The 278,815-nt window shown below is 41.5% G+C and overlaps 7 protein-coding genes and 2 long non-coding RNA genes across 13 annotated transcripts; 6 read left to right on the forward strand and 3 right to left on the reverse strand.

The window, feature by feature from the left end:
• The first annotated feature begins 249 nt into the window (after nucleotides 1-249).
• Nucleotides 250-9,653, forward strand: LOC130153132 (uncharacterized). Its single transcript, XR_008823231.1, has 3 exons — nucleotides 250-1,195; nucleotides 2,240-3,830; nucleotides 4,025-9,653. It is a non-coding gene; the product is annotated as an uncharacterized LOC130153132 (long non-coding RNA).
• A 603-nt stretch (nucleotides 9,654-10,256) lies between these two features.
• Nucleotides 10,257-22,144, reverse strand: PSMA6 (proteasome 20S subunit alpha 6). The gene is made up of 7 exons (XM_056347592.1): nucleotides 21,969-22,144; nucleotides 17,819-17,913; nucleotides 16,979-17,060; nucleotides 16,571-16,726; nucleotides 14,432-14,610; nucleotides 12,145-12,239; nucleotides 10,257-10,465 (listed from the first exon to the last, which is right to left on the reverse strand). Exons 1-7 carry the CDS (start codon nucleotides 22,042-22,044, stop codon nucleotides 10,408-10,410), a joined length of 741 nt encoding a protein of 246 aa, XP_056203567.1. The 5' UTR covers nucleotides 22,045-22,144; the 3' UTR covers nucleotides 10,257-10,407.
• Nucleotides 22,145-22,606: 462 nt separating this feature from the next.
• On the forward strand, nucleotides 22,607-28,085 carry LOC130153131 (uncharacterized). 2 transcript variants are annotated; one of them, XR_008823229.1, is made up of 2 exons: nucleotides 22,607-25,806; nucleotides 27,245-28,085. It is a non-coding gene; the product is annotated as an uncharacterized LOC130153131 (long non-coding RNA). The 2 variants fall into 2 exon arrangements; XR_008823230.1 differs by having other exon boundaries at nucleotides 22,607-25,131.
• On the reverse strand, nucleotides 26,410-80,182 carry PRORP (protein only RNase P catalytic subunit). 2 transcript variants are annotated; one of them, XM_056347590.1, is made up of 8 exons: nucleotides 80,049-80,182; nucleotides 78,111-79,514; nucleotides 75,780-75,827; nucleotides 70,582-70,714; nucleotides 52,572-52,679; nucleotides 30,150-30,298; nucleotides 28,521-28,716; nucleotides 26,410-26,817 (listed from the first exon to the last, which is right to left on the reverse strand). In XM_056347590.1, exons 2-8 carry the CDS (start codon nucleotides 79,109-79,111, stop codon nucleotides 26,689-26,691), a joined length of 1,764 nt encoding a protein of 587 aa, XP_056203565.1. In that variant the 5' UTR covers nucleotides 79,112-79,514; nucleotides 80,049-80,182; the 3' UTR covers nucleotides 26,410-26,688. The 2 variants fall into 2 exon arrangements, with proteins under 2 accessions (XP_056203565.1, XP_056203566.1); XM_056347591.1 differs by lacking the exon at nucleotides 80,049-80,182 and adding an exon at nucleotides 79,848-80,005.
• An 82-nt stretch (nucleotides 80,183-80,264) lies between these two features.
• PPP2R3C (protein phosphatase 2 regulatory subunit B''gamma) lies at nucleotides 80,265-96,679 on the forward strand. Its single transcript, XM_056347408.1, has 13 exons — nucleotides 80,265-80,447; nucleotides 81,223-81,350; nucleotides 82,501-82,605; nucleotides 83,194-83,306; nucleotides 84,127-84,224; nucleotides 87,015-87,085; nucleotides 87,835-87,967; nucleotides 89,371-89,426; nucleotides 89,500-89,575; nucleotides 90,232-90,368; nucleotides 92,042-92,179; nucleotides 95,456-95,515; nucleotides 96,249-96,679. The coding sequence occupies exons 1-13, from the start codon at nucleotides 80,399-80,401 to the stop codon at nucleotides 96,435-96,437; spliced, it is 1,353 nt and encodes a 450-aa protein (XP_056203383.1). The 5' UTR covers nucleotides 80,265-80,398; the 3' UTR covers nucleotides 96,438-96,679.
• A 766-nt stretch (nucleotides 96,680-97,445) lies between these two features.
• LOC130153013 (signal recognition particle subunit SRP54) lies at nucleotides 97,446-130,308 on the reverse strand. Of its 3 annotated transcripts, XM_056347407.1 has the most exons (17): nucleotides 130,169-130,308; nucleotides 126,895-127,003; nucleotides 125,348-125,439; nucleotides 124,681-124,765; nucleotides 123,644-123,748; nucleotides 122,371-122,437; nucleotides 122,227-122,284; nucleotides 121,359-121,509; nucleotides 120,324-120,472; nucleotides 118,830-118,930; nucleotides 118,623-118,709; nucleotides 118,163-118,236; nucleotides 117,809-117,917; nucleotides 116,857-117,027; nucleotides 116,269-116,364; nucleotides 100,468-100,565; nucleotides 97,446-99,667 (listed from the first exon to the last, which is right to left on the reverse strand). In XM_056347407.1, the coding sequence occupies exons 2-17, from the start codon at nucleotides 126,970-126,972 to the stop codon at nucleotides 99,455-99,457; spliced, it is 1,734 nt and encodes a 577-aa protein (XP_056203382.1). In that variant the 5' UTR covers nucleotides 126,973-127,003; nucleotides 130,169-130,308; the 3' UTR covers nucleotides 97,446-99,454. The 3 variants fall into 3 exon arrangements, with proteins under 3 accessions (XP_056203382.1, XP_056203381.1, XP_056203380.1); XM_056347405.1 differs by lacking the exons at nucleotides 97,446-99,667; nucleotides 100,468-100,565 and adding an exon at nucleotides 115,305-115,610; XM_056347406.1 differs by lacking the exons at nucleotides 116,269-116,364; nucleotides 116,857-117,027; nucleotides 117,809-117,917; ... (10 more) ...; nucleotides 126,895-127,003; nucleotides 130,169-130,308 and adding exons at nucleotides 102,252-102,318; nucleotides 109,134-109,310; nucleotides 113,360-113,624.
• Nucleotides 128,911-153,466, forward strand: LOC130152390 (uncharacterized). The gene is made up of 9 exons (XM_056345896.1): nucleotides 128,911-128,919; nucleotides 130,122-130,602; nucleotides 141,812-141,933; nucleotides 143,048-143,186; nucleotides 144,048-144,169; nucleotides 145,884-145,994; nucleotides 150,195-150,301; nucleotides 151,688-151,778; nucleotides 153,248-153,466. The coding sequence occupies exons 1-9, from the start codon at nucleotides 128,911-128,913 to the stop codon at nucleotides 153,362-153,364; spliced, it is 1,299 nt and encodes a 432-aa protein (XP_056201871.1). The 3' UTR covers nucleotides 153,365-153,466.
• A 33,444-nt stretch (nucleotides 153,467-186,910) lies between these two features.
• Nucleotides 186,911-252,065, forward strand: BAZ1A (bromodomain adjacent to zinc finger domain 1A). The gene is made up of 27 exons (XM_056345504.1): nucleotides 186,911-187,063; nucleotides 187,748-187,897; nucleotides 195,147-195,425; nucleotides 207,240-207,383; nucleotides 213,489-213,587; nucleotides 214,785-214,872; nucleotides 216,612-216,746; nucleotides 217,412-217,514; nucleotides 220,162-220,328; nucleotides 221,126-221,221; nucleotides 223,055-223,193; nucleotides 223,633-223,779; nucleotides 226,209-226,304; nucleotides 226,434-226,658; nucleotides 227,324-227,489; nucleotides 227,761-227,874; nucleotides 229,064-229,188; nucleotides 230,764-231,372; nucleotides 234,179-234,342; nucleotides 234,528-234,682; nucleotides 236,896-237,044; nucleotides 244,868-245,115; nucleotides 245,236-245,462; nucleotides 246,585-247,057; nucleotides 248,175-248,320; nucleotides 250,440-250,527; nucleotides 251,074-252,065. Exons 2-27 carry the CDS (start codon nucleotides 187,785-187,787, stop codon nucleotides 251,262-251,264), a joined length of 4,686 nt encoding a protein of 1,561 aa, XP_056201479.1. The 5' UTR covers nucleotides 186,911-187,063; nucleotides 187,748-187,784; the 3' UTR covers nucleotides 251,265-252,065.
• Nucleotides 252,066-265,736: 13,671 nt separating this feature from the next.
• Nucleotides 265,737-271,434, forward strand: CFL2 (cofilin 2). The gene is made up of 4 exons (XM_056347019.1): nucleotides 265,737-265,880; nucleotides 267,278-267,585; nucleotides 267,686-267,762; nucleotides 267,854-271,434. The coding sequence occupies exons 1-4, from the start codon at nucleotides 265,878-265,880 to the stop codon at nucleotides 267,964-267,966; spliced, it is 501 nt and encodes a 166-aa protein (XP_056202994.1). The 5' UTR covers nucleotides 265,737-265,877; the 3' UTR covers nucleotides 267,967-271,434.
• Nucleotides 271,435-278,815: the final 7,381 nt, after the last annotated feature.

Raw genomic sequence — 278,815 nt, forward strand, 5'->3', positions numbered from 1 at the left:
GTTATGAATGGAGCAGCACGGAGTGCTCGCTCTGGCAGGGATACTGGCATGCTCTCTCCTCTCCTTGCTCAGAGGACACTGTGTGGTTGTGTAATGACAAAGCCACTGTGTTTTAGGAAGAAGAAAAGAGGAAGGAAACTGTGCAAGACAGGGGTTTCCCGGACTGCCACGCTGTCTTTATGCATGGTACTTTTGAATGGAGGAGCAGTCTGGGAACAGGGAAACCAGGAGGGGGTTTTGGTACCTTTACTTCTCCTTGCTGAGCCAGTAACTCAGATTCCAGTTGTGGCAGTTTCCCCACCCCAGGCAGCAAACAGCACCCAGCCAGCAGGTCCATGCAATCCAGGCGGGACCCTGCAAGCCACGAGAGAGGCACATTTACGTGTGGACCTGCTGACGCTACAAAACGCTGCTGGCAGGGCTGGGGCTGACGTGTGACCCTGGGGAAGGTGGGACTGACCCGTGAGCTCCATCCACACCCGTGCCCTGCTGCCCTGCGAGCCTGCAGCTGCTCCCCAGCAGCGAGCATTGCCCCCACCAGTCCTTCCCAACATCTCCCAGCCCACGTCCCTGCAGGACAGCGGGAGCAGTCACACTCCACAGCACGGAGGGGAGCGGGAGGTGAGGTGCATACGTGCCTGGGCACAGATAAGCTGCAACATCCTCACGCAGCCTGCAACACATCCCCACTCACACCCTCTGACTCTAACCCGTCATTTCAGTTGGTCCTAGCAGATCTTTTTCCAAAACTTGTTGAAGAGGCCGAACCCCAAGTTCAAGCACTCAGCTGCAGCAGCGAACTCAGCAGGGAATTTTAGGACGAAGCCATTATCTGCACTGTAGTATTTGAAACGCAATTGGGTTTGACCTACAGCCCCTAGGTGGAAAGATGTCAATGCCTATCCAGCCGCAAGGGAGAAAAACATAGACCAGATCATTCTAGTCTTATCAGACAAATATCCATTAATCACTGTTGGTCCAAAAAAAAAACCAAACCAAAACCAAAGAAAGAAGAAGAAAAACCACACTGTCCCAGCTGCAAAGGCCGTGATACGTCTCTGCACCGAGCAGATACAGCTTGGCTCAGCTGCAGGAGATTCAGAGGCACTAGAAAAACTTTCAGAGGGGGAAGGATTCTGAAAAGGCCGTGCACATCCATGAAGACTTCTACTTTATTGACAGGACCTGCAACCAGGTTGGGTCCCGGGCTCGTTGGGTGTTTGGTGCTGTGGTGGCACCATTACCCAGTGTGGGAATTCCCTCCCGGGAGGAGCCCTGCGCTGCGGGCATGGTACCCACAACAACAAGCCCAGGTTTTCTGCTTCTTTCAGGGTGGGCCTAGGAGCAGCTGGGGGTGGGGGAAATTGCCTTGAAAAGTTTCTCCTGTTTACAGTTTAGCTTTACTAAAGCAATTAACTGCTAAGTGTATGGAAGTTGGAGGGGGTAGGACTAGGACAAGCACCAATCTGATGGATTTCAAACTGTCCTTATCCTGGTATTTTATAAATTCCTTTCAGCAGAACTTCTTGTTACTTTTGTCTCCAAAAAAGAATACTGATCCCTTCTCTCAGATCAAAAAGTGCCTGGGACCGGGGCACAAAAGGTGTTAAGGACAAAACCAGAGCAGTTCATAGAAATTGGTCAGTTTGAATGAGACCACTCTAAACACATTAAAAATTGGTTGGAATAACCATAACTTCTTATTAAGCAGAGGAAAGAAAGATGGCTGGTGATATTTCTCACTGTTGGCAGTGGCAGAGGGCTCCCCGAAGCCCCCCGAGGTGTCAGGCTGGAGCTGGAGGGGAGCGGGCAGGATGTAGGAGCTGGCGGAGACACGGCCACCGTGCTGCTGTCACTGCCGAGACCGCACCGCGCGAGGATATTTTTAATCAAAATTTTCAAGCACAGATTCAGCAGAAACAAGCCAAGCAGGTTCTGCTGCGACTATATTTAATTGTGGTTCTGAACCCTCCCACACAGCCTGTGGCACAAGGCTTGCGAGCGCACAGCGGTGCTTGGGCTGGCATCCCTTGCAGCTCGGCTATCCTTGCGTGACCCTGCTTCCCGAGGACAACGCTGTTTTCTTTCCCAGTTCTAAAAATCAACGGGTGTGCAAAACCAAGTGCCCAGGGTTTTTTTCACTGTTGTTGCAAAACACTCAAGTCGTGTTAAATGCGTACCTTTCAGCATATCCATACTTGAAGATTTTTGCCTTATTTTATTTATTTCTTTTCAACAGACCTTCCGAAGGCTGTCAGAGGCAGAACATGATGGGAAAGCAGGCAACAACGTACTAGCCAGCACAGCTAACCTGTCTCAGCAGCTCCACGGTATTTGTCAAGACCAGAGGGAGGGAGCTCAAGCCTTTCACCAGCGGGAACCACTCCAGACAGTAACCGCAGCTCTTAAATCCAGCCCTTTCAACCACCCATTTTACGCAGAACTGAAAGACACACATGCATAAAGAGTTTCACAGTCTTTGTATGGCTATGAATGAGTAGGTGCCTGCGAAGTGGGCTGAAGTACCATCTGGAGGATTGTACTTTTACTGCTGGAGAGTGCCAGGAGCTAGCAGTGCGCGTGAAGTTGGCAAAGAGCAATTGTTTATTCTCCTACCTAAAGATCCATCTCAAAATGGTTTAAAACACCAACACGATGTAACTGTGGCAAGCTGCAGTGCGTGGCACGACCAACTCAAGGGGCGCGCTTTTTGCACTCTGACAGGGTGGTAATACAACAGCCTGTGCTAAACTGGGTCCTACCCTCCCTGTTTCTGCAAGATCTTCCTTCTCCAAGTGTTGGAGCTCACGCAGCTGCGTGGTGAGCCACTGAGCGGGACCAGGCAGAGGTTAAGCCTGCAGCGAAGAAGGGCCAGGTACTGGCCTAGATGGAGTCCCTGAACTGGGTCAGCTTGCAACCACATGGATGCCATCGCCAGCACGAGGGATGGCGTGGGGCCGCGCTTTTTCCATTTCCAGCCATTTCCAGCTTAGGTCTGGTAAAGACACTGTGAACCCACACCCTTGCTTGTTTGTGCCAAGTGCCAAACATCATGAACCTAAGGCTAGAAGCTGAAACAAGCCCCTCTGCCCACTCGGCTCTTGCAGCACACCTTGGCCTCGCCAGCCCTTTGGAAAGCTCCACACTCCTGGCAGAGCTGGGTTACAGCACGTACCTATCCACACACGCTGATGCCTGTTACAAAGCATTCACGTACAAAGTGTTCACATATTGTGTTTTGATTTGCTACCAGAGTGGGAAAGCATCACGTACTCATTATTGTCTGCATGTCAAATAAGGGCTGTACCATCATTTTGCAAATATGTGCTTCATCAACAGAAGCAGTTTCTCAATCGTCCTTCTGCTGAACACATTGCACGTGCTTTCATTTATCATCAGGTCTAGTTTCAGAGAGCAGAAAAATCAGTTTTATCCTCTTTTTCTCTATTAATAACTAAATTCCGCTCTAACACTGAAGGGCAAGGACCTTTGCTACTTCATTCCTGTAATATAGACCTCTTGTAATGCTACTTCTCACTAATTCTTTCTGTTATCTTCCTTTTCTGGACAACCTTATTGCCCTCTTTCAGATCATCAAAACCCTCACCTGGATGCCAGGATATTCACAACATCTGGGTTTGGGTTTTTCTTTTCCCCCCCTCCAAGACCTATTTTGCAGCCCATCTCTGTAACTCCTGCCTTTGAATTTATGCCCCCTGCTGAACTACCTTCGCGAGAGCTCAGATCTGCTTCTGCGTTGGAGTGAGAAAGACGTAGGTGTCAGCGCAAAGTACTCGAAGTAGGAAAAAAGTTAAAAAAATTACTTCCTGGTGAGTACCGTTGTCACCCAAGGGATACAACTATTTTTGCACTTACAAAGCTGATTTTACACTATTTTATACTTTATTGGTTTGTTACTAGATAAGAAAGGTTAGTAATGGAAATTTCTCCTGGACATAAGAACAGGGAATATCACCACCTAACTTTCCAACAAGTATTCAACAAACGTTTCTCCTGTGTGCAGACACCCACGAGGCAGAGCAACCCCGGAGAGCTAAAGGTTAAGAAATTCTCTGGAGACTGAGGGTTCGGGCAACTCACCGCTACCTTGTGGTAAGTCAGGCAGCCTTCGCCATCATCACTGAAAATCCTCCTTTCTCTCCCATCCCTTCTGCCAACCTCCCGGGCAGCAGCCCTCCAGCCTTCCTACAGGCACATCTGGCTGCCTTTGGGGGGGGTGAGTAACTAAGCTAACCTGGTAGCCTGTGTTCAAGGCTCACCACATCCTTAGGCAAGAAATGTTTTTTGGTTTTTTTTTCTGTCAGCCAGGTGTTTCCAAATACTGTTAACTGAAACTAGGCTAACATTCAATGCGACTAAACATCTTCATGGCACCCTAAAGGTATGAGCAGCTACAGGGGGTTTAAAGGACCCCTTACAAGAGGTGGAAAGGGAACTAAAGAAAAGCTGCCCACCCCGCTTGTGCTAAAACCCAGCCCGAGGTGGCCGCCCCATTTGGCAGCCAACTCGCCACGGGTTTTCTTGAGGCTACAAGTTCTGTTTTCCTAAACGCCCTAAAGCTGCGCTGCCCGGAGCCCCCCTGCCAGGCCAGCCACGCCAGCCTCCCATTAGATCCGGAAAGGAGGCTTCGATGGATTCAGAGGACTGATACACCCCTTCTGCCTGAAAATTTGCTTGCAAGGCAGGGTTTTGGCTGCCGTTCGCCCCAGCTGCACCGCTGTTTAACCGGACCCTGCTCAGGCGCCCTGTCCTGCACTGCCCCCTGGGCTGGTACCGCCACCGCAGGGCCAGCAGCAAGGTTAGCGTCCAAACCGAGTGAACACTACTTCTCTGGATGGATTTGTCGTTTATTTATTTTTTTAAATATAGGCTTGTTTCCAAAACAGGTTCCCCAGGTAGCCCAGGAAATTGCTGAGCTACGCAAGGGGTACAGGAGCAGAGGAACCAGGGAGGAGCTCCTGTAACAGCACTGTCCTCCAAAAAGCCTTCTTCAGACTAGAAGGGGGTAGAGCCTTGATGCTGCTTAGATGAAGGCTGGTGTCATCTGCTGAGAGAGGCAAATACCACTTAGGTGGAGCAGGTGTCACCACATAGGTTTAAGCCAAAGAGTAGCTGAGGGGATAATGGTCTATGGATACCCTGTTCCTTCAGTGATGCAGGCTGTGGTTTCCGCAGCGGCTTAAACCAGAGGTAGCGCAATCTCGTTTCCCTCTCCTCTCCTTTACACCAGCCAATTTGATCCTACAGTGAACTGATTACGGTCACTAATCCAACAGAGAACTGAATCAAACAAAATAATACTGCCCATTAGTTTAGTAAACAGAACAGCTCATTACAAATGTAAATGAACACCAGAGCCGGCTGAAGGAAGAGGGCAGACATAGCTGGGATCAAAACAGGGAGAGCAACATACCTGCAAACATCACAGCAACATCAGATGTCACTAAAAGGCATCCCTATTCCTGATCATGCCAGTCTATGCACATCTATGCCCCGTTTCTCCATCCACAGTTACTGTTTGACTCTAACTTGAGAGAAGGTTGCTCTCTAGTCTAAGGAATCCCATCAAGGATTAAATACCTTACTTTGACAGCTCTCTAGGTCAGCGGGTGTCGCACGAGGCAGTTTTCTGGTGAACAGTGAATGCTGTACCACTTATCTAAAGGATGACGCACCTCTGTTTAGTTAAAGTCGGGAGATGTCCAAGGACCCTTATTGCCACATGACGGATGCACAGACTGCCAAGTCCTTGTGTTGGTTATCTTTAAAAGGGACATTTTGTCTTAGATTCCTGTTGTACATGCAACGTGACGAAGATGGAGACTTTAAACATGACCGCTAAGGAATAGAGTCTGCATAGAGACAACTCCTCAAGGACATTGTCCAGGCACAAGATATGTTAATGTTGTTAACTTGAAGATATACTAGGTCCTTAAATGGAATGTGCTAATTGTCCAGGTGTAACGTACATTGATGAGTTCTCGGAAAGTTAATGAATAGATGTGAGTGACTTCTATAAACAGGGGGCTGAAAGGTTCCCTCGGTGTGCATGATTTTGGTGGAGCGATCCCCCATGCAGCCAGCGCTGCCGAATAAAGATAACCTCCGCTCACTCGAATATTGGTAACTGGTTCTTCAAATCACTGGGAGAGAAAACAAATGGATATAATTTACTGGCCAAACCCCCCCCAGTTTGGCTTGTGTGTCCTGAGCTGTACCGCACACTACATCGCTAAAGCCTTAGCTAGGAAACTTATTGCAGAGGCTCATGGTTCAATGTATATATCAGCTAAGCCACAACAAATCGCCCAGCAAGGCCACACGGTGCATCTGCAGCGCCAGGAAGCTCAACGGTAGCTAACAGGTTCTAAAAAGGACCAGGATTAAAATATTAACCCCCCAAAATGGAAGCACACACTTCTTTGTAGATGACTCAATTCTGCCAAATGCAGTTAGCTGGATTTTGACTTATTGGTATGCTGGGTCTGTTTATTCACTGGTTTACAAATACAACATTACAGTTCCCATATTGAACATTGCAGCACAGAATTTTCATAGATGATGGTGATACAGGTAAGACTACTATGAAAGAAAAGATTATCATGCTAAGAAAAGCTTGGTGAGCAGCAGCAAATACTGCTGATAGCTGAGGTTTCTGACGGTCATTTTGGAAATGCAAGTTAATCTGTACAAACATAGTACAAGGGATAGGAGAAAGTGGGCTTTTTTTTGAGGCTTTGTTTTGTTTTCTGGTTTTGGTGTTGTTTTTTTTTTTTAAAGAGTGAGAATCATGATAAATAAACAAAATCCAGATACTATTTTAAGCAGCTTTGCATAAGCACGTGATGATCCTTGGTTTAGTTCGGGCATGAGAGGTTTAAGTTCACTGTTCCAACGGATCCTGAACTACAGGATGTCTTGCATTGTTTCCAAATAGTTTGGGTTACAGCAAAACAAGAGAACAGAACAAATTGTTACTAGCAAGAACTGGCTGGAACAAACTACGGCAATTTAAGAACTTCCCATCTGAGGAAAAAAAAAAAAAAATCACTGATTACAAAATAAAAAGTAATGGCCCTATTGTTACTACCCTGTTAGTGCAGGGATTTTCTACAAGAAAACATGAATATGCTTCACAAAACTTGACTTCATGAGCCAACAAGGATGCTGTTTTGCAGAACTTAAAATAGCAGGCTTTGCTTCTGTGGTGGGGGGCGGGGGGGGGGGAAGGGAAAGTTATTTTATTTTTTCTTCAGATGCCAGCAAGCTACAGATCTAGTGCTTTCATCTTACTTCCAACAATGTGCACTGAACCAAAATATTTCTTATTTGGTATACTCGGACCTTGGCTTAATGAGAAACAGGACAGAGAAGGTAGAGAAGAATGCAGCATATTATTCCAGATCATTAAAATTGCTTTCATGTATCTACACATACTTGCTCCACCCGAACTTTCCGTTTACCTCTCTGTGCTTAGACTGTCGCCACTGGAGGCTTTACAGTGAAAAGGTATGGTCTAACACCGTCCACTGATTCTGTACCAGACGTTGCACTTAGGAAGCACCAGAAATCCTAGAGAGGCTCATTACTGCCAGCCTTAACATCTTGTGTTTCCCTGCTGAATACACAGACAGCTCCTGATGACCCACAGTTTAGGTTAAGATTCCCCATTAGGCTATTTCTTTCTAAAATACGTGCCGTTACTGCTTCTGGGGATCCCTTGTGGGGTTGCTCCTAAGAAATCCAGATGCTTTTCACGGAGTCCAATAAATACTGATTTACCTAAGCTGATTGCGTGTACTTGGCATTTGCATCCTTACAATCTGCAGCACAAACAAAGCGCACTGGGAACGTAACACGGACACAATTACAAGGCTGTGCAGAGGCAGCCCAGTTCAGTATAGATAACACTGATCTGGGTCTAGTATGCAAATAAGTCTCGATCCTGTTTCCTGCTTAACTACTCGTGCATTTACACTGTAACTGCATCTACCAGAGTTTTCAGCACTGGCACAACAAACCACAAATACATGGAGCAAGCCCAAGTCTGGTATGACTCAATAAGCTCTACCCAAACCAGAAGCGGTGGGATATCATGCATACTCTGGTTTCTCTGGAAGCGCCAGGTTTGAAGCAGCAGGTGATACCAGGTACAGATCAACACCAGCCGTGGCTGGTACGGTTTGGTTGCAGGTGCTATCTGCTCCAGGGGGTGAGGAACGGGATCACACGTACACGTAATACATGGGGTTTTCCCATGAGGTCAGGTATCCCCATCTGTGTAGCCGCCTTATCTTAAACAACAAAAAGCTTTGGCTGAAAAAGGAAAACCCCCATAATTGGTATGAAAAAGAGAACCATGCATTTTCACCACAGGACAAAATACTAGCAAAACCCAGCATTTCAGTTGTTGAGATTTTAACTTTGCTAATTAAAAAAAAAAAGATCCAACATTCCTCATTAATATATTCTAGGCAGCTTATTTCATCATCTCTGAACACAAGATGGGATGTGCTGCATTGCAAAAATGTAAGGTATGAGCAAACACCCATTGCTCTCAGAACCACCACCCGACTTACACAATCACATGCAAGCTCCAAAATTTAGAATTAAAGGCGTTGCAGGGAGTTCTGATACTAAATAGTATGCAAATGTGCTCTAGTCGTATGGCTCCCCGATTGTTATCTTCCTTTCTATATGTTTTGTTCAAGAAGTCATTAGTGAAGTTGTATATACACAAAGCTGATCAAGAACCAAGTAACAGTGGATTATATTTTATGGCAGAGTAAATGATGACTTGTAACTACTCAAATTCCAGGTTGTTATACAACTGGAGTATTAGGAAGAAAGGTCCTAGGAAGTTTCAGAAACTCAGCTGTCACTGACAGCTGGAACGACACAGACCTTTCCAAATGTGCCACTAGTGTTTGTTCTGCCAATTGTTGCGCAAAACCACACAGAATTCTCAGATAACCAACACCAAACCAGCACTATCTGACATGAGGGAAACTGAAATTTGGAGGCACTAATGGAAATTCAGGAAGCTTTGTAAAGTCAGCAATTCACAGGACATTTGAATCTCCTCAATTTAGTTATCACATAAGGTTAGCATTATCTTTTATTAAAACCACCAAACATAGAATTGCACCACCTTTACTACAACCAACTTGAAAAGTACACATTCAAGGGGCTTTAACTGTAAAGCAAAAAGAAAAAAAATTAAGCTATCCCAGTCCTCTGATGTCTCAGGAGGCCTTCCCCAAAGGTCTCAAACAGACAAAAAAAAAAAATCAAAGACAGTTTTGGAGTAATTAAAGCCAATAAAGGAATAGCATAGCAGATGAATAAGGTAAGAAGCTAAGTTGTAATAGAGCTTGGCATTCTTCCAAGACTACTCTCATGCTTACCCAACAGCTCAAAATGCCTGGTGATCTTCCCTTTCTCCTGTGTCTCCTCCCTCACGACTTCAATCATCTCCCTTTTTGCTGCTGAGGCTGAAACCTCTTCAATTGCAGCAAAACAAAAATGCGTTTTTCTTCACCTCAACTCACGTTTTTGCAGTCTTCTCTTTTGTCCTAACCCAGAACATTTGAAGGAGCAAGGGGAACTGCTTCCCAGAGACATTCTTGTTGATGGACTTTGTCTATGGGCCCCATCCAGCCCCAACACTGTTTCTGGCACTGCCCAAAGCCTCAAAACCAGGTAGGTGACAAAAAGCCAAAATCCCAAAGTACACTGCATATAGAATCTATTCCCCTAAATAAATGTTAGCTTCAGAGCTGTTTAATTATAGCATATGTCTGTTAAATTCACCACCTGCACCCCACATATATCAGTCTAAATGAATGCACTGGGAAGTGCAGCTCAGGTTTTCTCCTTCAATTTTTGTCCTATATCCTCAATAAACACCTGAACAAATATTAAGATCGTCTTAATTTCCCCACAGTTAAACCAGTAATGTTATAAGCCTTTCAACATCAGGGCAAGAAAAGAGAATGCATGTAAATGTAAGAATTATCTCAAGACATACACACCACATAATCTGATATAAAACTTTACACTAGGAGCCAAAGAGCTCAGATGAAAAATACAGTGCAGAGTATAAAATTTCTCTTAAAATACAAGTGAAAGGCAAGCAATCATCACAGACATATTCAAAGTCATCAAGCATTTTGATAAGAATTTCAGGGAACTGAAAGATTTTTTTAAAAAATTACATTAGGGGAGACACCAAGTATTTCAAAAACCTCTGTTTTATTTGTACAGAGTAAAATACATCATATAGTGAACATTGTTTTCCACCCATAACCTAAAGCCATTAATATGTGTCATCTTTTCACCAAATATCCTGGCCAGAAGCACAGACAATGGAAATGGGAATGCTAATTAGTCTCTCTCTGCCAGAGCTACAAGGTGCACATCAATCTCCGCTTCTGTAAGGATCCTGAAAGGACAAAAAGAAACCTTAAATAGCATAAACTATTCTTCCCCTTAAACTCCAACATTACAACCTAGTATGTACAGAAATTATTTTTATACAATGCATTTTTCAGCCCTTTCAAGACCTGCTACCAGGGCCACAGGCCAACATTCCAATTCTTTTTGAAAAATAAAGGAAGAATCAAAGGCACTAGAGACCAAAGAGGTAACACATGGTAGAAAAAGGGCAGGGAATTCTTCATGAGCAATCTATTTACAAGGTGGGTCGTGGTGAGAAGAATGGATATAATAATTAGCACGATGACTCCAGGGGGACACCAATTTGCACTCTGCTTGTTATCCATCCTTTCTAAACGGGGCATAAGATCGGTAAGTGAAGTCTGGCAGAAAGCTAGCACCTGACCCTTGAGCAGCAGCAGAAAGGGGGCAATGCAGCTCCTGCATTACTTTCTCGAAAATGCTGTGCTGTTCTGTTGCCCTAAACACACACCACCAAATGCAAAACCATCCATCATCACCATGTCAACTTCAAACCGATTAGGAAGCACTCAAAAGACTGCACCTGTAGGACCCAAAGGTTTGAAGCCTCTCTCCAATCCCTACCTACCAAGTAGCTAAAGTGCAGAGGACTTTTCTTCCCCACTCAGCTGTTCCTCTTTCTTCTTTTTTTATTTTTCCTCAATAAAAAAAGCAATGAAAGACTAACTAAGGCAGAAATAACTGAACTCCTCTGCAGCAAGCCAGACTTACCTATATTTTAGGTAAGACATACCTAGAGGGTCCTTTTGCATTAGCAAAAAAGCCCCAAAACTTATTCTCCCACATTTCATGCATATGTCTGCAGCTACACATTGTTTTGGGAGGTGGCTGTCAAGCACACTGTATCTGATGTGAGGTGTAGCCCTCAGCAGGAAGATTTCCAGGTGTTGCCTCGATAGATTGACCAAGTAACCTTGCTGCACTCAGATTCAGGCAATAACAGGGGAGGAAGGAAACTGCAGGTGTCTTGCTTTTGTGCTAGGTGGGAATGCAGTGTACTCAAAAAGTAAAAGTTCAGCCAGTTCCAAATCACTGCAGTGATTTTTAAATCCAGGATCTTTTAATCTTTTTAAGTTTAAATCGAATATTTCAAATCATACAAATTCATAATCTATTAACTATATACTGGAGATGTTAAAAGCTGCTACAATTACAAGATAAGTAAGAATCACTTAAAGATCACATTTAGAAAAGGATTTAAAAAATCAAGGGACTTGAAAAATTTTCCCCAACATAAACCCAGACTTTACTGCGTTAGCTGTCACAACTATGATTTAGAAGTGGACTCCAGATATTAGTACAAAGAAAATTTTTTATTCTTTTAAACATGAAAAAAATCACCTAGACCAGATTTAACTACATTTTAATCATCACATAAAGCCAATACCCTTTTAAGAAACAAAAGGCAACACTTTTGTCCACTGGATCCCTTAACCATATCAAACATTTTAAAACTGTTGTTTTTTGGTTTTTTTTTTAAACAGTGTATTTTACCTCTACATATTCTGAAGAGTTACAAGGAATAAAACCTCCAAAACTTCACCTTCTGACATTTATCTTTTTCTTGATTTACCATGACACGAAGTTAAAATTAACTGCACATGATCAGAGAAACACACGATTTTATCAACACCGATCACTTACCTGAATTTAGGATTTTCCACTGTAACTACACCAACTTCTATTTCTGAAGGTTTGAAATCAATGGATAGTACAGTAGACAGGCATGTTATTGCTGTCTGAAAGAACACAAAACCCCCTATCATTAAACAGAAAGCACCAAGGCTTTTTTTTTTTTTTTAATAGACATAGCATGAACAACTACCCTTCCTTCTAGTTGTAAGTTATTTTTAAATTATTTCCTTCCAACTCAAAACCTCTGCTGAAAAGTTTCAAATAGTCTCCCCTTGTTACAGAATACAGTACCTCTCCAGGTCGTCTCCCTAAAAAGCCCAATCTACAGGAACCAAAGGGGCATGTCATTTTCATAGCAGAAAAAACCAACAACCCCAAAACCTTTTATCATGCAAAGATTAAAACCCCAGGTCCCAAGGACAGAAGGTGTTTCATCAGTGGCAAACAAGACAGACACCACCATTACAGTCCAAGATTACTCAAAGCACACGTCACTTACATAGCTTCCATTTTGGCTTTGCTTCTGGTAATTAAAGTTATGTTGGTTGTTTTTAAAAGCTGCATTTCATCATGGCTTAACTTATTTTTTCCCCCCACCCTAATCATCACCTGTTTTTAAAGGCGTTCTTCGCAACCGCACTCGTACTTAACTCTGCAGTAGGGTCACAATAATGCTAAAGATGCATTCCTAAAATGATGACTGAGCCCAAAAAGAAGTTCCATAAAACAGCTATGTAGCTAGACGCTTATCACATCAGTTATTCTGATCTGCTGGCATTTAATTCTGATCAGTAATGCGTCAGGAAGCGTAGAATACCAAACAAGGCTTTCCTAAAGTTTATTTTTAGTATGTTGATAATTGATTCTGCAAGAATTCTGTAAGACTATATAGATGTCTTATGAGAAGACTGCCAAGTTGTAAAAAAACAAAACCAAAAGATCCGAAATGAAAACCAAAATTCTTATCCTTGGAGCATTATCCCTAACACACCACAAGCTTTTTTTTTTTTTTTTTTAAAAAAAAAAAAAGGCAGCGTGCCTGTGTGTGTGAAGAACGTTACAAAAATGCGATTCTTTTTTTTGTTTGACAGACTCGCTTCTCCCTGTCACTGCTGATTTTTAGAGTAACGCGTTTCTGATCTACATTCACAGTCTCAGCATTTTTAAAAAGACAACAAAAAGGTACAGAAGCACATCCAGGATTTGACTGGCAGATTAATTACCAGTGAAGTATTTGTGCCATACCATGGAAGTATTATGAATTAAAAACAAGAATATGAAAAGACAGTTTCATCTACCTCCAACAGCTCAACTAAGAGACATGCACAGTATAATAAAGCAGTGACAGAAAAACACATTCAATATGAAAAATATTTAGCCAGGATAAAAAAGGATCTCTGAGGTAATTTCAAATACATTCAATTTCAGTATGCTATGATTATTTACCCCTCTCAGGATCTTTTTAAAGAAATTACATATTAAGGAAATCAGTACTTATTAAGGTATAGACATCAAAATTCTGAGTTTTAAGCTGAAGAACTTTCAGTTTAAATGGTACTTCCACAGTAACGTAGACTTGGAAGTAATTTAGCTGATGGTCTGAATCTGCATAGCACTCACAGGGATCTTAATACAGTAATCTCTTTAATTTTACAGGGGGGGCAGCTGCTTAGGTTATTCCTCATTTCAGCTGCTGATCTTGTGATGCAGGAAACATACCATTGTCATACATATATGATAAGAACAAGGCCAGGCAGGAGAAACAGGCGAGCCATGGAAGAGGACTGTTTATAGACAGTGTGAGGGAAAAAGTAAGGATGATTTATAAAACAAGTTCACTGGCCAATTTTATAAGTGGGATACATTCTTATAATGGGCCTTGAAGAACCGTTTTCACAGTAGGCATAACAACTGGTGTTATATATACTGAACTGACAAAGAAGCACTATCCCGTCCTGTTCAAAATGCTTTCTAACATGAAGATTGTTTTAAGTGCCACTAAAAGAAAACTGTACTGGCTAGTAACGAAACACCAGCTGCAGTAGGAATGCCACAATTACAGATTCTGCTTCCGCTAACGTAAAGGAGAAAAAAGCAGATGAGATGACTATTTAAACATTCGCAAAATGCCTGCAAACGATTTTTTGTTGGAACAGCTACGCTTGCTCTGACAGCAATGCAGAACTGTAAGAAAACAGGAAAATGCCTATCTGCATTCCTCTATATCACAAACCTACATACAGCATACTCATTGAAAATACTTTTAACAAATCTTTATTTCCTTCTGCTGGCCTACCTCTACTGTTTGTTCATATGTCCAATCAAATTTCTTCTTTACTTTCTTTTCCAGAAAACTGGTTGACTCTGTCTGTTTAACTCCTGCAGCTGTGGCCTTGAATCCACAATAGTAACCTGCCGGATCACACTTGTATACCTGAGGGCCGTGTTCTTCATCAATACCAATCAAAATCATACCTTGAAGAGAAAAGTTGTTAATTTATTTCCTTCCCCAATTTTAGCCATTTCATTCAAGTGAAGAGCAGAATAGATACTCCTTTCCTGTGAAAAACACGCATGCACAGCAGTACATTTTTGGGAACCTCTTTCCTCTTTCTCTCTAATTTGCCATTTCTTACCAGCATCTCATTATCAGGTACAAAACTCAGTTTAGTGCAAGGTACATTTCTGCCATTCCCAAAGACTGCTACTCATTAAACAGAAACATTTTTGCCAGGCTCAGTGCCTGAAGAATCACAAAGTCAGGAAATACACAAGTTTAATCCCGATACAAAGTTAACCCAACCACAGTTCGCATCCTGTGTATTATAGGACACTTCAAAAGTATAAACAATAGTTCTATTAACGTGCCTTTTACTGGAAAGCAACTTTACAAATCTATTGAAACTAATGGAAATATTAAAAGATCAGCTTTAGATTTCTTGACTGTAATCATAAAAAGCACTGCATTACATCCCTTTTCCTCTTTTAAAGGAAAAAAAACCCCAAAACTGAAATGGAATGTGGAAATATCAGAACATAAACCCGAGTCTTTGAAGACCATTTGACTAGGCACTTTCAGGTTGGACAGACTTCAAGTAACACAAACTGGTCACATCACTGAAACGCATTTGTGTTCACCCACACTTGTATATTTACAGTTGTATAGTCTCAATATACATATTACAAATAACTCAAAAACAATACTTGCAAAAAACAAAACAAAAACCAAACCAAAAAAAACAAACCACCAAAACAGAACAAGGTCAAGGGTTTAAACTACTTTTACTTCACACTTGTGTAACTTCTAACTGGTAGTTATAGCTGATAAGCTATTACTACAAGAGAAAAAAATTTCCCATCATCTTTTCAAAAAAGGTTAAGGAAAGTTAAGAAAAATACACTTTTATTCATGTATTTAAAAAAACTCCAAAACCCAACAGTTTCCAGTAGTATCAAGGCACACAAAATACCAAGGGAAGAAAGAAACAATAATTCCTGAACATTACAAGCGGTACAAGCATAGGAAAATTGCCCCATCATGGAAACTGTGGTGCAACCCTGAATGTTACTTTTTTTAGTGAGAAGTGCTAGTGCTTACTATGATTACGAGAAGTGATTCATCAATTCTGAAACTATTCTCCTAAAAAAAACCCAACAACCGACAAAAAAACAACAAGAAAACAAAAAGAAACCCAGACAATTTTAATGAAAAAGTAATTGAGAAAACCTTAAGTCTTTTATCTCAGTTCCCGGACAGCCTAACAGCACAGTTATAACTAGCTCACAGCCAAATGAAAGAGAAAAAAAGTCAGAACCAACCCCAGAACACACAGATGACCAGAAATATCTATAAAAAGCAACTCTATAGACGTATTTTATTTAAGCTGCATTTGTTGTTATAAAACAAGACTAGTGTATAAATGTTTGCAAGTGAAATTTTTAAGCACTTCTCTGCATTACATATATCATGGTTCAGAGCAAAAATTATGCAGACTTTTGTCCTATACATAGCACTTAGATCAAAAAAGTCACAAAATCTGGACGAATGTAATTGCGCTCTCCATAGATCTTTTTTAACAGTGATATTTATCCAGACACAGACACCAGTAAAAAGAGCATCTCCCATCCACAGACATCACTGCACAGTGCAAACAGACTAAGCCCCAAAACCTAAGGTGAAATAGTATTAGACATTTTAGAGAGGCTAAATCATTTACTCCAATTCAAACGCTAAGTCAATGGTAATAATCATGGCTCCAATTCATGACTTCCAACACTACTCTCTCATTCGGCTGCTCATCCCTCTTACTCCTTCGGTTACATCTGTATTGTATCACAACTGTATCACAAACTGAAAATGGGTGAGAATTTCTTATACTTGAAGTTGAAGCTTAAGACAGGAAACGAAAAGATTAATTTCCTGGAGTATACTTACAGCAACCAAGAGGCCTCATTTCTGCATTTTGCGTATAGACCTGAGAAATATCTGCAATCCTTTTACACAGCATATCCACAGGGATGTCATAGCCATACTTGTACTTCCAGTTAGCAGCCTCATAGCGGGCTCGCTGCACCTGGGATCTGCTGTCAGCTAGACAGAAAGAAGCGATATTAATTTCACCGGACATGTACCATGTCTATTCCTAGCACTGCTCGAGAACGCTAATTCCAGGCCCAACTTCAAGTCATCTTTAAATATACACATTAGAACTTGTTTAAGTTCTCCAAAACCACACTGAGTGGAACAAATCTCCTAGAGTACTTATTTATGTGATGCAAAGTTGGGGAACTACCTAAAAAACCTGACACTTCAGATACTTAAAATAGATGGTGAATTAAATACCTGTCATTCCTGTCATCACACAGCCGATATTTTCAGTAATTCTGAATAAATGAGTCACTGTGTTGGAATCCAGTAACTTGTCCTAAAGAGGAAACAGAAATAATCTAATAGAAAACACTGTCCTTCAAGTACAAGAAAAACAAAAGACAGACTCTGAATGCTCCGGTATCTACAGAAGAGCCCAAGAGAATCAACCAACAGCTACAAATTGTCATTCAGGCTCTCCATTATCTACTGCTATAGGCACATGAAGGAAGAAATAGGAGAATAGCGAAGATAAAACCCATAATATCTGGAAAAGGATGACAGCTAAAGTGTGACCAACACCGAAGTCCTTTTGCCCCTGAAGAAACTTTGAGAACACACATGCAAAAACTTGGATTCTCATTGTGTGCTGCCCTTCAAACACAAGGGTTTTGCCCCTTTGTCAATGCTGTATCACCACTGTGCTGAAACACTCCTGAAAATCTTCACTGCATGCTATTGGTATAACATTTCTGAGTAGGAATTAAAGAAATCAGGAAATTAAGGACAACTCAGCCCTTACAAGCCAAAGTAATGTATGCATGCTGAAGTACAGCAGAACCAACTTCATATTTTAGCTTTATCCTTTTGACAACTACGGAGAAAACCAATATTACAGTACTTGGTGAGGAAATGGACAACTGAGCACTAAGTGGAGCTAGAACCTATAAGCAGAATGATAAGATATTCAATTCAAACACCAATATATGTCAATGCAGATAAATATAATAACAATGTTGCAGAGTCTCACCCCCACCTTTCTTCTCATCTCCTTCCAGTCCCGTCCCCGCCCCCCCCGCCCAACAGACTACTTACAGGTACTTTCTTCTGTGTTACAATTACTGCAGAATCTTTCCCACGAACAGCTACAGATGTAAGTCCACCTTGGTTTATAGCCTTAAAAGCATATTCTAGAAAAATACGTAAATGTTAATAAAAAACAGTGTTAGTGACATTAGAGCAATTAACTCTGACACCTCCCCCAACACCAAAATCTCACCAGATTCTGGTCTTTTTAATACTTGTGCAACACTTTGTATCTTTAAAGTCTTTAGTACAACACACACAAGAACTTTCTCATGGGAATTAACTTGTGAAGAGAGTCAATGACTCTCTTCACAAAACCCCTACTACTGCTTCCTCCAAATATTTCTAATAATTTGCCTTTTTGTTCAGTTAGAATGCTTAACAACAACAGAATTTCTTTAAAACAAAAAGGCTGTTCCGCACTTGACCAAAATATTTAACCTTAACCTACAGTGACTGTAAATCCTTACAGAAGATTTTTTTAACATGCAGAAGTTCAGTATTTCAAGCATTATCACCACTGCAAGAATGTAATTTTCTTTTGTAGATTTTAAATGATACAGATGAAACCTGAAATGATGGACCAGGCACAGACAATGGGTTTTAACCTTACTATCACATTTTCTGACTTGACGTTCAAACATTGCAATGCTTTTTATTCACTTTTTAACAAAACCTATGTACATGCCAACTAAACAGCATTATTCAGATAAATATAATGGATTAAGATCTACTTGTTGTGATCCATGCAATAAATTTCCCGTGATTAATGGTTTCAAAAGCCTCAGAAACAGCAACTTCAAAAATTATGATAAACATTAAGAACTTCCTAGTATCTGGTTAGGAAAGGCAAGTTTCAGGTAGCAGCTAAACATAGATGAATTCTTTGTTGGCTGTGTGAATGAAACTGAAATTTATAACATGTCTAACTAACTGCACAGCAAATTGCTAAAACTATCCTCTAAAATAATGGCAGCAAGAAACTCAGCTGTTTTAAAATCTGCAGTGTGATCTATGGAAGGGACTACACAACAGGAGAGAAATAATCCGAAAATGAAAAAACAAATCTTCCAAGAATAGGATCTTAATGTTCCATCTGCTGAGTCAGTGTTGTGGAAGGGCTGATTGCCATCTATCCATGGCACTGTATTTATTACTCTTAGGCATCAGAGCATTTACTGGTTACCCAAATGTGCCACGAAGAATGTTTCCCCTTTTCTCTGCACTAGCTGTGCAGCTCCACTCACCTCTTCACTTGCCTTCCCCAGGATGATCAGTGCTAGCCTGGAGCAAAGCACAGAACCCAGCGAGGCATGAGCTAGCACTGCCCACATACTGGTCATGTTTGAAGCCCCAGGCCACGTCTCTGCAACACCTGTTTATTTACGGGTACAAATATCTGAAGGGAGGTTGTAAAGAAGATGGGCAGAGCCAGGCTCTTCTTTAGTGGTGGCCAGTGACAGGACCAGAGGCAACAGGCACAAACTGAAACACAGGGGGGTCCATCTGAACACCAGGAACACACTTTTTTACTGTGAGGGTGACAGAGCACTGGCACAGGTTGCCCAAAGAGGTTGTGGAGTTTCCTTCCTTGGAGATATTCAAAACCCATCTGGACATGGTGCTGGACAGCCCGTTCTAGGTAGCCCTGCTTGAGCACTGTTCTGTGATTCTGTGACACTTAGGTGGGAACAGGAATAGGTGCCCTCACAAACTGGTTTTGCTCGCAAGTACTGGCAGCCAGGCTTACTGAACTGCAGTCCATTCTCACAGTGTTCCTATTACCATCTGCATTGCTCAGTTTTCAAAGACACAAGCCAAAAAGTGAAGTGGCTCTTACAGTATAACAAATTCAAATTGCTAGTGGCATTTTAAGCCTGTTTTCTGCTATGTAAGTATTTCAGTAGTACTGTACACATTCTCTCTGAAAAGAGTAGCCCCTTGCTGTTCCCTGAATACATCACAACAGTCAGAAACTTAACAATAACAATTTTCTTCACCTCCCCAAATTCCACTTAGCTGAAACATCACCTTTGAAGATAGGAACTAATAGGTGGCAAGACACCACTGATGCTCTGAAGGATTTTAACCACAGCAACAAGAAATAAATATGAAATAACTGTTACTTTTCTAATATGAGATCACTTCAAAGGCACATGAGCTTTGGAAGCAGAAGACAGATCTACGGTAAAATACAAGCATTTCAGTCCAGTATCACTACACTGGAAAACTCCACTCAGGTACTGCCGAATTCCAGCAAAACTTCAAGTTTTAAGGCAGCCTTAAAGCAACACGTGTCCATGGCCATCCTTCACAGCACCTGGTTAATCTGAATCCAACATAGGGACAAGGACATACAGGGTTCAAAAACAACGTAAGAGAGAAAGATAGAAGCTAGATTCAGGTATTTGACTGCAAGCAAACATGAGCTTTCTGTCCATGCTGTGGCAAGGTGCTGGCCAACAGACACACAAGCGTGGCACCGTGCCCAAGTTATCAGCCTGGCTGCAGACAGAGTGAGCTCATACTTGCTGGAAGTTGACTATGCACACCTACTTATTTTTCTTCCTATAGCATACAGGTACTTCAAGTATCTTTAAGACACCTTCAGGCTGTGTGCACACTCTCAAGTACATGCAGATACTTGCTTCTAAGACACCGGTAAAAGATACAGTTACTGCACGTCTCTCATACATTAACCTAATGGTTGAGTATACCCAGGAGGTGGAAAACCAAGGCTCAGTTTCCTCTTTATTACAGGATGCAGAAACCATTCCCAACAAGTAGTACTGCAACAGAGAAACAGCCAGAAAGGCAATGCAAACCAACCAGCCTGTTTTTAACGGCAACGGCAGGTCAGAGCCCATGACTCTTCCATTACTGAGCCACTGACATCCCGTCACTACCATCCACATGGATAAGGCTTATTACGCAAGTTGCATGCATGCCTTATACACACTCCAGGTATAAGACAGCACCTGTATGTAGGCATCTAGTACAGGTAACTTTCTACCTGTGTACAGACACCTACACATAGGCACCTTCTTAGTTGCTCCTTGAAGAAACGACTGCTTGAGGCTGGGCCGCCTGCCCATGAAGCCTATTCCACACAGCCTTCTTCCTGAGAAAAACTCAAGGACAAACCAAAAGAAGCTATTGGCTACAATGGACAATTCATACAGTCTGGTCTCAGCCACCTCCTTTCCTGGAGAACAGATGGATGTATGGGCACGCCATGCAATGCACATGCAGGGAAGCCACTGCAGCTGGGGAAGAGCCACTAAGCCCCAGGAGAAGATGGCATCAAGATGATGCTGCCAAAACAATTAATCTGGCCCCACTGAAAGTTCCTGGAGAATCCTCACAATGAACTGGCCTGCCAGACTGTGAGTTGACTATGCTGTTACAGAGTATTCTGCAGAAGGAGCACCGTAAGGCTCTTCTGCAGAATCTGGTGCACTGTAATAAGTATGAATACAAGATTCAGTGGCCTACAGAAGAAAATGAAGATAGGCTGCAGTTTAATTGCAGAATGTTCAAAGAAGCCTGGAAATAAAGGATGGTTGCTGCTATGTCACAGGCCATGATGTACAGAGCACATGGCACTCAGGTGTAACAAGAGCAAGCATAGGATATCTCCGAACACTGACTCTTACTCTGGCATGCAGGGTTTGAGCAGTTCAGGTCCCATTCGAAACAGCTATTGTGGTTCTTGGATTCCCAAGCACAATGCTTGTAAGTGAGGCAAGAGAAACTGCAAGAACACTTTAGGAGAGGTAAACAGTTTCTGGATAGCTGTCAGCTTGGTCTCCCAGCACCTGAAATCAAACACGGGGAAGCCACAGCAGGTCCCTCTCTGCGGCAGGGGACACTCGAGGAAGCCTAGCCTGGCTCCAGGCTTTCCCTGTCTCGAGAGGATCCCTCTCCCAGGCCGGCACCACCGGGCCGGCACCGCTCCAGGCTCCCACCAGGCTTCTCCCCGCACACCGCGGGAGCAGGCGGAGCGGGAGCCGAGTCTCCCCGGCCACGGGAAGCGCCACGTCCCGTGTCCCCCCCCTCCCCAGAGGCAGCCCGGCCGGGCGGGAAGCGGCGGCGGCTGAGCAGGCCGGGCCCGTGACGGGGCAATTCGGCGGCAGCATCCTCGGTGCCGGACACCCACCGACTTGGTAGAGGCGGCCCTCGGGCGAGAAGATGGTGATGTGGCGGTCGAAGCCGGCGCTGGAGCCTCGGGACATGGCGGGCGCGGGCAGGGGCGGCGCGGCGAGGGGCTCACGGCGTGCAGGGCCCCACCGCTACCGCAGCCAGGGCACCCGCCGGAGCGCTTCCGGGTTACGCGCGCGGCGCAGGCGCCGGAGCCCCCTCCGCTCGCGCACCGTCACGCTCCCCCCCCGCTGCGCACGCCCCAGCGGCGCCGAGCATGCGCGCCGCCCGGGCCTGTCGCGACAGGGCGCCCGCGTCGTGAGCTAAAACGCAGCCCGCTGCAGTGCGGCAGCTGTCACGCGTGTAGGCGGGGGGGCCGGCAGCCGGGTCCCTCCGGCTGCGCGGCGAAAAGGCGGGTGAGGCCGTGGGGCGCGGGCGGCGCGAAGCCTCGGGCTGCTGAGGGGGTGGCGACTGAGGGGGGGGGTGAGCTGGGGGAGTGCCTTGGGGGTGAGCTGGGGGGGAGGGGGGGCGCCCTAGGTGTGGGTGAGCTGGGGGGGGTGGTGCCTTGAGGGGGGTGAGCGGGGGGGGGAGGGGGGCGCCCTGGGGGGGGTGAGCTGGGGGGCACCTTAGAGGGGGGTGAGTGGGGGGGTGGGCACCTTGGGGGAGGTGAGCTGGGGGGGCTCCCTTGGGGTGTGCCTTAGGGAGTGAGCTGGGGGGTGCGCGCTAGGGATGCACTTGGGGTGTGTGCACGCAGACAGCAGGAAACTGGAGAAAAGTATGATCATGAGCTGTACAGCCAGCCAGGAAAACACCCCCCCCCCTCATAATTTTCTAAACAATTATTTCCACGTGTTCTCTTCAATTAGTGTAACTCTGAAGCACAGAAATACACTAACCTCATAAGAGATGTTCGGGATGCTCATAGTGAGTAATTGTTGCCGCAGCTGCATTATAATAAGATGTTTAAAAGACGTAACTTTTTATCAGTGTCCAGTACAAAGGGAAATTCCCCACATTTACACTTGTGAATATATGTATGCTCTTTCTGCCTCTCAGCAACTTGGATTTCCCCTACTCTGTGGGAAGGCTTTTATTTTTTAAAGTCAGTCATTAAGAGTTGAAAAAGCTGTGTTTTGGTATCCATACCTCTATTTTAAAGCGTAATTATTAGATGAGCTTAGTCTTTGTTGGAATAGCAGCTTACAGGAGCATTTTGTGTATGCCATAAATTAAAAGTCTGCTTTCTTCAATTTTTCGATATACTTTCCTTTGCTTATTTAATATTATGGGAGAATAAAATGTCTCACTGTTTATTACAAGACACGGAGTTTGTCTGTTCGTTAGGGAAGCACTTTGCGGGCAGACATGAAATGTTTGAGGCTGTGATGCCAGCACTGGAACACAGAGAACATGCAAATGTAAGAATGCCTTTGCTGGGTCAGATGCAGAATCTCTCTAGCCCAATGCCCCATCTCCAGCTGTGGCCAAAAGTGGATGCCCAAGGGAAAATATTAAGACTATAGAGAACCTTTAATGATACACGCTCCCTGAGTCCTCTCCCAGTCTCCAGCCATCTGGAGGGACTTCCCAAGGCAGAGGTAGTGTCTGGTTATTTAATAACCCTTACTGGATTTCTCTTTCATGAAGTTGCTGGTCTCCCCTTGAACTCACGTGAACTTGCATCCATGACATGCCGTGGCAGAGTGGCTCAGCATAACAACATGTTGTGTGGTTTCACCTGAAAACTCACCTTTTGTCTGCCGGCACCATGCCACTTAGGTGCTGGGACATGGCAATGAGTTGATCCCCATGCGTCCCCTCCACAACACTCATGATTCTTACAACCTCTGTGTCTCTTAAGACCTGTGTTTCTCCAGGCTGAGGATTCCTACTCTCGCAGTCCTTCATGTACAAAGCTCTTCCATTCTATAACACTGCAGTTTAACGTCAGATTTTTTTACCTCTTGAGAAAAAGGGGATGGGAAAATGGAAGTAATTATCAAGCATTCAGCCTGATTGCCAAAAAGTAACCAAGCAAGAAAATCCGTCACTCTTTGCAATCAAAGATTCAATATTTGACTTAGACTAAGGAAAGAGCAATAGCTGCTCAGTACCATGGAAATGACAGAGTGGAAGTCATACTACTTTGAGCTTCCAGAAGTTTCCTCCATCTATGGTAGCAGTTTTGTTCAGCTTCCAAAGCACGTTTTTGTTTCAGAAGAGTACTTGTATTTTGGGTTTAGTGTTCATCACCTCTGATTAGCCATATGAGAGTCAAAGTCTGTGTTGCAGGATCCTGAGGAAGACTGTTCTCACTGGTACCTTTTAAGACAGTAATCCACAAGTTGGTGAGCTTGGAGATGAAGCTATTCACAAAACCGCTGTAGTGCAGGCTGAATCAGTTCAGTCTTCCTCAAGTCTGCCTTGGCAGTGTGTTTGTGTCTGCATGGCATGTGGCAGGTGGAGCTAAGCATTAGTTCCTTCTGATTCCTCTTCCCACTCGGTGTGCTACCAACTGACTCCTCTTCCAGTCAGTGTCATTTGCCACAGTTTCGGGGGTACCAGTTGCTGCAGCGTTTGGAGGACTTGCCTTTCTGGCAGTGTGGGCCCACATCACTAACAAATTACTACCAGGGACAGATCCTGTTCCATCTTCCCCTGGATACACCAAGAATGTTACTATTTAGAAGGTATTGTGGTATCTCTGTATGAACAGTTTTAGATGAAAGCCAAGTGATTGGTTGGGGATGTGTCTGTTCTCAGTCAAAAGGAAGTGGAGGATGCATTTGTACCAATAAGATGTTGATATTATGCATGTCTGTTAATCACCAGGGTGAGGTAAAATACAAATTAAATGGATGAATATGTCTGGCAATGAAATGGATAACCTGAAGGTGCAGTTTCTGATCAGCTAAACCTGACCTAAGGCAGAGCTGCAGGGACTGACCTTCTGCAGCCTGACATTTCACCCACCCACCCCTCAGGTACCAGTACTGGTGCAGTGGTGCTAGTTCAGTGCAACAATGCCAAGTCTGACCTCGGCAAAACTGGTTTAAGGGGCATTCAGCCACCCCAGCGCTGAATTGCTTAGGAATACACAACCACCAGAGCTAGTGCCAAAGTGGGACCATAACAGCACTGATTCACATCAGTTTATGCTGTTGTGGAACTTCATCCAGAAGGTAAGTAACCCACACACAGAGCAAGAGTTGCTAACTAAGCAGGCCTGTACAGGAGAAGACACTTACTTTAACAAAGTAATATTTGCATTTTCAAGATGTGGCAGTTCTCGGACTTTAGAATTGTAAAACCAGTCTTCTGACAGACTAAAAGTAAATCAGTTTGAGGGATGAGAGAAATAGATCCAATCTCTGCTTTCCCTGGTGTACTACAGAAAGAACTTAAAGGACCAGGAGCTGGTATGTTCTGTCAGAAAGGGGCTCTGTAATGAACGCTACCAACATTATGATTCATTTAAAACCATGGTTCTAGGTTACCTTAAGAGGTACACACAGCTCCTCTACACTTTCTGCGCAGTACCTGAAGGACATGACTGTATGTAAATCACACCTGCTGTTTTACAAAGTGATACGTGGAGCAGAACAAGTCTTGGGATTGCTCTCTGACATGAAAAAAATAGCAGGGAACATGCTTAATGCTAAGAGGTCTGAGAAAGCTCATCATGGGACACTGTAAAAGCTCAGAAATGCAAGTACTATACAAAAAGATCTGCATGGTCCAGCTCAGTTTCAAACACAATTTTTCAGTGTACAAGACAAATGTGACAAAGCCACATGTAAGCTGAGATTAACATGGCATTTCAAAGTTTTTTGGGGAGAAAGGTTCACATTAAAGTGGTAAGTGCAATAAATGAACACGTTTACCACACAAACACTTAAAAAATAATGATGTAGAACACTTTTCCTGTAATACATACTATTTTATTGCTTTATATCTTGGGGTAGGTTTTATAGAAATCTCTGTAAAAAATTCAGTTTTGTCCTATTATTGCCTGTAAGATTTTGTAGTTATCATCAATTTTTGTTTAAAACATTTGTGCATATCCATAAGCAAACTATTGCAGTGACATGAAATCCTGTCAGAAACAGCAAATTTAGGAGCGTGAAAGAGCCACACAATATCTCACTGATTGTTTCCTTATTCTTCCAAACAAAACACATGTTGCTGTAAGAAACCTTTTACATTCAGTGTGATCAAATGAATTCTAATTAGAGCGAGGAAGTATTAGGGCTCTGTGTGTCTGGCAAATAGTAAACATACCATTTGGCCCCGTTAGCTCCATTTATTGGTGGTAGACATTGTAAAATACTGTTGCAAGGTGAGCCCCACAAATTTTCAATGTACTTCGCAAGTCCTGCTTAATTTCTTGAAGTACAGAGTTGATGAATTTCAGTGCAGATGAAAAGCTTGAGGAAAAAAAAAATACCCACAACCTGAAATTCCAAGAGAAAAAACCAAGTTTTAATTCCAGTCACATTGAAAGGCTACAGAAATTGCCTGCAAAGATGGAAATAATAGACCTAATTTATCCCTGCTGGCCCACCACTGATGTCAACAGATTTACTGCAGGAATGATTTTGACAAAATGCTGTGACTGAATTTTTTTAGTTACAGACCTCACACATTATTCCCGTAACTGTACTGCTGAGTTCTAGTCAGCAACAGTGATTAAAAATAAAAACCCCCACCACTTCAGCTTGTGCAGTTAACATTCTTCATCATTTCTGTTGAACGCAGAGCCATTTTCTTGGTGCGTGGAATGAGTATTTTTCCTCAAAAACGTCTTTATAGGGGATATGCCACGTATCACCTGTAGTCTGTACCACACAGTCATAACGGAAAGCAGGCTGTTGGATAAAGGCAGACAAAACAATTTTTTTTAGACTTTACACAATATATTACTAAAATACCAGTTACAGGTAGTTATAACTTCCAACACTTACCTTAGAAATCTCCATAGAATTATCTCTAACAATTCTCATTTATTTCCTTACACCAAACAAATTCTAAATTTTAGTACTGGAGGAAAAACTACAACATCTTTTAGTATTTTGTGGTCTAGGAGTCATTGTAAATGGTTAAAATTCTGTCTTCAGTCTCCACCAGATAATAATGATTTGAACATAATGCACTCAATTTCTAGAAATAGCAAAATGTTTGGTTTTCTATTAAATTAAATGAAATCATATGGGAATTAACTCAGGATGTGGAGTTTATAGGCTTGAACTGATAAGATGTAATGACATTAATAACATCTTGTGTTTGTTCTTTCAGTGTACCTCTTTACAGAAGTCACTTGCTCTGGGCTGAGGAGGATGTAAGAGAAGGGTCTATCACTAACACTTTTAATAGCATCTAGTCAAACAAATATAATAAACCATTTTCCTGGTCCATTACGTTACAGGTATACTAGCTCAACATATATAACAAATACAAAATAAGCATTGGCAATTACAGTTCTCAGAACATACTATCACTCTGTATATATAGTCTTGGAAGTCTACTTTCCTGTGACAGCTTCCCAAACAACCTAGAAGACAGCTATGACTGCAAATGTCAATCACACAAATGACTTGTATGGGAATTAAGATGTGAAAACTACTAGCCCTCATGCAAAAGAAAGAAACAAGGTGTAGCTAAAGCTGTGTTACCTGAGTAACTCGGGTAACCCTACATTCAGTATTTGGTTCCAGCAGAAGAAATGTATATATGGCAACACTGAATGAAAGGCTGTCGTTCTTATAAGCCTGTATCTCTGCTTGTAATGGTAAGTAGTAGTTTACAATTTTAACCAGAGCAGCAAGAAAATGAATCCACATAGGTGCAGTATTCCTTTAAGTATGCAATAACAATGCAGACAGATCAGATAACAAAAACCTGCATGATTTGGAATGTTATGTGATACATTTTTCCCTAGAAAAATCTTAAAAGAGCTGCGCTCCTGTTCATGTACTGTTCATAGCTCACAGGGATACATGTCTTCTAGACAATAACAGTAGTATTCTGCTATAAGATGATGCTATGCTTGGAAGACAGTAATCTCTATAGCTGAATACTGACTGTAAACCCAACTGTTCTGGGCTTTCCTTCATAAAACTTTAAACATATGTTAGGCTGATATTACAGGGAATACCAAAATACCTGTATTTTCCTGCTTCTTTAAAATAAAGATGAAAGAAATTCTGTTGTACAATTAGAAGCATGATATTTTACAGTAGTGCTACAGAGGAAAGTAAGATATTTCAAAGTTTAAATGAAAACATTGGCACTTAGGTTCTACAGCAATGGAAAGATTTGTATACACAAACTTGTATTTACATTTACATTTTAAACATCTAGACAGCATTTCTTTTCTTTTTTTGACAGTTTTCCTGTTTGTGGCATGCTTTGTGAATACAGTGAATTTTCAGTGAACATAGGAGTTTTAAGCCCATTGGTACAAATCCATTTCTTAAGACTCCAACAAGAGTCTTTTGGCTTCCAGAGTTTGAAATTGTGTATCTTTAATGAATATGCTCTGTGTGCGTTCTGATTACGGCATAAAACTTACCAAAAAATTTATACGACTTCCTCCTGCAGAAGGGAAAACCACTATTTGGTGTCCACGCTGCCACTTACGGAACAGATGACGTGTCACACTGTCGGAAAGACAAGCCTTGTGATCCCGGAGGAAGTCTCTAGTAACAAACTTGCAATGCTTCCCTGACTGAAGAGTTGCATATAACAAGAAGGCATCATCTTCAGAGCTTAACAAAAGAAATGGAAAAGACAGGCATCATTCACAAGGCAGTAAGTGGTTACAGGAAATGAATCAAATGCTGATCTGAGATTTATTCATCAGCAACACTGAAAATTCCTATCACTGCTCTAATTCCGTGGTAAAATAAAGAACTTCTGCTTACCACAGGGCACCAGAAGTTGGAATGCAATAAAAATTAATTGCATGCTACATAGAGCATCGTTCCCTCTTAACACAACCTGATAATACAACAATACAATCTTTTGCCACAAAACTTAACAATACAGTGCTATGTGGAACAGAACTGGTAAAACTCGTAAGCATACCCCCAAAGCTTTGCTGAATACAATCATCACAACTCAATAATAAAGTGTAATGTAGGCAACAGTATGTGAGTCTTCTTTACATGGGTAAATATACTTCCAAAAAATGGTACGATTATTTGAAAAAAAAATATTCAACACTAGCTGTGCTATTAAACAAATAGTTTTGGGGGAAAATCTCTAAAAATACATTTATAGTGGGCATGAGTTGCCCTGTACCTGGAGAAGCTGAGAAGAATTTGGTTGAAACTAGTTTCTGATTGCTGTGAATTACTGTAATAGTAAGTGACAAGACACAAGATTAGCAAGGGTCTCCATCCTGGAGTAACAGTGTCCTCTTGGTGCTCAGATAGCAGGAAAGAAAGCAAGGTGATTCAACTGCAAAGAGAACAAGAGCCAGAACTGGAGGTGGGGTGAAGAACAGATCTGAGACACGGAGGCAGACAAAAGAGACTTGGTCTGGCTGTTGGGACAAGGAACTCGGTCAGAAGTTCTGGGTCACAGAAGAAACGGCAGAGATAGGTTAAGGATCAACAGTGCCCACCTCAGATGGAGACTAGGTGGAGCCAGAACTAGAGGAAAATTGAGACTCATTATATGAGGAGAGCAGGGCAAGGAGAGGGGGCAATGAGGTGGAGGCAAGTACTGAGTTTAAAGACAAGGACAGGATTGACTGGACAAGAGCAAGGGGGTTGCACTTAAATCAGAGAGGCAGAGGGTCTGTTTCCACTCATAGGAACAGTCTCCTCTGGGAGCAGCAAGGAAATCAATGCTCCAGACTCTCCACACTCCCGGGCTACCAAGCAACAACAGCCAGGCATGAACTTCGTGTCCTCCCTTTGCAGGGCTAACACAGCAGACCACAACTGTACTGCAGTGGTTTTAACAGTTATAAACCCTTATAAAGCATACAAATGCCAACATGATTCCAAGTGATTAAATTCTTCACAATGCAACTTTTAATATAGATTGGCTTTGAAGCAAGTATAGCAAGGGCTATGTTTCTCTTTCACACACACAGAGCTAGAAATTCTAGTAACAGTACTGAAAATTACAGCAAAATGCACATAAATCAGGTGTCGATCTCCATTACATTTAGCCATTTTCTTCAACTTACATATTTTCAGCAAAGAAGAAGTCTGCCTTACTCTGCATCTCCTTCATAATCTCTCTTCTCCAATTTGGAGAGTTACTCAGCATGTGCTTGCGGCCCAGCACAAGCAACCGGACATTCTGTTTTGCCAGGCAGTTTATAGCATCAAATAGCTGCAGAAAACAAAGCAAAACCAGAGATTCTCTTAGGTGTCAAAACAGACTGACAGGAAGCACCTTCACATCTGTGTCTCAACTAGTGGGACTTCTAGTATACCCTCATTTCCCACAGTTCTTAACTGCAATACAAATTAAGTAGATAACTAATTTAACTCCCTAATGACAAAGGAAAGAAACCCCAACCAACTAAACCAGTTCATTGTAGGAAGCTGCTCTCAACCACAGAGAAAACACATTGCTATTATAAACCTTTCCCAGCTCTTGTAGCTTGAATGACATGAATGAACTCAGGAAGTTGTATGGAGAGTTCAGAAATTCAGAGTCAGCTGAGGGAACTGAATCACGCTGGGATGTAAGCAATACCTACTTTTGGAAATGACTGGAGCCTTTGCTGCTTGGAGGACCGAGCCCTAAACCATATTGCTTTTCCAGCCCCACCTATTGTCGAAACTGGAGAGCTACACGAGAGCCGGGCTGCCCTGTGGGGAAGCGGCAAGCAGCAGCAGCAGGAAATCTGTGACCTCAGGATTAAGGGTTTCTGAAAGCCACAGCCAGACTGGCCTCCCACTTATGAACCAACATCCTGAGGTGGCAAATTCACTGCTGCGCCAGCTTCTCTGCAGAGGGACTTTACCGCAGCCTCTTAGGGCTGTGCCTGTTTGGCAATAAATGCTTCTCGGGTCAGGCACTTGTGTCTGTAGCTTTCGCTGTCTGCTTCACGGAGACAGAGCTCGCGGAGGGCAAAGGTTCTGGCTGTCAGCATGCAGGTCATTGCTGTGGACTGCTCACAAAGCAACGGCACTCCAGTTCTGCCCAGGAAGACAGGAGAACTGTTTCTTGAGACTGAAGTTTCACGTTTGAAGACTGAGGACGGTATGCTCAACCACCAGGGAAAGGTGTTTCCTAATTTTTACTTGCATTTGCTGCCACTAGTTGTCAATCTTCTGATTTTTCTCTAATCCCTCTTCCTGCTTTTCTGGCTGCTTCCCCCTTCCCTGTTTTGTCTTCTCCCTACAATACCTCCAGTTGCCTTTCTCCTTCTCTTGCTCTTTCCCCTCCTTTCCTCCTATTTGTGATCCTTACCGTTATATCATCATCTTTTGTTTCAGGGGTTAGAAAGAATTGTTCATCTAAATCTTGGGTACAATTGTACAATGCATTTAGTTTGATCTACCTGCAAGTAGCCAAGGAAAGGCACAGTCCCGCTCAATCCTCTCTCGAGCTGCACATTCCCACTGCTTCTGTTGCATCAGATCTAACAATGTCACAACTACCCATGAGCTCCCTGATCCAACAACAGATATTTTTTTTTGTAGGGCTGAGCTTGCAGCCACACGGCTCATGACCGATGGGAACACAGCACGGGAGGTCATGACGACAGGAAAAGCGTGGGACTGCCCCTCTCAGCAAAGGACCTGGAGACGGCTGAAATTAAGTATGCCATGAATCTGGATCTGAGGATCTGAGAGAGGATTGTCTGTGTTAATTTTAACTGCTGACCTATAGGTTGCCGTTACCAGCATTAACTCTGAGGGACTGAAGTCTCTGTTTTCATGGAGACACTGTGTCCCAGTTCTAATGCAAAGCACAAGAGCCTAACAGTACCTGTCAGAACTGAGTTCCTGCTCCTGGAGATCACGCTGGACATCAGCTACACATGCGGACAATCTACTTTACCATGGTTAAAACATACAGGACCTAATGTGAGCAGGAAAAGGCCAAATGCAGCAATTTCTGCCTAGAAAACAGCAGGTAATAATAAAAACTGCATTCTCTCCGGTGCATGCCCTGAGTCTTTGGAGCTATGTTACAGAATTCTTACTGGAACACAGAATTGAAAGAGAAAAATAAAAGCCACCATTTTTACGTTACTGGAAGGCTTTCAAAGTAACCATATTATGTAATAACATATAGTCTCATCTATATCACATAATTTATCTGATTATTGAATTGTGACATTATTAAAAACTGAAATTAGTTTTTTCAATATTGACATTTCTTTTTGGAATGTCTCATCTGGCCAGTAAAAACTGGCTCATAGATTTTACTTGTCTACAGTCACTTTTGTTTTCTGGTTCTTACGCATTGGCCCAGTCCTGCAAATAGCTGGATACAAATACCAAAGGAGAATTAAGGTTTTTTAAGCTGAGTTCATGAAACTTCATAAAAGTTAGGAATGTACTTACTGCATCCATACACATTTTCATGTAGAGAAGTCAAGAGTGAATGAATTATCAATCATGAGTAAATCAAGCAACCACTTACAAATTCCAAATGAAAATACTTTCTCTTTTTGCCTAATGTTTTGCTACATTAAGGGAAGGTTAGCATAAAGTCATGTGAAAAAGAAAAGTTAAAATGTTTTTCAAAGAATACTTCAGAAACTGATTCCACAAAGTCTAAAATAAAAAACTCGATGGCAAGAGCATCCTGACGGTACATCAGAAGAAACCAGTCCTAAAAGCAGACTACAAGTCAAAAAAAGTCTCAGGAACACAGCTGCACTAGCGGTATTGTAAGTCAATAAAGTATCTGAACTGCTGGCGTTCACGCCCAATAAAAAAAAAGAAACACCTTTTAATTACACTTATGGTTCAATACAAAGGCAGCTGGATTTCCAGATATGGGTTGGTCAATTGAGGCTATTCTCAAGTTTATAAAAAACCCGACTGGCTGGGATCCAGCTCCCTTAAGTCTTTCTTTCTGAAGGTTGTAACTTGTGATGCTTTGTACCTGTTAGTCATATGGACTTTATTCTCCTACATATCATTATCATATGAGGTTCTCTAGTATGAAGTGCTTCTGGGAAAAAAATAGAGACGTTGGTAAAAAACAGCTATAGTTTTGCAATGGATAAACTCAGAACAGGCTTAAATGGTAATAAAATTAATGGGAATCACCATTAAAAAAATTAGAAACTTCTTGCGTAACAGCACACTTTCCCTCCTTTACTTACCACAGAGATTAACCTTTACCTACACAACTAAAACACAGAATGCAGAAGTTATTTTTGCTTTCACAAGATAAAAATAATTTTGTTCTACACACTACCTTGCCTGATGCAACTTTACTAAAGAGAATTTTATCTCATTTTGGGCTTGGGTGCTTAACAGGGGTGGTCTATCACAGAACTTACGTGGGGGGTTTCCTAATTGTATCTACTCCCACGCCTGGCTGCTTCTCAAGAAGGGAAGATGTGAGACACACAGTAACATTGTTTTACTCATAGAGGAAACTGAACATAATACTGTTAACAAAAAAGCAGCAGTAGTGATCTTTCACTTAAAAAAAAGACATGAGTATTTTATTAATCCAGTATTTCCAGACATTATCTAAAAACCAGTATGTGCCATTACACAATGCAAATATGCTATATGCAATAAGGTCTATGTAGATGCACCCTTTAAATGTTCCCACATTATTCAGGCAGCAAACATCAGATGCTCAGTTGGATAATTCGTTCAAAAGGCAATCCATATAAATAATTTAAAAATACACGATACACACATTCCCTATGCTATCCATTTTCTTGAAAATATGGATTACAAAATTAGTGAAAGAATGACTTTTTATGAATATTAGTATCTTTCAAATTTGCACAGCAGAGCATGTAAAACCACATTGTTTCTGAAAACAGGAATTACAAGGTGCCATTTTGCACAGAAGGGAAAATAAGCATCGTTAGACCAGCTGCTTCAATTCATATGGCAAGACGTGGCTGAGGCAGAGGTGCAGGAAGGTGTGAATCGCTGCTGTTCTGCACAACCACTGGCCATGCAACAAGGCACTGGAAGTAGTAGATTATATCAATAACTATCTTTGCATTCAGTCTTACTTTCTTTTCCTCTGACAGGGTACACCAGGGTCCATATTTCTTTCTGAACTACACAGACATTTTAATCAGCTCTCTGTGAAGATCACTAGATCCTTCATGAAACTCGTGCTCATTAGTACCTGCTGAATATGTTATGCTTGCAATCCCCTTCAACATTTATCTGTTACATTTAAATTACTCCTGTGCTGTCCCAGTCTCTGTTTAATTAGATCTTTCTCAAGCTTCTCCTAAACCTTAACATTTCACTTACAATGCAAACAATTTTGTGTTCACATCACTGTAGGAAATGACTGATAGAGCCAGGTACAGCCGCAAAGAAGTATGAAACTACACACAGATCGATGGAAGAGTTAAAACCAGCTGTTCACAAATGTACCAAGTATCTCCTAGTGTGGTTATTCACAGTGTTAACAATTTTTCTACAATTTTTTTAATTATTTAAAATAATCCATATTTAAATGCACATATATATATCCAGTGTGCATGTCCTAACTCTGATTTCTGCACTCTAATCTGTGAATCAGTGAAAAACTAGCACATTTGTACGATACTTTGGCTGAGTGTATACATTTATCTTTCCTTGGGACAGTCCCAGAGATACAAGCCATTTCCCCACATGTAAATGAGTTCTTTTTGTTTCTGCAGCAATGCCATTTTATGGAATTCCCCCTCCGCCACCAAGCTCCTGCCCTCATTATCACAATGCACTTTTTTTTTTTTTTTTTTTCTGTTTTGCTGATATAATCTGTTTGTTGGGCCATGTTGTCAACCAGGTCATGGCATTATCACAACTGCGTTGACACACAAAGGCAGGAACTCCTGGATCAGAGGAGCTGGGGTGAAAAGAGGTGGGGAGGCAGAGCAGTGGGACAGACAACGCATACTCCTCAGGATTATGCTGATGTTGAATTCCTTGTATCATGTAAAAAGCCTGATCTTTGCAAATTTGAAATAAAGCAACCAAAAATGCTGTAACTGGTAGTTTTAAATTTAAAAAATCGGCAAGTTACACTTTAAAAGAACCACTTTTCAGCTAACTATTACCAGTTTCCCATCAGAAGGGAATTTTTCTATACAAATTTCTGGAAATAGTTTTGCCATGACTGACATTGACAATTCTGCATAATTTAATGGGGATCAGACATAGCAGTTAAGCTGGGAGAGCAGGGAATCTCTGTCACACTGCAAGATGAATCCTCATTCTTTAAACTTCACAACGGCCTTACGAGGTAAATGCATCATTACATCTCCATTTTACACAAGTGCATAAGGGATTACAAGGGAGACAGATTAATTACTCTACCTCATACAAGGAACTATGAGCAGAGCAGGACACAGATTTCCTAAGACTTTACTACCATTCACCTGTTCTGATCACTAGATCACACTGTGCCATGTGTCCCAGTTTCAAAGGTTAGCTTGCCGCAGGACAGCTTTTCTCCTTGGACAGTACCGGTGGTTTCCCACTTGTCAGATGGAAAACACCTAAACACCGCTGCTGGGAGGCACACCATTCAGTGATTCAGCAAAAAGTGTCTCACCTGTATACAGGTATAGCATGAAGAAGTAATGATCCAAAAAAAAGTTTAGATCAGATTTGTTGTTAATAAATCATGTTTGCTGTTGTCTAAACATTTGGTTTCACTGCCATTCAAAAGCAAAGCACACCTACAATCAGATTATCTGCTAATAACAGCAACAAACTGCTCTGTTGTTATTTTCACCTCTTGTTAGTGCTCCCTCCCACCCAAAACCATGGCTATAAAACTGCAGAGGAAACCCCAACGCTGCCCACAGGTACAGAGCTGCTGTAAGTACACTGTCAGGTGGGGCTGAGCATGAGCATAGTCTCCAAAAGTTTGCAAGTAATCAGCTCCCACATCACCATGTGTATTTGACTTACAGTTCCATCATTTTTAGTTCCCTTTTTACATATTGTAGACAAAGAAGCTCAAAACTCCTGTGTACTTCAGTAGTACACACAGGACAGAGAGATGATGGGAAGCCAGAGTTTCTTCCCACTGCACAGCCAGGTTACCCAGGGTAGGCAAGGGCGCTGCCTGCAAGAAAGGCTGGACTTTCCCACTGGGACTGGTAATTTCCCCAAAGCAGACTCAATACCATTATCACAGCACCAAACACAATGGAAGCTGTTTCATATAGTTTCTACATTATTACAGATGACACAGCATAACTAGTCTCAAAGTCCTCTTTTCTCAAATGCAGGGGCAGCATACACATTTCTTGATCCCCTACAGATTATCTGTCTTTGACTAGCAAGGGGGTAACTACTTAGAAGGGAAAGCAGTAACGGATGAGTAAGTAACAGTCACTAAGCTTAATCAGCCTGGTTTACTTTATGCTCTTGAGACCGCCAACAGCTAACAATTGGGAATTATCCCTTACAACACTGTGGTTCTCTGCAATACTGCAGAAACAATATTGTTGGGACTATTTGTATTCTGTATTTAGATTGATGCAACACACACATCATCACGCGAAACTCTACCAGTGACAGCACTTTACACCGCAATGACAGCAATCACACGTTTAACATGCTTCAACCTGTCTACATTGACTCCACACCTAGAATTGACTTACCCTCTCTTGATGCATTCACTAGAGACATGTCTTCACTCCCTATCACAATTCATTAAAATTTGCAATTCATTTCCAGATACCAGCTTTTGCTCTTGACTTCACAGTCAACTCTATTAATCAGAGGCAGATTATTGACTGAGCAGGAGAACTAAACCACAGAAGCAAAGAGTTGATTTAATATAGATTGAGGAGAGTACAGTAGACTTAGTTTGCTCAGATGAGGTGATGCCTAGATATAGCTTTGCTGTTTGCAGAGTAAGTTTGTATTCAGAGGCATCCTGAAGATGCTTTTGCAGCCAGGTCCAAACTGACTGTGTACAGAGACACCTGGTGCCCCTGCACAGTCCCGTGTTCCCACTGACTGGAGGACTTGGCTCAAGTGCAGCACTGGGTGAATGTAGGTATCACTTCCAGGTCAAAATTGATACTCCATGGACTGCATCCAAGCTAATGAGCCCTCTCCAGTCCTGGATAGTGGGGAGAATAAGGCAAAGTAATCTTCAACAGATTCAGATCAGGTACAGAACCAACAGCATAATCAGTACTTTCCTGTGTTCATGGTACCCTGGCTATTATGCCAGTAACAGAGGTATCTTTAATTACAACTCTACTGAACTTCAACTGAAGGTGCAACCTGCTCAAGACAAATCTCTGAAACAGTTCTGAATGTAGAACTAATATGTTTGTAAAGAGGCTCTGATATTACATGCTGCTATATTATAAACTGTAGGTAAAACTTCCAAATTCAAAAAAGCTTCAAGAGTGACCCATTTTTTATTCTACTGATCAGCTCAGAGAACAGCACAATACAAACCAAACCTGTGTACATTATCTTTAAGTTTGGAAAGACTGTTATGAATTTCTCCTATGCAGGTAGGGATAGGTCCCTATCCTTCTCAGCAGAGGGGTATGTAAGAAGAAAAAGGTTTTGAAATAGATACTTTCTAAGATATAATCTAATTATGGCTACATTCTGTTCTGTCTTATTTCCAAAAGGCATGACAAGTAGTTGTTCAATGGACAGTGATGCAGTATTTCCTAGGAGAATTAACAGAATCAAGGTGGGATGCATGCAGAGACCAAAGAAACATATACACAACTTAAATATAGAATTTAAATTGTGTGTATGACATGAAGGGTGGGGAGGCAGGAGCAGGATCACCAGGTGGAGGAGTCACTAGCTTTTTGGAGCCTGGCTTTTCAGAATGGATTGTCACTTCTAGAAGATCTCAGGCACTCTGTCAGACCTTACACCTAACACACCTTTTAGTTTGACTATTCTTGGTCACACTTCTTGAATGTCACTCCTTTTGAATGCTAATATTTTCATCGTCACAATCTTTAGATGAATAAAGGTCAACCATGAATCAAAGGAAGAAAAATGGGTAGTTACAATAGTTAGCATAGCACGTTATTAAATAAACAATGACAAGAACTCCAGAAATGACGGCTAAAGAAAAGATGGACAGTTGGGGAACTGCTGAATTTTATAGTATAAACCGCAAAAGGGAAAAACAGGCAATTTTTTCTGACTCTTAAAACAATTCAAGAAATATGTGGACAAATAAACATTCTTCAGGTGCACAGAAGTTTAATTTTGTACATCACTGCAGTGTCAGTCAAGTTTCTCAACCACAAAGTTTTGTTTATCAGCTACAATACAATTTTCATTCCCAATCACTCACAAAAAAAGGTAACATTGGTTTAAACATGCAGGCAGACCCTTTGATATTGGCTCAGCCATTATAAAGTAGGCATAAAGATGGAAGAGAATGGGTGAATCTGAAATCCAAGGTAGCAATTTGATAAGGCAGTGACTGGGAAAATTGCAATTCACAATTAACTATAGCCCAGTCCCAACAGCTGTAAGTTTTGTATTTTAATTGTGGACTGGCAGTAAAATGTTTCCTTTCATGAACATGACTTCTATGAATATCTTTCTTTCTTGAATCATGTAAAAGGGAAAAGATACTTCTCTTTTTCTGATCTCTGAGGTATTTTTTCTACGTAGCTGACACCATTGTACATTTTCATCTCTCCTCTTGCTCATCTTCTTCCTTGCAACAAAGAATAAATACCAAGATCTTGACAATACATATGGGTCATCTTACATGGAATTTTTTTTGTCCAGACTCTCCTGAGCACTTACTGTTTTGTACTAAAACCTGGAGATTTGCAAAGTATTAAAAGGAGTTATCTGCATCAATGCTCCATTCCAAGGACATGAACTAGGTGATTCTGTCTATCCATGATTATACAAGGGTAGGAAAATAAACATGTAAAAGCTGAAAGGACATGAAATGTTACCTATGCATTTTCACACATTGATACTAATCTTTGTTCTTATCCTTGAATTCTTTCTGCCTGCACTGCTGTTTCTACAATAGTATTTTCTTACTGATCAATACACATTGCTTCATGGCACCAAGTACTACATAAAAATCACATTTATTTTTGTGAGGAAGCAAATTACATAAAAAAGAAAAGGTATGAGGTTTTACTTAATTTTGTATAGGCTTCAGAAGTGAAACTTTATCTGTCAGAGCCACTGACTGTAAATGGAATTATTCTCTCAGCTGAAGTCACAGCTTCAGGGGTCTGCCATCTTTCACTGCAAATCCAATCTTTACCCTTACAGTGGTACTCCTGCATTTCTGCTATTATTGTAGCAGCTCTATACAGCAACTTAAGGCTATGAGAGAGTTTCTCTTACCATTTCTCATTTTAGAAAAAATGTAAAAAGCTAGCTATTAGAAGGGAACATTTGTGAACTAAATGCAGCCATGCCAGCCTTAGATTTTCACAGTGTGGCTGAGAAGTTACACCTAGGTACTGAAAATCCAAAATGTTGAGCAGGATCTCTGGGTGATGGTGGCAGCGGTGGTGATAGGGTGTTATGAAAATGAAAGCACAAGCTTGACTGATCCTTTCCACAGATAGGCAATAACACGGTGCAGGACTGAAATCAGCTTTGTAAGAGTGAAACTGACAGTTTAAAAAATACCAATACTTTAGCTCTCATCACTGTCCTATGCAGATGTCTGCACACCATCACTGACCTAGTCTGATGTTAAGTGCTTTCCCCTTTTCCAATCTGTGGTTCAAAAAGTCCCAGATGGTACTTTTGTTCTTTGAGGAAAGGTGCCGCAGCAGCTGGGGAGATCACGGTTATAGAAGGCACAGGCACGATGCTGCTCAAGACATATTAAATCTATGCTTCTGCAGCGATATCCTATGTTTTAATAAACTTGATAGTTCCACAAAAACTTTAAAATAAAGACTTTCTATGTTCACAGGTCAACAGGCTTATCGTCCAGGAAGAACGACACAATAACCAAGGAAACCCATCAGTAAACCGACTGATTGCTTGCAGTCAAAAAAAAGAATTTGACTACAACACGCAGCAAACATTTATAACACTATTTTCACACTGCTTTTCTTCTGTTTCTATTTAATACTGTTTTCCAGTTGTGTGCTACAGATTACTATTCAGAGATAAAGAGGTTACCTTCAAAAACAACTGTTCCAATATAAGAACAATTTTGCACAAATAAATACATTAACAGAACTACTCAAGTGAGTGGTGATTTCTCTTTGGAGGTCAGAAAGATTATTTAATATGAAAGAGAACACATAAAATGTTCTTGAACAGGACAAAAATCAGCAGAAACAAACTAAAGCACAAAGGTCTGAGGTGGAGGAGCAGCTGTGTGGTCAGTCAGGCTCACCTACCCTGGGCAGACCATGCAAGGAGGGACCAAGGAAGGAATCTGGGATACTGGGAAGAGCGTAACTGACATTTGCCAGGCTGGAGGAAACTTGGGGGACTTTCACACACACCAGTACACCTTCCACTGCCTGTCTCATGAGGCAGAGGTTCAACCGTCTCATTTGGATCACGGCTGCACACTCTGGTAAGTAACATACTGTTCCTGCAAAACCAACAAAAATCTGATGCAGAGTATATCACAAGTGAATGTAAACTATGGGTCAGCATTATTAACGCAGCCATTAACTTTGATTGTACATCACTGCAGACTCATGCCGTTTTACTAGTAACACTGCAGGCAATATCTATATGTGGAGGTCTGAAAGCCCCCCACAATAGCTACAATCCACAAGATCTAATTTACTTCAATGCTTTTCATTCAGGTTTATTGATAACAGTCCGCAATACTTAATAGCTGGACACTGGGCAGGCCACTGTTTTATCTAAAGTATTTTTCTTTAACTCAGAAGATAAGATATAGCAATTTGACAAACAGATAATACTGTCAGCTCCTACAAATTAATTATGGATGATATTTGGCATTTGCCTAAAAGCTCCACCTCCTGGGAACAACTGGTGGCATGAAAATCTTTGTCTACTTAGTCATTTCTTGCCCCTGCAAGAGAAACAAGCTTGAGAATACGAAAATATGACCACGGGAACGGCTTGAAGAACAGAAGCCAAATAAGAGCCACCCACCCCCTATATCATAAAAGGATTTATCTTTTTAAAGCAAATTTTGTTTTAAGGAATCAGCATTACGGTTTCAAGATATCTGTATATAACTATAACAGCCAGCATATTTGAGGAATTCTGTTGCATCTTTCTCTCCTTTGTCCATTTCCATGCAGATACCCACCTAACAACTCCTGGAGCACCCAGGATTGAACAGCAGTGCTCAAGTGCAAGAAAGAGCTATAGTTTCAGAGAATTTTGTTTACCAAATTTATCAGACAGCTACGGGTTAAAACTCTGTGTCATATTACTGGTTATGTTAGCTAGGCTGGCAGGGTGAACGGGCTTGTGGAAATGAGAGTGAGTGGGATGAGAAAAAAGAAATCCCTAACCTATAGCATTTCTGAAAGCACATTTGGGGTTGCGAATTCAATGGAAAGTTAAGAGCTTTCCGTTCTGCAAGACATGAAACTATAAAGATACATACATATCAATAAGAAGTGAAAATGTCAAAAGTCTCTAATTCTTTTATTTAAGCCACTTCCTTTAACTATTGAGACTTAGGGCCATCATACATAAATGGATTTAAACAGTACAGTGCAGTATTTTACAGGGATATCATGTAAATTAATTCAGATGCTAAAGCAGCATAGCAACATTAACATTAGATAAGCCCAGGATAACTACTCCTAATAAGGAGCAGGTTAAATCAACATCATTAAGACTGACTGGTCCTGCTCTATGACCACCTGCTTGCAACCCTCTTAGTACTACTTCATTTTATTTACTCAAATGTGTGGCACCTTAGGGCTGTGGTGGAAGAAAATTCCTATTAATCAATCAATCAATCAGGTAGTAGTACAAACAGTATTCAGAGAATATCCATCTTCCACTGTGCTTTCCTCACACTTGCACTTAATGTAGAAGCTCACATTCCAATGAACCACAGCCCTAGCAAGCAGCTGCATCATACTTCTTTTATTTCAGTGTATAGTGAAGCACTACCTAGTTTACCCAAATATCACACAATTAGGAAATAAACAAGGAGAAAAGGCATCAGCAAGGTTGATCTTCCTGCACTGGTATACTGTGTAGGTCAGGAACAACTCCACAGAACCAGTGGAGCTGAACTGGCTTTTAACTTCTGTTAAGAGAGCTTATGGCACACAATGTACACAGCTTGCTCGTGGAGCCATGTCAACATGACTCCTTAAAAGCTCAAGGCACAAAGATACTCACAATATTAGAGGCAGAAGAAATATTACTGCCAACTCACTGTTCCTTTTTGGTGAGCACAGAGTTGAGCAGGTAAATGGATGAATGTTGGACAATGATGAATACAGACATAAGCATCACTGATATTTCCTGATGAATTTAAAAGGTACGTTGGTACCATCAATATGACAGAAGCACAGGTCCAGTTTTAACAGTTTCTACAGGAAACACTGTGCAAGGATAGGACAATGCAGTAGCTGGAAATGGTAGAAATTATTTGGAAAAATTAGACAGAACTATCTGTTAATACTTCATAAAATCAGTTGAAAAATACAGTATATTATGTTTACACAATTTGGACAGCTTCTTTAGCTTCTGACTCACCTGACTCATTCTAACTTCAATGCATGTTTCCAGCTAGAACTGTGGAAAGAACTATTTGGATCATTATAGAACTGAATGGTGAATAATAAATCAGGAAGAAACAACATCACAAGTTAGTATCTCTGGGTGGAAAGGAAAAACCAGTAGATACTTGTAAAGATTAGTACAAAATATGTAAATGATTTGAAATAGAGAATTTCTCAAGAAAAAGGAGGTTTCCTAACAATAAGACAGGGCAGTAAGTACAATGCCAGAGATTAAGCATTCAAAGTGATTTAAAATATACTATTTTTGGATTATATCTAGGAAATAGTATTTATAGAATAGAGAATATGTTTGTTTATTTGATGGAGATGCACATAAAAAGGAGAATTCTAACACAAATGATTCTTTGTAAGGTTATTTCTTCATCTACTGTTTTTCAGTGACTAATTTTTAAGATCTTGAGATAGGCATCTTTTCTTGGAGGATGAGGAACAAAGATTTCTATTGTGTAACAGCATCATGGCTACTAATAAGTAAATATATACATACAGTTTTAAATTTTCAGTTCATTCTCTATCATTTAGAAAAATACAACTTGGAAGATCTAAAAAGTTGTAAAATCATGTAAGCAACTGGGGATATCATGTTAAGAAGCAAACAAGGTTTTAGTTTAGTTTTCACAAGTATCAGGGAGAGTTCTCTTGCTTTACACATGGAGATAGGGATGACCTTATACTCAAGATAGACTTCCACAGCAGTAAGCCACTGGCCTGCTACACTAGCACAACACGCATATGAGGTGACCCAGCAGGTATGAGGCTCATTTTCAGGAGATTCTGCAACTTAGGACCTCCTCTGCAGTTATTTCAGCTTGGGTCAAATTGCTATGACTTTTCTCCTAGAAGCAGTCCCAAAAATCCCTATACTTCCTAGAGGTCATTCTATACGACAGAGGAAGAACCCACGCTGATTAGCGTTGCCTGTGCTAGAAATCAGCCTGAAAATTTGAAGAACAGCAAAGGTAGTCATAGCTTTCTTATTATGTTCTTGCTACTGGTATTCTTACTACATCACTCCTGCTCCTCACATGATACCAAACAACAAAATCATTTGCAAGTCTCAGCATGTCTGGTAATAGCTTAATTAAGTTTTGTATGGATAGATCAGGTCTGATTACAACCATTAACAGACATGCTTGCAAGGCTTCTAGGCATTTCACATTTTGTACTATTACAGACCATGTTTCAATTGCACTGGACGTGGGGAGTTAGACAGATTATGTCAAATCACTGGTCCCTGTTCCTGCTACCTCTGTTGCTATCTTGTAATTTAAACCACAGCAGAGGCACACCACATGTCACCCATGGGAGACCGCAATGGACTGCTGCAGTGGCACACACAAACTCCCAAACCTTTCTGAAGTGCAATTAATTTTTAATTTTTAAAAATCTTATATTCCTCCCATCTCTTACACTTAAATAAGGAAAAAAAAGCTTATTAGGAATTTTCATTCTATGACAAATAAGAATATATTTTTAAAAATAGTGAAAAGTCCACAGGAAATTTTGGCTTGCTATATTCATTACAGGTAACCTGCAAGACCAGGACAGTTTTGCTCGCAGTCAGACAGGAGGTCAACCATTACATAATAAAATGCTGGTCTCCTGAGCCCAATTTGAGAGGCTTACTCTTAGCCCAGTAATAGCCCTGATGGCCACCATACACACCCAGGTAGAACAAAGACCCTATCAAGAAAGGAACACAGTTAAAAATGGAGAAGAAAGAAAAATCTGTGTGATAACTCTTTTGCACAATTGTATGCAACTTTTCCTTCCAGATAATTTATAAAAAGAATACATGCTAGTCATTTGAGAAGTGTCATTAAAGTGTCATCTGTCAAATGGCAAGTTAGCTGCAAAGTGCAAAGGGGGACCATTCACCACTACTCAGCAGAGGCCATCATACAGAATTTACAGGCAGCAGGTTTAAAACAAAAAAACCCACATGCATTATCACATCCTATATAATTGTGGGACTCATTGCCACGGGATGGTTTGAAAACCAAAGGCAAAAATAAACTGGGGAAGGTAATTAAATTTATCAAAGGAAACGTCAACAGTGGCTATTAAACTTGCTAGTCAGGACACAACTTTTTCACCCAGAAGTTCCTAAATCAGTAAAAAAATCTGGGAGGCTGTAACAACTGGAATCATCCCTCCAAACTTGCCTTGTTCCTGCAATCCTACTCCACTTCTGACCACTGTCTTGATTAGACAGGTTAGATACTTTGGTTTGAAACAACCATATACTTACATATATATTTCAATATAGTGAAATCTCTAGGAATAATATATTGTTCAAAAAATGTAGACTTTTGTAACATAAATAAAATGTATTTATTTATTGGTAAATAAATCCAAATGCAGTTTAGGCTTTTGTTTACTTGTACCTTTTCTCCTTCAGATAACACAGCTTCCAAATATTTTCTTTCCTGCTTTTACTAAAAATAGTGTATCAGATGTAAAAGCCAACTGTGAACCAAAAATCAATCACTTTTCAAAATATATAAATAAATCCAGATGTACGTGAATGAATGCAATTACTGTTCTGAGGCTTTTACCTATGTTACCTTTAAGACGATACTAAAACCCAGCATTTCTCCGGCTCAAATAAAATATTTATTCTAACACAGAATTGGCCTACAGTAACCCAAGCATCACATTTTCTGGCCTGCTTCCCGTATCTTAATAGCATCATAGTCTCTCACTATTATGGAGACTTTCCATACAAGAATCACTTCTAAAGAAGCAGCTGTTCCCTAAAGACCAGGTTTCTGATTCTAAGGCCCAGCACACCTCTTATTGCCACCTAACAATTCCATAATTAAGTGAATCAGTTGGGCTGCCCAAAGAAAACTCATCTTGTGGTTTCTAAGGAAGAAGTGAAAACAGCAAGATTGAAACTCAACCAGTTCAGAAAATACTGTCATTTCACTTCATCACCCAGATTTTAGCAGGACTCCTCTACAACATACAATAACCAACCTGTTGCTACAGTTACCAAGCTCACTGGGACATGAATCATCACAGCACATTTTGTTCTGCCCTGCTGAATTTCAAGCTTACACTCCTAGTGATTAGAAGAATTCTTGTTACAGAAGATATGATGCAACTCCCCTCATAAAAGAAGGAGTGCTTGGGTGCTCCTGTACTTACCTTAACTTTTTATTTGCTGTTATTGCCAAATACAAAGGTAGAAACTATAAATACCAGACAGAAACTGAAAGAGATTGTTAATTTAATCACATGGGTTTTATTAAGTTTTATAGCCAGAAACAGAGGCTGCAAATACTAAGGGGAGTCAAGGAAGTATCTGATTTTAGAACAAAGCAACAGGGAGAAGCTATCAAAATGCCCGATAGATTTTTTGAGCTTGATCTATTCTGTTTTAGAATGGCACCAATATAGGAGGGGAGGGGGAAGACTGCAGTATATAAACATCAATCTCTCAGATGTGGCTTTGGAGAAGAACTTGTCTCAGTCTACCTGCTGAGATATTCAAGGAACCCCAGAAATTAACTGATGAGAGATGAATGCAACATTGTATGTTCCAGTCACATATCTCTAACACTAAAAATAAGTGAAATTTCAAGGGTAGTCCTTAGTGTTTGAGCTTCTTTCTCTTCTAAGATCACATTACACAGAGGCCCAAGGTGATTTTCAGTGAAAACACTGAAAAATCTTCATCTTCATGATTTGTGCAATACTTAAAGGACATGAAAGTACAGGTCTAAAGAATGAAACACATGTTGCAAAGACAGAAATCTCTGCAAAGACAGAAACCTCTCCAACTTTGAGTAACAGGGCAAATGTTTCATTATTGTGGAAATGCAAACTAGGAGTACCATTAAAACGCGGGAGGTGGGAGAAAAAAAGATGGAAAAGGCTGGGAGCAAATGAACAAACATATGTCTGACTGCTTTGTTGAGTGGTAAGACAAGAGTTGGTGGGAGGAAGAACTGATGAACTGTCACAGTATGACAAATAAGACCTCTGTTGGATGTATTGATTGTGAACAGAGAATGACTCATGGATCTACTTAGTTCTTGCTTCATTTACAGACAGTAAAGTACTTGACTTGAACAAATCACAGATGCTGCCAAATGAGTCAAAGAACAAAAAAATTCTTTTCCATGCCTGACTTTTTTTGGGTCAAATTTATTAATAACTGCTTGTTTAGCTGGACAGCTTACGGAGTAGAGCTCATATTTTGTATCAAATATCACTGCCTCACTAATTGTGCAGCTGATCTCTCATATGCCTCTTGCACAGTTAAGACAGACTTGAAGAATGGGAAAAATTACCACATGAAAACTTGACCACATTAGTACATGTATTTGTCAACCATGTATGTATGCACAGGTGTTAATTTCTTTGTGTTTCATGGCCTCAAGATAATTTTTAGTAAGAGTGACTTGGGAGAGAAATTTTACTTACTATTTTCCCCAAACTGTAAGCTCAAATTTAACATATGGAAAACCAAAACGCAATCACCTGTTCACATGATTACTATACTACATGAGACCACACAATTCATTTAGTCAAAGAACCCTTCTCCCATTCAGAGAGCAGCCTCCACTCAACAAGCCTGCCGCTCTTCCACTGGAAGAGACAAGAAAGAGCTGCAAGGCATGTCCTGTCCCCTCTGCCTGCCACAGAACACACCAGCCACAGCCTGGTTTTTTGTGGCAGCCTGTGAGAGGTGCAGGAGGGCAGGTCTGGTGGCTTTGCTGGCTGGAGCTGACTGGTGCTGCAGGTGGGAGGGGTGGTATGGGTGACATGCCAGCTGCTGCCACCAGACTGGGAGGGGAACTGTAAGGATCTGACTTCATCAGCTGCTGTACAGGCCTACTGCAATTTACGTGGGAATTAATATGAACTTATGTAGTCCATTTATAGAAATGCTGATTAAGTTTGGAAGTGATCACTTTGAACTACCTGCCAAGAGCAAAAACTATTCCTTTGTGCACTGTCAGCCTTCAGGAACTCAATCTGGAACTATTTTACCAATCTTTTAGATGTCTGAGTTTAATACAGAGATCAGAGTGGGTAAAGTAAGGGCACAGCTGACCCCAACTGCTAAACTGTTTGAAGAAGGGAATTGTGAGTTAGCTTTGATCCAACACACGTTTGAAATATATATTCAGTTATGCCTGACACCAGATGGGTACAGTTTAAAAAGGAGCTGGCCACATACCTCATTTACAATATACCAATCTCAATGTAAATTAAAAATAGCAAAGTACCCTTTAAATTGTGCTTGCTGATTGTGCTCTCTCACCGCTCACCCCAGCCCTTCACAGTTTAGGGGTTGTTGGAGCACAGCTCATCACAGTCCTTTCACTCTCCCTAAAGCAAAGCGAGATGCTCCAAAGCCTTGATATCCTGCTTGTACTTGGGATTCCCCCTCACTTCCAAGGAATATGTCTACAGAAAATTGTGATAAAGAGGAAAGAATACATTTAAGAATTTTGTAACAGTTTGTGTTTACTAAGAGAACTGGACAATTAGTGTGTGGAAATTCCCTCTCTTGACCTTTACAAGGTGAAAGGTGGGTGTACTATGGGGAGTTATGGCAGCAGAGGGACAGGGAGTACCAGACGTCATTGTGCTGGCTAAGGATTTATGTAATTAGGCACATCTGGAGGAAAGGATTAACTCAACGTTATGATACTGCCTGAATCAACTTTGCTTAGTTGAACTGCAAGGATATCTCAGTTTATAAACTACCTCGTTTGCAGTACAAACAATGACTGACTCATCAAGGCAAATACACATCAGGTACAGTCTTAAACAACAGTAGAATGCAAAAAACCCCCCACAAACCTGGAAAAAGACAAGACTGAATGATTTTAGATTTTATGGGAGTGTGTTTCTGCTATCTGGACTATGTAGCAAAAATAATTTCCGTTCTATACTATCTTTTAATTAGGAGTCAACTTTAATGTCTAATTTAACATGCTGCAGTAAGGAAGCAAAGGGTTGAAAACAGGTGCTGGCTCATGTCCAGTGTTGCAGTTTTACAGTCATTGTGTGTGCAGTGCCTTCAAATCAGATGATCTCACCATTCCCTAGCCCCCGAAAATCTTTGTTCCCACTCTCGTGCTACCTCCTCTTTTTGTCAGTAATTGATGCAGCCACATGGTGATTTGTACCAGGAAACAGACCTAGTATAAAACCAACCTGGAAAAAGAGGGGATTGTAATTACAAACTGACAGTGCCATACACTAGAGAAACTGCCACAGGATGTTCCTGTAAATCTGCCAAATCAATAATATTCATGATGATTTGCTAAGTAAGTGCTGGCTGTGAGGACTGAAGTTGCCTGGGGCTACTGGAAGTCACATATCTAGTTTTCCAGAATGTCAGAACACTTTGGGAATGAAATGAGTAAAAATCATTCCTTCAACTTCTGCTTTTTTTCCTTCTGTTCTCATCCCTCAAGGTACTTGTGCCTTGTCCACAGAACCCAGCCCTTTCCCAAAATGCCTAAGGAATGCCTAAATGGAATTACAAATGTTAGGATGTTTCAAAGAAGAAAGGAGTATTTCATCAATGTTTTCTTAAGTTAATTGTATGATTAAGAGTTAGCTAGAGTTGGTCTTCAGAAAACAGTTACAGTTCTTAAAGCTAAATCACAAAGCAGAACACTGCTTTTTGTCAAATTTAAATAAAGACCAGAATTCATTTAAATTACCGTATTATTTTCACAAAAATCTTAGGCCTTCTCCTATGTTTAACAATGCCCTTTATTTCACTATTCTCTCTAAATCACGTAAGGGATATGGTCCAAAAAACCTAACAATTTGCAAATAGTAACACTTACAGTGTGTTGTAAATGGAGAGCAACAATCTCATTTTCTCTTTCAATCATCACTGCATCCTAACTATACACTGGAACAGAAACGCTGATAAAACAACATCCTGACTGGGTCTAACAGCTGCAGTAATGAACACCTGAAAAGAGCACAGCCTGACTTTCACCTGGAGGCTTAAAATAATGTAACTTTTTGACACGGGTTGGGCAGCTTTTAACACTGGTCCTTGGAAGTACTGTTCCTTTATTTCCTCTCAAGTCGAACAGAAGAGGTCACTGACGAGTCACAGCATGCTTCTCCGAAATGTGCCAGTCATGCCGTCCTAGCCAGCCAGCTTGATCTCAGCAGCCTTCGCTCTTAGCTTTTTTCATCCTTTGTGCTCTGCTTCCAGCTTCTCTTGCATTTATTGCTCCTCTCCATCCTCTTAGTTCTGCACTATGTTTCCCTATGTACACTGAAGAGTTTAATAGGGCAGGCTGTGAATGCCCCGGACCTGCCACTCCCACTCCACATTTTCCATTCAGCTGCCTCCAGAGTGATGACAGCAGCCTCCTAAAGAGGATGTTTTGTGAGACAAAGGGCAGACTACAGCGTTCAACAAGGTCAGCATTTGCAGATGGGGGACTACCTGGCAGCAACACCACTAACCAGGAAAGCAACATATGCAGAGATTCCTGTGGCCTTCCCTTCCCTCATCTGGAAGAAAAGTTTGGAGACAGAAGAAAGGATTGCTTTGCATTGTGGGTTGTTTTGTGGGGTTTTTTTTCTTTCTGTTTTTAGCAGTCTTGAAAAAAAGAGTAAGCAAATGAGAATACATGCTTCTTGTCAGAAGTACACAAAATAAGAACAAAGACACAGTCCTTTCCTGACATGTTACAACGCAGGAGTTCAGAGTCATGAAGAAACAAAAAGGCATTCGCTAGCATGCAGCACCATCTCACATTTAAACAATGTTTCCAGTTGGAAAAGACTGTAAACTCAATAGGTAATACTGCAATCATGTATAAAGACACATCTATGATAAAAAAATAATGCAGAAGTATCTCAATGAATAGGGATGCTCAATACAAGAAAAAGTCTTTAGTAGTTCATATGTATTCCTTTTGGGCAGCGAAGGAGCAATTTTGTTGCTTAAGAGTGCAAATACACACTTTGCTTGCCAGAAAACGTACTATCTAGACAGTGAGTATCAACAGGTGTAAGTCTGGATCAATGGGCACGTCCATCCTCTCTCATGTAGTGACTTCACACGATCTAAACCAGCATCCAGATAACAGGAACAGCAAAAGATTGGCTGCCGGAAGCTCCAGCAATTAACATTTTTTGTGCATAACAAAATGCAATAATAATTAATGGCAACTTAGCTCATAGAACAAGTAAATTTTAGCTAAGAGAATCTTCTAGAGGTAAGATGGGGTGAGCCCAAGTTACTGTTCTGTTGTGCAGAAAGGAAAGACAGATCTTTTCTAAAAATCCTCCTAAATGATTCAAGAGAGATCTGATCTCTATCTATATGGACCAATCTAAATGAAAAGTTAATGCCTCCATTCAATCCTTTTGCGGCTCCCTGGCATCATGGATCCCAAAGTCCTTCCAATACAGCAGAAGCTAAGGAGGAACTCAAAGGCACTTTATGCTCCTCAGTATGCTGATACCTCCTAGCAAGATTTCTAATCAGAAATCAGCAATAATTACCCATCAGAACCAGGCTGGCTCTTTGCTCCTTTGCCTCCAGCTTTTAAAGACCATTCAGGATCCTGTTCAGAGCTCCTACACTGGGACAGGCATGCCTTGCAGAAGTACCCTCCTTTCTCTTCCCCCTCCTTGGCAGCATAGATCTGTCCTAGATCTTGAAACATTGTTCCGCTACTTGCTGTCTGGGATTCTTCTCAGAAAATCAACAATTCCTTCCTTACCCCACCAAAACAAAGTGTAAATTTCCTTTCCTATTTTCTTAATAAGGAAAGTACCCTCTTCATGAGCCAGTATCTCATGAAACTTTACTGCCACTCTCAAACAAACATCCTTCAGCAAGATTCTCTAATCTCCCTAGCTCAGCTGCTTTTAACTACATATATGAAAGCATATCCTTCTTCTTAAGAGTAGTTTTAAAGTAGTTCTTAGAACAAAAACATATTTCTTGTAATTACTAGAAATAAATTACCTCCTTTATTATCAAGCACATTTATAACTTTTAATTTCAAGAGCATGGAAATTTAAATTCTGGCTTTGGAATACATGTGAGCAGTTACTTCATTACTCCTCATTTAAAGTAAATATTTGATTGACACTGAAAAAACTCTTAAGCCATTTCTTAGTGAAATGCTAAAAGGCAGTACTAAGGAATCTCAAAAATAGGTATTGGTAAAAAAGCAGGATTATCCTTCTACAAATAACCAAGTGGAAAGAACTACAGACAGTTTGAGCTGCCCTTGTAGGAACAGGACTCAAATGCTTAAGTCAATAGGCAGAGAAATAAAGTTTAAACTTGTACAGGATGTGGTTTGAACTAAGGGGTTATTTTAAGAAGAACTCTTACCAGCTTAACTATATCAGAGTAGATTTTCTATATGGTAGATTTAGCCTGTTTCCCTAAATCCCTGTTACTATGAAAACATACACACTCAGACAGTATATGTCCTAATAATATTATTATTGATACCTTAGCTGTATCTATGAGCATCGCATACATGAGGAAATTTAGGTATGATTTTTTAAGGCTAATACAGTAAAATATGTAAGAAGAACCATCTTCCCACTGATGATTTTCAATCTGTGAAATCTAGATAACTCTTTGAACTTCACTGTAACACGTGCTACAACAATGTTTGACCAGTTTCTCAAGAGAATAAGTAATAATGAGGCAATTACTGTTTTACAATCAGCATACACAAAACTCTTAATGAATATTTAAACAGCACTTACATTTTCACACTGTATCTTTCTGGGGTTTATGTGGGAAACATTGAGTCCATCAATAACAATATCAAAGGGAAGTCGATTTTCCACAAATGTTTGAAAAGCTTCAAATTCCTGAAATAAACAAACAAACAAAGAAACATGGGGGAATAATATGTTCAGCTTAATAAAAAGAGATTTCATTCACTTTTTTAATAAAAAAAGAAACAAATCCAAAATCTCTCACTTTTCCTTCATTGGCGACACTTCACATCTTCGCTTGCACACTTGCTAAAACAACCACATGAGGGAAAAAGAGCAGAAAAGAGCAGAGAGAGGAGAGGAAAGGAAAGGAAAAGAAAAATATATCTTCAAAAGCCATGTTACAGTGGGTATTTCCAATATAGTTTTAAATTACATTACAACCAAAACCCCAAACTTTACAGTCATCCAGATTTTCAGAATAATAATCTGAACGTACACTTTCATAAAGATACATGCCATTGTTACACAACAGTTGCAAAACAAAGCAACCTTACAAACCAGTAATCTGTGACACTACTAAATCTTAACATTTCCAAGTCTAAAATAAGCATCATACTTAGTTTCTCTGTAAGAATTCTGAAATCTCTGAATGCCAATCAATATTTAAATGAACATTCACTTAGAAACACAGCACTCCATTTGTGAGAAATAGACAGCTAGCAAAACAATGAACTTTCTTATTAGGTCAGAAACATAATGCAGTGATTGAGCAAGCCAACAGCATCCATCCATTTTTTTCAACAGAAGGAAAACCACAATTGCTTTAGGCTTGAGAACCCATAGGACGAGAACAGAATACAAAGCTTTAATAAAATCTTCAGGAATTTCTCCCTTGATTTTTGAGTAAAGATTTAGTGTTTTTAGCAGACACTTACATAAGATTTCTATTTTCTGCTTCTGACTGCTTTTAACAGGCATAGGAATCCTAAGCCATCCTGGTGGGCAGTGACCTGGTTTCACAAATTACCTTACTAGTAATAAGTAAGACTTATTTACGGGTAACAGAGGTTTCACAGTCCAAGGCTATAAATAAACTTTCATAGGAACTCAAAACAATTGCAAATTTCATGCCTTCTGCTCAAAATTCAAGAAGCCCTCTTCTACTCTTGCCTTCTCCCATGTAGCCATATGGGAACATATGAGTTTAAACAAAAACCATCACCTCAGCACCCAGACAAAACCTGTTCAGCATATACAATTCTTCCTCGGAGAAAGGAATGAAGAAAACATGTATTTGTCCAGAAAATACACTGCTGTCAGGCAGTAACAGATGATCACCAACTTCAAGTTTAGTCAGAATGCTTCTGACAAGTTATATTAGGAAAAGGGTTACTTATATTAAGAATACAAGCCAACCAAGTGAGATAAGGATGCCTCACTCAGATGGCAAAATTTCAGGCTTAATTTCCAAGTGAACGGGGGTATACGGGTCAAAAGCACACTCACAAGAACACAGGCAACATAGGGCTCAATCTAGCATCACCACAATCAATAGCATTTTACATGATCTTTCATTTCTCCATGCCTTAAATAAATATTATTATTAAGAAACCATAAAAAGCTGAGCAAGACAATGATCATTTCAACAAAAATAAATTGTTGGCACTTGTGTTCTCCCCTGCCCCTCAGAATGGTCAGGGTTGGGCACCTCTGAAGATCATCTAGTCCAACCCCCTGCTAAAGCAGGTTCACCGAGAGCAGGTTGCACAGAGATGTGTCCAGGTGGGTTTTGAATGTCCCCAGAGAAGGAGACCCCACAGCTTCTCTGGGCAGCCTGTCCCAGGGCACAGTCACCCTCAGAGAAGTTTTTCCTCATATTCAGATGGAGCCTCCTGAGTTGCAGTTTGTGCCCGTTGCCCCTTGTCCATCACTGGGCACCACTGAAACCAGCCTGGCTCCATCCTCTTGGCCCTCGCCCTTAAGATATTGGTAGGCAGTGACAAGATCCCCTCTCCATCTTCTCCAGGCTGAACAGGCCCAGCTCTCCCAGCCTTTCCTCATCAGGGAGATGCTCCAGTCCCCTCAGCATCTCTGTAGCCTCTGCTGGATCCTCTCCAGTAGTTCCCTGTCCCTGTAGAACTGGGGAGCCCAGCACTGGGCCCAGCACTCCAGATGCACCTCCCCAGGGCAGAGCAGAGGGGCAGGATCACCTCCCTCGACCTGCTGGCCACGGTCCTCCTAATGCCCCCCAGGGACCCGCTGGCCTTCTTGGCCACCAGGGCACACTGCTGGCTCGTGGGCAACTTGCTGCCCACCAGAGCTCCCAGGTCCTTCCCCGCAGAGCTGCCCCCCAGCAGGTCCCCCCCAGCCCGTACTGGTGCACGGGGCTGTCCCTCCCCAGGGGCAGGACCCTGCACTGGCCTCTGCTGAACTCCATCAGGTCCCTCTCTGCCCAGCTCTCCAGCCTGCCCAGGTCTCGCTGAATGGCAGCGCAGCCTCTGGGGTACCAGCCGCTCCTCCCAGTTCTGTATCATCAGCAAACTGGCTGAGGGCACCTTCTGCCCCTTCATCCAGGCCCCTGGTGAGTGAGTTGGGCAAGACTGGACCCAGCACTGACCCCTGGGGAAGCCACTAGCTACAGGCCTCCAGCTGCACTCTGCACCATTGAGCTCTGCCACTCAGCCAGTTCTCAATCTCAATGTATTTTATATTCATGAATATTCTCATTGCCATCTGACAAGGACACTGAGACACAGAAAGGAAGTCACCAGCCAAGGAGGTGGCAGGGAGGAGAAACAAAAATCACCAAAGAACAAAAATTCCTGACTTCTGGGCTTATGCCATGCAGTAGAATTCCTCATGGTTCAATGTCATCACTGTAACACTGGATGGCTGTCCGAAACGTGGAAAAGATGAAAGGAAGGAAGACACATGCAGACCGAATGAAAATAAAATAGAAGAGCTTTGAGACAAAGATAAGTATAAATGGAAAAGACAAAATAAAATGAAAGCAGATGAAAAACACATGGTAAACACTCCACTAGAGTGCTATTTTCCTAATGCCAACAAATGCCAATATTATTTCAAGTAACATGGTTACAATCAAGGAGACACTTTTATAAAGTGTGGCATACATGTAATCTTGTCTTTAAGGGCTCAGTTCAATACAAAAAAAACACTCTGTGAAGAACTTTTAAAGTGGCATTTTATTTCAAGTGACAATAGTTACAGAGCAGCTCCTAAAGGGGTGAGTTTTCCCTGATGGGCCGAGTGCTTTGTTGAGGGAACACTACAGCACAAGTTGGGGGAGCAGCAGCAAAGTTCAGTGGGTCAGTGCTTCCCTCTGCTCACTCCCTGTCCTCTCCCAGCAGGGCAGATGGAGCAGGAGCTGCCAGGAGAGTTCTGCTGAGGGGCACCAGGATAGGCTCAGCACCTCTCAGGAGCCAGCTCCTGGCTCTCTAGGGTTTACTTTCAGAGCTGGGGAGATGCTGCAGCCTTTTCAACATTGTTCCCTTGGGCACCCTACCTTTCCCTGCCATCTCCTCCCATCCACATCTCTGACTCCGTTCTCAACAGATGCCTGACAGTGTGCCCCTGCCAGCCTCCCCGATCTGCTGTGTTTTTTGCTTCGCTACCAGTAAACCATGCAATACAGGGAGAGGTTTGCTGGCACAGGAGTCTCTTATCCACACAGGGAGATGAGGAGTTAATAGCAGAGTAAGTGCAGAAGACAAATAGCCAAGTTCAATTTATGTCACCAAATACAGAAGACTCCAGTGAAAAGCCTTAGAGAGAATAAAAATCCCCAAGGATCGGTTAATTTTCTCCTCACCAACCATATTTCTCCAGAAACACACATGAGTGCTCCTTTCCTTTTCCAGAAAAAAACCAACATAAAGAACAACAGAGAAGATCCAGGTCTGCTCCCCTGAGTGACAGTTTTTGAGTGGTCACATTTCCCATCCTCTTTGGACACAGGGAAAGAAAAGGGTGAACCCTGGGAATAATCAGCAGGCTACATAATCCGGTACAGTACAAAGGGTTATTCAAACACACAGATTTACACTATGGAAGTGTATCGTCTGGCTGAGATGGAGTAATTTTCACCATAGCAGCCCTCATAGTTCTGTGTTTTGTATTGGTTTCTACAGAGCTGTTGATAACACACCAGTGCTTTGGCTACTACTGAGCAGTGTTCACACAGCATCAAGACTGTCTCTCCAACATTGCCCCTTCACCCCTAAACTGGGGGTGGGCAATACCTTGGGAGGGGATATAGCCAGAACAGCTGACCCAAATTGACCAAAGGGATATTCCATACCATATGATGTCTGCTCAGCAATAAAAGCTAAGAGAAAGGAGAAGAGGGGGCATTTATTATTACAACATTTGTCTTCCAGAGTAACCACTACATATACTGAAGCCCTGCTTCCTGGGAAGTGGCTGGATATTGCCTGCTGATGGAAAGTAGATAGTAACTCCTTTGTCTTTCTTTGCTTACACATGCGGCCGTTGCTTTTGCTTTATTAAACTGCCTTTACCTTGACCCACGAGATTCTTCCGTCTTATTTTCTTGCCCTCCCCCTGTTCTGCTTAGGAGGGCAGTGATAGAGCGGCTTGGTGGGTACCTGGCATCCAGCCAAGGTCAACCCACTACAAAGAAAGCAAGCATACAATTCAAAGGATGTTGATCTTTCAAAGATCAGGATTTGCCTGGATTTTATGCAGATGTTACTTACAGCCACAGTAATGAAGAGATGATTCACTCACAATTCTCTAAATATATTTCCCTCACCGGTCAATTGTAAGAAGACATTGAAGATCTTCTTTATAAGCAATAAAAGAAGTATAGCACAGCTACAGCTTCAAGAGAAGCCAGACACAATAATCATCAATGCAGTACAATGACAACATGAAGGTTGGTTTAGGCAAAAAGACGACAGCTATTCACACAGGCTTCTCCTTCCAAACAGAGAATGCAACATGTGATTTACATACAACCCTGAGTATGCTGCAGGAATGTTTACATGGAAACACACAGCTGAATACAAGGGGCACTTCTGCTGAATCCCTTCAACACACCAAGTAGCAAAATGTATCTCTCTCTGGGTCATAGCACCAAACCAAACACTGCAAACCTTATACTCATTTCTAACTTTTTCTGTCCAGGTTCACCTCAAAGTTTCTGAAAGTCCATTGTCCCAGCCTCAGAAATGCTACTCAAACTCACTTCAACAGACTTGGCAACTGAAGGGACAAAACTTTAAAAACACATTCAGCGTTGCTCATTGACATGACCCTCTTAATGCTCAGGAGCCACAGAGAAGTGCTGTAATACAGCAAGGCTGCTACCTCACTGCAAGACTTCCCCCAGCATCCCACGCACCGCGTGAACACGCCTCCCTACAGCAGGAACAATCACAATGCAGCACGGTGCTCACGAGGCGCCAGTGATATCCTGTTTCACATCACATACAAAAGAAAAGGGAATTTAAAAAACTCCCACCTGATTTCATTCATTGCCTAGCTGGGAAAACAGGGGAATGCCAACTACACAACCATTAGAAAGGATTCACCGCAACTTCTACTAAGAAAACTTATCTTTGCAAATGGACACCACGCTGACTAAATTGATTTGGAAGTAAGGACTGGCCATAACAAACCCACAATGGAATTTATCTTGACATGAAGAAGTAAAGACATTTAAATTATTTTTTTATTTAACCACTAGCATGTGGGTGTCTCCAGTCCATTTGTATCTCAGCAAAAGCACAAAAAGAGTCTCACATTTTTCTGGTATTCCACATCAGCTAGATGACTCATGCACTATTTCACCATCATTTTGTACTGTTATGTACTGGTGCTGCCACAGAAAGAACAGAAAGAGTGTTCCTACCTTCCCCCTTCCCTCAGCCAGCCATTCCTAGCCTTGCCCCCTCCACCTATGCACACACATTTGCTGGCACAAGGAGAAAGACTGAAAAGGACCAACTAAGCCCATGTGAACTGAGCCAACGTAACAGTCTTCAGCCAGCACCACTCCCCCTGCTCAGGCTACAGCTCAGAGGCTTGTCCTGGCATGAAAATGCAGCCAGGACATGGAAGGAGACTGGGAGCAGGTGAGACTACTGGGATCGCCTTTTCCCATACATAGCCCTGACTATCCTAATGGACGGGATTGTGAAACTACAACATCTTACGACATTTATCTCTCAACCTGGCACACAGCAGCAAAACAAGAGCTAGAGGTTGGTTTTAAAAAAACAGAAGTATAGGAATTATTGTTTGAAAAAGAAAGAAAAAAGACTGTTTTTGCTAATTTTTTTAATTAATGGTTTAAAATAACTTTTTTTTTTTTAAAAAAGTGTGACCTCAAGACTTCAGCTCTGGCTTACACAGCCAATAATATTTGAAATTGCAGCAGTAATAAACCTGAAAATAGGACTCTTCTGTAAGAGTATTAATACATTTCAACTTCTGTAAACACATTTATAAAAGAAATGTATGTCTTTCTTCTGATACCAGTATGCACACAGAATACAAGCCTTAAAAGCACAACAAAAATGAGGGAAGGACTTAATTATTAGTATTTGCAGATTTACCATGTTAAATATGATAACAGAAATCAACAGTACAATTGAAGACCAAACAAAGAAAACATATCTAAACAAGCATGTCCTTTGATAAGAGCAATAAGAAGAACACTGTGAAATAATTTTAATGTCTATAACAGATCTAAGGGTATGACAAGCTTCAGAACACAGAAAGCTTAGATCACCTGAGCATTTTTCTCTGCAAGTCTACATAGGAAATGTGTTGGTGTTTAGAAATAAAAATCATGGTATTGCTCAAATTCAACAATCCAAAATGTCTACTGATATAAATGCCAAAAACCAAAGTAGTATAACATACAATGGAGATACATGAGCAAATCCAAAGAGGATTTTTAATATAAGAAAGGCTATTATGTTCATGCCATAATATGGAATTTGAAAAAAAGGAGGAAAAAAAAAAAACAACCAGAAGAAAAACCCTATCAAAACCTATTAATATTGCTGTGGAAAGGGCTTCTTGTCACTTCTGAACAACAAAGTTTATGCCCACTCATCAGGAACAGTGGGGAGACACTAATGTCAAATTAAAAAGTGCAAAAATACAGTATTCAACATACATTGTTTCGAGAAGCATTCACAATAGTTTAAGCTTTGTACAACAGAAAAAGCAGTGCTTCCCCTCTCCACGTTAAATGACAACACACTCAAGTGCAAGGAAAGAGCAAATTCTAATTAAGACAATATTATACTGCACTTAAGTATTATGCAACTACCCTTATTATCAAACCTGGTGTTTTTCAACACCATAAAAGCAGCTTTTAGAGAAGTGAAAACATTCACTTTTTCATAGTTTCATAAAATACGAAGTGATGGGGGTTGCTTTGTTTTCAGCAATGTTTCTTGGTACCAGAAGAAAAACACAGGAATGAGCACAGAGTGTGAGAAATAAAATTCAGCTGTCAAACTGAAATCCAGCCAACTTTTTTTAAGGCGCCTTGCTGGAGCACTCTTGAATCTGTTTGTTGCTATGCCTAAAGGGTTTGAATATTTCCCCCACAGTTTCAAAGCTTGGAAATCCCCTTCAAACCCTTATAAGCAAGAAGGCTTTTCTCAGTATCTGTATGGTAACACTTTGTACTCTGGATTGCACACAAATTGTTTGCTCTGTTAAATGCTTCTGGAGTTAACAAATAACCCAGGAGTCACAAACTCCTGCGTCTGTAGCTTTCAGAGATACCATCACAAACAGGAAGGTAGTTGCAGGCACATTGACAACCTGGCTGAGATGTGCTCTGTGTTGCCTGTTCTTAAACCTCTGTCAACACCAGGCAGTGTTGTTGCAGGACTTGTTCCTGCCTGCTTACATCAGACAGCAGAAGGTCAGTCACAAGGGCAATGCAAAACTTGGACCTCAACAATTCAGGCAGCACATTTAACATGGAGGGAAGAACAACCAGTTCGTGCTGCTGCCCTCATCTTTGCGAGGTTGCCACTGTAAGTACAAGAGTATAGAAATGGACCATACCAAGCTTTCTTTTAAAACAAACAAACAAAAACCTTGCAAAGGCAGAAACATTTTGATTACACAGTGCTTTTTTTTCATCTTAGGGCAAACCACCTAAGAGAATGCTAAACCAGGAAAAGACTGACTTGAGTGCTTAAATACAATGTTAACGGGCATTATAGAAAGACAGTGGAATAACACAAAAGCAATGCATCACAAACTTTGTAGAAAAGACAGTGTCCCAAGTGAGGTAGACTAGCACTCAAGACAGTCCATAACATCCATGTGGAAAAATGCAACACTATTACCAGACAGCCAGATATACCTCCATGCTTCTTTCTCTGCTATGCTGGTACAGATGTTTGAAGCAAATCTGAACAAGGAACTGATTTGGCTGAAAAAAACACCCACAAGTAAACAAAACATTATTTTGTCAGCTAGGTTTGTGCCCCGCTTACCATGGGCTGTGCTCACTTGTTTCCTGGCACACTTGCAGGGGCCAAAGCGGGCAGGAACGAACAGCTGGCAGGATGCTGAGGCTAGTTATGCTAGTTTAAACACCACACTGCCACCAAATGCTTATGTTAACTAATACTTGCAATTTCAAGAGAAACAGCAACTGTTCTGGGGGACTGAATGGCATTACATGTTTTGCCCTATTTTAATATTTCTAGAAACATTTCAGAAAATTATAAATCTATGCATCCAGCATCTGTACACTAATACGGTTGAAATGAACACTAAAAATTGTGCAAACCCTCTGGAATAATACGATCTGGTAGCATTTAATGCGCACCTTTTGCAGAAGAGCATCTCTAAAAATTATCTTCTTGTGTCAATGAAAAAGTAGGTAAAATAGAACCAGATGACATTAATTAGATTTTCAGAAAAACCTAACACAAGACTTCATAACAAGCTACTAAAACACTGTATAAGCAAAAAAAGGCAGAAAAGAAGAAAACAAATGGTCATACTAAAAAATTCACACCATCTTTCAAAGTTCTGTACTAATTCTCAGATATATGAAATATTTTACAGATATTTAGGAAAGGAGATGGCACAGAAGAAGCCAAACCAGTGACTAATACAAAACGAAATTAAACTGAGCATCAGAAAGATGAAACAATGTATAGTATAGGAAGAAAGCGCACTTATATTTTACAGATTTCTGGAGAAACTGTATCAACTTAAATGATCCTAAGAAATAAGGCACTGGATAGATAACATGAAATTATTATAACTTGTTAAGCTATTCTAATTATCACAAATCATAATGAAGCCCTATATTAGACAATTCCACATAGGCCTCTGCAGCAAAAGAAGAACCTGTTTGACCACAGCCGGAGACCAGCTCCTCAACTTACAAGGAGCTTTGATAATGGACCAAAGGAACAAATGGTAAAGGACCACTCAATAATGCTTAAATTCCATAAGGTAACATTTCAAAGTGTCTTAAATCAACATGTGCTCACATTACTTTTACTTTAGAAGCATTATCACAGAACTTAGCAGTATTCAGAGACAGCGAACACTTAAAAAAAGGATGGCAGTATACACAGTCTGCATTATGTAAACACGTCTCAAGATCCTATTTAGTGGAATGCATGAGCTGCAAGTAAAGGACTATGTGTCCAAGAGGTTCCTGATAAAATAATCTCCTTAAAAATTAGCTACTTGGATAACTCAGATTAGTTTTATTCTTTAGTTAAAAGTTACTGTTCTGACTTCATGTTTATGGTCTTGTCTGCCTCTGTGATCAGCTAATGAACAGGAAAAAAGTATCGAGATATGCCATTCTTAAACCTCAGCGAAATCCTTCAATTTCTTTTATTTCTTTATATATTCTAGCTAATGTAAGGAAGATGCAGATCGAAGAAAAATCACTGCATCAACAAACCACATTTGTATTTTGCTTAGGAAGATCTTCAGATGATATACAGTGGAAACAAGGTTAGTAACTGTTTTTAACAAAGCAACTGGTGTTCAAATAAAATTAAGATTAGAACCAGATTTTTCTTACTTGATTGCACTAACTGGAATATAAAGACTGTATCATGTTAGGCGAGTTTCCAAACACAGAACTGACAAAATATAGTTTAAAAAAGACCGTGGAGGACTGCAAGGAGCTCTTGGCAAAAAGTCAAACAGAAGAATTTTACAGAATGTGGAAGGAACAGATCACTTGGGAGGAATATAGGGACATTGTCAGAATGTGCAGGGAGGTGATGAGGAAGGCTGAGGCCTGTTTGGAATTAAATCTGGCAAGGCAGGTCAAGGACTGTATGAAGGGCTTCTTCAAGTACATCAGTAAGGAAATGATGACTAGGGAAAATGCAGGCCTGCTGCTGAATGAGGTGAGTGCCCTGGTAACAAAGGACACAGAGAAGGGGGAGTTACTGAATGCCTTCTTTGCTTCAGGCTTTACTGCCAAGGCCAGTCCTCAGGTTTCTCAAACCCTGGAGGCAAAAGAGGAAGTCCGGAGAAAGGAATATTTTCCCTTGGTCAAGAAGGATCAGGTTAGAAATCACCTAAGCAAACCAGACACCATAAATCCATAGACCCTGATGGGATGCACTGCCGAGTGGTGAGGGAGGTGGCAGATGTTATTGCTAAGCCACTCTCCATCATCTTTGAGATGTCATGGAGGACAAGAGAGGTACCTGAGAACTGGAGGAAAGCTGTTGGCATTCCAGTCTTCAAAAAGGGCAAGAAAGAGAGCCCAGGAAACTACAGGCTGGTCAGCCTCACCTCCATCCATGGAAATGTAATGATCCTAGAAGTCATCTCCAAACATGTGGAAGAAAAGGTTATCAGTAGCCACCATCGATCCACCAAGGGGAAACCACATCTGACCAACCAAATAGCCTTCTGTGATTGTATGACTGGCTGGGAAGATCAGGGAAGGGCAGTGGATGTTGTCTACCTTGACCTCAGCAAAGCTTTTGACAGTGCCTCCCACAATATCCTCATACATAAGCTCGAGAACTGTGGGTGAGATGGGTGGACAGTGAGGTGGATTGAGAACTGGCTGAATGGCAGAGCTCAGAGGGCTGCAGTCAATGGTGCAGAGTGCAGCTGGAGGCCTGTAGCTAGTGGCTTCCCCAGGGGTCAGTGCTGGGTCCAGTCTTGCCCAACCCACTCACCAGGGGCCTGGATGAAGGGGCAGAAGGTGCCCTCAGCCAGTTTGCTGATGATACAGAACTGGGAGGAGCAGCTGGTACCCCAGAGGCTGCGCTGCCATTCAGCGAGACCTGGGCAGGCTGGAGAGCTGGGCAGAGAGGGACCTGATGGAGTTCAGCAGAGGCCAGTGCAGGGTCCTGCCCCTGGGGAGGGACAGCCCCGTGCACCAGTACGGGCTGGGGGGGACCTGCTGGGGGGCACCTCTGCAGAGAAGGACCTGGGAGCTCTGGTGGGCAGCAAGTTGCCCACGAGCCAGCAGTGTGCCCTGGTGGCCAAGAAGGCCAATGGGTCCCTGGGGGGCATTAGGAGGACCGTGGCCAGCAGGTCGAGGGAGGTGATCCTGCCCCTCTGCTCTGCCCTGGGGAGGTGCATCTGGAGTGCTGGGCCCAGTGCTGGGCTCCCCAGTTCTACAGGGACAGGGAACTACTGGAGAGGATCCAGCAGAGGCTACAGAGATGCTGAGGGGACTGAAGCATCTCCCTGATGAGGAAAGGCTGGGAGAGCTGGGCCTGTTCAGCCTGGAGAAGATGGAGAGGGGATCTTGTCACTGCCTACCAATATCTTAAGGGCGAGGGCCAAGAGGATGGAGCCAGGCTGGTTTCAGTGGTGCCCAGTGATGGACAAGGGGCAACGGGCACAAACTGCAACTCAGGAGGCTCCATCTGAATATGAGGAAAAACTTCTCTGAGGGTGACTGTGCCCTGGGACAGGCTGCCCAGAGAGGCTGTGGGGTCTCCTTCTCTGGGGACATTCAAAACCCACCTGGACACATCTCTGTGCAACCTGCTCTCGGTGAACCTGCTTTAGCAGGGGGTTGGACTAGATGATCTTCAGAGGTGCCCTCCAGCCCTGACCATTCTGTGATTCTGTGACAATAAAACAGGTTTAGACAGTGGATTGGAAGAAAGGAATATTCTTGTGTTGCACAGTGGCCTGATTTTACTGCACAACCATTTGATGGCAAAGGAGACCAAGTGACCTGAACAAAATCACAACTCATTTCTTGCTATATGAATCAAGAAAGGAGCGTGGACCACCCCAAAAGATCTGACTGAGCTCCAAGAAAGATTCTCTAACACTGAGGTAATTGAGGGAAAGAAATACACACTGAATTTATAATGTTTTCATCTAGATCTAATTCTTGCTGCTGAGGAAGCAGCTAAGTCTTTTATCCTCCTGCCAAAAGACTTTCTGTGCTTGTTTGCTTCCATTATCAGGAGCCTCTGGGGTAAGGGAAGATGCAAGAGAACCCTTAGAGAAATTCCAACTGCCTTTGTTTCTCACCACCCATTTCCAGTTCGGTCTCCCCTCTTCCCCTCCTTTTCCTTCCTCCCAAAAGTTCCCTCCTCTCTAGCAAATCATATCACAAGAGAAGTGTTAACATCCACCCTGAATTAAATGGAGACAGAAGGACAGAAATAAGCAGGAAAAAGGCTGCAGTTTGGGCTGCAGTGCTCTCAGACTCTGAGTACTCTGCTACTGCAATTGTCTCAACATCCATCATAAATCATTACGTGTCTTTTTTCTATGCTTACTTGACCCACAAGACTGAGCAGTGGATCAAGCTCTAAGGCTAGTGTTCTCTATAACCCCAAAACTAACTCTAGGTCTAGTCAAACCAGTGCTACTGAATCAAACCACAGCTAATCCTGAGCCCCACTCAGACCAGCTCTCCTCTGTCCTTCTGGATGTTACAAGATCTAGCAGCAAACCTGTTTTTTAAGGCAATGTAGGATTCTGCCCTACTGAATATTAACCCTATCCTGAGTCCAGTGGCCCATATTTAGCAGAGATCTGGAGGGGGAAAAGCTGTTCAACACTATCTGCAAATGTTGTCTCATCTTTGTAGGCTTCCCTAGACTTATGACCATACATCTTCATGATTCAGAAGTCTTCAAGCTTGATATCAGTGTATTTAATTCTAATTGCAATGCTAACCCTATCCTCACCTACAAGCTAATTATCCTTCCCATAACTAAAAATTTGCCACAAGGCAACAACGGACTTAGTCATGAATCTATTATTCTGCAAACCCAATAGAATTAAACTGTTCAGCAGCGGCTACTCTATAGTCAAACAACAGCTATAAACAAGTTTTTTGATGATTGTTGTTGCAGACTAGATAACACATTTGTCCTTACCAATGCCACCTCTAATTTAATGGTCTCGCCTAACCACAGCTGTATTAAGTGAGTGCTTCAAGTATTTTAACTCCCAAATATCAGTTCTTACCCTAGTCTTAACCATAGCCCAACACCAAAAGGCTGCCAATAAGCCCTTCATCTCCACTGGCATTAGCTCTCACTCAGTCTTAATGGACTTGTAAGACTCCCACAAGTTCTTTGGAGCACCTGCTGTCCAAAACACTAATCCCCAAACACCACGCTTTCAGGACTTTCTAAATTCAGCAATAACAGGTTCTTCCATCCTTGCCATCCTGAAACCCCAGCCTACCTACAAACCAGTAACTCACACCCATCCAAATATTAGTCATAACTTGCTCACCTAAACCAGCCTCAGCATTCATCCTACTCGTGGTCCTCCTAAAGGAGAGTAAGGAAAGAAGGGGGACAAAAAAAAAAAAAAAAAAGTGTGGGGTGGGAGCTAGAGGGTGGGGAGCAAGCTCAGAAATCTCTACAATCTTGAAGCTTAGGTTTAGCCCTAATCCTAACTCTAACTACCGCTCACCACCCCTAACAGAAAGCTTTCAACCCACACTGGCACCAGAAAGGTTCTTCCGTCTTGCCAGCACAGTTCTTGCAGAAGCTAGCTCTGAATCCAAGTGCTGTCATTTTAAACCAAGCCTAGCAAAGTGACCTACCCTACCACAGAACAGACAACACAACTTTCAGACACTCCCACCTAAGAAGAAACCACAGGAATTATTCCTGCTTAAAATAGCCCCCATCCCAGTACAAGGGGCTTTGCAGCATTCAGCAACATGCCAGATTTTTGCACTCCTACAACAGAGGACACTTTACTGGGAATCTGATCCCTTTGCTGCAATGTGGCACATATCTGTGCTCCACAGGAGAAATTCCATCCAGCCTTCTCCTTCCTTCCACATTTCCTCCCTCAATGTTCTTTGCTCCCTGGCAGTGCCATGGAGGAGCTAATATATAAGGGAATAGAGACCGAGGAGCTAAACAGCACACACAGCCTGGGCTGTGGCACACACCATGCACACAGTATCAGCCGATAGCTGGGAAGGGGTTTTCTCCTCTTCAGCCCCTGCCTTCTCAGGAGACACAGCAGGCCTCACAGCATTAACCAGCTTTCTCTTTCAGCTCTGGCAAAGAAGCCATGACATCCAGGTGCATGATGGACAGCCACAATCATCCAGGCATCTCAGGGCAGGTAAGGGTAGCTCACCTTGGAAACCACTCAAGTGCAGGCAATTTAGCTGACTTTGACCACAAGATGAGAGTCAACAAAGCAAGTAGAAAAATGAGATCAAACTGGAAGTTGGGAGTGAAGGCTCTGACAGATGGGGGTGGGGCAGACTGTGTCAGACACAGTCTTGTTAAGAGTTTGGAGTACACAGGGTTTTTGAAAGTAATAAACTACTCCAGAACAGGAATGACATATACCCCACAGGGCTTTAGGGCAAATCATAGAGTCGGGAAACATGGACATGTGGAAGAAAACCCAAAGCTTTATAGAAAAGAAAAGGCACCAATCTAAAAGTAAGGGAGAGTGCTTTATTTTCAAGGCTCCTTGAAACAGCACAACCTCATTCAGTTACAAAAATAACACTGAGATGAATGGGTAACTTCCTCTTCCCCCTTCAGCCTCCTATATTCTAGAGGAATATGTAAAATCCCTTCACATCTAGTGTGGGGACTTTACGTGCCCACAAACCCATGTCTTCCTGCCTTCTTGACAGCACATACGTATCTCCTATGTGCCTCCTTCCCCCTGCACAGTCCTTTCAGGTTTATCAGGGTATGAAGTAGCCATGAAAGGCATGAAATTACTGCATTTGCTTATCTGAGAGAAATGCCTGGGAGCAGCTGCAACACAGAAGTCACCACAGCAAGTTGATTCTGTCTTTCAGCATACAAATTATATCAACTCAGGCTCAGTAGCATAGCTCCCAACTGAATGCTGTCAGAGTAAACAGGCATCCCACCGAAAACATCATACAGGCATCAGTACAAAAGGTGACAGTCTTGTTACAATTGTTTTCTTTCTACAGCAGTCTGCAATGTTGCAGCTTGCTATATTAGATCGTCATACGACATTCTAACAGGCCTTTCAGTAGTTATGCATAAAAGATCTGAATCGATGTTTATTCTTAATGTATAACAGGTATTTCCTTATCACAGATAATCAGGTTTATAGTTCATGCAAACCATCTTTTCAATGTATTTGTAAATAGTGTTCACTCTGACATACAAACTTAAGTTGTTTGATTTTCTTTCCTAAAACTAATTACAAAAAAGATTTTTTTTCATCATAGCACAACCAACTACTTTTGAGGAATCCTCAAACCCAAATCTTTGCTCCTATTTTTCTACACTGATCACATTTATTTGTAAGTGAGAAAAATAAAAAATAGAGCAACGATGGTGTCTGTTGCAAATGTAAGACAAAAGACTATTCCTAAATGGAGGAAGAAAAAAAGAAAGAAAAAAAAGATTCCAAATGCATTACATACTCAAGTTGAAACACTGTTGGAAAAAAGAATGTTTAGAGCTCAAAACAACTCAAACTGCTTCCCTGAATAATCATTTCATTGCAAGAAACACAGATGCACTAAAGAAAACTAGTTAGGAGAAAAGAAGGAATAGAAAACTAAAATGTTTTCTATTTGAATTGCGGCTACTACAGAAAAGTGACTGACTGGAAAATGGAAACTCCCCTGCTCAGATACACTTGCTTACATCCTATTTTCAGCCTCATCACCTAGTTTCCCCTCTGGAAAACCCTCACTGCAGGAGAATTCACACAGCCTGGCATACCCAAAATGGACAGCATATTTTCATCACCACATGTCTGCTTTCACAGCACAAAGCGACTAAAAAGTCCCAAATTTATTTCTGGAAACCTCTGACACATCACGACACTGTTTTGCCTCTACCCCCACATCCATGCTCAAAATTCACTGAGGGAGCAGATTTTAAGCTGTATGGCCAAGCGTAAACACACCAAGTTCATCTCCATTCAGCCTCTCAGTGACTGCCTCCTGATACAAAACTGGAACGAGGTCATCCTGAAACTAGCAAGTGGGCGGCACCAGAGCTGTACATGCGGAATTTCAGCTATCACATGGACTAACAAAATCTACTGACATCAAAATTTCAAATAATGTATTGAGTCTTTGTTTCATTAGATCGCATTCATTTGATCAATCAGGTTCTCAAACAGGAGTAACATCACTTGCACAGCTGCTCAGCTTGGGCATGAACGTCCTGTTACCCAGAACTCCCTTCCTAAATCTACCTGCCTTCAACTGCTACTGCTAATCTAGCCCTGTGTACTTGGCAAATTTGACATTTTCAAGCGAACAGTCACTACAGGGAATAGAAATGAAAGTTCACAGACTATACAGTTAACCAGTTAAGGAATTATAAAGTTTTCTTGGTTTGCTTCCTTTAATAAACCAACCTCAACCATAATTTTCACAAAGGCTTTCAGAGAACAGATAGAGGTAGTTGTACACTGTGTAATAAAACACATCCTTTTATTTACCTTACAATATTATAGAACACCAGCACCCATTAAATACTTAAACTTATTGCTACATTTTTAAGGATAATTTTATTCCTCTGTACAAATTACAGCTAGATCAGCCAAAAGTCCTGAACTGAGGAGAAAATCTGTGTGGAAATTAGATGTCTAAACAATAGGCTGCAGGTACTAGAAGCACCCCAACGTGAGCTGTTTCAGGTTTCTGTAACTGTTACACACGCACAATGTCTGCCTGCAGAAAGCCTGAAGAATTAAACCCAGCGTCCTCTTCCTTATTTGCTGAACTGGCGCAGAACTGAGGCAAATCAGCTGCAGCAGAGTGACACCTACGCTGCTAAGAGAAAAGCAAAACCACCCTGAGACGTGGTGTGGGCACCATCTAGCGGAGCTCAGCTTCCAGCTGCATCACTACTGCTGAACCCCTAATCTCTCCGCAAAGCGAGCAAGAAACAGAACTGTGACATATAGTGCCTGGGGATTGCACCCTACGTTTCCATTGACCTTTGAAAAGTTTGATACTCCTGACGTATACTCCAATTATATATACGAAAGCATAACTTTAAAAGTGAGAGTTAGTTGGCTGATTGGTTGGTTGTGAAAGCTGACTGAACAAAAGGGTAATTGGTTCTTTACTGATTCTGGCAAACAGCTGCCCAACTGAAAAAATCAAATATTCAGAATATGAATGCAAGTTTCAGATATGATACTGAATTTAAGAAATACCAGGACTTCTCTTTTTTGCAAGCTCAAAACACTAGATGTCTTATTTTGTTCTAGTTACTGGGGGTTTATTCCATACTTAAAATTTAGCTTTTTAAGGATCTAAAGATTTCCATACCTTTTAAAATTTTTAATATAAAAAAAACACACATGCATTTTAATTATTTCAGTATCCATTAAAGCTGTCTGAAAATATAAGAACAAAGACAATGTGAAAGAGGTCAAGATTTAAACCCATTTTATAAACACAACTGAAAAAGATACTGAAGTATTTGATGTATCTAATGGCCTACTAACATTTAAAGGAAAGAAAAAATGGTATGTGGTGTTTTCAAAGTACTTGACCATTAACTATATATTACCCTCCTAGTCAATGAACTTGACAGCGCACAAGACCTACCTGTGGGCTTGTTTTCCTGTAAGTGTCAGTTCCATGTATCACGTCCCTTATTATTCTTTCTCTGAGATTATTATAATCCTCTTCAGTAAGGTTACTATCCTCCAACTGATGGTTGCAAACCGGGCACTGTCCACTGTAATAACAGTGAAAGGAGAAAACAAAAGGATAAAGGCTTCTAAATAAGAAATACCTTAAATTTTACTAATTTATTGAGTGTGAGCACAATATTTTACAAGAATTCCAACACAGTACAATCATCAGAAAATTGGTTGTATTTTTTCTGGGATGCATCCAAAACCTGCTAAACTCACTAGAAATATTTTGATGTGATTTAGTGGGATCAGGATCAAAAATTTAACTCCAGAGATGTTGCAAGATTTAGTACTAAAACTCTGCATGAGAGCATGGAAAAAAAGAAAAAAAGAAAAAAGTATTTAAATATTCACCAACATTTATTTAGGCTTTGAGAGATCAGGGTTCGATTCTCAACATTACCACAGATTTCCATATCTCTAATATTTGGAAGTTTCCCTACTACACAGGAAATTCACCATGGATATATACAGCCCAGATCTCAATATAGGAAGGTGAATGCAGTTGCCCTGCCCTGGCCAGAATATATGCAGTAACTGTAGGCATACTAGTTGAAGATAGCAGGCAGACCATAGAGCCTTGGTCTAGCTGTAAGTGTTGTAAGAAAACACACCAGTAAAATGCTCCACTATTGTGCCACCAACTGCTCCTAAAAAAGCTAAATTATTTATGCCTGGTTTATCAAGATTAGGAATAACCAAACCTGCCATAGCTGTAGGAATAACCTCACCAAAAAGAAGGAAGGAAAGAAAGAAGGAAAAGGTAACATAAATCTGCTGTATGGTTGGAAAAGCAAATAATGAGGAAGACTGCCTTTGTGCCACTTGTCTCGCTATTAGACTTCCCCTTATTTCTAGGCTAAGACTGTTCAGATCTCTCAAAGGTGGTCAAAGTGAACAGACTGAGTGCATTGTGACTAAAACAGAAATACTGTTTGCTCTGAAAGCCCACAGCAACACTAAGTCACGCTGGCACTGCATGCCTGTATGATGCCCAGTTCCACCAGTGATTTTCCAGTATCAGGCTGACTGCACCCAAACAGCCAGTGGCTTTATATTGGTAACTCCTGGTAACTAACCACTAGTTTATTGCTAAGAAACTTCCGTTCCTGCTCTGTAGCACAGGCTAAATATCCTCACATGGATCTAGGAATGTGGACTGCTGCAGATGAAAAACCTCTACAGCTACAGTCAACCAATGCCATCATTTAGTGTTAATTTCCCAGAGCCAGAAACACCACTCCACCATGCACAGCCGTGTCAGCGACTGTACGATTCATGCAGCACCAGGACAGTTTCATTTATCTTTCACATCATCCACTTCTCAGTACTCTTAGTCTCCCTCTTGCAGGGCCAGCAGCTACGATAAGAATTGTGGTTCTACAAATCATATGTCGTTTTGTCTCTGACACATACAAGAACTCTCCACTAATCTGCATGTTTTTAACACTAAAAGAGATTGGATATCCATCATAAAAGATTACAGAATAGAACAATAGGGGGTGTGAAAAAAACAGACCTCAAACTCTTTAGAAGTTTCCTCAAGAAGAGTGCTAACATGTCATAGTAGATCCCAAAAAAACTTCCAGAACAGCACAAGTGAGGCAATGCTACAGAGAACACACAGATCCATGCCAGCCAAGAGGCACAACTTTTTGTCTAACCAACTTAGTGCTACAAAAACTCCCCAGCACAGGAAAAGGCCATTAAAACAAACCACAACCGTGAGAACCACATCAGCTGCTATGAGTTGGGTTTTTGTTCCTACAGCCTGCTAGCACAGCACATGCATAATTTCAGGATGCAAAACAAGACAGGACTAACTTCCTTGGCCACCTCTGGATTTTTGTATGATCCCCCAGAACAGTATCTTGAGAGAAAGAAAAAAACACATTTTTGTAGTATCTCACCTTTTCTGTTGTTTCATGTTCCACAGCCACGACCTCTGTCCTAACACATCATCTGAAGGAAATACAACTGGAACTGTCATCACTTCCATACCCCACTTGTTCATCCTTTCTTTATTGCCTCTCCCATTAGCCCCTATCAGCTAAACACCTAACCAATACAATGCACAATTCCATACCCAGGTCAAAAATGCATGTCATGCATCACTACCATGAACCTCTGGGCCCACCACAGAACCAGTGTGCAAGGTGGGGTAACAGTGGAGGACTGAGACAAAACAACCTGCATCTCTGTGCTTGAATTGCAAACTACATGAACCTCTTTTTTTTCCCCCTGCTACAAACTTAACTGAAGGTTTTGCAGGTACTTTCTAATGACAAACCAATGACCTACAAATATACACAGACTTCATGGGTAGACTTGTTGACTTGCACCTCTGATTGTGGGTTAAACCTAGAAACTACATGAATAAGGAAAAAGAAATAGTCAAATAGGACATCAACATACACTACGGACATTCACAGTCAGTCTTGTCTGTTCTCAAGCCCTTCTGCAACAACATTAGACATGAGATCCAGCTTGTATCTTCATAACCAGACTGGACACTCCAGTCATAGTACCAAGAAAATAAGCAGAATCTAGTAGCTTCTCCAACAGGCAATAAAATGACACTTAGTCTGAATGGGTCTTTGGTTCTTCCTGACTCCCGAACAATGACTTTTTTGCCACTTGCTCCCACTTAAGCTTCTCTTACATGCAGGGTATGTTGTTGAAGTTTCACTTTTTTCCTTTCTGTCTTGCTCTGTTCAGAAGCCTATATTGACCCAGCTGGGCATAGTTTGAACGGAAGGAGTAACCACTCTTCTCTAAATCCATCCAAGTATCTTATTTTCACAAGCACAATCTCAGAACTGAATCACAGGATTTGAGCTTTAAGTATTAAAATGGAACAAGTTATTCTCCCCAGCTGTCTCCACAGAGATATCCTAGAGATGCCAAAGCCAAGCTGTAATTTTCTAAAACCATGGCAATCAGAAATGTTAAATTCTCCCAATTCTCTAGTATACATTAATGCACATTCCAAAAGCCAAGACTGCATTAATTGCAATGCTGACAGTGCATTTACTAAATCAAAAAAGTTACTCGTGGAATTCCAACAATGGACATTCAGTGCTGCATACAAACAATACGCTCCAGGGGCTCAAGCCACTGTGACTACTGCAGGCTTGGCTTACATATTAATATAAGCAATGAGACTGACTGCTCATATAGCTGTAAAGTTACCATTAAATATATCTAATTGCATTAAGGAACTTCACAGTTTGGTAACAGAGAAGGCCTAATGAACTGTCACAAGACTATTTCAAAATCATTAAGCCTAAAGTTTAAGGACCTGTCCCATAGTTAATGTAGATCCTTCTGCAACTACCACTTTCCGATTACTTGACAAAAACAAATCTCCCCACACCCCAACAAGTCAACCCACCCCAACCTATCAACAAGCAAAGCTCCTGAAGCCAGTTTCTTCTTGTGCAATTGCAATGTGGATGCCCAAAGGGACCAGAGGCAAAACAGGCAAAAGAAACACTCATCATCTTGCAAGACTGGGCAAGTCTAATTGCTGCTTTTTTGCAACCATACCTTTCAAATTACCTTGCAAATTTTGTAACTTCTGATTGATCATTTTAGGATTTCATGCAAAGAAATTCCCACACAGAAGCCTTTCACCTCTGCAGGATATACAGCTGTGCTTACAGCTACCTGACAATTTAACTACATTTTTGAAGGACTACTTTTCTGAGATAGATTTGGAGTATCATGGCACCTACATACCAAGCGTGAAGTCACACATGCTACAGTAGTTTGAACATAGGCCCAAAAACTTGAGCTGCAGCTTTCTATAGCTGACCTTGGAAATCCAAAGCTTTTGTAACTCTCAATTTAAAATGGTCCTCAAACGTCAAGGTTTGTATGCAGGGGTTTCAAGCTTCTAATTATCACAGCTCAAAGAAGCTAGGAGCTCAGTGCTAGATAAAGAAGAAAATATCCTGGATATAAGCATCTGAGATATAACTGCCAGTATTTATACAAAATTAGAATAACCTATGAATAAGCCTAATAAATTGTCAAACTCACTTAGGAAAACATAGTTCTGGATTTTTTTAAACTCAAGACTCACGTTTTAAGACATCAGTTATGCCAACTACAAAGATGAGTCTAGTAACAAACACCACATGAGTTTCAGAGATACCTTAAGGCCTTTGTCCTTAGTTTACAGACAGCGAGACAACAAGCTACCTCTTATCCAAGCCAATCAACTTTAGAATCTTAAAACTCTAAAGGCTGAAAAAAAGTTGTCTAGAATTTGGTGAATTATAATACAGTACAGTAACAACACACACGTATTAATAATCAATTTTACGGTGAACGACCCTTACTCTTAGGGCAGTGATTTATGCTGTTCTTTCATAGACTTCAAAGCAACAGACTCTGCTTGTGCTTTTACTTCAGACTATGCATCATGGTGTATTTTTATAAACCAACAAAAAACCCCAATAATCCATTGGAGACCTTCTTATAATTAATACATTTATAGTTGCCAAATTGCTACAAAAACAAAGAACCAGGTTTCAGATAGATTAACATTTAATATAGGAATTTACAGGCATTAAGAAAACTGTGCTGTAATAGAAACACATACCCAAGTTATCCCTGTGAAAATCTAACATAAGAATTATCTTGTCTTCTCTAAAAATCAGGTGGGAAGGGAGAACCCTCCCATCTGTACGAATTAACTGCAATATGTGAACAGTACCAATTTTCAAGAAGGCATCCATTTACACTTCGAAACTGCTTTGTTAAATATGTTAAACAATGGTATTATAAAGCCAAGCAAAAAAGTAAGTCTTTAATTCCTAAACAGTAAAATGGCAGCTCTTACTTTTCCCTGTGTTTTTCTGCCTTGGCCCTGCTTAGCCTAACTCCTTTCCAAATCTGCATGTTGGGTCTTGTTTAATGCACAAGAATGAGTTGGAAACTGGAGTTTGGGAAATCGTACGTTCACAACAAAGGTTCGTATCCTCAAGAATTAAAATATTTTCTTATATAAGGGAAGCTGTTCTTTACATTTATGAAATAAGAGTTCAAGATAGTGAGGTGCTGTCTTGATTATTCTTTTAAATAAAGTGTTGCATTTACCTGTCTTTAATGTTGGTCAGGTGTCCTCTCCACTTCCCTCCTGGTATGCTAGTATGTACAGAGGGAAAGATAAAAACATCAGATTCATATTTAACAATACCTGAATAACAGATTAAGAATTATTCTATTTTGGTCAACATTTAGAAGTAAAAGACCAATTATCTACCCTGCAAAGAAAGCATAAAAAGATTCATATATAATTTATCAACGCCCAAAAATATTATATAAAGAACCAGCATTTAACAACATGCAGAGAACTAACACCATCAACCTCCCCAATTTATGTTGTCCTCAAATATTAAGAACCATACAAATAAAGAGGCCACATTGACAATTTTTAACTTGCTGTCCTACATACATAAACCACCTCACAAACCAGATGGTAAAGCAGGAATCAAGATTTCTATGCAGGTGTCATCCTGAGAGATTAAGAAAAATATGCTCATATCAAAATGAGCTGCATTGAGACTTTTTGACTCCACATCATTATCAGCACCATCACCATCATCGTGCTGGAGTAAACATTCCTTTTTACCCACAAAATCCAAACCAGAATAGGTTACAAAATAGGAATACCTATGCCTACATGCAACTGCAGACACTTCTCCCTTTGCCACTGCATTTATTATCATAGGCTGCACACACAGGCTGCGGACTTTAGAATAACCATCCTGCTTCTGCCCTCCTTTCGCATCCCTCATGCTGACACATAATGGTTCTTTTCTTATAAAGACAACAGGCAACAGAAAAATACCGTGATTCTTTGTTGCACACTCAGATCTCTATTGAATCTGGCTTTATGCACTAGTACAAGTCAGTGCTGGTCTGCTCTTCAGAAGAATCTTTTTTTTAAACTAACACCTATTCAGTTACACTCACAAGGCACACTTCTGTGCATACTGTACCATCAGTTTCCTTTGTCAGGAAAAGTTACCTCCCAATCTGCATCATCTTTGCAAAACTAACAGTGCTAGAAGTTATCAGATTCTATTTCTTTTTGGGAACTCCATGTAAATTGCTTATTTATTTTCAACACCAGCATATACCACTTCAGCACTAGCAACTGGAACACAAGTAAAACAGCATTTTTTACAAGTTCACAGATAAAAGCCAAACAGCTAACTGATCACCTAGTTTCCTTCCCCTATTACAGACTTTGTTTCTTCTTCATGTTTGAAACCCCTTCCTTTAAGGAAAAGGCCAACATAGATCTAAAACATGAGTTTACTACAATCTTTCATGAATTGTTCCAACAGTCAAATGGTATTAAAGACACAAACAGGAGTTTGCCTAGCTTCAGCTTGCAGCACTGGTTTGCCACTATATACAAGCAATATATAGCTCTTCTACATACTCACTACCCCTGCAGTCTCCTTGCCAAGGTCTGTTTTATTACGTTGAGTTTCCTGCACATGCAGCACACACAAGTCCTTCTCTACTCAGTGGGAAAATAGCACCCCATGACAGATTTTCACCCACTAAACCAGTTCATCTTGACTGAAGCCTACTCTGCTCCCTAGCTGTTCCCAGGGAATAGCTAGGGGACAGCAGTATAACCTGTTCTAATAATGGTAGTGCGTTCCCACAGGCATATTTTCCATCCAGGAGGACTAACTTGTAAAAGGGATGAGTAGCTCACATAAATCAAAGTCAACAATTTAAAAAAAAAAATAAATCATAGATGGGCTCACATACAGCAGCATCACAAACATGCAACGGGCCCAGATGAACTACACTGTGCATGTGCAGTGTTAACTAGTTGTAATTTGTGGAGTCTGACCATCACTATTCATGAAAACAAAGTGCATGGCTTGCTAAATACTGTGCTAAAACAAAGAGCCTATTGAGATTACTCCTCTCCTATTATTCCATACAAAGTCAGCATTTAATCTTCACTGAACCTCAGCTAACTTTGCTACCTCTTTCCTTTAAAGAGAGAAACTATCTAATTTTCAAATAACTTACAACTTTTACACTCTGACATACAGGAAAAACCTTCGCACCTGTCAATATTCCTTATGTATCAACGCCAGAAAGAGATGAAATTGGGTATTTTGGATAGCCACGACCCATCACAATTTCCTACTTTCTGTACCAAAGAATAATATTTAACAGGTAACATCTTTCAAGAAAAGGTGAAATCAGTAAGAATTTTACACTTGAACAGCAAACTGGAAGCAAAAATAAAATGCATGTTTTCATGATAATGCACGTCTCATGAAGAAGCAACAACCAAAATAAGATATTGATGGATCTTATTAGTGTTCATCTGTGGAACAATCTGAAATTCCATTTTCATGAACTGGAGTTTGCTACTGAAACATTATTTACCTTTCAAACCATTGCTTTATACTCTGCATAAATGTTTTGTGAGGGTATATTTGGTTGTCTCTCAAATATAAGAGCATACCAAACAGCTCTTTTTGTAACTCAGCACCTTTCATGCCCCTGCTGAAGTCAAAAAAGGCCTGCAGGATATCCAAGGTTGGGACCAAATCTTTAGCCAACATTTCATGGTAAAGTTCAAATGCAAGGTTCATTTCTTGATGACGGCTGGCTGCTATGATACAGGATTCATAGTTTGCTCGTGAGGGAATCATCGCCTTTTTTACTTCTTCCAAAAGAGTCAAGGCCATTCTCCATTGATCTGAATTACTCAGTCCCCTGATAATAAGGGTATAAGCCCCACTTTCTAAAATCTTAAATCTGATTTTCATTATATCATACACATCACAAATTTCTGTAGTTTTTCCCTGCTGGACACACAACGCCAGATATTTGACCAACAAACTATATGCAATGTCACCTTTACTGTTTGCTACATGGGTCAGCAAGGACTTAGCCACATCAATGGGGCTGTTGCACTTGACCATGCTGTTCAACATCACTTCTTCAAATATTTCAGGTGTTCGAAAGCTATCCTTCAGTCTGTTCCATTCCTCAGCTTGCAAAGGTTTTTCTGGAGGCTGTATGTTGGTAAACTTACGCCTTGACAGAAGTTGACTCATTAACTGCTTCTTTGGAGCTCCAACAGAAGAAGAAAAGTGGACTTGCCTTTCAGATATTTCTTTAGTTTCCTCATCCCATCCTTTTTCTTCTTCATATTCAATTTCAGACCCTTTCTTGGTAGGAAAGCCATCAGTTCCTCTGAGATCCACTGGTAACGCAGTGCTGGAAGATGTTACAAAACTCAAACAGGTAATCTTTTCCCTATTGGGGATGTTGAAAGAGACAGCAAACAGTTTTTGGCATCTTGAAACAGACCAGAATGTACAACATTTCCACAGTAAAGCCTGAAAACTCTGTCGACTAGTTTGAGAAAAGAATGCCATGACATGAAGAAATACCTCACTATTAGCTCACTGTATACAACAAACTTATGAAAGGGAAAATACAGTTTGTATGGGGATGTTTACCATAAAAGCCCAAGGGCTGTCAAGGTGTATAAGCTTCAGTTTCAAAATGCTTGTTCTACCAGTCCTTTCTGCCTCTTAAAAAACCAAAAACTTGTGAATTTCTTTTTCCACAAAAATCAATTTCTTAGACTGTGAGAACATTCATCCAAAACGAGGATATCTTTCTTTCTAGAGAAGATGCTTTGCAGCTTATAATTTTTGTTTGTTGGTTACAGTAAAGATGAATACTGAGTTGTTGTATGCAGCCAGGCAATTCTGATGCAGCCAGGTGAAAAGGGCGGGTTTTTTCTTCCTGCCTTCATCGGAGTCAGAAGGTTTCCTAAAAATAAAAATAAAAATAAAAATAACAATGCAATATCATGACCTGCTCTGTGTTTTTCTGTCACATTTACAGCTGCATGCTTGCAAACACGAAGTTCAAAGTAACTCGACAATTTCAGGTCAGGAATCTCAACCCTGATCCCTCAAGCAGTCCCAGCACGGGATTCCTACCTCGGTTCCTCATACTTTTCAACCTGTAACAAGCTTCCATTTAACTGGTTTCCCCAATTACAAACCCTTGGTGACACCGCCGCAAAGAGACAGAGCAACACCACTGGCGGTAATTTTACAGTGAAATCCCACGTAAACGTTAGGTTATAAATGCAGTTACCGAGAGGTTCACCGGCAGCCGGGCAGGCAGCTGAGGCGGCTCATGAGGAGGCCTCGCGGGGCCTCACGTCCCTAGCCCGGTGCCCGGCCTACAACTCCCAGCGCGCACAGCGGCCCGGCCCTCAGCTGGGGCTGCCTGCCCATCCCCCTTTACCCGCCAGAGCGCAACGAGGCGCAGTCCCGGCGCGGGCCGCACCCTTACCGCTCGGGGCGGGCCTGCCTTGCTCGGGGCGCGGCGGCCGCAGGCGGCGGAGCGGCAAGGAGGCGCTCGCAGAGGAGGCGGCCGCACGACGCCCGCCCGCCACCAGGCCGGAAGCGCGGCTGAGCCCGCGCCTGGACAGGCAGCCAATCGCGTCGCACCGGGAGGGGAGGGGCGGGGCGGGGCGGGACGTGACGTTGCGCCGCGCGCCCTGTCAGGGCGGATGGGCTCGCTCCGCCATCTCGGCTGCGGGCGCGGCGCTGGCGGGGTCAGGCGCGCCGGGCAGGGGGCATCGCGCGTGCGCCTGGGCCCGGCCGGCCGGTGGGGGGCCGGGAGCGGCCGCCGGCCGGGAGATGGACTGGCAGCGGAGCCTGCGGGGCCGCCTGGCCGCCCGCCGCGTCCGTGAGTGCCCGGGGCCGGGCGGCAGTGGCGCTCCTCGTCGCGGAGCGCTGGGGGGCCCAGGCGGGGCCGGCCTGGCGGGGCGGGCGGGTGCCCCCGCGGGTGGGCCCCGTGACGGGCCCGGCGGGGGCAGGGGCGAGCGGCCGCCTGTCTCGTTGCTTTAGCTCCCCGTGCGTGGGCTGGCGGGGGCACCGGGCAGGCCGCGGGCTCTCTGCGGAGGAACAAGCGCCCTTGTTTTGGGGGGTCGTGAGAGCCGGGCGGGGCTGAGGGGCGCTGTGGGGGCTGGGTGGCGGGGGTACATGCACACCCCTGCGACAGCTTCGGCTGGCAACTGTAGTCGTGAGCGAGCCCGCAGAGAGCTTGTGCAAGCCTCTGCTGGCGTGTGGTGGTGTCCCTGACGTTACAGAGCAAAAGGTGGCTCTGTGCTGCTGTGTGCGGTCAGCAGTAGCTAAAACGATGCTGTAAACAACACTGTAAACGAGGAATGCTGTAGCTCCGTCAGTCGTAGCTATGTATCTGTTATAATCACATACCCTTACAGAGGCTCAGGCGCGTGCAGATACTGAAAGTGCTGCTTTGTAGATATTCATACGTGACATATTTGGTATGTCTGTTATGTAATTTACATAATAGGCCTGTGCTCTATCAATTTCCACCTTGTATTTGTGTTACTAAACAGCTTAGCTGTATAACCCTCAGCGTTAACTCCGTTTTTCAAGTTCCTTCCTACATTGAAGCTCAGGAGTACAACATGAAAATTCTTTTCTATGTTAATCAGCTAAAAAGAGTGAGCAAGAGCTAAAAGATGAAGAAATGGAATTGTTCACAAAATATTACATGGAATGGAAAGGAGGAAGAAAAAGTAGCAATACATCGTATATGAACATACCGCGATTTTACTACAGGGTAAGTGAGGTATCCAGATAAACTCCAATAAGAGGCTATTCTGTGTTATAAAATAAGTTGTGCTTATTCAAAGGGTCACTACAGCTTCAGTAGCTTAAGTAGATTGAAATCTGCATGATGTAGATTGCGAAGCATTATTTTCTATTTTGTATAATTGTAGATTTCAGCCATTTCAAATAATTAGTAAGCATCTCATCAAAGGCAATGAAATGGTTTGCTAATCAGGCAATAGGCATGGCTGTTAACTGAAGATAGGAAGTCTTCTTTCTCTTTCAGAGAAACTTTTTATTTTAAGTAAATTTTGACATACCAATGTTACAAATACATATCTCCCTGTTTCTGTTGGGACATGATGGGAGGCTGCTTCATGAAAATGGTGTGTCATTGGTCTTGCAGACTAAAGATAGGTCTGTTGCTTGCATCATCTGGTAAAAGCGCTTGGTCCGGCAGCTTATGTGTAAAGTGAATCAGATTGGGATGGGGGAATGTGGAGCGCAGGTTCAACATCATGATATTGCTGACACTTCTGCGTGTGGCCACTCAGCTGCTGTCTAATCTCACATGGTCTCATATTCCTTAGAATCATGAGTTTCTGTCGATTAAGTTCTCAAGTACCTGTTTCAGTTGATGAATACCTATGCAACCATCCAAGTTCTGGTAGTGCTGTACAGCTTTGCATATAAACATCTTTCATACTAAGTGTTCTTCCATCTGTTTTGTTGGCCAAAACAAGTTTAGTAGACATGCTTTTGAGAGCCAGGCCTACCACAAAATAGAAAGTGCTGCTTCCTCCTGAGTAAAAACACTGAAGTAAGTGTCTTCTATGCATGAGCCTTCCTGCCTTGCAAATGTGGGAAAATGCTTACTGAGTGGTTTATCAGGTATAAGTAGGTTTCTGTTTCTCATGTTAAAGATGTCCTGCTTTAAGTATTTTGATACTGAAATAGTTTGAGACAGTATGCAAGTGCTATCCCTATAGAAGAAGCAGATGCTGTGCAGCATTCTGGTAGATAAGTCATTATTTTCTATCAGGTAAACAGCTTTATCAAAGCGTGTGAGTCAGGACTACCTAAGAGTCTTGCTAGATTTGTAGCTTTTGAATGCTGCCACTGTACATGTACAGAAAATTAAAACATCACAATTGTTCTAGCTGCCAGCTGAAGACGAAGTCTTGCTTCAGAAATTAAGAGAAGAATCTAGAGCAGTCTTTCTGCAAAGGAAAAGTAGGGAGCTGTTGGATAACGAAGAGCTGCAGGTAAGAAAATATTTTCTGTATGTCTCGTAATGGCTTCTGACAAGACTTTCTCTTTCTGCAGAGTTTGATTATCTCCTGTCAACAGAATCTTTTCTGTGCTAAGGTCCTTTGTATTTAGGCATGTTGGCTGGTTGTGAACTACTAGCTAAAGCTGAAGTGCTGCACAATCTTGGGCTGGTAATGTCAGCGCAAAGCTTCCTCATTATGATGTATATGAAGACTAAATCAACGGCTTCTGGTTTTCTAGCACATTCCAACAATTTTCCTAGTGGGCCCAAGAAGAAATAAATTCTCTTTATGTATCACTGAGAGACTCCAAAGATGGTTGAGTTTACTGTAGTGCAAAGACAAAAGGAGCATGATCCTAGAAATCCTAGTGAGTGAGAGTGTGTCTGTGTTTTAACACCAGTTTAGAGCAGTGGAAATATTGCTTGCTTGCTTTTCTGGCTGAACTGATGATGTGTACTGATAAACTGAGATAACCATGCAGCAAAACCACATTTTGCTGCGTTTCTTAAATGCTCTGTCATAAGCACATTGACATCTCTAGAGAGATACCTTCTTAACCAAATATAAACACTTTTTAAGAATCTATGGTTTCTACTGGACAAACATCAGACATCACCAATGATTGGGGAAGAAGCAATGATCAACTATGAGAACTTCTTGAAAGTTGGTGAAAAAGCTGGACCTAAATGCAAGTAAGGCTTACTTCTCTTGTATATGCTTACTTCGGCTAAACCTAAGTGCTGCTGTAACTTTCAGTTCCTAAAATAGATGGAAGCAGTTTAATGGTGGGATAAAGTCATGTCCGTATAGTAATTGATAAACTAGTTGCTTTGCATCCTGGCAAAGGTGTATTGCCCTACATCTCTGAGGGAATTTTTTATAAAGATGTCTGCAAGATGGGTACTGCATCCTTTTGAAGAAGAAATTCTTATCAGCATGAGCATTTTTATGATATTAGTGGCCAGTAAACAGCACACTTTGTATTTGAAGAGGAAATGGTGTCTCCAGTGATACTGCTCAGCCTTCCCTAATATTTTATGATGGAAGATTTCCTACCAGATGTTCTGTGTACACCATACAGTGAATATTCCTTTTTTTATGCTCCTGTTGGCGACTGCTGTTGTGCACGTAGCTTTGTGATTGAGTTTTGGGCGGAAGCAGATCAGGTGTCAGTACTGGCAGTTCCTTTTATGTGCATATTGTTGTAGAAGATTGGAAGTTACCAGATCTGTTGTACCACAGAGAAGTGAGTGAAAGCTCTCAAAGCTCCCACATCACTGCAGAGCCTCATGAGCAGAAAAAGCAGCTGCTTTTCATTGAGTTTACCATTGTTACTTGGCAGGATCCCACTTGATGGGTGTAATGTAGCAAATTAACATTGTTGCATACACAGAACACGTTCTATATTGTTAAAACAGCATTGTAAAGTGTCACAGGTTCTAGATACTGTAAATGAATCTGTGAGTGCAGTATACTGCGATGTGTAGGAGTAGCTCTGTGTTTGTTTTGCAGGCAGTTCTTCACAGCTAAGATCTTTGCTAAATTACTCCATAATGATCCTTATGGGAGGATATCTATCATGCAGTTCTTCAATTATGTCATGCGAAAAGGTTAGTTGATGCTTCATCTGTGTTAATAAGAAGTTGTTTTATTTTCAAGGCTATTTTAAGCTTTATTAGTTACTTGCTGTTCTCTTCAACAGCAGTGAGATCTAGCCCTTGATTACTAATCATGTTTTCCTGGAGGCTTGGGATTTTTTTCTGCTTACTAGGAGGTGGGAGTTCACCCTGTCTCCGAAATCTTCGTCTTCTGTCAGCCTGAGATATTCTTGATCTATTTGGTGTATATATATGTATTGTTATTCTGATTTCCTTTATTCAGGCAGTACTGCAAAGAACAAAACAGTAAAGCTATGTGGCAAGTGTGATCCTAACCGCTGTCATCAGACTGTCCGGCAGATAGCTTTGTTTGCTCTTTTTCCTTCCTTCTACATAGTGGTGTTATCTACGTTTTCTAACTGTGCTTGTCAAGTATGTCAATATGTCGTTGTGCTTGTCACTATAGCTTTACCATATTTTCAGCTATTTTTCATTCTAAATAACCACTTGGGCTGAAAAATGCGATTTTATTTTTTTTAATATCTGGATTAGATTCTTTAAAAAGGTGAAGCTGGCTCAGAGAAAGGAAGGTTGCCTCATTGCCTTGTCCCCTGGCTACTGTGCTCTTAGGTCTGGTAGAGCCTTCAAGAGGGAAGAATGTCACCTTTCCCCAGAGCAGCTCAGCTTGTTTAACTTAAGCTTTTTTGGTGCAAGAGATGAGAGATGTGTTGAGCAGGAAACTGGTGAGTAGATGGGCAGTTTATGCGAGAAAGGAGTAATAGGGCCATTTGCAACAAACAGCAAACCTATAAGCTGCAGGGTAGGAGACTTGAGAAGAAGTCTGTGAAAACTGTATGCATTTCAAAAAGGTCTACCCATATGGGCACAACAGAGATTCATTCAGAGCTCTTTATTTCAGTTATTTCACCCAGAAATATTAAGTTTTGTGTATTTATGGTGATACCTTTTTTAAACCCAAAAAACCTCCAACAAACAAAACCAAAAAGACTCACCAAACTAAGAGACAAGAAGCCTTCTTTTATGTCCCATCTCAATCAGATTTCATTTTCAGACTCTGGCCAACATAAGGTTCCATTACAGTGTGTGTTTGCAAGTCCCTCTTGGGTCAGTTGAATAAGGTCTTTGTGTTTTCTAGCTTACAGCATTGGAATTGCCTAATAAATTTAGCCTAGTAGCAAGTCTGTGCAGTAGCTGAGATCATTTCTATTGTACAGCGTTCTGTATGGGGGCTGAAAACCGAGCCAGGTATTAAAGGAAGACTGAAAAGAAAGGCTTTAGATTGGAATTAGTGATTTCCATCTGTATTTAATGTTAAATGTCCTTCAGTGTGGCACTGACAGGAGAGGAAAGTGGTAGATGATGGAGTCAGCTCTGCAGCTGCTTGACCTGGTCCAAGTTGGGGCACTGCAGTGTTTATTTCACCTTAGTTTGAAGCTCATGCAGCAGAGCAGTCAGCCTCCAGAATGGTGCTGCAGCAGGGCAGAGCCCCTATCACCCTGAGGTTAAAACATCTTAAACCGCTGTGCCTCGGGGATGTGACGGTATTCTCTAACCAGCTGAACTCATTAATGAGCTTTTGTTTTTTTTCTTGTATGTGCCTGTTAGTTTTAGGAATAGCTGCATGTACACATTCATATACTTGTGCAGAACATGTAGCATTCTGTCTTTCTCCTTTCTACCTCCAGCTGGAGTATTTCCTACAGTCCCTGGATTACAGCCCTTCTTCCCTTTTCTTAATGATCCACAAAGTCCTTTGGGAGGTCACAAGAGAATGGTGAAGTTAGTAACTGGATAATGGCAAAGCATTTCCCAAAGCACCATCTGCCTCCAGTAATGCTCCCCCCTTCAGGCAGCAAGGTGATCAAGTCTGTTGGCTTTGTCAAAACAAGTCAAGCCTAGTAGAAGTGTCTTGAATCACTTCAGGGTGTGTGGTGCACTTACCCTTAAACTTAAACTTCAGCCAATGAAGAAACAGCCTCACCGTATAACCTCTTGTCATCTCTGAGTGATACTCAGTCTACCTTGACAAACACCTTGAAGAGATTAATACTGGTATGAAGAAAGCTCATATTTTGTAGGAGGAACTTTTAAACTGTGTCTTCATAAAATTAATGTTAAATTTAACATTGAGTGTGTGAGTAATAGTTTTTATGCCTAATCTGTACGCTATTTCTGTTACTGTGCTTTAACAATGGCCTCAAGCATGTTGTCCCTGTACAAGCGTGTACAGACAATAGATTGTCTGATTGATGCCCCTTCTCACTGCAAAAATGGATGCTTGTGCTATTCTATTTGTCCTGCTGTAACTCAGAAGAGAGAGCAGGACCTTTGGCTGTAGCTGCAGCGTCTCATGGTGCATAAGGGGCTGTAGCCATCTGACAAGCAGTCTGTGTATGACACTGTACAGCTGGTTCTAATGCACTGAAAATGTGCTGCCACACATCTCTCTAGGTCAGCAAGAGAGAATCCGTACGATTCTGCATACCACAGAAAATGTGCTGTCTGCTCAGCTGTTTCTCACATCTGTCCATTATAAGGCAGTCTCGGCCACAGCGCACCATATATCACCAGTGACTCTTACCAACTCAGAGACTGAAACGGTGTTTCGAAGCAGGGCTGGTACATATCATGGCTTTGCTTAAATCTCAGAAAAATGGGTAATACTGAGAGGCATTTAACATCCAGCAGTGCCTTGTGGCCTTTAGAACAACTTCAGATTTTGGTGAGGCCTCAGAAGACCCCTAGGTTTCTTGCACTGTAATTCTGTTTTCTGTTTTGCAGTATGGCTTCATCAGACAAGAATAGGTCTCAGTTTATATGACGTGGCAGGACAGGGCTACCTCAGAGAATCAGTAAGTAAATTTTTGATTAACTTAGTGTCTGTCTTTACTCAAATGACAGAGCATCAGAAAGGCTCCAGTTTTCTTCCAGTCTTATCTTGTAAAAGCTTGTATCATAAACTAGGTTGGGGGTGGACACGCTTGTTTCAATGAAGTAGCAGTCTCTGTATTCTAGAGATTTGGTGGCAAGAATGCTGCTAGCCTTTTTAATATACAGGTAATGCTCTGAAAAAGAAATCGTAGATTCCACGGTTTCATGTCACTAGCACTTTTCTAGATTTAGTAGGATATAGTAGAAATCACAGAAAAGGATGGGTAGAGTGGTCCTCAATGAATTATTCTCCTGTTCTAACAAGGGTTAATACTATAAAATAAATAAGAAGGTTGTAGTTACCACTCTACTTAAAAAAAGATCTATTCAAGAATATTCAGCAATAGGATAATCCAATTAGGACTTACGCATTGGTATTTGAAAAAGGTACAGTTGAATGTGTTTATATTTACATGTAAACATCATCTGCTTTGTTAATGTTCTGCTTTATTTGTAAACTGTTTCAGTCATGGTATCACATGTACGTGTATATGACCTAGGATTTCTTGCACAGAGACAGAAGCTTTTCTGCCTGCTTTTCTGCTCTTTCCTGCATTGTTGCAGGATTGTATTTTTCACAAAATATGCTTGAAAGTCAGGGTGGCATACAGCAAACGTGCAGCAATAGTAGTGATTCAAGTTTATTTTCTTTTCTTTCTAAATTCTGCAGGATTTAGAAAACTACATTTTAGAACTTATCCCTACTTTGCCACAACTGGATGGTTTAGAAAAATCTTTTTACTCCTTCTACGTCTGCACAGCAGTTAGGAAGTTCTTCTTCTTTCTGGATCCTCTCAGAACAGGTAGGTCCATGTTTTCAGAATTCTAAATATGTGGGAGTATTTAACTTTTTAAATGTTTCCACCAAAGCTACTTATGTTTTCAAAGGAGTATGTAGTTGTCCTTGTAGGCTTTTGTTCAGCAATCTTGTATTTGAAGATTAATCTCCACTGAAGACCATGAGTCTTTACATGGGTTAATAATCTACTTCTACAGCTAATGAATTTCTATGAGATACCCATCAGTTCTGGTACTATAGTGTTAACTCATAGAAACTAAAAAATACGGTATTGTTCCATCATAATGCATCATTAGCAGTAGCTAATTTTATAAGTGTTTAGGGTGAATAGAAAACACAGCAACTAACAACTTTGCTGCTTGGCAGAACATTCACAGAACGGTGGAAGTACTCAAGAATGGTTATTGTGATGTGCTTTTATGATTAAATTTGTATATATCAGGTAAACTCATTAGACAAGGTTTGCAGTTATGGCTGCTAATCCTTATTACACATGTGGCTCTCTCAGACAATAGTTTGCTTTTTTGTATGCCCTTGATTTAAGTCACAAACTGCATGTGATTTCAAGATCTAGCTGTGCCCCTTGAAAACATCAGAGTTGTGTAGGCAGTAGCCTCTGGCAGAGGTAATTACAAACACGGTGTAATTACCTCTTCCCAATCTGTTGTAACCATTTACTTTTTCCAGCAGTTCTGGTTTTGATATCCCAGTCCATGGGTCAATACATAGACCCAGGTATTTTTCAGAGCTACCGGGTTCAATCGTATTCAGGGGGGTGCTGTTAATCATCTATGGAGGACAGTCATTGGTATGAGTCTTTTGTGGGCTTGATGTAAAAGCCATGGCACTTCTCCCCTTGTGTCTTGAGGCCGGTTAATTCACATAGAGGGGGTGTGTGAAGTTATAATGCCATTATTTTGCACAGCTCTTTGTGCAGTGTCTGCACCCCAGTGAAAGCTATGCCAGCAGAAGTGCATTCTGTCCCGTTAGCTTTGTGACATATCTGAGTTTCTGAAGATGTAAAAATATCACGTCACTTAACAGACTCTTACTCCAAAAAATATTTTAAGTATGCTTTCTTTGCATTTTTTTATTTTACATTTTGAGTTGATGTTGCATGCTCACTTTTTTTTTTTCCTGGCTTTTAAGGCTTGAGGTTAATTCCTCTTCTGCCGATATCAGGCTAGTTTTATTCAGTCATTTTAAAAGCTATTTTCATTTTAGCTCTTAAATTACAGCCTTATCCTTGATGTTAGAATTTGGTTTTGGTTGGTTTGGGTTTTTTAAAAAGGCATTTTCTTTCTGCTCAGAATACTTCTTTCTTAAGTAGAACTACCTAAATGAGAACAGTTAAATGGATATGTAGCTGGGTAACTGTTAAAATGTGTTTTCCGTTTCTTGCTGCAGGGAAGATAAAGATACAGGATATTTTAGCTTGCAGCTTCCTGGATGACTTACTGGAGGTAAAGCTCTCTTAGCAGATACTATTGTATTTTAATTTATTCTTTCTGAATTCTAACTTTATGTTTCACTTAGTTAAGGGATGAAGAACTTTCTAAAGAAAGTCAGGAAACAAATTGGTTTTCTGCTCCTTCTGCATTAAGAGTTTATGGTAGGTTCCTTTTATATGTGAATGTGCTTTTTTTCCCCCTTTCCACCCCCTACCCCCTCCTCTCTGCTTTCAATGACTTAGTCACATTCTTAGTGTTATTTTTCCTGAGTTTGTCTCTTTAAATCTTCCTGGTAACTTGTCCTTCCAACTCCTATAGTCATCCTTATGGTATATCTTCCTGACTTTCTTTACAGTTTCAGTTCTCCACTGTTACTCTTTACCAGTTTTATCCTCTGTCATTTTTGCTGGTTGCACGATGTGCAAAATTCCTTTGTAACCTTCTATTTTGACTGTTCTATTCATGCTTTTGCGTTACCTTTAGCTCTTTTTTCATGCTTACAGCAGATCTGTTAAAAATACAGTCTTAACCTTCTGCTCCTATCTGTTTATACCCAGCCTTTACTTTTGAGCCGTTACCTTAGGGTAGAACTATTATCACCTTATGGGAATCCCACTTCCCCTCCCTCCATGCTCTGTGCTCATTTATGATGCTCTATGAATATTATTGTGGATCTAGCATATTCCCACTTAACTGCATTAACTTTATGATGAAAATTAAATAAATGTTTAAAAAGCACTAAATTTTCTTTCTCTGTTGAAACAGTTCTTTGCTGATACAGGTATATTATGTTTTGCCCTCTGTATCTTCTCCCTAGGCCAGTACTTAAACCTTGACAAAGATCACAATGGCATGCTCAGCAAAGAAGAATTGTCTCGATACGGCACAGGCACTCTGACCAACATATTTTTGGATCGTGTCTTTCAGGAATGCTTAACTTATGACGGTGAAATGGTAATCACATATCTCCTTTTTTTTCACAGTATAAAAGGTTTGGCTTATTGAGATTGGAAATGTCTCATAATCAGTATCTTTAAAATAAAAAGTAGCTTGATTTAAAGTAACTTTTGTTTATCATTGTGCACACAAATGACCATGCTGCAGATTAGAAAATTAATTTTCTTAACACCAAAGTGATCGCGACATGGCTTAAAGACAAGTTGCTTCTCTGGAAAAGCAGAAGAGATATAAAATCCAGACAGCCTAGAATAAAGCTGCTTGTACATTTCGTTAACATAAAGGACATGTTGAAAAAATACATAGATGTAGCAGTGCTTTTTAGGTACATGTACTTCTTTAAGGAGAACCAAAGAGAAGTGGTACATTTGAGACTAGTGCAAGTTAGCTAACCTGTCCACTTCTTCATGAAGACAAGAGTGGTTTTGTTGTAAGTTTTCCATACCTGTGAAAAATGGGAAATCTAACTAAAGTTAAAATAAAAATTTGTATCTATGTTTATTTTGAAAGCTTTACTTAATATATTGCTGCTCCTGTTGCCTGCATTCAGATAACTGAACTCTAAAAGTGATAAACTGCAAATTCACTATGCACTTCTCCTGCTGCCTTAGCAGTTTTTTGTAAAGTCACAGAATCATTGAGGTCATGAGGAACACTCTTAGTTGCTCTTTACTGGACGTGCTGCAGTAAGTCCACCTCTCTCTTGTTCAGGGGAGACCAGAACAGGATCCAGTGCTTGCACGTGGTCTAAGCAGTGCTGAGTAGAGGACAAGGTCACCTTCTTCCATTTGCCAGCAAAGCTGTTCCTGGTGAAGCTCGGGATGCTGTCAGCAGCCTTTGCTGCAAGGGCACATTGCTGGCACGTGTTCAATTTTGTTGCCCATCAGGACTTCCCAGTCCATCTGTGCAAAACTGATTTCTGACCAGTCAGTCCCCAGCATGTACTGGTACATGGGGTTGTTCCTCCCAAAATGCAGGATTTTGTGTTTCCTATGTTGAATTTGATGAGGCTCCTGTCAGCCCATTTTTTTCCATCCTTGCGAGTTCCTTCTGAATGGCAGCACAACTCTGGTGTTTAAGGTAGACGGGGTTATTATATACATGGGACTTGAAGGATTTCTGTCCTTGTCACAACTATACCTTGACTGGGAAACCAAGAATCAGTACTGATGAAAAAGTGTGATACATATTTGTGATGTCTACTAAAGCTTCTACCACATGATTTTCCAAACTACCTACTCTGGTCTGAGGATTATATACTTTGATTGGCTGCATAGTTCACTGTTTGGTACCGGTAGGCTTACTGCCACTGGGCATATAATTTGTGGTAATTAAACCCTTTTATATGGCTTTTCTTCACTAGTTGTGTACATGCAGCACTCTAAAGATGTATTAAACATTGTTTAAAAAGTGTATATAGCATGTTTAATTTGGATTTATGCTTGGAATCTATTTTACTTGTAAAATGGCAGGTATTCCTATTGTCAGCAATCATTAAAAACTTAACTTTCTGTTCATGTTGGTGGTAGGAGCCATTTTCTGTTTCATGTTGTCTTTTTCAGAAAATAGAGTGATCCCCTACAATGAAATAGTTGCCAATTATAGAGTTCCTGCTTGCAAAATCAATTTTGAAAGAAGACTGTAATAAACATGATTGTATCTACTTTTAGGACTATAAAACCTACCTGGACTTTGTGCTTGCATTAGAAAACAGAAAGGAGCCTGCAGCTCTGCAATATATTTTCAAACTGCTTGATATAGAGAACAAAGGATACCTGAATGTCTTTTCCCTTAATTATTTCTTTAGGGTAAGTCTTTTTGTACAGGTAGGCCATTTTCTGTGTTTATAGTGTTATAGCCTGTGTGCTTCTGCATGCAGATCTGCAGGAAATCACTTTAAATTACTACTGTCCACTGGGAGACTGGTAACTACTTCTAAGAAGATTTAAAATATTAAAAAAATAATATTCCAAAACTTGGAAAGAATTCAAAAAGTATTTTCGACATTTTATCTGCAGGTGAAATTAACTGGGTTTTTTTGTTTAGGAAAAATATTTTCTTTTTTAATTGAAATTGTCCAAAGTTGCCTAATGATTACCTATTAAAATCTCTTACGGTTCTAACTGGTCATTGGCCATGGTTTTAATTTCCACTGTAGTCCTAAAATTCAGTAGAAGAGATGAAAATAATGAAAGGCAGTGATGGGTCTGTACAGCTGTGGGATTTTTCATTCAATGTGTTGATTGCAGAAAGCTTCTTGCATTTTTTTTATATTCTGTATTTTTATCTGTTACTCCCAAAACAGACGTAAAATAAGCTTATATTTTTTTTTGGTTGCTGTTAAAATTAACCTAAGGCTTGTGAAGTATTCCTCAAAATTGTGTTTTGTGTGTGAGTGGGTTTTTTTTGTTCTGGCTTGTGGTGGTTTTGGTTTTTTGGGGGAGCAGATGTTTTGTTGTTTTGCCTTGGGGGTGTGTGTGTTTGTTTTTTAAATACATACCTGAGGTATCTTGGGAGGGGAAATATGATGCAATAAAGTGGTATCTTTGCTGTGAATGGTTTAGCCTGAGTTTTGAGTGTGATGCTTTTTTCACATACAAAATTCCTTCAGCGATACCTATTCAGACACAGGGACAAGCACTTGAATTTTCTGTATTCTTTTTGTGGATCTTTGTATTGTAACTGTAAAAATAAACAATGCCCTTGTACTTTGTCATACTTTAAGCATATGACTAACAAGGTATGTATTTCATTCAGCTCGTTAAGTAAAGCATTCAGGCCTGCTCAAGACATAATCTTATATCCACATTATTTCTATATTGTAATAAGTCTCTAGTTGAACATGAACTTTGATATGACTACAACCATTCTGTAAAAATAAGACTTCTTACCTGGACGACCTTTTCTAAAAAAGAAGGGTTTATTTTTTTCTTTTCCTTTTTTTTTTCTTGATTTGTTTTTAACAAAAAAGAACCAACACCCAAACCAAACAAAAAAACCCCAAACCACAACTTTTTTTTTCTTTTAGTGCCTTGGAACCATCAAATAACATAGGGTAGAATGGGCTTTTGGAGGTCACCATCTCCCACTGTCTGCTCAGAAGCAGGGTCAGCTTCATGGTTAGGTCAAGTTGCTCAGGGCCTTCTCCTAGACAGTTTTGGGTATCTCCAAGGAGGGAGACTGTGGCCTCTTTGAGAAATGTCTTCCAGTGTCTGACTCACCCTTTCTTTCATCTTTGCCCAATTGGAATACCTCTTGTGGCAGTCAGTGTCCACTGCCTCTTGCCCTTTCACTGTGTCTCTCCAAGAAGAGTCTTGCCATGTTGTCTCTCACAACCTGCTAGGTAGTTGAAGACAGTAATTAGATTTCCTCTACCACTTGCAGCCTTCTGTTTTCTAGGTGAATGAATCCCTGTCTCAAGCCTCTCCTCTCAGCTTTGCTGTGCTTTAGCCTCCCCAGTCATCCTGACAGCCCTCTGTGGGTTCCCACTGGTTTGCCAGTGTCTCATAAAGGCGAGCCCAAAGCTGTAAGGCTGCATCTGGAGTATTGCATCCAAATGTTGAGTCATGAGGAATGATCACCTCCCTGAACCTGCTAGTTATGCTTGTCCTAATGCAGCCCAGTATTTTATCTGTCTTCATCACTACCAGGGAACCCTGCAAGTAATGTTTAATTTCTTGTGCACTGAGACCTCCAGCACCTTTCCTGCCAAGTTGCTTCTAGCCAGCTGGCCCCTAGAGCATACTGCTGCATGGGGTTATTCTGCTGCAGGTGCAGGCAGGATTTTTGCATGTGCCTTTTGAACTTCACCATGAACTTTGTTTAGCAGTTGTAGCTGTGTTATACACTTGATGGGCAGCTGTCAGGCCAGAACTTGGCAATACTTAGGGTCAGGTCCTAGGGAAATTAAGCCATGACTCATCCTTTCTCCCTGCTTTTACAGCTCACCATTCCCACCGCTTTCTCTGCTTCTGTTCTCATGGCAGTAGGAGGAGGGAGGCCAGGGGCCATATCAACTGTCTCTGACTCTGATTTTAGTAAAATGTTAATATAGTTTTACAAAAGCATCAAATTTAGTGGTTTTGTAGCACTAAAGTAATTCTAACACAAGAGCAATTTAACAAGGTAATTCTGTATGAGGTGCTGTGGCATAGCTATTTTCGTGCACGTCTCCAGTTACATACTTATTCTATGGCTTGGGACTACAGCAGGTGCTTGATCGTATCCAAAATGTGTCCCTCCTTTAAACTTTTGGAAATTGAATGTTCCAAGTTTTCCTTTAATCAGAACAGTTCCTTTTGAGTCTGTGAACAATTGCTTTTCTGCTAGCGTAAGGTGGGTAGGTCTGCACGTACAGAGGCTGTGCTGATCCAGCTGTGCTGACAAGGCTATGCAACTTACACTAGTGAAACGGTTTTGTTCATAGTTGTTGCTTGCAGGCAGAGGTTTGGTGATGCAGCTGTTTAAATAGTACCACATTAAAAGAACTAATAGGGAATCCTGTTTTGCTCAAAGTGAGAAATGTCCGCTTACGGCATGAACTGGGGGGACCCTTGCATGTGTGGACAGATACTCAAATAGACAAATCCATAGTCTCCTTCATGATGTTGTTTGATCAACCAGAATATAAGCTCCATTTTCAAAATCCTGGAAAGTGTGAGTAGCCACACTGCTTTGTCTGTCTGCTGGTTGGTCTCTTCCCTGCTCTTTCCCTAGCCTGTATCTCACACTTTGTCAGCAAACTGAACCTTCTGGTTTGAGTGTATTACTATCTTAAGCTTTGAGTGTTGAGTGATAGTATTCAAGTGGCTGCATATCCCATTTGCAGTGTGCGCAAACACTGGTCATAATGGAAGTTGGATTCTTACCATACTGACTAAGAACTGTGAAGCCAGAGATGCGTAGCATTGATGATGCCTTAAGTCACCCCAGCCTCACTTGTGGAAGAGTTGATTGCAAGCTGTAACATGAATGTTTTGTTACAGGGCAATACAGCTTAAGATGCAGAAGCACTAAAAAGTTTCATATAGTATTAGTGTGATACTGCACTACCTATTCATAACTTTTCTGGGTGTTTTTTCTAGGCTATTCAGGAACAAATGAAAATCCATGGACAAGAACCGGTTTCTTTTCAGGATGTCAAGGTTAGTTTTACTGAATAGAGTACTATGTGAAATACTTGAATAAGCATTTCATAATGTACTTACATCATAGTTTCTAGGTCATATATTTATGTGCAGAGTAGCAGAGATGATCTGATTTGTCCTACTCACAGGCTTGAAAATATCTTTCTGTTCAGCAGTTGCTCTGTAAGAAATCTGGTATGCAGCTGTTATAGTAGTTTCCTTACTAACAGACAAAAATACCTGTTAAATACATGTTGCTGTTTCTCACACCTGAAGATACTCATTATGTCTATTCTATGGTTCAGGATCATCCCTTAGAGGTGGGGGAAGACTGGTGACTAAAAACCTGTCTATAAAACACTTTGTTACTGCCTACTTTACATTTAGCAGTTTTAGTGCTTAAATAAATACAAGAGCTTCTGTAAAACTTGCTCATACAAGCAAATTGATTTTCATGTTGCCAATTTGAGGCCAAAGCCTCCCCAGGAAAGCCAATTATTAAGATGCGGGAGCTGAGCACATTGCTACTATTGGTAGCCAACTGTTCTTTGTATCTTATATGATTTGGGACTGAACAGTGCTTTTTTTAATGTGCTTTTTTTTTTTTTTTTTTTTTGGTAACTTGGTGTGGGTGTCACCGTTACCCAAAGATCATTCTATATATGGCATAAAGTAGCCATTATTCTGTTATTATTATCATTAATGGGGGGGGGGGGGGGGAAGTTTCCCCAATTTGACTTTTCTTTCATAGGACGAAATCTTTGATATGGTGAAGCCAAAGGATCCGTACAAAATCTCCCTTCAAGACTTGATCAATAGCAGTCAAGGAGACACTGTTACCAGCATTCTAATTGATCTGAATGGGTTCTGGACATATGAGAACAGAGAGGTCCTTGTGGCCAGCGATAATGACAACACTGCTGATGTTGATGATACGTGACTTTGAACAGGAGCAGACTGTATCCATAGGGATCTCTCAATTTGATGCATTAACTGTTGGAAGCTGGAAATGTTCATTATCTGAACCAATGGCTCTTCCATCTTACTCCCCTCTGGACCTTTCCTCCCCCTACAATATAAAATGCGGTACATACCAGAATTGCAGAACTCGTTTCTGAAACCAAAAAAGCAAGTGTTTAAGACGTAAAAACTACCTTTTGTAATAAATATTTTTGGACTTTATCCCTGTGTACCAAGCCCTATCCTTATTTGAATATGCCTTTCTAAATGTGAATTTATCGTGAAAGTAAAGATGTGGTTCTTGGTATCTTCAGCACTGGCCTGTATCCACTTGGCCATCCCAAGCCTCCCACCGCGTTCTGTATGAGCATTCTGTTGTAAAGGCAGAAGTCTTCAGTAAGAGGTAAAGACTTTCAGCCTTTTTGTTCTACATGTATGTCCAGCTTTATGTGTCTAACAGAAAGGGTAAGTAAATAACTACTTAACTGATGAGTAGTTACCTAATTCTTAAGAGGTTTATTAACAAAAATAAAACCGCACTAGCTTTAGGTCTATTTAAAGCTAGTCCAAACACTTGTATAAAGGTTTTCACCAACTGAACCTCCTGTGCAAGTATTTTATATTGCTAACTTAACTGTACAGCTGAGCTACAGCAGTAGTTAAAGCAGTGAAACTCTTACTCTTTAACACAGCTGTAGAAATGTTTCATCTTCCCGATGAAATTACAATAGCTCCAGGCCAGAGGTGGTTGCAATCCTGCATTATTTATTAATCTGAGTAGTGCTGAACACACTGAATATGCTAAAAACTACTACATGAGATTGTAAGGAAGGGGTGGAGATAGTATAGTATTTTGAATTTCAGCACTTGAACATTCCAGCAGGATGTGTGACTCAGTAGATGGAAGCTATGAACAGGCACGTGCACCTGTGTGCAGACATAAAAGTTTCAATGACCACACAATTTTAAAAGAAAAGCCATAGCCAACTTCCAGTTCAAAAATTATATTAAATATAAAATAACCAATTAATGCATTTACAGAAAAATTAAACCATTATGAAAGTAACCACTTTCATACAGTTTGCAAAAAACTGAAGGAAGGATTAAGTTAAGGCACAGTGAGTAATACAGTATTTTATACAAAGAAGTTTAAACCCAAGGCAGTGAGACCATTTCTGATGCAACAGATAATAGGGGGAGGGGAAACCAACACAACTGACACTAATGTCTTGGCAGAAAAGCAAAATATCCTTCAGCTGTAAAGGTTTTACCCTTGAGCTACATGAGGCTTTCTACCTCTGACAGTATAAGAACTCTCAACAAGCTGCTTTTCTGTGTGTTCCCCAGGTGTTGAACCAACTCTCCCTTGCAGGTGTTTTGGGCTGAGGAATGACTTTACACAGCTGTCAGCACCCTCTGTCTTACAATTCAAAAAGAGGCAAAGAACAGAGTATCAAAACGGATGGAATAGAGCTGATGAATCCTCCTCATAAGACCTTCTGTAGTGCTGGAATGGTAAGGGCAGATGAGAGGAGAGGGAAGTTGTGCTCTACAGGCAGAGGGTTGTCTGAAATATATAATTGAACGCTGGAAACTAATAGCCAAGTCAGCCAGCCTCCGGTGTTACGTCAGGCTCCTCAGTTGGTAGTGGGACCAAGGCCAGGGACATATGACGATACCCAGCACAAAATTTCACTGAAGTAATGTTTTACATGGTAACTAGTACAGATTCTCTGCTCCTTTATCTATAATAGTTCTGTAACAAAAGTGACTGGGGCACTGACATCTGATTGTCACAAAGTAAATGAGTCACCTTTTACAAGCCACAGCAAAATGACAGTCATTGCAGTTAAAATAACCTTAATTGGTATTTGGGGCTATTTAAAAGCTTTGGAGCTACCTGCATTTCACTTAGACAAAAAAAAAAAAGTTACTGTTGTTGCAGGACTGCAACGAAGTTTTGTTTATTTAAGAAAAAGAATCATAAGTTTGGTTTTGTGATTTCTAGTTATTCATGTATTCTGTGCTAAAGGGGTTACACTTGCAATGGCACATCCCTTACTGGTAATTTAACACTAAACAAGTACTCTGTTTAGGTTAATCAAGTACACTGACTCAGGTAAACTATGTCCAAAAAAGTTTTCATAGTTCTAGACTGGTAATGTAGGCAGTGTCTGGTGCATTCAGTATAATTTAGCAAGACCTTAGTTTGTTTCCCAGACTGCTGGGAGCAATATGAAGTATTCAAGCAGGTGGATCTCTTTGTTTTTGGACTTGGGAGTGAGAACATCTTACACTGATGCTAGTTCTGTACTTGGCTGCAGCACTGAATGGAACAGCTGAGCACTGTCAGCCTCCAAAAGTGCTGGTACTTGTCAGTAAGTTCTTAAGGGTGTTTACAGCCTCCTTTAATGTTTTTCTTTAATTTAAAAAAAAAAAGTCAGTGGACCCTTAAATCTAATTAACATTAAATCTAACATTATCTCGTGTTAAACAACAACAGAAAAAAAATACATGCATACAATAGTGACAATAAATAGGGGAAATAAGACACTATTATAATGACTTGAGTTACAGGGTATTGATTCCTATTAATCTATTCACAGAGAGCCAAGTTGCAAACAATGTGCAAATCAGAAATAGGTGTTTTAGAAGTAGGAAGCAGCACTGCATCTGCAATCCACAGGGGTTACAGACACAGCAATTCAAGGAAAAGACATTTTTACTTCTTTCCACAGAAATTAGCTCACACATTCAATTTTAGACCAAATGTTTGTAGTGCAATTTTCATTTTAACTGAAGTGCCAGTTTGGCAGAACACCTCAGCCTTTATTAGGCAGACAGACTGAACAGATACTGCCTAGCTCTCTCCTGATCAATAAGAATGCTAGAAGTTGTTATTTCACTGAACAAGTATAATCCTATTTTTCCTGCTTCTTATAGCCAGATTGTGACACCTGACACTTCCTATTTCCTACATTATACAGACCTTTACACTTAAGGAGGGACAGGAACTACATCTTGTTTGTTTTCCCCAACAGACTGGCCATCTCCCTCATTTTCAAAGTTTACATTCACAAATGAAGTGCATGCTGTTGCTTCAGGCTGGTCTGTCCGGACAGGAGCTTCAGCCTGGGGCTTGTTCTGCTGTTCCTGATGCTGTCTTTCTGCTTCTTCCGACATCTTGTTTTCCTGTTCCTCCTCTTCCTCCTAAAAATAGATAACTGGATTTGTAAGCTACTGTTTACCACTTACTTACATTCAATTGAAGTCTTTCCATAAGAGTATACCAGTTCCTATTAGGAGGCAAGGATGTCTGCTCCACTAAAAAACAGGCATTAGTTGGTAATAAAATGAGGTATATTCCAGAATTCCTTTTATGGAGAAAAAATAAAATCACCCAAAGTGAGGATTAAACTGTGTTAAATAAACACCAAAAAAAATCATGTGTCTAGACAAGCACTTTTTAGTCAACAGCAATCGGTCTACCTTCTCTAAAGCTTTTTCAGCTCAATAATAAAAAGCTATCAAAAATTAAAAAATCATAGTAAAGATTTAAATAGGTTTCCTCTCTCTTTCAAATAAAAATTATTAAGGCTTTTTTTTGCATAAAGCACTGACTACCTATCAGTCATTTCCAGTTATAGTTTAGAACAAATGGTAACCTTTACCCTTGACACTTTGTTGAACAGGTTTTAAGAGTTGGAAGTATACTCCTAGCAGCCACCCCTTTGCAGTGCCCAGTGCTCCATCCAACTTCCTCACACTTGACTTGAAAATGCATTGTACAAGCGGGACCTAGCCCGTTCTAACTGATAAACTGGCGAGAAAAGGCTGATGTATAGGCAGGCATTAATTGTTTGTCAAATGAAAACTGAAGGCAAACTGAAATAGGGGTTCTAAACCCTCATTTTAATGCTGGAATACAAATTAATTATTTTTTTTTTTTTAAATACCAGGGAAGGCAAGTTGGAGAAAAGGAAGGTAAGAGCCCTATCTCACACACATACCTCTCTCTTCATTCTGTAATACTCATCAATGGCATATTGGTATTTTGGTGTGCTTATCCCCAGCACAGATGCAATCTTTTCTCCCAGGAAATCACACACTAAAAAAAAATAAAGAGAGGTTTACATATGATTAGTATCTAGAAGAAAATTCTTAAGCACAGTTTTATTTTAAAAGGTATCCTCATCTTTCCTGAATGGTTTTCCATAGTCCTACTTCACACAAAAGACAAAACCAAAACCTGCTAGGCTAATCTACTTGTATGTAATTATTAGCCCAATATACCAGTAGTTGTCCTTTAAGATAAAGAATGAATGAAAGGAGAAGAACATGGAAGTCAACGAAAATATAGATGGTGGCGGCATTCGTTTGAATTCTACTGGTTTCAGCTTTGAACCCCGGTTTGTTTTGCTAGGGGATCAGTTAAAGGATAAGCCTTTAACTGAACTTGGAACTGACAAGTAAGGTTAGACAAAAATACATGGCTACCAATTGCACTGGCACTTCAGTCTAACGGACCCAGTGAACTAGAGAGTTATTTATTGATACATGCATACTTCAAGTCAGTAGGAGTTTTAACAATGTTCTGTGTTGCATCCTAATGGATTAATAAAATATTTAGGTTTTCAGCTGTCTCAGCTTTCAAGCTGGAGGCTACACGCAGCGCTGCTCTGCTAGAACAGGTAATGCAGCATCACAAGTGTGGAACCAGGGGTTTGTGTCAGTCAGTCTCTACCAGGGTGATGGCTACAGCACTGCTGCTTGAGTAAAGGCAAGCAGGAAGCCAAATATATTGCACTTCAAATTACAAATCTGCCGAGGACGCAAAGGAGTTAGTTGTCTTCAAGGAAAACAAATTCGAAGTTGGCAATTGACTGCTTCAATGAATATTCACAATAACTAACTTTACAGATATGCTGGCGTCTAGAGCTCTGTGCAGAAGACCAGTTCGAATTACAAATGTAAGAAGCAAAACTGAAGTGGGAAGAAGGAAGTACTAATCTTCAAATTAATAAAAGACTTCTGAAAAAAGGAAAGCAGTATCTTTGTGCATGAAGAACAGATATGACAAGGAATGGAATTACACTGTACATTAGAGAAAAAGCACTTCTAAAAGTAAGGATAAGTTAGTTAATAAAATAAACTGCCTATAGTTTTTTTAAAAATACACAAAATTAGATATACAATGACAGAAACACCACATTTGTCAAAAAAACCAATAAAGGTACTTTACACCTTGGGAGGAACATAGACTGGGACAAGTATTTTTAAAACTTGGCAGAATTTTGTGAGGTCCACACGCCAAATAAACTTCTATGCAATGAGTTTAAGACTCTTGACAACAGCCTTATTTTTATTTTGTAACCTCAGAAGTCTGTTGTAATGCACACAACTAGATGGGATAATTATTAGTTGTCTTCATAAAAACTGTCAGTTTAGTTACTCCAAACAGCATTCTTTTCAGATAATGTCACACAAAACGCTTCCATACAAAACCAAATAGAAAGCTGATACACTCCCTTGCCAGCGCTAATGGAGGAAAAGGGGGGAAAAAAGTGTTCAGCAAAAGGGTGTTTCCTGTTTGTTCTTCCATTCAAGAGTTGATTGAAAGTAAAAAAAAAAAAAAGTGTCTAAGGCAAGAGAATATGTCTCTACACGTTAAAATACAGGTTCATTCATAGTTTTGAAAAAAATGACCAGTAGCTCACAAAGATGATTTATGGTCTGTGAACATGACTTTCAATATTCCACTACTGGCTTACCCAAAAATTACATAAAGCAATACCTGATAAGGTTGATGTGGCAACTCGCAGCATGTGAAACCACAAGTAGGGGCCCCATGTGAGCGTTGTCTGTAAGAACAATAGTAGTATGAATACATAGAAGTGTTTGTTCATGGCTCTTACTAATACATAAAAAAGCTCAAACAGATTGAGAAGAAAGATCTGCAATGCTTCCCGTTTGCCAGCTACCACAATATTCTTGCTTTAAAGTAAGTCCAGACCAGACATGCATGAAGCAAAGTATCACCCTAAGATATAAATATAACCACAGTTCATATCTGGGAAAATCTGTTTCATTGAGTTTTGTTTCCTGCTCCCAGACTTGGGAAATGACAAGCATCCACCTCAATCCCAAGGTAACTCCTATAGCTAGAAAGACCTTTCCATAATGTTCTGAATTCCATCAGCCCTAGAAGAGAAGTGGGTTATCCAAGTAGCCCCTCATTACAATAACGAGAAAGCTGCAAAAGACTATTTAAAACCAAACCTTCAAAGTGGTCCCTGAGCAAGGGACCACTTCCAAGTACTTACAACTGCATACAAATTGCCATTTGGAATTGCATCTGAGGAACAAAACTAGGAACCGTGAGGGAGGAAGAGCTACCGCAGCTCTGAGGCAGCAAGGGACAGGCTGACAAGGAAAGCACCTGGGGTGGCATGAATGACGAGGAACACAAAACCAACAAAACAGGGCTCAAGTGGGGTCACCCCAAGCATTTGCATGAGCAAGGAAGTCTCTCTGAAGTGCCTGCACACTAAGGCACGCAGCATGGGGCATGAACACACGGAAATGGAGACCTGTGTGCAGCTGCAGGGCTGGGATCTTGCTGGGATCCCCAGAGAGGCAGTGGATGGCTTGCACAACTGGAGCGCTGCAGTGGACAGACTCTTTAGGAAGGACTGGCCAGGAAGACGAGGAGGAGCTGCCCTTTGCACACCTGTGGTGTCTTCGCTGCCACAGAGAAAGCACTGCAACCTCCAGACAAATTGAGATACTTCCACACAGGAACTTAAAGGAAAGTTCGAACTTAACGGGCATACCTACACTATCCTCTTCACTAAGGAAAGAGGCTGTATCTCTCTTTGAAAAGAAATTAAAAACAAGCCATGTAATAAAAAGGAGAAGGAGAAAAGCAGATTCCAGTCTTAATGGGGAAGGAGCTGTAGGCTTTCACTTCTGTGAAAGGGCAAACTCAAATTTCATAGTCACCTAAAACATGTTTATAGTTACGGTCTGTTGTACTCAGGCAAGATCTCTGTAGAGGTAGTAGAAAGCATCAATTAAGAGTGTCAGCTTTTATTACATGAAACCCATTAACTCCATCAGTTCCCTATGTGTTTATAACTTGTTGCTAAACACTGTGACAGTAAGCATTTTCTGTGATCTTATTTAATAGCTATCTGTACAGGACAACCAATATGACTGTAAATAATATGGCTATAGGGATTCATTGGGACAGCCTCAGTACGCACGTACGCAAGCTACAGGACTTTGGTGTTTTCCACGCACAGCCTCTACAAATCAGTGGCAGCAAGAAATCATCTGTCAAGCCAGAACCTCAAGTTGGGCAGGCTGAAAAAAGCCAGATGCTATATATTTTTGGCAGCGGGCATGGAAAATGTCCTGCCAAGGTAAAAATGTAAGCAAAACCAGCTTGCTATCCTGCCTGCACAAAAGCACCTCGTTGTGCATCCAGCTCGATGATTATGCACTCAGTTGGCAGACAGGCTAACAACAATCATTTTGGAGTTTGTTCAGTTGAGGAAGTCAAGAAAAGTGCTGGAAAAGCTTGTTGCCACAGGTGCAAACAATGGCATTGATGAGGTTCTGTACAATCCTTCATAATGAGGTGACAAGATGAAAAAGCATTCAACACAGCGTGCAGGACAAACGGACCTGCTGCGCGGCTGTACGCAAGAAGCTACAAGAGCCCCTGGAACATTTAAGAGTGAAAAGACCAGCTGAACTTCAACGTGACAGAACTAACTCAGACACAGAGTATTGCAACACGTTTGTGGCAACACACATGTAGGGAACATCTGAGGCTTGGCAGACACAGAGGTTCTATTTCCACTGTTCCCCGACCGCAATTAAAAACCAGTTTGGTACGTTGGAAGCACTTTAAGTTCAGCTTCATGGAAACCTCTGCTCTCTGACAAAGCCCAGCAAGATGCTTCTTCACCCCTGCCAAGCAAGGCTTTGCTGGTCCCCTGAATTTAAAAAAGGAGCATCCTTTGAAGTATCTCAAAAGGCAATACAAAACCATGAGAGAAGCTACTTCACACGAATTCAAGAGGAGAAAGGAGATGCCTCGGGAAGTAAACCACCAAGAACAACCAGGAACAAGGGAACACCTCCAAGGAATAACTCTCCTTTATTTTCTCCCCCCTTCACTTCCCAAGGGTACGTTCGGGTGGTTTCCCAGAGCACCTCGGAGACTGAAGCAGGAGTGGCAATGTGAGGCGAGAAGAGGTACTGGAGAAAATCAGAACTGCTCGGGTGATATGAACGGGGCCATTAGGCAATGGCTCAGTACAAACGAACCCTACTCCGTGAAGCAGCTTTAATGCACTGAGTGGTACAGAAAACAGTACCCAAGTCAGGTCCTACTAATGCTCAGTAAGAACCACACACCCAGACACTGTACATCAACCTCCTTTGGCCAAAGAAGCCTTAATGTTCAGTCTTTCGTCAATGCAAGGCCACAGTAATACTCTATTTCTTGACTGGAAACAAGGGGCAGCAGTATGAAACACAGGACACTGGCTTATTATAAGGGGACAGGATGTCTCCCGCCATCAGCCTCTTTAGTACATGTTTCTACAATGCTTAATTATACTATTCAGCTTTCCTGACTTTATTTTGTTGTTTCAAATAGAAAACACAATGGTTATGACAACTGGTTTTTAAATTACAAAAAATCTTAACGTACCACTTTAATCCAAGTGCTGCATTTTAAATAGGAATGAGCACAATGGATTCAACCATTGATAAAACCAAGGGGGTTCTGGTCTAACAGAACATGATTTTGTTTCCTAGTACAGTACTGCTGAATGGAGCACACACGCACTCCCCTGAACTTGCCAGATTTCAGTCAGTCCCTAATAACACTTGAACTTTCCGAAGAACGCAGGGTTTATCTTTGCCAGAGAAAATGGCAAAATAAAGGAAAAAATAATTTCCTGATTTAAGAAAAAACAAATCCCGTATTTAAGAGTTAATATACACCACCAAATAGATACTTTTCCACTGTTTACTGTGCCAAGATGCATTTCAAATTAGTTTAACTACTGACTGGCCACTGCTGTAACAGGTCTTTTAGTGTATGCACCATGTCAAACTGTGGCACCTAAGACAAGCCAGTGAAAACAACATCAGAGACACACATACCATCCTCCATCAAAAAGCTTCTGCCATATTATGAGTAGCCATTACTTGGTCAGTGACTATTTTTCTCCCTCATCCCCAAATTGTTAAAAATGTTTAACAGTCCTCAAGAGAGGACTTTTTGCTGTTTGAAGTTAAGCTCCTTTTAACTACAGGATATCAAGATAATCTCCCTGCAAAAACGTGTTTCAATCTTTCTGAGCACTGAAAGTTAATAAAATTAAATCTCTTCTGGTGCTTTGTTGCAGAGATGTTCTCAGGATGAATTCCAAGGTTATCACCAACAGTTACATTACTGACAATTGCTCTGCAAAGATTTACACTCCACTTTCTGCCTATTCATGTAATAGGTGAATGCAACAAAGAGCTTATAGCAAGCAGCCCTCCAAGGATAAACAGAAAAATTATCTTCTAAAACAGGTTAGGGAAGTTTAGTTACAACAAAATAAAGTTTTGGTGGACAGGTGCAAAATGAGATTTACATATAAAGTGTAAGCATCTAAGTCCTTCTAGACAGACTAGAAGTTTCAGTTAAAATTAAAGCATTTACGTAATTAAAGCATCTATGTTTTAATATGAGAACACACAGATAATACTGAACGCTACTATCTAAAAAATCCAGGGGGAAATGTATTAAGCATACCCTGTGTTCTAGATTCAATTCATTCTTTAAAAAAAACCAACAACCAAAATACAACAGAATGGACACTCCAGTCCAAGAATGTTAATGAAGTGAGTGCTGACCTATAGAAGTTATCAGAATTGTTTCCCTTAAACTAATTTAGAGGCTGCCAGGATGCCAATACCAGCTGAGCTTTGAAATTTCACGATGCAAAGTTTCTATTCAAAATATTAAATGTGCTTTTTTAAAAAGTAAGTTGGACCAGAAACAGCTATTACTTGCAACATACTTTTTCATATCCCAACTGAGATAACAAGTTTTAGACATGCTGGTCTCAGCAAACTGACTATTTAATTGCTTTTATAAAAATGTTTTTATTGTAGGATTTGTAAGGCAGCTGTTGGCTAAAGCATCAAAGCTCAGCTTGGACTAACATTTCTCAGTTGAGTGTCTCAGCTGGGATACACGAAGCATGCAGCAGATAAGGTAAACTTCACTTAATGGCAACCCTTGCTCTAATCAAGTTAATTCTGTCAAAGTAAAAAGCAATACATAATAAGGCATACTGCGCTCCACAATAAACTGTTCTGGTCTGAGGGGTCCTTTTATTAAAAAGGGTAATAAAAATTAAGCTATAAAAGGAGAATAAAGCCATTGTCACTGTGCCATGCAATATACTTTTTGCTATTCAGAAAAAAAATCCTTGTTAGGAAAGCAGGAGAACAATCATGCCGCATTCCCAGCTGTTGTGCACGTTTGAGGGCTCTCTAGTTAAATGTCCATTTCTACAGCAGCGTGCACTTCTCTGGCCTCACAACACATACATTAAGGCTTATGAGCCTTCCCTTGCTGCACCACAGTGGAACTCTTCTACCGAGAAGAAATGGCACAAGAAGTTACACAGATCTGGTCCCCTGCTAATTATAGTTGGGAAAAATCTCTTATACATCCGTGGATATCTGACATGACCTGCATAGTGGGGAACAGATCTGACTCTAAAGGTACCTGAACATTACCGTAATATTCAGTAGGTTTCACAGTTCTTGCATTTCTTTTTGTAGATCCTTGCAGAGATAAAAAAAAAAAAAACTGAGCAAGGCAGCTTAACATCTACTCACTGTTTGCGAGTACAATACATTTATTTTCAAACCAAAAATGTCAATGTATTTTATACCGATGATACCCTACATGCTCTCAGGCTAATGTTACTTTTCGTTGTAAACAAGAACTACCTAGCAAGAAAGAAATAGTGGTACCAAGATGAAGTGCAACAGCTTCACCTGGGAATTGCTATGAACCAAATCCCAGCTGAATGCCCACAGTCTCACTGCAGCTCTGTCCTCAAACCACCTTTTTTTTTTCCCCTTCAAGACAAATTCATTTTACAGAGGGGGAAAAAAAGAACCAGTTGACAGTCCCTCCCAAAGCAAAGCCCTTATGGTTCACCACTTCTTCAAAAGAGAATGAGCAGAAAGTCAACCTCTTTACTGCAGTCCGTTCAATAAGGGCAAGCTCTCCCAGGGTGGATATGCATGTAAATAAATACAGGCCCTACCACTATACAGTAAAAAAGAGAGCTGAGAGCTTCAACCACAACATTTCTTAATTATGGATTCCCAAATGATGGTGCAGAAGTCATTTCAACAGCAACGCCAAGTAGAAAACAGGGTACCAGTTTCTGTGCACACCAAGACTCTTCTCTGGAGCATGGGAACGAGCAGCTACACACCAGCGTCTGCCTCCAGCGTGCAACCAGGCGGGACAAACTGCTGCACAAAGCAACGGCTCCCGGCACATCGGGAAGGACCCAGCCAGTTTCGAGCCTCCACCTCTATCGCAATACAGGCAACAGAGCCCAGAGAGGGCCAGGAAGGGAGCCCACCAGCAGGCAGGGAACAGGTCCGCAGACCCAGCTTATTGGGGTAAGGAGGGCAGAGAAAAGAGGTGGCTGGGACACCAGTTCGTGGGGGTGTCATAAACGAAACATGAGACTCAGTGATGTGGAGAGATGAAGAGAAGGATGTGGCTCTTCTCTAGGGCTGACTGCCAGAGAGCAGGGAGCTGCTGCTGCCACAGCTGGCACGCGCGGCTCTGAGCCTTGCAAATACACCATCATCACCGCAAACCAGATTGTCAGAGATGCCAACTGAGTATAACACTATATATTTCCTTTTACCTCGAAGTATAGACCCAAAATCATGACAAAAAGGAAAACATACTTTAGCAGCTACGTCACACGCTACTGGAGACAGCTTCAATTGCCAAAACTCCACTTGAATTTGGACCCCATAAATGGAGACTCCATTCACAGGTCAAGCAACATCTTAATGGCTTACAAGAAGATGAACATTACATACACAGACTAGGCAGGTCCTTTAAAACCTGTTTTTCACATACTATGAATTACACCAGTTTTCCTTTTATTTCTGCAAGTCATTTGTTTCTTTCCCTGCTATACTCTTTTTTTTAATCATATCAAATTGCTGGTATGGTAACACTAAATTACAGGTTCAACTCTCCACTGTCACCAAACAGAAAACAAATGCCTTCCCTGCGCATTTTTTTAAAGAATAATACAAATCAAGGAGACACCAAGCAAATATTATTAGAGGGAGAAATGCTGGAGAGGACAGACCAGAACTGTGAAGAAATTAAACCCATTTCTAATTAATAGGGCTACTTTAGTGGAGAAGGACTCCAGGACAAAACAACTCAGGAATATTTCTCGGATTTCTCAGTCCCTAGCACCAATCTTATTAAGGGAACCTTTAATACAAAGTACTAAATCAGATTTATGACACAAAAATTAAAGTATAAAATATGGGTAGTTACCCAGTAAACCAGAAGTGGCAATTTATCAAGTAAAACACCTACAGGATCTACAGGCGGCAACAGATCTTTTTTCTCTTGTTCATCTTCCTCTTCATCTGTGCTATATTCTTCCATTGTTTCTCCACTTGCAAAATGAATAACCCTCCTTGGAATTTTCTTCTTCTTTCCTATGACACCCAGCTCCACATTCTCAAAGCCTCTATCTCCATTTGCCAGTTGCTATAAAGGAGAAAAAAAAAATCATTATGTCAAGTACACACTTCCAGAACTGGAAAAGCTCCTCCTTAAAAAAATTCATGGGGTATTTAAAATATTTTAGATTGATTAGTATATACAACGGACATTTGTAAGAGCTTGGCTGTAGGTAAAGATACGACTGAAACATTATTGTTTGCAGATACCTGAAAACTGATCTCTCCACTAAAAATAACAAAAAGATGAGTGCCTTCACTTCAGCATGCACAGGTGGTATTAAAAACATCTATTCCTAAAAAGCACTGTGATACGTAAGAGTTTCTTAGCAGGACACTTTTCTTTAAGTAACTAGATGAGCATATACGTGTGAATATATAAAAGTATCTTTGGTTTTGGAATTAGTCTCAAGTGAAATTAATCAAGCAGCTCATAGGCTGTAGCCACCACCTCTTTGCAAGCTTAGACAGACACCTCCAGGACACAACAGAACTGAATAAAGGAGAACTAAGCAGCCGGGGTCAAGCTTTAGAAAGATGCATCTGCCTCTGTGGGCTTTCAGCAGCGATCACGGTGAGTGCCAGGGACGGTGCTAAAAGAACAACCCTTAGTTTTGTGGCTAAAGACATATAAAAAGAGAAGTACAATGTCTGGGTTTGTTCTTCCAGCTGCTGAATGCTACAATGCAGTCTTTGGGTCACAAGCATTAAAAAATATACTCCTAGTTCAAAGGCCAATCAAAAATTCTTTAGGCTAGCAACTCCTGCAGGCAGAGAATTTTAGTAAGGTTTTGTACTGTAGCTCTCAAAACAGAGCCTTCGCCTCGGCAGAGCTTTTAGATACTACTGCATCAAATGCACAAAACTCTTCTGAACACGCTTCTGTCATGCAGAGAAGGACACAGAAGGTAGAAAATGCCAGCCACATGTTTTTAACGTACCATGAAAGTTTTTAAAAATGCACGAGCTCGTGTTATTTGAAACCGTATCGTAAGGAATGAGATGTGTGTACATGTACGCAGAATTCAGGCTGCATAAAATGGGCACATTCCAATCTTCGACTTCTTGCCTATGCAAACTCAATGGTCTCCACAGGTCACAATTCAAAATTATTAATAAAAATATGTATTTTATCACAGAGCTGTAAGACATCCCTTAATTGTTGCAAGCCCAGCATCACCATTCCCATCTCTTAACGCTAGATTACGCAAATTAGCTTTGCAGCACAAACGGGCTCAGTTAGCTGGGAAAGGCAGCGGGCACAGCAGAGAGGGGCAGGAGGGGGCCGTGGAGAGCAGAACGGCATCCTCCATTCCAGGCACAGATTTTTCTCGTGCCCATAGAGAAGAGGGAGGGAAGGTAAAGATCACGTGCCAAGCACTACAGCGTGGAGAGGGAGCGCACACATTCATCATCTCTCCCAGCTCTCATACCTCCACTTCTCAAAACTGCAAGTCATTTCAGCTTCCCCCAGCATCTCTTTAACTACCGCAGCACATTTTGGGCATTTTCCTGGGGGAGCGCAGCAGAATGAAGCAGCAAGTTTCCAAGAGGGTAATTAAGCTGAAATGGCATTACATTTTCATGCAGAGTTACATTTTCATGTAGAAAGACCAAACCGACTCGCTGGGGCCCAGCGCACTCTCTCTGCTGCGTATCAGTCTCGGGAACAGAGCACGAGCAGAACAGCAAAGCTACAGAAGTACAAACGCTGAGAACAGTGGAGCAACCTAAGCACAGGGAGCGCTCCTTGCTGCCGCTATAAAAGCGGGCACCACTTACTGTGACTCAGTTCTGTAGTTTTTGGAGCAAAGAGCACCACAGAATCAGTCTTTTATGAACATTTCACGCTCCTTTATTGGCATCATACAATGATGCCATTTTTCATGTTTAGTCACAGTGCTGAAGAGCACTATTTTTTGCAACACAGCATCACAAATATTGCTGTGATTAACCACAGCAAGCAACATCAGCCTCTCCTTAAGTTCCCCTAAAGGCACAGTCTCTTCATCTGATTTTGGCTTGTTTAACTCAAACGCCTCAAATATTTTAACTTAGAAAAAAATTGTAGTTAAAATTTAAAAAGCAGGCTTCAATTGCCTGCACAGCCATCCCACACTCCACTTACACTACCTACAGCAAGCAGCTCTGCGTAGCTGGTACTGGTACAAAGTTGCAGACAAACGTGGTAGTTTGAGACAGTAGGGTTTCCTCAAGGAACAACGAATCTGTTTCAGAGTCCTAAATCATTAAATAAAACAATATATATCAGCTGTTGCTTTTGTGATTACCTAGTCAACAAACCTGGATGTGGGTTTTATTCATCACTGTAACATTGGTCCTTTTAATTTTTACATGCACAGCATCAATAAAAGCCAACCTTCCCAGCTGCAAGCTGGAAGTTCAGCATTAACAAATTTTCTTTTATCTTTCCAAAACCGTGGCAATACAGATCTGTACAGCTCAAATGTTGCAGCATCTCCTGTTTGGGGGCTGAACACTTTTTATCTTCCTTTACACATCTGAACTTCTTTTCCAATTCAAGAAGTGGTTACAAAGATCATGCTTCTAGTCCGTGGCTTTGGTCAGGTTGCCCACCTCACCTTTTTCCACAGGCTTGTCCCTTTCCAACACATTATACGGACCTTGAAAGACTCAGCATTTGTCTTAACCGAGTGCCATAAAAGTATTTGCTTTGGCTTCTGTTCCCGCAACAATTAGACACAAAGGCCTTGTGCTTCTGCCACGCTGGCTAACACTCTTAACGCACGTGGGAAACACCGCAAAGTGACTTATTTTTCTTTTTAGATACCCTCTTGGAATTTTTCTTGGCTTTACGGCACCCATGCAAACCTTGCCCGTCAGGAAGTCAGCGTATGAAACCGCTGCTCCTTGTTCACCCTCTTCACACCCACCCTCTCACCTCAGCCTTTAGCCAGAAACCGCGTGCGACCAGGACACATTCTGACAGCGCTGGTACAACACCCAGCGCAATGGAAATTCAGCCACATCCAAAACGCCATTAAAATAAATAAATGATGATTAAGGATGAGGTGTGCCAGGACACCTACATGGAAGCTAGGAGAGCTCACACAACTCATACTAGGTGATGCAATAACGTCAAGTTTCATCAAAGAGAGGAGAAGAAAAGCAAAAAGGAAGAGGGAGAGCAGGCTGGTCACTTTGGCATCTTGGAAGCCACTGGGCTCAGGTCTCCTTGCAAAAACTTATGACCTAAAACGCTGAAGTTGCGATGTCCGCTCTCCCTCAGAAAGATGAATAATTCAATTTACACAGCTCGACTCACCCGACAGTGCTACTAAAAGGCTGGTAATAATAAGAAATATTTCTAGCCGTGTTATCTTGCCTGCCTTACCGATTTCATTTGTGTTGCTTTCCCTGGCTAGGCTTTTTTATTTTTTTTTGGAGGGGGGGGGGGGGAGTGGGTGGGTTGGTTGGGGTTGGGATCTTTTTCTCTATCGCCTACTTTCCAGCCTTGCGTTTCAACCGAAATTAAACAGCATGAGCCCTTCTCAAACGGAAGACACAATAACAGGGCGAGCGCCGACTGCAGGGCCCCCCCCCGCCGCCGAGCGGCTCGGGGCGCGGCGCCAGCACCGGCCCCACGGACGGGAGGGCTCTCGGGGGCCGCTCCCACCGGGGCCGCTCCCACCGGGAGCCGGCGGCCCCGGCCAGCCCCGCGCCCCGGTGGCCTTGGCAGGGCGGCGGGAGGCGGCAGCCTGCCCCGATGCAATATTCATCAGGCTCGTTTGTCAGGGCATTGTCTGCCGGCCCCGGCTGACACCCGAGGCGCCGCGCTCCGGTAATTACGGAGCGCTGGAGGGAAGGGCGGGCGGCCCGGCAGGCCGAGCCCGCGCCCAGGCCCCCGCGCCCCGCCACCCCCACCGAGAACCGGCCCGCGCCGGGGGCTCCCCCCGCGCCCAGCCCCGGCCCGGCGGGGTTCAGGCCGCCACCGCCACCCACGCCCCGGACGGACCCCAAGCGCCGCCGCCCCGAGGGGCCCGCCCCCCCGCGGAGCCGGCTGCCCCGGGCCCCGCCGCCGGGCGCCCCGCTCACCTGCTCGGGCTCCATGGCGCAGGAGGCAGCCGCGGGGCCGGCGGCGGGCGCGCAGTAGAGGGTGATGGCGGACAGCCCCTGCTCCATCCTCCCGCCCGCCGCGGCGCCGGGGGAGGGCGGCAGCGGGCCCGCCGCGGCCCAGGGAGGCGAGCAGCCGGGCGGCACCGCCCGTCACACCGCCCGCCGGGGCGGCGCTTGCAGCCCGCCAGCGCGCCCCGGGCCGGGGGGGTCCCGCCGGGGCCGGCCACGCTGCGGGGCCGCGGCCCATCCGGGAGAGACCCCGGGGCGGGTGCCAGCGGCCGTTGCCCCCTTCCCCGCAGCTCGCCCGGCAGCGAGCGGGGCCCTGAAGGCAGCCGGGCACGGCCCCCGCGGCGGGCAGCAGGCGTGCCCCTCTGCGGGGAGGGAGGGCGCTGCGTGCGGGGGGGAAACGCGCCCGTCATCTTGCTAGAGTACTGTAAAAATCTGCAAAATAACAGATAATGTACTTGGGAAGCGCAGGAAGTTACCCGGCAGTACTGAGGAGTCGTCCCCGCGGCAGGGCCGAGCCTGCCAAGCCTTTCCCTGCCTGCGCTTGGCTCCGGCCGTGCAACGCATTCGAAAGGACAAACCACGGAAGGGGAAGAAGCGCCCAGCGGGGGCGCCGGCCCCGGGCCGCCGCCGTGTGCACCGGGGGTCCCAGCCGGCAGGCAGCGGCGCTGGGCGCTAACCCGCTGCACGGGGAAAAAAACTGCTGGAGGCAGAAGCATTTGAAACGTCCTCCTTATTATGGGACTCGGGAGTAGTTCTGCTTTGTTTAAGGTTAGAGCCAGTGGCTGTAACATGCACTTCTTTACGCGACAGCAAGGGCCGTCATTCAACCCTGGGTCATGAAGAACAGCTTCTGAAGAATTACAGTCTGGAGTAAAGATGGGCTCTTAGGCACTTTCTTAGCCATATTATCAAAGCATTATCCGGATCCTGTGACAAATCAAAGTCCCAGGCAAAGTATAGACATACCCGACTGGCAGCTAGGCTAGTGCAAGGCAGAAAACGTCCCCTTATGAGAAGGCCTGACACACACACAATGCACTATTGAATGCACGATTACAGAAACACAAGAATGAAAGATTAAAGAACTATTTTACAAATAGTACAGAACTGAGCATCTGCTTTGTATGTCATTTACAATCCAAGCACTCTGCAGTATACTAAAATAAATTTTGTAATATGCCCTCTCGCCTTAAGATAACTGTGAAAGACCTTACATGCTTGCCAAGAGGTATGCTGGATTTCAAAGTTCATCTGGTCTACCTAGTTTCTGAAGCGTGTCTGTAGGTTCCACCTTTGAGACCAACACAGTAAACAGCTATTAAAAAAAAAATGCTACAGGTAATTAAGATCAGATAGCAGCTGAGTTGGGGCAACATGCTCTGTCAGAAACAGCTCTCCCTCTCTCTCTCTTAAGTTCAGTACCAGCACAGAATGCCGTCTAGTATGTACTGGAAGTTGTCTCCATAAAAGAACTGCTTAATTTGCAGCCTGATATTATCTTTAGTACACGAGACTGCTTGGTATCTGCATACCTGCATGCTTTTAGTCACTTCGCTGTGTATAAGGAAAGAATGACAGAATTCTGGACAACAGAGTTTTGCACAAACCAGAGCACAGCACACTGTTTCAGATACTGAAGTATTCTTATAGCATTTATGCCAAATACGAGTTTCAACAGCCCGTAGAAACAAATCAAACTAAGGAAATCATCCCATGACATACTGGGCAAGGACAGTTATGAAAGATCTGAAGAAACAGGCCATCCTCTTGTTTATAACCACTTAAATTTTATTTTACAGTATATTTGTGACATTTTATGTTACTATAACCAAAGATCAGGGTCGTTTACAAATATAATGGCTGCCATTTGATGTAAACAATTAAAAAGTGTCTCTAAATATTAAATTTTTACATCATTTAATTTAATTACTCTTTGTGCCATCAGGTATTAGTGGAGAGGAACTAATTTAAGCAAAAATAGTTTTCAGAAATTAGATGTAGAAACTGAGAAGCCCGAATAAGATTTCAAAAGACCACTCCCCCCCCATCACTGTAAAAAGGAAGAAAGCAAATTCTTTCACTGAAGTTGCAATGAAGAGTCAACCAAGTCCATTTCTATTAAGGCTTCTTTACATATTATTGAATCCCATCATGCCTTTCATATTCCCAGCAGCGCCTTGTTGAAACTGTCTCATCATTGACTGCAATCCTGCCATGCCACCTGCAGAAAAAGCAAGAACATGGATGTATTATTTAACTCTGATGAACAGCTATCTTGCTTCTGAGGCCTCATTACAGCACACATGCTATTTCGGTAATAGACAAATGCAAGACTGTCAAGCCAGGTTTAAATGGCTATCAAAAATGGACAACTGAGTGAGTACAGAAAAGTCTGGGAAACACCAAGCTTAAAACAGGTTTAAAGATTACCTGTGCATTGAGATCTAAAAAAAAAACCTTGAAGGAATGACATTATCAATTAGTGAAGTTCCAGTATAGTAGTCTTTATTTAAAGCTGCTCTTGTCAAATTTAATTATTTGAGGCAAAGCTTAGAAGAAAAGGGAAGTTTAGGAAGATACTTGCTTTACCACAGTCATCCTTCAAGTCATCACTTTACTATTCCCTCAGGCAACACTCCAACTGCTCATTGAGAGGTGAATCCAAATGAAGAAACTAGATGAAGCATTCATTGGCAAGTGCAACGTGCAATGCATTCACAATACACGGACTAGATGTTCTGATTCTTGTTAGACAACCTAGAAATACTTAATACACAATACACAACACGTTCTCACATCACCTTCCTCACTTCCGTATTTCAAACACTCAACCATAATTGGTAGTTCTCTCTTGAAGCTGTAAAAAAGTCCACACATACCCATATGATGAAGAACTCTTGGATCCATCATCTTTGCCATCTGCTGGTTCAGTTTGGCCAGCTGAGATGGGTTTACATTCTTTGACATATCACCACCTAAAATTTTTTAAAAAAAATGCAAGAAGCAATTGTAAGCAACTGGATTAATATATATTGGGCTGAAATTAAAATATATCTGAATTTTACCTCCTAATTCTAGATTCAAAACCATTCCAGTCTCATGATCAAAAGTTACTACATCAGCCACTTAAAGAGTATTTTAAGGATCAACAGTCCCTGCATACCACATAACAGACTGAAACATCAGTATTGTAGCAGCAATGAAGTCTACATTGATAAAGCCAAAAATACAGTAGTTTTCACTGCTAAGTTACACACTAGTGTCATGAAGAACAGTGCAGCTCTTACCAGTTACATAAAAGAACTTTCAAACATCATGGAAATGAGCAAGCTACAACTCATCTTCTCCTCTCCCAAACCCAATCGACATCTTCACATTTCCTCTGTGTTCACACATCAAGTGACTTCCGCACTGACTTAATAAATGTTTTTCTGTTTGGTTTTTTTTTTTTTATTGTTTTGTTTTACCTTTGAAAAGCCCCTTGATGCCTCCCATCTTTTTCACCATCTGTGCAAACTTGGTGTATTGGGTCAAAAGCTCCTGAACATCTCTGGTAGAAACACCTGAACCTCTTGCCACTCTTTGGATTCTTCCTGGTTGCTTACTGAAAACTTTGGCACCGTCTGTACTGTCCAGTTCTGCAATTACAGTGCAGAAAGAAAAATCCATTCAGTTACTGACATTAAAATCTGTTACAGCTGGTAGCAAACTTGTTGTCATTACGGTTGAGAATTTAGTTTTGAGGCAGAGAACAAAACCCTAGTTTTAGAAGTGACAATGCAGAATTTTACATAAATAATTGAAACATAATATTCTAGGGAGAAGTGCTAAAAAGCTATTATATTCACATGTTAATCAACATGATAGAAAAAGTTGCCTGGATAAATTATGCTCTCAGCACACTTGGTCTTAAGCCATGCTAGTGAGTTTAGCACAAAGCTAAGACCATACTTCTCCTGCAAGAGTTGCATGTGGATTAGAAACAACACACCTTGAATTCCAGAGACCAGGCTATGTCACCAAGTAAATTTGAGGGTGGGAAGGAAGAAAGACAGCAATGACAGATTAAAGAATGTAGCTTTTTAATCTACAAGTACAGCGTTAATAATTTCAGAAGCACAGTTACAGCATGAAGAATAAAAATACATTAATTTCCAAATAGAATGCTTCAAAATCCCACCTGTACACAAGACAGAGCAGCAACAGGCAACTGTCAAGGCATCTCTAAACATTTAGACTTATTCAGAAAGTTTGAGAAGTATGTACTCTTTACCATTTTTTTAAGAATGGTAAGTGTTCCTCGTAATTTTTTGTCACTGTAGATGCTGCCTTACATCCAACTTGTTTCCAAAAAGATCCTGCTACATAAGCTTGTTTTTCAATGGATAAAAACAAAAGTGTAGGTGAATTTTATTTTACCTTGGTCATTCATACTGTCCATTATAGTCATCAGTTTCTTTAGCCTTGCCATCGATTCCTGCTCATTGCCTTTACTCATGAAGTCAGTTCCAAAACCAGGGATCATACCCTTGTTTTAAAAATGAAAAACAGAAGTGTGTCAGAATAGGCAGAGGTAACTTTAAGCAGCCAGAAATACGGACAGCAAGTTTTAGTCTAGTTATGTATTGCAGCAGGCAAATCATTTTACCTTTCCGAAAAACAAAGCACAGATTTTTAACACCAGTTTCAATGAATAATTTTAAGTTTACAACATAAGTTTGTCAAATATAAATGAAAATCTGATAAAACAAAATTATTTGTGGTGTAACTAACCAAGATCTGACTGAATGGTCCCATTTTCATGATGTTTTGGAATTGTTCATACATATCTCTTAGTGTAAATTGACCTGAAGTATAGTAACAACAAGAAAAAAAAAATCAGTGAAAGTCATACTGGCATTTTGGTCTTACTGTCTCTTCTCAGTTATTCTTTATATTTACAAGCTAAATACTCTAGTGCATAGATAAGTAGATAGATAAACCTCTTCACTATTAACATGGCTAAACCATTTTAGACATTTAAGAGTTAAGCTAGTTTTTCTGCAGTTATAGACAGTTACAGTCTGACAGACTTTGAGATATACTTTTGACAGTTTGGAAAACATAATTTATTTGCCTGCCACATCTGTTAGAGAAAGAATCTATTCTGTATTATGCACATGAAACACATAACACAAATTAACTCAGTGGTCATGGTAATACACCCACTATTCAGGCCTCGGGAGTAACTTACCATGTTTGAGCTTCTCTATGAGTGCTTCATTATCATCCAACTTTAACTCGTTTACTTTATCTATCAATCCTTCGATATCACCCATACCTGAAAAAAAACCAAACACCCAGCTCTGAAGTTAGCATTAAAAAAAAAAATAAACTGTAAAATGGATAGTAGAAAGTCAAAGTGTGATTATTATTAAGTACAGTTATACACAGTACATACCAAGAAGTTTGCTGATGAAAGGCTGTGTTTTAAAGGGTTCAAAGTCATCTATGTGTTCGCCAGTTCCAATAAAAATGATAGGACTCTTCGTGGCAGCAACTCTGCAGTAAAATACATTTTATGAAATGGCCTCTCAAAACTCACCCATCTTTTGTACCACCTATTAACATAATCAGCAAGGCATCATCAACACAATGCATCCTGTCCAAAGCATCTTTCTCACTCCTCAAACTATTAATGCAAAACCATCCAAGATTTAGGATAGATAGCTGGTAGGAGCTGACAAGACATTTCTCTAGTTAGCACTTTGTAAAACACACACCCTGCTTTGAGGGAAAAAGAAAATCAGACAGAAATAGAAGTTGCTTATTTTCATTGCTGCATTTAAGGAACTCGAGAGGAAAGGAAGAAAAATAAATCATCTCCGTTTTATCCTAATATTGGGAGGTCAGATGAGACAGGCATTGATTACTTTTTTCTTCAAGGTACCTCTGATGACAGGCAGCAATCCCATTTTCGACACAGAAAAAAGCCTAGACATAGGAAAAATAAGACCCCTTTCACTAATCAATCATTTGCACTAGCTTTTAGATCAAATCAGCTTCCAGCCTACAGAAAGTATAAAACAAACACAGCAGACTTAACACATACAAGCATACGACAGCTGCAACATGATTTTGGTATTTCCACTTTGCTCTTAAGTTTAGTTTTCCACCACTATGCTATAAATAAGCTGCCATATTTTGCTGTTAAAGTACTCTAACACTCGAGATCAAAGTCAGACAGTGATTTAGTAAGTTGGTGCCAGTTAACATTGGCTGTTTTGACAAATCATCTCAGCTCCATACAAGCTCCATCACTGAAACGCAGATGGAGATTTATGTGATACGCCATCATATAAGGATGAAGATGAAATGTAACATTTTTCTAGTCAATCGACTCTGTCAAGATACAGCACACAGAAGTCTTAACAAGAATGGAATTCAGGAAAGTATGACTGCAGACTAATGGTTTGCCTAATTGCTGGACACTGGCAATCCAGAAGTTGGATCTGCGCTGCAGATTTAAGGCCGTTAGATATGACTAGCTGAAGTTTGTCCCCTTTTGGAAAAAAACCTTGGGCATCAAATGAGAATCAAAACTTTTCAGGTAAGCCATATCTATTAAGTCCAAATTTGTATTTTTTGTAAAAACTCCCGATATGCAAGATGCAGTAAATGTACCTACTTGATGCTTTTTTCAGAAGTCTGACGTGACAATACACACTGCTGTATTGGAAGTACATCATAATACCTGTTTCTGACGTTAAATATCAATGGGGGATCCCATCCACCAGAAGCAAGGTAAGAAGGTTAGTGTTACCGACTTAAACCTCAGATTCTGTGCATTGTGACAGTGACACTTCCACAGGACAGGTTTCTGTGAGACGCTAACACATTTCATGGTTGTCCATGCATGGCCAGATGTTGGCCACCATTATGTCACAATACTTACGCACTGAGAGCTCCACCTCCTTTTGCATGTCCATCAAGCTTAGTAACAATAACAGAAGCTACGTCTACTTTGTCTTTGAAAGCTTTAGCTTGAGCTTCACAAGCTTGGCCAATGGAAGCATCCATCACATAAACAATGTTATCTGGTTGCTAGAAGAAATGAGATACACAAAAAATAACAACTTCCTGCTTTCTTAAACAGTGTTCGTGCACTACGTTCAGTAGCAGAACGTATTGCAATAACAGTATGTAAGGGCTGTGCAGTTTAAAACAAAAGGACAACTGTTTTATGAACAGTATTGTCTAAGGACCACTTGAAAGCTCTGATGCTGTAGATAAGTCTTTCACATACTCATACAACACAGAACATTAAAACTTAATAGGTTTACAGTTATTACTTATGTTTTGAGTGATTTTAGCCAGTATCTGAGCCAATAAGCTAATTAGTATCCAAAGCAATTAACAGCTAACAACATCTTCCATCCCGTTTTACATTAAGAGCTTTAAAACATCCATTCCTCTGAAAACAAGTTAGCCATTAGCAGGAGTTGTGTGGGAAGTGTCATATTGTCATGCAAGACCACAAAATCAAACAAATAACCAGACTTTTTAAACCCATACAAGAAACACTAGCTTCATTTACATATCAAAACTGTTGAAATTTATCCAATCATCTTCTCTGCCTCAGGGCAATTATTCATGACAGTCACAGCAAATTTAGTACACACAGCTACAGGAAACCAGACTAGACTGGTTCTTTTATCTAATTTCTCAGTGCAAAAATCCTGAAGAGCAAAAGTTAAAGCAGGAACAGCAGTCTAGTTATGTGCAAGTATCCTTCAGTTACAAGAATTAAAACCAACACAGAACTATCAAGCACTGATCATCCAGTCCTTGTTTATTCATATACGTTTGTAATTTCTAATATAATCTAAGAGTTACAGCAAAATCCACACAGAACTCCAGGACATAAACATAAATGAACTGTAGTCGAATTACTGTAACAGAAGTTATCGTATTTCTTGGAACTACTCACTATGGCATTAGCAACTTGTAGCATCTCTTCAAACAAAGAGTCCTCCTGTTTGTGACGTCCACTTGTATCAACAATGATTATTTCAAAGTTTTCATTCTTAAATTTCTCAACACCTTCTGAAGCAATAATTACAGGATCCATTTCTGTATAACTGATCACAAAGAGAAACAACTATCTATATATACACATACATATATGCAATTCTTTGCTCCCAAAGAAACTAATTCAAGCTTTCATCACTTGACTGTAAAGTTGTTAACTGCAAATCTACCTTGATTACAAGGGGACTTCCTCTTACATCAAGCAAAAATTCATTAAAAATACACCTTCCTAACCATTTGCCCTTACTGATCAGTGAACTGAAGCACAAACAACTGTCTCACCTGCTGAAGACTGCACTAAGTTTTACTAGCCCTTCTCTGAAGATTTAACTGAGCACCTAGACAGTACACCTTTAGTGAAGCTTAGGGGAAAGTTCTTCACTGCTTTATAAAAGCTATTTTAGGTCCACTGCTGCCCCTACTTGACAGTAAAAATTAAGGGTCCAAAAATCATATCCTCTGATCTGTAAAGATTAATTCCTGAAAATCTGAATGTGTCTCATAAAGGCCCATTATACAGTGAAAGAACATTCTAGGGAATTATTCCTGAATGATTGATCTCTTCTTACACTATCCCTACCTGCTGCTACTGGCAGACAGTGTACTGAACTAAGCAGAGTTTTCATCTGATCAGAGCCCATATATTACCATAAAATCTACGCAATTAGGCCACACTGAATGGCACTTCGTGTGATATGTTCAATAAGGAACAATTATCCATTGCTGGAGTTGAATCGTTCTCCAAACTGATTCTAAAAGATGCTTACCTCCCATAAAAAGGAATTCTTGCTTTTGTGGCGTTCTGCTTCAACTGGTCAAAAGCACCTGTAAGACAGGTATAGTCAAGTGACTATTTAAAAAAAATCTCTGTGTTAAGAGATGAAGAACCACATCATTAAAGACTGTATTACCTGCTCTGTATGTGTCTGCACATATTAAACAAGTCTTCCAACCTTTCCTCTGATAGAAGTATGCTAACTGTGAAAAGAAATCCAAACCAAGTAGTTATCAAAATCCCACAGGAAAACATGACACTAACAGTTTATAATCACTAAAGTACACACGGAAAACACAAAGTCAAGCCAGCCTTCCTGTAACTGAGACCACTTAGTAACACTGTAGAGTTATCTAATGTTAGCACCTCCATTATTTAGAAAAGTATGCTATACAAATAATTATTAATGGCGAGATGAAAACAGCTGCTTGACTCTGCTTCTGATTTCAGTTTCCTGAGCTAGGAATGACTACAAATAATCCCAGTTCCCATTTTACTAACTCCTGGATTCTGCTTACTGTTGATACTGGAGATAGGACTAGCTTTTAGAAACTAACCAAAGCAGTTACATACTTCAATATTAAGTACTGTAATGGCTACAACTTTTACAACTCTGTTTCTGTACTTCCAGCAGAACTGAAGTATTTCCATTGCAAGGACATGTTTTAAAACAATACATGAAATCCTTATTTTCTTCTAACACTCGGCTCCACTGGTACAATGTACATTCACGGAACATTTGATTGACCAAAGACAAACTTCCAAAATACAGTTTGCCTACAGAAGCACTAGGAAAGTCTTACAAAAATCAAAACAGTAATATATTCAGTTTAGCCTGTACGTGAACCTCAAAGAGATGACTGCAAAAATCCAAGATGCACCTTCCAACAAACATCATAAATAGGTTAAAGGTTGATTCAGAGCATTCTTTTCTTAGCCTTAAAAATACAAATCCAAATTTTCTCAATGAATTTGGGGCTGGAAGGTTTCACACCACGCACTCGCACTTAACGGAGATATCTAACACAGAGGCCAACTTCCACAGGTTTCCCTAAAAAGGTAATGGAATGAGATAGGTTCGGCTCATAGTTCTAGTCTTAAATCCAGAAAACAAGGAATAGAAAGAATCTTTCTTATCCATATACAGTATTGTTTCATCAAGAGTTTAGTTCCAAAAAATCTTAAAGGAAGTCTACAAGCCATAAATTGCCCCAAAAGAATATTACTTTGGACATTAATCTCATCTCAGACAGTCCTCTGTAAGAAATCTCTACATTGTAACTAGTTAGTGCTTTCCTACTAGTAGAAACAGCACAAATCACAAGGAAATTCCACCCAAGGAGTCCAATGACCACCACCACCTCCCAAGAAAAAAAACAAAATATGCAAACACATTCAGTGCAAGTTACCTTTGAACAGGTTGTTGTTTTACCACTGCCTTGCAAACCAACAAACATTATAATATTCTGTTTTCCTTTGGTAGGTGTCCATGCTTTGACTCCAGGATCTACAAGCTAAAGAACAAAGTACAATATATGTTGCAGAACTGAATTTCAGAAGCACGGAACAGTCAGTGTCACAGTCATACTAGGTTTGTGGTTTTCTATTCAATGGAGCAAACCAGTTTTTACATATTCTAGTCTTCATTTGGCTTAGATGCTTGCTGATTTACAGTGAACAGCAACGCCCCATGCAAGATATCTATAGTATATAGCATTATGCATAATTCTATAACAGTATATGTTAATTTCTGCCTAACACCAAGCACCAAAGTCAGGGTGGCTTGTATATATGGCACAAGTATAACACCCAACACAGAAGAGTGACCTCCACCCCACCATCACGGCCTAAGATGGCCCTCTGGTGAGAAACCTACAGTACAGAAGACTCTTTAGGGTTGTTGCCTCACTTCTCAAACGAGTAGAAGGTACATACATTCCAGCCAGCCATCACAGGGGTGGGCACAGACTACAGAAGAACCGACCATACTGTCAACTGGGAAGAGGACGGAATACTGATACTCAGGTGCCGATTTGACCAAGCGGGCAGTTTAGAGAAATGTTGCCATGAACTGCTGGGTCGTTACTTAACACCTTTTCAAAGTCTTGTAAGCAGTTTAAACAAATCTTCATGTGGGTTGCAAAGGCATGTTTCTGGGACAATCAAGACAGTCTAGAAGCTAACAGTACTTTACACTTAATTGGCCTTTAAATTTCAATTGAAGAGTAAGAACAGCTGAACTTGAAGCTAACTTTAAGTTAGTCTGAGAGATGTCCAGGAAGTAGTTTCAATCAGAATACTGTTTGCAATAGTAAGAAGCCTTACAACAGAAAACATTAACTACAGGTACCACACAACCACCTTAAAGCGTGGCTTGTTACTGTGCTGCTTCCACAGCCCAGGCTGTAAAAGAAAAGTGACCTAACACAGGATTTTGAAGTCCTACCTTAACAAGTTCCTTAAAGACAGCATGCTGAATCATTTTTCTTTTGTTAAGGCCAGACGCCATTTCTTCAAGATCAATTGCAGACCTGAGTTTAGGAAAACCACAAAACACTAGCATAACTTCAAGCATTACTTTAACTTAGTAATAAATGAAGGCTTTGCAACTGGAACAGCATTCTCATTTGCCTTGAGTTTTCAGATAGGACGTATTTAAGAAGAGACATGCATTGGAGACTTTGTCCTGCATACAGAAGAAACACCAGGTTTCTAAAATATTCACATCTTTCAGACTTGCATCTGCTGGAGTTACGTATCTGAAAATAGCCAAGGTACTTGTCATACACACAGATCTATTTATATCCAGCACAGAACATGTGAAGATAAGGTGTCTAGGAAGTAACAAAGTACTTGTTTATCACACCACTCAACTGAGGACAGCAACAGTTTTTTGAAACAAGACTATAACAGCAATAACTGGCTAAATTTGATGAAGATTCTTTTGATGGGTCTGGCTAGACATTTAGCGCAATCAGTATTTTCCTGTTAAAGGTGAATTGGGTGTGTCTAAGATAACTGTATAAGGCTAGAAGTTATTTATTCTTCCACAACCTCAAATTACAACTTTTACAAACTTTACAAGTTAAATGCATTTTAATTATTTCACTTACTTGACATTTTCTCTGAGTTGCTTCACAAGTTTAATATTAACATCAGCTTCCAGTAATGCTGTACATACTTCTTTTAACATAGCATTTAAAACCTTTGGAGTATAAAAGAAAAACGGTTTTACAGTACACAGTTATTGACTAGGTCAGTATTAGTTCAAAATAAGAACGTGAATTATGTATATATACACGTATATGTGAACGTGTATTTATGATAATAACCAAGGCTTTTACAGATTAGATGCATGCGGTCCTATCATCATATTGACTGCCACAAAGAAGTCTACACATTTGTTCCTGCGTAAAAGCAATTTAAATATGAAAGGGTAGCACTGGAAAAGAAGGGTCTTCCATTTGTAATATGCACGCTGGAACAAGGTAACACAGAACACTTCCTATTGCATTAAGGACAACAGCAACTCATACAGAAGCAAGACTTCCTAAGCCTCCCTAGGGGTACCCCTTAGAAACAGCTGTAACAAAGCCACAAAACAACCTCTTAGCACAACACAATCTCTGTAAATAAAAGCATTCCTTAAACACAAGATGGACACACTACCTGAATCCTCAGAAACCTGACTGCCGCTCTGGGGTATGCCTTTCAGGCAAACAGGTGCCTTGGCTAGGAACCCAGTTTAGTAGTTCTAAGACTTTTCAAAGTAAAAAGTCTTAAACAAAAACATTTTTTGAAATTAACTCTCGCATAAATGCTCTCATTCGCACAGCCTGAGCTCTTGCAGGAGAAGAGCTTCTACTGCTAAAAAACAAGTGGTCTATATTTGACTAAGTTAAGCATTTGTTGTCTCCCAGCTGAAAATTTATTAAAATGTTTCCTCTGTGTACCGGTTCCAAACCCACAACCCTCAATAAGCCTACTTTTTAGTCACTTTAAGACACCTATCTGCTTATCTGAAAAGTGTTTCTAGCAATTTACTTACTCAGAAGCACTTCTAAACCATCACATCAATTAGTTATCCATCTTGCTTTTCCGTCCATATAATAGAAAACACTTAAAACTTGTAATTAAAAAAAAAATACACGTTATACCGAGTCAGCTTCCCGAACTACACACCGTATTGGCTTGAGTATAAAGGCAGCAAACAACATAATCCTCACATTTCAGACAGCAAAGTTTACACTGAAAGCTATTTGTTCTTCCACACTTCAGCTTCTAGCAGCCTAGTACACAGATCCGTAGTTTAGCTGCATGCATGCACACATGGAAACTGAGGCACTCTATGTAGTCTCACAGCCTACCTTCCACCCAAACTGAGCCACATATTGTCTCCTCCAGCATCACCTCCTTAGAACACATCTCTGTAAGTACAACCACCAGGCCCAAAGACCATTTGACCATTGCCTGAGGCAATCATACATCTCTGAATCTGGTTCTAAGCTTTGGTACTACTATCAGGGAGTTAAAACTTCCAGCTAGAAATTTTACTTGAAGGAACAGCAATCTACTTCAAGCTCCTTATCAGCTTCTGAGAACTTTTTCTTGGAACTTTGCTGTATAAATGTTAGTGCCATCACATATGCACACTACATACCTCTTCATTGATAATCGTAGCATTGCTCAGTGAGCGTAATGCTGAAGTTATTTTTCTTCCAAGATCTGCTAGAACCATTTTGGCGGCTTCAAGTACAACTCAGAAGGATCTGGAAAACAATTTAAAATGACATTTAAAACCAGTTGAAGCTATGCTTTGCAAATTAATTATTCCAGTATCTTCTCAGTTCAGAAACCTGCTTTGGATTCCAAAAAGCACACAAGTTTTACTTTTTTAGAGTTATTTTTAGGAAATACTGGCCTGAAGTTAATTTTAGGCTATCCTGATGGCCTACTTTGAAAGAGAGATACCACAATGCAATCGGGAAGCATTTCACTGTCTAGAATATTTGTGCATTGAATTCACCATGAAAAGACAGACCAGACAGACTTCCAGCAAGAATGCTAACTGCTTTTTATCTTATCAGTGATATGCTACATGACAGAATAAAAATCAAGCAGAGCAGCCTACAAGCTCTGCATCCTGTAAAGACAGTATGATCAGAAGCAAAATATTTTGTTAGCAAAACTGAACATTATTTACTGGTTCTATTTTATCTACCTTACACCAAACCAAACAATTTCCCATTTCAGCAGCCCTACAAACGTACTTGCATTTTAATACGCAAAATTCACATTGTATTTTTTAACGGCTTTATTGGAACACCAGATTGGTTTTTCTCCCTACAGACACAAATCTTACATATAAGCCTAAAGCATACTGCAACCTATACTCAGGAAACAAGAAAAAGTTAATTTCTGAAGGGTATGCATAGTCTAGTCAACATGCTAAACCACTCCCACCTCCTCTACAAGGTGGCAAGATATTCAGAATACATGGCAGAAACTGCAATCTAGAACTCTGGAAAAGGACAACCCAAAATTTCTCTAAAGAGCAAAACAAGTTACCACCACAGTTACTGCTGAAATGGAGCACTTCAGGTACTTCTTGTTCATCTTCCAATTTCGCAGTTGGTTTCTTGTACCCACCTGAAACTACTCCCTGCTGATAGCTGAATTCAGAATCTCACATTTGAGTTTCTCCTTTCAGAACTGAAAGCAAACTTTCCAGCTAACGGCAGCCTCTATAATCAAAGTAGCTGAAAGTTTTCCAAGATTTTTGGGACTTCTCCTCCCCCTTCAAATGGGTAGAGAAGAAAACAGACAAGAAAGGCTGGTATGTTTAGCAAAATGATGAATACATCATTAGCTACATTCTTAATTTATTTAAGAGAGGGCTCCAACTTAAGTAAGACAGAAAGAAGCTCATTATATACACACAGAGATTTACTAGCTGCACAGGCCCCAAAAAGCAAGGCTTACAATGTATTTATAAATAAGTACAAAGATACATTCCAACGTAGATAAAACAAGTCACCCATGTAAGCCAACCTCCTGACTGCTTTGTCTAACTGAGAGTTAATATGGCCACGAAGTTGGCACGTTAAAAAAACACAAACCAAACAACTGAACTGCAAGTCCAACCCCCTCCGATACTGAAAACTCCCAAGTCTTCCTTACAAGGCACACAAGTCATGTTCTTGCAGAATAATTCTGAAAAAGCATTATCATCAATATGACCTACCAAAGGGTGTCAGCAAAACAGATGCTCAAAGTGTTTTTCAAGCTCATTTCCCATGAAAATTACAATAATATGAAAAATACCTTTAAAAATAGCATTGCATCTCTGTAAGCTTTGAGCTGCTAAAACTGCAGCCATGGACAAAACTTAACTAGAACACTTGGATGTAAGAGCTAAAAGATTTGATAGGATGACCAATGCACAGTAGCCAGGTGAAGATTCAATATTTAAGATTAGTTTCCAGAGTTCTACAGATTGCCTATTGCAAAAAGTTAATTTTGTCGTAACAAATAAATGTTTCCACTGCAGACTCCAAAAGCTTCTTCCAACAGCCTTATAATAAGAATAATGCACATAAACTCATTTCCTTAGCGCAGTAAGCATTTTAATATCCACTGGCTTCTCTAGCATATTAAGGATTTATAAGCCATCAGAATGACTAAGGTATGCCAAGTACAGAAATGAATACAACTTTTCAAGTACAGTCCATCCAAGTTGTGAGCCACACTACCGAGAAAAAGACACATAAGCTATTTTAGCAGGTAGCCAACTTGGATTGGCAGGTAGCCAGAAGGGCATTAGCAGTGCCTGCACTGCAGAATGTGTATATGCTGCATTCAGAGCATCTGTAGTTCTGGAAAAGCTTTTTAGCTTTGACGCAAACACTACACAAAAGCACTGAAGAGGTTTAAACCTGGCAGGGCCCTACAGTAAAAAAGCCAGGCTGTACCAAGCAGGCCTCGTGCCGAGCAGCTGCCTTCAGCAGAAGCAGCCTGGGCACCTCCACGTTGAGCTCCCAGGTCATCATCATTCTACTGTATAGTCCCGGGACCTCTTAACCTGCTGCCTGGAAGCAGGCATTTCAGGAAAAAAGGGGCAGCAGAAATAGCACAGGTTTTGTTAAGCTGCAGCAAAATAGCAGTGATATAAATCTGAAAGTGACAGGCTGCCTATGCCTGCCTATTCTTCTAGCAGAAACCTCTAAAAACTAACAGTACTCTTTAATGCACAGAATTTTTACAAAACAACAGCTTTAACAAACAACAGCTGTTTAAACAGCTATTTTAGAAAGATAACAAGTAAAAGGCACACGTATTCAGTCTGTACAACTAAGTTACACTGAATATATACATACATGGGCTAAGATCAACTGAAAGTCTAATACTATAACCAGGGGGGGGAAAAAAAGGGCTGATTCACAGGTGGAAACAGCTTGAGCTACTGCAGCGACACTCGACCCGAACTTACTAGTTTGCACCTTCTAAAATTATCTGGCAGAGGGATGGGACGGCACCTGCAGAGCCACAGCAGGGACCGGCTGCCCCGCACACGGCCTGACGCCCCCATTTTCAGGGAAGAGCAGCAGCGAGGGCCCAGCCTCAGCCAGCCGCCCGGCCGCGGCCTCCCCCCGCGCACCCCGAGCTGCCCGCGGCCCGGCCCCGCGCTGCTGCCCCAGGGAGGCGGCACCCGGGGCTCCCCCCAGCCCCGCTCCCCGGGCCAGGGCAGCGCGCCAAGCAGCGGGCCGGCAGACAGCAGGCCCCGGCCCGGCCGCCGCCCCCCACCCGGGCTGCCGGAGAGCAGGCCCGCCGTCCCTCCCCCGGCGCCGCCGGGGCCCGGGTGCCGGCCGCCCCCCCGCCTCGCCCCAGTCGCCGTCCCGCTTTGTGCCGGTCGCGGCGGCAGCCCGAGCACTCACCGGGAGCGCGGCGCGGGGCCTGCGGGCAGAGCCCAGCTCAGCCCAGCCCCAGCGCAGCCCCAGCCCAGCCCGCCGCGGCGAAGCCGCCCGGCGCTCCGCAGCCACCGCTGGCAACCGCGAGTCACCCCCGGCCGCCGCTACCCGCCGACCAGGGAAACGTCACCACTCGCCCTCACCCCCCGGCCCCGGCTCGCTTCCGCTTCCGGGGCGCGCCCGCCCCCTGCCTCCGGAAGGCGGCGCCGGGAAACGCCGGCCCACGCCCAGCGGCGCCGCCAGAAACAGGCGTTGCGCAGCTCAGGGGCGGGTGGCGCAGCCGCAGGCGAGGAAGGAGCAGCGCCCCGCGACCGGCGTGCGCACCGAGCGGGGAGGCGGGGCCGGGCGCGGCGCCGGCAGCAGGCCCGGTGGCCCCGAGCATGCGCGGAGAGAGGCGGCTGGTGGGCGGCCGGGCCGGGCACGGGCGGTGGCTCCGCCCCGCATGCGCGCTGGGGGCGGGGCACTGGCGGGCGGGGCGGGCGGAAGGCGGTGGCGCCCCCCGGCGGCGGCGCGATGGAGCTGGAGGCGGCGAGGCGCGCGGTGCTGGCTGCCGTGCGGGGCACGTGCGCTGCCGACCTGCCCCGCCTGCTGCACTGGATGCGCAACACCAGTAAGCGCGGCACGGCGCGGCACGGCACGGCACGGCACGGCCCGCTGCCGGCAGCCGGCGGGGCCCCGATGGCGGGGGGAGGCCCGGTGGTCGTAGCGGGCCTGAGCCGTGAGCCGTGCCTCGGCCGGGGCGAGCCGCTGCGGCCTGGCCGTCCCGTTCCGGTGCGGTGCTGGCACCGATCGGGCACCCCCTTACTCCCCGGTGCCGGGCCCGCGGGAAGGCCTCGCCGGTGAGGCGAGGCGAGGCGAGGGGCGGCAGGGCGGGGGTGGGGGGCGTCCCTCCGCTGCGGGGCCGCTGGCGAGCTGACGGTGCCCGAGAGGGAGCCGTGCCCGGGCTGGGCGCTCCGCTGGGCGGGCGCTGGGCTCCGCTGCTGGCGCAGGGCTGCCGGGGGTCCCTCCCGGGCCGGGCCGGGCTGGGGCGAGGGGGCCGCCCCGGGTTGCCGTGCTCGGGAGGCCCGAAGCCGCCGCTCTCCGCCTCCGAGCGGGGCTGCAGTGCCTGAGGCTGCCCCGGCCCCCGCCGCCTCTCCCGGCTGCCGGCAGCGGCGTGTCAGCCCGAGCTGGGGCGGGGGGTGCGGGCGGCGGGCGGGGGGCTGGGGTGGGCACCGCTTCGGCTCTCCGGCGGGCGGGGTCAGGGGTCCTGCGGAGGTGCCCTGCGCCTGGCACATCGGGACATTTGTAGGCGTTAGTCTTGTCTTTGCTCAGCTAACTTCACACGTGTTCCCAGCAGCCTTTCAGAGGCTTGAAAATAGAGGTTTGAGCTAATTTGCCAACACCGCTTTCCCCCACTTGATGTCATCTTAGGTTAACGTGGCTTTCTGTTTAGCTTTCTGTTTACTTTCCCGTTTGTGCCTCTGTATAATTTCATCGACATGCTGCAATCAAGTGCCTCATGACAGACGAAGAAGGGAAATGGGGGTCAGTGCGCAAGCTGCTACTGTGCACCAGAACTAAAAGATGACATGGAAAACCTGACCATAGGCAGTGCCCTGGAGCTGTGGGCACATAGTGCCATACTGAATAAACTGACCAAACGCTGCCTAGTCTGTGGATATATTTGCATTTTGCCATTGCAGATAAGAATCTTGAAACCCGCCCCCCCCCCTCGAATCCTTTGATCGTTTCAAGCAGTGAAAAACATGTGTCCTGTTCATTAATCACTGCCTGCTGGCACGGTAAACTCACTCCCTGGTGGTCATGCATTGGGGAGGAGAAAATTGCTGTACAATACGTTACTTCCCCAAGTCATGCCCTGTTGTGCTAGGGTTATTCTTGTTCAGTTCCTTTGTTCCAGCACCTCTTTAGAGTGGAAACATTTTCATAAGCAAACACGTGGGGGCTGTTGCACAAAGGCCAGCTCTGGCACCTAGATGTTGTCCAGCTGTCTGAACTGCAAATTCAACTGGTGCCCTGTGGTTTGCAGCTCCCACAGCCACTTGGGTGGAGAGCAGCCAGAAGATCCTGGTCTGGCAGAGCGGGTCCTCTGCTGGCATTACAGGAAAGGAGCCTGCCAGGAACACGGTGCTCATTGCCCTCCATGGGCACGCGGACCTCCCACCCCAACGGGTTCTTTCCTAGGAAAGATATTGCCAGATGTTTCAGAGCATCTGCAAGTCAGCCTTCGTGGTTAGAGCAGAGATGGGATTCCCTAAAACTTGAAGGCTGAGGTTCGATGGATGTAGTTAGTGTTAATTGTAACTAAACATGCTTATTTTCTGTGAGTGTATGTACACATGTATATGTCTACACATATGTGCATATAGACATAATGGCAGAGCAATCTGTTACAAGCAGTATTTCATCCCTTCCTTTTTGGGTCCTTGCCTGGATGCAGTAGCATGTTCTGCTTGCTAAATGGTGCCTGGGTTACTGTAAATAATCTTGTTAGAAGTGGTTTTCTTCCATCCAGTATGCTCTCATTCAAAAATCTGATTGAATTTCATATGCAGCCATTCATATTGCTTGTTCACGTAACGTAAATCATTACAGCTCCTTCTACACTGTATTAGTGTGGTGTGGATATACGACTTTCTCAGCTTACTGACTCCTTTTTACAAATACAGTAAAGCACATGGGAACTTACTAGTGAAACTTGAAAATGCTGAACTGTTTCAGTTAGGAAACACGCTCGCTCTTTTCTCCACTTTGATTCAATGATCATACTTAATCATGGAAATTTTTAGCCGATGGCATAGTTTATGTAGACTTGCAAAAATCCTTTGTCAATTAATAACTTCTAAAATTTTTCTTTTTATGCTACAGCTTCCAAAACTTCTAATAGATAGATAGTTTCCATGAAATACAAGTATGCTATGGTTCCTAGCCTTTATTAGATCTCTCTTTCTATGATCTCTCAAAGATTTTTTTCCTGAATTTTAATGATCTAGATCTGTGCCTAGGTCTTTCAGTGAAAGGAAATACATATTTTCACTTCATCTTTTCTCTTCATAATGAAGACAGAAGCTATCTTCTATTCCAAATTTTGAACTACTTTGTGCTTAGTACCTCTGAGTTATCTGTGTCCTTCTGGTTTTATATTGTTTGTGTCAATGCTGATTGCTGCTGCTTCACAATGTGCATCATCTTAAGACTAACGTAATTAGTTTTGTAGTTGTCATTCAGTGGCTTTTTTTCATCTCTGTAGTCTCCTTGACGGGCCATCTTCAGAAGGTTTTTTGGTTTAGGTTTCTTGCAGTAACTCTCAATAATATTTTATTGTCTTTGTTTACAGGCTTGTCCTCTGATAATAATTTGCAATAATTTTCTCTCTTTCAGAAAAAAAAAAAGATTATTAATACCCTGACTGGATGCTATTAATTTATTGTCTGAGAAATTAAGTTGTATTTTGAGCATCTGCATCTTTGGTATTTCCTTACAGTTTGTGATTATATTTTGCCGAGTACTGATGCAGTATAAAGCTGTAGGTAACCGTAATTGTACCCAGATGTGTCATTTGGGACATGTGCGACTTCCCAGATTGCCGCATTTGTGGAGAAATTTAGAGCCTATGGAATGTGGTCTCATGCTACTGCTTGTACAAGTTACCAGTTTCTGGATCTGTTGATTATGATGTTTTAAGTAAAATATTAATGTTTGCCCCATTTTTGTGCTATCTTGAGGTGCTGTGGTCTCCCCCTCTAATGTACATATATATGTACACGTAGATATATGATAGAGGAGAGAGAATTAGAAAGCTTTATGTCTGTCTGTAGGAACTTCTTGTTGTTATCAAGATACGTTTCATTGCCTCTTCGGGCCATTAATCTGTTCATGTTTTTCCACTCCGCTTTTTCTGGATGGCTGTGTCATCCTGCTTTATTTCCAGTTTTCTTTTTCTTCACTCTGAGTATACAGGCCTGGAGTAAAAGAGCTGTCTCTCTTAGCAGTTTTATTTTCCTGTAGCATTGAAGAGTAAGTAAGCAGAGGCATTTGTCCAGCAGGTCACATTCCTTTTCCCTTTTTGCAGTTTCCCCAGAGTTGCAGATATTTTGGGCGATGTCCCCAACACAACACTCTTGATGACACTTTGTATTGTTTCTCTGAGCTGCTTCTGTGGCTGCATACTGACAGTAACTTTTACTGTTGGGTTTTTTCCCCTCAGAATTGTTGGGTTTGAGTAATTACGCTGCCCATTGTAACACCTAGATAGTGCTTTAATTATTAATACTGGTTGGGTGGTGGATAGTGAGGAGCTGGTATTGCGGTTTCTGCTGTTATACCCTGAATACAGCTAGGAAATTTGGGGCTCTCTCTGTGCAGAGAGAAAACAGTTTTATGGGAGATGCTAAGAAGTTACCAGATTTTTGTACCACACAGAAATAAAAACCTAGTCTTTGCCAATACAGATGTTGCAAAGAAACAAACCTCTGATGAACGAAAGAAAAGTGGTAGGGGGGGGGGGGGGGGGGGGGGGATAATATTCTGAATGAAAAAACTAAGCAAACAAGGATAGGATAAATGGAAACAAAAATGGCATCCTCACAGACAAGTTGTTTTTCTGTGGCGTGTGGGTTCACCCCCACCTCCTACTGTCATCCTATTCCTGTTTCTGTCAAGATGTCGAACTTACAGTTTTACTTCCAGCTGAGGAGAGCTGGGCATCATGCCAGTGTTGGCTGTAGTCAGGCTTTTTTCCTCCCTCACGCCTCTCAAGTAAAGTGTACATGCAGTCTTAGAGTAAAAGCCCTGCAGAAAGCAGTTGCCCTTAAAGAGTAGTGTTATTGCAAAGAGAGCCTTATTTATTAATTAAAATTAGTTGGTGTTTTCTGACTTGTGTGTTGTATGCATGGAATGTTACTGAGAAACTTTTCCATGCAAGAGCCAAATTACTTTATAGTAAAGCAAGTTATCTAAAGACTCATGTATGTGGAACTGAGAGAACAGTGAACAGGTTCTCACTCTAATGATTTCTGACTAATTTTCCTTAGTAATTATGGGAATGTAAGAGTATGCAAGACACTATTCATTTTCTTCTTTGTACAAATACAGAATAAAATAACCATGACTTTTTTTTTTTTTTTTTTTTTGGGGGGGGGGTATTGTGAATTTTAGAAATTAAAAAACTTTACATATGATGGAAGAAGACATTACTGTTTTAAGGCGGCTGCTTAGCAACACTGCTTTGCTGTTTCGCAATCAGCCAGCTCTTCCCACACACTGCCATTTAATGTACGTCATTTCACGGTGACTTGCATTGCAGCTTTTCTTTTGAGTTAAGTCTTAGATCTCAAAGAAAATGAAATAATAAGAGTTGGAAAGAGTAACAGGAACCTTTGGTGTCTTAACTTTTTCTTTATAATAGGATGATTAATACTTTTAATATCCTTCTGCAATAACCACATTCCAGAAGTTCTGGCTAAGAAAACTTGGGTGAAGCCCAAGAGCTAATTCAAACCACTTGGGGAAACCCCCCTGAAGATCCCCCTCAGTTGGGTCCCAGCATTTGATGTATAGTTTCTATACAAATGTGTACATGGTCGTATTCTCTCTCACTCCTCCACTGCCCAAACCTTTAAGATTTTCAGTAGCAGGGGAGGTTGCATTTGGTAAGAATGGAGAAGATAAGCAGTGAAAGCTTATGGAAAGAATGGATCAGGCTATCTGTATACAAGAATCAGAAGTAGTAAATACAGGAATCCTAGTGTCAAGTTTGAGATTGAAGTCACCAAACCAGTGTACTTACTGGCAACTACTGAACACTTTGCTGCTTTAATGCACATTACAAAACCTACCTCTCAATTCATGTCAGTGAAACACAGATAAGATTATAAAAAGACCCTTTATGGTTTTTCATGTACTGTTATGGAGTCTAATATAGATTTAAAAAAAAATAATTCAGCAGGGCTAAATCTGACTGTTCTAATACAAGCTTTTAAATTTTTCTTCAGTCAGGTAACAGTAAAATACAACAACCTTACAAACTTTTCCCATTCTATCTATTTCATTAGAAACCTTGAAATAGAAAGCTAAGATTTCAAAGTGATATACTGGTCTGAATTGCTGATGGTTCATGTATTGAAGTTTTCTTCCGAAAAAATCATCGAAGAATAAACCACTGCAAATCCTCTAAGTTAAGGATAAACAACATATAATTATGTACAAAATATTTTTTTTCTTGTGGATTCACTTACACTGGGAGCAAACCAGCTTTTTAAGAGATTGGCATAGGATTTAGTTTTGTGACTGGAAAGTTGAGGGCAGACAGTGCTGTAAGTTCAGGCTTTTAACAGACAGCGAGGGAGAGGTATCTGACAAAATTAACATAACCAGACCGTGGTGGACGTGCTGCTTTAGTACATCGCTCTGCATATGGAGAAGAAACTTCTCATTGTACTCTTAGGAACAGACCAAGTTTGTCCAGCTTTTTCTGTTATGTACTTTATGATCTAGGCATTGTTGTGTTCCCAGACCTGCTAGGTAAAATTATCAGATGATGATTTTTACAGGACTATAGGAAATGGTATGAGAAAAAACTGGACTCTTTTTACAGGAAATAGTCCTCAGTGTTTCCTTTCAGTAACATGGTCACTGCAGGTGGAAATGAAGTGGAATGAGTCTCTTGAAAAGGTTGAAAGCATGGGTTTCTGCAATGTAACAAGTATAGCATGTAATTTTGTGTGTGTGTGTGTATGTGTAAAAGCAGTTGAGTACAAGGCTTCGTATCCAAATTGGTCGAGGTGATTTATCCATGTAAAACAACCTTTCAGAAGAGATCAAAATAGCATTGCAGAGCCACATTGACTGGAATGTATTTCTTTGTTAAAATTTTTCCACTACTTTGTTTGGTAAACTAAAATGGGATTTACCTGTAATTTGATGAATCACCAACTTTGGCAATTGGCATTAATTTCCTTTGTTGCGACAAATGATACTGCTGCGAGAGAGGTCTCAGGAATACCAAGTACATCTAAGTTGTTAGTCACTGGAACTTAATAATGGTGGGGAAAACTAGTGATTGTAAAGTAGGTATGTGACTTACCTCGTTTAGACTTTAACTTCGAAGCTGCTTTCGATTTATGAATGTAAAAGACTTAAAGAACTAATAAAATAAGCTCTAGTTATATTCCTGTCGGAAAAAGCTGATTACTTTCTACCAGTAGCTAAGTATGCTTAGGGAAATAAATAGTATTTAGAGTTCCTGAAGAAGTTGGTATGCTCAGGTCGGAGATTGCTTCTCAAATTGTTTAGCCAAAAAAGAAGATAGTAAAGTTTTAGAGATGTGGGGCTTCTTGACCTGTTTGTTTAGTATCATTAAAACACACTGAATGATTAAATTAACCACATATTAAGTAACAGGGGTGTTAATACTTGCTTTTTACTTCTGTGAGTCTGGATATGTATCTAGAAGACCATAAGGTGCTTCCTGTTACGGTTGCCTTTGCTAAATGCTCTTCTTTCCATGTAATTTTCTGTTGTCACTTGGAAATTAGGCACTGCTGATCTTCAGTGATGTCTTTCACAGTGCTGGGGTGTTTAGGTGTTGGTATAGCGGTCTACTCTATCCAGTGTGAGGCTTTGTGATGTTTTCTTAGCTTTGTGTTATATTTGCCATAGAAAGGCTGAGCAGCACCAGGGTGTTAATTAGGCTTTTTGCAATGTGTTAATTAAATTTTGTAAATGCCTGTTGAGTAGATCCAGTCAAACCGGTTTTTGAAGTAAAATACAAACACTGTGCACTCAGACTTCCTCCATAAACAAATGGTTGTGATTCACCTTGCAGTATTTCATGAACTGTACAGTTCTTTCCTGAACTTTCAATGAACGCAGGGGTTGGCTTGCACACTCTCCATTTCATATATGTAACAGGCACTAAATGATACCAAAAATAGTTTTCTATTTTTGTTTCTTCTTTGAAGATCCCTTGTAAGGTGATACTGAGATTCTCAAGAGCAAACAATTTGTTAAAACACAAGGGTGGAGTTGATAAAACTGCACCAGCAGAGGCAGAAATGCATATTTTCATATTTGGCACCTGTGTTCTGTACTTGATGGCAATCTATAAATATTTGCATACTGCAAAAGTAAATGAGTTATTGTGGTAGCTGTTGCTGTTTCTTGCTTTGACAGGAAAGAGGCGACTCTCCAGGTCTGAGTTCAGTCACAGACTGTACAGGCAAGCACAAAGCGCTGCATGCACAGCTTCTGCTGAAGCTGCCATTTTGTCACCTTGGGAGTGTGCTCAAACCTCCTTCTCTTTTTTTTTTTTTTTTTTTTTTTGTTCCTGCATGCTTATGCTTTATAAACTGATAGTGGGGAAAGAGCATTTCCATTTGTCAAATATTTTTCAGTATCAGGGTTTCAGTAGTTTTTCCTTTGAGCTGCATGTGTGTTGTAAGATTTTTTCTTAGGACCTGTTTCGTACAGGGCACCCACAAGAACTCTTGCATGTCATACTTAATTTTGCAAGAATTCAGAGGGCCCCATGTAAGATGGTCCGTCTTGTGACAAGTATCGTACAAATGGAAGTCAAGGCAGGGGAGGGGTATGCTGGGTTTGGGGAAGATGGGCATGCTGCCTGGCTCCCTCTGAAAGTATCTGTTTCTCCGCTGTGGAGCTGGGACACTGACAGAGAGGATAGAGCCGTCCACCGCTCATGTGGCCCACAGCAGGTCGCCCAGGCTGTGATGGAGCAGATCCTGTTGACCTACCAGCTCCACGAGAAAGGGAGCTCAAGCTCTGCATTTGCCGTGTGATGTGTCCGGCCTGGTGGTCTATGAACACTTCCTGCATTTCATTAAACGCTGTATATGAATTTGATACTCTTAACAGGCAGTATAACAGCTGGATGAGCTCTCTTGCATAGTAATAGTATTGTTTTAAAGCATGTGCCAGATGTAGGGGCTTACTGCCCACAGGCACTGGTCTGTACAGCTGCTAATATCAGCTTTCTACTCTCTCATTCTGTCTGTAGCATGATTTTACTCCTTCTTGCTTCCTCAGATGTTATCCACCTCAGCAAACTCTGGCTCCCTTGCACTCTGAGGGCCTGTCGTGGTGCTGACCGTCCCAGTTAAGCAATGGCTAAATCTGTCCGCTTTCCCTTTCCATAGTCTCTGGGTTCACTTCTGTAGTGTCACATCCATAGAAATCTTCCCTGAGCTGATAAGAAAAATCACCCGCTGCTTCTGGGATGTTCATAATAAATCTGCAAGCTGTTGCATGGACCATGAGGTTAACAGGAGATGGGTGCTCATTAGAGGTTTCAAATTAAAATGCTGACAAGCTGGAGCTGCTGCATTGCACCTGTTGTGGTGTTCATGCTGCTGCCATTGCAGCTGCTGCCTCTGTCCTCCTGTGTTCCTCGATACAAAGTTTGCATATCTTTAGGAGCTGAGGTTCTGGAGAACTTATCTATGAGCTCTTTGGAACAGCAAGTTGTCTTGCTGTCAAATAGTAACTACCAACAGTATTCTGCACGTTAGGGCCTTAGAGCGTTCCTGCAATACATTTAATAAATAATAAATGAAATATATGTTGAGGGAATCCAGATGATGCAAAGTTTCTGCTGCTTACTACGGGGGATTCTGGAGTCAGTGTTGGGACATGTTGAAAGAACCATTTACATTTACACTCTTTAAGAAGAGCGTGTCTTGCGCTAATGAAGGAGGGCTTCTTCAATGGTACGGTTCTCACTACAGTGCTTAAGCAAAAAGTGTTTCAGAAGCATTTTGTAGTTAAAAGTTTAGCTGGTCTCTGTATCTTATACTAGCCTTAAAATGTCTTGCTCTTTCTAGCATTGCCTGTGTTCTTAGAAAAGATTAAATGTATTAGCATAGAGAAACTTGCAGCGTATTTTATAGATTTATTTTGAACCTGCTTGCCATGGAGCTTGTGTAGACTAATGTTCCCACCTGGGACAGCAATGTTAATAAACATTACCTTTTCTAAACACCTCTAAAAGCTGACAGATCCTCTTTTGATGAGTGATACACACAGATGTTAAAACCACACTCCTTGCCCAACATGGTGGTGGTCTAAACAGAACAAGAAATAAACCAGGAAGAGTGAGGAAGAGAGGACAAATATGTCTATTTTTAGATGAGAATCACTAGACGGGTTTGGTATGTTTTTCAGGATTAGGTTTGTGGTTGCTTTTTGTTCTGTGTTTCCTTTACAGGTACGTAGTTTTGACCGGAGATGTGCCTTTGTTTAGAACTAGATCGGCGTCCTCAGAGCAGTAAGATCTCCAGACAAGAAGGAATTTCATCTAGTCCTTCTTTTGAGGAAAGCGCCATAGAAAAAGAACAGGGTAGAGACGTACAGCAGATCTCATGCTGAATGTCAGTTAGGAATGTCATCCTCTTAACGTGAGACTGGGGTGTGTAAGCAGGGCGTTGGCTGCAAGATGTGAAAATTCTGGTTAGTGCAAATAAACCTTTAGCTGGAGTAATGGGTCTAGTTCTCAATACTGTAGGTCATAAAGGATGAGACAGTCCAGAATATCCAAAAAGGAGTGATGAGAATGATCAGACTCCTAGAAAAAAATGCAGGAAAGGGCTGAATAAGTGGATCTTGTTTTTTCTAGAAAAGAAGACTTATGGGGCACATGATAAGTCTTCAGAGAAATAAAAAGTTGCTATATACGGGAGAGGAACAAACTTCTATTTCCGTTGTGAGTGGGACAGAGTACTGAGTTTAAATTGTGGCAGAGGAAATCTAGATGAGTTATTAAGAAAAGTATTCCTTTCTAATAGTAAGTGTGGTCAAGCACTGGAATGGATTGCTAAGGGTGGTTGTAGAGTCTCCAGCATTAGCAATCTTTTTTAAAAGAGTCATTGGGAGAAGTAATGATACTACTGATTCAGCCTTGGAAGAAGAAAGGATTGGTGACTTCCCAAGGTTTCCTCTCAGTCTTTTTTCTAGATGTCTTTAAAAAAAAAAAAAAAGAAGTGTTAAGGTAATGCAGGGATATTCTGGGGAAATAGCAAGAATTTACAATGTGGCTTTGCAAAAACGTACTGGTTTACATCCATTCCTATTTTCTTCCACATTTGAAATATTTTGATGGTTTAAGTCATGTGAAATTTATTGTAAGTTGAACTGTTGAACTGTGCATTATCCCTGATTTTTTGTAAGCACTTTATTAGAAAGATGGTATGTATAAAAAGAGACTTGTATATAAAAAAAAGCCTGCATTCAGGCAACTATGAGTTTTGTAATTTCTCCAATAGTTCAAAAACATCTTTGATGTTTTTATATCTTAAACTGAAACAGTATCACTTTGGTGGCAGCCCAGACCATCATATGTGAGTTATAAGTTTATAAATATGAAAATAATTTGAGATTTCAAAAAAGCGCTACGTTTATTTTAAGTGGCAAAGTTATTACAATCCAAATCTGTCATTGGCTGGAAAAGTTAACAAAGGCTGAAAAATGCATTTCAAATAAAAACCTTATCCATCTGGTATTGTTTATGTCTTGCAACTGTATATTGTACTGGTCATCACTTAGTCCACATGATCTGCATATGATTGTTCAGGGGTTCTTGTTTCTCTTGATTTATAGATGACTTTGATGAGCTTGTGGTGAGTAACAGTGATGTTGTGCTCAAAAATATCGCTGAAGATTTGCGGAATCACCTACCCATCGAGGCAATGTTTAATTCGGAACATCAAGCTGTTCAGAAAGTAAGCTAATTGTTACAGTCTTTTTTTTTTTTTTTTTTTTTTTGCTGAACCACAACATTTATTTGGGAACAAAGCTGATTTCAGTTTTAGTAGTAGTTCATAATAAAGAACACGCACTGGAGTGAGTATAGGTATAGGAAATTTCATTCTCAGGTCTGTTGCTGCAGGATTGTGTGACCCCAGGAAAGTTGCTTCATAGTTCCTAATACTTTGATCATAAGTTATTTGGCATAGCTTTCATTCTGTGTGGTATGGCACCTGTCACAGTGATTCTTTAATGCTAGCTCCATAACAAACTCCCAGCCCCCTTAAAGAAAACAGAAACACGGGGCCAGTGTTTCGCTGTTGTCATAATGTGGGCAGCCCAGAAATGATTTCCAGCTCTTCTCAGATTCTGATGGCTCAGAATGAGGTGGGCTGTGAGTCCTGTGGGAGGGGAGAGCACCTTTTCTACTTGAGCTGTCAGTATACGTGAAAAGTTAATGCATTTCCCAGAAAAGTGGTGTGTGGCTCTTACACAGGAAAAGTGGATTGGCCACATGCAGCAAGCCTGGGAGAAGGAGGAGAGAGGAGTAGGAGGATGAAGATTATACCCCTTGAAACGGCGAGAAGGCAAGCATCCCAACTGGTGTGCTATTGATTGAAAATAACACCCGTGTTAATCAGAGGTGTTTCTAGATTGAGGCATAAGGCACGAAGATGAAAATATTCAGATAGTTGAAGCTGAGAAGCAAAATTGCCCTTTCTCCTAAATTTAAGTTATAGTCTCCTCATTAAAGTAGGAAACAGAAAGCTTCCTTTGCCCTGTACCTCCTCTATAGCCAGCAGGCACTAAGGAGACAGAATTGATGGCGGGTCTCCTGCTCAGCTCCCGAAACCAGCTTGCTTTCCTTTGTCGACTTCCACTTAGTGGTTATTTCAGTGGAATTTGGTGATCCAGTTTACATGCAGGGTTTCTATGGTTTAAGTTTGATTTGTAACTTTTGAGTAGGGAAAAACTTGAATCTTAGGGATTTGGGGAAAGGTGGGGTGGAGGGACAATTAACTGTGTACCAGTGTAAGTGAAATTAAGAAACTTAGTTACGCCTTCCTTAGATTTTGTTCCTCTTCTTAGATACACCAGCATCCACTGCCCATGATTCATGTCGATGCATTCCTTTATGATGATGATTTTGTTGATTCATTGTGTGAGGAGGGGAAAATGAGTAGGAGCTACTGCACCGAGTGTGGCTCATACAAGACTGCATCTTTAGGTAAGTGCTCTTTTGGGAACACAAGAAACAAATTCAGTTTAACTAAACTGGTTTGTGCAGTGACTCATCTGGACAACACGACATCCCGCTGATGGAGGGCTTTGTCCAGACTGGTGCAGTACACAGGTCAGAATTATCTCCCATAACCAATGGAAGGAGACTTCTGCACACGTAAGTTGAATTAATTTGCAGTGTGTGAGTGACGTTAGTTGCCCACAAAAACTGGGCAGGGAAGAGGCAGGGCTATGTACCACTGAAAAGGAAGATGCCTGAGGAAGACGATACTGTAGAAGTCCATGCGGTAGCCTCAGTCTCCTCTCGCATGCTGAAAAGCAGTAGAAAGCACCATCTGTCTTAAAGCTTTTGTGTGGTGTGGTACAGATCAGTGCTATTACCAGTGTAGCACAGGCATTGAAGGAGGAATGGTTTATATGGAGAACATCCCGTTCCTTAAAACCTTGGAGTTGAAATTCAAGCTATTAACATGTCTACCCATAAAAAGGTTTGCATGTATTGTGTTGAGCCTTAGGTACCGTGCTCCCTTTTTCACTTAAGCATTTCCAAGTTACTTTGTTTTGTATTTTGCAATGTATGTCACTGTGCAGAAAAAGGTAATTCAGTTTCATGAAGGATTTCAAAGTTCTCCACGTAAGGGAAGGAATCCCCAGGCGCAGGACAAACTGCTTGGCAGACCACCTCCGATCTGCAAACCCTGGTTTTCCAGGGGCCCCAGCAGTAGTTCAGGCAGGAAACCGTGCGGGTTTTCAGTGATGATAACTCTTCAGGTTAATATGTCGTTGGTTAATAACACAGTAGTTAGTACTGCCCACCCAACACCTTTGTTCTGTTCTTATTTCCCAGAGTTTATTTCGCATTCCTTTTCCCTCATGGAACTGAAGTTTCTTTATCAACATGTACTGCCTGACCTGACAGGAAAGGTAGTGGTTGACGTTGGCTCCAGGCTTGGTGCAGTGCTATTTGCGGTAACTTCCAGCACAGGAATTCATATTTTATTACTGTGACAAACATTCTCCCTCCTCTCTGACTACCTACTCTCGTTACTCCATCTTGGACGGGTCATTCTGAGCGGCACCTCTGATCTGCCTCCCTGAGCAGTGTAAGGTGCTGTTTACTAGCAGGTTCAGTTCGGGTTCTGTTCCTCGCAAGAGGGAGTACAAATGATCTTGCTTACGGAGAGGGAAAGTCTGTTGTCCAACAGAGCAGCATGTTGCTGTCACACGTGCTGCTCTTTTGCTAGTTCCTGCTCTGCCTCTCCTTCGTAAGTAAGTTTGTCCTCTATGTCTTGACCATGTCTATATATAGTTTAGTTATGTTAAATTCCTTTGTGAAGCTGACAAACTGTTAAATTATACAAAGGAAGACTTTGATATGAATTTGTCTCCAAAAACATATTGTCCTGCTCTGCGTTTTAAAATGCACATAAAATACTTCCATCGAGAAACTTGAGTGCAATTTTGATTGCTTTTGGCATGGCTGGTGCAACATATGGCCTACAGCAATGCAAAACACACATTACAACTTTCTTGCAAAAGTCAATGGCTGTTTAGGGCTCAATCTTGGAAACACTCAAGCATGTAATTTTACTCATCTGAATAATCTTATTTTGTGGCTACTCAAATGAGGAAAGTTACTCCCATTTGTAAATATTTGCAGCATTGGGTCCTTAAATGGTAACAATTTTCCTAGCCTGAATTTGAAGTACTTAAAAGCTTGTATTGGTACGGTAGAAGATAGTCTCAAATAAAGCAGGGGAAACGTTTTAAAATGAGAGTTTTCCTTTGTAACCATGTGCCTGGCTCTTATTGGAGGAGGGGTGGCTTCACCTTCACAGGTTGCTTCTCTACTCTCTCAGTTGAATGGTTTCAGGAAACGTTAATAATTAGATTGTAGTACACAGGTATCTTAGATACTCTATCTTTAGCGTTGTTTGTTTGCCTTTGCCATTGTTGGCAAAGTGTAATTGTGGTGTGCAGTGGAGACAGTGACGCTTAAAGCAGTGTCTTCGTTACGGCCCTGTAGGCTCAGCTACTTGTGTTTTTTTTTTCCTACTGTCTCCCAACAACTTTCCAAAATCTCAGTCTGAAACTGAAACCATTATTTTGGGCTTATTATTAAGAGATAATTTATCCTTTTTCGTATGTACCTGGATGAAGCATCTGAAAACGGCAGTAATACAATACTTACAGGTGCTGGCAAAGACGCTGTATGAAAATACCCCGTTACATTACTGGCACGTTGTCCTCCATTTTCACTTTGACTATGTGTATGTCTCTTTCTGCCCCCTTGCTATTTTCTTCTTCCATTTTCCCAAGAAACAAAAATGTGCAGTCTTTCCTTTCCCACTATTTTTGTAACTTGGTTTATACTGCTTTTTTCCTTCTTAGACCACTTTCATCTATTTTGCAGTGGAAGTGAAGTCGGTGCTTTACTATTCTGTTTGTTATTTTGATATGTCATTTTGGATCCTTTATTAAAATTTTTGAGACATAAGTGGGAATTGCCAGATCAGGGCTTCAGCTCTGAACAACATCACATCCACTGAAAGACATTACTCAACTTGCTGTTTTAAAATGCTTTCTTAATCTTAACCTGTGGGGGTTTTTTTCCATTTAAATTTAAATTTCTGAACTTGTTTTAAAGGCATCACAGTTACTAAATTTCCTTTTCCTAATGTAGGGTTATCTTTATAGCTCAGCATCCCAACTGTATGGAGTAGAAATGAATGCAGAGTTTTGTCAGTTGCAAGAAATGATGGTTACAAAATACCAGTTCATTGACAGAATAAAGGTAACTAAATATATGGTTTAGTGTATGTATTTTTAACCGCTGCGTACTAGGTATCCTGAGTGGCTGGTAAAACAGTGTTGTGAGAAGTTTCTGCCTTTGCTTCTTCTGGGCTTAAACAAAGGTTTTGCATTAAGAAAAAAAAAAATCTTACGGCAGAGAGGAAGAGGGAATTTATCAAAATACGATAACGTGTTGAGTCACTTAGCCTCTTCCCTGAATGGACTTACGTACTGGCTCATGCAAAATGGGTACATCTTACCTGTTTCTCCCAGTGAGATCAATGATGTTATTGCCACTAACTTGTGTGACTTTGAGTGTATAAAGAGTTTCTGTCATGAATAACAAAACTAAATGCCTGTGTTTCATTAACATTAGCACAAAGATGTTTGTAGGATGTGCAGATTTGTGGCTAAGAACACCTAAAGGACTTAGGGCTGTTGGTGTTTCCTTTCTTGGAATGTCAGCGCCTATGTACCTTCCACAAACAAAATGGGTTTCAAACAATGTGATATCATTATGGGAACCATTTCCCCAGTTCCATTATGGAAATAACTATTTTAATGAGAAAAAAAATATGTTCTTGTGCCTTTCTGGGGAATACCAGTTATTTTGTTACCAGCTAAAGTTGGTAAATAGAATATGCTGGGTAGCATACTGGCTTTAATCCTGTGTCGTATGCGTGTGCTCTTGACTGGAGTCGCACAAACTGCTGGGTGTAGTAATTTCTTGGAAAGTAAAGTAAACAATTGAAAACTGGAAAGAAATTACAAACATAAAATATTTTAACACAGGATAAGCAATATCATCGGGTTTCCCAGTTCAATCCCGGTTGCTGCCAGATTATCCGTAACCTCTGGGTGTTGCATATGTTTTGTGTTTGTAACACCTTACTGTGATGAGACTGAAAGTGCAGTTAGGAACTCTTGTCAATTTAATTCAGTGGAGCTGGAGGTCTATATGCATGCTTTCCAGCCTGGTATATTCTTTTTTATAAGCCTTTTTGTTTTTCCTTCACACCTTGTAATTCTGCTGAAGTATTCATTTCAGAGCATAAAGATAAGAAGATAATACATTTTCAAAGCAGTGCCTGAGGACTCAGCTATTTGAGTCTCATTAGATGCTAATTTAGTCATGTGACTCCTGTTATCACACTGCTTTGAACATTTCACTCTCAGATTTTTTTTTCACCCCCAAATGAATCCTCTCAAGAAATGCATACCAGCTTGAAAAATAGTCAGAATCCAGTTGGTGATAATAATTTATGACACAAATTTGCAAAACCGTTAAGAGACCCTTCTTAAATAACAAATTTTTTTTCAGAATATTTTGGATTTTTATTAGAGCGTGTTCACAAAGGGCAGCAGGATGGAATGATATCTTTAGTGGCTGTATCTCTGCGTGAACCTTGTGTTTCTTTGGTCAACATTTGATTTGTTAAAGTACATAGAAAGTTGCTTAGCATCTTTTACCATTTGAGCACTTAAATGCTGGGAGGAGGAAAGTAAACAGTTCAACAGATCTTAGGAAACTTGAGACCTTAATTCAGAAATAACCATGAAAGGCTTGGTGTGTATTCCATTGAGCAACAGAGCAGTTTTAAAATCGATTGCTGCCTCCTCTATTGTGCCAGCACACAGCCAAACGGGTCAGGGGAATGGTCCAGCTGAAAAAGAACCCAGCAAAAAAGTGTTTTACCTGCAGCAGCACCTGGGGCTGGGCCATGGTGCAGCCACACGTGCTTCTGTGGTCCCACATTCCCCAACAGGAATGAGGATGTGTTTGGGGAGGATGGGATGCTTCGGTCACTTTATTCAGCACGCTCACCTACTCACTCTGTAAATACAAACTAATGTTACGTTGAGGTTTAAATATTATTCAAGTTAAGGAAACATCAACACGTGTTGAAAGTTTCCCAGTAGTTTAAGCATCTTTCTGAACTGAGGCTTAAAATACTAGGAGTGCCATTAGTAGGGGATTAAGAAAATTTACTGCTAATCGTGACTTCTTGTGCTGCAAGAAGTCCGCTGGTGAAACAGTCCACCACTTGTGTTTGGGTTAAAGGACTGCTGCTCAGGTTTTTTGTACAGGAGTCCTGTGGTTTTGTTATTTGTGCCCACTGAAGATAAGAGATTGAAGTAAAATGTCCCTTAGCCTCAGAAACAGTGATCCAGATCCCACTGACAGTCTGGGCAAATCTGGGTTCTGATACACGAGTCCTGGCAGCTCTAGCTGAGGTGTGTTTTGCCCCTAGCTGTCCATCCTTCCCCACTGCAGGAGGCTGTTGCCTGTATCCATAATACCTTACCACCCCAGTTTATGGTCTTTCATTTTAATGAACAGTTAGCAGTGGCTTTATGTAGAGGACAGGAGTTGACAAGCAGGACCTGCTGTATGTAGGACTGCTGATGGTGGCTGGAGTGGTCCGTATCCTTTCTCTGCTGCCTGGATGCTTGAGCTTCTTAATCAGCTCCTGTGCTGCTACACAGTGCACTGTTATAAGATAAATTATCACCAATCTTAATTGTCCTGAAAAGCTGTTAACTTTCATGAACTAGCGGATAAATAGTTCAGATGTCCACAGAGTAGAGGTGAGAGCAGAAAATTGATCTGTCATTCTGACAACTGAACTGTGCCTATTTCTCACTGAGATGGAGCCTTCAGACACTGACCTGCCAGTTCTGGGTAAGGCACAAGAGCACAGTTGCTTCCTTTCCACTCATTACAGGCAGTGGTGAACAGCTTGGCATGGTAATGTGTTTAAGGAGACAAAGCTGTTTGTTTTACCGGTTTGGAGCGCTTGCAGAGAACCCATGGCGTATAGCTTTCAAAGATGAAATGCTGTGATGCCTAATTTTTTGTTAGGGTTTTGTTTCTGTTACTACTGATCTTGAAATATTTGTCTATAATTGCAATTGCTGTAATGAATTCTGATAGCATGAAGCAGTCATAAACTGGGGCAATTTATCATCTTCTCCACACTTGAACCCTTAGAAGTTGCAGGGGTGGTAGTATCTGTTTCCAGTGTCAATCAGAGCTGTGCGCTTTGTGTGTGCGTTATGAGGAGGAATACATAATTTACCCTCCCAAAAAGTATTGATGTATTGTTAAGTGGGCAAAAGGTTTTTCAACACGTAAGTGTTTTTAACCTTTTGTGCCAACATTCAGCTTTCCTGTCAGAATTAAGAATTCCTTTCTACATCTGTCCAATATTGGAAGTATTTGACAAAACGTGAAATACTGAATCCATCAGGTTAGTATATTCCCAGCACAACCTAGTAATAGGTCACACAGGAAGGAAAAGAAGTTGTTCAGATTTTCCGTCCATTTTGACATATAGGGATGCACTTTCAAAAAATGTGTGGAATGCAAGTAGTATTCACATTGGCTTTCTCTCCCTTATCCCTCCAAAATATTCATGTTTCTCCTCAGATTTGGGATGTGATGTACTTCTGTGTTTAAGAGGAAATCAAATACATCTTGTCAGAGTGTTAATGAGCATCCATATTCTCCTGTCACTATGATCTCACCTGCTTGAAAATGACATAACGTGCTAATATCCTTTTTGGTAGGTGAAGGTAAATAAAATCAGACCAGCTGCTGTGCTGACTAGAGGCAGTTGTTTAGTAAGGTGAAGCACTTGCTGTCCTCCAGTGCCACTGAGCATCCCACCTTTCCAGCATTCCTAGTGCCAATATAGGTTGTGAGAATTCAGCTGTCAAACCTGGATCTGTAGTGTCTTTTCTAGCTATAATCCTTTAGTAACCTGCTGAGTCTGTCAGATGCCTTTTAATAGCCTCAAAAAGGCTTTAGCCATCTTAGCTCTTTTCTGGAAATCAGTGAGCATTTGGGATAAAATATAGGTAACTGAAGTGTAACAGCCATCATATACATCATCTCCTCTTTTACGGCACACAGTGTTCTAGACCAAAAGTCAGATGTAGTTTATTTCACTTAACGTAATGAATCATATATCTTAATTAGAGGAGATAAGTCTGACTTTTTATTTTTGAATTTTTTGAAGCTTTTTCTGGTTATTTACTTCAGTTTTGTCGACTATGAAACCAGTGAAATACCCATTTTTGTGACTCGTTCAAAATGGTGGTAGCAGGCGCTGTAGTAGGTTGACAGGCTTCACGGCTACTTGATGGCTGTGTTTGTGTATTAAATTAATTTATGCCTTGTGAAATTTTTCTCCTTCAGGTGGTTCACGCAGACATCTGTACTCAGGCTTCACTTCTTCAGAAGGCTGATGTTGTTGTAATGAATAATGTCTTTGAATATTTTCTTAACAGACAGGAACAGGCCAGGTAAGCTATGTGTCTGAACAAGTTATCTATTTCTTTGGCAATGTGTGTGTAACCTTGTGAGTTATGGAGAACCTTAAGGTTGTGCTTTTTGAAGTCACATACATAAATTACACAAGGAAATTGTTTTAAACTGCCTGCGCTTAATTGTTGTACTTAATTGCTAAGGTGTTACGGCAGTTGTTTGTTGTTAAACCCACTAAACACTGCTGCTTTGTTTATCCAAACCTTGCCCTGCATCCTTGTACTGGTCTCTTAAAATTTAGTATCTTGCTGTTAAAGGATCTGAAATTACTATATCAGCATAAAGCTCCATCTTCGGAAAGAAGACAGGTCACTGACTTGTAGATGTCAGAGCTTTAATATAGATGCACTGCAAAACATGGTTGTTAATGATATTTCTAATATATCTTCATAAGGATGTGGTAGCAAGCCAGCGCATGGCTAAGGTTCTTTTTCAGGTACAAGACACTGACAGATGTGCTTTTGCTAATCCAGCAAAACATCATCCAGCAGTTTAAAACATAAATAACTTTACTGTCCAAAGTTACTGTGCCTTTAGAATGGGCAGTCAAAAATAAAGGGTGCCTGTGGCTGCCATCCCAGCCAACACCCTGACATTCATTAGCAGTTCCAGCGAAGTCTTGTCCTACTGCCCTTGATCCCAGGTGGTAATGTTAGAGAGGCACAGATAGGTGAAGGGTAGTGAGTGTTCCACATTGCTAGTTTTGTTTCCAGGCACATGACCGAGAATTCATTTATTCTTCGAGAACTCGGGGGCAGTGGTTTAATGTTGCATTAGTACCATGAAGACAAATGACATTTGAAGAATGCTGGAAATTAAATTATTTTTAGTCTGAATTGCCGTGCTGTGAGAAATGATCTGACATGCAAAATCAGAAAAAAAAGGCAGGCTGGGGGCTGTATTTAAATACTCCAATTGCTAACGTCTTAAGAGAAGTATTTTGTCACGACTGCAAAGTATGTATGTAAAGAACAGCTTGTTGTTAAGCTTATTAAGACAGTGCACTCAGGGACTGGGTTTTCATCAAAACCAGAAGCTTAAAGGGACCAAATGTCAATGTTTAATCTTAGTCCATCATGAAGGTGTTGACAGTACAAAATTAGATGCATGTATATATCAGAGTTAAAAAGTTACAGAATCTAACATTGTAAGACCAAATATTCCCTCTGTTTTTAAGATGAAGCTTTATTTTGTTCATACAAAGACATTTGCTTTGTTATTAATAGTGACTGATAAGCATGTATAGCAAGTCTTTAAGCTTAGTCTACCTCTGGCCACTAAACTGTAAAAGCGTTAGATTCGTTTTATATCAAATGTTGGGTTTTTTCCTAAAAATTGGTGACCTACTTTTAAATATGTTTCAGAGCTTGGGAATTTATTGCTTGTAATGTAAGGAAAAGAGGGTCCTTATTAGTGACAGTTCCAAGCCTTAAGGAATCGCTCTCAAGGCACCAGGTAAGTTCCTTCAGCTGGTTTTAGCCAACACATTTCCTATGGAAGTGGCAGGTCTGTCGTTGGGGTTCGCTGCTTGCCGGTATTGCTGTGAGGAAGGATATGTAATTTTGTGAATAGATTAGAAGATGTAGGACTCTGGGTTCTATTTCCACGTTCCAGCACACCTTCCTGTAATTTCACTGTCCCCACCTGTGAAATGGAAATCCCAGCCTGTATCAGTAGGCTGCATAAATCATTGTATTATCATATGTATTAACAATACCTTAGCTGTGAGGTTAAAAAAAACCCGCAAAAAGTTAGCAAATCCGTATTATGATGCGAGTAACTTTTGTGATAATCATGCCAATTTCCATCAGACTTATTCCAGGGATAGGGGTAGAACCTGAGAAGTACAGATGTATTTATAAACTTCTAGAGGCAAAATCTTGCAGTGTTTTCTCTACTTAGCTCTACATTTGCACGTTGCCTTGAAATGTGACAAACTGTTTTGTTAAGCCAGTAGGAGAAAGGGACATATTAAAGAAGGACCATCCTTGAGGATGCTCTTGTGTTCTGACTTGCTGTCAGCATAGAAAATGACTCATAAAATGCCAGTGTGAGTTGTTAGCAGTACAGATTAGGGAGAGATGTGGCCTCCCAGCTAGCCAGGTGATTACCACGAGGTGTCTCGGACCAGTGACATAGCTTTAAATTGTGGTTGGAAACAAACATGATGACAGTGCAACTTCCAAACATGTTGAACACCCTGTGCTGCTGTTCTCTGAGTAGTAACCACTTCCGAGGGACCAGCCCCTGCCCTGGGTCCGTTCTGCCATAGGTCATTGGTAGATTACAGTTGTTATGTGTATGATGCCTAGACAAATTGTGTGGGTGGGCTTTAGTTAGGAAACAAAACACTGATCGTACATGACAAGGTTATTTATAAAGTAGCTTGCTTGCCACAGCGGTCTGCTTTAAGAGAAATTGAAGTTGCCTGTATGCTAATGGGTGAAATAGATCCTCAGCCCCAGGAGCAGCAGTGGTGTCATTTGACCTTTCCTTGGAGCAGGCAATGGTTACAGAGCAGCTGAGAAGCCCTTTGTAGTCTTAATACAATACTCCCTGGGTGTAAAACAAGAAAGTACCTGTGATTGTTCCGTGGTACAGTTAGCTGCTCCCTCAGCACTTCTCTCAGAATGTTTCCCTCTGATCAGGATGCTTGAGGCTTACACAAATGCATATAGAGAAGCAGCTGTAACATGCTAGCAAATTATCTAGACTATTGACTGAGATAATTTTTATAAGTTATCTTTATTCTCCCCTATTTAGGTTAAATGGCATTTCCAGAAATTAATTTATCGTTGCTGCATAATTTGGAATGATTCATCTATCTTATTATGTCTTGCCTTCTTAATACTGTACTAACCTTGAAATGCCTGCTGTGTTTCTCAACGTTGTGTTAATTTAAGGATCTGCTTTCATCGTTTCAGACAGATATACAGCTCAGCCAATGGGTCGAAGAGATGCAGCTAAACTATGATGTGTATATGGAAGAGGATGCTGACAAAGAAGCACTTGAACAAATACATTTATACAAGATTCTCTAGTACCTGGAAAAATTTACTAGTATCTTTTTAACATATATTTTGGGTCTAAGATGAAGTTGGATTGATTTGTGTGAATAAATCAGGTCAAAATTCTTACTGGGATTAATCTGAGTCTTGTCTGTGGTGTGTAATGTAAAAGTCTTTTGAAACAGGTTTTCTTATGAAGGCATTCTGTCCCAGCAGGGTATATTGACTTTTAACTAGGAGGTATCCTTATGGCTTAATACTTGCAGAAATGCTAGGGTGGCTTCGTACTGATGCTAAAAGAATTTTTGAGCAGTAGCATTGTGCCCTGCTAATGTTTGCTATATATATAAATAAACCTAAGAATAGTAAATTGTTATCAATGTGAATGATAATGCATTTAGCATGATGTCACTTCAAAGCTGCACTACATCAGAGTTTGCTGTTTGTCTTGGTATAGACCATTTATTATTATCAGTAATAACATCTATTATTAACAGTATTATCTTTAATGTGCCTCCCATGGAATTTGTAGGTTTTCTTTCCAGGGTCTTCTTGATAACCGGAGCATCTACTGGTACCAGTTATGAGAAGCAAGTGCTTCCATTGAGTTAGTTGTCTTTAAGGTGGGTATTAATTTCAAATACCGAAAGACGCTGAGGAGCCACTGAGAATTAATATAGCAAGTCCAGGACAACAGAACTCTGTTCCACTTCCTGCACTTCTGCTGGGGATTGTAGGAAGTGTAATAAGGGGTTAAGAAGCTGAAAATTCTGAACAGGTGTCATGGCTTAGTGGAGGCTTGGTGGTGGCGTAAAACATTGGAAATTCGTAACAGAGCCTCCTCAGAGAGAAAAGATCCACATACGCCTACCACATTTATATTTAGATTTTACGTTCTAAGGATGTGAAGCTTTTAGTCAGCTGAAGAATGTTTCGGTTTTTAGCAAACATTTAACAATCCAAGTGCAAAAATACTGACTTCAGGAGTTTTGGACTAAGTGTGTTTTGAATTTAGAAGCGTTGTTAAAAAGTTTGCTACACAACTTGCGTCTAGTGTGAATGGGGAAACTTTAAATGGGGTTTCAGTCTTCAGATTATTTACAGGTCAGTGAACTTGATAATACATACTGGAAGCAAAACGGAGCAGTGTCCATTAGGCACTCACTAACATAGTAAGTAAACGGTACTACAGAAAAGATAGTGAGTTTTAAGAAGTCTTATTTTTCATGGCCTGTTTGGAGTGGAAGAGGATGTTTTAACTTGAGTGATACTGAACCACTGCCCAAATACTGTGTTGAATCTGTTCTTCATGCTTTTAAAAACGAACAAAGATCAAAAGGTTTTCTTTAAATGTTTATTTTATTAAAGTACAATAACTGAACTTTTGATTACTTACTTGTCAATGAGACAAATGCCCCTAGAGAGGGAATCTAGGAGAGGCTAAGCAATGGGGTGGAGGTAATGCAAGGCTAATAGATCTAACAAGGAGAGAATAAAAAATGATAAAAGAAATGTATGTGCAGTTCAGAATGAGGAAATGAGCACTACAGTAATCAGTACAGTACAGTGGAAGCTGTGACTGAATTTGGAGTGTATAAATAGGCTGCTATAAAAGGAAGACTGACTGGGTCTTAAAAAGCTACTTCATAACCCTACTATCATGTGAGAGGAAAACACCGTGTCAGAATGTTGCTTACTTCTTCCCGAGGCCCTGCAAGATCTCCCAAATCAACTGTCAGGACTTTTGGCTCACGATACTGGCTATAATCTGCACACTGCACCTTGTTCTGGTAATACAGGAACTATAGCTTTCATTGCAGTTGTTTCCCCTCTTCATGCTGAGTCTTCAAATACTTTTTTTGGGTGTTGATCTCAGATAAAAAAAATTTCAATAGACTGGAACACATCACCAGCATATTTAATGACATCTGTATCCTCTGACTCTGGAAATAGCATGCACGCATCTGGAGCTCATATGCAACAGAGGGTGCAACAGGGAAGCTCCCCCTGTCCTTTTTAGACATCAGGAGAAACTCAAGAGGTGAGTTCAAGCTGCTGAAACTTGTGTCTTCCTCTCCTACCCTTAACAGGCCCTTGATTTAAACCTGCACCCCGACATGTGCACAGAGAAGAGGTGGTGGTTGATTCAGTTTGGTTTTGTTAAACTGATGCTCAGAAATGTTACTCCTTTGTCCCCTTAGACATCTCTTCCTAGCTTGGCTCCATGGGGCCAGAGCTTATAAGGCCGTTCCTAAGGATGTTACGAGCTGCTTAACTTGTCCACTCAACAGCTAGAAACAACTAGTGTGTGAAATAAGGTACTAATTGAATTTGTCCCTTTTCCGGCTTTAAGGTTTGTTTTCTGGCCCCTTTTAGTCCTGATACAGATTCCTATACACAAGGGTAGCAAAAGTAAGGGGTGAGGAGGTTTGCAAAACCCTGTGCGAAAGTGGGCAAATCAGTCCTCTCTTCACACACCCAGGTGGCCTCGGACACCAGTTAAAATCCTCCTCCTGAGCATGTGTGTATTGCCTCAACTCGGAGTTGGTTTGTTCAGCTCAAGCAAGCTGCCAAGGGTCTATCCAGCGTGCTGAGTCCTTGTTCTCTGGTCTGCTACTGCTGTATTACGTGGTATTTGGCAGATGATTGAACTTTTCTCTGCCTCAGTGTCTACAGTGAAAACAGGAATAAGAAATCGAAATCAGAGCAAGGTTGTGAATTAACTATCAGTTGCTTTGATACTGTCATGCAAAAAGTGCTGAACAGCCACACTGTTCTTTGTAAATTGACCTAATTTAGAAGACCCAAAAGGCAAAGGAGATATCAGTACCTCTCTGAGATAAACTTTCCAGCCCTTTTCTTCACGAGACAGCATCGAAAAGGAAGCCTGGATTAACCGCAGTGCTGAAGACGCATAAATGATTATTTCCTAGTGCCCTCGGTTTTTACACCGTCCTTGCTTGTTAGATGGCCAGTGGTGTTGGGAGGAGGGGAGGGGGAGAAACAAACCCCCACTGGTAACCAGATTTTTGGTTTTACGTGCAAGGCAGCTCCGTGACAGCTACCACAGATGGCACGGTGGCTGTTGCAAGCTGCCAGCTCGAGCTGCTTGCTGCCCCAGACAGCTCCTGGGCTGCACGGCCGGTGTGCTACGTCGTCCCGTGGAAGACGGCTCCGTGTATGACCTGACAGAGGTCCTAACTCCAGCTACAACGCTGAAACCCAGTGGTGAGGAACAACTCGTAAATCATGAAATTTCACATTTGTAGGCCTGAATTAGACAAATTACTCTGAGGGAGCTGTGCATCTGCAGTGCTTGTTGTAATCACCGGGAGTTTCTGGCACACATGGAAAGCAGCTCTGCTCTTCCCCAGCAGCATGACTATCCATGTAGTGCTCTGGCTTGTGCCGAACGAGCTGTCTGAAATGTAAATCCATGGAGAACTACTTCTGTAAACCAAGGGAGACTTTTTGGATCCACTGTAATAGCACAAAAACTGTCAGGCTGTGAGAATGATAGATTAAATTTGCAGACAGGAAAATGTTTTTGCTTGAGACTGTATTTTCAAGAAATTATCAACTGCCTGGTGTGGGCAGCCCGGCTCGCAAAGGTGAGTCATTTTCCATGTGTCTTTTTTTCCCAATAAGTGGTACTGGAAGGGGCTAATGACCCATGCTTGGGAAAACTTGACAGTGGGGCAAGCTTGAAAAACCCCAAATCCAGCTCCTTCATTCCTCACCATCTATGTCCTCGTCTCTTCTCTTCCCTAGGTTTCTCCTGTCTCTTGACTCTTTTCAGCCACCTTTTCTCCCCATGCTCCCAGTACCAGGACTGGTGGTGGTGCAGCAGTTGGCACGCAGGAGCTCCGCCTGAGCGTGGCTGCAGCCTGCATGTTTTCTTTGTTCCTGGAAGACAATAATAGTGAACGTAGCCGGTAATGTTAGCTGAGCAGCTTCTAGGGGTCAACGCTGACTGGAATAACAATGGAAATGTTTTTAAGGGGCTGCTCTGCACTCTCCAGGAATTCTTGGTAGGGACTCCAGAGAAATGAGTGGACTCAGTTCCATCTCATCTCCAAAGCATCACCACAGACCCAGGCTCTGGCTCCCCCCCCTTGGTAAAGCGGGAGCTCCGTATGCACAATGCTGCTGCTCGGTGCCAGCATTGTAACAAATGGCCTCGCAAAGCTGCCCTTGGGCTGTCGCAAGCCCTCTGCGGTAGCAGGGCTTGTATCTGTAGAAAGAAGTGGAGAAGGAGGCAATGCTGCTTGGCCAACAAATGCATGTTACGTGCTCTTTCTGGAAATGTCTATACCTCACTCATTATTTGAGTGCAGATTAATGTGGCACAGTGTTTTGGGGAAGGAACAGAGATGGAACATCATGCTTAAATACACACATATTTTAAATTCCTGTAACTCAGTACAGCTTCATCATTTTTAAAAGTGACACGGTTTTGTGGCCTTGGGGATGAGTCTTTTCCAACAAGAAGAAGGTAGCAGTATGCTCGAAGGCTTAGAGCTGATCACCTCCAGAGTCCCTTGTAGCTTGTAACGTAGGAGTGCCCGTGCGAACACATGCTGGAGTCATTCCTCACTTCTCTCCTTCAGGCATGCCAACACATAGGTTTTAAAAACCCAAATCGAGAAGTTTCCTGTTAGTTGCAAGTCTTTTCTACTAAGCATTTTGCACCCCCCACATCTTTTTTTTTTTCTACTGCATGACCTGCATGACATCCCAGTCCCTCCAGCTTCTTTACCTGTAGGCCCTCTCTCGGGGATTTTGGGATTTGTGCTTTTCAGGAGGCTTCTTGTCTTTGACTTGATGGGACAGAAAGAAGAGAAAAGCAGTTTTCATTCTTCATCACAGGGTGCAGCAGAGCTCTGGGCTCTTCCTCATCTGCCCCTTTCCGTGTGAAAAGGCTGCAAGGGCTCGCTCTCCCATCGCCTGCCCCGCACCCACCAAAAGCCCGGGGGGCAAGTGGGGAAGAGGGGAGGCTCTGCCTCTCCTCCCGCTCCGCTCGCTGTGCTTCCCCAGGTTTGTTGGAGCCTGGAAGGCAGCCAGCCACAACTGTCAGCCTGGGCTGGAAATAGCAAGGATGGGGAAAGGCGGACGGAGATTTCACGCCAATATTTGAAGCAGAATATTTGACCAGAGTTGCTGGCAGCCCCAGCAGAAGTCAGGCCCCAATTGCCTGCAGTATTGTGTGAGCAAGACTATTGTGTACGTGTGTGTATACATCCTCCCACAGAATGGGACTCTGCTTGTCCTCCAGAGTCTGCTATGTCCGTGGACAAAGGTAGAAGAAAGGAAATGCTATTTCCTACCTTTCAGATGGGGCATTGAATTTGGTGTCGTTATTGTGATTGTGTACATGAGGTAATCGCACGCTCGTGGTGTGCTTTAGGATCGGTGGGGGCACTTTTTGTGGTCCGTATATTCAGGGACTTAAAATAGCGAGCATGAAAATACACACATAGCTGTTAAAATAAATCCTCTCTATTTTACAAATGACGCTAAGAAGGTAAATAGTACACGGTGTACTGGGGAGGGAGGAGGGGAAGGGGACATCACTGATGGCTTCCTGGCAAAACGTTTCAGACACTGCAATACAGGCACCAAGCTGACACTCAGGTAAACATTGCAGCAGCACTAGTGTAATGAAAAGAAGGGTTTGGGTGGAGCTGCCTGCTTCTAGCTGCTTGAACAAAGAAACAAACAAAGGAAAAATTAACAATTTTAGTAGTAAATTAAATGGAAAGCTAACAAACCACAAGGCTTAGTGTCTTAAAATGAAGCTAAGCATGTTGTTGCAAAAGCGCTTGCCAACTAACTAGGGCTGGATGCTGAGGAGGAGTGTCCTGCTCTAGACAGAATAGATGCCTGCATGTCTTCCTTCATCCTGAGTAAGGTGTGCAAGCTGAGGGTGTGCACAAACTGGTACATTTTCTTGGTAAATTTGCAAACATTTGGAATAGTAAGTACATTTCAGTTAGGACCTGTGGCAATTGGGGAAAACTATTACTTGAACTAGTAAGGTCAAGTAATCTTCAACTACTATGCTAGGTATGTAGTAGCCTATACGCTAGGGGTGTCCCTTTCAGAAGCCTGCACAGAAGCATCTCGGACATTCTCACTAATCCTTTCCCACTTGGGCATGTCAGAAAGACTGGATCGATGGCTGGTCGGTCATTGTCAGAGCTCTGTTCCTGCTGGGGCAATAACCCAGAAGGCCATCAGCAAAAAAATCCGAAACAGAGCCAGGCAACGAGTGGGTCACAGTAAGCATCCAAGGATTTTATAATCAAAACTTCTGCACATGTAAGTACAACATGTGGTGTTGCAATATTGTGAGTCTGTAATTCTAATGCACTTACTGGAATTGGTAAGGACTAGTTAAAATCTGTGCTTTGTAGACTGACTCTCTATTTTAGTGTCATCAAGGTGTCAGCCAAAAATTCTGAAGCTGCACTAAGATTTGCTGTGGAAGAGAAGACTCCAAAACATGTACAGCTTTTGGCCCTCTTCCGGGACGGGGCTGATTGTGGAGTACAGTACATGCTGTTGGGCTTTTTTTTTTTTATTTTTTAATGACTCATATTTTGGACTTTATTTCTCTTTGTCTTTCAACACCGAACAGAAATTGCTATTTAGGTCAAACTGCTGTTTTGGTGCTAATAGAAGCAGACATCAGTTTTGTCTATGGATTTCACAGTGATGTGTTTTTCAGAGTGAAGTTCCCTCTTTAGGCTACTGCTGACATTTAGCGGTGGCAGTGTTATACCAGCTCTTAGTGCTACCTCTGCTGCGTTACATCTGCACGCACGGTTGTGGGATGTAGCTGGGAGCTGCCTTTCCGATGTAGCTACTACTTTTGTTCACCCAGGCTCTGAGAAGAGCGTCTTCTCCTCCCTGCTTTTGGGGTACCTCCTGCTGCCATCACACTGTCCTGGCTCTTGCCTTCTCAGCTTTTCTTACCCGCTGGTGCGATCCTGCTGCCTCTTGGTGTGTCCCTGGCCGCTGCCAGCTCTGCTGTGTCCCACCTCTCCGCAGGGCTGTTTCAGAGCCCAGACCCCTCAGGCTCCTGCTTACTGCCTCCTGACAAGTGCCAGCTTTGGAGAGGAGCCTCAGCTTATGCCTAGCAGAGGCTTTTAGCCTGTGTTCTGCTCCGTGCCTCGACTTGGGGGCTGATGTACCTCCACCGTGAGGCACGCTGCTCTGTTGCCCTGGAACTGGTGCCTTGGAGGCACACACAGGAACGGGAGACCTGCTAGCTCAAGTGCCAGAAGTCTGGCACCAGCATATGAGTGGCACAGACTACTCATCCCTTCCCATCAGGTAACCGAGTGAGGTGAAGCATCTCTGAAGCACAAAGTCTGCACAATTTACGTGTCTTCCTTTTACAAGAACTGCTGAACATGGAAATTGTTAGATACAAGGCCAGTGTGCTGTTTTGGATGCCTGCTGGAGTAACTCCATGCATGCAAGACTTCAGTGATTTTCCTTCAGTTCTTATCAGCTGAGTATCTGGCTCTCCACCTCTAACTCAGGGCACTGAGACTTCTGAATAGGGATCTTTAGCCTATTTATGCAGAGATGCTCAGATCCTGATCTACAGCCAAAGGTGTGGGCTGGGGGAGAAAGAAAAATGGCTTTAAGCTACCTTTGAAGTTCTTCCATACCTGTATTATTTTGCTTGCTCCGATAAATAAATAAATAAATAAATTCTAATTTAACTTGCAGAGTAGCCAAATATGAGCTGGTTAACAGTTATGCCAGGGTCTCTACTACCAGCTAATGTTTAGAAGGCTGAAAAGCACCTCTTAAGGTTACTGTTTTCTTCCTTCCCATCCTCCTCAGGGTTTCTTGCAGGTAAGAGGAACCTTAAAATTACTTGTTTTGCTGTTCAGTTCTAAGAGGGCTTTTCTCACAGGAGCAGCACCACTGAGCACAGCATGAGAATTAGAATCGTTTTCACTTACATAGATAACAAGAAGTTTTCCAGTCCTTTTCAGACTGATCCTCTTTCACAGTACATGTATGACATACAATCCCACACTACGTTCCTCTTCCTCTAAGCTACTGTGCTCTACCCTTCTTGGTTTTGTTTTCTGTTTTTCTGTTTGGTTATGTTTGGTTGGTTTCTTCTGGTCAACTATTTTGCCTGAACTTTGTATACAGAACAGAGGATGCTACCATGAAACTCTGGTAACATCATCAGTTTGAGTTGATATTCACGCTCTGAATTAAGACAAGTTAGCTGCAGCACCCACATTTCCTCATAGCTGTACATACGTTTAGCTCTCACAAATAACAGGGATGAGTTTTTACTTAGTAGCTAGGAAGAGGTATTCTACTGAGACTCAGAAGCAGACCAATAAACCCAGAGCTACTGGCCTATCAGTAATTTTGATGTATGGGTTTTTACTGTCTAGTAACTACAGTATTATGTTACCCAGACTTGGGATTATTCCTTTGTCCTTCCTGCAAGTGGCTGCAAGGGCATGGAGTGGAGAAGACACGGAGCTGGTCAGAAACTAATTTGCCCCCTCCCTGTGGAGGCCTTAATGGTGGTGAAGGAGTATGGCAGAGAGGACATCAGGCAAGCATCCCATATGTGTGGATGATATCATGCTCGCAGCCTAAATTAACTGGCAGATCTACCTAGGCTCCAAAGCAAGTATTTCCAGCCCATGGGAATGGGCTCCTCTCACTGCTGTGATCACAGCACAGGAGAAACAAGGCGCAAACTTCTCAGCACCTCCAGAGCAGCCTGGTGGTCATCTGGTGGGGAAAGCAGCAATATACTGCTCAGTGCCCTAGAGAGGAGGTAAACCCTGCAGCCCCAGTGATGACCTGAGCCTAGGGATGAGCCCTGTTTAGCGCTGCACCACAGCCAAGCCCTTTCCGTCGCTCGCAGCCCTGAAGAGCCCAACCCTCTGCTGCAGCAGCCACTGGCTTTGCTAAGTCAGGACTTCTCCCCATAGCTTCCCACTTTGCTTCTTGCGTGACCCAGCCAGTTTTCTCTCCCCTGCCTTGCGGAACTGTTCCACCTCTCCCAGTCATGTTCCCTCCTTTATTCTTCCTACAGTGTTTTCAGAAATGCACACAGGCTGTCCCATTACACTGCACCTCAGCAAGGGGAGTTGGAGTACAGAGGTCAACAGGCTGGGATCTCTTTCTCCCCAAACTGGTTCACCTGGATGCTGGTTCCCAGCCATCCTCCCTGTGAGGTGGGAGAGGGGCAAAGCAAGAAAGAAAAGCAGGAGAAATCAGGAGCAGCAAGGCTTGTTCTGAAAGAATTAAGGAAAACGGCCCCAGGCAAGGAGGCTGATGTGGGTTGTGGTTTCTGTGTCTGTCCCCAGGAGCTGGGGTGATGCACAGCTGGCAGACAGCCTTCCCTTCCTCCTCTGGGTGCTCCCTGTTCCCAGGGCAGTTTTAAGGCACTGGGCATCCGACGCAGAGGAAGAGGTGGATTAGGGCAAAGAGGAGATGGTTGGTAGGAGGAGAGCTCTGCCAACGGCACATCAGGCTGCAGCATGGGATAGCAGCTAGCACTCCTCTTTCTGTGGGGAACAGTCCTCTTTCAGGTTCTGTCCTTCCATGGCTATGTTCACTGGTCTTCAACCGTTACCTGTGTTTCCCACAAAAAACTTGGTCTTTCCAGGCTGGCTAGCTAGAGGCCTCTTCCCATCCCCCCTGTGCTCAGAACCTGAACACTTGAAGGACCTCTCCCTGCAAAGCCTAGGCTCAGCCTAACGCTTTTTACCACCCCTAAAGCCAGTGTTTTTTCAGAAGCTGTATATATGACCACATATAAATTAGATACAGATTGCTTGATTTGCATAGGTGCCAGACGCAGAGATGCACTGAACTTGGCAGGTATACCCAGACGCAAGGCGGAGGGGGTGTTGCAAGAGGGAGGAGACAGGGCCCATGTTCGTGTTCCTGTGGGGATGGCTGCTGGCAGGGCGAAAGGGGTTTACTGGAACTCAAAAAGTTGCAGATCAAAGCTGTGAAAGGGCTTTCAAATCTGTTCTGCTCTGCACTCTCTTATGCTTTGCTTTAAGCAAAAACTTTCACTGTGGTCAAATTATTATGCGTGTGAAGAAGCTGCCAGCATGAGGCCGCTTACAGAAGGTTTTGGCAAATCTGCTGAGTGTGAGACGTCGTGGTTGGACTCTGTCAGGTTTAGCAGTGACAGCTACACGTTGCCTACCTCCCATCTCCTCCACCTCACTGCCAGGGGCCATTGCCTCTGCACCAGCGGTGACCAGGGCAGGGGCTTGCTGCCTCAGCCGGCACGGTCCCCAGGCCAGAGTGTGGCCAAACTGCCATTGTCAGCATCTGCTCTCGCTTTCCCCTGCTACTGGGACAGAGCGATGGAAAGGCCTCGGCTGTGGTGCAGTACTTGAAGATCATTAGAGCAGACATGGGGGAGGTAAAGCGTTAAAGATTGCTGCTGTTCAATCCAACAGAGCCCATCTGTCAGAGCATTTAACATGCATTCAGTCCCAAGATGGGATGTTTCCATTACACATCAGGCAGCTTTAGTTTGATGCTATTTAGTAGGTTGTGCTTAAAATGAACTGAAAACTTGGACAGGCACCCTCTGTCAAATCTAGCTAGGCATCTAATGCATTAACACAACCAACCTGCAACTCTTCCCCCCCCCGAGCAGGACAGGGTGGGTACCACACCTTGCCCCTTCCCGTCCACAGCCTGGTGTTTCAGCTAAAGCCAATAATGAAGGTGGGCTTGTGCTAAGACACCAAGCTCTAAATGAGGGTGTCCCTCACAAATGCCTGAATCCTGCTCAGCTACCTGGCAAAAGAGGCCAACTTTTCATGACTATGGCATCTTAAACCTTTGTTGACAAAGATGACATTCAGAAGGGGATCCATCAGAGCTCTGCAGACTCTTTGCTCCTGAATGAGAGGATCTCTGTAGGGTTTAAGATGTCTTAGATTGTTCACATTGTCTTCATGCCTTTAGCTGATTCGTCTTCAGTTTTCTACAGGAGACATGGCATAAATTTGCTAAAAAGCCAATGGAAATTTTGCCTGTAGGCAAAAGGCCAACTATGAGTAATTATTGTGAAGGCACCTGTTAATGAGTGAGGTTACTTACATCCTCTTTGTTTTCATCGCTTCTCTTTGTTAAGCAGAAGGCACATCGGAAATTCTGCTGTCTGAGGATGACAGCAGATTGGGGATGTGGTTATCTGCCTCCACTTACTACACTCTCAACACTCCCTCTCACAGGCTGAGTGGGATGTCTAGAAAACCGGGAGGATGTGGTTTCTGAATTCTGAATCATGACAGTTTTCCCCCAATACTCTTATCTGTAGTAATTAAAAAATTCCATTCTAGTAGTTAGACTGTACCTGGTCTCAGGCTCTGTGGGCCTTGACACTAGCTTCTTAAATTTCAGGACTAACAACAGTAATCACATTAAGTTTTTTTAATTAACAGTTCTACTAAACTGATACTTGATCAGAGGCCAAGCTGAGTGACAGCATTTTAGAAGTCATTCTGTTACTTCCACTCCTGTTTTCATTTCTTCCCTGGGGAGCTTTAAGTCCCACACTGATTCTTTTTGTAAAACCTTGTCATGGAATCAGACACAGGCTGCACACTAGAAACAGATAATATGAGTGAAGATATTCCAGCAATTTGATCTTTGCTGTTTCAACCTGCCTTAGAATGGAGGATGAATTAGATGACCTTCAGAGATCTCTTCCAGCCCTATTTTTTCCAGTCCTCACAATACCTGTGGCAACACGATGATGAAAAGGAGGTGGGTGCCTCTTGCTTCCAAAGCTTTTTTTTCCAACTGGTAACAAATTAACTACATGTGTAGTAAAAAAAGAAATTAAAATATATCCCCAAAAACCCAAAACAACCCACAAAAAACCTTAGGAGGCTTCGAGAACCTTAAGTATGTACCTCAGCATGGCTGAGCTCTATTTTAGACAGTAGAGACGTGATTAATATTTCTTCTCAGACTGGGATAGAGCACTTGGAAGGGAATTTGTGGTAGTCTGTCAGTTTTTACCCCATTTCGGCCTGGCCAGGGGTTTCAGACAGTACTTGGGTCCCTTCCCTCCTGTGCCTCAGTCACAGTAAGTGAATAAAGCATCAAGTGATTAGTGTCAATTCCTGCAGGACCCCAAGAGGTGTCTTTTGGAGATCTCTGAGCAGACTTCAGTTCTGTCTGGTGACAAGTTTATCTTGGTCCCTGATCAAGACCAAACAGGGATGCACCGCATCCCACAGATCTTGCCTAAGAGAACTTGTGCTTACAGCCTGAAATTCTGTTGTGCTAAGCACTAACTCCAGTCATATATATAGGATCAGATATTGATGTAATACCTGATCCTTTATGTAGTTTGACACTAGAGTCAAATTCATTCATGCATTCAAGCTTCACTTGGTTTAATGATGATCTTGTCCAGTGTTTTCTCAAGTTAAAGATTAGCTGACATGTATGGACTGGTAGTTACTATAATATTAACCTTTTTCCTGGCTGCTGCTCAGCTTGTTCCTGAAATTCATCTTCAGGCTTTGAACCGCCCTTACCTTGAAAGCTGAGCAATACTAAAATGCAACACTCTCAAATACTGTCACAGCACATCTTAAACTGCCTACAGCTCATGGAAAAATCTGACAAATGCCTTACTTAGAAATGCTTTGATTTAGGTATGTCATTCTATTTTGTTTCCTTAGTATGTTTCTGTAAAAACAGGTTTACGGTTTAGGATTTAATCTTCTGTGTATTCCTGACTTCAGTTATAACCTCTGTCCACATCAAAATTAGCTGGGATGTCATCTTCCCAGCAAACACCAGATTTAAAGATTATCTTTTCATCATTTTTTTTCTGTAAAGATCTAGAACATAAGCAGAAAAATAATGAAAAGAGCCTACCTTCATTTCACTGATGTGTCATGCTTAAAGTTTTCTCATCCTTTTAAAATTATTCTTAGTGTGAATTGGTTTTGCGGTATTGATTCTGGAAGGCTGTCTGTAAGCAGTTACGTTTTGTGCAATATATTAAATAGTAAAAGGGATCTGGGTGCATGCATTTATAAAAAAACTCCAATAATTATGTTATATATATAACACATATATATATACACATAAGCATAGAAATTCAATCAGTCAAGAGGTGGTTCTGGTTACAATACTCCACTTGTTTTTCAATTCTGTGTTCTCACTAGAAACATGATAATGACCCTGCAGTTGTCTTTTCCAGGCCACAACAGCATATACATTTGAAACTTACTGGGGAAAAGCACCCCATGAATTTCCATGAGTAGCTAAAAAGCTGTGTAACAAAACCAGTGAAAGATGCATTTTAACAACATGCAGAATAAAAAAAACCCCAACTTAGCAGCTTATACCTAAAGTGGATTTAAATTCAATGTCAGAACACTGTCACCTGCACTTGCTGAAATAGCGCCTTTATCTTATGTTGGTTTTAAGGAGGTTATATTTGAGCTATTGAAAAAAGAATCCCAAAATAAGAAAACCACTCTTTCCTTGAAAAGTTTCTTATTGTTCCTTGCTTCAAAAGGATCCAGGAAATGGTGGACATATATATACTGCAAATCAAAGACAAGAGCGTGATTAATAGGCTACTTGACCTTTCCCAGGGAAAGACGGCAGGGATGGCTGGAGAGGGCTGGCATGGGGAAGAGGGGCTGCACAGTGCCATGGGGCTCTCTGTAGTCGGGGCAAGAACTGCATTTATACATCTTTCCAGAACAATTTCTGAACCACGTATCTTTCAGTCTTTTATGAGTTGTCTGCTAATGCTTAAGGGTTCACCTCCATGCTGGTTTTGGGATTAATTTAACTGTAGATCTGTTCAGAAAGAGGTAGCCATATGGGTACAAGCTACAGTGATAGAGGCATTGTTAGCCTAGAATAACTGCATCCACTCTAATAGAGCATGAAGTAATTTTAATTACTTTTGTAAGTGAAAAACAAAAATATGTTTAAAACATCCCTGACAGCAAAGACAACAGATGAGTGAGTTGTATTGCAAAAGCTGGTTGAGATACTTTAGTGTTAACAGTGCTAGTGTTGATACTTTAGAATAATCTGCATTATAACTTAAAAAACTGATTTGAAAAATCTGTCAATTTTCAGTCTTATTTGTGACTAGTTTGTCTTCAGATCCCTTGTCAATGTGTAGCTTTCTATATTTTCTGTATTTCTGTATGTGGCTTTAACAATATTAAAGCTGAACCTTATGAAATACATTTATCCAAAATGGTTTCTTAGAATCTTAGTTTCCCATCAATTGCTTTAGCTCACTTGGTGTTGCAGGTTGGGAGTCATCTGCCTCACTAGGGTAAAGAGAACAATTCCGATCATTTCACTTGAGGTCTCAGTTAGCACTTTTTACCACCACGAAATGCTCTAAGAATTAAAGGATGACAGAAAAATCCCTCAAATCATATTTTTAAAAGCATTTTCCAAAAGTGACTATGTTAGTAGACTTTATTGTCACCAGAAAGCCTCTGTTAATCTCACAAAGCATCTGCAATGAATAATCTTCCCCTCCCCCATTCTTATTTGCTGCCAGAAACAGCTTATAAATGCTCAGTTGAAAACTCTGCCAAATTTTGCTTTTAGGCACACTGCTGTAAATAGAGAATATTTCTGCTGATTTTGGTAGAATTACTCCAGATTTATGCAGATGCAAGTGAAAGCCAAATTTTGCCTGGGTCTTTCCTCGTCGGCTGCCACTTGGTGTCCTGGTCAGCACCAGAACTGCCGCCTCTGGTGTCAGTGGAAGGCAAGTGCTTGAGCCGAGTCTGCTCATCGTTTGACAAATTATTATAAACAGATTTGAACAAATATTTCTTCACAAAACAAACTGGTCAGCAGGCTCCAAGCTCTATTCTCCTGATGCATTTTACAGGAAATAATATCAAGTTAGCTATTATGAAACTACCCCTTCCTCACACACACATAATTGCTTCCAGCTTGCTGATTATTACCCTTTCCTTAACTGATAGAGTGAGAAGAGGAATAAAAATATCTCCATACAGTGGGCCAAATCCTCATCTGGTATAAATTGACATAGCTCCATCAAAGTCAATAAAACCATGTTGATTTACACCAGTTGAGGAGCTGATGCACTATAATTTTTTTACTTGCTTTTAAAAAATAAAACCTTATGTGATTGTGTAACCAACGTTGCAACAGAAACCAGCATTTTCTTTTGTGAAGTCAAACATGTGCCCTCCCTTTGACTTCCAAACATTTTCACTTAGATAGTCCTTCTATAGCTTTTTCCCTCACCTTCTGACAGAATGCTCCTACCACCCTTTTTACTGGGCCAGCGTCATGAGCGAGTTACAAACCAGGCTGAATGATGATCAGACACAAAATAATAATTCCATGGATTAATGAGGATAAGGAACAAAGTGATACTGCTGCTTGTTCACACAAAAGAGGAAAAAGGGCTGAGCAAAGCCAAAGATAAGAAAATTATTTCTCTACTGACATTCTCTCTGATCTCCACAACACTTTCCAGTTAGCTAACATATATTTCCAGCACCAAGCAATTGGTATTTCCTACCTAGGAATGACACTACTGTAAACTACTGTTATAGATTGTTTCTTAGGTAATCTTTAAAACAATACAATGAGACTTATTACAAGGTTTGCTAAAGTTGATAGAAACTATGTGCTCTGCTGGACAAACCCAGATTTCAGAAGTCTTTCTTCAGTCTTCGCTAAGGGCTGTCAAACACATGGTGAATTTTTTGGGAATACTCTTTGTCTCTTGTTCTGATCAAGAGCACAGAGGGATGTTCCACAGCAAACCTTTTACATCCATTGCAGGAGTTCTAGGCATTTCAGTGTGGTGTACTGACAAATAACGGTCTCGTCTTTCCCCAACCCTCATTTTTTTGACCGGCTGTTTTGATTGATTTGTATATTCAGAAATTCATGACGATTTCAATCACATCCTGAAAAACGTGAACAATTTTATTGTTAATGCTCACATAGTTTTGTACTGGTTCAGAAAAGACCTTGAAGAAAACATTTATTTATTAATTCTTGGTATTTAGCAGCCCCTAATAGCATGCTGGTCATTTTATTAAAGTTAATGGTGATATTTTCAGGATCATAGACTTTCATTTCCCATAGCTTTTTTGAATACTGCAACAGATTAAAGCGTAACAAAAAATTGCAATAGCACTCATTTCCAAATGATATTGTGCAAAATCTGGGCAAGATTAAGCTCACTTTAAAATACATACTCCATTGCTTTGAAGAACATCTTGAAAATCATTCTATGTTGTCTGGAATTCGGTTGCAAAGACTGAATCAGAATTCAGTCACACATTCTGGTCTCTCTTTTAATATACGCTTTTTAATCCACAGTCCAGTCTGAAACGCATTCAGAATTGACTGGAAAACTTTCTAAGGTAAGACTTGAAAATTTCCTTATCATATTTGGTAGGTAACACTGCACTACTTATTTTGTTTGGAAAAGATTGCTCATCTCTATTAAACTGTGAACCCTTTGGTTTTGGGATCCTGCTTTTACTGGAACCATAATTTTGGACTGCAGCCTTTATTTTGTAATGAAGGTTTGCCACCTGGTTGAATGAATGACTGAGATGTTGATGCAGAGAAATTCAGCTCAGATCCTTCATTACCTGTCTGTTTCCATGGCAAGATATGACTTGAAAACACGATCTAATCCCTGGAGAAAACAGTGGTTCCCCAAGCACCCTCTAAGCAAGTATTTATAGGCAGGCACTTTCCAGATCTGTGCAGGGGAAATTAAAATAAAACACAAGTTGGTGAACACTTTCCATTCAGTCAGGACTGAAAGAGCAGCCCTGTCTGTAAAGAAAGGTAGTGGTAGATCTTGCCAGCAGTTCTGTCACACGTAGGGTAGGACAGCCTTGCATAACATGGGCAAGAAGTGTCAAGTCCTGCTGGGGACAAACAAAAGTTATTCAAAAAGTCAGGTCTTGTTCTTCCTGGTACTGATGGGGGCAAACAAGTTGCTCCAAAATGAAACTGCACTAGAAGACAAGGAATCAGTTTTAACTAGCTAGAAAGCACAGTCTTCACAGGGCTGCAGTTCAGGCTTGCTCTGTCTCGCGAGGATGTTTCTGGGGCTGCAGGAGGCCGGCTTTCAAGCTGCCAGTTTAATAACCCAGAGCAATCAAGAGGCTGCTCTCTACAAAGCTGACCCTGTTTCCTACATGATAACAAGAGCAACAGTCACATGCCAATGTCCACACTTGTGAGGCTTGAGCTTTTCCTGGAAAAGTCACAAATTGCTCTTTGAGGAATTCGTGTCAGCTGGTATCAAGATGGATGATTTGGATGCTGTATCCACAGACCATTTGCCAGCAGGTCAGAGACTGGAGACCCGGCCAGTGTAGTGCCCCATTTTGGAGAGCGGCTTCAGCTCTGACTGCTGAAAGTCTGTCAAAGCAGAGTGCTTCTAATGCAACACTTCAAGCTCAGAGCTTGTTTCAGCAAAAAAAGCAGATCTAACCAGCTTCAGCCCAAGGTTCCTTCCTCTGAGCATAAATCATATATGGACTAGGCGTAGAAGATTTAGGTAACGTCTCAGACGTGCTTTTCTTTTTATCTACAGCAAAACTTTTATTGTATTCCAAAGCATGGCAACAAAGATTGAAAAAAAGCACGGCACTGCCTTGCCTTAAGCATGCTGAAGCTTTATGGCATCTTTAGACTGGATTCTTGGCTTTGGAGACTAGAGAAACCTGAAAGTGTACTGGATATGAAGTCAAAACAGCTTGTTACCCAACTTGCTTCCTTCCACAAAGTACTGAAATATTAAGAACACAGCCAAATAACGCTTGAATACAGCTCCCTTTGTTTGTCTTGAGTTGCATTTGTTTGTCTGAAGCCAAACTGGGTGGATAATTTTGCATTCTTTATCTTAGCAGTGAATTGTGTGGTTCTGAAATTTGAATAAGATAAGATCACAAACAAGTAAAAACATGTGTAGGCTGAAAAATCAATATGTTTCAAAGTAACAGTTGAGAAACAAATTATTTGTGTACTAATATGATGAAAACTAGGTTTAAGGATACTGCTGGGACTGATAGTATTAGTAGCAGCTAAAGCAGTATTGTAAGGAATTTGAGCTGCCTTCATAGTTAGATGTTAATCATGCCATCACCTAGAAATAAGGTACTCAAAAGGCTGGTAATGGTAAACTGCAACATTAGGGATTTTTTAAGCTTCTCAGCCTTTGCATAATAATTAGAACTTAACAACTGTAGTTCTTTTTAATCACTCATGCTGAGGTCTGCTCTTTCCATTTACCCTGAAATTTTCTAATATTTTAATTGAATTATTCAGAATAGCTACTCTCTTGCTAAGAAGTTTCTATTTTTCAGTTCAGGACTAAACGTCATTGTCACTGAAGGGTGGTAGAATTCCTACTAACTTAATCACATTCAGGCCTATACCATGCCTAACATCAGAAAGCCATTAATAACTAGCTTATACCAACCAAAGTCTGTTCTGTCAGTGATGACACATCCTAGAAATAGTTTCCTCTGAATTAAATCTACATTTCTGTACTGAGTTATTACTTGCTGGGAGTCATTCTTTTGGTAACCCTTATGCTTTGCTGAAACAAAACACTCGTTGTCCCTGAGAAACACCTGAATAAGCCATGCCTAATATGATACAATTTGAGAATAATTAAAGGCAATAACTGAAAACTGTAGGCTAGCAGCAATATAAAGATTTCCTTTGCCACCAGAATCTGACTTCTCTTATTTCAGCCCCCGCTTCACTCAGGGCATTTAGGAATGGTGTAGGACTCAAAACACTTGACTTTTCAAAAATAATCCTCAGAATCTGCAGTCTCTGTGCCTGGTACATAATTCACTAGGACAGAACTAACATCTCCTGTTTAGATTTCTCTCGATATGCTGAAGTTTCCTAAGTGTTGGCTTTGTCTGCAAGCAAGCCGTATATGTACCACAAACATCTGTGCATTTATAGCACAGAATTCCCTGAATTCTCATCACCTCAGCAGCCGACTGACTTTTTTAAAAAGCTACACATGCAATAGCAGTCTCATCCTCTCTGCAGGTATTTGTTTGGTCAACAGCATTCTTTAGAGAAATGCTGTGTTGACATGAAAAGGGACAGGTTGTTGAGTTATGAGGCTGTGGAATGATTGTGGTAGGCAGGACTCGGCAGCTACGAATAGAGCTGTAAACCAAGACGGGTGTCAATTCAGTCCTTCAACAAAGCCAGAGTGACTCAAGTAGCATGTCAAGGCACACCACGCAGAAACTCCTCTGCTTAGTTCTACATAAAAGTATTAAAACAAAAAACCCCAAGGAAATAAACAAGGAAAAAAACCACTCAGAAATCAGCAGAACTACATCTTCTCATACTAACAGTGTTTAAGATGGAGTTTGGAGTACAGGCCTCAAATGAGAACATGCCAGAGGTTCCCAGTCCAGTTTCTTTGGGTTTTACAAGACAGGGTAGAAGTGCTGGTTAAGGCAGCTATGTAACTTACAAAAGGAAAATCCTCACACATGAAAGCTAAATGGCAGAGGAAAGAGAAGAAATAAAACAAGAATGACCTACTTTTTAACCTATTTAATAATGACTATAAATATTTTTATTTACACACCCCTGAAGTTCCAACTTTTTCTTGGAAGTTTTTAAACAGCTATGAAATCACTTGTTACTTGCTAATTACAGTATAACTTTGAACAATCAATAACTAACAGCCATTCTAGAAGAAAAGCAAGCTAGCGGCTGAGCACAGATGTTAAAAGGGATGTTTATGACTGGATGATTAAGAGCAGCAGATGGAAGGGATCAGAGCTGGAAGCAAAGGTAAGGCCAGAGACAGTAAGTGGGACTGGGATGTACAGGACAGAAACGTGTTGTTTGAAAGAAGGTAAAAACTCATGTAGTAGTGCTAGGAGCCTCGCACATGTAGTATGAGAAGCCACTGTCATTTCCAAGAGAGTGGGGCTTTCTAGCCTGGAGAAGCCTGAATGAAACATTAAATCTGGCTAAATTTGGCAATTTTTGTTAGAATGTGGCCTGGTCCTGTTCCAGGAAGACCTGAGGTGCTATGAATTGATCCTGTCACTTACAGGTCAATAATTTCTAACTCTGACTTTCCAGTGCATTGCCAACTGTTAGCTACACGTCTGGGAACCTCCTGGAGTGTTGGAAGCTGTTTAGATCCCAGAGCTGGTGTCCCAGCCTTTCTGAGTTCCCAGCAGTCTTCCAAGCCCTTCTTGGTCCTCTAACCCAAGGCAGGATGAGCTGTAGCCATCTCCCTGTTTGCTGGGGCAGCAGTCTGCAACCACGTACCCTTAGGGAAGAGAATGTACTTCTGGGGAGAGGCTGCCCAGTAGAGGTGCGAGGAGGTAGACTCCTGTGAAAGGGAAAAAGGGGCCAGCACCTGGAAGAGCAGCTGGAAGGCACTTGCCTCTTGCCCAAGCCATTCAAAGGTTAGTCCTGTTGTAATAAGTCCATTTTCTACCCCATGGTAACACCATTTTGTGTGTGCTGTCAGTACCTGTGGTAGAGCTTAAACATAATCCATTGAAGTATGTCATGTGTATACTACCAAACTGATGGCTAAAAATCCCACTTAGAGCTGTATTCAAAACAAAAATCAAAACACAACATGGCATTAACAAAATCCAAATGGAATTCATAGATTAATACAGACACGTCTTTATTTTCTCTACAAAGTTTAATGTGGGTCTAGCTTGAAAGGTACCATAATATGCATTACTTGTTATGAATAAGAAAACCACTTATGACAGAGTACCCAATGGCATCTGCCATTACAAGTTACTTAAAAGCATTCTTAAATACCATAAATATCCCAAGGAACTGTGACTTCTTTTCTCCCACCAAAAATTTTTTGTAACATCAGAGCAAGCCTAACTTTTGATGTATACCACTGCTGTAAAACTGGATATGACAGCCCCAACGCTGAGCTGTGTTTCTGATTGATAAGGATGCACTTAAAGTAACACTAGCAATTTATTTTTCCTAATCATCTAAATAATTCTGGAACTAGAAATTCTAGGAAACTGTAACATGTTCAAAGATAGAAAAAACCCCAACAAGCTGAAAAGGGCAACACTAACAGAAATGTTACAAATCTAATATTTTTAAAATTGGGTGGTGAAAAGCAAAGTGAAATTCACCTTGTACAGATAACATTTATATACCACTTTCTTGCAGAGTGTCGGAATAGGGAGTTAAGCCCAATCATTTGGTGCATAATCTTTGTCTTATCTTCTCATGAGACAAAGTTCACATGAAGCGATAAGGAAATGGAGCAAATTAGGAGAAAGTGAGTGTTGAAATAATGAAAAGAGTACTTTCCAAACAGATACCTCTGTTGCCTTTTAATCTTTCAGCTGTCATGTGTTCATTGCTGTTGCTGCCTGACCTTCCAAAATATGGTACTGATGAAAATCCTTTGAAACAGGGTTTCATGCACCTGCAGAAACAGAGGACAGGATATGATACTCACTTATGCCAGTGAAGCAGCTTTACATGGGCTGAAATGAGCACCTTTCTCAGGTGTCCTGTTTCTGATCCCTTCTCAGTCAAACCTGGAAAAAGGCTAGCCCATGTTTGGAGAACCTTAGCCATCATTTCATTTTGCTAAGCCCTGCAAGTTTATGGTATCTCTAGGTAAGGCTTTTTGTTACCTACTACACTTCAAATGACTATGAACCTATTTCTGCAGTGTTTAGGCTCCTTACTGTACTGGCAACCAAACTAGTTTAGTTTGAGGGTGTGAAGTCCTTTCTTCCTCATAACTGGCATCACCTATCTCTTAGGTGCACATTGAGTGTTCCTCCCAGTAAACATCTGATTGTCATAGAAGTGGAACAATAACATTTTCTTCCTGGCTTTAGAAGTTACTATTGGAATCTTTGAATTAGTGCATCCATTGAGAGGACAAAGGGGTAGTACCAGCTCTAGTCCTTCCTCTAAAGTCTTTGTAAATAAACAGAGTAAGCAATTTCTTGTTCCCAAACCCTGTGTTTGGCCCTCCAGGCCCACTCAATGCCCCAAAGGGCTCTTTCTCTCTCTTTTCTTCCTTCTCACACAGTGTGATACCCAGCCAGCCCCAGGATTCATAGCTAGTTATAAAAGGGCAAGGGTCTTACATGACTCTAGGCAACAGGAACACAAAACCAAAATTCCGTCCCCTTGCTCTAGGCAGCTGCTAGTCAGAGAGTTGGGGTTTTGTTCTGTTTTGGTTTGGGGTTGTTTTGGGGTTTTATATTTGCTTGGTTGGTTTTTTTTTTCTCGTGTCCTTTGCTCTTAATTCATTCACATCAACCTGGAAAATCACACATACTGCCTGGACTACTTCTTGCTCAGGCCTTCAGATTCAACCCATTGCTTTAGATAGCTGCTACCTCAGTGTTTCCAGAGCTATCACTGTACAAAGACACATATCCTGAGCACCCTCCGCTTAGCATGAAAGAAGAGCCAGTAGGGCAGCCAGCTGTCAAGTATATGACTGTCAACAGATTAAAGACTTTTGATGTTGATTATTAACAGTTTTCAACATTGTAAACTCTTCTTTATTACTCCACAAATTCTCATACTTCCTCACCAGACAGAACCTTGAGAGTGTGTTTGTATAAAACAAGCAACAGGAACTCTAAAATGATACCTTGGATAATTCACTAGAGACCAAGGAAAAGCAAACATGCCCGAACCCTACTCATTGACATAAAAAAAGAATAGTTTCTCAATGCTGATTCTTTCCTATCTCCAAAGATGAAGAATTTTTAAAAAAAAATTAAAAAAAGGAAGGGAAAAAAAAGGAAAGCTACAGCAAACATTTTGTTTAACTATCTTGGGGGTTGTTTAAAGAATTTGGTTTTGGTTTTGTTTAAAGTTTTTGTTTAAAGAATTAATCAGCTGCTGCTAGCCCAGGGGGAGCGTGCCCAAGGCAGAGAGGCACTGCAGAGCTCGTACATGCTGCCCATGCCATTTCTGGGTTTGCCTGTGTTTTGGGAGTCAGAGTTCAGAAGTAGGGAAGCGTAGGCGTTCTCACTGGGTCTGTGCCCTGCAGAGCTGTTCCTGGAGAAATGAAAATAGTTATGGCTGGGGCAGTTAAGCTGGCTCTAGACCTGTTTTGAACTATTGGAGTAGAGCCAAGGACATGGCTCAACTGATAGATTTTGTTTTCAAGTTGCATAAGCACAAGTAACCTGCAAGTCTTGATTATTTTTTTTCTAGTACAATGGTTAAGTTCAGATAAGATTATTTAAATAGCAGCTACAATAGGACCCATATAAGCATTTTTCCACTTTACCTTAATCACCCTCCCAGGTGCTGCATCCTTGCTTATAGTCCTTTGGGTTCTGATCTTACAGCTGCTGAAGTGTTTTGACATACTGAACAGCACTGAATCTTTCAAGATCCTGCCCATCAAGGGTTTTGCATATGTGTGTGTAGTCACTTACTCCTTCAGAAAAATTGCAGATCATATTCATCCATATTAATTTTCATTAGGCAAAAATAATCAGGTTTCATAATGAACCGAAGAGTAATTTTAGTATGATTGGAATTTATGGGGGTAACATTCTCTCCTCCTGGATACTTTTTTTCATCTTACTGCTCCCTCTAATTTCTTTAGAAGTTCAAGCACACTAATGAGCTTTTCCTCTCACAGACCTTTTGCAAAGCTTTGAAACATACTCGTATAGAGGAAAATACTTATGTCTTGAAATACATGGGTATTGACTACCAAAGGAATTAATAATTTACATTTTAGTGTAAAGAAAAAAGCGTGTAAGTCAGCTGATCGAGCTGGATTTTAGCTTTACTACTACTATAAGAGGAAAGCATACTATGTCACATATTTCAGATACTTCAAGGCAAATCTCCCTTTGGTGGGACAAGCATACACTTACACGAGTCATCTGATACAGAATTAAGCAGAGTTCCTACACAGGCAAACTCCAGACAAAAGGAGCTTAATTTCAAATAATGCTAAAAACCTAGTCTATGCACAAAGCTTGTGTTGGCTCATCTAGATCACTTTTTACGCCTGCTTAACTAAATACCTTTAAAACCCTGTGTTAATGTGCTAATATAAGGTTTACGCCTTGTTTCTCACTGTGTCCACCTGACAGTTCACAGCACAGCAGCTAAACTGATGCCAAAGTAACTCTAGTTAAACTAGTTCACGGTCTGGTCTGCATGCAAAGCTCACGATACATCTAAGAGTTGGATTTAGGAGTAGACTGTGTTAAAAAAAAAGAGGAGTCAGGTAAGTTCCCTCCTTCATTCCCTAACACTGTGAAACCATAACAATTTACAGGAGATTTTATCCTTCCCTAAATCTTTATGAATTGGTAGTTTACAAAATAAAGGTACAGAAGGGACAGACTTAATTCTGCAGTAAAGGATGGTCACATGCACAAGGTCTACAGACCATGGAAATATGAAAGACTAGTTTTATAGATTAATTCTGGTTTAACTGAAGAAAAAGTTTGAATTATTCCCAGTGGCATTTTGTTGTTTGACGCCCACTGGAACTGACGACATTCTACGACCTCAGCAGAAGGACCTCTTGCTTTCTGAGAGGTTTCACGCACACCACGCGCCGATGTGGAGTGCTGGATGTGATCCGGCTGGCGTTCGGCTCACGGCGCCGAACCGAGTGCCCGCCCTCCTCACTGCCGATGGAAGGGACAGCCAAACCCAGCACCCATAACCTATGTGCTTCAAGTTCTCATGTGGTTTGGGGCCAAAAGGCGCTTCCTACCCAATTTTGGGAAAGACCTGAAAGGCAGAAAGGGCCGTGGGCATCCCTCGGGCAGGGGGCGACCCTTCGCGGTGGGCCGCCAGTGCACGGCTGGGGCGCTGAGGCTGGCCCGTTGGTGGCCCCGGCTCCCAATGTGTTGCCATTTGGAGACACAGGCCAGAGGCGCGGAGGAGGTGGAGGCGACGGGACTGCACAGCCTTCCCGCCATGAGCCTTCCTCCTCAGGCAGCCCGCCCAGGCAGCGGTGACTTTCAAGCCTCCCGCACAGGTCGGACAAACCGCACGGGTTTTCGCCATAATGCCTCCCTCCCGCCACCGCTCGGCTCCTCAGCCTGCCCCCGGGTAAGCTTTAACCAGCCGCCTTATCTGCGGCCGAGCGCAGAGACAGGCCGCCCGCCACGGGGCCGGCCCCAGCCAGCGGCCTGCGAGCGCCTCGCCCGCCTGTGCCATTGCCCGCGGGGAGACCCCGCGGCCGGGCGGAGGCGCGGGACCCCGTCGTCACCCGCCGCCGCCAGGGGGCGCGCCGGCCCGGTGTGCCCTCCCTGCCCTCTGCCGCGCAGCGCGCTGGCAGCCTGAGGGGCTCCAGGTCTCTTGGGTGGATGAATGTCCCCACGCTGCGCAAAAACCAAACCGATCGCGGTTTAGGCAGACACGAATCACAGAATCACAGCATGGTCAGGGTGGGAAGGCACCTCTGGTGATCATCTAGCCCAGCCCCTGCTAAAGCAGGTGCAACCCAGAGCAGGCTGCACGGAATCACATCCCAGCAGGTTTTGAATGTCCCCAGAGAAGGAGACCCCACAGCCTTCTGGCCAGCCTGTCCCGGGGCTCGGTCACCTTCAAGTTCTTCCTCATACTCAGACGGAACTTCCCGTGCTGCAGTGAAGCGGGGAGGAGGGCACAGACACAGCCAGGGCGCCGGCCCTTCCTCGGGAAGCCGTGAGCTGGCACGGGGGCCCCATCATGGCGCAGGCACTGCCCTGCTTCTTAAAAACCGGCTGGCCTAGGAGCGGCCCCGGACTCCCCCACACTCATCACAAAATATGTAGTTCCTGAAAGTGTTTTTTTCCCTCCAGATCCCACAACTAGCGCCAAACTCTGCCCAGCCCCCACAGACAGGCCAGCCTGTGGGGCTGGTGCCCGGCAGGGCGGCCGCAGCGGCCTAGCGCTAAGGATGGCGGCAAATAAAACCTCCCTGGTGGCGTTCACTTGTTCACACAGTGGGACTGAACTCTTGTCAGTTGGAAGAGTGCTGCCTCTCTTTGCTTCTGCAAAGTCGTGTGGAAAGTCACAACTTTTTTGTAACCGGGTTTGATGTGAAGCTTAAGGAGAACTCCTGTGCGCTGGCCTCGGGGTGGCCTGCAGTCACAGGCCGCTGTGGAACTCGTCGAGAACCCAGCCACTGGTGCAGACCTGAGCTGTGTTTCCTGGCATACCTTTCCCTTTCCTCCTCCTGATTTTTATGACAAATTGTCCTCCTGCCAGGAGATTCCTTCAGACTGTGTGAATGAAGTATTATTGGGGGGGGGGGGGGGGGGGGGAGAAGTGTTTTCTTTCAACTTATGTCAGCTGTTAAACATTTTTATCCAAGCATGTGTGCATGCATTATGCACAAGTATTAGATAATGCTGAGGCTGTGACTCCTTTTGCTGCTAAACGGTCTTGCACAACAGGCAAGAAATGGAGAATTGAGGTCATGCGTAAGCCTTGCATGGTTAAAAACCTATCTATGAAGCAGGAAATTCTTTCACTGAACTTCAGTTTTGTCAGAGGCACAAACACCCACTCACAGACATAAGAAAACAAAAATCAAGGTAGTTCAGGACAGTGAAGGAAAGGCATGGGTATTTTTAAACCTGATCTGGCCTTGTAAATCTTTCTCCTTGGTACTGACTTTAGTGGGGGTACTTACTGAGGTAAAGTATAAATGAACCACCTTGCACACTTTCTCCTCTCTCTCATTACTAGCTGCATTTCTGTCACTGGACCTCAGATGAGTCAGTGGTACTGAGTGTAACTGAAAGCTTTTTTTTAAAGGAAGGGTCTACCCTGTTGCATCCATTAGGGACTAGGCAGAGCTGTAGGTGACCTTTTGTTTTGCCCTAAAGGAAGCTTGCAGTTACAAATAGCTTTCTGATTTCTGGGGGGCAATGGGATGGTTAGTATGTTGTTTTAAGTGTGACTGTATCTGTAAACCTGGATTTACATTTCTCATGACATGACATTCTGTAATTATGATAACTAGGGTGCAAACTTTTAAAAAGAGTTTTAGCCTGAGATACTTATACCAATTAAACCTTAAACACGAGTACATTTAGAGATGCATAACGATAACTTGCATCGCTAGAAAGTGTTCCTACAGAAAAATAAACTATGTGGATATGAGCACTTCTACAACATTGCATCTATGTCCACGCTGTGGGGTCATACTGAATAAAGTCTCACGTACTATAACTTCCAGGTGTGAAGGTGGTCTTAGGAGTGTGAAGTCTTCCCTTTGATTTTTGTTTATGAACTTCTTGGATGACTGGAAATTACAACAAAAAAAATATTCAGTTCTTATTTTACGAGTTGCTGAATCTTTAACAATTTCTTTCTATCAATTGTTGATAGAAAAGGGCTAACAAAAAGGTTTACATTTTCTTCCTTGCTATGAATGCATAGCAACTGTATGGCAACAACCCTACTAACTTTCCAGCTGTCCTCTAAGTCTTCCAAAGACAGCAAGACCAAAGCACACACTGGATTTACCACCTTTTAAGTTGGTTTCCCTTTAGTTCTGCTCTACATGCATGCTTTAGGTAAACCAAACACATTCATGAGTGCCTGACTTTTAAGAAATGTAGAAAATCCATCAGTATCTCACTTTCTTTGGGGTGCGAGGCCTCAAAGTGGGACAGCAGTGTCCAACTCACCTAATACATGCCTGTCCCTGAATCTGTGAGAGGAGGGAGAATGATCAAGTTGGCTGTGCCTCAGGAGCTCTCCTTTTGGAGGATCTCCCTTGAGTATAGCGTTCCCCTAAAGAATATGTTCCGTGGTCATGATGTAGTATGGTGGGCTCCCCTCCAGCTTTAGGACTCAGCACACCAGCCTTGGATCACTCTGCCAGTACCCTGTTAATGCAAGCAGTTATGGAAAAGCAGTGTCCTGCAAAAACATGAAATCAAAACTGCAGCTTGATTTGTATGCAGGGCAAGCTACTGCTTGACTCCAGCCTTCATCTGCCTGGGCTGAAGTGGTGGTCAACATCTAAGCACATGCAGGAGCACTGTGGTGGGGCTGTTCCACCTGCACCCACCACAACTCACCCATGTGTTGTCAAGTGGGGAGGCATCCAGAGTCCCTGTCAAGCCAGCTACCGGCTTCTTCAATTCTGCTCTTATTGGGCATCTACCGTCAGAATAGTGCCTAGATGGTTAATCTCTTTGCCTCATCCTTCCTACAGCCCTCTATGAGAGATGAGTAGCAGGACAGAAGAAAACAAGGTGGGGGCCAAAGGAGTCTCATATTAAATGGGTAAGTCAGAATACTAGACACAGTCATGAGTCATCACGTTTGTCGAATGAATGACTATGAAAATCCAATGTGGTCTGTATTTGAGCAGAAATACATGTTTCAGATTGGCTCGTCATTGTAATCTTTGGCTAAATAACCCAGATCAACTACTGGGCCAACTTGTCTTCATACACTCCTCAACAGAAACTGCGCTGCATGGGATCTCTTTCAATACACAAGCGAGTTTATCTAATCTCAGTGTTACTGAAAAAAAAAAAAAGTTGGGACTGTATAGTCATAACAAAATCATAAAGTAACATCCTGGAAATTATTGGTTCTACTCATCAGCTGGACAGAGGGGTGTTCAATATAAGTAATTCAAATAAGATGAATGCAAACTTAGTAAATGGTAGGTTAGTATTACGCCGTTTGAGAGTTCTCAGTCTTAAACTTGACTGCATAAATAATACTTTATGGATTCAGGTCCAGGTTTCAAGCAGGCTGATGGAGGATATTTAAATCTATTGTAAAATATCATACATCACTCCAGCAGTGATAATGTGCATATGTAGCAAAACATAGCAAATTCACCCATCATTCCTTTAAAATCATTCATCAGTCATCATTCATTCTAAATATTGGTTAGCAATGAGAAATTCAGCATATTTTAGTGTCAGAAAATTACAGTACTGTCAATACTCTGTATCCTGTGCACTACAACCATAAGAAAGAAAATGCAGTACCAATCCTCTCCAAATTTAAGCTGGTTTCAGAGACACTATTAGGAAATTAACAGTGGTTTCACAACATCATTTTATCATTTTGTAATCAGGTTAGAAGCCAATCATACATGGTCATCGCTGCAAAGTAGATGAGGTCAGAGTTCCTCCTCACTAGTATAAGGTCATCATCTTAAATACTTTTAATAGTCTTTTCTGAGAGGGAAAAATATAGGATATGATTAAAGTAAACTTTGAAGGCACATATCTCTTCATTTCTGGAGTTGCACGGCTATTAAGCATGCAATGTCTGTTAAAAGCAGTGAGGACTGTATGTCTAAAGCCTATTAAACTGTGAAAAAAAAAGAAGAAGATGGTATGCCTTTCTGTAGAATAACTCTTGATGATAAAAGAACATCTCAGCTCCCCGAGGACTTTCCTGAGGGATGGGCCCTGCAGTGTTGAGTGTTATTTAACCTTAGCAATAGGCGAAGCAAACTCTGGCCATGACTTACTGCCTTCTATGATAGCAACAGACCCAAAGATTATGCCTGCATTTGCAACTGTGGAATGCCTGGGTTAAGAGTATTAGGAAACGAGCAAAAAATGTGACTGTAACAGAAATTCACTGATGACAGGGATTGATTCTTTACCTTTATTTGTGACTTGACTCATGGGAAAACAACAAGTGTTGAATGTGTCCTGCAGCTGCAGAATAAGGAACCTCCTATCCTTGAGATCACAGAACTGCTTTAAAAGCATGTTGAAACATAACTGAGCTAGAATGAAAGACAGATAAAGTGTATTGTGAAAAATCACCTGTGTATCTCTTCCTTTTTTTTTTTTTTTTTTTTTTTTTTTACGGAAATATGTTATTTATGAGTATGTTATTAAAAACTGAGCATAGCGCTTTACAGCCAGTAAAAGACAATAGACCAAATGTTACTGTTACCCACAGCTGGAGTGGATTGATAAAACTAGCACACTGTTTTTGCTCACATAGTTTAAAGTCTAAATAAAGATATATGATCAAAAGAGTAAATTGGCTTAGCAAGGTAGCAGAGAAAGGGCAAAAGGTGAAAAAAAAGCTGTATCAGTATGTTATAAAATGCCTAATCAGGTAAATAAGGTGTTTTTGCTGGGTGCCATAAGGTTAGAAAAGTCATCTATGGTTTGTTTGCATTATGGAAGTGAAGGATTTCAAAACAGTGTATGGAAAGAAGAGGGATGATACTATCGCCTCAAAATCTACCCAGTGCATTAAAATGAGTCAATGCTCACATATATGTTATACTTCTCCTTTTTATATGTTCCAGTCAACTGAGAAAAAGGTAGAGATTACTGATAATATGTCATTTGACTGAACAACTCACTAGCAACCTATAAATTTACAGAAATAAGTACATTTTTTTCATTTATCTTCTCAGCTGTGTGTTTTTTAAAAAAATTGGAGTTGAGAACCTAGCATGCTGTTGAAAGTCCAAGGAAGTTCTTTAAGAAGAAATCAAATGAATTTTTTCTCTGACTGCAGCCAAACCTTGAGAGAACAAAGCAGCAACTTTTGGGGAAAAATAAAAGGAACAAAAAAGCAAGTCAGCAAGTGGCTAAACAAAAAAAAAACCACCTCTCCCAATTGCATGATAACACAGGTAAAACTGAATAATTTTTTTTTCTTTTGCATGGCTCCAAGTATATGATTTGGCTAAACATTAGTTATTCCAGTATAAAGTTAGGTGTGAATTTAAAGTGGCAGTGCTCTGGTAAAATAATTCCATGTGCTCGGCTTGTTCCAGAACAACAATAGTCACATGTGGAATTATTTGGTAATGGCTATAGCTGAATAGATATTTTGGAATAGCTGAATAGATATTTTGGAGTATCTTTACGTATAACTGTTCTTGGTGGTTTAAGGACAGCAAGAAAGAGGATAGGACAAGGAAAGGAAAACTATGATAAAGCAGGGAGCAAGTGAAAAGGAATAAAAAATCTGCAGATTGTGGGGAGCTTTTGAGGAGGCAGCTGTGGGACTGCCCCGAGCCTGGGCTGACACTGTCCCTAGAAATTGTTCTACCCTTGTAAATCATAGAGACCAAGTGTTTTATAAGATTTTATGCTCCCATTACAACTATTCCTGAAGTTCAAATGAATGGGAACTTCAACCTCCCTGGCTACAGAACTCTGTTTAGTATGACTGTTAGTGTTTAAGTAATCTTTTAAAAAGAAAGCAGCTTCTTTTTTTGCTGCTTTGTGGCAAAATCCACACCAAAAACCCCACTGAATGTCATCAATAAACCCATTCCTGTATCTTGAATCAAAACTATACTTTCAGTCATGTGTTAAAAAACCCAGATTTTTGCAAAAACTAAACACAGTGTAAAAATATGATAAATATTTCCATGGAAGGAAAGTAACCCTCTTCTGATTTCTCAGAATTAATTTCCATTGAATTCTCAACACCCATTTAGTAGACATAAGCTGGTGTCATAAAAAAATGTTCTGGTTCCTGCTGACCTTATTGGGAGCAGAATCAGACCCTGGATTCATGGACTTTAAAGAACAGAGTTGAATCCAGAGGTGAAAACTAAATGAACTGCTCCTCTGTATCCTAAGAACATGAAAACACAGTGCAACCCTATTACTCAGTCAGGACCTGTTCACTGGAAAATCACGGAGGGAATAATGAGGGGGGAAGAACAAGAGGAGGAGGAAAAGGTGAGAAGAAAAGAGAACGAGGGCAAGAGAGAGCAAAAAGGAAAAGGGAATTTGCTTTTGATGTCACAGTTCTATCAACTCATGCATTTTTCATGGGTACCAACTAGTGCTAAAATAATGCTGTGCTGACAATCTGAGCATGAAAAAAAATCAGCCAAGTTCCCAAACATCTTTAAAATAACGAGATTTACAAAAATTTGAAACTTAAAGCTTTTCTTTCCCTTCTAATTTGTAAGCCTTTTGAGTTTGCATATTCAAGCTTTTATCTCAAACTTGAGATTTAGAAATGCAATTATTTTTAAGGAGACCTGAGGTTCCAATTTAATCACATCTGCTGAAGAGCTGGAGCTTAAAACAAAGCTAAGTGTTGCAAAATCTCACTGTAATCATAAGAGCTGGCAACACTAAATGTCATAACCATGGCATACTGTACAGTTTTGATGCAAAACGAACTAAAAATTACCAGATGTTAGATACAAGTGCATTAACTCAAGCTGCATTTGTGCCCTTTGCTAGAAAGTAATTAAAAACTGAAAGTGAAGCCAGCTGGCAAATGAAAATAAACTGGTAGGACTCGGGGGTTAACCTTTTTTGTATCTCAAGCTTCATATTTTGCAAACTTAACTAATGGAGTAAGTGAGCATTAACGTTTCTCAGTGCTTTTGATTAAAACCTGATCACTTTTTACACAAAGTAATTCGTGGACTGGATGTAAACATTCTTTTAGGTTTCAGTCACACAGGCTACAGCAGCACCGGCCGTTGCCTTTACTTGCAGAGGTAAAGAAAACAACCTAATGCACAGGTGCAGGAAACAGCCCGGGACCTTCATTTGCAGGAGCAGCATTTTACATTGTAAACTTAAACTGTTTAGGTATCAGCCTTCAGATATTTTTCACCTCAGTAGTTGTGTGGAGTTTCTACAATTATTCTGTGGATTTTTCAACCAAGTGCTGGACCTCGTGGTGATGAACTCTAATGGATGTAGGCTTTCTGTGGTTTTATGTCTTCAAGCTGGCTAGCACTCTTAAGAACACAATTAAATTAACACCCCAGTTTTAATTACCAATGGCGCTGTAAAGGCATTAGTGTAAAAAAAAAAAAAAAAAAGTGGTGAAAAATTAATATAGTAGCAAAACTGTGTAGTGACATTTTCGGTGAACTGGGAAAAAATGAGGCGGTGCTAAGGGGCCCAGGTACAACTCTTACGCTCATCTTAATTGTGTGTCTAATCGCACTTTCAGCAAAATAGATCCGTGTGCCCCTGTTGTTCTGGTAGCTCCTCGGCTTCGGGGCTGTAACTGAGAGGGAAGCGTCCCCGGCACCACACTGTCAAACGGAGCGGCCGGGGGGAAGCGCCCCGCAGGAGCCGCGCCGGCCGCACCGCAGGGCAGGTACCGAGGGCAGCGATCACTCCGGGATGGGGCTGCGGCTCTCCCAGGGGCTGGGGCGGGGGGGTCTCCCAGCTGGCTCGACGGCTGCTCGGCGCCGGTTTCGGAAGCGCCGGTAATGCCGCTGGCAGGAGGCGCGGGCGGGCAGCGCCGCACGCTGCAGGGTCGGCCGCCGTGCCGTGCCGTGCCCTGCCCTGCCGTGCCGCCCGCACCCCGGCCCGGCCGGCAGCGCCGAGCGGAAAGAGCCGCCTTCCCGGCCGCGGCCAGCCGGCCTGGGCCCACCCCCCGCACCGGAGATCTCCTGCTGATAATTCAAAAATGGAGGATGCGCCCTCTCAGCCATTAATTAATAATGTAGCTCGCTGTCTTCCTGTGTGACACACGCTGGAAGGCACCGAGCGGCCAATAAAGATGTAGGGGAGAGCGGGGGAAGGCTCCTCCCCGCAGCTCTTCCTGATTGAGGGCTTGAAGAAGTAGATCAAAAACTTCCCAGGAGCCGGGGGGGGGCAGAGGAAAGGGAATAAACGCGGCGAGGGGGACCGCGCTGCGCACCGGCCCAGCGGCGAGGGCAGCCTGCGGCCGCACCAGGTGGGCAGGAGGGGAGGGAGCCCCCGCAGCGGCAGGCCGGAGGGCCGGCAGCCCCCGCGCCGCGGCCGCGCTGTCCCGCGGCGGCCGGGCCGGGCCGGGGGGCGGCGCGGGGCGGGAAGGGCAGGGCGAGGACCCCCGTTAGGCAGCGTCCCGGCAGGAAGGGAAGCAGGGAGGGAAGTGGTCGGCGCTGCCCCTCCTGGGTGTTTGCTTTGCGGGGAGGAGAAGGAGGAGGAGGAGGCGGGGGAGTGGAAGTTGGTGTCCGGCCCGGCGTGTGTGGGTCAGAGGCGGGGGAAGGGGGTGACCCGGGGGCAGGGGAGCCTGAGCAGACAAAGCGCGGCGGCGGCCGGGGTATCCCCGAGCGGAGCACGTTGCGCGGCTGGGGCGGGGGGCGCCGCCCCCGCCCGGCGCTCGGCGTCATGGCCCCATTGTGAGGCAGAGGGAGGCGGAGGCGGGAGGAAGGATCCGCCGCTCGCTCCGCGCGCAGTTCCAGGCAGGCAGCGGCGCGTCAGCCACACAAAAGGCCGCCGCCGCTTTCTCCCGCTCCTTCTCCGGCTCCCCGGGAGGAGGGACACGCCGGGCCCGCTCCCTCCTCCCCGGCCCGGGGAGGGGGGGCGCTGCCCGCACTCGCTTACTCCCTCCCTCCGTATTTTTTTTTTTTTTAATTTTTTTCCCTCCCCCTCGAAGCTGGTCCTGGGGCAGGAAGAGAGCGCGGAGCGGGGCGATGCCGCTGCTGCACCGAAAGCCCTTCGTGAGGGAGAAGCCCCCCGCCGACCTTCGGCCGGACGAGCGCGTTTTCTACTGCAGGGTCACTAACGAGATCTTCAGGGACTACGAGTAAGAGACAACCCCCGTGTCCGCGTCCCTCTGTCCGCCCTGACCCCCCCTCGCCTTCCGGCAGCGGGCAGCAGCGGTTTAACCCCCGAACGGCTGACACCTGGGCGGGCGGCAGGGGAGGGGATTCCCCGGCAGCACCGCGGGGAGCCCGGCCGGGGGGGGGGTGGCGCTGGCGCCGAGCCCGTGCCCTCCCGAGGGGGTGGGGGGAGAGGGCGGATCTCTCGCCCGGGGCAGGGGGAATCCCTGCCCCTCCTCGGCCAGGGTATCCCGCGGCCCCTCGCTTCGCGGTGGGAGCGGGGGGCCGGCTCCTTCCTCACACATACCCCCCCCCGCTCCCTCCGCTGTGTCGCCCCCGTCGGGGAAGTGAAAGTTGCCCGTGTGGGAGGCGGCGGGCGGTATTGAGCGGCTGCCGGGGCCCGGCTCTCCCCCCGCCCCCGTCGGCAGCCGCGTGTCGGCGGCGGACGGCACTAGGCCGCCCCGCGGAAGGGGCCGCGCCGGGCCCTGGTTGAGCCGGCGCCGCTGGGCAGCGGGGCCGCCCGGCTCGGCATGTGCCGGCCGCCCTTTTGTTGTGGTACCGGCCAGGCAGGGGGCGCCGCCGGCGCAGCCCGCCGGGCTCGGCCCGGCTCCCCGGCCGGCTCCCGCCGCCGTTAACCCCTTGTTGCCGGGCCGAGCGGCCGCGCCGCCCAGGGCCGCGCTCGCCCCGCCTCCGCGGGGAGCCGCCGGCTGACCCGGTTGGAAATGGCCGGCGGGCCCTGCCGCCCGGTAGCTCGGCCTGCGGCGGGGGGAAGCGCGGCCCCGGCGCGGGGGTCGCTGCACCTGTCCGGCGGGGTCCCGCCGCCCGGTCATCCCCTCCCCTCCCCGCCGGGCGGCACCACCGGCCGGTACACCCGAGGGGCACACCTGTGTCCGCAGGGTCTCCCTCTCCAGTGAGGGTTTTTCTCTCTCTTGCCGTCCCTTCCTTTTTTCTATATTTTTTTCCTTCTCCGTGTGTAAAAAGACCAGTGGAAATTACGAAATTGCCGTTAACGGTTGATAACGTATTGTACGGGTAGGTCCGAACTTGCTGCCGCGTACTTTATCACCGGTAAGAACAATGGACCGACGGTGCCGTTTTTCAAAAGCCGGTAACCGTCCGTGCTTGCACCCCCGGTCCCATCCAGCACCCCCCCGCCTGCAGGATGGCCCCACAGCCAAGCGGTCATTTTGGTTTGGGGTTTTTTTTGTGTTCTTTTTTTTTTTTTTTTTTAAGACGTGCAGACTGGTGAGATTAAATCTGAAATAGTTTTCGTTTGCAGCATATGAAATTAGAGCACACCTTAATCTTTTTCGTGTTTAGACTTGTTTTTCTTACTCAAATGCACTTCACCTAATAAAATTGTAGAGAAGCTGGATTAGGTAACTTTGAAGGGTAATGCTTTGCGTTTCCTGGACGATCGGTTCTGGGGGAGAAGGGGGGGTGTTGAATATGTTGTTGGAAGTTTTGTAAGGAGTGTTTTCATTATAGGGTGTATAAGAACCTAACAAGCAAGAGCTGACAGCCTTCTGTTTCTATAGGAATTAAGTCACCCTCCCCCAGCTTCCAGTATTTTAAAAGCTGCTTTTCTGGTTACAATTATTATTATCACGTAATTAGATGACTCTCATGTATTTGTTGACACTGCACTGAAATACATTTCGGGTACGTGTACTCTTGCTAGAATTTCAGCATGAAAAGCATCCTTTTAAAACATCTTTTGCTCTCAAAGGTGAATATTTTGAGTACTCTGACAGGCTTATTTACACTGCAATGATGTTGACAGTAAGAAAAAGTATGAAAGACCAAATTCTGTATTTAACCAAAGGTAACAAATTAAGGGATAAATTTAGACTTGCATTCACACAGGCGATCCCTAGAAATGTCAGGGGGTGGTTACCTCAGAGGTCAGGGCTTAGAATGTGGTATTTGGGAAGACTGCAGAAAACTCTTCTGTGCTTGTTTCTTGTGTATGTCGGGTGGGCTTTTTTTGGGGTTCGTTTTTTTTCTCTTTGTTTTCTAATTCTCAAAATTATTCTCAAATATGTTAATTTTAATTCAAAACCAGAAGTCTCTTTTTTGTTAGGTTGGGTAAAATTGATGCTTTGGATTGAAAAGTTTAGTATTTTTGTACTTAGCAAGGTGTTGTGGCACAGATGAGTAAGTTTAGATTAATGTTAGTTGTTTGTGGCGTAATCTAATGGAGAACATAGGGTTGTCTTTAAGCAATTTTTAAAGGTGCTCATTCTTGTCTCTCCTGGTGGCAAAGTGATTCTTCAAATGGCTAATGTCTTCTGAAAACATCATTTCTCGTTTCTTTGCCTAAGCAAGGACAGTTAGATTAGTAGGGATAGGGAGGGCCCACTTTTTTTAAAAAAAAATGTATTAGCTGTTTCATGAAAGAAAACCATTGTCTACATCAGACTTCTCTGAATCTGCTTTTGCAATAGCAACTTAAATTTTTTGAGGGGAGAATTTGAAAATTAGAGTCTGAGTAGATAAGTGGGTTGTATAGATATGGTAACCTGAATTCACCCTCTTCCTCAACTATATGGACAACAAAGGGTTGAGACTTAAGTTGTTTGGCTTTTTTCTTGTTTTTTTTTGTAGGTTTCTTTGTTTGTTGTTGGTTTTTTTTTTTTACAGAGCACAAACTTCGTGTTGAAAAGTTTCTTTCATGCCCATGGCAGCTTTAGCAGAGATTAATACAAACAGTACATTAGTAGTATTCTTCTCTATATAAGAAGTCATTACGCTAACACAAGGAGAATTTGGCAAGACTAGTATTTTGTAAAGTGACTTTCTCGTTAAGGACGTATTTCCTCTTTAATCTGAAATACCATCACACAATTTTGTAACCCTTGAAGAAGGGGTGCAGTGAGGTGGCAGTGTTTGATTGTATTTATCAGGAGTAACAGGGACTGGGGGAACTGATGTTCTTCATGCTTGGCTGTACTTCTAGTTAGAGGGACAGACCAACAGTAAGAGTCTCTGGAGACATAGTAGGAGCAGGAAGAGCAAGTGCGAGGGTGCACAAGATGCATGGGATGCATGAGAAACACATTAAACCGGTGGGATGTTACCACCAGTTTTTGACACCTTGTCTGTGAAAGTTAATAGCTGATATAGATGTGCAGTGAAAGCTGCTATTAAAGTATGGGAAGTCTTGCTTGTGGAGACAGCTTGAAAAAGAAAATGATGAGTAGTATAGATACAGTGGTAGGAATGTTCCTCTTTCTAAGACACAGTGGGGGAAGAGTCAGTTTTGCATCTTCAAAACTTACTGAAACTTCTTTATAGATTGGCCTGTCTTGGTTTCAGTCAAAGAGAGGTCTGTTCAAAAGGCTTTTTAAAGTGTCCTTAGTTAAATATGTTTTGTTGAAGAGAAACTCATTACTTGAAATACATTGCTTAATGCGTAATTAGCCTGTAAATATTAAGGAATAGATGTCTCAGTTTTGTTTCTTTCGTGCATTATTTTTTAATATGTATTCTTGACCTCTTCTGGAGATGAGGTAGAGTATAAAACCACTTTTGTGATCCAGAATGGCAGAGTTGGTCTTCTGTGATTACCCTCCTACCATAGACTAAATAGATTATGTATTAGAGGCTCATAACGGCTTCAGGATTAAAAATGAGTTATTAAAAATTAGCCATTCCATAGATTTATTTTTTCATTTTTCCTCTCAAATTTTACTTACTTGTAAAATATGAGAAAGTCATGTCATTCTCCAATATAGAATTCTTCTATTTAAAAAACCCACACACACCCAACCTGTTTTTAATATATGCTAAGAAGATGAATGAAAGTAAATAGTGTGAAATAAGCATGTTCCTGGAACACAATAAAAATACAGTAGCTCTTGGACTCGATGGGAATACTCGGTTAGTTCAAAAAAAGGCATCTGTCACTTCTAGTCTGGATTTTTATATCCATTACAAGTGCAGTCAGCGCAGAGATTGCAAGTAATTTATTTCTAGCTTCTGTTAATGAACTGCCTCTGATCACATACCTACCAAGTAGCCATATTAAACTACTTCTCAATGATTTGCTGATAATTTATTTAGCTGTTTACCTTACCTTGCATGGAAAACTAACTATATGATGTAAATGAAGAAAGACATCCAGCTGAGAAGTCATCATTAACGAGCTCCTTTTTTTAGTCCCTGCTGCTCAAGTAGCTGAGCTGATGTGGACATCTTCACCAGAGTGCTGCAGTCCTGTTTGACTTCTCGCAGGCAGATTGGGACCATGCGAGTGAGCTCTGTGGATGTGTTTTGTATGAACTTCCTTCTCAATGTTGTCAAGAGTTACAGAGATCTTGAACCAGCGAGGAAGCCCCAGAGACTGTCATACCCTAGCCTAGATAAAGATGTGGATAAGATTTCATATGTAACTTAGCAGCAGATACACTTACTGTTGTGAATTTAAGTTGAATGTAGAATATGATCAAGTGCGTTACTTAAAGAGAAGGGGTGTCGCTGCTGCTGCCATTCTCTAGGTTTGGTAGCTGTTGTGTCTGCTCTTTGTAAACCTTTTTGTGATAACTGATGTGTACCAGAGAGATACAGGGATGGAGAGTCCTACAAATAACATGTATTGCTATACTGTTGGGATTTTGTTTTCTCCTCCCTCTAAACCAAGTTAAAGTGAGATCGTTAAAACATCTCAATAAAACTGTGTTAACAGACTAAGCCACAGATGGTTTTGATGTGCTATAGGTAATGGCTAGCTAAAGACAAATAATGCTTTCAAACGCAAATGTAAATTTTTTCATGTAAATTTTTTTCTTCCCTCGTAAGTTCATGGGGGGAAAATCCGCACAAAACAAAAGAGGAAATGAGGGAGAATGAAACTAGATACACAAACTACTCTTGTATGTAAATTGAAACATGTTTTCCTCAAACATGTTTCAGTTAAAGTAATCTTAGAAATTTGCATTTGTAATAATCATGGATTAAAAAATTTTAGAGAGGGTTTTGTGTTTGGTGGGTTGGTTTTGGGTTTTTTTGTTTTGTTCCTGTAAGTTCAATGCTGTTGCTTTAAATAGTATGACTGCCTGGTGTCCCCTCACAAAGAATAACAGCAGCTCTTAAAGGGACACTGTCAGCATCAACCTCAGCCTTTTCCTCCCTGTCTGCTCCCCCTGCCCCCCATTTTTTTCCTTTTTACTTTCATAATTTTTGAAAATTATGTTCTGGTACGTTTTACAATAACTCTTAGGGTGGTTTTCTCTTTCCTAGCTAAAGATGATTATCGAGAACCTCTTCGGTAAGTGAGACACAAAAATACATGTAGAGACACAGCTGCATGAAGATTTGAGTAAACATTTCTTTATCCATTGAAGTCAGTAAGACTGCTAAAAATTCTTGTGAATCTAATACAGAAGTATTGAAATGTAGGGCAGGAAGAGACCTGAAGAGATAATGTTTTATGTATTCCATCACCTTAAAAAAAACCCAAAACAAACAAAAACCCCCACAGATTTGTCTAATATATTCTTTAAAATGCTTAAGTAACTATTTTACACCTTAAAGATAGTGTTTCACTATGGTTGACAGCAAAAAAAAAAATATTGTCCTGTGCACAAAGAATGACTGACAGCCATCCGTTCTTCATATATTGAATTAATTTCTGTCATTCTCTCTTTTGTTCTTCTCCTTTTCTTGTTTAGAGTAAGCAAACCCACATTATTGCTTATTACTTATGAGTGTTAGACCCATGTACTATCAAATATTTTAAGTAGATGCAGGTAACTTAAAAATCTGAATTTTTGTAGCCATTAAATATTATTCAGATAATATGTTTCTTCCTCTTCTGTCCTTTTCCCCTTCTTACAACTGATGTTCTTCCTAGAGCATCTCTCTCACACTCGGAGGAATCTTGTGGTCATACAGAAAAGATTATATGAGCCAGGACTCTCCATTGTCCTCAGTCTGGAATTTTCATTCACAAAATATTGTGGTTCATCTGTCCATCTGCAGTGAACATTGTCACCTGGATCAGTCTCTGATGCACATTTACCAACCTGAGTTTCCAGGGAGCCTGCAAAAAAAACCCTCTCAGAAGTGTGAACTGTCCAATTCTCTAACACCATTACTAGAAATTATTTGAATAGTTGTATCCTTTTGAAAATGGGAACACTGTGCAGTGTAAGGGGTTTTTTTTAAAGGCTGAAACTTCAGGTTTCTGGTGTAGCGTGCAGTGTTCAGAAAGTACTGTGTCTGCTTTGAAATAGCTATGTTGAACTGATACAAGGCAAAATAAAACTCAAGTTGTTGTGTTGTGTGTTCCATACTCATCAATACTACTCTTTTAAGATTTTTAAAGGAAAGAAAATAAAAATCCTTATCTGAAGTGGGGCATATTGAGAGATTGCTCTGCTGTCCAATCACTGCCCATAGTATATGATATGTTTTAACATGGTTTTGTGAGTAGCTACATAATCTACTTCATCTAGAAAGTGTTTTAACAAACCACTGTTTTTCTGATACCTGTCAAAAATTGACACATACTAGTGAAAGTGCTGCTTTCTTGATTCCAATGTAATAACTAGTAAGCAAGCAATAACAATGTGATTTTATCATTAATAGGAAATACAGGGAAGGAGGAGAATCGGTATTTACTAGCGGATCAAGGGAGAAGAATCTGTAGGAAAAAATAGTTTAATGCTTTTACTGAGAGCAATGCAAACAGTGAAGGAATAAAAACTATTTAGAGACGTACTTGACATTAATTCTTTACCTCTCCCATCTTTTCATTTGTGAGCTAGGGCACTCAAATGCTGAAACTTACTCAAGTTGCAACATGTTTCTGTGATCTTAGGGTTATTTTATGTTTGTACAGTTTTTACACCCTCCTCTTGGCAAATATTTGTGGAAACGTGGGGGATGTGAGGAGGATATGACACCTATTAAACTCAGTGTGATTGTTCTTATGTATAAGGCTTCTTATATGTGAATATTTGTTTGCAGGACTTTTAGGTCTTGATGCTGTTACTGTAGTCTGTAGTGAGAGGAAACTTTGGTTTTACAATAGCTATGGCATGGTAAATTGCTAAAAGTTTTAAATAACCCTTGATTATCTATAGCCTGTATGGGAGTAGAGCTGCTTCTGCATTTCAGGCTTGTAAAAGGAATTCACTGCTGTACTAATTGTGAGCAAACTGAAAAAGTTAGTCAGAACTCAACCATTTTCTTTCTCTCCCCCCCCCCGCCTCCCGCCTTCCTTTTCAGTGATTTTTTTGAACGCACCATTCTGTGCAACAGCCTTGTGTGGAGCTGTGCTGTCACAGGGAAACCAGGACTGACATATCAGGAAGCACTGGAATCAGAGAAGAAAGCCAGACATAATCTTCAAAGTTTTCCAGAGGCACTCATCATTCCAGTTCTCTACTTGGCCACCCTTACCCATCGCTCCCGACTTCATGAAATCTGTGATGAAATCTTTGCTTATGTCAAGGATCGGTATTTTGTTGGTGAAACAGTGGAAGTAGTTAGAAGTAATGGTGCAAGGTAAGTATATTTAAAAACAAATTATGTATTTGTTTGTTTGGTGTGAATGGTTTTTGTGTCTGCTTTTTTAAACTAAAAATCGGGAAAATAAACTCCATCAAACACAACTGAAGTGAGTTGTGATGCTTAAGCTAGTGATACTGTTACTGCTCCTTCCTACTTTAGTTAAGAGAGGGATTGTATTGCTGGGCTTGGTATCTCTTTCCTTAGTTTAGAAGCGGCTGTGGAGGCAGGACAGCTCTCTTGAGTCTTGACACTACAGGTTTTTTTGTGGATTTGCAAAGGCATGTCAGCCCCCTGGTGTGAGAAAGGCTGGTGGTTTGTAGAATGCGATTTAATGAGAAACTAGGGGAAGCTGTGACTTAAAAATCATATGAAAGTTTTGAGGAATCACGTAGAATGTAATTCATCACATGGTGTTTTGTGTACTTAGAATGGGTGAAGTGTTGAAAGCTTAAAGAATCAATGTAAGTTGGATTTTTGCTTTTTAGGTAGTTGGAAAAATTGTGACTTCATTCTTGGAGAAATTGGGAATTGTAAAATGTTTGCAATAGTTAATTATCTGGGGTTTAGTGTGATGGGTTTTTTCCCCACTGAGTTAGTGTCATGCTTATTCATACTGATGTATGCATGTTGCAAGTGTTTTTACTGTTATCTTAGACTGATTAAAAACTTGGAAGAGTTTTGAGCTTCAGATGCTTTCTTTCTCATATTATTGGTACATATGCTCTGTAGTATAAATAAGCTGGTTTACAACAAATAGCTAGCTTGAGTCTGTCTTTAAAGCAGCTTGTGGGAGAGAACTGGGAAAGGTCTGTGTTTTGTCTAAGTAAGTTTGCCATTTCACCTAACTGAGGTTTAAAATGGGAACGTGTGCAGAATGTGCGCTACAGCCCTTGTGGGGTCGGTCACCTGTTGGGTTTTTTGTTGTTAGTTTGTGGGTTTGCTTTATTTTGTTTATTCAGAAGGAAGGTGCCAGCTTACACTGCAGAGTAGACAGGGCTTCTGTGGGTAGCCTGAGGTGTCTGTGCGTAATCTGGTGTATGTTGCATGATGGGAGTGGGCTGGTTCAAAACTGTCATTGGAGAGCATAGTTACTTGGTGTGAGGTGTTTCTTTAGTGGCTGATCCAGACCTTATTTAAGGCAAACTTTGTACTACACCAGGAAGAAACATCTGTTTATGTGCTGCAGGAGATAAGTTGTAAGGAAATCTGTATGGGTATGTATATAAGGTCAGTGCTTAATAAAAAAGCTTTCCATCTCCTCCCTACTCTATTCCTTTCAACCAGCAAAGTCCCAGTCACAAAGCCAGGACAAGAACAACTTCAGTAGAGTTGCTGCTTTCTCTATAGAAAACCTATATCCAAAGTTCGTTTTCCATGTTTCTCATTTTTATACTTGTCTAATGACTAGACTCGGGTTGCAATTAGTATTATGGTCACTTTGCTTAAAGAATAAGATGTGGGGTTTTCTTCCTCTGCTTTGACTAGAAACCTTAATATTATGAATTGTCAGTGCAGTTCAGGTGTTGGTTTTCATTTACTGGATGAAATGCCTTTGTTTTCTGCCTTTGAAGATACTGTCAGTTTCCAAACTAACAGCAAAAAGAATACTTCAGAAGAATGTTTCCCCCCCCCCCCCCCAAGAACAACTTTCCTGCCTTTGTTACTTTTCTAAAACCTTTGCTAAAATATTTATGTATGTGCATGCTACATTGTCAAAGCTTAAATGAAATGTAGGCTTATATATGTGATAAATGCAAGTCTGTCTTGTTTCTTTTTCTTTTGAAATTCAGAATCCTTTTCACTCGTCTTTTTAGACGGTCATAAATCTGTTTTAAGTTTGCCCTAACAAAATTATTTCTACTTACCATGTAAGCTAAATTCTGTTCAGATAAAGTTGTGATATGATTCTACCTCATGAAGATAGCACTATCATTTTTTTTACCAGCATTTAATTCAGTCGTCTTGGTTATTCAGAGTTGTGTTGAGATACATATCTAACAATTTTGTGTTTGACTTTCACAGATCAGTATATTAATAGGATATAAGCTAAACTTCTTAAGCATTTGGGGTGGGCTAGATACCATTCAAAAGGTTCAGATAAAATCTATTTCCATAAAAAAATAACCTGCTAGAGATAGTATGTTTGCAACTACGTAAGTATAACCTTGTGTCTGGTAAAATGAAGCATGAAAATTTTGCCTTAGCTGATTGTATGCTATTGATATTCTAGACAAATTTATAGCAGAGAGATAGCTCAGACTTCTAATACTAAAACAGTGCAAATAACATGGTAATGCAGGGGGATTTTTATACTTAGAGATACATAATTAAAGCATACAAAGTGGAAGGAGGTGAAGTATAGTTACTCTTCTGCCCAATTTACAGCTGACTTTGACCTGTATTTTGAAGTACTCTATTGGGGATTAAGTATACCCGCTCATGTTACTTGTAAATAACACGGCTGTTCAACAGAGCGATTTGCACGTTTGTCACGTGCAGCTACATTTTTGTGATCTTTTCTAGCAAAAATGATTACAGTCCACCTATAGTGTAATAGCATTCAATGAGACCAACAGAATTTGGCAGAGCATGATAACCCAGTTGTGTTGTGGTGGTGTGAAGTGTAAACTCTTCCACTGCATTTATGTATGAAGTTTTTGTACGTGCTATGTCAGCAGGATCATTTGTTATCTGAGCTCCATGCATTATTTAATGGGAAGCCTACAACTTAATGCATGTGTAACTGAGGGTTGCTCAAGCAATTTAAATATTGATATTTTGTAACACCTAACCTTGCACATGTAATATTCTTGTAGGATAGATTGCTTTGGTGCAGCTTTCTAGCTTTTGCACAAAGTAAATGGAAGGGAAGCCAAACACTAGAAAGATTAGCATGTAAACATGTAAATGTTTTTTATCTTGAGCACGTGAAGTAGTCTATAGTACTGTAAGCAATGGGAAGATGATCTAGAAAGAGTAAGAGGGCAAGTGATTTGTGCAGAGGCTAGGCAGAAGGTGATTTTTTTGAGATGGGTGGTTCTTGTATCCCAACCAGTCTGTTCTGATTGTTGCAGAATCTGATGCCCAGTTGCTTTTTCTGGTCTTATGTCCCCGTCAGGCTCTTCTGATTGCTAGTCTTTTGTTGTGCTGCTCAGTTTTGAATTTGGCTGCTTCCACCTTGTTGCTGAGGTCTGGTAGGAGGAACTCCAAGAGTTTGGGAGATACTCTTGTCTTTCTGTTGTTTTGGTATGTCTGTTGTCTTAACAGCCCTTATCAACCAGAAAGAAATTGCAGAGAAAGCCCCGCAGTGCCATGAAGTGGCTTTTTCAGGCACACTCTGAAAATTATGTGTGCAGTTTGGTAATCTAGTAGAAGCAACAAGGAGATAATTCTACTTGCTCTTTAATTCATTTCAGATGATGTATTGATTAAAAATAGTCAGCTTTTTTTGGTTTGTATGTGTCCAGCTTTTCTGGCCAAACTGGGGCTGACTTTTCTCCAAAGTGGTAGCTTTGAAACATGAGGTGCTTGAATTCCCAGTTAAAGAACAGTTAAATTTACTTGTGTAAAAACATTTTCCTAGTACTGCCTTCATAGAAGACAATGTTAATTGAAACACTGGTCAAAAACATGATATAGACAGCAAACCTAATCTCAAATTAAGTTTAAGTTTGAATTGCCAAGGAATTGAAAACAGCCGATGCTGTAAGTACTGTTGTTTAGAATGTCACATTGCTATTTATGGAAAGTAATTTATTGAAAAAAGCACGGAAATGTTTTGAGATTTTGTTGGGGGAAAAAATCAGAGCAATATTTCACGTTAACCATGGTCAGTTAAGATGTAAAATAAGCAGCTAATGTTTTAGCTCACACTTTATGGAAGCACAGGAAAAGATGTTGGCCACATCACTGGAATTACTTCCTATATTTGCATTTCAGAACTGAAAGTTTAAAAACTGTAATGTACTGCTTGGCCTTTTGTTTTTCTGCAAGGAATAGCATCTTTTGCAGTAGCCTGTCCATTTGTTGCTGGTTTAGTACTGTGTTGTATTATTGGTATTTAAAACTTGTGAAATGGTTGGACTTGATGATCTTAAAGGTCTTTTCCAACCTAAACAATTCTATGATCTTGGAATCTGAAGTCAGTTACCTGAAAAATAAAACTGTGTGGTGTGAAAGCTTACCTGAAATAACCTCAGTGAATGCCTCAGACACACCAAATAAAACTATCATCAGCCTAACTTGTTCAGCTGTTGGACTTGTGCTTTTCTGCTTGAGGTCAGCAGTGTGCTTTTTTTTTAACAAAAAAAAAATCTAGTTTTTTCTTCCAACAAATTAAATTAAAGTACGTGTAAACAACCAATTGTGGTTTATCATCAGTGTTCTGAGTCTGGGTGCTATCACAAGTAATAATGGCTGTCTTTATTGGGGTATACAAGGGAGCAATCTGATAATTAGTTAATTTGTAAGCTTGCAGTATGACTTGAGGAGGGAAGAGATCTGAGATTTTAGGTTGGACAACTCTACTAGCTCTTCAGCTCTTCCTCCTCTGCCCTTAAAAATAGCTTGTGTGATGATGCATCCCCTTCCCCATGGAGGATGGAGGGCAACCAGTTGTCAATCAGTTGGTACAAAACCTAATTAAAAAGTCAACAACCTGCAGAATAAAATAGGTTGCTTAAAGGCAACCTTGTTATAAGGAAGAAATCATACAGAATATGGCAGATATAAACAATGATTATCTTTTTTCATTTGATTTGACCACTAGATGACACCACTGCAAAAGAATACTTCCCTAATGTCTGTGAGCAAGCAATGCCAGAATGCTTTAAGAGAACATAGTGTTTCTAAAATGAACCTACTTGCAGAAGTAGTAGATGAAATTCTCTGTTAGGAAGATTGCTGCATCTGGTCATACATTAGGTATAGGTTAACATCCATTCTCCACTCTGAATATTGATGTTGACCATTGCCAGGTTGTAGGAAACATAAATAATCACAAAACAACCTTGTCTGTAAGTGAAACATCTTTTTTTAACTCACCAATTGTTTGGCTGGTGTCCCAGTGCTTTAGGATTGTTTGTAGTGGATTAACGACTGCATTAGGCCAATTAAAAGATTTGTATACTGTTTTCATCTCTGTAAGTCTTAACTGGGGCACAGGAAGTGTGTTGCTGGTCATGACTATGTATAGCTGATACGGAGTTAGGATGGCAGAAGATGATCCTTGTAAGAGATAAGGTTATAGCTAGTTTTCCAACATTTTCATTCAAACTGACAACAGGGTGTTACTTGCTTATTTATATAGTTGTCTTCTGAGCGCTAGGATAAGTTAATGTAAGACCACTGGGTGGTAAAAGGTGAAGTGTCTTCCATGTTTAGATTTTAACGAGTTACAGTGAGTTTAAATTATTTTCTAGTCCACCAGTTTTCCCCTTTGATATATAGGCTTCAAAGCTGAATGGATGCAGAGGCACTGGAGCCAATGTCTATATAATCAAAAAGTTATAGTGTAGTGGGGTTTTTTTGTTTTGTTGTTTTTTGGTTGTGTGGTGTTCTGGTTTTTTTTGTTTGTAGTGGTAAGGCTTAAGCATAAGTTCCTGCATACAAAGAAAGTTTCCTATTTTATTTCACAAAGTGTATTTGAATTCCAGTAGCGAAGTTAGTGTGGTGCATATGAAATAGCATAGCTGACAGTACTGGAGAGTTTACCTATTCATAGAGCAAGTACAGTTTGCATTCTCCCAGCATCGCTGTTTAAGGATCAGTCTGCTCCTGGACTGGAAGAATCATGTTTAAGGAATTCGCTTTCCACTGCCCTGAAGTCCTTTGGGATATATTTGTATTTGTTGACTAATAAATATATTTGTATTTGTTTAATGGAATGATATGAGATGATGATAATCTGGGAGAGAACCTCCAACTCCTTTCTTATAGATTGTTGAACAGCTGTTACAACTATTTTTGGATGCTGCCAATCTCTGTTAGCTCTCATTTCTGTGTGAACTTTCTTCTTTTATAACCACAAATTTAAAGGTACAGGTTTTAGTTGGTTTGTTTTATAATTATATATTTCTTTAAAAATCAGTAAAATACTATGAACCGAAGGCTGGGCAATCAAAATTATGCTTATATTGCTGTTACTGTTAGTGCTGTCCGTAATTCCACAGGAGACAGCTGATGCAGCTACTGTATATGTAGGGTTCTCTTGTCCTTAGCAAAGGACTATAACTTGACAGACAAATGAAGATGTTAAAACTCAAAACCAGCAGCTCTTGCTGTAGTTAGGAAGCCATTACTTATGTGAAATTTTGTCTCCTTGTCGTGTGCTTTTGTTTTGTGTATACATTAAATTGTACTAGTTAGCTTAGTAAAAGATGTCATTTATTCCTTCAGATCTTGTCTTGCTTATACCTCGCTGATTACTTTCAAGTGTATGAGAACTGTTAGGGCAGGGATATGAGTTGCTGCACTTTACCTGACGTTTACTTCTTAAAAACTTTGTAAAAGCTGACAAAACAGAATGAGGCTGTAGCATTTTGGTGGTACTTGGTACATGCTACTATAGCCTCTTGTATTACTCTTTTTGGGGTTTTCTGTATTCAACTAACTTTACATACTGTTAGAAAAGATGTGCTTTTTTAATTTTGGCATTTGAAAAACTTTGATTTGCACGTCTTTTAAAAAGTAAATTTCCTTTTGCTTCTGACTCATTGATCATTGTTTTCTTTATGTTAAAGGTTGGCCTCAAAGTATTGCAATAGTCCTCCACTGCTGCATTTGAAACAGCCTTCTGTGTCCAAGGGATGTTTTTTTGCTTGTTTATTATAAAGCATACAGAGGCACATTTATAACTCATCTGGGCCTTCAAGGGATATATTTTTTTTTTAACTTGAAATGAGGACATAGCAGAGTGCCAGACTATTATTTCTATCACAGTAGTTAGCACCAGCCAGATCAAAAGCTGTTGTGCAGAATGCTCAATCTAAGGGCAGTATAGAAGTGGTCTCTCCTCTCACAGCTTGTAACTCCAGCCTTGGTTGGATGGAAAGGCCTACTCAGCGTTTGGGAAGAACTTCTCCATGTAAGTGTAGGTGCCAATAATTGCAGGGTCGAGGTTTCTGCTTGGCATCCTGTGATGGCTGGTTTTGGTCCATCATGTAGTGGAGTGCAGCTTCTCTTTCTCTTCCTCAAATCGTGTTCTGCTTCAGCAGAGGTAGGTAGAGATAACCCGCTTGTCATGCAACTCGTAATAGTTTGTGTGCATGCCTTTGAGTTGCTGAGCTGAATGAAGGAGAAATTTGGCAAGTAAGTTGTACTAGCCTTTGTTCTGGGTTTTCCTGAATCATGCTGGTCTTGGGCAAGACTTGGTACATGCTTCAAACTCGCCAGCACTCCAACTTCCTTGTTAGTTGTGTGATTTCCCTGTAACAGACTTTCCTAGTATCCCAGTGTTCACTTGCCTAGATGTCACTTTTCAGTTAGGAAGGGTAAACTGCTGAAATCACTGGGCTACTCAAGAAATTGTAGTGTCTCAGGAACTCTAAATGAGGGAGGTCTTAGTACTTCTCCTTCCTTCTCTGCTTTAGTCTGTGGCCAGTATTTGCCTCTTGCACATGCTTTAGTTGTCACCAGATCCTTCAGTGCACTGTCTGAAGTAGCTGGTGTGACACGAACTTACCCAGCTTTTGTTGTGTTAATTTGTCTGGGGTTTTTTTTCTTTCTTTTTTTTTTTGTGTGTGTGTGTCAGGTAGTTGAATTCAATTTAATGGCAATCAATATAAAAAGTACTGAGTGCCAGATCTACAAAAGGCAAGCGCTGCACCAAGTATGTGGCTGGAAGGAGGAATGGCGAGGGAAGATTTCCCCCTTTGGTGGTGTTGAACTGTTAAGACATCTCTGCATCTCATGGAACAGCAGCCTGAGGCTGCAGGTGCAGTTTGCTTTTGTATACCTTCAGCCTCCTGCTTCCTTACTGTTCTTCTGGAAGTGGCAAGGTTCAGGCTGACCTTTAAAAGTTTTCTGATAGGTGTGTTTAGCTGCTTTTGAAAGCACAGCCTAGAATCATTCTTCTAGAGAGAGAGAGACTGATGGAATTGGGTTTCTGGAGAAACTATGTCCTGTGCCACAGTCTCCAGTCGGTGTCTCTTGCCCTTAGATTGCTGGAATCAGTTATGTTCTTTCACCGGTGCAATTGATAGGCCCTACTCAAAATTCATGGAAATTAGTGGGAGATCTCAAGTGGTTGGGTTTTTTCATTTGAGATATTTGATAATATGCACTGGTATTTTAAAAAAATTACATTGGTAATATCTCCTATGGCTTTGTTTAGAACTTTTGGGTCCTGTGTTGTAGTTCTCTTTCTTCAAACCATCCCCTATTTAATCATACAGGCCATGCACCACTTCTTGGAATGTTTCACATAACATATGAGACCTCAGAGAGCTTGGTTTCTGAGCATTGCAGAAAATAAAGGTCTAAGCATAAAGGCTGTCCTTGAGACAGGTCAGAGGACCTGTACCCTGTTGTTGGTAGCAGCCTGTTGTGCAGAAAGAGTTTCGCAAAACTGTTAGTTATAGGGTAATCCCCTTGTAGGTTTACTGTTCTAGCTTTTGGCTGTCTGTGTCAGAGCTAGAGTTGCTGGGACGATTGTGTAAAAGTTCACGATGGCTCTGTTATCAATGTCTGATCCTTTTCCGAATACTTTTGGGATTCACTTTGTGTGGCTGTAAGCTTTTCCGTAATGTTTGTTGTTGTTACTTGAAGAAAGTGTTTCCTGACTGACAGGGATATTAGGATACACATTTGTTTACTTCCTTGGTGCTGTCTTTTTAGACTGAGGTGCCCCTAGTTCTTCCTTCATGGGAAATGGTGAGTGCGCAAGGTATCCTTTTTAGAAAGTATTTCAAGTAGTGTGCTTCATTTGGGTATCTTGCTTCAGCTTTCACCTCTGCTGTTATGATATCTGCCTTATGATACAAAATAAGAGTTGTAATAAGTGAAACTCAGGGAATGATGAGGTTACTGAGAAGAGCAGATCTTCATTCGTGCTAGAAGCAGAGTCTTTGCCTCTCTTAGCCCAGGGAATTGGCTGTGACTAGCCATGACTTGACTGTAGCGGGGCTAAAAAAGGTCTTCATTCGTAGATTATTGTTTTTTTTAATGCCAGAAGGAATGGTTGCATTGCTTTTAATCTCCTGTCAGTCAGTAATCATTGCATTTCATTGGATTATGCTTTTATTTAGCCAGGTAGTGCGTGTTTCACTTGATTACTTCCCCAAAGATTTCTGGTAATGATTTGAATGAAGAAATGGAGGATGGAGAATCACTTGCTTTCTGTGATAGCTTATTCCGTTAGTTATTCTAAAAAGGGAAAACAAACCCCAGGCAGCTGTATTGGGGATTTTACTACTTACTGAATTGAGTGTGTAGAATACATAATGCCTGTTCTTACAGCAGATGCGATACCCCGTTAATTACAGGGCTGTCTGATGGATAAACAGGTAAATTAAATGTTGGAAAAATACTCGGTAACTAAATATCCGAATCCTTTTGTCCAGGCAGATTGATTCGTGTGTGTGTGTTGGTCTGTTTTTTCAGGGCGTTGGGTGGTGTAGGTTGCGGTGTAGGCGTTGTGTGGCCGTCTCACTGCGATTACAAATACAGTGTGTATGTGCTCCCTCTAGTGGTCTGCAAATAGCAGATAAATCCTCGGTAAACAAGTGTCAGTAGCCCTAATCATTGGTGCTTTTGATTATTTTCCGTTAGAAATTAATTTTAAAGTGTTTTTTTAAATTGATTTGAACTTGCTAGGAAATATATTTCATAATCTGAAACAAGAATTGGTATACTAAGAAGCCTGTCTTAGCAGGTGATCTTTGTTGGATTTAAACAGCCTAATCACACACATTTTGCCATGCAGTCAGCTCCGTATTATTTAGTATGAAGGGGAGGCTGTGATGTTCTGAATACTGGAAAATGAAGATACTGTAATGACAGTATCTTAGGACTCAGCTGGAGTCTGGTGCTGGGCCAGACCTTAATAAGCCTTGTTGGTCTTGGACTTAGTTTATGAACAGCCATTAGGCTCTGTCGCCATTACATACTTGGGTGCTCTTGGTTCTTTACATGGGGTCTGTTTAGGTTTGCACAGTTAATTAGCTTGGGCTCCACTGGCCAGGAAAATGTGTCTTCCTGCTCCAGACCAGCCAGCTTTGGGAACGAGGGCTGGCTGCACTGGAATGGCAGCTTGCCTGCAGTCAGTGAGTCCATCGGACTCAGACTGCCTCTGCATGCAGGCAGCTGGTGTCCCTGTGGACAATTAAGCATTAGTCATATTGTTTTCTTTAGGAATATATAAGGATGTTAATAAGTTTTTGGGGTTTTTTTAAATTTTCCTCTTTTTTTTTTGTTTTCAAATAACATATCCTGTTGGAGCATCCTAGAGCGCTGTTCCTGTTGGAGAGAGACTTGCAGAGGACAGCTATGGGCACTAACTGGGTTACTGGTCCTAGCTAAATTCACAAGTGAATATGGCCTAGGATATTTTGTTCTCAACTTTTCTTCCTGTGCGCCCTAGTTTTTTACTACACACCCCCCCCCCCCTCAGTGTGTGCAAGTTTTGGATAGTACTGTCTGCTTGCAGAAAGCAGTGTGTGAGAGATATTTTGATATTGTTTCTTTTTTGCCAATGTTCAGTTCAGATAGAAGAACACTTAGAATTTGTCCTAAGAGAAAAGCTGTCGTTACAGTATCTTGGTTTTCCAATATTTGGAACATCACAGCCTCCCCTTCATACAAAATAATACGGAGCTGACTGCATGGCAGAATAGATTTGTTGGGGATTGTTTGTTTGTTTTTCTCTTAGGTGTGATGCCACACTAATACAAGTCCTGTGCTTCATGTATTCTCCAATTTATTCCTTTCAAGTGACAGCATTTGGTGTCCAGAGGAGAGAATTATTATGTGTTCTTTCTCCCCTGACCCTTTGAGCTTTTAATGGTAGTATGTGACAGCATCCATTGACTGCAATAGTTAATTTTCATGAAGCAGACAAGGCTTTAGGAGATCAAACTAAAAAATATGAACCACGGAATTCCAGAAAGGGGTGAAAGTGGTTAAGAACCAGCTACAATACAGTTACCCAGCATGAAGTGTTGATTAATTATACTTTTTAATATGTAGTTAATTCTGCCTTTTATAACTAGCATTCAGGATGGCACAGGGATAGACTTGTTTTGTCAATTGTGTGCATGCCAGATGGAGCGTTAATACGTGTCAGCAGATAAATGGGCCATTATTAAGATTAGATGCATAATGATCATTTCAGCCTTGTTTATTTAGGTCATTGACGGCAGTAGAAGATGATCTCTTATAAGTAAAAATACTTTTGGATCTGAAATTTTTTTTGCTTTTCCTAGACTGCTGTCAAATGTAAAGGGTTTGGTATCTAGTTAACTTAATATATTACTTTAACTTATTAGTTTACTTAAGTGGGAAATGAGAAAAAAAATTGACAACCACAAATAATTCTACCAGTGAGTTCATTTAGTGAATGTAGTGAATAGAGTCCTTAGTAGTGAAGCTGGTAGCTGCGTAAGCAGATTAATTTGTTTGTTTATTAGATAGAACTCATGAAATTAGTATTTTACCTTCTATTTCAGCGCAATGTGCTTAGGTATTTACTTATTTAGTAGGCAATACAATGTTCAGTTATAGATGTATTCTTAAAATAACATCAGCTACAACTTTAGACTCCAGGCGCTAGTGAAAGACTTTGACTATAATAAATGTCTGTGTTTTTTTCAGGTTGCCATGTAAGATTTTGGAAGTCATAGCTCCAGCGCATCACAACGGAATGGCAAACGGCCATGGTAGCGGTGCTGACGGAGACACAATTGTCATCAGTGACAGTGACGACTCAGAAACGCACAATAGCTCTGCACAAAATGGGTAAATGATACTTTTACAGTATAAAGCATTTGGGCTGAGTGGAAATGAAACTAAAGCAGACATGGCAGGGTCTGACCGAAACAAATGATTTGTATGGATTGTGAGTGTTCAGCCAGCTGAAGGTGACAAGCTGAATATTCACAGGTGCCAGTTATGCTATGTGTAAACCACCAGAGAACTGTGTGTTATGAGAAATGGAGTACCTACAGAATAATCATTGTTAATCTGTTTGGAATGACAGTGTTTCTGTTGAGAGATGGTGGAAGAGCAGGTATGCCTATCATTAGTCCTCTCTCTGCTGCAGAACCTGTGCTGCTATAGCTTGGAAAAGGCAGCCATATTCTGCATTTCTACAGTCTGGTACTACTTAGCATGATGTATTACTTCCATCATGGGACTCTGAGTTGAGAATGTTTTATAAGAGGACAAGCTCTTACAGGAACTCTCTGAAAAGTCGTTCTAGACACATAATGCGTTTGTGTCCAAAATATAAAAATATACAAAGCTTTCTCATTGTGCCGTGTGTCCATATAAATACATAGCATTGTATTTTATGGATTTGATTATGGTTTTAGGTGCGGTGAAATGTGTGTGTCTTGGTCTTAAGGAACTGTCTATAGGCTGGAGTAGCTTAATAATGTTGAATAAGAGAGCTTCTTGGCTATAATTGTGGTATTTAATTTGGAATATCCCTTTACCAACCAGTAACTGAGCTTATATATGCAGCTTATCCTAGCAGTATAATGAGAAGACAGATTTCTGTGCTTCACAAGCACAATGCTGATGGAAGAAAAGGTTTTGAAGATGGCCTGAATCTTGTATCTAGCAACATACAGGCTTTATGTGAACTGTTACTGAGTTGGAGATGTCACGTGGATGCAGAAGTTATTCTCATTGACTGCTTCATGAGATCTCCCATGTGCTGACATGCCTTCAATAACTAGGGTGGAGCTCCTCACTTGGCTAAGAAAAGAACAGGGGATAAATAATTTCTACAGTTCTCTGCTGTCTTTTGAAGGCAACGTCCAAGTTCTTCATGGAGAGTTCCTACATCTTTGAGAAAACAAACGCATTTTCTGTGTACGATGAGGCATATGGCATTTGAAAGGAGGTTATTCCTGGAATTATGCAAGTATGCACAAAGCTTGACTGTGGGATTGATCCTTTTATATTGCTGTCACTTCCATGTATGCAGAGCTGGTAGTAAGACTGAATCTTACACTCCCAGTCTGTGTTTTTTCCCAGCTGATTACTTATTTTGACAATGCAGAGAAGGGAGGGAAAATAATTTCTTTCTCTTAGAGAGATCTTGTGAGAATATAAAAATTTTTGAAGCACTGTTCTAGAGCATACCTAACTAAAACTTATGCTTGAATTGCAAACCTCTTACAGCTTTAAAATGCTTACTGAAAGTTTCAAGTCAGTCTTTTTATAGCAAGTGCAAGAGTGTAATACCATTTTGGTTAGTTTCTGGATGTATTCTGGGTATATGCAAACTTGGAAAGTATTACTTGCGGTACCTGTAAAACCTATCTGAAAGTAGAGCATTTTTATCATTTTTTTGTATTTTGGCATCTAAGATTCTTTATAGCCTTACTCATAACAATAAGAAACCCCACTGAACCGAATGACATTGTTTTGCAGCCCTAATCCTTCAGGGACTATATTTTGTTGTTTATGGAGAAACTTGAATGTGGAGAGTATGGATGTTATTCACCTTGGGACCAATGTCAAGTTGATATGCACAGAACTGCAGTTCTGCCTCCGTCTGCACACAAATCTCCAGGTTTTGAGACCCAGCCTTTGTGCAAAGCTGTAGTGCCGTTAAACAATGGTACAGCAGATGCTCAGTGTGCTTGTGAGAGAGGGGGAGGGGAGCACAGCACAGATTGATGGGCCATCTGCAAATATTTTTCCTAAAGAATCTGTAAGGCTAGAGAATCTTAACTGAAAATAGATGTCATTAGAGATCCCAACCTTTCTCTGACCCTACTCCTGTCTGTGTGAGGCAGAAATAGCCACGCGTTCTGTACAAGTGTTCCTGCTGACCTTTTTTATTGTATTCTGCAGTAAAAGCTGAGGTGGTACAGGGAGAAGGAGGCCAGCACACTCTTGCTCCTGCACTCCCTCAGAAAAACAGGCTGCCTTGTATAAGGCCTGGGTTACAACGTAAAAGGTAGCAATCTTCTGAGATCTTAAATTGTTGATGCTATGCCCTGGGACCCTCTGGTACTGGAGGATAGTGGTCATCATAGAACAGCAGTGTGCTAGACTTAGGGATAAGGTTGAACTCTTGCATTTGCACTAGCACTCAGCAGCAGATTGAAGATTGAGGGGCTTCTACTGCCAAATATATACAATATTAGCTGCAACTTAATTAATGGCATTCCTTCTGCCAGGGCTATGTGTAATGTGAACTATCAATGCTAGAAAAATTTTTTTTGGCTTGTTGGCTGGTTTGTGGCAGTAAATTTGGGTGCTTATTCAGTGTGAAGTATCATCTTTATTTTGGGGAAGGATTGATTGTTTCTGCAAATTTTGGGATGCAAGCAGAGCTAATAAAGCTTTTGGAAACAATGCCAGTAATACCTTACCATCCATATTTTTTGCTATCTTCAACCTAATTTTCTGCCTGTAGTTGGAGAAGAAATTATGAACAGGATATGTCAGAAAGTGTGGTCGTAGCTTGTCCTTAAAGCTATACTGTATGTTCAGTAGAACAAATCTTTCCTCATCTTTAATTCTTCTCTTTTGTTCTCTTCTTTCTTCCCCTCTCATCCCTCCGTCCCCTGAAGGTAATAACAATGATGGTAGGTCTTAGTCTACTTTGTATTGTAAGGAAAGACCAAAGTCCCGGATCAAAGGCAGCCTAAAATCTTCATCAAAAGGCTCAAAGTCAGGATTTTGTTGCAAAGTGCCATTGTCTTGTCCCTACAGCAGTATAACCAGTATGCTGTCAACAGTCTTGAGGTTGCTGTGTTTCCCTGTTGAAGTTCTAGATTGCAGAAAACATTTGCGGCTCCAAATGGGCAGTTTTAATTGTTTAGTATAGAGTAGCTTGTCAGTGGCCACCTTCAAAGGTGTGAAGAGGCCAGCTTTTCTATCAGGGTCAATATACCGACAGGTGACCTCTGAGTAAGGCTTGCACTGGAGCATGAGGCCAGAAGTGATTGTGTTACTTGGCTAGTATTCTTCAAGGGAGCTTTTTTCATTGCCAAATTTAGTCAAAGAGAAGAAGAAGCCACCGTCTCTTTTCTTGAAAAGCGGTACAGCATTCATTTTAGATGCATTCCTGATCCTCTTACCCTCGGTATTTTTTGTGAGATTTTTCTAGTTCTATTAGTCCCACAAGATATAAGTAGTTCCAGCAAGACTCAGACTAGATAGTTGTATCCTGGACAAGGTAACTCAAAAGGACACGATCTCAGAAGTTTTTCGGTAAAGCTACCTGAAGACCTTGTTGTCTGAATATAACACAGCAGGACTGTAAGCAGAAATTTATATCCAGGTCATGTGGTCACCATCTTGAAGTAATTGAAGGGCTCATGGAAGTAGTGTCTGTTGATGGTTCAGAATAACGTCGTTCAAAAAAATGCAAGACTCCGTCAGGTGCTAGGCACGTTTACCTGAGTGCAGTAGCAAGCAGTACAATATGGGTGAGTCAGTTCCAGTTTTCATCTGTTACAAGGTATTTTATATTCTTTCCTCTGGATCTGGGGTTCCGTTAGGGCTGTCCTGTGAAGGCTTGCTGTAGGAGATCTCTGCTGCACAATGGGTCTAACCTTTGCTAACTCTTCTGTGTTTTATATAATGCTTTATAAAGTGAAACATAAAAATTTACTACTTTTATGCCAAAGCAACTAGATAATGATATAATTTTTCAAGCCTTCTATGTGTACCAAATGACCTTTTTCTTCCTTTTCTGCACTAAGCAAAATTTTTAATTTAAATTTGGATTTATAGGGGAAGATTTCAGTAATATATTAACTTGGTTTCTGAGTTTCCAGTGAGTATCTTAAACAGAAGAAACTTCGTATGTTTGGAAATTAGGTTGGGGCTATTACATGTGCTCCAGTGAAGGTGAGAGAAAGGTTTACTCAAACTGAAAAGTAAAGGTTAATGACAGAGGAGTGGATCATTTGATTATTCTTTGGGCCCTGCTTTTAATTACAGACAGTATTGGAGCTTAGAATCTATTCAGAACATATAAATAAGCTATCTGTGACCTTCTTCAGCTTGTTAGACTAAAGGGCTGGAAACACAGAGGTGTATGGTGAGGGAACAAGTCTGATTTGATACAGTGCAGAAATTCCTAGTGACAACCTTTATTGCTTTAGCTTTCCTACCCCGAGACTGAAGATGAACATGGAAGACCAAGTCATGGTATGACCAAAACACAAAGCTTCTTTTAACAAACTTAAAATTGTAGGCAGAGATGTTAAAGTCTTTCCAGTGGGTATATGAATTCCTTTATCAAGTTTCTCTGTTTTGCTAATGTAATAAAAAGAACCCCACCCAGCTAGTCACATTTTTTTAATTAGTCTGAGTGACTCAGCTTGATACTTTAACTTGGATAGCATCATACAATGCAGAAAGTATATATATATATCATAGTGCATATCTGTAAGTCCAGTAGCTGTGTTGCTGTTTCCAAGTCTAAATCTTCTTTTCTGTCCCTTCATTTCTTTAACTACGTTGTAGGTAATTGTAAACTATTAATCATTGTAAACTATTTTTCTTCAGGAATTATTCTCATCTAAAATGACACTAACTGTGGATAAGTACTGTTTCTTTTACGCTTCACTTGTATTTGTTAATGTATGTATTATCGGACATCTGAACGGTGCATTTCTTATGGACTTCTATTTCACAGAGTTAGTAGGAAAAAATAAGAACCGGAGCAAATTTCACAGTCAGCAACCTTGCAAAGTACAGTCACTACATCTTGTGTGTGTTTTTCATAGGAGCAAAGAATAACAAGTGGTGTATTGATTTACTTTGTTCTGTCTCGGACTCCACCTTCAAGCATCGTGTAAATGCCAGAACGACTGACAATGATGATGAAATACATAGCTCTAAATCTCCTAGTTCACTCATAACTTTTTCATCTTCCCCTACTGATGAAACAAGACGACGGTTGAATTTTTTTCTGATAAAGCAATATAGCTTTTGATTACAAATTACCACTCTAGGAGAAGTTCTGTTGTTTAATAGCAAAATGCAACATTATTTAAAGAAAGTGTTGGTAGTTTAACTCTGTTCATGAACCCTGTCCAAAAATACACCACACTATTTAAAGTATATTGTCTGTAGCAGAAAGCCTCTCTTTTGTTTTTTAAAGGAGTTTTGGTAGCACACCAGACCTGGGTGGTTGTTCTCCTAGGAAAAGGTGTAAGAAAACAGTTACTGCTATGTTAAAATGGAAGAAATTTTTGCTGTGGGGGGGAAAAAAAATAATCTAGTTCTCTGTAGCTGATAGCTGTAAAAGGAAAGTACACTTTGGGAGGGAAGAACCCAGGTAACTCAATAAGCATTTATTTTAAAGTGTAGGTGCATTGCCTTACGATTCCTGTTATTTTAAGAATGTTGTTGGTGAAGATGCTCTTTCTAAACTGATAGTTGAAAGATATTCTGCCTGTCTTTTATTCATTTTGAGATGTGATCTGTAGCTCTGTGGCTACTATTTTTATTCATTCTATTTAACTTTTTTACTCCATCCTCATCATATTTTCTCCTTTTTTCCTGCCTTCCTGTTGCCATCACTAGTACTGAGTATTAAGGTGATGTTTTTCTGAGGGAGAGAGATGTATCGTACTTGTCTCCCTCTTTGTTCTTCCTTCCCTTCTCATCTCCCATCTCCCTGCTAATAAAACCAACAGCCCTGATCCCTTGGAATTAGCTTTGATGCAGATTTAAATCTAGTGGCAGAAGATTTGGCAGAAGTTAATGGGTTCTCTTTGGTCCAATGGAAGTTACAGCCTGTATTAAGTATGGCTGGATATTTTCAAGAGGTCCATTGTGTATGCCTATAAATACATTAAGCATGTACAGTATAAGACTGTTTTGTGAATGCAGTTAACTCTTAAATTTTAAAAAAATTTTCAGGGAGAAGAAAGCCATAATTGATCCTTCTTTGTTCAAATACAAAGTCCAACCTGTTAAAGAACTGTATGAGACCGTTATCGTTAAAGCATCTCAACTAAGGTAAAAATGTGTATATGAAAGGTAAAATTGTACTTCATAACTGTGTGAGTCACTGTAAGATGTTTTTGATGTAAAATGACATTTTAAAATAGCAGAACTACTAATGAGAGGCACTGGAGCAAGATGCTGTATGCGGCAGGCTTTCTGTAGCGAGGGTTCCAAGCCTTACTACTGTTAACACAGATAACTCCTTACAAGTCTCTGCTTTCATTGGCATGCAGGTGAGACCTGCTGTTGCTTCTGATACCTGTGCCTACTGCTGTGACTGATGGAGTAGGTGGAAAAAAAGTTTGGGAACCCTATTCTATAATATTAATGAACTATTGGCATTGTGAGTGCTCCCTCTGTGTGGTAGCATTGCTGGTTTGAAAAGTTGGAGCAGACATTGGCAGTCAAACTGCTTGACTGCTTTAAAATGGAAAGCTGCAAAGAATTTTTGCTTCTTAAATAATGTAACTTTGTCTTGAATTTAGTTAAAACTTTTTTTTTAGAGTAGATTTTGCATCAAAACTTCTTAAACTGGATACTTTGGGGAGAAAAACACAACCCTTCAGTGATTTCAAGTCATTTAGTTCCAGCATGAATGGAGATTAGATTTTTCATTAACTACTCTTAGTCATTTTCTTCTTCCCATGAAGTGGTGCAGGTTCCCTGGGATGCCAGGAAGCATTTAGAGCCCACTGTCCTGCAGCGAGGAGTGCTGCAGCCTGACCAAGCAGTGTGTGAATTCACCCCTCTCGCTTGTTCAGTGCCTTACCTCCCCATTTAGAGACATGAATGCTGCTTTCCTGCTGTCCTTGTTTGCTTGTTTGTTTTTACCCTTCTCTGAAACAATCAGATTTCAGTTTTGTTCGGGGATTTTAAAAGCTACTGTGATAGAAAGGAACGTTTGGAGGATTTAGTGAGGATGAATAGGTTGTGGAGTTTGTGTGTGTATAGAAGAGGGCATACCAGGATCTTCAACACAAAAAATACAGGTGCATAAAACGACCGTTGGGGTTTCTTGTTCATAAGGAAACTTTTAATTGAATTGAGATTGCAAAGAACAGCTGCTCATTACAGTAGTAAGGGTGTAACTTACAACTGAGAAAATGGTCGAATCATAGGATCTGTTACATGTGTTCTTGCACATATTGTCAGCTGTACTTAATTATTAAATATGTTAGTTGATAATGCTACCTTTCTTTCCTGATACAGCCGGAGGAAACATCTCTTTTCTCGTGATAGACTTAAACTTTTTCTGAAACAACACTGTGAACCACATGATGGAGTCATTAAAACTAAGGTAAATAAGAAGGAATAATTTGTGGGATAGAATTACTGACCCTACTCAGTCTTTTTTTTGCTGCTCTTTACTAGCTGCTCAGAGCTTCTTTTAAACTACTTGAAGATTAGCTTTTTGTAAGTATAGTATATTGAGTTAGTATTCGACTTTTCCAAAACAAAATGATGAATACTGCAACTTTTTCTTGTAAAAATAAGATTTTGTTGATTTGTAAACAAAATGGTAGTTTTTCTGTACATGAAGCAGAATTAAATTCACTGAATTTCCCTTTAGCTACCAGTTTACAGAAGTCCCCAAAACAAAAATGGGAGCTTTTACCTAGAAAAATGTTAAAAATATACTGTGTTTTAATAATTGCTTAGTCTAATGCGAGTTGTTTTCATTCTTGAAGGTGTGTAGCTGGTATTTCAAAGACAAACTATTTTGTTTTGGTACAGTAAGTTAATATTATTCAGTTGTAATGCTTTTAGCTGGAAAATATTTTACTGTAGATTGAATTCAGTATCCTGTTCGTAAGTGGAACAGAGGTACTGAAGAGTTCATGTGGCTAGAATGGGCTTTTGATGAGGCCGTAGATGTTGAATATGTATTTTTTTTTTTTTTCATCTTATGTGGAAAGATATGGTGATACTTCGTACAAGTTCAGACTAAAGTTCACATCTTAATCTGTGCAGGATAACTGAGAATTTCTGTTTCCTTGTGCTGAAGGAATTGAGCAGCTTTTCCCACACTGACCAAGTGGGCAGCAATTTCCCCTGCCTTGCTGTGCTGCAGGAAATCCTTGACTCTTCCACTGCCTGTTGCAGTCTTGACCCTGAAATCCTGCTTATCTTCATCTTGTTTTCAGAAAGTAGTGTACTTGTTTATTATATTTTGTGTGTAAGGGGAATCCTGGTACAGCTGTGTAAAGGCTCTGAGAGAGGACAGTCTGGTCTCTGGAAGTTGTGGAAAATGACAAAGACAACTAATATCTCAATAAGTTCGTAACTTTCAAGTTTGTCTCTTTTAAAGAAATAGAAGAAAATAGAGCTGAAAGGGATAAACCACCTCCTTCCTTGGGCTTGTTAGCAATCATACCCTTGATGTGATGCGTGACACATGGGTCCAGTGATTTATTAGCAATGCGTCCTGGTACCTCAGGAAGATTGTTACAGTCTGTATATGCGTGCATTGTCATTGTCTCTTTGGACTTTTTGTGGAGTGTCTCCTTGTTCCCTTGCTGATTGCCTGCATTTCAGTGGTTGTGTGAATATGTCCTGTTTGGGGTGTCTCCTTTGCATCCTCACCTGTATCACCTGGTAGGGCAGGCTTCCTTAAGTCACCAGACTGAGAGAGTCAACTTGCAAAGAAACTTTGACAATTCAGAATGAGAAAAGTCACAAATTTTCTCCTCTTCCAAAAGTGTTTAAATATGATAGAGAATTATATGATTCTTCAGTAAATTAATTTTCTGACTGACTTTCTGCCAAAAGTCCTTCTCAGCACATTTCACCAACTTGCTAGGAAGACTGTGTCCAGCTGTGTTTGCTAAAAGGCATCTAAAGAAATAAAATCTTGCCAAATGAGACCAAATTCTATTTTCAGATGTGTGACTTAGAGTATTTCAGAGTTCTCCTAAGCCAACCAGTTGTGGATGTACTTACTTTTATTGTCTTTTGTGAATTAATGATTAATTAGCTTATATTTATGAAGAGATAAGAATTTCACAATGAATATCTGTTTTCATCTTTCTTACTAAGGCAACATCAATTGCAAAATATAATCTAGCAGAACAAAATTTCTCCTACTTCTTTCCTGATGAGCCACCCACGTTTATCTTCAGTCCTGCAAGCAGGCGGCGAGGGAGACCTCCAAAGAGGGCATCTACTAGTCTTGTAAGTAATAACATTTCTAATTTCAGATAAAGGCACATCAGTGTAGTCTTCTGTTTTCACTGAACTTTCAGAACAGTTGGAACACATAGTTGATGTGCTTTTTTTTTTTCCTTAAGGATGAATTGGGGTATATTACATAACTATAAAGCAATCTAACAGCAATTAAGCTGGTAAAAGGGACCATACTTGATATGTTATCTTCCTATTTTTATCTATCTTATTTCTGTGATCCCACCAAGAAACTAGCTTTTTATTGTGTTGTGAAGGCATGCTTGTCCCTTCTGGGAATGATTAATAAATAACTTGCTGAAAAACTTTTTGATCTGTGCTCTTGGATATAATTACGTCACTTGCCCTCAGATACAGTTATATCATTTGCCTCTATTTAAACACAGCAAAGCTTAGTGCTCTAAACTACTTCATTTAAAAAGAAAACTGGAAGAAAAAGGTTTGTTTTTTCTACACCACACCACTGCTCAAAAATATTAGGCAGGATCTCTGAGTAATTACTATGTTTGTGGGAAACCCTTATAGCCTGTTTTTATTATTGTTTTAGGGAACAGTTGAAAAATTGGGACCATCTATTGCTGGTCATTTCATCATAGATATTATGTTCTTTTTTTTTTCTTTTCTTTTTTCCCCTCCGTCTCCAAATTGTGTATCAGGAGGATGATGTTACTACTAAACAAAATACCCAAGGAAGCAAAAGTAAAGTAGCAAAGGAAAAGACAAGGTTCCAGAAGCAAAAAGAAGATATGCAGGCTATGGGTAAGTTGAAGTTTAGTCCTGTTGACTAGTAGAACCAGTTTTTGCAGGTCTGAGTGCAGGCCATAATTAGAGTATTTTTGGGGTTGTACCTTTCAAAGGGAAAATGTAATAAGAGTGCCCTGCCACCGCTGTACTGCAAAGTGCTCCTTTCAGTGGTTAGAGCGGTTGTTTTCTCTTTATTTTTTCTTATTTTAAACTGGGGAAATATAGGAAGCTTGCAGTCCAGCTGTGTTGATTTCTCTTGGATAAATAAAATCAAAATACATTTTTGCAGAAGTTTGGAGTGTAGGGTTATATTTAAATTTTACCAGCTGAAGGTATATCAGAACAAACATTTAACACAAATCAATCTATTGTATGATAGAAATCTGTAAATGGAAAAACTACCTCAAAACTTAAGAGAACTGCAATGCTTTCTAAACTGGTAATAATCCCTAAGGAAATCTTGGGTCTTTCTGAAGATATCTGTGTGTAGATATTTAGGGTACATCTAAATGTTCTGCAAGATTACTTACAGTATGTTTAACAAATTTTTCTAATTAAAAGAGAACAAATTACTTAAGAGGTCTTTATTTTTGATTGATTGAATTATTTTGGCTTAGTTTTGACCTGTTTCTGATCTATTTAAACTTGATTTCAAATGAAGTAAGGCAACCCACATGCCTTTTGTATGGGTTTAACTAGGTATGCTGTTGCTTCTTTTGAGGAGGCAAAGCTCAGACAAGGGTTGTAAGCACTGATAAGGAAAGGCTTTCATCTGTGGGAACATTTCAGTGAACTTTTGGTTTCTACCTCATTTCTATTATCGTAGAATGTTTGGGGATGGCAGGGACATCTGGAAATTACCTAGTCCAACATGTGCTTAAATAACTGCAAAGTTGTCTGAGGCTGCTAAGAACCTTTTCCTCCTAGGACATGGGGACACTGGAGTTTAACAGGCTCCATTGAACTCTTGTGTCCACTTTTCTGCACAACTAGCATTTATTTATGTGCTGGAAATTATGGCGCAGAACAAGGCAACAGAAGCTTTGATGTTGATCAGCTTCCTTTCTTGTGTGGTGTTAACTACAGCCTTTAGAAGGCTAGTTAAAACACATTATGGCTTAATTCTATCTTTCTGTTATCTTATTGCTCCCCAAAACCCAATGCCCTTGAAACATACAGTTACAAACAATGGAAGAACAATCAGCCTTGAGATAAGCTGTGTGACACGGAGATCCAAATGTGTTTATATTTTCTGCCACCTCATTAAAAAGCTGTCACAACGTGTTGATATTCAGAGTTTGTAAATGCTTTCTGTTCTTTCTGTTGAGGGGACAAAATGATGGTGAATGCATCAAATAAGTAAGAGTAACAATAAAAAAATACGGTGATGTCACACTTGTTCTGTGTGCTTGTTTGTGGCCCAGTGTTTGCCCATGATGATAAACTTTTTTAAAGATGCAGTTCTTTAATTTAATACCAGCAACATGTTATACTAGTTGCTTGAAAAGTATGATCCCATCCATATGACACTTAAAATTATACTCTCAAATATACTAATGAATGTAATCCAGTATGAATTTTACCTGTAAATAACGTTTGTTTAGATTGTCAATTACTGACTTTTGGAAAATCTCTTATGAAGACCTGCAATAGTACTTTACTAATGATGTGAAAAGGTAGCAAAATACCAAGTACCTTGAAAAATCAACTTTCTTGGTATGTAGAATACTGGAGATCAGCTTCACTGCTTTTGTTTGCTGGGTGAGAGGCATTGCTGATATGTGTAGTAGCTATCTGTAAAAGCAATCTAGCCCATTTTCTGAATTTTATAGGAAAACGTAATCAAAATCTTTGAGTGCTATTCACTTGGTAATAAAAGTAAGGATCTTTTTTTCATTTTCTGCAGTTGTGATTCTAGCTTTCTTGTTTATTCAATTGAAATGGTAAGCCCCCGACCCCCTTCTATTTGTTAGCCTGTGTGTGGGTTGGCAGACATTGTCTGTCCACAGAAACTGGAACTCTGTATCCTGCTGTTTCTCTGCAGACAACTACAAAGAAATCTGGAACTCCTCAGGCAATAACATTTATTATCAATTAAAGTTCAGCTTAAACTGTGTAACAGAAGTAAAACTTGCACAAAACCCAATGAAATACTAAGTAGGTTTCCAATGTATTGACTTTTCTGTAATTCAGTAATAATTAAATATTTAAAGATCACTTATTTAAAGGCTTTTACTTCTACAAATATTTCATGATTATATGCCACACCTAGTTGTGACATGCTTTTATTAAGCAGTCATTATTAAATCTGTTGCTGTAATTATATGTGGTTGGAAGCAGTTCTCATCTTTGTATGTCACTTGATAGAAGCCAATAAACAAGTAATAAACATCTGTATACTCATAAAAACAGAGAAATCTGACTTTATTACAGTGATGACAACCTAATAAAACATGTATAATACTTAGGCTTAAAATTCTGATACTCTAAAGAACTTTCAAGTGATTGAATTTCTGATTGGCATAGAAGCAATTCAGTCTTCATAACAATATCTTTTTCATATGGTAATTATAAAAAGATCAGTCTATTTAGCACAGTTTTCTTTCACAAAAAAATAATTTTATTTAAAATGACTTAGTTTTGTTTGTTTTTTCCTTTGTAGCTTTTGAAAAGGCTAAATTAAAACGAGAGAAGGCAAATGCTATAGAAGCCAAGAAAAAGGAGAAAGAAGATAAGGAAAAAAAGAGAGAAGAATTAAAGAAGATTGTGGAAGAAGAAAGAATGAAGAAGAAAGAAGAGAAAGAGAGACTCAAGATAGAAAAGGAAAAAGTAATGCATTTGCAGTATAGGGTTTCGTATAAATGGCTTTCTAGTTTACTTGTTCCTTAGTTGCTGTCTGCTTCAAGTTATTTTCCATTAACTGTTTTCATTCATAGAAATGTACTTTAGAAGAATAGGTAGTTAGTTACAGGGTATGATTATGGAATTGTATTTCTGGATAACGTTCTCTATATTATAATTTTAGTTCACAAAAAGTTCACTTTGAACTTACTTCTGAGGTAATGTGGTGGGTTTGGGGGTTTTTGGGTTTTTTTGTTTGTTTCTTTTTCCCAAAAATGCATGACAGTATTTGATTCGATAGTTGTCTTCTACTGAAGTGTTAAAGATGGTGTACTGCATCAGATTCACAGCATGTTAAATGGTTCTGGGTTTCCTCGTGGCTTCTCTTTGGATGGAAATTACTAAATAACTTTTTGTCACTTTGATTTTATTCCAGTGTATTTTAGCACATCCACATCCACTATCTGTTTTGATGATCATCTTTTGTGGCTACCTTCATAAATACTCTTATTTTTAGATATTTTTTTTTCCTTGGCGACTTCCATTTAAAAAAACCACCAAAACAAACAGAAAAAAGTGTCTAATCCAACAAAGTATCACCACAGTTTACTTCTAAACAATGTTGCCAATATCATCTAGTAATTTTTGTTTTGTACAAGATTATTTCATTCTAATAAGTATGTTTTATTTTTCAGTGTGATTGAAATAGGAAGTGGTGCAGTTCTAGAAAATAGAACAGGGTGATCTGACCATATCTTATATACAATTGTCACACCCTTTTTCAGGAAAGAGAGAAGCTGCGTGAAGAAAAAAGAAAATATGTGGAATACCTTAAACAATGGAGTAAACCTAGAGAAGACATGGAATGTGATGACCTTAAGGTATGGTTGAATTTGGACTGTTCATGCTCTTAGTTTACAGGGTCGCCAAGCTAGGTTCCCTAACGCAGAGACAGATCTAGATCTGATCTAAATGCTAGGGGTTGTGATCGCCTGCAGTCATGTAATACTTCCCAGTGGTGATGCTAATAGGAACATCTGCATCTGCATTTTTTCACCCTCTAGAAAAACTTCACAGGCTGTTCGCAGTCTTAATGTGGAACAGATGTCTTTTTAAAGCACAGGCCTCACTGAATAGAGGGTATTGAGTATGCCTGAATTTTCTGTTAAATATGCAAGATGAGCTCACCTAGAATAAACCTGAGTTACTTAAAAGATCTGAGTACTGAGGAAACCAAATTTTTGGCTGCAAAAGGTAGAACGGACATTAGCTGCTTACTCCCTTTGGCATTCTTTTGATTTAAACTCTAGCAGTATCCTTGCTTAATGAGCATCTATCTTCCTGGATGATCCTGGAAACCTACAGAAATTAACTAGAGTTTACCTCCCAAAGAACGTAAATATTCTGAACAGCAATATAATGTGGCTGTACATAATGGAAGATTGTCTAGTGTTATACACTTATGTACACCTTATTATGATTGATTTTGGCAGGGGATAGTGAAAGAAGGCAAAATTGTCAGAAACACAAGGATGTGGGTTTATTTGAGGTACACTGAAACATGACAGACTCAAAGAGGACAAGCAGGAATAGAGGAGAGCGTTAAATGAATTGAAATGATAGCACCGGTTGGGAGGAATATGAGAATTGAATGTATTTGCAAGGAGAGCTGTATAGGCCATTGAAGATAGGAGTGAGAACTTAGCTGTGTATAGAAAGAGGGAAGAAACTCAAGAAAGGGAAGAGCATTGTCAAAACAAGAGGAAGCTAAGCAAAACAGTGCTGCTGTGTTTCAGCTGGAAAAGAAAAAGGGGAGGGGGAAGTGGTATCATCACTACAGTGAAAATTACCAAGAATATGAATAAAGACGAGTTTAGGTGAGGACTGCTTTTTAAAAGATGCCTTTAGAGGAAATGCATGAAATAACTTACTCTTTTCTTCTGAAAGCATAATATTTGGCATTCTTGTTAATGTGTTTGAACTACTGCCTTTGCGGTAAGGAGCCATCTTTCTCAAAATTGTTTGACTCCGCTATGAAACATGAAATGAAAGCAAATATTGAAGAGTTACATCAAGATACTAATTTGAAAGTCAAACTCAGTGTTAGATAGTGTCATCTGTGATGTGGAGGTGGTGTCTCTGTTAAGTGGTCTTGTTACATAGTTAGATCAGCTCCCCGTAACATGTCTTACAGCTATCATAACTGCCTTACCAATGCAAAAAACCAAATACCTGAGCGCTCACTCATTAGACGTGATCTTGCATATCCTAATATTAGATGGGTGTGTGTGAATGTGTTGGGGTTTTGTTTGCTTGTCTTAGCAAGCAATAATGAGTAACTTTTAAAAAATATGTTTATTTTTGCTTGTCTGGACAGTTCCAGCTTAAATTCAAAGCTCTTGTGAAATAATACAGGTTTAAAGGAAAAATCCTGACAATTGGTGGAACAAAGATACAAAATCATTCAACTTCATGAACATAAATAAACTCTTACCTAAAAAGACATGTCCAAGTTGTGTGCTTTTCCATTTTTAAAGTTAGTACTGCTGCAGTTACTACCATGAGAACTGATCGTGTCTTGCAGAACTATTTTCAGTAAAATGTAAAGAAACCAAATAGATGTACTCCTTAGAATCACAGACTGTTTGGTTTTAATCACTTGTGTACTCTGTAGAGACCAAATACAGTGTTAAGTTGTCCCATTTGTATTGCAGGAACTTCCTGTTCCAATGCCAGTGAAGACAAGACTTCCTCCTGAGATCTTTGGTGATGCTCTGATGGTTTTGGAGTTTTTATATGCTTTTGGAGAACTTTTTGATCTTCAAGATGAATTTCCTGAAGGAGTGACTTTAGGCAAGTTGTCATTTATGTGGCAAGGGGCCTCAATTTTGTGATGTCCCTTGTCCTACCAAACATCTTAAGTGCACCCAAGTACCAGTGTTACAAAATTTTCTGTGCAGCTTTAATATGTCAGTGCTTACAAGTGCATATAAATCCAGTTTTCTTAGTCAACTCCTGCAGTGTTTATAAAATCAAAATTAATTTCAATGTAGAAGCTGTTAATCTGTTTGTTAAAATGTCTACTTGTACTTCACTGTTGCAGTTATATAGTAAATAACGTTCTTTTGTCAGCACTCTCTCTGATACAATCACCTTAGGAATATTTGCAGTAAATTATGGAAAAGTAACTTGATTATAATACCTGAAGGGAAAAAAAATGTTTTCATTCTTCAGTACATAATCGTTTTCCAGCTTTGCGGCAAAAGTGACGCTTCTTAAACTTTATTCACAGAAGTTTTAGAGGAAGCTCTTGTAGGAAATGACACTGAAGGCCCACTGTGTGAATTGCTGTTTTTCTTCCTGACTGCCATCTTTCAGGCAATGGCCGAAGAGGAAGAGGAAGTGGCCAAAGATCAAATAGCTGATGCTGAGACCAAAGGTCAGATCCTTAATTTTACTGCTGAAAAACTGAAATTCCACTGGAATTAACTTTAAACTGCATGATTTATGGCATTCCTTTGTTTAACCTTGTCTTATTATGTGTGGATATTGTATGTAAATGGACTTGCTTTTTCTCTTTTATCTGAAATTAAAGCTTTAAACTGAGCAGACAGGGTGGGATCTGGGGGAAATGGAGAAAAAGCAAGCTCATTCTTACTACAATTGTATCCAGCGAAGCATAATAAGCTTTTAACAGCACTGCTTATGTTTTGGAGGCAAGGGGAAACTTGTCTTCACCTTCCTCCTCTTCCTTCAGCATGGTTAGATGTTTCTCCTGAGGGTCAGGAAAAGGCATTTTCTTAAGTCTTCTCGAAGGTCTTTAACTGTAGCTGTAAAAAAAGAATTCTGGACCTAACAAGATGAAAAACTAAAACTCCCCAGCATAGCTGTAACAGAGAACTCGGTATTCATTGTCCTTGAAGACTTGGAAGTATGCATCCACAGCTCCTAGATACTACAATGTCTCTTTTTCCAGTAAAGGATCTCAAAGTCACTCTGCTTTTGGTCTTCACTCTAAGGCTGAAGTTGCCCATGTTTTCAAAGGCATTTGGTACACACTAACCACTGATCAGAAGGAGGTGCCAGCTTTGTTCCAAACTTACGTGGTCCTGCGTTTGTGGACTGCCAAACTTGCTAACTAGTTAAAGGAGAAGCTTTGACTCTTCCTGCTAGTCTTTATTCCATTAGAGGTAGATAGGAACTTAAGAGCACTCCCTGTTTGAGGTCAAATGAATCTATGAATCCTGTGGTGCCCCCTTAAGACCACCATGTGTGAGGTGTAGGAAGGTTCCGTTAAATCCTTCCTTGAAGACTGTGCCTATACTTATGATTAAGGTTAATGTCCAATCTATAAAATGTCTTTTATATAAACATGTGTGTTATCTTCAGCAATAGAGGCTGCTTTTGTTAACTGAATAAAGTTACAGATTTGATACTGTGTTAACAAATTTAGACTGTATTTTAATCACTGTTGAAATTAGCCATTAAGCTGTATCTTATTAACTACTGAGAGCATTGCTTCAGCAATGTGCGCAAGGACTCCATTATCAGGTAATCATAGAAAAGTTGATTAGATTCTTTATTATTCATAGGACTGGTCAGAAAAAAGGTAATAAACTTTCACATTTTAATTTGACGATGTGGGGCTGGCAACTGCAAAAAACCCTGCCATTTCATTTCTGGTTTAGCAGAGCTGTGGGAAAGGCACTTCATCTATTATCTTTTACTTGCCTTGCGACTTCAGTTTCTTGTCACTCTTGTTTAGACATCTTCATTCCCATGAAATAATTATGTGATCTCAGCTTTGTAATCCTGACTAACCAAACTAGTAGTAGTCAGCACATTTGCTCACTTGAATTCTGTACAGGCAGTGTTCCTGCAACAGAAAACACCATGGGTGTGAGATTTTTCTGTGTCAAGTTCTTTCTCAAACAGTGTTATACAGATTGCAGCAAGAGGGGAGGTACAGAGGTGAATTTTTGTAATGTCCAGGTGACAGTTTTTAAATGTCAGTTATCATGCAAGACTCTGTTGTGGATTTGCTTTTTATGTAGTCTTAGTTTGGATTTGTGGCTCTTTATTGACTTGGTGACTCTGTAACTGCTTAATGATTTGGACTTGAACAAAGTGGAATTGTTGAAACAGCATACAACGCTGAAAAAAATTCGACCAACCCTCTGGAGAAATACCTGTAAGTGCTAAGGAAACTTTTGGCTAAGAAATAGGAATTTTGCTGTTTCTGCCTCTCGCTGCCTTGCTTTCCTGGTCAGTTTGCTAATGTGTGATGTTCCTTATTAAGTGCAGATGCTTGTTTTGGTGAAATATGGTTTCTCTGTAATGCCTTAGTAATTGTATTTGTGCAGAACAGTAAGGCTATATCCAAGTTACAGATCAAAAGTATATGCTGAATGGTGATAACCAGTATCAAAATGTGTGATTGGTTCAGATGGTCTTTCCTAAAAGCAAAGTTATGATAGGAAATAACAGCTCATTTGAGGGAACAAAATTTAAGTGTTCTTGCATTGTTACTTGTTTTTGCTTTCAAGCGTGTTTATGGATTTGGTTTTGCTGCCTCTCATGTTGCCGTTGTGCATGTTTTGTGCATTGTGGTTGCTGTAACAGCTTATAGGGAGAACAGTGTATAGCATGTGGTGCATGTCCTTAGCTTTTAGTTGGATTTTTAGTTGCATTTAAAGTTATGTAAACTTCTAATTTGGATGTTGAATTGAGTTTTGAGTATATTGATGCTTTTGTAACTATCGGCCCTCTTTTTGCTTTGACTGCAGCTTTTGAAAAATAGCTTGCTTTCCTCCCCTCCACAGTACAAGTTTTAATTTGCACTAGAATAAAGTGTTTATTTCCTTAAAGATTTAACAGAGGCTTTGGATGAAGATGCAGACCCCACAAAATCTGCACTGTCTGCAGTTGCAACTTTGGCAGCTGCATGGCCCCAGTTACATCAGGGTATGTGTGGGTTTCACTTCTTTGTTTTGTTACTGTTTTTATTTTACTTGGTATTTTAAAGCAAATTTTTGATATTTATGTATGTTTAAATGTCTACATAAAATAACTGTTCATTCTTCTCAACTGTAGGCTGCAATTTGAAAAACTTGGATCTTGATAGCTGCACTCTTTCTGAGATTCTCAGACTTCACATTCTAGCGTCAGGCGCTGATGTAACATCAGCGAATGCAAAATACCGTTACCAGAAACGAGGAGGGTTTGATGCTACTGATGATGCTTGCATGGAGCTGAGATTAAGTAACCCTGGTCTCTTGAAGAAACTTTCAAGTACCTCAGTCTATGATTTGTTGCCAGGTAATAAAAGACAATAAATGTATGGGATGATTAGATTGCTCAAGTGATCAGTTTTGTAACCGCTTCAGATCAATTATGGTCAAAATTCACCATATCATAGAATAATTTAGGTTGGAAAGGACCTTTGGAGATCAGCTATACCAACGCCCACCCCCTGTGCTTAGGCCCCCACAAGCAGGTCCCATCAGATAATGCCTAGCTCTGCAATCTCTTGTCATTACTTCTGAGTAGCTTTTTCCCATACGTTCCATTTTAAAAAATGCTAGTTTTACTTGCAAAAGGGGATCACTCGGAGAAGCATCTGAGTGTTTGATTTGGCCCCTGATTTTGTTGTTGTTGTGGTTTGGGTCTTTTGGTTGTTATTTGGAAATGGAGGAAAAAAAATTACTAAATGACTATCTACTGTTCCTTTATCTCTCTTTTGACTATAATATTGCATTTCAGTTCTTCCTGTGGTGCTAAATGTTAATAAATTAAAAATAAAGGTTCACGTCTCAGATCAAAGCAGGAATTACAGGAAATGCCTCTTTGTGAGTGCAGCTGGTGTACTACAAATGTTTGACTTTCACTTTTTCTCGAGTGAGTCTTCAGTCTGGACCGTTTAAGAGTAAGGATTATTTATCAGTTGTATAATGAAATCTAAATATTGGTCTGAATTTTATTAGGAGAAAAGATGAAGATCCTTCATGCCCTCTGTGGGAAACTTCTTACTCTTGTCTCCACTCGAGACTTCATTGAGGACTCCGTTGATGTGTTACGACAGGCAAAACAGGAGTTCAGAGAATTAAAGGCAGAACAGCATCGCAAAGAACGAGAGGCGGCAGCGGCAAGGTAAAACTAGGATATGGAAGGCTAAATTTTGTTGCTACAAATTAGATTAATTCCTCAGTTGCAAAAGGCATGAGAGAAACAATAGTAATGCTTGTGTTGTATGCTGGTTTCTTGAGACCCTAGACAGGAGTGAAATTCATTGGGCTAAACGTTGTGCTTTCCTACGTTACTGTTCATTTTAGATGATGCAATAGTATAAAAGAGAAAAGATGTGTCTAGGTCAGATACTAGACTAATTGCAACTGGTTTTCTGTATCTCTCTCACTGTTAGGATACGTAAGAGAAAAGAAGAAAGGTTAAAAGAACAAGAGTTAAAAATGAAAGAGAAACAAGAAAAGCTGAAGGAAGAGGAGCAAAGAAATCCTGCTGTAGAAGTATCTGTTGGGTATGATACCTGGTATTACTGTGATACATATGATACTGTGATGCATACTTTTAATTTATGTGGCCAGCCCTTATCTGTGTATTTTTTTCATTGACTGGACTATAATGTACGAAGGTATATTTTAAGTATATAGCCCTTAATGTTGATTTTATTTTTCTTCCTAGTGTTCTAGAATTACTTTATGAAAGTGATTTTATTTTTGAAATCAATTTTTATTATATTCAGAATTCTGTTGAAAGCTTGACACTTTGACCTACTGACAAGAGAAACTTGCAACTTCTAGTTTGGGGTTTTCTGCCTTACTTTTTGTTGTGCATTGATTTCATATCTATGAACGTCTTCATAATAGACCATTCCAGTTTTTCTAGTTTGAGGAATTAGCCTGATGTGAGGTAGATAATACTGGCCTCATATAACAGATCGTGAATCAAACTTAATAACAATTTTAAAAAAAATTTTGTTCTATCCCAGGTGATTTCCATAAAATCAAGGTTTTTTTGTTTTATTATTAAAACTGTATGGTTTTAGGTGGTAAGGTTCATGCACATGTAGCTCTGTGTGATTCCAGGGAAAAAAAAAAAGGCAAAGAGTATATACAAACACTGTATCTTTACCTGCTTGAGGAAGGGAGTTAAACAAATCTGCTTGCAAAAGGTGAGCATGAGCCAAAGACAGATCTGTGCTATGTTTTTGAAACTATAATTATGGGGAAAAAAAAGTTACACTGTAGTGGTTGCATGTAGTTCTGTAGGTTTTTAATTTACATTTTCTAGGTGAGGGAAAAAATGTGTAATAAGCATTTTATAAAGTGGCATACATTATGATGAGGAAACATTTTTATTTTTTTAGTCATGAAAAAAAATACAGGTCAGTAGAACTACCCTAAGATGTCTCCAAAAAGAATCTGATGATAATAATGCTACTCAAATGAAGGAGTGAATTCCAAAGACCAGGTTTCAATCTTTAATATGGAACTTCCCATTTACAGTTTCTTCTGGGTTTTAATATATTCTGCAACTTATCTTTTTATTTGTAAAAAGCCTTACAGGTCTTTTACTAGCTTAAGTACTCCTGAGAGGAAAATACTGTTTGTGTTGAAGATGCCATATTCCAATGTGTATTTTTTTCATTCCATTCAGCTCTTAATACATGGTTGGTCAGTCACCTCTTGTTTATTTTATTGTGTTAGGGAGGAGGAACGGGAGGACCTTGATACTAGTACGGAGAGCAAAGAAATTGAACGTAAAGAGCAAGACATGGACACAGTGACAGAGGATGAAGAAGAGCTGGGACCAAACAAAAAGCGAGGAAGAGGTAATGCTGCAATTGTTTGTTCATTTGTGTACATATGTGCACACACACAAGCCTGCATGCACCCAGGAAGTTATTGGGGTTTATAGTAAATTTTCATGAAGTATCGATCTTTCCTGTAGTTTTCTTAAAGGAGAAGGGAAGAAAAACACTCCACACCCGAACATGATCATAATGGGCTACTCAGCACATTGAGCTGGCCTGGTGCAGTTGTAGTGGTCAGCTGTACATTCTTTCACACCGTTTCTTCTTGTCTTCCATGCTTGCTGTTTAGATTCCTCTTTTGTCTAAAAAAACCCAGGTTGTTGCCTGACAAACCATTGCATTTACGAGTAGTGTGTTCATGGAGTTGTAGGAGTCTCATCTACAAGGGTATATTGTGGGTTTGCTTCCTTTTATTAGGAAGCTGCAAAAACAGCATGTTTTTTTAAAAGAAAACGTTACATTGAGTGGTTGGGTTTAGTTTGGCTTTGTTAAAGCAGCAGCATGCCTTCTATACAAGAATGCAACCAGACAGCCTCAGAGTTAGTTTCCTCAGCTATGTGCTTCTAGGAGCTGTGGCGCAATAAATGGCATAGCCTGCTCTTAGTAACTAAACGTAGATACCACCACAGGAGGATGAATTGCTGATGGCTTTGGGCTGCTAGCTCATCTGTGCCTTTTTCCGGTGAAGGCTTTGTGCTAGCATCCGTGCCAATGGAAGTCCTGGATCGTTGTGGGCTTAAGGTTGCACACGGGTACAAAACTTGTAAACTTGTTCACTGTAGCTCTGTGATGGCAAAGCAATGAGATTTTAAACAGAATTTCAAGTTTCTCAAATGCCCATGTTTGAGACATGGTGACTGGAGGGCACACAATTCCTATAATTGGAGAAACTGAAGGTCATGCTGGATATCAGTAGAAATTGAGTGCTGACAGCATCTTGCACTGTTGTGTGTGTCAACGACAGGATGTACTTTTCTAGATGACTATCAGGACCTGATTCTTTAGTAAACTAAGATGTGAACGGGAGTAGTTTCAGTTGGTACAAGTTGAGGGGAAAAAAAGTAGTGTATATATATTTAAAATAAACAGTAGTTGATAACGTAACTAAGTTTGCAATAAAAGCTCTTACATAGGGATTCTGGTCTTGCTGGAGGTCTTTGAGGGGTTTAAGTTGATCATTTTGAGTATGATAAATTAAGCTGAAAACATAGTTTGTATTCAATAATGAATTTGCTAGATTTTTACTTTAGCAGGGTAAGGTACTTCCGTAACATACTTCTAAGTTCGTAAAATTTTGGTTTGTTTTTAGTGGTGTTAAAAATGACAGTGTCAGCAAATGAGACTTGCTCTAGTTTCTGCAAAGTGAAGGTACACTGAAGATGGCTACCCCTTTATCGAGGGAAGGGTGTTAATCACTTGAGTTTTTCTTTAATAAAACTCGTATTGTTTCTTGACTGAGCTGATAGTCTTTGACAGTGTAAGTCGAGATAATTGGAAAAGGACAGAACCAAAACCTGCCCTTTACCTGAGTTTTTTGGTTAAAGAAAGAATTTATAAACATATTGCTATCATACTTCTTCCTTTAACTTTTAGGAAGGAGAGGGCAAAATGGATATAAAGAATTTACAAGACAAGAAGAAACTACTTGTGAAAAGAGCGAACCTCTTACTGCTGAAGACGAAGAAGCTTTAAAACAGGAGCAACAAAAGAAAGAGAAGGAACTGTTAGAAAAAATTCAGAATGCAACAGCCTGCACAAATATCACCCCGTTAGGTCGTGACCGTCTGTACCGACGCTACTGGATTTTCCCCTCTGTTCCTGGATTGTTTATAGAAGAGGACTATTCTGGTCTTACAGAAGACATGTTGTTGCCTCGAACCTCTTCCTTTCAGAATAGTGTACAGTCTTGCACAAATGAACCTCAGGTATTCAGTAAAACTGGAGAGTCTTTGAAATCTTCTGAATCTACCTCCAATATTGACCAAGATTCACATACCAGTGTTGTTGTAGAGGTGCCAAGGCCAGTATATAAACCAAACCGTTGGTGCTTTTACAATTCTCGGGAACAACTGGACCAACTTCTGGAGGCTCTCAATTCCCGAGGACATAGGGAGAGTGCCTTAAAAGAAACTCTTTTACAAGAGAAGAGTAGAATATATGAACAACTAAGCAGTTTTCCTGTGGAAAAATTCCATATTCCAGGTAAATGAAAGGTTCCTGGTCTTAATTTGCTTCCACATCTGTTAACACTATATAATATTCTAGAAAGCTCTAGGTCTCACTTAATTCTAATTCCAAAGAAATAAGAATTTTTCTGAAGCATTGTTTCACTCTATGGAAAATAGGTTTGGTCTTTTCCTTTCTTCTTTTTTTTTTACCTTTGTTTTTTCTTGATGGATTTTTTGCTATTTTCTTGTGGTTTATGCTAAAAAAAGCAGTAATTTTTCTGTTATCTCACTGCTTAGTAAAAAGGGATTGGCTTTTAAACAAACGTCTTCAGGAAGTAATTTGAGCTTTGGGAGAAGATTAACTGGAGAATAAAGATTAGTATCTGCTGAAGGTAAATCATAGTATTGATCATCTGATGTCCTCATTTCCCGTATGATAAAAGCAAACACAAATTATGACACTGGAGACAGAAACATTGCAAAGGGAGGCAATTGCTAATACCTTGATTTCTGAGTAGGATGTATTTGTTCATAATGTTATAATGCATGAAATTGTTCAGAAGCCTTTACAGGGCTATTGTGAACAAAGGAATGATGGCATATTGCAGGGTCACACTAAAACCTTTGGGAGGAAAAAAGTAGTGTAGCTGTGTTGGTTGTTACGTGGCTTAACATCGGTGCAGTGGATTCTGTGATATCACTTTTTTTTTTTTCTTTTTCTTCCTCTTTTGGCAGATGCTTGTTACAGGAGGAGGAGACACCTGCAGAGCAGTATTGTTTTTTTTATGGGTTTAAAATGTAGGAGTGTACTTAAAACCATCATAGACCTAGGATTTAGGGGGTTTCCCCTGTTCTCCTAGCTAAATATTTTGCCATTTATTGGCAATGTGTTAGCTCAAATCACTGATAATGTTCTGCTTACATAAGCTTGCATTCGGCTGTTTGTGGTGCGTTGGTGGGTAGAGGATGTTAACAGAATGAAACTCCCTAGGGTAATGTTTAAGAAATTGCATTTTGTTTTTAATTATGCCAAATTATCATAAGGATTTCAGCTTATCTGTATTGGGACAAGGGAGAATTATTCACAGCAGAGCTGTTTTACTGGAGAGAGTAGGCCAGGACATGCAGCAAACACATCAGATACTACTAAATTCATAACTGATCTATCATTTCTTTTGGTGGAAACTAGCACAGGACACAATTTCTGTATACTAATTACTTCTTTTGGAGGCCTTATGGCTATGTTTATGGTTTTTTGGTGAGAAAATACCACTTCCTGATATGTTAGTGTGTATGGTTCCTTATTTTCCTAGTTGCTGCACCTTTATCTGTGTTTTGTGTGTTGCTTTCTGTCCCGAAGCAACTTGATTTCCATAGTCGGAGATCTTTTTTTCTGTTAGAATTGTAGAATAACATCGATTTAATTTTTTTTAACAAAAAAAGCTTTGAACTTTACTTTAATAGAGACCAAGAAAATTCAAATGCAGTGGTTCAATACCAGTGCTGCCACCTCTGTGTGACACGCAGTGCGAAGTGGCCATGTGTAGCTGTACTTCGGAGGGAGCTGTACCGCTGTGGACTCCAGCGGCTGCCCTGCTGCCTTCACTCATATGACTTGTAGTACAAGTGCTCTGTGATTCTCTTGTACTATAGACCACCCCTCTCCCTTTTTCCAATTCCACTCAGAAGAGCGTGGAAATAAAATCATATGTGCTATTACTTGATTTTATTCCAGTATCCATTCCCTCATCAATTATTTGCAAGGCAGTTGCTGCTCTTTCAGTTCTGCGAAAGAAGAAAATCTCATTCCTTCTTTTAAGTCGGAAAGTGTGTTTCCCACATCCAGACATCACAGTATGCTAGTATACGTTTTGAGAATATTTGCATAGTTACTTTTAGTTAGAGGGAGTTGTTCCTGCAATTGAGAGTGTCTTAGAAATTCATCCTGTGCTTCCTTAACAATAGCTTTATGGTAGTTTTTGAGTATCTCTGAGCTCTTGCATCTACCTTTTCGTCACTGTACTCATAGGATTTAAGTTAAATCCTGGGAACAGAAACATTTACCACCTATACAGATTTGCAAGCAGTAATTTAGGATCTGGGCGTACTTTCAGTTCTTTCCTGTGGCTTTTGAGCTTTTGTATGATTTTTGAGTTCTCTTATGAAGAGGTTTTTGCTTGACAGCCCATTGTCAGGTCTTCCCTTCTTTTTTATAAATTAACTTGCTGTCTTGTTCCTTTTTTCCCTGCCTTTAATTAGAGGACACAGTCGTCTAGTTTGTGCCTGTGTCATCTTATCTTTATCTGTGTTTTTTGTTTTGAAGGAAGATTTTTTTAAAAGGGATTATATCTTGTTAGGTTAGTTTATGTGATTGTTAGTTTCACATGCTTGTTTTCAGTGTTGCCATGATAAAGATCCATGCAGGAAAGAAAACTGAGGAGTTCTGTAGTGTCAGGGACATATTAAGTATGAAAAATACTAGAAATGTGACTCTTCTTTTTCTCCATGCACTTGTAGCAGAGAGTTGTTGAGTATCTACTACTTTAGAAAGCACTTTAAGACAAAATAATGATTTCTGAATTAGCAAGGATTTCTCATAGTGTGCGTTGGGATGAGTGGATTCTAGTCTATAGGTCTTGCCTTAAAAGTATGCTCCACTTGGTTGGATCAGATGCCTGAGTTGGCGTGGAGGTACTGGTGTTGGCACCTGTCACTACAGGGAGTTTTGCACCTCCCTGTGTGTGTAGCTTGTTATGCCCTGTACTAATTTTGTTCCCTCCACCGGCGGCTACTTTAAGGAACAAAGTCCACTAACACTAAGTTACTTGGTGTTCTTGCAGACAAACCTCAAAGTGACATCAGACCTCCTTCAGGACGGGGAAGGATGCAGAATGCCCACGATGGATCTCACATATCTGCAGAGAAGCAGCTTGAACTGAGACTTAGAGACTTTCTTTTGGACATTGAAGACAGGATCTACCAAGGAACATTGGGGGCTATTAAGGTATTTGTGAATTGTAGAATACCTAAGAGCGTGGTGGTGCCGTCGAGTCTGTAACTTAAATGAGAACTCTTGCATGCTATGCATGTTACTGAAAGCATAATTAAATTAAGTGTAGACAGTAATGGGCACTAAAAGTTTGTGGCCTTTGTTTCTTTAGAAACTTCAGATTTCTATGTTTGCTTCAGGTTACAGACAGACAGTCTTGGAGAGCAGCTTTAGAACATGGGCGGTATGAGTTTCTGAATGATGAAAACAAAGAAAATGGTATAATCAAAACTGTGAATGAAGAATCTGAAGAAATGGAAACAGATGATCAGGAGAAGTTTATTGTGAAAGACAGGTAAGAACTATGGTTTAAATAATGGCTCTTTCCAGTGAGTTTTATAGCAGTGCTCTGGTTTTTTAACCTTCAAAATTTTTTTTACTGTCAAATTCTTTGCAATAGTATTTAAGATCTGAGTTATAAAAAGTGAGATTTTTGCATTGGTTTATATTTTCTAAACTATTCTATTACCATACAAGACTTAAGACACCAATTTTTACAACTACTACTGTTCAGATAATGTTCACTTTGAGCAGTGTAGTTAATTATCAAATAAGGAATATGTGAATGCATTTTAAAATCATTTAAAACTCTGAGAAAAGTTAATCTGGCAATTTCTGTTTTGTTTTCCAGAAGGGCAAAAAAAAAAATCCAAAACCAAAACACTCCACAAAACACATGTTGTGGAAAGAGTAGGAGTGCTTAAAAGGGAAAATGGTAATAGTAACAAATTGCTGGTTGAACTGGCCAGTGTGCCTCTTTATGAGTCACAGTAAGAACCATCAGTGCAACAGGCTGTGGTCTGGATTAACCTTTAGCAGTGCAGCAAAACACAGATATAATTTTGTAACTTTATGAAATCCTTCTGTAAAGCAAGCTGTGATGTCGTAGAAGAGAGGAAATGTCAAATCATATGCTGTTGCAGCTTTAATTGTTGGGTTTGGGATTTTTTTAAAACAAATGTTTGCACAGATGTGGGATTCTGCAGGATATCAGTGTTTGTTCTAAGTCAGACTAGAAACGGAAGATTTCTAATAAGTAATTCTCAGAAGTTACGTTCTTTTCAGTGTATATAAAGACTTACCTTTAATAAATATTATATGTCTTCATAGGATGTGAATGTTGAAATATCACAGGAAAAAAATTTTATTTTAGTTTGCTGAATTAGTATTTTCATGTAAGACTGCTTTTTGGATCAGAGTTACTTAGTTGTGTGCAAAATGGATAAGGTCGTCCTTCTTTATGTTAATGACACAATTTAGAGACATTTGCTCTCTGAAAACCACAACATAGAAATATTCTGCTGTTTTAATTAAGCTAAAATTTATCTGTCTCCAGTTACCTTGGGCACTTGCTCCGTTGCCAGCTCTTAGTTCAACGGCAGAAGCTTGTTGCTTCATTATTATTTTTTTCCATTTGATACTGACTCCATCACAGTTTCTGAATAAAGTCTACTCTAATAAAGTCTTGCATATTAAAACAGACTATGGGATTCTGAAATCATGTGACAGATTGCTTTTGATGCTGGGCTTTTTATCCACCTCAGAGCGAGTGACATCTCATTAAGACCTTGGAGTCTGACTAGTGAAATGTAAATAACTATGCAGCTTTTTTCTGTTTGCTTTCAGGCTCTCAAAATGTGTGTGACTGCAAAATGTAATGAACACCTTTTAAGTGTGGAAAAAAAAGAACAGGGACAACCAAAAGCATTGCTCATTCACCAGAATAAAGCAGAATCCAGACAGTCTTAATTAGTTTTTTTGTACATATATATATATATATATATGTATACTCCAAGTAGAAATTGAATTTTATTTTCATTAGTGTGAGTTGCTTTCCTACACTATACTTAATGTTTGTGGTTCAGGAAGATGCACTGCACTGAAATGATTACTTAGTCTTCGGTCAAAGGCAGCTGTTTTATTGGAAACCTACCCTTCTCCGCCCGCCCCCCTTTCACAGGAAGAGTTAGTATTTTAGAAAAACCCTTCAAGGATGAGAACATACAAGTTAACAATTCTTGATTTAACATTAAAAAATTATTTTCTGGTTTTATTTCATTTATTTTCTTCTAAAAAATCTTATTAAATATGGAGATAGTTGTAGTTGAACTTCTGCAGATGGAAGTATCCTAAAAGGCTACACCACCACTGGAAGCGTTCTCACTGAAGAGTTATTGGGACTATACTTTTCACAGAAATCTCTTCATAAACTTGCTGACAGGTGTTCCATCAAATCTTCTGGAAATCTTAATAATTGCATTGAAATTTGTCATCCACACTTCTTGAAGTTTAGATAACTGTGTTACCTAAAGATGATTTATCTAGATTAAGAAGAACTGGGATAACTAATCACACCTGTGCAGTATTTGTTCATGTCCATAGTCCATGCATATAAATAAAGTGAAAATAAAAAGATACTGTGGATGCAGACCTGTACAAATATCTATGGTGTTAAATTCTAAGTATGTTTTAAAAAAATAAGAATAATTTAATACATTTCTATTCCAGACTTGTTGGGTTAAAAACTGAAGCTCCAAGTGCTGCATCAACGAGTACAAGTACTCCTCAGCCAGTCAATAATGTGGTCCACTACTTGGCATCCGCACTGCTTCAAATAGAGCAAGGAATTGAGCGCAGGTTTCTCAAAGCACCTCTTGGTAAGCTTTCAGAATTGAAACTGTATGTCTCTTAATTTTGTGTAAGATTTTTGTAACAGACAAACACACACACCCCCCAGAAAACCCTTACCCCAAACCCACTTGCTTCTTTTGTAAGGCTGGGTGGTTTTAGGGGGATGTGTTGAGGAAAAGGACAAATAACTAACCTCTTGCTATGTACCACTGTAAAATTAAAAAAAAATTAGATAGTCAGTTCACAAGGCCATGGATCATGAGGAAATACTAATATTTTTTTTCTTATTCTGCATGCCCTCAATTGCATGTGTTAATTAGGTAACAGCATATTTAACTCTTAAATACATGCCTATTTAACCTGGATCATTGCAGTGCTCTTGTTTATGTGGCCCTACTAAGCACAGGGAGACAGGTTGTACTCTTAGGCAGAAATGAGTGAGCTTTCTGGGGAAATAACTCTGTAATTCAGCATTACTGTTGAGGCCAAGATATCATGCAACTATACAATAAGTTTTTTCTGCTTGTTTAAGTTGTAAAAATGTATCCTCTTTTTTATACTGTTCCTGTGAAAGCAATATAGGCCTGATTGATGCGGATCACCTTGTTCGCAAATAACAATATTTACAGTAAAGTACAGTAAAGATTTACGTTGGAAATTTTCAGATCCTCGGGTTTTGCGTTTATGCTGTAAAACTTGGAAACAAAAGGTTACAAGAAAAATCTATACCAAAGCACGGTTATAGCTTGACTTTATCACATGTTTCTTCCTTGAATTCCTCTGACATGCTCCAAGGGTGAGAGGGGATCCAGAGTGCATTAAGTCTCACCTTGTTTTCTAGTGCTCCCTCAGATGTGGATTCCTTAGGATCCTTTTGCAATTCAAAACTGGCATTTTGTCTTGGGAGAACTGGGTGAAGGTGGTTCCTCCTTCCCTAGGCAGTTGTCTCGGCAGCTTGTCTCAGCCAAGCTTCCCTTCTGGGTGCTGCACTGAGGGCAAACCATGCTCAGCCAGACTGCTTTACTTCTCACCCGCAGGAGTGCAGCGTGGCTTACCAGCGCAGCACGTGCTGGGGTCCTCCAGAGCATGAACTGCTATGCTATACGTCCTATTCAGTCCATATGCTTCACTGATAATGACTGCATACGAAATCCTTAGGCTCTGGCAGATTTTACTCAGTAGTTTAATATGGAAGTACAGGGTTTGGTGTATTAACACTAGATGTTAGTGCCCCATGGCACAGTCAGACTAAAACTGTTTCTGCATTTTGGCTGCTCCTGCGTGAAGTCTGGTGGCTGGATATCAGTTGCCACTGAAGATGAGTTTGAACTAGATTTTTGCCAGACTGACACGCAGGCACGGGTTCCCTTCCGCAATCGTTGTCAGTGCAATGACCTCTGGAAGAGGGAAGTGCAGCAAATGATTGAGATGAAAGGGGAGAACACAGGAGTAGCTTAAACTGCAGCTGTTTAAAAGCTTTACTCGGCTAAGTGTCTGATCAACAAAAGCATGTCTGCCTTTTCCACACCAAGCTTGTAATGGCTTATTTCTTGCTATATGGCTAGATTTACAACATGTGCATGGGACTAGCATTTGTCATATTTACTCTGCATGTGCAGGCTGTAAATACGTTGTGCAGTATAGGCCTTGGTTTCCAAATTTTCTCTGAGAGTATTTTGGCAAGAGCATCTCGCTGACAGCTGTGAGTTTACCATGGTGTGCCCATGTGCCCCTAAGGGTAAAAACATGCCTATTAGTAGGTTATGGCCATAGATCGGGTACCCTGACTGAAGTGAAAAGGACTAAAAGAAGAAAAGTATCCCTGAAGTACTGGAAAGAAAGTTTTTTAGCAATCCTCCTGTGTCTTTTTCCAGTGGTCCCAACTTTGCCGTAATCTAAGGATGGTTCGTGTTTTTCACTGATCTTTTGAATGATGGTGGAGTTTCTTGTTTGTTTTTAACTTGGGAATCCTGTTTTCCTTCAGATACTTTTTGTCACACAGCCTAAGCATATAGGGAAAGCAAAGTGATTCGCATGTCTTAAATTGCTTATGTTTGTTTACCATGCTGTGCCTGTGTGTATCTTCTGCTCTGAAAAATGGTACTGCTGTAAGATTAATGTACAGAATAACCTGCATAGCTGAGGGAGTAGGAAGGATCCCAGGTGTCTCCGCTCTGGCTTAAAGCCCTAACCATTAAGCAACAGTGTCAGGTTCCCTCTTCCTTGCTTTACCTTTGGTGCCAAGTGTCTCGTGTTTTCAGTTGCGTAATGGGCTGCTTTTAGCAGGAGACAAGTCTGAATGAAGGCAAGGTTTTAGTTTTGTCACTAGAGAGCTCTTGGAGAAGCCACAACTTTGAGTGGCTGCGTAGTAAAGAAAGCTTAAAACACATGCCTATTCACTGATGATTTTCTGACCAGTAGGCAATTAATTATATGAAAGGTGCTCCAACTTTGCACCTTCCGATCATGTCCAGAAGTTCCTACTGCAAAGTGTCAAGGAAACCTGTGTATTTGAGAGGCATCTGGCAAACTCAAGCAGTTGAGAGGTCAAGCAGCAATTCTGGACGCAGCCCTTTCTGCATATAACTCTTCAGTGTTTCAGAAATGTTTAAGAAAACAGAGTGTAAAGTTTGCATAATCTTATATTCAGCATAAGCTCCCAGTCGGAAACTTGGGGATGCCTTTGCATACTATCGCACACAGCAAGTTCTGTTTCTTAGTTTGCAACCTGCATAGATACAACAGGCAAAGTTCTTTCCTTAGCTTGACAAGGAGGTGTTAGTAATGTTAATAAACCTTTTTAATAAAAAGTGGACACTGCTTCTTTCTTGGAGACTGCCTTGCATACGGAACTGATGTCCTCTTGGACTGACCCCTCTAGGAAGTGGTCTACAGTACTCTGATGATAGAAATTAGCTTTTGGGTTGTAACTACTGGGCTTTGGTTTGTGGGTTTTTTGTTTGCCTGTTCTTTTATAGATCATTGTATCTGTACACTCGGTTTTTTTCTAGCAGGAGTTTTTTTAATAGCTGCTCCAACTTTTTCATAGAACCATTCCCTAGACAAAATGCCTGCAATCTATTTCCAGTGTTAAACCTGAAAAACCCAACTTTTTAGGCTGATTTATTTACCACTGAAGTAAAAACACTGAAAGTTGAGCAAGTGCTTGGAATTCTGTTTTGGTAGCAGTACAGGGGAACGCTTTCAGTAAAAAAAGAGTACCCCTGCATTTCTGCTTTAAACCAAACTGAACGTGCTTTGTCATTATTTCAGTTGCTGCCTCCACTAGAGAGAGGTGTTTTTTCCCTCTCCTCTGCCCCCTCCCTGTGCTCCATTCCTATTATGGAATGGAGCCATACTTAACAATTTTTAGTTTTCACTCTATTTACAGCTTCTAGTGCTAAAGACAGCGCTGTGAAATTCACTGTAGTCACTGGCAAGTTTATCCCGGTGGCCTCCAGGGTGCAGAGCAGACAAAGGGGACCCAGCACAGCAATAAAAAGACCAGCTGCTCCTCTGCTCTGTTTTTGTTCCAGGGCTCTATCAGGCTGCCAAGAGCTTTGCTGGTGATTCTGATAAGTTTAGAGTTGAAGTGCATACCAAATATTCAAGTGGAAGAGCAAGAAAGGACTGACACAGAAGATAGCAATGCAAAAGATCTAGAAACCCCAGAAACAGCACCCTCTGCCTTGCAGAGTTGCTAGATGGTTGCTGATCTTCTGTGGTCTGGTGATTAAATGTAACATGACTTGAATTGTATGCACTTCTTAATTATTATTTGTTGTTAGAAATCCTTCCATTATACTCTAGTTATGAAAATTTGTTTTTTCTTTTTTCAGTCCACAGTCCAGTCCAAGGTAATATTTAGAGAGCATCACAAAAAGAGGGGGTGCAGCTTGCAGTACACATTTTTCCTGCAAAAATTCTGAGTTAAGATGTCAAAAAGCTTCACACACACACACACACCGTGTTTTTTTAAATAGCTGTTTGATGGAAACTCTGAAGTGCTGCTTCTCAAATATGAGTAATATGTTTGAGGGGAAAGAAATGCAAGCAATTTTTATTTTTTTTTTAATTTTTCTTCTTTTTGGTATAATTTACTTTTCCTTAAGTTTCAAAACACTTTGCAAATGAGAAGTAGGTCTCATCATTCCTATTTCGTAGATGTCAAAACTGAGGTATAAAATGAAGTGATTTGGTTGCCCTGGAGTTCAGTGAAGCAGCCACAAAACCCTTGCCTCCTGCACTGGTGCAGGACTTTTAAGTATCCTTCAGATTTCCATACGAAAGGTTAGCTTCTAATTCCTGGGAGCACCTTTGTGACTAATACAGGGAACCATTTACCTCCTTTTTAACTTGTGCAAAAAATCCAGCCTTTTCACGCCTTTTTGTTTGTCTTTATTCTATTCCTTTCTTTCTAGATTTTTATTATTTTTGTTTCTTTTGCTCCCAAAGTTATTTCCTTCTCTACTTAAAATTGTCCTCCTCATAATAGCAGTGAACATCTTCTAGCAGTGGACTGGGATAGCATTAGTATATATGCATGCTTTGTTCTTGTGCTTTTGTTAACTTCCCTGTGGAGTTTCATGAGCAGAGGCAGGAAAGGTGGAAGTGGGCTGTTTTTTTGAGGAAGAATTTTTTACTCTTCAGAGAAGTCAGTCAAAGAAGCTGCCCTGCATTTTGAGCAGATGAGGTTTACTATGGCTTTTGCTTCCTGGGAGAGTAATTTCATCATTTTAATACAAAAGAACACTCCTACACAAAAATATCTTTAGTATGTAGTTTCACATCAACAGAGGAGCTAGTTCTCTTGGTCCTTGAGAACCGTGCCCATAAACCAGCTGTATTTCTGAGATGTGAGGAGGTTTGCAGTAGCATAGACCAGACAAGTTGTTTGAGAGAGAAACCCGCGGTCAGCAAGCTGCTCCTATAGCCATTTGTACCAGAGGTGGGTGGAAAGGTAAGGGAGGGTTAGGGTTAAGAGCTTTCAGTTTAAGCTACCTGTTTGCAGCGGGAGTCAAAGCAAATCCTGTAATGTGCAATTCCTCAGTGCGTACTATTTTCTTCCCCTTCCCTACCTATATTTTCCACATGCATATGTTGGGGAACTGCTGTTCTAGTTACATTTTTAGACTACACAAGTATGGACTATAAAAATTAATTAAAAAATAATCCACCACGCTTCAAAAAGGTATTTGAAATAACTTTGAGTTTAATGTTAGGCAATGCAGAAAATAATAAAAGGAACCACTGGGTGGATAAAAAGAGGAAGAGTGGAAGGCAGGACTAGGCAGGAGGTAGTAAATTTTAAATGTTACTTATATTGCGAAGAATTAGGAAGTATTGAATATTTCATAAGGTTTTTTTTGGTTGGTTGGTTTGGATTTGGTTTTTTTGCTTTAATAATTTTCTAGCCAGTTCCTTACGTTGAAAGAATTGCAATATTGAAGCTAAAGGTTTAAACATGGGTAGCAAAAACAAATGCAGCTCAAAGATGTAACAAAAAAAATATTTTTTTTGTTTGGTAAGCTTTCTGCAACCAGAGATAGAACTGTATTTTCTTTTTATCACTTTGGGACAGAAATCTGCAAGTTCACATAATCCTCCCTGCCTCCCTCCCTCCTTTTAATGCCCCTGGGTTTTTTTGAGACTTTGCAGCATTGTGCAACTGCATATCCTTTCTAGAAATACTAAAATGGAAAACCCTTCCCTGAACTCAATTAGCTATTGATAGATGAGTGCATAGATCTGTCAAACAACTTCATTTGCATTGTAGCAAGGCTTGGAGGGCTTAGCTGACAGAGGGGTATCCCACTGCGCAATGTAGAGCTGCTCAGACACAAAGGAAGAGGCCGTTTCTCTTTCCAAGTTAACAATATAAATGAGAAAGATGACGGAAGAAAAAAGTAGTGTTCTTACTTTACAAATTGGGATCTGAAACAGCAGGTGTCATTTAGCGCGTTTCTTTCAGCAGCAGGATGTGCTGAAGCAGGTCGTGGTCAGTAATTTCTATCTCTATATTGCAACTGCAGTTCTGCAGCGCAAATGTTTGTTGTGTTGTGTGATGAACTATATTGGTGAACCAATCCAGGCTAAAAATAACCACCAAAAAAAAGCAATAATGCTCAAGCTGCCACTGGGAGCAAAATAAATGCTTGCCAAACTATATATATGCTTAAGATAAAGCATCTTTGCCAGAATTATAGTAGAAATCTGCAGCAGAACTGAAGTGAGTCTCACGTTAGGTTAGTGTCCTGACAAATGGTTTTAACTTTTCTTACTGAATGTTAACAAATACATTTAGAGATATACTGCAGTACTGTGAAAAGACCCTTGTTCACTATCCTTGGTAAGACTGAATTTGAGACAGGAAACCTAAGGACAAAGTAAGGAAATTTTAGGAAATTCAGATTTGTATTTGCAGTTCAGGAGTGGCTGTGTTTTATTTATGAAGGTGTTGCCTGTTTATCCTCTGCCTTCTCCCATCCCCTCTCTTACGCTGCTTGCTGCTAATGCAAATGTATGCAAGATTAGGCAAATTCTGGCAGCCAGCTGATGAGAAGGCACGAAGGCCTTGCCCAGGAGAGCAATTGGTCTCATTTTTGTTCTTTTATATTGTTTGTTACTAGGTATTTTCTCTTCCTATTGCTCAAGAAAAATGATTTGACAGGCAGGTGGACCATAGGCCATTCCTGTGCCCACTGTGACTACTGCAGCAGGCAAGGTGGCATTTTATACCAGAGTGCATCATTAATCAGCTAGAGATTACACAGTAATAACTGGACTGTCCCTTTTAGAAGGGAAATCTGTGGACGTTTCCTTAATCAAAAGTACTACTATAATGTCTCTTCCTCTCCTCCAACCTTGTTTCAGAATGCAAGAAATAGCTTTCAACAGTCGTAAAGAAATTCCCTTTCTGCTCAGCAGCAGCAGCGCAGGGTATCATTTATACCTCCTTGTTTCTCCAGCTCCTCAAACAGCCCGTTTGCTTCTGTAATTCCCAGCTGCTCATTCCCGTTCGGTACCACCCCCCTCGCTATTCTGCATCTATATTTGCGCGGCTGCTTTGGTGGCCTGGATTGCAAACCAAACATGTTTGAAAATACAACATAATTTCTCACCCCTGCCCCTGCCATTTATTTCTAACTAAATTAGGATCTCAGGTCTTACTTGGTATGCTATGTTGCTTATAAAATATCATGAAAATAGTTATATTTCAACCAGACCAGTCATCTGCTCTGGTTAACCACCCGGACGTGCAGGTTCTTGTGAAGGCAGAGTGCAGGGCAGGAAAAAAAGGCACTGAGGTGCGGGAAGAGGGCCAAAAGATTGTCTGCTAGGCTACACCGGGGCAAGTGCAGGTGAGAAGAGCCCTTTTAAGTTGTTTTGCCAGCAAGTCTCTGCCTAATGCCAGGTGCTTTCTTTAAATGTAAATAGTTTGAGATTTCAAAATGTACATACAAGGGAAAGTAAATTTGGAGTGTGATATTTCTATTTTTTTATCTTAAGTAATCTCCATTTATACCCTATAAATTGAATCAAATCGTTAGGTTTCCAGGTTGACATCTCGGTGAGACTTTTGTCTTACTCGTGTCCTGTGTATGTGCAAGTTCTAAGTTGAATTGTTATTGAAGAGTAAAATCCTACAGCTTCAGCAGCTTGGAAACTGAGGAGGAAATACTCAAGTGTTGAAGAGATAAGACAAAGGTTACAATATTATCTCAGTTTATTACTGCTATCTGTTTGAAAGTCAAGAGCCTTACCTCATACTCTAGAATAACCTGGATGTTTGAAAAAGAAGCTTGATTATTTTTTTTTTTTTTTTTTTAATCCCCTTCTTTAATGGAAGATGCCAGTGATGGTGGACGGTCCTATAAAACAGTTTTGGATCGCTGGAGAGAGTCACTTCTTTCTTCTACCAGCCTGTCCCAAGTCTTCCTTCATCTGTCTACGTTGGATCGAAGTGTCATCTGGTCAAAGTCCATCCTCAATGCTCGCTGTAAAGTTTGTCGAAAGAAAGGCGATGCAGAAAGCATGGTGCTGTGTGATGGCTGCGATCGAGGCTATCATACTTACTGTATCCGGCCCAAGCTGAAGGTACCTGAGGAAGAAAGTGCTTCCTTTTCACACCAAACTTGAGTAGTTCTTATGACTTAATTGCATATTGCTAATGCTTGCTTTGTGGTTGTGGTTTTTTTTTCTTTTTTCTGTTCCTAGGTCATTCCTGAGGGAGACTGGTTTTGTCCAGAGTGCCGACCAAAACAGCGCTCTAGACGCCTCTCCTCCAGACAGAGACCTTCTGTGGAAAGTGATGAAGACACTGCTGAACATCTGGGAGAGGGGGAAGGAGAGGCAAACTATGATGAAATGGGACAAAGTGAGGAAGAGCATTATGAAGAAGAGCAAGATGACGAGGATGAATTTCAAGAGGAAGAAGAAATAAGGTAAATAAGCATCTGTTAAAGATGCTTCCTACTGAAATACCATCTTGATATTATGTACAGTCATTGTTTGCATAATCTTGAAAATCTAGTCTGAAGATGCTTATTTTAAAAATTGGCAGCTTGTTATGAATTTGGCTCTTGCTAATGGGCTTAATACTAACAAAAGTTAGGGCCATGGAACTGAGACTCACTTTTCAGGATGGAAATTCCAGCCTTGGATGTATGGGTGAGAGATGGCCATCAGAATTGCCGTTCTGTACAGCTAGTGTTTAAATAAAACTCTCTCCACACTAAAAATTTTCTGGAGAAAACCTGGAGTTGGTTTTGGCCAGTTCTGGATTTTGGAGGACTAGCTGCATACAGTAGACACTGGAACATTAGGGAAGACAAGGTCATCCATCAGAGCCTACGTGGCTTGGGAGGGCTTGAGGACTTTGCAGTAACTGTTTAAAACAAAACAAAACAGACACGCTGAGAAACCCCCTGCCCAAACCCCAACTACTAAATAATCCAATGTGATAATTTCAGTAAAGTGGTGAATTTGATACACATGCCAGGAGCATAAAAGTTGAAGGAAACGTTCCTAATCTCAGAGTATTTTTCTTCCTTTTGGTACCATCTTTTGAATCGACTGAAGCAAGATTATGTGCAGCTCTGACCATTGGGGCTCAGTAGTTAGAGAGAACTCACGTCTCCTTGAGAAGTAAATTTATCTCTGGGATCTTCCTGCTCTCCTATAACGGAAGGACAGTCTTGAGCATTAGTTATAAACAATGACTAGAGCATAACTTCTATAATTAATGTTTTAGAACTGCAGTTTACTTATGTAGCTTATAATACTGTTCAAAAATGCAGTTAATGCATTTGTATTGCACAAGCTGCAAGGGGGAATCGGAATTTTGAGCATTTCTTTTAATGTATTTGCTCCACATAATATTTGATTAAGAGACTTCAGAGCAATCTTTAAGATAACGGTAATTGGATGGCTGCATCAGCTTGAAAGCCAGCTGCTTACCAGCCCAACCCAACGGTTGCGTTTTTAAATGCTGAATTAGAAAACTGAGGGGAAAAGATAGGAGTGGAATTTTGGGATAAATAAACATAATCGTTCACTTTTTATAGCCCATCAAAGCAAGGAAGACCCCAGGTCAAGTTTCCATTAAAAATGAGAGCAGCCAAACTCAACAATCCATTCTCAAGCCAGAACAGCCAGCGTCAGGCAAGATACGCTTCTCGGAGTCAGCAAAACGCGTCTAAGCAAACTGAATCTTCATCTAAGGTTACCAGAAGGGGTTTAAGAAAGGTAAAATCAGCCCCTCCATCAGTGACAAAGCCTTCTTTAAGACTTAACAGCCGGACCACTCGTCAGAGCCAAAGTTCATTACAAGCAGATGTATTTGTGGAATTGCTCAGTCCTCGAAGACGACGAAGAGGAAGAAAGAGTGTTGATAACACACTGGAAAACAGCCCTTCCAATTCGCTTGGATTTAGAATTGTTGATACCACAGACTCGGGTGAACGGCTTAGGAAGTACCCTAAGCTTGCTCTTCCTGTTACTGAGCCCAAGAGAAGAGGCAGGAAACGACAATCCACAGGTCAGAGAAATACATGTGTTTGTCCAGGATGAAAACCGTGTTCTGTTTCTTGCTAAAGTATTTGTGTGGTAGAGCAGGGAGACTAGAAGTGAATGGTTGAAGGCATTTTTACTGCTTCCAGCAAGACAGTTCCCTTCTTTTGCGGTGATAGAAGTGAACCTTAAATATAAAAATAAAAAAATTGTCACCTAAAGAACAAATACTGAATTTGCTGAGGAGATTTAGCCTATCCATATTTGAAGTTTCATATTCACACAAATTATGGAGCAATTGCTAGTAAGTGGATAGAGAATGTGAAAGTGATAATTATGCCTTAACCCATACAAAGGCAGATGTTTACTTATAGCTTTTATGGGTTTGTTTTACTGAAGAGTTAAACAGTGAGGAACACAGAAGTAGACAAGGTAGTGAAATTCGGAATATACACGTACAACAAGAAATTACTACCAGAAGAAAAACGTCATTTATCTGGTACAGGGCTAACTGTGTCCTTGCCAGTTAAGTTAATACCAAGTATGTGATGGTAGGGAAATACTTGGAAAGCTACAATAACCTTTGAAAAACATAAAGGACCCAGTGTGAGACTGAAGAATGTAAAAGAGCTCGCACTCCAGCGTGGCAGCCTTGCATTCTGCACCATTTCTGTCCTTCACCGTTGGGAGTTTCTGGGCTTATCCTCTAACCACCCTGCTGACTACTCTTGAAAGCAGATAAAACCACTGTGAATAGAGGTTTTGTGGAAGTAAAAGTTATGAGCAGGCAGCTTATTCTGGTTTTCTCTAATAGAGCTTTTCTTTTAAGTGTTTAACAAATTGTTTAAAAATTGAAATCGGTGAAAAAATCCTTTCCAAAATTAATGCAATGAAGGAGAATGGAGGAGGAACTCAGCTAAGTCCTGGTACTTAGTATTTTGTGTGGCAAGAGAGACATTTAGTGGTTAATAACAAGGCTGTAGAATAGTCAATACCCGAAGCCAAAGTACATGAGTTGTGCCCTGAAACTGCAATTTTAGTATACAAGAATAATGGTGGTTTGTTTTTTTAATTTTTTTTAATTTTACTTGTCAGGTTTTTATTTTTATCTGGTGGGGTGTTGGGTTTTGGTTTTTTTCTTCCAGAATCATCTCCTCAAACCTCATTGAACAGGAGAAGTTCAGGACGTCAAGGGGGAGTCCATGAACTCTCAGCTTTCGAACAACTCGTAGTGGAACTGGTGCGACATGATGACAGCTGGCCTTTCATGAAACTGGTTTCCAAAATCCAGGTAACTGATGAACTGTAGAGGGAATGATAATTGTTGAGAATCCTGTTTGCTGCCAGTAAAACTTGGGATTTTATAGCCTTGCCCAGACAGGGCAATACAGCTAAGCAGTGGGATTTGGGAGAACTCTTGCATTTCAGCTCAGTATTTGGTGCCAGAAATAACTTTACAATTGACGTGTTATTGGGAAAAATGTTTCCCATCAGACATTTAAAAATGTGAAATGCTTTGATCTGGGGACACACATACACACATGCAAATAGAGCACAACTGCTAAAGGTAAGCTTGTGGTTATTACTTAATTCGTTGAATTAATCTTCAATTTATGCAAAGGTATTTTGAGAACAGACCTGCAATAAAACAACAAGGCAGGAACAACTTGCCTCTGTTAATTATAATGCAGTAAAAAAATGGTTTCTTAGCTTAGCTTTTTCGCTCTTGTTTAGATTTTAAAGTACTTGATGGTAAAGTACATACCCAAAGTGCGTGCTGCTTTAGAGGTTTGTATTACAGTAAAAGCTCCCAAAGCACACCTGCTTTTCTGCAGGCTGCACCGGCTCGTCAGTTGTAAGGCTCTGTTGGAACTGTCCTGCTCTAACAAGGTGCCTGTCCTCTCCAAGCCCTCGGGAGCAACCCTGCACAGACGTTCTTGCAGGATCCAGAGCTCGGTTTATTTTAATTTCTGTTAAAATTAACAGTGATAGCTGTTAAGTGAAGACTTGAAACTGTGAAACCAGTCAAAGGTAGCTGGAAGGATTAATGTATTGGGACAGTAAGAATGATGTACAAAAGTGAACGAAAGATGTAAGCACAGAGGAAGAGAGGAATTTTAAATGGAAAAATAGACTAGTGTCTGCCTACTAGAGTAGAGGACTTAGACTGGAAAGCGCAGGAATCTGGTGAATGCAAGGAAGGATCGAGAATTCAACTTAATTTTGATTCTGGAAAGAACCTGCTAGAATTCAGTGCATTCCAGTTTGTCTGAATCAATCACTGAGGGATTGTCTCTATAGTTTGGAAAGAAAAATCCATACCTGAATGACCTAAATTTTCTTCACCATGATAGAAATTTTGATTTAAACTTTTTGCTGCCTTTAAGACAATGTAAAGAATTCGCTGAATGACCAGTGCCTAGCAGGCCAGAAAGAGAAAATTACCTTCCTTTTTAGTACGTAAATAAACAGCACTCCTAAATGGGAAGGAATGAAAAAACTTGTCAATCGAATTCTATTTCTCTACTAATTCTTTCTCTAGGTTTATTTGCAGGTTGCAATTGATACAGTGAAGTTACAGGCCATAACCAAGAACCTGGTTTTAAAACATAAATAATGTTGCATGTGGGTATCTTTTAGTGTTAAAAGAAAAAAAAAAGTACACATTTGGATCAGATATCTTCTTCTTTCACCTCCCTGCCCAGCTTTGTGAATGACACAGTCACCCTGAGTTGGTCCTTACCTGGAATTCAGAATGTGTGATTCAGATGATCAGTGCTTTTAAGGGTTAGGCAGTCCTTTTCCTCCCCTCGCTTGAATCGCATAAACACCGGTTTGAGGAGCTGTTCATCTCTGCTGCTTGCGTACTGTGTCCTGCTTGCTGCAGAAAGGTTTGCTACCTTCTCTTCAGCACAACTAAATGGAACCTCAGGATTTCATTTCTCTTGCAAGATGGAGAATAGTAGTGAAATAAAAATAGTGATTGCTCATGATTAACAAGCTTTTAATATTGTAATATGTTGCAGGAAAATAAAAGGTTTTACAATCTGGGAAATAATTTTTGTGCTTGACAGATGGGAACAGCTGGAACGCTGTAATGCTAATCGCTCATGCAATTTTCTTACAGTTGTTCACAGGGTATTTAGGATTAGATTTATTCATTGAGTTGCTGACTAATGTTTGTTGTGGTCTGCTGCTTTAATTATATAAAAAATGGAAAAGCAGTACCTGAAAACTAATACTCAGTTCAGGAACTGGAGAAGGCTGCTTGAGATGAGACTCCTCTGTTTATTTTAAAACAAAGCCAAAATGCTTTCTGCTAATACACGATTTGCTTAATTTTTTTACACAGGTGGAATTTTAAGCTTCCATTTGTTTGTCTATGAATCCTCTTTTTTTTTTTTTTAAAGGTACCAGACTACTATGATATCATCAAAAAACCTATTGCCTTAAATATAATCCGTGAAAAAGTGAATAAATGTGAATATAAGTTAGCATGTAAGTATTACTTATTGAAAGAGGTAATGAACTCTGTTCTCTCTCTTTAAAACAAATTCTTGTCCTAAAATAGAGCTGTGCTAGAGGATTAGAAAGTTGAAATTGTTTGGTTTGGGTTTTGTGGTGTTGGTTGTTTTGTTTTGTTTTTAAAGAGCATTTACTGATATTTTTGTAGTAAGATTTGTTGAACACGGCTCTTCTATTACCAAAATACATCCTGTACAGATAGATAAGACATAAGCAGCTGAGAAACTGCTGGTAATTTCTCAAGCCTTTGATGTCAGTGAGTGACACCAGTGAAACATTTAGAAAAGCACTGTTGTTACTGCTTGATTTGTATTTCCTTTATTAATAATCAGAAATTTAAGAATGTTTACATGGCACTTCATTACTATGATGATAGAAACCTGACACATATGTAAAGACACTTTTGTGTTGCAACGCTGTGTAGGATCACTGTGCTCATTCAGTGGTGTCATACTGTTTAGCATACTGCTCTCTGCCTTGAGACATGCTGAACCAATTTATTTACTTCTTATTTCCTAGCGGAATTCATTGAAGATGTTGAGCTGATGTTTTCGAACTGCTTCGAATACAACCCTCGCAACACCAGCGAAGCAAAAGCTGGAACTAGACTTCAAGCTTTCTTCCACATTCAGGCTCAAAAGCTTGGACTTCCAATCACATCTGGTAATGTGGACCATGCCGCTCCCGTGGCAAGGAAGTCACGAATCTAACCTCTGCCTTCCAAAGGATTTTTGAGGGAATTTATGTTCATTAAAATGAAATGTTAAATCACGCAGTTGTCATACCTGTATAAAGCAATAACAACTGTTTAACCACCTTGAAGTGTGGCCTGCACTATATTCTCAATGTAATATTAAGCACTCAGGAGAACGTAGGAAAGATTACCTTTGCTACAGTTTTATTCAGTGTCTAATAATTTTGATAGATGTACTGGATACAGTACTGGTTTACAGAGGTTTTGTACATTTTTAATACATTCATGTGTCCAAATATCTTCCAGAAGTACATTGTTTTTTCCTGCACAAAATGACCTTGTTTCATCCTCTAGATTTTGTAGGAGCTGTGGTATTGAGGGCTTTATCAACTCAGATAAAATCTTCTGCTGTAGCACAGTTGGAGAAACTGTGTGTATGTTTAAAACTTGTTTGAGCATATCTTCTCAACACTACACATGAATGAGTACACCTGCATATCTTTAAGTACTGTACCAGTGCTGGCTGGAGGTATTCAGTCTGAGTTTATTAAGTAGATATTTATTTAGCATTCAAAGTAATTTGTGAATTTGTTTTGTATTTATAAAATTTGTACTTGGGGATTAAAAAAAAGAGTCCCATAACTTTTTTAATTTTTTTCCGGGTTTTTATTCCCCTCTAACTTGATGATCAATCAATAAATACCTTCCCATGTCCCTGGCAGTTCTTCTAGCAATGAGTAAATTTACAGGACTGTACTATAAGTTTCTACGTACAACTTTGGAAGTGTACAAATAAAATGACACATTTTTCAAAGTATTTTGAGCTTCTGGCATTTCCTTTTGAGTTATACTGCCACACGGTCATCCCCAGTAACTTACTGGGACACGTTGCTGGAGAGAACATGGCAGAACTGGGTTTCGATGCGAGTACCCCAACCAGTGTTTTCAGCAGTGGCAGCCACTGTGATGCTTGGTCTCTGGGTGATGCAAATGTTACTGGTGTGTAAGGAGTAACGTCAGTAGTATGTGTATAAGTTGTATGGTTCTCTAATTAGGATCTTTATTCTAACAGCGTAAAACCTCATAGCTGTTCAGCTGAGCAGCAGCTTCTTTCAGCTGTCCTTACTGTTCCTGATGGTACAGCCCTCGACTTGGTTCGAGTCAATAGCTTTACAACCCTTTTAAAACCAGTTGTGCCCACCTGGAGGTACGCCATACTCTGAGGAAACAGCATGGAGCAGAAGTTGAGGTGGGAGTGAAGAGGGTAGGAAAAACTGAAACACGAGGCTTGCTGCTGCAGCAGCTCCTCTCCCGGTGTTTGTGCTGGCTGATCTTGTACACAAAGTCCTGTGCGTGCTGCAGACCTGAACAACTCCTTGCTCTGTAGTGGTGGGGTTTCTCTGCTGCTGTGGTGCTCACCTTGCCTTAGAGGTGGCAGGAAGGGGTATTCCCTTGAGCCTGGGGAACGGCTGGTGGTAGATGGGAGGCTGATCAGTTTGAAGTGTTGGATTTGGGGCTTTTTTCTTTAAAAAAAACCAACAGCAACAGCCTGAGAGTGAGAGCAGTGGTGGAAATTGTTCAGAAATGTCTTAGTACTTCAGAGTTCCTATGTGAGCTTTTCCTTGTTCAGAGTTGACGTCTCTCTCCTGCCCAGATCAGACTCATTTCTTATTCCCACCACAATGAATGCTAAATTCCGTAAGGAATGCGAGCAGCAGCAGAGTTACTTGCAGGGTGAAGTTTGTGCTTGATATCCCTGCATCTGTCTGGTCCCAGGAGGATGTGAACATCCTGACTAGCAGGTTGCACAAACAGTTGTGCAAGTTCTCATTCACACGAATAGTCCCCATTGACTTAAATGTGAATACTTCCTTTTTTTTTTGGGGGGTGCGGGGGGTACAGTGAGCTGAACAAGTCCATCTGTGGCCAATGCAATCTACATTGCTACTGTCCCCAACCTACTGCCAGCTGCTCATTCCTGTGGCTCTTTCTCCAAGGTTATTTCCTTCAGTACCTTCCCCTCAGCAGCACAGCCTTGGGAGTGTGGGTAGAGCGGGTGGGAATGGTTTAACCCAAATCCCTGCTGGTGATGGTGCTGTTTGTGTGCTCGTGCTGTGAGCGAGGTTATCGGTTTCACCAAGTTTGCAAGCCTAAGGCCGGCCTTCAATACGTGGCAGGTGAAATACTGAAGAGTGCCCACTGCTTTGAGCAGGTTTGTGCTTAATTGTGCTTAAAATACCCACATACGCTGCTTGTGCAGTGCAGGTCTGACCGGCGCTGGCCTTCGCGGCGCTTGGAGGGCACGGACCAGGGGCTCCAGCCTGGCGGCAGGCTCCCCAGTTGATGCTTTCATTGCAGCTTTTCCAAACTTCAGCTATGCTTTTTCCGAGTCGTGTCAAGATGTTTTTTCATGGCTGTTCATTTCCCTTACGCATACCCCTTTGGGAAAAGGGCAATCGCTTCATACCTCCCTCCTGGTCCTAAGGGCTGAGCTACATTCATGCTCCTTGTCCACCTTTCCACCCGTGCCTTGCCGTGACCGGCCATCCCATGTGCTGTTACCACGCAGGGATGGGCAGTATCTGCTGGGGGCTCCAAGCCAAAGTTCCCCAAAGGTGCAGAAGTGGATAAGGGCAACGGCTCCCTCTCGGATTCAGCAGCCCTGGCTAATCAGGCCGTACCAGCCGCTTCGGGCAAACGGGCGGTAGGCTTCCCCGAGCTCAGAGGCCGGCGTCTGTCCTCCAAGCAGCACAGTCCTTCCCGTTTTGGTAGCTCCAATATGTCTTAGCCCTGGCAGGTATCCTGAGACTGCTGTTTTTCCTGTTGTGCCAATTCTGCCCCTTTTGTTCATGCCAGGGCTGGGAACTACTGAGGAACCCCCCGCGGCAGTTGCTACTGATGCCTGTTGTACATAACGCTCTCATAATCGTGAGGCCGGTTTCTTTGGAGGACATTGGCTCCACCTCAAAGAGTCTCTTCCAGGAAATCTCGGTGTTTCCTCAAAGACAACTCGCTCACCTCCTGGCCACCACCGGCTGCCACAGAAGCAGAATGGAAATCCCTGTGGTGGCTGCTGTTAGTGGAAGCTGCTCTCCCTGCCCGAGCAGGACGAGGCCAGAAGGAGAAGGCCTCTTCAAATGCTGGGTGTAGCCTTGTGTGGTGGTTGCAGTCGAGCCAGTGCTGGTGGCTCGTGCTTGGGTGTCAGCTAGCGGCACCAATGTAGGAAAGCTGTTGTGCCGGGTCCCTCCAGCTGTATTAGGAGGCAGGTGACCACCTTGACTGCCATACCTGGTGTCAGGCTCACCTGCTGGGAGTTTTAACTTCTGGAAACCTTGAATGATGCCGGAAAGCTTGAGTTGCTTTGGGCTGGCATGTGACATGTTGATCCAGCACCCTTCTTTGTGAAGGGTTTGGGCCAGGGCCACCACCCTGCAACCAGTGTTGGATGGCTCTTCTGCGGAGGGTGAGGTTTTAGGTATTGTAGGAGAAATCACATAAATGTTAGTATTAACGGTAAAGGCAGATGACCTTAGCATAATCTTAGCAAATATGGGCATTAGAAACCAGCAAGAAGCAGCTGAAAACCAGCTTGAACGTCCACGTACAATTATAGGGAGGCAGAGACTGGTGGACCCTGAGCAGCCCAACTTGCTGCAGTCACCAGCTGCCCCACAAACAGCCACCCCTGAACTATCGTGGGCCAAAATGGGGGTTCTGCTATGGGCACGCACAGGGAGCAGATCCCTGGGGACACCAGAGTCCTGCCCAACATCATGTTGCTGCTGGACTGGTAATCTAGTACTTTAGGATTGAGGAGATTACGTGTGTGGTTTATGATTTTTGAATCAGTGATGTAACCACTGAATTAACCCTTACCCTGCAACGACCTTGATCATCTAAGTTTTATCTGTTTATATTGAAATAAATAACACCAAACACTGGTCACGTTGTCTGGTGTTGATCACTCTCATAACTGATTAAAACTATTCCAGGCAATGCTTCCCTGAGGCTACCAAGGGCTATTTCTACCCTACGAGTCTTCTCACTCCAAAAATATTGCCAGTGCCCAGCTGACCGCAGGTCGTTTTCTGTACGGTGCTTGGCTCGCCTGCCGTCCCGCGGGAGATCCCCCCCGCACTGAACTGGCGCCGTGCCCCCCGCAGCGGGGCTTGCTGGGCTGGTTCTGCAGAGGTGCTCACTGTACCCTACCCGGCGGCTTTAAGGGGAAATGCTGAGATTTCTCAGCCTACTGCCATCAGACCAAGTGATGCCTTCTGCCTCCCGCCCTTCATCAGCAACCTTAATCCGGTGCTTCCTTAAGCAGCTCTCTATTAAAACTTTGCCTTGAAGCACTTGATTGTGTGTATGTCCAGTGTCACGCCTGTATAACGACCCCTCCTGGAGAATCTCCAGTTACCACTGATAAGTAAGTTTCCCATTTTGGGGTGCTTAGGTTTGAACATTAATTAACACGGATTAAGTCCAATGCAAAAGGTAAACGACAGGTAGTAAAGCCATCACCTTGCTCCCCATCTGTTTCCAAATCAGGATGCTGAAGTGGCACCACCCCTGACACGTGCCTGTGTTTGTGTACGTATGTGTGTGTACTTGCGCAAAGGTTTGGATCTTCACCTGCTGTAAGCCACCGACTATTAAAATACTGGTTATCATTCACGAATGTTTTACTTCTGTGTCTTTACAAGGTTCATCTCCAGTACCTGGGAATGTGCTGGTAAGACTCGTTTACTCAGACCAGGAGTGGTGCTGGCAGTGAAGCCCAGCCTCCTCCTGCCTCCCCCGCACCCGCCAGCCTGAGCTTCACTCACAACATGCAGCTGGGTCTGTCGTTCAACTTGGTTTTATTTTTTAAGTAATCAGACAAATCTGGTCTGCTGTTGAGAAGCACTCTGCCCTTGGCCACGCACCCGCAGCTGCCCTCTGGCAGACGGATACTTTTCCAAACCAATGCTTTTTAGTATTTGGAGTGCATTAAATGCTAAGCATCAATATGAACTACACCTGAAATGTCTTCAGTGGCAGAAGGGCACAAGCTGCGTATGTTTTCCAAAAAGTGCACTGAGGCCAACTTTGGGTTTGTTTCTCTACCGTAATATATCCATTTCCTGGGTTGGTAGCGCTGCTTTTCTGGAAAATCGCTGAAGTTAATTTTAAATATATATTTTTTTAGGTGCAACTCCATGATTGAAATTTTTTAAGTACGAAAGAAGGAAAAAAAAAAGATGTTTTCTGGGCCTCCAAACAGAGGCGTGTATCAGCTGTTGCTTCGCGAGGGGCTGCGGGGTGTGAGGTGCTGGACCCCACTGAGCTCCTTCGCCCATGGCCGCAGCGGGAGAAGGCAGCCGCCATCTGCGCGCTGCTCCCCACCGCACGCGGCACATCCAGCTGTTCAGGTCACTCGCTTTTGATGATAGAAATGTTTGATAGGGCCAAGTTTCCTACAAGGATGTTCCACGCCAGCATGCTCTCCGGAGCGCTGGCTGCTGCCCACAGGAGATCAGCTTTCACTTATTCTTCTCGGCAGTCCTTTGCCTTGCCTTTCCTCGGTGTGTGTCGAAGAACCACAAAAGAAAGGGGCTTTATTTAAGCAGCAGAGTGGCGCTGCGCTGGCATCGTGTCACAGCACGGAGTTGTTCTGGCACCGTCTACACTTTAAACCTGGTTTAACTGTGCCATGGGGAGGAACTGAAAATGGCAGGCTCGTGCCATGATCCCCCTTGTCACGAAGCTGTCCCGTAGAGGATGTTCCTGCTCTGCTAGGAAAACACACCATCCAGCTTGAGTTTTGTCCATTTGCTATTCTTAGCGTACCAATTTATTCAGGCTTTATATAGGTAGGTATTTCTTAGATTAATAGTCCTATAAGAACAGACATGATAATCCATGTGCTTTCCAATTTTTCTCCTCTGAGAGCCTCCCGGATGAAATTAGTTTGGTGGAGAGGGAAGGACTTGAAAACATGGGCTGTGCTGTGGCTTGGCTGCTGGGAATCACCTGTTGGAAATGGCAAAGTGTGAGCCAGGATGCTGGAACAGTCGGGTTTGGGATGGCAGTTCTGGGATGTTTGATTCTGGGCAGCGTGGGGATTTGCCTGTGGGATCAGGGCTTCATAGTTGCCTTTCGCGAGCATTCCAGTGCAGATCCCACCATCGGTCACATGCTGGGCTCTGCAGTGCTCGCACCACTCGAGAGCACTGCTGTCACCAGAGGACACTTTCGCACTGACCGACGGGTCCCGCGATCCAGCAATGGTTATAAATATTCCTGTGCCCCAGTCATCCTAAAGCCCATCCTCAATCACCAGAAAGTGATCTCAACTCATGTATTTAGCATGTTAGGCTTAGCTAATGTTTTATTTTTAGGTTGCTATCTGAAAAAGAAAAACTCGGTGGTTTTAAAAGGCAAGATCAACTTTTTGAGCAACATACTTTGTGCGGTGGCTTTGCAATGCTTGGGTAGGTTTAGTCTGTGCGGCTCTTGTTTCCATAGCTGTCCATCTTGCTTCTAAAAGGTTTCTTGGAACCAGTACTTCGGTTCAACCTTCATCAGACAGCATTTCCTTCCATTCAGATGCAATGCTGCTACCTGAGTCCTAGGTCTGTCCAGAGCAATTTTAATAGTATTAAAACTTTAGAACCAACATTTCCTGTCCCGCATTTTGTCTGGCCTTTGCAACTTCCAATCTAAATAGGCCACATGAATTCATCTCCCCTTGTCTTGGCACTTTTGCGACGGCTTCCTCCATCTCCTGCAGAGGATTTGATCCTTTCCTGGGGATTATTTTTTGTATTGCAAAGATGTCTCCTTAAAGCGGACCTACAATGTCATAGAAGTGCTGATCATGATTAGAAACAGCCTGTTTTCCAAGGATCTTATTCCAACGTGATGACACAACCCCAGCAGGAGGGGAAGCACAGAGTGATGGAGGCTAGCAGCAGAACCAGGCCAAAGCTGCAAGACTTGGAATTAGAGCCCGAAATCTGTGTGAAATCTGTGTACAGAGCTGCTCTGCACTTGTCCAGCCACTGCAAAACACAGATTCCTTGTCCCACCAGGAACTCTGGCTGTCTCAGGGGGCCCACTTTTGGGAGGTTTTTCTGTAAAAAAGAGCATAACAAAGTTGAATCGTTATATTCCTTACATGCCAGACAGCCACGGCATCTTGAAGGCCTGCATGCATCTATCCAGAAGGGAAAAAGCTTTCTAAAATCACTGCCACCTTCTCCTGGAGGTGCACCAGTTTAAACTGTGTCATCTGCTGAGATGTCTGACCGCTTCCTAACTGTTGGCAGTCGTCCTTCTGTGAACCAGGCTGAAGCCATTTAAGAAATTACCCCTTCCAGCTGTCCCGCTCCTCTGCCGAGAGGAGTCACTGCTCTGGCCGAACAAGTTTTCAGAAACCTGAACAAGATGAAACCACTGTTAGGGAAGTCGTAGATGTGGACTTTATTTTGGTGACGCTACCGTTGTCCTTACTTCTTCTTTGCATAAGTTTTGTTATATTTATGTACTAAATTTTACATGCTGTGAGTGAGCAAAGAACCAGCTGTTGAGCCACAGCACAGAGTAAGAAAACAGACCGTATTTTTATCTCCACTCTGATTTTAAAAAGAAATAAAATCCTGCTTCTGTGCTGTGGCAAGCCTATTGAAATCCTAGCGTAGGAGGCAGCAGAATTTGACTTCCTAAGCTTGGAAGGAAAAACCTGAAGACTGCCAGCATAAGGACTATCACTCAATTTGTAAGACATGGGGGAAAGAGCAAAAATTGCTGAACGCTGCTGAGGCACGTGCATAGCAAAGGGACATTGCAGCAGTAAGAGACACATGGCTCGAGCGAGGCATACAGCAGCGCTGAACACCCACTGTAGTAGCAGACAACTTTCTTCTGGTGGCAAAGGCAGGGAATTTTTGCCATAAACTTGAAGAGGATAGCAAGGGGTGAAATCGCTAATGAAGAAGCACCTCCTGGGACCATCACATTGATTGACGTCCCCGCTAACCTTAGGCATCCCAGTTGTATGGCTCTGCTAGAAATTCCTGACAGAAACCAGCAAAACTACGAACAGCATCTCCTCTGTGTTACTCGTATGCATGTCCTTGAAGAGTGCCAGGAAGAAGCATGACGCTGTTGGATTCGTCTGCAGCTGGGAGTGGATGCCGTGGGCTGCGGGAAAGCGCCTCAATAGGAGCTCCCAGGCGTGACTTCCCATGCACCACCCTCCTCTGTGCAGCAGCAACTCTGCCGCAGACAGTGAGAATAATGTATTTCCAACTGAAAGCGGTGTGCTCCAGCTGGAAACAGGCTGGCAGCACCAGAAAACATTTCGGTTTTTCTTCCTGCTGGTTTCACAACTGGCATGCTTTTAGTGTGAGAGATTTTCACTTTTAGGGAGCTCTGCCATTAACTCATTTTATATGAAAATATTGCATACACGGAACAAGAACACAAAGGGCATGGATTATCCAGAAGAGGTTTTTCCAGGTGACTGATACATCTAGCAAATTACACCATTGCATTTTGGCTGCTTGAAGAACATTTCTGCACTTTAATTTTATTAGAATAGTTAAATAATAAAATCTGTATCTTGTTTAGTGTTACAGCCTATTCTTCCAAAGCACTCTGGCAGCTCTTTCCCCAATCCACTTACCCAGTGTATAGGTCGGCTATATATGCCTGGTTTTCTAAAGGTCACTTTGGCTCCCTTCTTGCCATTTTACTGTAATAAGCACTATTCTGTGATGCACAGCAAGCACCTTGCTCCCAGAAAACGATGCTGCTATTTACACTTCCTCTCTTTAGATGGGATTTACCATATTGCATATATGTCTGCTATATAGCCGAGGTTCTGCTTCACTGTATGTATAGATATATGCATCCCTCTGGCACATCGGTACTTGGGGGTAACAGCCAACATCAGACTCCTCGAACCTAGTGTTGTCAGAGGATGCTTTTTGAGAAGCAAGGCCTGACTTTGCTGTTTGCTTGAAACAGAGGTACCAAGAAACTAATCGTTCTGCCTGACCTACGTTTCCTTCCGTAGGAGGGGTGGTCTGGGGTTTAAAGCAGGGACGGGGACCCAAGCCTCCCTGCCCTGTGCCGGGGCTCACCACAGCCTTCCTGGGTGATCCCAGACAACCCATTAATGGGATAAATAACACTCATCAGGAAGGAAACTTCATTAATAATTTTAAACAAGAGCTTTGCGACCTTGAAATAAAAACGCTACAAGTAGAAGTGAAATAAAAATACTGTCTTTACCATGGAAGTGAAAGTTGTCTGGAAAAAAAAAGAGTGAATAAATTGAGTAATTAATATAGACAGTGGCTGATCTTACAAATCTTTCCTCACCTGAGGTTATGCTGTAAATTTATCTCAGCTGTAAACATGAAGCAGCAAAAAGAGAGACCGGGGAAGAAACTGCTCATGGGGAAAATGCATTTTGCAGGGCATACGGGAATCTACAAAGGCTAGCAGGGTAAACAGTAGTTAAGTTTTTCTAGTGCTATAAATGTGCAAACCTTTGTGAATGTCAAATATGTGCTAATTACTTAAAAATAATTACTATTTTCTGTTTTTATGAATAAGGCTGAGCAAAGTTTCCCTGTTTTAGCCTTCAGGGGAATTTTTTGTTCTGTGTAGCCATTTTTCTGCCATTAGTTTTCATGTTTCTCTCACTGGAAGAATATTTATTTCCTTTTTTGCTATGTTTGAATACCACCCCTAAAATGATGTCATTACAAGACATAACATTTTAATTAAATCCCTCGTTTATTGTCCGTTGACCAATGGCAGGCCCACGGCTGCACAGCGCTATGATTCACTGGCACGTGTGACTTACCAGCACGGCGCTGGGAGTCACGGGGGGAGAGGGGGGAATTCCACCCTGTCCCGAACGGTTTGTGGCTGCTGCTCCTCGAGCATCTGTGCCCGCTGCGCTGGGCTCACGCTGCTTCCTCCTGCCTCCCTTTGCCTGCTCTCCTGCCGTAAGGTGAACTCAGCCAGCGAATGCGGATGGTTGAAGAGCTTTCCAAGGGAATAAAAAAAAAAATAAATAAATTAAAAAAAAAAAAAAAAAGTGGATTTTCATCAGCGGCTGGGCCGCACCGTCAGAAAAGCAGCTCTTCTTGGCAGGGGAAGGAAGGGGCTGCTTAAACCAACCCAAGTATCACAGCTCCCAAGCCGGCACCGCAGCTGGAGGGAATCGTGCCCCAGCTCCCGGAGCCCTGTCCCCTCGCGGCACGAGGGGCGGCGGGGGGACCCCGGGGCCTGGCTGGGGCTGGCAGGGCGGCGGGCAGCCTGGCAGCCCGGGTACCCACGCCGGGGCAGCGGCTGGCGGGCCGGCAGCACCCCGTGGCCGCGCTGGGGCTGCCGAGCGTGGCGGGAGCCTGGAGCGTGACTCAGCCGGAGGAATGTCCTGGCACCGGGAGAGGGTGACGCAACGGGCACGGCTCACCCGTCCCCGCGGTGGGCAGAGGCCAGCAGGCACGGCCTGGCTCCTCGGGCACCGCGCTGGTCCTCAGCCCTGCCCGAGCCATGAGGAAGCTGGCTGGTAGCTCGGAGCCGCAGAGGGCCTTTGGGACCACACCGGTGGAAGAAGGGGAAGAAGTCGCTTCAGCCGGCAGAAGTGACCCTGCCAAGGCACCTCCTGGGCTGGCAGCGGGGCTCGCTGGGGAGCTGAGCTCCACACCAGCACACGCACTCTGCCCCTCGCTGCAGGCTCCCAGGGGCAGCGCGTGGGAGCCCACGCAGGTCTCACCAGCTTGCAGCAAAACCCTGGTAGGCTCCCCCGCTTACAGTCGGATACATCTACCACCTGATTTCTTAAAAAAAAGGTACCCGCAATGTAAGGAAAGGCATAAAACCTCAGCGTTTGCCTTTCACTGAGGTTTTCTCTAACACTCTCTTACACTACAAGAGGTTAGATTTTATCCAGCATTCTTTGCACTCCCACTGAAAATACAGAATTGCTGGAGGGAAACTGGACATTTTCCAGAGGTACAACAGGAGAGCAAAGGGGGAAGGGAAGTGCCCTGAGCAACAGATCTCATTGAATGCAGTTTCCTAGGGATTTCCCTCTCCGAACAGATTGATTTTTTTGACTGAATGGTGTTAAGACTTTCTGTTATTTCAGCATACACCTACACGCAGGTTCTTCTGCTTTCCCTTTGGAGTCCTCTTCCTGAAGGTAATCTGGCCACACCATAAGAGATCTGATGTCTCCTAGCAAAAACCAACAAGTTCCCGAGTTGAACTGGTAAGGCATACAGCCCCACTTTCTTCTATCTCAAATGAATTATTTTATGAAACTTAATTACTTAATTAAGGATCTTAATTACTTTTGTGACCTCTGTCCTTCTGCCAGATTTAACTCAAATAAGCTAACAGGTTAAAAAGTCACTGGGACAAGGAATAGCCCCCGTGAGAGAGGGGATGCCCGAGGAGGGCAAGCAGTAGCCTTGCTTCCATGGGAAACGTGGCGGAAATGGCAGCACTGAGTTTAGTGACGTTGACAGAGAAGCAAAGAGGATGCACGGCACACAGAAGGAAAGGACTATGATTCCAGAGAGCTTCAGTGCATAAGGCAACTTAGTCCATTATAGTCACTTCACACTAATGAGCATCCAGGAGTTGAATCCAAACAAACAGTGCCTTCTGCTTCACGGTGAGTCATAGCTTCCATCCCCGGAGGGTGAGGGGAGGCTTGGAGGGCTTCCTCAGAGGCATGTGCTCCACACAGGGTATCATTCACAAAGCTTTTAGTGCTGCTGCTGCTGCTGCTGCTGCTGCTGCTGCTGCTGCTGCTGCTGGGCCCTCTGAATCATAGGGCTATTTCAGTGGTGCCTGGTGGGATGCAGGTCTTGTGGCACAAGGGTAGTGAAACTCAATGCTTCTGGAGTTCAGCGAGATGCCACGGTGAGGAACCAGCTTTGTCTTAGTGTGCTCCAGCAGTAAGATTTGCTTGGTCATTATTGCTCCTGGCTGGATGCTGGCCATTTCTGTGGCCTCTGAGGTCACCCCTGGGCTCTATCACAAGTTCCTTCTGTGATTGCTGCAGTCACCGGGAGTCCATCGTTCATTTTCTTGAAAATGAGGGCCCCTTTCTGTTTACCTATGACCTCTTTTTCACCCCTGAGAAATGCTCTCAGATTCTGGATAAATCATTTCTTTCTTGGAGATTTCCATGAAGTCACAGAATAGTCCTTCTTCAGCCCTTGCTTCTTCTGTACCCTGACAACTGCCAGGTACCCGTCAGTGATGTGCAGCAGCAGCCCTGTGTGCCTGGGTGCCTCAGGTACGCAACTTGCAAGGTGAAGAGAATAATAAACACTTCTGATTCATTATTCAGTTTCCATGGAAGTAAAGACAGAGGGTGAGTCATGCACAGTTTTGGAGTTGTCATCCCTGGAGCATCTACCCATGCAACTCCGGAGCTGGTAACTCCTTCGCCACCTTTCCTTTTACAAGCTTGGGATGTGCGGTGCAGAGGCCCTGCACGGGCGGCTGAGGAGCACTGCAAGGGCACAAGATCAGGGCACTCAAACACAGCAGTTTCATGGTAGTGTACAAGCATTAGAAGAAGCCTGCTGAGCCCATGGTGGTGGCTGTGGTCTCAGGCTCCAGAGGATGTATCGCACATGTGCACAGCTACATCTGCTATCAAAGGTGAAGGAACCCTCATGCCACTATTTGCCACAGTGGTGTCCTGACATTGCATATGGCTGAAAAGATGCAGACCTGCGTTTGGGACACTGAGAAGGGCATGTGTCACACAGGCAGCATGCCATGCCATGCTGCAGTGTCATGGAGGCTGTTTTGGGATGCATTAAACCATCCTGACAATGAGGATCTGAAACCACTTAGGTCCACCCCAGTCCATGAAGTTGTAAAAGAGCAGCAGATGCCCAGAAACGGGGCTGTCAAGACATTCCCATGGACTTCTGTTGGTTTAAGCCAACCATAAAACTGTGTCTTGAGGGTCAACCGGTTTAGGATTTATGCTATTCATTCCCATAACAATTTTCACCGATCCTAACTAGTTACTTGTCTGATCAAAAAGCAGCACATATTGTATTTGAAAACTGAATTGGGTAACTCTTCAAATGCAAATACGCAATAAAGGTACCCCTTCCAGGGTCCCACAGTGCTGGCACAGAACAGGCAGAAAGAGTAAACAAGTGGCCATCAGCTGGAAAATAGTTGAGTCTAATGCTGTTTTCAGCTCAGAGGTGGTAGGGAGTCCCAAACGCCTACCTGTAAGGAGCAGAGGGGTAACACAGCTGCAGGTTAGTGATTTCAGGGCTGACGGGCCAAACTTTAGATATCGAGAATGCAATTTGGTGTGGACTTCTGCATATGGAGAGGGCAAGATGTAACTCATCATGGTGATGGCAAACATCATTGCTCATCTGGCCAACGTGGCGGCGTATAGTAATGGAGAAACAGGAAAAAATCCCACATCCCTCACACAATGCATTGTGAACGTGTGCGTATATATCTATGTATATACCTGTAGGCTGACAAACACTAGTTTGCTGGTTTCCACCAAGGTACTGGTAACAACTGGGGTGTTTTGGGGAGAGGCGGCTGCGTGGCCATGCACACACTGGGCGCTCACACGTGCAGTGCTCGAGGCCCAGCGTGTGTCGGGTCTCTGGGCTTTCAGCCCCGGAGGCGCACAGCGCTGCCAGCCCTCTGGTCCACTCGGCCGGACAGACGGTAAAACGCTCCGTGTCTGGTGTCCCGCGCCCCACGCAGCGTCCAGCTCGGCAGGGGCAGGCGGCACACGCTCCGCAGGCTGATCCGTACCCTTGCCTGTCTTGTGGCCAGCCACCCCATCCTCCTTCCCACCCGCTGATGCTGCCCCTTCCGTGTCCGGCCCCACGGCCCGGGCAGCTGCCCCGCACCCTGCGCTCGGCCCGGCCCTTCCCCCGCACGGCTCCGCCGCCACAGAACGTCCCTCAGCCGGCGGCCCGGGCGACGCCCGGCCACCGAGGGCATCCGGGGGGGCGACGCCGAAATCGCGACGTCAGAGCGGCGGCGAGCGCCTCGGCCGGGCCCAGCCGCGCCCCGGGCAGGCGAGGCCGGCCCCCGCCGCCGTACCGTGCCCGACCTTGAGGCGGCTGCTACCGGCTGCCCGCGCCCCGCGCCGGGGCGCACCGGCCCCTCGGCAGCCAGGCGGGGCAGGCCCGCGGCGGGCCGGGGGAGCTGCCCGGGGAGCCAGCAGGAGCCGCCCGCCCCGCCGCCGCCAGCCGCACCCGCGGGGCCGCGCCGGCGCCTGGCCTCGCCTCCCCGCGGCGCGGGCGGCCGGGCCCCGGGCCCGGGCGGTGGGAGGGCGGCCGGTGCCCGCAGGCCAGGCCCGGCCCGGCCCGGCCCGGCCCGGCCCGGCCCTGCCCCGCGGGGGGCGGCCCGGCGCGGCGCGGCCCGGCGGCACGTGGTGGCGGCGCGGCCCATGTGACCGGCCCTCCCCGGCCGCCGCGGCTCATCCCCCGCCCGGGCCGAGTCCCCGCCCGCCTCGCCCCCAGCGCAGCGCAGCGCAGCGCCGCGTTCTCCTGCGCGCAGCAGCCCCGCACCGCAGGCAGCCGCCGCCGCCGCCCCGGGACCCGGCGCCATGGTAAGGGCGGCGCGGCGCGGCCGAGCGGGGGAGGGCGGCGGGGGCGGCTCGCAGGGGCGGCGGCGGCGGCGGGGCCCGGCGGGGCCGAGCCGAGCCGAGCAGGCCCGGCGCGGCGCGGCCTCCGGCGGCCATTTTAGTCTAATTTTAGCCGGGTGCGGGGGGAAGGGGCGGTGGGAGCGGCCGCGGGGCAAGAGCGGGTGGCGGGGCGGGCCGCGGCGGGGCCGGGGGCCGGCGGGCGGGCTCGGGCGGGCGGCGCAGCGCTCCCTGCGGCATCGCCCGGCCGTGCGAGAGAGGGGCGGGCGCGGGCAGAGGGGCTGCCGGCGCCCTCCGGGGGAGCCGCCGCTGCGGCCCGCCCGGGGCCCGGGCCCGCGGCGTGTCCCGGGGCGGCCGGCTGGAAGCGCTGGGGCCGGAGCGGGGGTGGACGCGGGGCGGCGGGACGCCGGCTGCCCGGAGGCGAGCGCCGTCCCCTCGAACAAAGCGGGGAAAGGGGGCAGGCGGGCTCCCCCGGGACAAAGCCGCCGGCTCCGGCGAGCCGCGCACCTGCCCGCCCGCCCCGCCCCGGGCCGCCGCCGCCGCCGCCGCGGGGGTTGTTGCCGGGCCCGGAGCGCGGGCGCTGCGGGCGGGTGCCGCTCGCTTGCGGTGGGCTTTGCGGAACGGCTTTCCTTGTGCCGTGAGCGCCTCGTTTGCCCTGTCGGTGTTTGGTTTTCTCGCTGCTTTTAGGCTCGGGGTTTGAACGGCGTAGCGAGCCCTGCGGGGAGCTGTGCGCGTTGTAGCTGTGTTTTTGTGTGAAGGAAGCGCGATCGAATAATACTGGTGCGGCAGCGTGAAGGGATACCCGGGAGCTCTTGAAGCGCGGGGTTGAAGCTGACACAATGCAGAAAACATTTCTGCTGCTTGTAGAGCCTTACATCACCCAACAAAATGAGAGTCATGACAGTGCTGGATGTGAGCTGCTGCTGTAGCATTTGTTCCACTAAAAAAAATAACAAAAAATCCACCCCCACCCCATCCTAAACCAAAAGGACACTCTTCTCCTCTCTTCCATTCCCACTCTTCCCCCACCCCTCTCCTCCTCCCCCCATTTGGGCCAAGTGCATGAGAGGGTAATGGGAAGCTGCTTTAGTCCAGTGGTGCGCTTAGTCGTATAAAGCTACTGTCCAGAATCACAGCTGAAGATGCTGAGATCTGCAGCAAGACAGTACAGGATCTATGCCTCCTTCGTGCCTTCTGCACCAGTCCTGCAAAGATCACCAAACTCATAGTGTGTGCTCAGGTTGGGTATAGTACTTTTGTTCTTACAGGGCAGGCAGACTTCTTTATCTAGCACTGTGGGCTACCATCTTTTCTAGCGAGTTAATTTTTGCTGTTTAAACTATTCCTTTGATCTTGTTTTACAGGCTTCTGGAGTAACAGTGAATGATGAAGTCATAAAGGTTTTTAATGATATGAAAGTAAGGAAATCTTCAACCCCAGAAGAGATTAAAAAAAGAAAGAAAGCCGTTCTCTTCTGCTTAAGTGATGACAAAAAACAAATAATTGTAGAGGAGTCAAAGCAGATATTGGTTGGTGACATTGGAGATACTGTGGAGGACCCCTATACAGCTTTTGTGAAGTTGCTACCTTTGAACGATTGCCGATACGCTTTGTATGATGCCACGTACGAGACAAAGGAATCTAAGAAAGAAGACCTGGTATTTATATTCTGGTGTGTAAAAGCAGAGCTTGCTGATAAAATTGAATATTCTGGAGTTGACACTGGGTGACTGAATAACTGTTTTGTTGTGGTTTTCTTCTTTCCTTTAAAGGGCTCCTGAAAGTGCACCTTTAAAAAGCAAGATGATCTACGCAAGCTCTAAAGATGCCATTAAAAAGAAATTTACAGGTGCGGACCTAAAAATGTTTTGCTCGTTAATTATAATGCCTTGTAGATGTTGAGGTTCTCACAAGTACATTGTCGTCCATTTCTCTTTCAGGTATTAAACATGAGTGGCAAGTAAATGGTTTGGATGATATTAAGGACCGTTCAACACTTGGAGAGAAATTGGGAGGCAACGTGGTAGTTTCACTTGAAGGAAAACCCTTATAAAAAGACAGACAAGTGCCATCTGGATCTAAGGAGCTTCCATTTCTGCAGCTCGTTCAATTGGAATAGTATTAGTCTCCCTGTCCCATTCCCTCCTCAAAAAATAAGTCCCTTCCGTAATGCCCCTGAAGGAGATGTCATTGTTAAGCAGTCTACCAGTGATTGCCATTAGACTGTTTAATCCTGGTAGTTTTATGTAGGATCCAAGGAATGCTTTCACGTCACACTTTTAGCCAAAACTGACGTTGCAGGCATTCCTTGCAACATGTACAATGAATGTGATAGTTAATGTGAATAGTCTAGCAGACAGCAAAGGGTAAGCTAATTGAATGCCTTGAAAGTATTGTCCACTGGTCGGATGGTAGACTCTATACAGTATTACTTACAGTTGCACTTGATTGCAGTTCCATGAGGCTCTTGTGCATTCATACACCTCACCTGCCTTGACAAGCCTATTTTTGTGACATGGCAGCACACAACACTATGCATTTAAAGCACTTTTTTGTAATATGTTTGACCCGCCCCTGCCCCTGCCCCAAAGGAATGCCAATTAAGTTGCTGTAACTGTGTCATCAAATTATTGTAGTACCTCAGTTTCATTCCTGTTACATGCATATCTTTATAAATGAAGTAGCTGTTACGATGCCTTTTGTTTTCCATTGAATGTACACTACTGAACAGAAGTAGAAGTTATCTGTTTACCATGTGAGTCTTGAAACACTAAAAGTTTTGTACAACATCAGTCATGGTGGCAATTTCTGTATTAAAAAGAGCCTTAAATGGAACATTGTTTTTTTGAGATCAAAACCTGGCCACGTTGCAATAAAACTTGTGGCTTATTACAGAACGTTGCCTTGTTTTCATTGGAAAATATAGTTTTTAAGTATGTTTAAATTAAGCATATTTCAAATAACTTCTGTGAAAAGTATTGTAAAGATAAACAATCGTTAATCGCATCTTAAATATTGCAAATTTTTCATTCCTAACTGTGATTTGGGCACTGCTTTACAATACTTTGTGGCTCTGTTCTGGTCATTCGATAAAGGACCTGCTCCTAGTTTACCGTTAAAGAAGATACCACTATCGGAGACCATTAGTTCCATGAAATGTGTCAGAAACGTAAAAATATGAAGTAATTAACCACGCAGTGTGTTTCATACCTGAAGGTTCTTAAAGTTCTACACGTCAGAGTAAAACCCTGCACGAAATCTTACAGCTCACTGTCTTTTTTGGTAAGATAATGTGTAATGACAATTCTATGCAGAATTTGAATCCAGTAAATAATTGTTGTGTCTTGAGTATCGCAGTTAAGATGGACTTGGTACAAGAAATAGCCTAAATGAACCGTTCTCCTTGTTAGCTTCTATGTAAATAGAACTGGAAAGTGTTTGCCACTACTGAGGCTTGCACTGGGGACATGTTTTGGCTGGGAGCCAAATAATGCTCTCCTTATAGAGAATTTGATCTGCTCTGTGTGAGCAATCCTCCGTTAGCCAGAGCTATTTATGGCAAACACATGCTTTTGTATCTTGTCATCGTTATCCACAAATGGCAAAACTGGACATGATTCTCCTGGTATGCGTAAAGGAGCGCTGTTAGGCAGCCACTGGCAGCTGAACTGTACACGCTGCTAGAAGGAATGCTCTTTATCATTACCTTGTTTTAAAAAGTTGGTAGAGTAGAACTGTGGAGCTTTTAAATATGGGCCCTTTATGTTCAGTCCACAGCCTTTTTCAACAAGGAAGCAGATAATAAGCAAAATCTTCTTTTTGTGTTTGGGTGTTTTTTTTAAATTATTTTATAAATAGTTTAAATGACCTAGTGGTACTGTGTTTAGGCTCTCTTGTCCTGTAGAACTTTAAGACTTTGTTTCAGGCTTCTGGCTATCCCTATGACTTGCACACCTCATTGTGTTAGCTGTTCTATGTAGACTAAACTTCAGTAGAATTTAACTAAAAAGGCATGATGACCACTGACTTAACTAAGTGTATTAATGAGTCTTGGTTTTGTTCTACAAAACTCTCCTTTCAGGTACCTTTTAAGGTTGAGAAGTAACTGATGGTATGCATGTTGTCTAGATAAAAAAACCCACATTTTATTCCTCAAAATAGTCTATTTCTGATTATTCGCGTTGTGTGCAAAGCCCAGTTTAATGTAAAGATCTACTTTGTGCTTTATGTTTGACTTGAGTTCAGTAAAGTATAATGAAATGATCTTTTAACTGATTTTTCACAAGGTACAAATGATTTCTTTAGAAAAAGCCAAAACTGAAAAAGTTAGATTTTAATAAACCAATTGAATTTCATTTTAGACAGTATACTTTTTAAAGCAGTACTGTGTTTAAATTTATCGTTTGTCTCTGCTGCAAACAGTCTGGAAAGATGTCTGTGGCTTCCAAGTTGAATATTAAAGGTTACTTCTTTTTTTTTTAAACTAGCTTAGGTGTATATTCACTCAGTCCAAGTAGATATAAAATCGAAGCACAAACTGTATTTATGTAAAGATTCCTACCAAAACAAGTTTTGGATCCAAAAGGATCAGCTTGCCTTCAGTTTGTTCTTGAAATGACTGACTGATGCGAGATCCAATTTAGATGGCTTGCTTTTTTAAAAAAAAACAAAACAAAACAATAAAGTGCTACAGAACTGTTACTGTTTGAATTATAAAACAAATGAGAGACAGCTGGCATCTGTTCCAAAATGGTTTGTCAGCTGTTGTTTTCTGTCATTATGCAAAATGGTGAGGGCCTCATTGTGATCGAGGAGTGGAGGAAAATCCTCTCGAGTATCTTCTGTGTATCTCCGTGTAGACGTGACTTTTGGGTATCTTGGCTTCAGTTATTTTATTGATAAAGAAATGTCAAATTTTTCATGGGAGTAGCTTGTGCAGAAATGGCATTTTTCTTCTAAAAAAATACTTCCAAAACCAGCAGTTGTTTTGATTTGGTAAATCCTGGAAGAGGTATAGACGTGAGGGTTTGATTTTTCCAAAAAAGGGAAATCGGTCCAAGATCAGGGTGAGGAGATGAGGTTTGTGCTTGTGGCGATTTTAGAAATGCAAAGTTTAAATTTATATGGAGTGGAGTTCAAGAATCCCTCCTAGTCAGCTCTTCAAATGGATTTTGCGTATGTTCAGTTAAAACCCAAAGTGTTTCTTTTAATTGGAAGAGTCTTCTGCTGCTGTACCATTCCCTCAGAACGAGTGATGGAATACAGTAATTGCCACAATTTGATAATAAGCTTTACTCTCTTATGCCAATTCCAGTATAAACCAAGTTTCCATGTCTGCCTATTTTATAAAGTTCTGTAAGTTCCCCTTAGTTTGTGGTGGCGAGTTAATGATTGTAGAATGAAAACACGGCACTTAACGGTGGATCAAAGATCATCAATGTAGCACCTGTCTATAAGTATTGAGTTTCTTTGAAATATTTGATTTTGAAAACCTGGTATAAATAAACTTAATTTAAATGTCTTCAGATGTTGAGTGAGTTTGTGTGCTAGGGCAGCACCTACACCAGTCACTTCGCTACTGTCTTTGGACTGGGAGCAGCCCAGATACTGTGGAGGGAGAGATCATGGAGTAAACGCGTGGAATACGTGCTTTTTTGTGATGGGGTTCACCTACAGCCCATTCAGTTCTATACCCAGCTCTAGCAAAAGCCAGCCCCAGTGGCTCTGGAGGTAGGTATGAAAAATTTTTTAGTGGTTTGGTGCTGGATAACGTTTTTGTTGTGTTGGGTCCTAGCTCGTACGTTCAGAAAATTAGCTGGTTTGTGGTTTTTTTAAAGGTAGTTTACACTGGCAAGTCATTTTTAATATTCAGAAGAAAGCGAGCTAATGCAGTGTGAAAAAGGTGACACCGTGAAGAATGATAAAAAAGTATTTTTGGTATCAGTGGTACCTCTCAACGTAAAATTTCTTGGATCTAGGAATAGCTTAACTGGAAGACGGCTGATTTCATAAACAAACCTGTCAAGAAAGAGCTTCACTGGATTCTCTGGGGAAGACAGGCTTTTACACTAGAATAACAACCTTTTTAGTGTTCGCCTGACAAGCTTTTTGTAGCTGTAGGAGACATATATGAGAATATGCATTAAAAATGAGTGAAAGGTCTCTATGAAATGAAGTATTTTTATATAAATTACTACTCAGTTTAAAAATACTCTGTTCTTACTATATTTGTATTCAGTGCTTGATACCCTGTTGAATTCGGGCATTTTCCTGTTTCGCCTCCCATACTGTTAAATCTGTAATAGCCCCCATACATCTTACTATTCCTTGCATTGCTTTATCTATGCAATCTATTAGTAACGTCTGAAAAAAAATACTGATGTGAAAAATCAAAGCCCTTCATAGGAAATTCAAACAAATAACAATTTCTGTTGTTTATTCGATGATTTGATGTAATTGTCTTTTTATAATTGAAAGGTTTACAGCAAAAATGTGTGCTGTTTAGAGGCACTGGAAATAATTATGACATTGTCTTTTTAGTATCTCATAGTAGGTTAGTGCTTTTGTAGTCACCTTTACTTTGTAGTTATAGAAGACTGATGATTGGAAAAGAAACTTGAAGGTGCCACTGATTATTCTAAAATGTTTCTACATGTCAACTCAGATTATTTAAAAAAAAATAATTTCCCACTGCTAGCTTAATTTTTGTTCTTGCGTGAACAGGCTTAGGAATGTGTCTGTAGCTGTAATCGTGCCTCTCCTCTTCCACCTCTTTATTTTTAAAAACAGCTGTGTCACTGCAAATCCCCACCATCTGCCCGCCATCTTCTGTAAAGCTTTACGGACAATCTCCACTTGTACCTTTTAGTATCTATTTTCCCCCTTCTCTTGTTTGTGATTGTAGGGGTTTGATTTAGAAAAACTAAACGCTGTAATATTATGCTCTTCAAAAAGCTTTTCTATTATGCAGGAAGTTAAAAGCATCAGTTACTCTCTGCTGAGCACAGCTGCAGGGTATACATTGGCTTGAAAAAAGAGATGTGATTTTGAGAACCAGTTTAGAGAGCCTTATCTGTGTCTGCTGCCTTTAGTGGCAGCACTGCTTTCATCTGTGACCTTCTATTAAGGCTAATGTGAGAGCTAAGCTTTTCTTCCATTTTGGCTGTTTCACCAGAAAATTGAACGTGCATGTAGCAAACAAGGTGCAGAGAAGCAGAGGAAGGTTTAGAAGAAGCAGTTTTTCACAGAGACCTGTACATCTGGGCGGGTGAGGAGGAGGCGGGGAGGGGGTTACAGCAGAGGATTTGTTTCCTTTTTAATTTCAGCATGAGCTTGCAGCTGTAAAGACTGAGCTCATGTTATCTTTTGCTCTGCCTGGACATACCGATTCCAGAGCCTCAACTGTCTCAATGGTTTTAAGCAATGAAATGTGAACGTACAGCTCTGTACTGCTGAAATCTGTTGTACTCCCACAAACATGAAGCTGTGCTATAGTGGGGCTCTTGGTTAGCAGTATCATGCAGGTGATGCACCTAAGCTGCATTTGAACAACCTTTTAAAAATGTGTAGTTTCTGATGACACCAAATACAATAATTAAGCCATTACATTGGGAGTAAGGATGAAGAGGTGTAGTTCTTAGTTAGGTGACTGCAAGTGACAAATATAATTTATGGTCATATTTTAGAATCTTAGCCCTGTGTTTTAAGCATGACTTGGAGATGAAACACTTCCTGGTCCACGGAATTCATTGCCTGCATAAATTCTTTTAAGAAGCAGTAGCATAATTTTAGCTCTTTGTTGACTATACTGATGCAGAATCTGTCACCTGAAGGTTTTTTTTCTTCTACGTTGGTGAGTTCCCTTTGTAGTGCTGCATTATTTCTCTGCATCCACACTTCAAAATCAGTTCCCAGAACTTTCCTTCCAAGTAACCCGAATTCCTAAACAATATTTATTCTGTGTGACTAAAGTAGAAAGGCATCTTGCAGAACACCCATAGGAAACAAATGCATGGCATTAGCCTACATGGCCACTGAACACGTTTGGCCCTGCATGCCATCTCTGACTGTTTGGTTATTCTGATGAGAATGTCAGCCTGTTCAGGTTTCTGCACAGCAGCCCAACCCAGAAAATTTGTGGAAACAGAAAATAACATCATAATTTTTCTCAGATAAAGACTTTACAAGCTGGCTGAATGCCTTGTTCACTGGTAAGGCTGAGTGAAACAGCTCTCAGGGTCACAGTGATAACCACTGTTAAATTTTTTTTTTTTTTACCTGCTCTGACAAAACCACCTGGCTTTGATTCTAGCCAGTTTTATAGATCTACTTTCACAGGTGCAATGGTTGGAAGTATCTTCAGGGCAAACGGTATTTAGACATATAACCTTTTGATAATTCTGGTAGTTGCTTTGGTCTCATTATTATTTTAATTCAGTCATTTCAACTCCATTACAATTTCAACTGCCTGGAGTTCAGTATTGCCAATATAATGCTCAGAACACAGCATAAACAACATTTAGAAGTCATCACTGTCAAAACTAGTAATAATTTAAATTAATTTTATTTCTATAGCCTGGTCTCAGTTTTGCCAGGAGGATGACAACTCAAAGTGGTCTTCCAGTGAGCTCCTGACTGACCACCTGCCACAGACTTTTGTGATAGGGTTGAAGAAGTGTTGGAGCATTCACATCAGAGCAGCTTGCTTTGCTTTCTTACATAGCTAGATAAATTTACTATCCTGGGATATGTTGAAGTTACTGTGGTATATCAACGTCTAAAGCATTTTAACTCCCTTTTTATTGTGAGTAAAATGGACAGACTGTGATTATAGGTTTTTCTTATGGTAATACAGTTGGCCATCTCAAGTATGAATTTTAATTTTTCCTAATTACCAGAAGGGAGAAAAGAAAGCTTCTCGTAGCACTGTGGAGCATAAGGCCAAAATACCACACTGGAATTATAAGTGGGCATCATAATTGTTTTCAGCTACCTGTCATAGCACGTACAAAGCGTGGTCTTGTCAAACTTGAGTTGTGCATGTACCTTTGTAGACTCCAGAAAAGAGCTGTGGTGAGAGCCTGAGTATGTGGCACTCTGGCTCTGTCCCTGCTACGTCTCTGTAACATCATGAGGCTATGCCTACTCTAGAATTGGTCTTTCAGGAATCATGCATTGCTGCTTTGCCCTACCTCAGAAGTCAGTGACTGAAAGCTCAAGACATCCCCAGGAACCCTAGGACTGCTGTTGCTCTAACAGTGAAATACAAAGTCAAGGTATTCCCAGTAACAGCTCTGTGCACACCAGGTTCAAGAAGCACATGGCTCCGTCTGTCTGCAGTTATCCTGTGAACAAAGTAATAATGACACACAAAAGTATATTTAATACCAATAGTAATTCAGATTCTTACTTTAATTAACAGCTGTTTTCTTTGGAAAACAGTGAGGATAAGATTTTTTCAGATGTTTACTAACTAATATCCAGGAAACGGAATAATACACTTTCGTGTTTGTGCTTTAAATATTATTTGTCTAGATATTTAAGGAACCTGGAATTTCCTGCTTTTACTTCTTATTTTTTTAGAAATGGTGTTAATAACCAGTCTTTCTGCTTAATAGCAAACTGTGGGAAGATGAGAAGAGTTATTTCTCTTTGCAGCAGCATTTATGTTGTGTGCAAATACAGATCCTCCCAGTTTCTTCTTAAAATAGTGTTTGGATCACATTCAGTGGTTATCAGACAAGAACATAGGATTTTTGTAAGTCACATTTTACAGTATTAATATGAACATGCACATATTTTTGAGCTATGAGATAAAAACTTTGCATTATTGAAGGGCATATTTTTGGCAAAAATATCAGTAATTTTTTAAAGCTTTTATTTTTCTCTGCTAACAAGATTTTATGCTGTAAATTGCCCATGAAGATCTGTTCTTTCTGTTTTGTTAGTTACTTGGGTTTGGTGTTCTCACTTTCACTACACAGCATCGTGTTTCAGTCTAATACTGGTTGGATTAAACTGTTACCAAAGGAAGGAGGTAATAGGTATATGAAATATACAGTCACTATAGGAAAGAGTAAACTGCTTGACCCAGTTTTATGGAGCTATTTCTTTCTACAGGGATGGGATCACAGTTAAGGAAAAGGGACAAATGGGTTTGCTGAGAGTATTTAAGAGCACTCAGTGGGAATGAGATTATTATTGTAGTGCTTAATCCTGAAATAATCGTAGACCATCTCATCAACCTTGCACCAGCATTTGAGAGAGACGAATATTCTACTTACTTTATGATATTGTTCTGAGATAATTTTCTATTGTTATAAACCTGGAGCTCTTCAGATAAATATAGAATAGAAATTTTATACCTGTGATGAATGTTTCAATGCTTTCACATATGTTGTTTTTAAAAAGGTGATTCATAATTAGTGGAAATGTAGTTCTTCAATGTCTTTTACAAGGCTGAAAATTAAAGTGAAGGTTACAGAAGCAACCAGCTCATTTAATCTAATTTGGGGAATTGCTATAATGTTTTCAGGCTCGCTTTTCCATCTGTTGGGCACAGTGTGAAAGAGTGCAAGGAAATGTTGTTGTGGTGACATAGTGTCTGTTATCACTGATGTTAAATGCATTTAATGGTAGTGAAGCTACAAGTCATGCTGTAGGCAAAAGGAATAAAAAAATATTTTCAGATCAGAATTTGTCATTTTCATAGACAATAACATTTAGTACCCTTTGAATAGGTGTAAGTGTCTCACTGTCTTTATTTCCTTAAAGAGGAAAATTACAAAATTGAGCCTTTCCACTCCCTTTGAGTTGCTTTCTGTGTCCCTTCTCCTCCAAAGTATTCCCCGCTCCCGCTCTGCCCTCACCTACATGTAGACATCGCTCACCTGCTCCCTCCAATCCTCCCATTTATCTCAGTTACCTCAGTTTCACCTCCTCTCCTCACCACGAGAGCTCTCTGCTAGCTCCAATTCTCCTCTGGTCCTGTTCCCTCATATTAGCAGTGTGCTTTAGTCTTTAACATAAACATAAAGCAAACAAGGAAAAAAAACCCCCACTTTTGATCTGTTTACTGGTTTCTCTTGTTAAAAATATGTAACCCTATGAAGAAATTGTTGAAAGAGTAAACTTGGTTACAGTTTACCAAAGTGGCAAACAGTTTAAAATAATCTCTTGAGATGCTTGAACAGTTCCATTCTGTCCATGGGCTTCAACTCTGAAATCCAGACTCCACCATTTAGATGAGGAACTGGGTTATTTTATGCTTTCCTCAGTGCCAGAAGCCTGAATTGTCCATTTCTGCAATCATTAAAGTATCTGGTTTCAGCTGTAAACTTCCACAAAAGTGTTAAGTACTTAAAGTGTGGGGAGATGCTATGGATGCATGAATTTATGGTATATTGAAAAACTGAAGCTATAGAAATAGTGTGAAAAAACCTGTGTATCAGCACAGAAACCTGAAAGTTAATTGCATGGCTCATTGCTTCATAGTCAAGAAAATCTCAAAACTATAAAATGTATAGAAAACAGCTACAACGATTAAAGGCTCTAATACAACCTTACACATTCAAACAATAAAAAAAAGGTTCAATAAATCATGAAGTAGCCTTTTGTATAATCAGAAGTTATATTAATACAGTATCTTTTAAGAGTTTTCATCTGCTTTCTTTTCTGAGACCTTTATTATGCTTATTCATCTCCTTGGGCTTTCTTCTGCAGTCACAAACACTAGAAACTGACAGCATTGCAGTGAGGACTTATTTCCTTTTCCTGATCTTAAAAAGAGAAGTCTGATGAAGAGATATATGAAGTAGGGCCATCTGAGGGTGCTGTTCGACAACACAGTGAAGGCAATGTAATGATGTGCGGGATGGGAGTGGGATTCCTGCAGAAGCTGGGCTGAACGCTCCCTCTCTTTTGTACTTGTGCTTATACCTGCCTAACCAGGGAGGGAATTCAGGGATCTACAATTCTCACATATTTTGGAAAGCTGTTTGTTTGGGGTTTTTTGCTTGTTGTCATGGCTTAACCCAGCAGGTAGCTAAACACCACGCAGCCACTTGCTTACTCCCTCAGTGGGATGGGGAGAGAACTGGGGAAAAAACGTAAAATTCGTGGGATGAGAATAAGACCGTTTCATAGGACAGAAACAGAAGGAAAAATAACAATAATGACAACGATGACGACGACGATGATAATACAATTAGAATATACAAAACAAGTGATGCACAATGCAGTTGCTCACCACCCAGTGACCTATGCCCAGCCAGTCCCCGAGCAGCTTTTCCCCTGGCTTACATCCTGAGCATGATGGCATATGGTATGGAATATCCCTTTGGCCAGTTTGGGTCAGCAGCCCTGGCTGTGTCTTCTCCTAACTTCTTGTGCCCTTCAGCCTACTCACTGGTGGGGTGGTGAGAGAAGCTGAGAAGTCCTTGACTTAGTATAAACACAGCTTAGCACCAACTGAAACATCAGTGTGTTATCAACATTGTTCTCATCCTAAATCCAAAACACGGCACTGGGAAGCTACTGGGAAGAAAATTAACTCTGTCCCAGCCGAAACCAGGACACTTGTTTAGGAAGGCTCAATGCCTGAAATGTTTCAGATGTTCCTGAGAATTGCCTCAGTCTTGTAGTTCAGTATATGGTATGCAGGGTGTCTGTGGAGGAGCTAAAGGCGGTGTTCAGGACCCCCACCATGCTCCTGCATGTTGCTCTGTGCATTTCCAGGCAATGCTGGGCTATTGTATTACATACGTCTTGTACAGTAAGTCCAGCTCTTCCAGGAAGAATTGGACATTCTCTGTGTATTACACAGCAGATGTGTACACTCACAACGTATTTAACATAGATCAAAAGCATTGGCTGTTTGGGTCTCTGGTAGGTAGTGAATGATT

The sequence above is a fragment of the Falco biarmicus genome, chromosome 7, assembly GCF_023638135.1.
Source record: "Falco biarmicus isolate bFalBia1 chromosome 7, bFalBia1.pri, whole genome shotgun sequence".
In the NCBI taxonomy this organism is placed as follows: Eukaryota; Metazoa; Chordata; class Aves; order Falconiformes; family Falconidae; genus Falco; species Falco biarmicus.

Excerpts from the sequence above, each read along its gene's own strand:
- PRORP (XM_056347590.1), bottom strand. The coding sequence starts at position 79,111 with ATGGCATTCTTTTCTCAAACTAGTCGACAGAGTTTTCAGGCTTTACTG. Across the intron at positions 52,680-70,581 it reads ACAGGAAAACAAGCCCACAG|GAATTTGAAGCTTTTCAAAC; the intron begins GTAGGTCTTGTG and ends TGTTTATTTCAG. Across the intron at positions 26,818-28,520 it reads GAAGTCGTATAAATTTTTTG|CCTGCTTTCCGTTATGACTG; the intron begins GTAAGTTTTATG and ends TTTATCCAACAG.
- PSMA6 (XM_056347592.1), bottom strand. The coding sequence starts at position 22,044 with ATGTCCCGAGGCTCCAGCGCCGGCTTCGACCGCCACATCACCATCTTC. Across the intron at positions 17,914-21,968 it reads GGGCCGCCTCTACCAAGTCG|AATATGCTTTTAAGGCTATA; the intron begins GTGGGTGTCCGG and ends GTATTTTTCTAG. Across the intron at positions 10,466-12,144 it reads GTGGAAAATCCTAAATTCAG|GATCCTTACAGAAGCGGAGA; the intron begins GTAAGTGATCGG and ends TTGTCCTTTCAG.
- LOC130153013 (XM_056347407.1), bottom strand. The coding sequence starts at position 126,972 with ATGGTTCTAGCAGATCTTGGAAGAAAAATAACTTCAGCATTACGCTCA. Across the intron at positions 118,931-120,323 it reads GGAGGTGGAGCTCTCAGTGC|AGTTGCTGCCACGAAGAGTC; the intron begins GTAAGTATTGTG and ends ATTTTACTGCAG. Across the intron at positions 100,566-116,268 it reads AAGAGTTCTTCATCATATGG|TGTGTGATTTCCTGGGAGAA; the intron begins GTATGTGTGGAC and ends ATTTTTTTTTAG.
- CFL2 (XM_056347019.1), top strand. Across the intron at positions 267,586-267,685 it reads GACCTGGTATTTATATTCTG|GGCTCCTGAAAGTGCACCTT; the intron begins GTGTGTAAAAGC and ends TTTCCTTTAAAG. Across the intron at positions 267,763-267,853 it reads CATTAAAAAGAAATTTACAG|GTATTAAACATGAGTGGCAA; the intron begins GTGCGGACCTAA and ends TTTCTCTTTCAG.
- BAZ1A (XM_056345504.1), top strand. The coding sequence starts at position 187,785 with ATGCCGCTGCTGCACCGAAAGCCCTTCGTGAGGGAGAAGCCCCCCGCC. Across the intron at positions 237,045-244,867 it reads GTTTCTCAAAGCACCTCTTG|ATGCCAGTGATGGTGGACGG; the intron begins GTAAGCTTTCAG and ends CTTTAATGGAAG. Across the intron at positions 250,528-251,073 it reads ATGTGAATATAAGTTAGCAT|CGGAATTCATTGAAGATGTT; the intron begins GTAAGTATTACT and ends CTTATTTCCTAG.
- LOC130152390 (XM_056345896.1), top strand. Across the intron at positions 150,302-151,687 it reads AACAGACAGGAACAGGCCAG|AGCTTGGGAATTTATTGCTT; the intron begins GTAAGCTATGTG and ends AATATGTTTCAG. Across the intron at positions 151,779-153,247 it reads AATCGCTCTCAAGGCACCAG|ACAGATATACAGCTCAGCCA; the intron begins GTAAGTTCCTTC and ends TCATCGTTTCAG.
- PPP2R3C (XM_056347408.1), top strand. The coding sequence starts at position 80,399 with ATGGACTGGCAGCGGAGCCTGCGGGGCCGCCTGGCCGCCCGCCGCGTC. Across the intron at positions 80,448-81,222 it reads CCTGGCCGCCCGCCGCGTCC|CTAAAAAGAGTGAGCAAGAG; the intron begins GTGAGTGCCCGG and ends TATGTTAATCAG. Across the intron at positions 89,427-89,499 it reads TCCTGGATGACTTACTGGAG|TTAAGGGATGAAGAACTTTC; the intron begins GTAAAGCTCTCT and ends TGTTTCACTTAG.